This window comes from Astatotilapia calliptera, chromosome 17 (assembly GCF_964374335.1).
Source record: "Astatotilapia calliptera chromosome 17, fAstCal68.1, whole genome shotgun sequence".
Taxonomy (NCBI): domain Eukaryota; kingdom Metazoa; phylum Chordata; class Actinopteri; order Cichliformes; family Cichlidae; genus Astatotilapia; species Astatotilapia calliptera.
The window spans coordinates 1,655,479-1,943,836 of NC_137438.1; the positions used below are offsets into that span (position 1 = coordinate 1,655,479).

The following is a 288,358-nucleotide window of genomic DNA, read 5'->3' on the forward strand; positions in this document are numbered from 1 at the left end:
TCTGGTTTTATAGGACAAAATATCACCTACGTCAATACAGTTCAAAAATACATGGTGACAGACGGGCAAAAGTTCAATTCGTGCAGACAAGGGTACATCACGTACATATAACCTTACACCGACATATAACTTCTCCTTTCTACATTACTTGCCTTTTAAGGTAATAACTTCAGGTCTTAGCATCTCTGAGATCTAATAATGGACCCTCGTCATTAATTACTAAGTAGAGTACTTTGCAGCCAGTCTCAAACTGAAGCAGAAGACGCTTAGGCCTTCGCTCAGACCTGCTACTAGATTAATATGTGTATTGTAAGCATGCATGCAATTAACCTGCTATGTTCTCATCTCCCCTCAGCATGTATCATCTGGACACTCTCACCAGTGAAGCTTAAAACCTTCTAGAATGGAACATCAACTCTAACCAAGCACATTTATGCATTGTGTATAGAATGAACTCAACCTGTAAAAATAGAAAGGTCAATGTGATGACAGACATATTCAATGCAATATAAACCCTGTAGGAAATATTACTGATAAATGATACTGTGAAACATGTTATTAATACATTCTTCATAAGGCAGATTATATGGTAGCAATAAAAGAATCTCTGAATCCCAACAGAGGGCAGGGTCAAGGTTTGGCCCAATACTGGTTACTTTTTAATGTTAGATTTAACTAAATATAAAGCGTTTTAAGATAAAGGACAAGTTAAGTCTTGTTTTGTGCAGGGCTGATCAAATTTTGTCAGTACCATACTAATTAATCTAAGCCTCTGGACTTCTTTAAGTTTCTTGAAGATGTTTCACCTCTCCCACATGGCTTATAAGTCTGGGACTCTCCACCATTTGATCTTAGAACTGAAGAAGCTTCTCGGACGAGACGTGAAACGTCTTCAAGACACTTAAAGAAGTCCAGATGCTTTTCTTTCCAAGCTCCTTAGACTACGATGACCTGGTGGACTGAGAAACTTCACAGACACACTAATTCCTCCTTGCCAATTATCAGCTTACTAGAATTGTGTAACAAAATGTGCTGAATGTCATATAATTAACAGGAAATCAGAGAAACTAAGGACTTATGGTTTGAGGCATAAACTTCTTAACAAACTGATTTGAATTATTCTCTCCTCTGTTTGTGATTTTTAGGAGCCGTCTTCAGATTGAGACCTCAGTGGCAGTTAATGACATGATGGACATGCCATCTATTTGAAATGCTGATTTATTTTTTTAAATATATTTGGCACGCAGACTGGGGGGAGCCAGGATCAAACCACCAACCTTCCAGTCAGAAGATGACCCGCTGCACTTCCTGAGCTACAGCCACCCCAAATTAACAATATAAGTCTCTTTAGTAATTAATCAAATAACAATGAATTTCACAAATTCCTCCTTTTTTTTTAACGCACCAAAAGCTCACGATTAATAAAAAGCAGTTATGTGAGTAATGCGCAGGTGCTCATCACATCCATGAACATGCTTGGACTTCTGTGCCGCTCCTCTCCACCTGTACTGAAATTCACCTGCCCTGCTTCAGGTGTCTCAGTGCAGCAGCTCCACCTACTGGTCAGAGCAGTGAATCTCAGTGTAAAGAAACAGAGTGTTACTGAACAGGAGATCAGCCTCCTCATCATCATCATCACCTCCTTCTTCTTCTTTGTTTTAATTTCAAGCCATTCCCTGGTAAAATCTTCTGACCCGTGATCTCCTCTCACTTTCCACAGGTACACCTGATTGGCCAGCCTCTACGCCTCTCCAAGTCATGTGACTGGATCACGTGAAGAAGCGTTTCTGTTTCCGTGACATCAGTTCAGTGGTGTTCTGTGTATGTTTGATATCTCTGCCTGGACGTCCAGCCAACTGCTCCGACCCTCGCTGGACCGGATCCTGGTCCCGTTGGGTTTTGCTGGTTCTGGGCGGTCCCGTTGGCCAACAGGTGCTGCTGGGATGCAAGTGGGCAGAGCTCACAGTGACGTACCTGCAGGGACGACTAGGTGACCTCTGACCTCTTTCGGAAGGACGGGCTCAGCTCCGGATGACATCACACCGTTACCTGGATGCGTCTCAGCTTCACCTGAAATAAAGAGAACACTGGATGAAGGAGTGCCAGCCAATCAGAGGGCAGTATTCAGACTGCTTCATTGTACTGACTGAGTGACAGGCTCCTCCTCCTCAGTGTGTGTGTGTAAATACTGTACAGAGGAACTATTTTAAAGAGCCTGTTGGATGATGTTGGATTTCCTATTCTTCTTTTTGTCTGGTAGTCTCTGTCTCTGTTTTTCTACTGTTGTTGATCTGATATTAAACCTGTAGCTGGTGGAGCAGCGCTCGAGCTCAGTGACACTGATCTCAGAGAAATTATTTTACTGCTATTGTTCATATTACCATGGCATTAATAACATAATCTACAAGTATTGATAGTGCATTCAGAGGTTTAAACATATTGGCACCCAATTAATTAGCCTTTAGTACAGGAGCAGTGATAACCACTTTAAACTGTTGAGTTGGATCTATAATCTTAAATGCTTTTTATAATCTTGAATGTTTATATGCAGAGTGTGAGTGACGTGGAGCTTAGAAGGTTAGTCTTACAGCAAGAATAGTAGCTGAGCAGAGACCTGAGTGTATTCAGCAACCTGCTGTGTTTGAGTTTGCTTGGTAACAGTTGACTGAGAATAAGTCAGGAAGTATACTTCTAAAGTGTCTTTGTTTCCTCTGTAAAGTGTGCATTTTGGTTGCTATTTTGAGGAGTGGTGTTGGATGATGCTACTTGAATAACCAGGTTATTCATTATTATCTTTTATATTCTTTTATTAAGTTTTAAGTAGTATCATTTGATTAAAACATTTATTCAATATATTACACATATAGTTTCAGTTGTGCTGGCCTTCTGTCTGGGGAAAAGGTTACAAGGTTTAGCTGGTGAGGGGAGAGGTGAAACTGAGTGCATGTCAGGTTGACACACATAAGTAGATAGACTCATTTGTAGGTAAAAGTTTAATCATGTTATGCCTGTCGCTGCGAAATTGAGTTTGCAAAAGAACAGTTTGTTGCAGAACCGCTGCTGATGTTCCAAGACGATAAACGGGCGTCGGGCAGCGACAGGATGCACCTGCCGTGGAGACGGAGACCATGTTCTTTCAAACTGTGTTAAAAGTCATTGTGGTTTTGATTTGACGTATGCATGTATTGTATCTGCTTGAGGCATGAGGGGGCGTCAGTAAACATGCCCTGATGCCATAAAACCTTTCCTGTGTAGTTTTTTGGGCGGAGATCTACAGCTGATGTTATGCGGTGTACATCTCCCCACGCTGCGCGTGTTCATTAAAATCATCGTTTTGACTACTCCGGCCGGACCAGTGTTGTTATTTGGATTTCCTCCTATATCCCTCCTTAATATTTGAACCTTAACACCAGTCAATAAATTTGGACTGTAAAACTTACCAAAGACTGTGACATAAACCAGGACGTGTGTTGCTTATATATGAAACCCAAGAGAAGCATCTCATCTGCATGTCCTGTGAACCTAGAACAGAGGCAGACAGACGAGCACAAAAACTCGGATGAAGGAAATTTGAGAAGGACCACACCCTGACTACTTCTTTAGATTACATTACCCACAGTATTTAAACATGAATACATTTGATCCGAGTAGTAAAAAGTAGCATTTTGCTTTCTTTTCAACATATGACAACAGAAGGACAGCCCATCTTAGTTGAAAGCCCACTCACCACGACAAGGTGCGGGCCACGAGTGGGAACACGGGACAAGACAAACTAAGACAGGGCAACATACAGATATACATATACTTCATACACATCAACAATACAAGACAAAAAGGTAAACAATAACAATTTATTAACAATAACATTTTATGTTAACAGTTTGAATTTTAAACACTGAATGCAAACTCATTAGAGCAAAACGTACTCTCATTTAAATGAACTAGGGCCTGTTGTGTGTTTGTTGTTGGTATGTGTTTGGCTGGAAAGCTGAGCCATCAGTGTGTGTACAGCTAACGAGAATAAAAGGGAAATGCCACAGAATGCTGAGTCGTGGTCGTGTCGTGCCTCCGACCTGTCACAAATTCCTATCAGCAATTACAAAAGTAGCAAACAGTGGCAAGAGACCTGTTTTCTGTTTCTTCTGCTGATGATTCAGTCCTGTTTATGTGGACTGTAAACCATGGGCAGCAGAGGAATAACTGGCAGTAACTGATAACGACAGCTAGGACTGAACAACTAGTGATTTATTGTAAGTTAAATATAAATTTAGTTATATTCTTTGACCAGATATATATCCATCTCAATTCTAATCTAAAATACAATATATTGTATTTTAGTTGTTATATATATATATATATACACACACAATATATATAACAAATGTAGTGCTCTCCACTATGTGAACCCCTCACCTGAATTGTTCACTAAAGTAAACACACAGAGCAGTAGCAGATTTTTTTAATGTGTTTTATTTATTTTCATTTGCTGCTAACTGCCTTGTTTTCATTTGTAGTTTTTGTAGTAGGAAGAACTACAAAATCCACAAATAAACAAAGTGCAGTTAACAAATGTAGTGCTCTCCACTATGTGAACCCCTCAGCTGAATTTTTAGGTTTTTCAGTTCAAGCCAATGAAATGAAATCCAAAAATTCAACCCAACAATCAAATGATCCCCTATGAGCAAGCACTCTGGCAACGGTGGAGAGGAAAAACTCCCTTTTAACAGGAAGAAACCTCTGGCAGAACCAGGCTCAGGGAGGGGCGGTCTTCTGCCATGACTGGTTGGGAGGTGAGGGGCAAAATAAAATCAAACATAAAGGAGAGCACAGGTCGGTGGACTGTGGCTCGAGTTTAAAAGATGCTCGAATCCCGCCTGAGGTGGTATGGACACGTGATTCGAAGCGATGAGAACTCAGCAAAAACGACTATTAAGGATCGACCCAGACGGCGCCGGCCTCGAGGCAGACCGAAAAAACGGTGGATGGACAAAATCAAGGAAGACATTAAGACCATCAACGCGTCACCTGAGGACGCCTTGGACAGAACCAAACGGAGAAACCTTTGCTGAGGAGCGGACCCTGCACCAGCGGGAACAACGCCAGGATGAAGGTGGACTGTGGCTGGAAAACATCATTACTGTTTTTAAAGGGTAACTGGTCCACAATTGTCGATGGGACGTGTGCATGCAAGCACACGCAAGCCATCCCCGCTCTGTGGGGTCATGACAATAATCATGACCCCACAGAGCGGGACATTCGCTTCAGCCGAAAAACCTAGAGGCGACCCAGATAGCAGCTGCAGAAAGAACAATGAACCATCCGACATTTGTGAGTTCTTCGTTCCTTTCCCTGAGTTGTCTGATCTCTTCACAGAGTCGTCTTCTCTCTTGCCTCAGTTCTTCGTTCTGTTGCCTGAGGCGTGTGATCACTTGCCCAAGTTCCATGTATTCTCGAGTGACTTGTGCGTTGTCTCTATTGAGTTGAATGATCTCTTGCCTGTGATGTCTGTTTTCTTCCGTGAGGCGTGTGATCACTTGCCCAAGTTCTATGTTTTCTCGAGTGACTTGTGCGCTTTCTTGATTGATTTGAATGATCTCTTGGCTGTGATGTCTGTTTTCTTCCGTGAGGCGTGTGATCACTTGCCCAAGTTCTATGTTTTCTCGAGTGACTTGTGCGTTGTCTCTATTGAGTTGAATGATCTCTTGGCTGTGATGTCTGTTTTCTTCCGTGAGGCGTGTGATCACTTGCCCAAGTTCTATGTTTTCTCGATTGACTTGTGCGCTTTCTTGATTGATTTGAATGATCTCTTGCCTGTGATGTCTGTTTTCTTCCGTGAGGCGTGTGTTTAATGCAGCGATGTCTAAGTTTTGACTAACAACAATTTGTAGAATTTCAACTGCCGTACGCTGCACTGGGTCTGACTGATCTCTGCTTCCAGATGGATTATTCGACGTTCCCTGTGACATTTCTTTGGAGGTTTAAAGCTCAAAAAAGTTAAATCTCTGAATGATTTAAATGCAAAGGTCAGCTTTGTCTAAGGTCAGCTTTGTCTAAAACAACTGGCTCTTTCTGATGTAAACTGTTAACGACCTCCTCTATTTATAGACTTGGTGGGTGTGGCAGAGAATGTGATGTCCCTGTGACATCACGATGATCCTTTGATCTTCTCAAAGGATCATTGTGATGTCACCGTGACGTCACAATGATCGTTCGAGAAGATCAAAGGATCAAAGGAGCGCTGTGGATCATTCTGAGCATGCTCAGATCAATGAACGGTCATTGTGACGTCATTGTGACGTCACGGCGACATCACATTCTCTGCTACACTCACTAAGTCCTTAAATAGAGGAGGTCCTTTAACAGTTTAGACAAAGCTGACCTTTGCATTTAAATCATTCAGAGATTTAACTTTTTTGACACTTTTGAGCTTTAAACCTTTAAAGAAATGTCACAGGGAAACGGTGATCAGTCAGATCGACTGCAGCGTACGACAGAGGAACTCAGGGAAGAACACATACAACTCAGTGAAACGTGCATAGAATTCAGTCAATATATCGGACAAGTCAGTGGAGAAAACACACAACTCAGTGAAAACTACATACAACTCTATCAAGAAAACGCACAACTCGGGCAAGGAAACGCACAATTGAGGCAAGAGATGGCAGAACTCAGACAAACTGTGGAAAATCTTCAGCGCCCAGCGGTACATGAACAAGAGACAACAGAAAGAGAATCGCCTGGTTCGTGGGGTCTAAACCTACTTAAAGTAGGTTTAACTGCTGCCGGATGTGTCATTGCTCTTCCTGCAGCTTTCTGGGTCGCCTCTAAGATTTTCGGCTGAAGCGAATGTCCCGCTCTGTGGGGTCGTGATTATTGTCATCATGTACTCATATATGTAAGCATTGAGCCAAATGTAATAATTCTAACATATTAAACAAACAATATTTGTCTCTTATGTATAATACATCTGTAGATACACTGTCACAGATACTTGTCTTTGAGTGAAGATTTAAGGTGATAGGAAATATAAATAACTGCAACTTGAATCTCTGACCCAGAGTTCAAGCTCACTGCTGTAATATATATATATATATATCATAATAATCTGACAATACATATAATATTGGCCATATTATATTTACATTACCACAGTGAGATGACTTCAGTCTCATGAACAACATCAGCTAATTGTTATTTACTAGCTAATCTTAAATGACTGTTCAGCACAGAAATGAAGCCCAACAATCATGTTTACAGTCCTTTGGTCTCAGATGAACAAAATATGTTCTCCTTCATTTCTGTCACACAAAGCTGTATGACACGTTTCTCGCGGTTAGTATCATGGTTGCTAGGCAACCTGAACAGCGCGACGAAGGCTAGACCGTCCCATTTCACAAGCCTCTCACTTCCGCACTTCTCGTACTTATAGTACGCGCCGTACGTAGTACGCGTGCGGTCGCTGGATTGGGACACAGCCTGGGCCTGCCAGAGTCAGAAATGAGGATAAAACAGGAAGTTTGACAGCAGTGAGTTCCTGCAGCGACCTCTCGTTTCTCTCCTCAGTGCTGCATGTTCGTGAACGTGAGCCCGGACGCGAAGGAAACTCTGCTGCAGTTCGGCTCCACCATACGGCAGGTGTCGCTCGGCAACGCGACGCAGAAAAACAACAGAAACGCCAAGTAGGACAGATGTTTCAGGCACGAGAAGTCCCTGGACTTTTTGAGGGGACAACAATAATAATAACAATGTGCAGTAAAACATACACTCATTCTTTTCATTTATTAGGTTCCTGTGTCGTGTTGTTTGTGTTGGCAGTGAGTTGGAGGGCGGGGTGGGGTGGGCTGCTTTTAACCAGGTAATAATAATAATAATAATAATAATAATAATAATGGATACTTTATTGATCCCCATGGGGAAATTACTTGTTTTTCTCTGCATTTGACCCATTCACTCAGTGAAGCAGTGGGCAGCCCACTAAGCAGGCGCCCGGGGAGCAGTGTGTAGGGACGGTACCTTGCTCAGGGGTACCTCAGGGTAGCCGTTAAGTGGATTCGAACCGCCGACCTTCCGATCATGGGGCGACCACTTTACCTACTGAGCTATCCCTGCCACTTTGTGCTACATTTGTGTATGAAAAGTGCTTTATAAATAAAGGTTGATTGATTGTGCGTAGTGCCGACGCGGGACAGTTTCCAATTGTGTAGTGCTGTTGTTCCTAGTGTGACTCTGCAATGACAATAAAGAGTCTCTCGTCTTCTCTTGACGATGAGCTGCTCGTCCACCACAGCACTGAATCCAGCTCAGTTACAAGTTACAAAAGAAAATCATTTTTACTCGAGTACTGAAATTCATACTCAAGAAAACGCATGTTTCAGCTTCATTGCACGAGGCAGAGCAATTACGTTTCAGCGGACATCATGGCGTCCGCGTGTCCTGCTGTGGAGAGGACTCTTCTTTTAAACCTTCTTATCTCTACTAAGTAGAGACGTACAGGAAATAGTTGAGAGGGAAAGGGCCGGACTCAAACCCGTGCGGCTGCGTTCCAGCCATGTGGGATGTGGTCACCATGAGCTGAGCTCAGCCGACGTCAGAGACGACTTTGAGTCAAACGTATGACACGTGTCCGTCTGTGGTCCTAGCTGCTGCCTCCTCGCTCCTTCAGCAGCTGCTTGAGGACTCTCAGGTTAGAGATGTCCTCCGCGATGACCGGGATCTCCTCGCCGCGATGCTCCTCGCCACCGTCGCCTTCCTCGCTGTCAGAGAGCGTGCACAGGAGAGCGTCGTTCTCGTACGTGGGGAAGTAATACCTGCGGAGCGAGACGAAGTTTAGTGCTCAGGCTCAAATTAGTCCCAACTTAAAAAAGGACGCCATTTTCATCAGCTGATAAAAATACTCCAAATGAAGTGTAAACATCTGTGGCGTTGACCACGTTCATCAGCAGCTGGACGCCAGCTTTAAAGCCCGCGCTCTCATTGGTCAATTCTGCAGGCGCTTCGTTAAACCTACTGCGGCTGGTCCCAGGCGGACATCTCTGGCAGTTTCATCACGTGACCTTCAGCCGCGATGTGACGCAGGGCGTCCGCCCGGCAGTCGAACATCCGCGTGCAGCCGTAGCAGCGGCTCTGATGGATCTGCCGCCGGATGAAGTTCACCAGTTTGACCTGCTGGTAGAACTTGAGGTCTGAGGGAGGACAGAACATTAGAAACACTCAGAAGGAAGAAATAGAAGGAAACTGCGCTCGAATGACCACGGAGATTTCACTCACCGAGCTCGGTCTTAAGGAGGTCGAAGCCGTGAGCCTCCTGCAAAACAATCACGAAACAGAAAGACGTCAGGGTGACGCAACGCCGCGACGCTGGTTACAGACTTCATAAATAACAAAACCAGAAAGCAGAGAGAAACTTTTCTGCCTCTCAGGTAAACTCGTCACTCGTGAGCAGAAACTTAGAGTCACGTTTGGGAAACTGGTTCTAACTTTAAACCATCAGAACGTTTAATCAACGACAAAATCTGACTGCAGTCGACGTCCAATCCTAGATTTGATTTATTGTTCACGAGTGTTAAGTCTAATTGTTGAATGTTGTCATTGTGTTTCTTAAATTTGTACGGTCTGAGTTCAACCTATAGGATCAAGACGTTCCTTTGTCTCTGACCTCTCCAGCCACTCTGTGCTGGGGGAGCTTTTATTGCAGATGCATCCTGACAGATCTGTTTCTTCTGTTGTAAGCTTCCTGCTTTTATGATCCTTTTGGTCAGCAGGAGGTCTCACACACACACACACACTTGTTAAAGTTTTGACAATCATGTATTTATTTGGAACCTTTTCAAAATAAAAGGCTCTTCAGCTTCGGTCCATCTGTGTGTGAGGGCACTTTTTGAGTAAAATCCATGTTTTGTGCTTACGATGGATTCATGCGTTTGCAGAGACCTCAGGAAGCAGATCGTTTCCTGTTAGTGTGCACTGTCTCCGTTCTCCCAGAATGCTTTGCAGAATCGTTTCAGGGATGAAAAGCAGAAAACGATATTTTCCTTCTCTGAAACTTCTACGTTCCCGTACCTTCATATGCGCGTAGATCTGCTCCAACGTCTCCGATTGGTGATCACAGAACAGACACACTGCAGAGACCGGATGAGCCTGCCAGTCCGACCAATCACTGCGGACGATACGGAGATGAAACGAGCTGAAGACTGAAAGCATTCACACAGGATCAGAGGAGGAGTAGGAAGTGGACTTGATTTAAACTTTTGTATCCAGGCTGACGCAATAAATGAGAATATTCTCAGGAGGGACAACCCAAGGTTCAGTATCTGGGATCGAGCCGGGGATCAAACCTCCAACCTTTCGCTGCACCTCCTGATCCACAGCTACCCCGAGCTCACAGCACCTGGTTCAGCACCTGGTTAGCGCTGGAGATCAAGCGTGCTCAGACTGGTGATGTCGTGTTGGTTTAAAATAAACGTTACACCCAGTAACTGCACCATCTGGTGGTAAAAAACTGGTATTACATGCAAGTGCAGCCCGGCCCGGTTTTTGCCTTTAACACGACACAGAGCAGTGTGTATGACATGCATCAGGACACTTTAGTTAATGCCGTCCTCACAGAGCTACATGAGGATACTTACTCATCCTCATCATCCGCCAGCTCACGGTCATCTTCGCTTTGCAGCTCCTCCCACGTTTTTCCCAGTTCCTGACAGGACAGGAGGGACGCTTTAAAATCGGAACAATACATTCAGGTCGTGCGTTTGCTTCTACAGAACTGCTTCGTTTATCCTGACGTGGAAGCGTGTGGCGAGTGTGTCGCTGGGCTTTACCAGGTAGTTGATGACGTAGAAGCGGTCGTACTCGTGGTTTTTGGCGCTGATGCGGCGGTGAGCTTTTTTCCTTCAGCGTGGTTTTATCTCGAAACGTTTTCTCGCAGTACAGACACTGCAGACTGAAGCGAGGGGAGCAAAATGAAAAGGCGCGCGAAACAAAACTTAACGCTGTGAATAAAAAGCAAACCTGTCCAGTTTGTCCTGCAGCGTGTCGAGGAACTCGCTGCAGTAGACGATGTTGTCCGGCAGTCCGATGCTGAAGGAATGCTCTCTGGCCATGTGGTTCAGCAGAGACCACCTGGAAACAGCACGTGGAGCCATTTTTAATAAACAACAGAAAACATCAGCTGACATCATCACTGTTAGCACTGCGCTGCAGTCCTTTGGGCTTCGTCCAGAAGTTCCCATTTGGACAAGACTTCAAGATCCATGCAGCGTGCCCATAGTGGCAGACAGAGGGAAGCAGCCTCCCTCGCCATGGGCCGCTGCATGTCCAAATGTGAGGAGACCCGGAGCGGACGCGGGTTATGTCTCTCGGCGTCCTCCCACAAGGAGCTGGAGGTGGTGGCTGTGCAGAGGGAGGCCGAGCATCTGCGAACCAACACAGTGACTGAAAATGGATGGATGGAAGCTTAACTGGAGGTAAAGACACAGATCCACACAAGAACTGTGGTAAACACCAGTGAGAAGCCAGTCACACCTTCATGCCATTCATGAACCAGCACACACCTGCACAGGTCTGAGACCTGACCCTTAGCAGGAGAGGAAGAAGGATGAGGAGCTGCACTGGTCTCAGATCAGCTTCTTGGTTCAGGCTCAGACATGTCACTGAATGATGTTTATGGAATTATGCATCAAAGCAGCTTTTTGGGGGTTGGATCATAAGAGATGACTACAGGAAGCAAAGAAGCTTTTAGTCACATGATTTCAGGAAGCTCTACCTTCTGTCTGCTTTAATCTAACACACGTGAGGTTTCCAGGACTGATGGGAATCCTGCGGCGCTTTACCTGTTTCCCGTGAACTCTTCGCTGCAGAACATGCAGAGACGATGGAAGCTGCTGTCGTCTCGCTCCTTCGGCTGCTGCTCCAGGACCTCCTCCTGTGGGAGCACAGAAGAAGAGCTCAGAGGAATTCTTCAGAAAACTACCTCAGAGTGCTCAGATATTTAAAGTGCAGAGGTTACAACGACACAAAGCGTGTCAAATCATCACTCAAATCTGCAATTTTTCTGATTTTGCCTGATTTTCAGACTTTGCCTCAAAATAAAGTTTAAAAGAAACGAAACTTTCAGCAGCACAAGATTCACTCAGGATGCTCCGAGTCTCACGTCTCCTCACCAGTCGTTTCTGCTGCAGCTTCTCTCGGAGGACTCTGTCTTCTGGAAGGACGTCACACAGCAGGAAGTAGTCCTCCTGCTCCTCTGTCAGGTCAGCGAGGAAGAAGAGTTTTTAATGAGTCATTAATCAGAGCTGGAGGAAGTGTACGTGGTTCACTTTGAAAGGTCAGGTCCTCTGTGGGTTTGAGTGAACTCACCGACTGGGCCCGTGGAGTTGGTTTTGATGACGCTGCAGAAATCTGTGAGCGGCTGCTCGAGGAATCTGCCCTTCCAGTACAGCAAGTACCTGATGGAGGAAACTCCTCAGTAAAACCGACTCACAGCCAGGTTTACCGGCGCACAGAAACACTTCGTCACGGTTCATAAAGGCAGCACACTAACAGGCGTGGACATGCTGGACTTGTTGTATATATGTATACTTGTAAGGTAAGGGTTTCCCCCCATCACCCCAAATAATTACAGGAAGTCTTTGGTGAAATGATCGAGTTCCAAATGCTAAAAACATCCAAACGTGTTCCCGAGAGTTAAACGAGTGAGCCGGAGCATGTGTGGCTCGTACTTTGGGACGTCTGCCATGAGTTTGACGTCGGCGATGACAAGCTTGTGCTCCATCAGCAGGTGTCTGAGGAGGACGTCTTTCTGCGGCGGTGGGACGGACTCAGAGCAGAACAGGCAGACCAGCGGCTCGGAGCCGGGACATTGAACACCGGGAGGGCTGGAGGTGTCAGCCGGCTGCTCAGGGAAACACAGCGGCTCCAGAATGCTGTCCTTACCTGAGAAAGCAGAAGAGAGACTACACTTTATATACCCCACACACACTCTACTCCAGCTCCACTGGAACGGTTCGCAGCCGAGTGTGAAGCAGCGGGAATGAGGATCAGCACCTCCAAATCTGAGGCCATGGTTCTCAGACGGAAAAGGGTGGAGTGCCCACTCCGGGTCGGGGATGAGTTCCTGCCCCAAGTGGAGGAGTTCAAGTATCTCGGGGTCTTGTTCGCGAGTGATGGGAGAAGGGAGCCGGAGATCGACAGACGGATTGGGGCTGCAGCTGCAGTAATGCAGACTAGGGCTGCCACGATTAGTCGACTAGTCACGATTATGTCGACTATTAAAATCGTCGACGACTAATTTAATAGTCGACGCATCGTTTGAAGCTTTGTAAGATCACAAAGGACGCAGGAATGAGTAGTAGGATTTAAGAGTGTAATAACGGACTGAAACAGAAGATGGCAGCACTGCATGTACAAGGATGCCAGCTGCCGTTAAACCCCGAAGAAGAAGCTGTGTCCCAGAATTCATAGCGCAGCTGTCAACAATGGCGGCAGCTAGGTAGTTTTAACTTTACTCTTACGTTTAACATATTTTCAGGCGAGAATGTAGCTGTGTAAACCTCAAATATCTGCTCAGTTTATCAAGACACCACATATTTTCAAAAGCGCTCCGACGTTTTCGGAGACGTCTGTTACCCACTAGCTCGTTAGCTAGGCGGGGGCAAGGCTAACTAGAGCCGTGAGAACACCGGACTCCCGGCAAATCATTTTCAAACCCACCGCCGTCTTTCGCTACTCAGGTTAAACATGATATATAAGTCACTTAGATAACTTAACAATGTTATTGTTTGGCTTTCTTTAGTATTTTATTTGTTCCTGAGTAAATCGGTTTGGCTGAGATTAAAGTTATAGTTTTTTGCACAGCTAAAACTGTCAAGCAGACAGCTGATTATCAGAAGTGTGAGACTCTGGAGAATATACTCCGGTGTCCTGTTATATTTTAGAAAGCAAGGAGTTTATTAAACTTCACCGAAACAATCTGCAAATTTCATTAAAAATTAATAAACTATCATCTTGTCTTTATTTTTAGTTAGCACAAACACTTCAAGCTGTAAGCTAATGATAGTTATATAAGACCAGATGCTGCCGGTGCAATAAGCAGTACGCTGTACGTCCAATGGATGATGATCTGATTAGTCGACTAATCGCAAAAATAATCGATGACTAGTCGACTATCAAAATAATCGTTTGTGGCAGCCCTAATGCAGACGCTGCACCGGTCCGTCGTGGTGAAGAGGGAGCTGAGTGTAAAAGCGAAGCTCTCAGTTTACCGGTCGATCTACGGCCCTACCCTCACCTATGGCCACGAGCTGTGGGTAGTGACCGAAAGAACGAGATCGCAGATACAAGCGGCAGAAATGAGCTTCCTCCGAAGGGTGGCTGGCCTCTCCCTTAGAGATCGGGTGAGAAGTTCGGCCATCCGGGAGGGGCTCAGAGTAGAGCAGCTGCTGCTCCACATGGAAAGGAGCCAGCTGAGGTGGTTCGGGCATCTGACAAGGATGCCCCCTGGGCGCCTCCTGGGTGAGGTGTTCCGGGCATGTCCTACCGGGAGGAGGCCCCGGGGCAGACCCAGGACACGCTGGAAAGACTATATCTCTCGGCTGGCCTGGGAACGCCTTGGTGTTCCCCCGGATAAGCTGGAGGAGGTGGCTGGGGAGAGGGAGGTCTGGGCCTCTTTGCTTAGGCTGCTGCCCCCGCGACCCGGCCTCGGATAAAGCGGACGAAGATGGATGGATGGATGGATGGACACTCTACTCCAGACCAGGTGAGTCAAAACCAAGCGGAAGCGAGAATGTACAGCCTGGCATGAAGAAGCATTTCCCTCTGATCTACAAAAATCTGTCTGTATACAATTATTTTCATCACCCGTGGGGACAAAACTATGATCTAAAAGTTAAAAAAAAATTAATGAATTAATTAAATAACTCATTAATCGAGCTCAGACTTTACACGCTGTTAAATCCTGAATAAACTTCGCAGCTGTCAGACTGAGGATACTGACTGAATATAGAGATTGCTGTATAATCAGAGTTAGCAGCCCAGCTATTTCCTAGCCTGCTAGCTTAGCCGGGCGGGTTCCCGCCTGCTTTTCTGATTTTTTTTAGCCTTTTTTCTGCTGATTGTGAATTCCCACAGACTCGGAGAGTCACCGACACCCAAAGCTTTGCACGCAGACCACCAGATATCAGCAATAAAGCCGCGGACACGTTTAAAAAGTCACACTTACCGTCACTCGGCTCGCTGGCGGCCATGTCTGGTGTCACGTGGTGCAAATAACACAAATCGAACCAATCGGAGGCCGTAAAATGCCAACGAAGCGCCTTCGCGGACCCCTGGTAAAATTAGAAAAGGTGCATTCAAGTGGTTAAAGGAAATATGAAAACTTACGTTTCGAAAGCTGAAGGTTAATTAATGTGAATGAAGTTGACTAACATGTAACATTGGACGTTGTTGCATATAGGTGCTGTGCTTTTTGGAAATCGAATTTCCCAGAGGAACCCACCCGAGGGATTAATAAAGTTCTATCTTATCTTATCTTATCTTATCTTATCTTATCTTATCTTATCTTATCTTATCTTATCTTATCTTATCTTATCTTTAGCAAAGAATATAAATCACATGAACACTCAGATCCTCCAGATATACCTGAGCGTGTTCTCTGAACATGAAAGTTTAGTGTTCATAAATCCCCATTTATTAACATTGCATTAGCATATGTTTCCTCTCCTCTATTACAAATTTTTAAATGAAACGTTATTTGTGAATGTGTACCATGTGTACAGGTGTAAGGTTCCTTAAAATAAAAGTCTGAAAATAACATTTGAGTTTCTGTACAGGGGGGGCACAAGAAGGCTGGATATGGTGCAAATTCTTAAATAAATGACCCAAGTTTTATACGTGAAGTCCGTTTTAAGGTGGAGTGGCTGCTGATGACACACAGCTCATCATCCAGCTTGGATTCGGGAATTCACTGGAAGCATGTTGTGGTCAAAGACCACTGGGGGGCACAAACAGCTCAGTGTTCATCCTGCAGTCTGACTCACTCTCAGGTTTGGTGCTGTTATTCTCAAAAAAACAAAAAAAACAAACTATAGATAAAAGCAATGACAGCAATACTGCATAAATTATAAACCTTTCTCCCTTTAAGCACAGAATGAAAATATGAAAACACACTGTCAGCTGTTTTTATTTTTAATATTGCAAATACATACATGATGTGATGTCATGCCATGGTGATAATCTCATATATGACATGTTATTATGACTCTGTAATCACCGAAAAGTGCTCAGAGTCAGTCTTTGTGACTGCAGTTTTTTAGTCCAGCATAAAAACCAAAGTATTTCACAAATACTTTGAACCAGTATATAAAAAAACATTTTGAGTTTTAAAAGTTCATGTTCACTGGCGCACACACTACCAGACACTCCTTCTCCATGCTTCATGGTGGGAACCATGCATGTAGAGACCATCGTTCACCTTTGTGGAACCAAAGATCTCAAATTTGGACTCATCACACCAAAGCACAGATGGTCTAATGTCCATTCCTTGTGTTTCTTGGCCCAAACTAATCTCTTCTGCTTGCTATTTGACCATAAAGGCCCGATTCACACAGTCTCCTCTGAACAGCTGATGTAGAGATGTGTCTGTTACTGGAGCTCTATGTGGCATTTATCTGGGCTCTGATCTGAGTAGCTGTTAACTTGTGATTTCTGAGGCTGGTGGATGAATGTATCCTCAGCAGTGTTGGGACTAACGCGTTATTAAGTAACGCGTTACAGTAACGTTATTATTGTGGTAACGAGCACGGTAACTAGTTATTATGCCAAAATCAGGAACGCGTTAGTCGTTACTGGGATTTAGATAGGGTCGTTACTCGTTACTTCGTGTGGTGGCTATCGCGGAGCTTCCACAGATTCAGTAACATTAGCAAGTGGTGGAGGCCAGCAGGTGGATGAAGGAAAAGGGGCGCAGAAGGAGCAGAGACCCGAGGCGGCCGCCGGTCCGAGTGTGAACTGAACTTCAGGTAAGAAGTTATGACCTGCAGTCTCTCTGGGTCAGATATGAACCAAGTTTAGGTGGAGTTTATTTTCGTTATTCTGACTTTTTCCGTACTGCGTGCTAGCTAGCATGACGGAGTTTCTATACAGCTGGGTGGTGCTATGATGTTACTGATGTTGAACTTTATTTTGTTCATAAGTTATTAGAGTTGCCAACCGTCCCGTCTGGTATTCGCGTTTCTTATTGAGCTGAAAAGGAACAGTTTGTCCCGTAATTCAGCTACAATGAAAAAGGCACAAAGCTGGAGTTATTCTGTCTTTACGCTGCACAGCTGCCTCTTCTTTCATTCTCCCCCCTCCCTCTCCCGTTTCTACTTCAATCATGAAACTGATCAATGATCAGCTGATCGGCTCTCTTGTTTGTTTATCGCCCACTTTGCGCCGAAAGAGGAAACCAGCGGATGTCGCGCTAAACAACAGCAGCACGTTTAAGCTTGATCAGCTGTTGTTAGAATTTATTTAACATTAATTTCTAGTATCAGCTGATGTTTGCTGGAGCCACAGCTGTAAAGCTGCTGGTCATGATATGGTTTGGTTATCTGGTGAGAGGGAAACATGAAGATGAAACCAGGAGATGTCCTTACTGAATCATCAGAGCTGTGATGGAGAAACAGGTTTACCTTTTAGGTGACATGAATGAGTTGAAGGGAAGTTATGAACTGTTTCTGAGAGACAAATAACACCAGGGTCCTTTTTTTAGGTAGCTGACAGCTGGTAACTGTGCAGGGGCGGGTCTAGCAAAGTGTTGCCAGGGGGCCAGGTAGGACATTAACAGGGAAAGGGGGGCACAAAGAAATACTTTTCTTTCTTATTCTCATTTTACTACATGCATTACTGACTATATTAATTTCTGTGTGGATAACACCGTACCTACCAGGACTGTACAGTGTTTCTCCAACAACAAACCTTGGATTACCCCAGAAATTAAAGCTGTCCTCAAGCAGAAGAGGAGGGCCTTCAAATCCAAAGACAAAGAGGAGTTGTAAAGGGTGCAGAGAGAGTTGAGGAGACTGATAAGGAATGGGAAGGATAGCTACAGGCAAAATATGGAGAACCAGCTTCAGCAAAACAACGTTGGTGAAGTCTGGAGAGGCCTCAGAACCATCTCAGGCCACAAACAGCAGAACTCTCTGCCTGGGAGGGACGTGAGGTGGGCAAATGAACTGAATCATTTCTTCAACAGATTTGACTCAGCCATGAGGCAGTCTCCAACATCGGCTGCAGACTCACCCACCCCCACTGCTGCTGTTCCACCTCAGACCCTTCACACCTCCTCTATTCACCCTGCTCACTCCTCCCCACCCCCAACAACAGCATCCAATACACACTCAACACAAGGCTCCAGCCTGTCTCTCTCAACCACCCAGGTTAGGAGGGAACTGAGGAGGATTAATGGCAAGAAGGCAGCGGGCCCAGATGGCATCAGCTCGAGGGTCGTCAGGTCCTGCGCGGACCAACTGTGTGGGGTGATGGAGCACCTCTTCAACCTGAGCCTGAGGTTGGGAAGAGTCCCACAGCTCTGGAAAACCTGTGTTGTACCAGTGCCAAAGACTTCACGCCCCAAGGACCTCAACAGCTACAGGCCGGTGGCTCTGACATCCCACCTGATGAAGACCCTGGAGCGGTTGGTCCTGGCTCAGCTTCGGCGCCTAACAAGCTCATCACTGGACCCACTTCAGTTTGCCTACCAGCCTGGCATTGGAGCGGATGATGCCGTCATTCACCTCCTACATCGTTCCCTCGCTCACCTGGAGACCGCTGGAAGCACTGTGAGAATCATGTTCTTTGATTTCTCCAGTGCCTTCAACACTATTCTTCCCTCGGTTCTGAAGGACAAGCTGGAGAACTCTGGAGTGGACCATCACCTCACTACCTGGATCCTGGACTACCTCACCGACCGACCACAGTATGTGAGGACTCAGGGCTGTGTGTCGGACAGGGTCGTCTGCAGTACGGGGGTCCACAGGGAACGGTTCTGGCTCCGTTCCTCTTCACCATCTACACTGCAGACTTCTCCCACAACTCCACCCAGTGCTTCCTGCAGAAGTTCTCTGATGACTCTGCAATAGTCGGCCTCATCACTGATGGGGACGACAAGGAGTACAGAGGACTGACCCAAGACTTTGTGGACTGGTGCCAGCTGAACTACCTCCAGATCAACGCCAGTAAACCCAAGGAGCTGGTGGTAGACTTCCGCAGGCACAAGCATTCTCCACTGCAACCACTGAACATCCAAGGTATGGACAAATTCAAATTCAAATTTTATTTGTTACGTACACAGTCATACACAGTACGATATGTAGTGAAATGCTTGGACAACTGCTCGTGACCTAAAGGAAACAAAAAAGGAAAAGGCTATGAATAAGATAGGAAATAAATATGAAAAATTAAAAAGGGTAAATTTTACTAGGAAGGAATAAAATATAAATTAAGGTTAAAAATGAAATAACTGTACAACACAAATTAGAATGAAGGGTAGATTTAACTGGGAAAGAATGAGATAAAATATATAAATTAAAGTTGAAAATAAAATAACTGTACAACAAAATACACAATATAGAACTATATAAGAATGTATAAAGAAATATAAATAAATATATCCACAATAACAGCAGCTGTACAAGTATTAACTGGAAATGAAGAATATAATGACCAGTGTTGTGCAATCCACATTTGTAAGTGTCTTGTGCAGTGCAAATATGCTTAAAGTGATTTAAGTGATGAAGTGAAAACAATGTCCAGAATGTCCAGTGTGTGTGTAAGAACCAGGACTCTGTATTCCTCGTCCACGCGTAAACGCAAAAAAGGAGTTTTAAAAAATCTCCGTTTTCGGTGATTCGAGACGCCGTTTACATGTGGACGAAACAGCTGCGTTTCCAAAAATCCCCGTGTAGGTGTGGACGCAGCGTAAAAGAGTTAGTAGTTTATTTCCTTACTACCTGTAATTTATTGCATATTACTTGTATTTGCTTAATTTTTTACTAAATGTTTGAGGTGTGAAATAAACCGCAATGGAGCAAAATATGGGCGTGTGTGGTTGGAGGATTTGTGCGCGCATGCGGGGAGGGGGGTCGCGAACATTTTTCTTGTAAACAAAGGGGGGCCCAGCAAGGCTGGACTGGGACAAAAAATCGGCCCGGGCATATGAACTAGAGACCGGCCCACCAGGATAAAGATTGAAAATGTGACGTCATTCAGGGGTAAAACCGCAAAGGATTCTGGGAACTTGTGGCAAGAGGTACTAGCGCACGCAGGCTTTCAATTGAACTCAGTTACACAGCGATAAAAAGAAACCCAAAAAATGTCAAGAAGCTGTTGTATTATTAACTGCAATAGCCGGTCGCATGACAGCCACGGGAAGCCGACGGGTAAAGAGATCGTTGTTTTTTTATCGGATTACGTCGTTGAAGAGAAATTTTTTAAGCCATGTTTCCGAAGTAAGAGCCGACGGATGGTCTGGATATACCAAATATAACGTCCCAGAACACTCCAGCTCACAGGTTAGTCTGCTCCAAGCATTCCCACAAAGGTCAGAGTTTTTTAGTTGTTAATGCGTCATTTTTCTTAACATAATTGGTGATATATGTTACCAGCAAGTCTGGCGCTGAACAGAAATGGTCGCGCTATGCTCCTTTGTTTATTGTGCATAAATAGTGAATTGTCCTGACACAATATTGCGTTTCGCTTCTGTTATTACCATGGTACACTGACAAAAACATATACTTTTATTCACAGGATAAAACAGTTGTTTTGTATCACTAATTGTCCAGTGCGATTACAACATACAATATTATTGTCACTGCTACATTTCTGTGATGCTACCAGAAATTATTTTCACTACTAATTAATTACCGCTGAGCTCAAAGGTCCTATTAATAAACGGTTAACGAATGTGTGTTTATGACGACGATTTGTGAGACTGGTAAACTTATGATGTGTACGATGGTCTTGCGTTCTACACGTGCATTTCAAGGTCCTGTACCCATCCGTCGGTAAACTGTACCTGGGCTTGTTGCAGTGACCTGAAGTTACTAAACTTCATGAGTGTATGCACTCACTCCAAGAACCGTGTAATTATAAATATGAGCGTGGTGAAAGTTGGGCAGCACGCTAACGTCTTTTGTCCCGTGTGCCCGTAAGGGTCTGACCCAGGGTTGCCAACTCCCTGAAAAATAAATAAGGGACACCTCGTGGCCAGGGCCGGGCAACCCAGTTCACCCTTCCCAGTGTGGTGAATTTTGTAGCTCTTTTTTTTGTGTGTGAAATTATTTTTTAACCATTTGACTTGAATTTGATTTAAGCAGATGCATATTCTTTGTGATATGACCATATGGGAAACAAATGATCATTTAGCCATTTATTTTTAGCTCAAAATGAAAACATTAACACAGTAAAACAGGTCTCTTTCTTAAACAGAAGCCTGTCATGCTTAACTTTTGAGAATATAAGTAAATCTTTCTTTAAAAGAACTGTCCTGCTTAACTTAAAATTATATAAATTAATAGAAAACAATAGAACGAAAAATATTCTTGTAACAGTGCACATATGCATTTAGTACAAATGGCTTCAGTTGAGGTATTATTTCAGCTTTTCTAATGCTAATCAGCTGCTCCTGTTTGTAAACCCACTTGTTCCCATGATTACGCATCATAACTCATCATCATTATTAAAATATGTATTACTTTTATGTATTAGTCATCTATTCGTTGTAATCATCTATCCTTGCAGTTGTTTATTACACAAAATAAATGATATTATCACACTTCTGGCCACATAGCGCTGATCAATCAACCTTTATTTATAAAGCACTTTTCATACACAAATGTAGCACAAAGTGCTTTACCTGGTTAAAAGCAGCCCACCCCACCCCGCCCTCCAACTCACTGCCAACACAAACAACACGACACAGGAACCTAATAAATGAAAAGAATGAGTGTATGTTTTACTGCACATTGTTATTATTATTGTTGTCCCCTCAAAAAGTCCAGGGACTTCTCGTGCCTGAAACATCTGTCCTACTTGGCGTTTCTGTTGTTTTTCTGCGTCGCGTTGCCGAGCGACACCTGCCGTATGGTGGAGCCGAACTGCAGCAGAGTTTCCTTCGCGTCCGGGCTCACGTTCACGAACATGCAGCACTGAGGAGAGAAACGAGAGGTCGCTGCAGGAACTCACTGCTGTCAAACTTCCTGTTTTATCCTCATTTCTGACTCTGGCAGGCCCAGGCTGTGTCCCAATCCAGCGACCGCACGCGTACTACGTACGGCGCGTACTATAAGTACGAGAAGTGCGGAAGTGAGAGGCTTGTGAAATGGGACGGTCTAGCCTTCGTCGCGCTGTTCAGGTTGCCTAGCAACCATGATACTAACCGCGAGAAACGTGTCATACAGCTTTGTGTGACAGAAATGAAGGAGAACATATTTTGTTCATCTGAGACCAAAGGACTGTAAACATGATTGTTGGGCTTCATTTCTGTGCTGAACAGTCATTTAAGATTAGTTAGTAAATAACAATTAGCTGATGTTGTTCATGAGACTGAAGTCATCTCACTGTGGTAATGTAAATATAATATGGCCAATATTATATGTATTGTCAGATTATTATGATATATATATATATATTACAGCAGTGAGCTTGAACTCTGGGTCAGAGATTCAAGTTGCAGTTATTTATATTTCCTATCACCTTAAATCTTCACTCAAAGACAAGTATCTGTGACAGTGTATCTACAGATGTATTATACATAAGAGACAAATATTGTTTGTTTAATATGTTAGAATTATTACATTTGGCTCAATGCTTACATATATGAGTACATGATGACAATAATCACGACCCCACAGAGCGGGACATTCGCTTCAGCCGAAAATCTTAGAGGCGACCCAGAAAGCTGCAGGAAGAGCAATGACACATCCGGCAGCAGTTAAACCTACTTTAAGTAGGTTTAGACCCCACGAACCAGGCGATTCTCTTTCTGTTGTCTCTTGTTCATGTACCGCTGGGCGCTGAAGATTTTCCACAGTTTGTCTGAGTTCTGCCATCTCTTGCCTCAATTGTGCGTTTCCTTGCCCGAGTTGTGTGTTTTCTTGATAGAGTTGTATGTAGTTTTCACTGAGTTGTGTGTTTTCTCCACTGACTTGTCCGATATATTGACTGAATTCTATGCACGTTTCACTGAGTTGTATGTGTTCTTCCCTGAGTTCCTCTGTCGTACGCTGCAGTCGATCTGACTGATCACCGTTTCCCTGTGACATTTCTTTAAAGGTTTAAAGCTCAAAAGTGTCAAAAAAGTTAAATCTCTGAATGATTTAAATGCAAAGGTCAGCTTTGTCTAAACTGTTAAAGGACCTCCTCTATTTAAGGACTTAGTGAGTGTAGCAGAGAATGTGATGTCGCCGTGACGTCACAATGACGTCACAATGACCGTTCATTGATCTGAGCATGCTCAGAATGATCCACAGCGCTCCTTTGATCCTTTGATCTTCTCGAACGATCATTGTGACGTCACGGTGACATCACAATGATCCTTTGAGAAGATCAAAGGATCATTGTGATGTCACAGGGACATCACGTTCTCTGCCACACCCACCAAGTCTATAAATAGAGGAGGTCGTTTAACAGTTTACATCAGAAAGAGCCAGTTGTTTTAGACAAAGCTGACCTTAGACAAAGCTGACCTTTGCATTTAAATCATTCAGAGATTTAACTTTTTTGAGCTTTAAACCTCCAAAGAAATGTCACAGGGAACGTCGAATAATCCATCTGGAAGCAGAGATCAGTCAGACCCAGTGCAGCCAACAGTTGAATCTCTACATAGCACTAGGAGACTACACAGCGAACTCCTTGAATATAACGCAAAACTCAGGAAAGAAAACAAAAAACTCATGCATGAAAACACACAAATCCAGCGAGAGAATACACGACCCAGGCAAGAGCCCATACAACCCAGTGAAGAAATCATACAACTAAGGCGAGAAACCATACAACTACTTCAAGAGAACTCACAACTCCGTGAAGAAAACAAACGACTCGGACAAGAAAACATAGAACTAGATCAAGAAAACGCAGAACGCAGTCAAGAAATCCAACAACTCAGGCAAGATAACCCACAAGTCCATCAAGAAAACACAGAAGTCCATCAAGAAAACGCACGACTCAGTCAAGAGAATGCAGAACTCAGAAAAGCTGTGGAAAATCTTCAGCGCCAAGCGGTACATGTACAACAGACAACAGAAAGAGAACCTCGTAGACCTGAGGAGGCTGACAACCTTTTTTCAACATACCTTGTTTCGTGGTATGTAGGCATTGCAGGATTGGAGAAGACGACTCTGTGAAGAGATCAGACAACTCAGGGAAAGGAACGAAGAACTCACAAATGTCGGATGGTTCATTGTTCTTTCTGCAGCTGCTATCTGGGTCGCCTCTAGGTTTTTCGGCTGAAGCGAATGTCCCGCTCTGTGGGGTCATGATTATTGTCATGACCCCACAGAGCGGGGATGGCTTGCGTGTGCTTGCATGCACACGTCCCATCGACAATTGTGGACCAGTTACCCTTTAAAAACAGTAATGATGTTTTCCAGCCACAGTCCACCTTCATCCTGGCGTTGTTCCCGCTGGTGCAGGGTCCGCTCCTCAGCAAAGGTTTCTCCGTTTGGTTCTGTCCAAGGCGTCCTCAGGTGACGCGTTGATGGTCTTAATGTCTTCCTTGATTTTGTCCATCCACCGTTTTTTCGGTCTGCCTCAAGGCCGGCGCCGTCTGGGTCGATCCTTAATAGTCGTTTTTGCTGAGTTCTCATCGCTTCGAATCACGTGTCCATACCACCTCAGGCGGGATTCGAGCATCTTTTAAACTCGAGCCACAGTCCACCGACCTGTGCTCTCCTTTATGTTTGATTTTATTTTGCCCCTCACCTCCCAACCAGTCATGGCAGAAGACCGCCCCTCCCTGAGCCTGGTTCTGCCAGAGGTTTCTTCCTGTTAAAAGGGAGTTTTTCCTCTCCACCGTTGCCAGAGTGCTTGCTCATAGGGGATCATTTGATTGTTGGGTTGAATTTTTGGATTTCATTTCATTGGCTTGAACTGAAAAACCTAAAAATTCAGCTGAGGGGTTCACATAGTGGAGAGCACTACATTTGTTAACTGCACTTTGTTTATTTGTGGATTTTGTAGTTCTTCCTACTACAAAAACTACAAATGAAAACAAGGCAGTTAGCAGCAAATGAAAATAAATAAAACACATTAAAAAAATCTGCTACTGCTCTGTGTGTTTACTTTAGTGAACAATTCAGGTGAGGGGTTCACATAGTGGAGAGCACTACATTTGTTATATATATTGTGTGTGTATATATATATATATATAACAACTAAAATACAATATATTGTATTTTAGATTAGAATTGAGATGGATATATATCTGGTCAAAGAATATAACTAAATTTATATTTAACTTACAATAAATCACTAGTTGTTCAGTCCTAGCTGTCGTTATCAGTTACTGCCAGTTATTCCTCTGCTGCCCATGGTTTACAGTCCACATAAACAGGACTGAATCATCAGCAGAAGAAACAGAAAACAGGTCTCTTGCCACTGTTTGCTACTTTTGTAATTGCTGATAGGAATTTGTGACAGGTCGGAGGCACGACACGACCACGACTCAGCATTCTGTGGCATTTCCCTTTTATTCTCGTTAGCTGTACACACACTGATGGCTCAGCTTTCCAGCCAAACACATACCAACAACAAACACACAACAGGCCCTAGTTCATTTAAATGAGAGTACGTTTTGCTCTAATGAGTTTGCATTCAGTGTTTAAAATTCAAACTGTTAACATAAAATGTTATTGTTAATAAATTGTTATTGTTTACCTTTTTGTCTTGTATTGTTGATGTGTATGAAGTATATGTATATCTGTATGTTGCCCTGTCTTAGTTTGTCTTGTCCCGTGTTCCCACTCGTGGCCCGCACCTTGTCGTGGTGAGTGGGCTTTCAACTAAGATGGGCTGTCCTTCTGTTGTCATATGTTGAAAAGAAAGCAAAATGCTACTTTTTACTACTCGGATCAAATGTATTCATGTTTAAATACTGTGGGTAATGTAATCTAAAGAAGTAGTCAGGGTGTGGTCCTTCTCAAATTTCCTTCATCCGAGTTTTTGTGCTCGTCTGTCTGCCTCTGTTCTAGGTTCACAGGACATGCAGATGAGATGCTTCTCTTGGGTTTCATATATAAGCAACACACGTCCTGGTTTATGTCACAGTCTTTGGTAAGTTTTACAGTCCAAATTTATTGACTGGTGTTAAGGTTCAAATATTAAGGAGGGATATAGGAGGTGTTGCGAGATCGATCAACTTTAGACCAGACAACAAACGACGGAGGCTCCGGAAAAGTGCAATCAAACGATGAGTTTTATTAACACAGGAGAACCACCAACCGTCAGCATACGGATTGTTTTGCTCTGACAAGAATACATTGGGTTCTGGTTTTATAGGACAAAATATCACCTACGTCAATACAGTTCAAAAATACATGGTGACAGACGGGCAAAAGTTCAATTCGTGCAGACAAGGGTACATCACGTACATATAACCTTACACCGACATATAACTTCTCCTTTCTACATTACTTGCCTTTTAAGGTAATAACTTCAGGTCTTAGCATCTCTGAGATCTAATAATGGACCCTCGTCATTAATTACTAAGTAGAGTACTTTGCAGCCAGTCTCAAACTGAAGCAGAAGACGCTTAGGCCTTCGCTCAGACCTGCTACTAGATTAATATGTGTATTGTAAGCATGCATGCAATTAACCTGCTATGTTCTCATCTCCCCTCAGCATGTATCATCTGGACACTCTCACCAGTGAAGCTTAAAACCTTCTAGAATGGAACATCAACTCTAACCAAGCACATTTATGCATTGTGTATAGAATGAACTCAACCTGTAAAAATAGAAAGGTCAATGTGATGACAGACATATTCAATGCAATATAAACCCTGTAGGAAATATTACTGATAAATGATACTGTGAAACATGTTATTAATACATTCTTCATAAGGCAGATTATATGGTAGCAATAAAAGAATCTCTGAATCCCAACAGAGGGCAGGGTCAAGGTTTGGCCCAATACTGGTTACTTTTTAATGTTAGATTTAACTAAATATAAAGCGTTTTAAGATAAAGGACAAGTTAAGTCTTGTTTTGTGCAGGGCTGATCAAATTTTGTCAGTACCATACTAATTAATCTAAGCCTCTGGACTTCTTTAAGTTTCTTGAAGATGTTTCACCTCTCCCACATGGCTTATAAGTCTGGGACTCTCCACCATTTGATCTTAGAACTGAAGAAGCTTCTCGGACGAGACGTGAAACGTCTTCAAGACACTTAAAGAAGTCCAGATGCTTTTCTTTCCAAGCTCCTTAGACTACGATGACCTGGTGGACTGAGAAACTTCACAGACACACTAATTCCTCCTTGCCAATTATCAGCTTACTAGAATTGTGTAACAAAATGTGCTGAATGTCATATAATTAACAGGAAATCAGAGAAACTAAGGACTTATGGTTTGAGGCATAAACTTCTTAACAAACTGATTTGAATTATTCTCTCCTCTGTTTGTGATTTTTAGGAGCCGTCTTCAGATTGAGACCTCAGTGGCAGTTAATGACATGATGGACATGCCATCTATTTGAAATGCTGATTTATTTTTTTAAATATATTTGGCACGCAGACTGGGGGGAGCCAGGATCAAACCACCAACCTTCCAGTCAGAAGATGACCCGCTGCACTTCCTGAGCTACAGCCACCCCAAATTAACAATATAAGTCTCTTTAGTAATTAATCAAATAACAATGAATTTCACAAATTCCTCCTTTTTTTTTAACGCACCAAAAGCTCACGATTAATAAAAAGCAGTTATGTGAGTAATGCGCAGGTGCTCATCACATCCATGAACATGCTTGGACTTCTGTGCCGCTCCTCTCCACCTGTACTGAAATTCACCTGCCCTGCTTCAGGTGTCTCAGTGCAGCAGCTCCACCTACTGGTCAGAGCAGTGAATCTCAGTGTAAAGAAACAGAGTGTTACTGAACAGGAGATCAGCCTCCTCATCATCATCATCACCTCCTTCTTCTTCTTTGTTTTAATTTCAAGCCATTCCCTGGTAAAATCTTCTGACCCGTGATCTCCTCTCACTTTCCACAGGTACACCTGATTGGCCAGCCTCTACGCCTCTCCAAGTCATGTGACTGGATCACGTGAAGAAGCGTTTCTGTTTCCGTGACATCAGTTCAGTGGTGTTCTGTGTATGTTTGATATCTCTGCCTGGACGTCCAGCCAACTGCTCCGACCCTCGCTGGACCGGATCCTGGTCCCGTTGGGTTTTGCTGGTTCTGGGCGGTCCCGTTGGCCAACAGGTGCTGCTGGGATGCAAGTGGGCAGAGCTCACAGTGACGTACCTGCAGGGACGACTAGGTGACCTCTGACCTCTTTCGGAAGGACGGGCTCAGCTCCGGATGACATCACACCGTTACCTGGATGCGTCTCAGCTTCACCTGAAATAAAGAGAACACTGGATGAAGGAGTGCCAGCCAATCAGAGGGCAGTATTCAGACTGCTTCATTGTACTGACTGAGTGACAGGCTCCTCCTCCTCAGTGTGTGTGTGTAAATACTGTACAGAGGAACTATTTTAAAGAGCCTGTTGGATGATGTTGGATTTCCTATTCTTCTTTTTGTCTGGTAGTCTCTGTCTCTGTTTTTCTACTGTTGTTGATCTGATATTAAACCTGTAGCTGGTGGAGCAGCGCTCGAGCTCAGTGACACTGATCTCAGAGAAATTATTTTACTGCTATTGTTCATATTACCATGGCATTAATAACATAATCTACAAGTATTGATAGTGCATTCAGAGGTTTAAACATATTGGCACCCAATTAATTAGCCTTTAGTACAGGAGCAGTGATAACCACTTTAAACTGTTGAGTTGGATCTATAATCTTAAATGCTTTTTATAATCTTGAATGTTTATATGCAGAGTGTGAGTGACGTGGAGCTTAGAAGGTTAGTCTTACAGCAAGAATAGTAGCTGAGCAGAGACCTGAGTGTATTCAGCAACCTGCTGTGTTTGAGTTTGCTTGGTAACAGTTGACTGAGAATAAGTCAGGAAGTATACTTCTAAAGTGTCTTTGTTTCCTCTGTAAAGTGTGCATTTTGGTTGCTATTTTGAGGAGTGGTGTTGGATGATGCTACTTGAATAACCAGGTTATTCATTATTATCTTTTATATTCTTTTATTAAGTTTTAAGTAGTATCATTTGATTAAAACATTTATTCAATATATTACACATATAGTTTCAGTTGTGCTGGCCTTCTGTCTGGGGAAAAGGTTACAAGGTTTAGCTGGTGAGGGGAGAGGTGAAACTGAGTGCATGTCAGGTTGACACACATAAGTAGATAGACTCATTTGTAGGTAAAAGTTTAATCATGTTATGCCTGTCGCTGCGAAATTGAGTTTGCAAAAGAACAGTTTGTTGCAGAACCGCTGCTGATGTTCCAAGACGATAAACGGGCGTCGGGCAGCGACAGGATGCACCTGCCGTGGAGACGGAGACCATGTTCTTTCAAACTGTGTTAAAAGTCATTGTGGTTTTGATTTGACGTATGCATGTATTGTATCTGCTTGAGGCATGAGGGGGCGTCAGTAAACATGCCCTGATGCCATAAAACCTTTCCTGTGTAGTTTTTTGGGCGGAGATCTACAGCTGATGTTATGCGGTGTACATCTCCCCACGCTGCGCGTGTTCATTAAAATCATCGTTTTGACTACTCCGGCCGGACCAGTGTTGTTATTTGGATTTCCTCCTATATCCCTCCTTAATATTTGAACCTTAACACCAGTCAATAAATTTGGACTGTAAAACTTACCAAAGACTGTGACATAAACCAGGACGTGTGTTGCTTATATATGAAACCCAAGAGAAGCATCTCATCTGCATGTCCTGTGAACCTAGAACAGAGGCAGACAGACGAGCACAAAAACTCGGATGAAGGAAATTTGAGAAGGACCACACCCTGACTACTTCTTTAGATTACATTACCCACAGTATTTAAACATGAATACATTTGATCCGAGTAGTAAAAAGTAGCATTTTGCTTTCTTTTCAACATATGACAACAGAAGGACAGCCCATCTTAGTTGAAAGCCCACTCACCACGACAAGGTGCGGGCCACGAGTGGGAACACGGGACAAGACAAACTAAGACAGGGCAACATACAGATATACATATACTTCATACACATCAACAATACAAGACAAAAAGGTAAACAATAACAATTTATTAACAATAACATTTTATGTTAACAGTTTGAATTTTAAACACTGAATGCAAACTCATTAGAGCAAAACGTACTCTCATTTAAATGAACTAGGGCCTGTTGTGTGTTTGTTGTTGGTATGTGTTTGGCTGGAAAGCTGAGCCATCAGTGTGTGTACAGCTAACGAGAATAAAAGGGAAATGCCACAGAATGCTGAGTCGTGGTCGTGTCGTGCCTCCGACCTGTCACAAATTCCTATCAGCAATTACAAAAGTAGCAAACAGTGGCAAGAGACCTGTTTTCTGTTTCTTCTGCTGATGATTCAGTCCTGTTTATGTGGACTGTAAACCATGGGCAGCAGAGGAATAACTGGCAGTAACTGATAACGACAGCTAGGACTGAACAACTAGTGATTTATTGTAAGTTAAATATAAATTTAGTTATATTCTTTGACCAGATATATATCCATCTCAATTCTAATCTAAAATACAATATATTGTATTTTAGTTGTTATATATATATATACACACACAATATATATAACAAATGTAGTGCTCTCCACTATGTGAACCCCTCACCTGAATTGTTCACTAAAGTAAACACACAGAGCAGTAGCAGATTTTTTTAATGTGTTTTATTTATTTTCATTTGCTGCTAACTGCCTTGTTTTCATTTGTAGTTTTTGTAGTAGGAAGAACTACAAAATCCACAAATAAACAAAGTGCAGTTAACAAATGTAGTGCTCTCCACTATGTGAACCCCTCAGCTGAATTTTTAGGTTTTTCAGTTCAAGCCAATGAAATGAAATCCAAAAATTCAACCCAACAATCAAATGATCCCCTATGAGCAAGCACTCTGGCAACGGTGGAGAGGAAAAACTCCCTTTTAACAGGAAGAAACCTCTGGCAGAACCAGGCTCAGGGAGGGGCGGTCTTCTGCCATGACTGGTTGGGAGGTGAGGGGCAAAATAAAATCAAACATAAAGGAGAGCACAGGTCGGTGGACTGTGGCTCGAGTTTAAAAGATGCTCGAATCCCGCCTGAGGTGGTATGGACACGTGATTCGAAGCGATGAGAACTCAGCAAAAACGACTATTAAGGATCGACCCAGACGGCGCCGGCCTTGAGGCAGACCGAAAAAACGGTGGATGGACAAAATCAAGGAAGACATTAAGACCATCAATTGTGGACCACAATCCACAATTGTCGATGGGACGTGTGCATGCAAGCACACGCAAGCCATCCCCGCTCTGTGGGTTCATGACAATAATCATGACCCCACAGAGCGGGACATTCGCTTCAGCCGAAAATCTTAGAGGCGACCCAGAAAGCAGCTGCAGAAAGAACAACGGCCAATCCTGCAATGCCTACATACCACGAAACAAGGTATGTTGAAAAAAGGTTGTCAGCCTCCTCAGGTCTACGAGGTTCTCTTTCTGTTGTCTGTTGTACATGTACCGCTTGGCGCTGAAGATTTTCCACAGCTTTTCTGAGTTCTGCATTCTCTTGACTGAGTCGTGCGTTTTCTTGATGGACTTCTGTGTTTTCTTGATGGACTTGTGGGTTATCTTGCCTGAGTTGTTGGATTTCTTGACTGCGTTCTGCGTTTTCTTGATCTAGTTCTATGTTTTCTTGTCCGAGTCGTTTGTTTTCTTCACGGAGTTGTGAGTTCTCTTGAAGTAGTTGTATGGTTTCTCGCCTTAGTTGTATGATTTCTTCACTGGGTTGTATGGGCTCTTGCCTGGGTCGTGTATTCTCTCGCTGGATTTGTGTGTTTTCATGCATGAGTTTTTTGTTTTCTTTCCTGAGTTTTGCGTTATATTCAAGGAGTTCGCTGTGTAGTCTCCTAGTGCTATGTAGAGATTCAACTGTTGGCTGCACTGGGTCTGACTGATCTCTGCTTCCAGATGGATTATTCGACGTTCCCTGTGACATTTCTTTGGAGGTTTAAAGCTCAAAAAAGTTAAATCTCTGAATGATTTAAATGCAAAGGTCAGCTTTGTCTAAGGTCAGCTTTGTCTAAAACAACTGGCTCTTTCTGATGTAAACTGTTAAACGACCTCCTCTATTTATAGACTTGGTGGGTGTGGCAGAGAACGTGATGTCCCTGTGACATCACAATGATCCTTTGATCTTCTCAAAGGATCATTGTGATGTCACCGTGACGTCACAATGATCGTTCGAGAAGATCAAAGGATCAAAGGAGCGCTGTGGATCATTCTGAGCATGCTCAGATCAATGAACGGTCATTGTGACGTCATTGTGACGTCACGGCGACATCACATTCTCTGCTACACTCACTAAGTCCTTAAATAGAGGAGGTCCTTTAACAGTTTAGACAAAGCTGACCTTTGCATTTAAATCATTCAGAGATTTAACTTTTTTGACACTTTTGAGCTTTAAACCTTTAAAGAAATGTCACAGGGAAACGGTGATCAGTCAGATCGACTGCAGCGTACGACAGAGGAACTCAGGGAAGAACACATACAACTCAGTGAAACGTGCATAGAATTCAGTCAATATATCGGACAAGTCAGTGGAGAAAACACACAACTCAGTGAAAACTACATACAACTCTATCAAGAAAACACACAACTCGGGCAAGGAAACGCACAATTGAGGCAAGAGATGGCAGAACTCAGACAAACTGTGGAAAATCTTCAGCGCCCAGCGGTACATGAACAAGAGACAACAGAAAGAGAATCGCCTGGTTCGTGGGGTCTAAACCTACTTAAAGTAGGTTTAACTGCTGCCGGATGTGTCATTGCTCTTCCTGCAGCTTTCTGGGTCGCCTCTAAGATTTTCGGCTGAAGCGAATGTCCCGCTCTGTGGGGTCGTGATTATTGTCATCATGTACTCATATATGTAAGCATTGAGCCAAATGTAATAATTCTAACATATTAAACAAACAATATTTGTCTCTTATGTATAATACATCTGTAGATACACTGTCACAGATACTTGTCTTTGAGTGAAGATTTAAGGTGATAGGAAATATAAATAACTGCAACTTGAATCTCTGACCCAGAGTTCAAGCTCACTGCTGTAATATATATATATATATATCATAATAATCTGACAATACATATAATATTGGCCATATTATATTTACATTACCACAGTGAGATGACTTCAGTCTCATGAACAACATCAGCTAATTGTTATTTACTAGCTAATCTTAAATGACTGTTCAGCACAGAAATGAAGCCCAACAATCATGTTTACAGTCCTTTGGTCTCAGATGAACAAAATATGTTCTCCTTCATTTCTGTCACACAAAGCTGTATGACACGTTTCTCGCGGTTAGTATCATGGTTGCTAGGCAACCTGAACAGCGCGACGAAGGCTAGACCGTCCCATTTCACAAGCCTCTCACTTCCGCACTTCTCGTACTTATAGTACGCGCCGTACGTAGTACGCGTGCGGTCGCTGGATTGGGACACAGCCTGGGCCTGCCAGAGTCAGAAATGAGGATAAAACAGGAAGTTTGACAGCAGTGAGTTCCTGCAGCGACCTCTCGTTTCTCTCCTCAGTGCTGCATGTTCGTGAACGTGAGCCCGGACGCGAAGGAAACTCTGCTGCAGTTCGGCTCCACCATACGGCAGGTGTCGCTCGGCAACGCGACGCAGAAAAACAACAGAAACGCCAAGTAGGACAGATGTTTCAGGCACGAGAAGTCCCTGGACTTTTTGAGGGGACAACAATAATAATAACAATGTGCAGTAAAACATACACTCATTCTTTTCATTTATTAGGTTCCTGTGTCGTGTTGTTTGTGTTGGCAGTGAGTTGGAGGGCGGGGTGGGGTGGGCTGCTTTTAACCAGGTAAAGCACTTTGTGCTACATTTGTGTATGAAAAGTGCTTTATAAATAAAGGTTGATTGATCAGCGCTATGTGGCCAGAAGTGTGATAATATCATTTATTTTGTGTAATAAACAACTGCAAGGATAGATGATTACAACGAATAGATGACTAATACATAAAAGTAATACATATTTTAATAATGATGATGAGTTATGATGCGTAATCATGGGAACAAGTGGGTTTACAAACAGGAGCAGCTGATTAGCATTAGAAAAGCTGAAATAATACCTCAACTGAAGCCATTTGTACTAAATGCATATGTGCACTGTTACAAGAATATTTTTCGTTCTATTGTTTTCTATTAATTTATATAATTTTAAGTTAAGCAGGACAGTTCTTTTAAAGAAAGATTTACTTATATTCTCAAAAGTTAAGCATGACAGGCTTCTGTTTAAGAAAGAGACCTGTTTTACTGTGTTAATGTTTTCATTTTGAGCTAAAAATAAATGGCTAAATGATCATTTGTTTCCCATATGGTCATATCACAAAGAATATGCATCTGCTTAAATCAAATTCAAGTCAAATGGTTAAAAAATAATTTCACACACAAAAAAAAGAGCTACAAAATTCACCACACTGGGAAGGGTGAACTGGGTTGCCCGGCCCTGGCCACGAGGTGTCCCTTATTTATTTTTCAGGGAGTTGGCAACCCTAGGTCAGACCCTTACGGGCACACGGGACAAAAGACGTTAGCGTGCTGCCCAACTTTCACCACGCTCATATTTATAATTACACGGTTCTTGGAGTGAGTGCATACACTCATGAAGTTTAGTAACTTCAGGTCACTGCAACAAGCCCAGGTACAGTTTACCGACGGATGGGTACAGGACCTTGAAATGCACGTGTAGAACGCAAGACCATCGTACACATCATAAGTTTACCAGTCTCACAAATCGTCGTCATAAACACACATTCGTTAACCGTTTATTAATAGGACCTTTGAGCTCAGCGGTAATTAATTAGTAGTGAAAATAATTTCTGGTAGCATCACAGAAATGTAGCAGTGACAATAATATTGTATGTTGTAATCGCACTGGACAATTAGTGATACAAAACAACTGTTTTATCCTGTGAATAAAAGTATATGTTTTTGTCAGTGTACCATGGTAATAACAGAAGCGAAACGCAATATTGTGTCAGGACAATTCACTATTTATGCACAATAAACAAAGGAGCATAGCGCGACCATTTCTGTTCAGCGCCAGACTTGCTGGTAACATATATCACCAATTATGTTAAGAAAAATGACGCATTAACAACTAAAAAACTCTGACCTTTGTGGGAATGCTTGGAGCAGACTAACCTGTGAGCTGGAGTGTTCTGGGACGTTATATTTGGTATATCCAGACCATCCGTCGGCTCTTACTTCGGAAACATGGCTTAAAAAATTTCTCTTCAACGACGTAATCCGATAAAAAAACAACGATCTCTTTACCCGTCGGCTTCCCGTGGCTGTCATGCGACCGGCTATTGCAGTTAATAATACAACAGCTTCTTGACATTTTTTGGGTTTCTTTTTATCGCTGTGTAACTGAGTTCAATTGAAAGCCTGCGTGCGCTAGTACCTCTTGCCACAAGTTCCCAGAATCCTTTGCGGTTTTACCCCTGAATGACGTCACATTTTCAATCTTTATCCTGGTGGGCCGGTCTCTAGTTCATATGCCCGGGCCGATTTTTTGTCCCAGTCCAGCCTTGCTGGGCCCCCCTTTGTTTACAAGAAAAATGTTCGCGACCCCCCTCCCCGCATGCGCGCACAAATCCTCCAACCACACACGCCCATATTTTGCTCCATTGCGGTTTATTTCACACCTCAAACATTTAGTAAAAAATTAAGCAAATACAAGTAATATGCAATAAATTACAGGTAGTAAGGAAATAAACTACTAACTCTTTTACGCTGCGTCCACACCTACACGGGGATTTTTGGAAACGCAGCTGTTTCGTCCACATGTAAACGGCGTCTCGAATCACCGAAAACGGAGATTTTTTAAAACTCCTTTTTTGCGTTTACGCGTGGACGAGGAATACAGAGTCCTGGTTCTTACACACACACTGGACATTCTGGACATTGTTTTCACTTCATCACTTAAATCACTTTAAGCATATTTGCACTGCACAAGACACTTACAAATGTGGATTGCACAACACTGGTCATTATATTCTTCATTTCCAGTTAATACTTGTACAGCTGCTGTTATTGTGGATATATTTATTTATATTTCTTTATACATTCTTATATAGTTCTATATTGTGTATTTTGTTGTACAGTTATTTTATTTTCAACTTTAATTTATATATTTTATCTCATTCTTTCCCAGTTAAATCTACCCTTCATTCTAATTTGTGTTGTACAGTTATTTCATTTTTAACCTTAATTTATATTTTATTCCTTCCTAGTAAAATTTACCCTTTTTAATTTTTCATATTTATTTCCTATCTTATTCATAGCCTTTTCCTTTTTTGTTTCCTTTAGGTCACGAGCAGTTGTCCAAGCATTTCACTACATATCGTACTGTGTATGACTGTGTACGTAACAAATAAAATTTGAATTTGAATTTGTCCATACCTTGGATGTTCAGTGGTTGCAGTGGAGAATGCTTGTGCCTGCGGAAGTCTACCACCAGCTCCTTGGGTTTACTGGCGTTGATCTGGAGGTAGTTCAGCTGGCACCAGTCCACAAAGTCTTGGGTCAGTCCTCTGTACTCCTTGTCGTCCCCATCAGTGATGAGGCCGACTATTGCAGAGTCATCAGAGAACTTCTGCAGGAAGCACTGGGTGGAGTTGTGGGAGAAGTCTGCAGTGTAGATGGTGAAGAGGAACGGAGCCAGAACCGTTCCCTGTGGACCCCCGTACTGCAGACGACCCTGTCCGACACACAGCCCTGAGTCCTCACATACTGTGGTCGGTCGGTGAGGTAGTCCAGGATCCAGGTAGTGAGGTGATGGTCCACTCCAGAGTTCTCCAGCTTGTCCTTCAGAACCGAGGGAAGAATAGTGTTGAAGGCACTGGAGAAATCAAAGAACATGATTCTCACAGTGCTTCCAGCGGTCTCCAGGTGAGCGAGGGAACGATGTAGGAGGTGAATGACGGCATCATCCGCTCCAATGCCAGGCTGGTAGGCAAACTGAAGTGGGTCCAGTGATGAGCTTGTTAGGCGCCGAAGCTGAGCCAGGACCAACCGCTCCAGGGTCTTCATCAGGTGGGATGTCAGAGCCACCGGCCTGTAGCTGTTGAGGTCCTTGGGGCGTGAAGTCTTTGGCACTGGTACAACACAGGTTTTCCAGAGCTGTGGGACTCTTCCCAACCTCAGGCTCAGGTTGAAGAGGTGCTCCATCACCCCACACAGTTGGTCCGCGCAGGACCTGACGACCCTCGAGCTGATGCCATCTGGGCCCGCTGCCTTCTTGCCATTAATCCTCCTCAGTTCCCTCCTAACCTGGGTGGTTGAGAGAGACAGGCTGGAGCCTTGTGTTGAGTGTGTATTGGATGCTGTTGTTGGGGGTGGGGAGGAGTGAGCAGGGTGAATAGAGGAGGTGTGAAGGGTCTGAGGTGGAACAGCAGCAGTGGGGGTGGGTGAGTCTGCAGCCGATGTTGGAGACTGCCTCATGGCTGAGTCAAATCTGTTGAAGAAATGATTCAGTTCATTTGCCCACCTCACGTCCCTCCCAGGCAGAGAGTTCTGCTGTTTGTGGCCTGAGATGGTTCTGAGGCCTCTCCAGACTTCACCAACGTTGTTTTGCTGAAGCTGGTTCTCCATATTTTGCCTGTAGCTATCCTTCCCATTCCTTATCAGTCTCCTCAACTCTCTCTGCACCCTTTACAACTCCTCTTTGTCTTTGGATTTGAAGGCCCTCCTCTTCTGCTTGAGGACAGCTTTAATTTCTGGGGTAATCCAAGGTTTGTTGTTGGAGAAACACTGTACAGTCCTGGTAGGTACGGTGTTATCCACACAGAAATTAATATAGTCAGTAATGCATGTAGTAAAATGAGAATAAGAAAGAAAAGTATTTCCTTGTGCCCCCCTTTCCCTGTTAATGTCCTACCTGGCCCCCTGGCAACACTTTGCTAGACCCGCCCCTGCACAGTTACCAGCTGTCAGCTACCTAAAAAAAGGACCCTGGTGTTATTTGTCTCTCAGAAACAGTTCATAACTTCCCTTCAACTCATTCATGTCACCTAAAAGGTAAACCTGTTTCTCCATCACAGCTCTGATGATTCAGTAAGGACATCTCCTGGTTTCATCTTCATGTTTCCCTCTCACCAGATAACCAAACCATATCATGACCAGCAGCTTTACAGCTGTGGCTCCAGCAAACATCAGCTGATACTAGAAATTAATGTTAAATAAATTCTAACAACAGCTGATCAAGCTTAAACGTGCTGCTGTTGTTTAGCGCGACATCCGCTGGTTTCCTCTTTCGGCGCAAAGTGGGCGATAAACAAACAAGAGAGCCGATCAGCTGATCATTGATCAGTTTCATGATTGAAGTAGAAACGGGAGAGGGAGGGGGGAGAATGAAAGAAGAGGCAGCTGTGCAGCGTAAAGACAGAATAACTCCAGCTTTGTGCCTTTTTCATTGTAGCTGAATTACGGGACAAACTGTTCCTTTTCAGCTCAATAAGAAACGCGAATACCAGACGGGACGGTTGGCAACTCTAATAACTTATGAACAAAATAAAGTTCAACATCAGTAACATCATAGCACCACCCAGCTGTATAGAAACTCCGTCATGCTAGCTAGCACGCAGTACGGAAAAAGTCAGAATAACGAAAATAAACTCCACCTAAACTTGGTTCATATCTGACCCAGAGAGACTGCAGGTCATAACTTCTTACCTGAAGTTCAGTTCACACTCGGACCGGCGGCCGCCTCGGGTCTCTGCTCCTTCTGCGCCCCTTTTCCTTCATCCACCTGCTGGCCTCCACCACTTGCTAATGTTACTGAATCTGTGGAAGCTCCGCGATAGCCACCACACGAAGTAACGAGTAACGACCCTATCTAAATCCCAGTAACGACTAACGCGTTCCTGATTTTGGCATAATAACTAGTTACCGTGCTCGTTACCACAATAATAACGTTACTGTAACGCGTTACTTAATAACGCGTTAGTCCCAACACTGCTGAGGATACATTCATCCACCAGCCTCAGAAATCACAAGTTAACAGCTACTCAGATCAGAGCCCAGATAAATGCCACATAGAGCTCCAGTAACAGACACATCTCTACATCAGCTGTTCAGAGGAGACTGTGTGAATCGGGCCTTTATGGTCAAATAGCAAGCAGAAGAGATTAGTTTGGGCCAAGAAACACAAGGAATGGACATTAGACCATCTGTGCTTTGGTGTGATGAGTCCAAATTTGAGATCTTTGGTTCCACAAAGGTGAACGATGGTCTCTACATGCATGGTTCCCACCATGAAGCATGGAGAAGGAGTGTCTGGTAGTGTGTGCGCCAGTGAACATGAACTTTTAAAACTCAAAATGTTTTTTTATATACTGGTTCAAAGTATTTGTGAAATACTTTGGTTTTTATGCTGGACTAAAAAACTGCAGTCACAAAGACTGACTCTGAGCACTTTTCGGTGATTACAGAGTCATAATAACATGTCATATATGAGATTATCACCATGGCATGACATCACATCATGTATGTATTTGCAATATTAAAAATAAAAACAGCTGACAGTGTGTTTTCATATTTTCATTCTGTGCTTAAAGGGAGAAAGGTTTATAATTTATGCAGTATTGCTGTCATTGCTTTTATCTATAGTTTGTTTTTTTTGTTTTTTTGAGAATAACAGCACCAAACCTGAGAGTGAGTCAGACTGCAGGATGAACACTGAGCTGTTTGTGCCCCCCAGTGGTCTTTGACCACAACATGCTTCCAGTGAATTCCCGAATCCAAGCTGGATGATGAGCTGTGTGTCATCAGCAGCCACTCCACCTTAAAACGGACTTCACGTATAAAACTTGGGTCATTTATTTAAGAATTTGCACCATATCCAGCCTTCTTGTGCCCCCCCTGTACAGAAACTCAAATGTTATTTTCAGACTTTTATTTTAAGGAACCTTACACCTGTACACATGGTACACATTCACAAATAACGTTTCATTTAAAAATTTGTAATAGAGGAGAGGAAACATATGCTAATGCAATGTTAATAAATGGGGATTTATGAACACTAAACTTTCATGTTCAGAGAACACGCTCAGGTATATCTGGAGGATCTGAGTGTTCATGTGATTTATATTCTTTGCTATAGATAAGATAAGATAAGATAAGATAAGATAAGATAAGATAAGATAAGATAAGATAAGATAAGATAAGATAAGATAAGATAGAACTTTATTAATCCCTCGGGTGGGTTCCTCTGGGAAATTCGATTTCCAAAAAGCACAGCACCTATATGCAACAACGTCCAATGTTACATGTTAGTCAACTTCATTCACATTAATTAACCTTCAGCTTTCGAAACGTAAGTTTTCATATTTCCTTTAACCACTTGAATGCACCTTTTCTAATTCGCGTTTTACCAGGGGTCCGCGAAGGCGCTTCGTTGGCATTTTACGGCCTCCGATTGGTTCGATTTGTGTTATTTGCACCACGTGACACCAGACATGGCCGCCAGCGAGCCGAGTAAAGACGGTAAGTGTGACTTTTTAAACGTGTCCGCGGCTTTATTGCTGATATCTGGTGGTCTGCGTGCAAAGCTTTGGGTGTCGGTGACTCTCCGAGTCTGTGGGAATTCACAATCAGCAGAAAAAAGGCTAAAAAAAATCAGAAAAGCAGGCGGGAACCCGCCCGGCTAAGCTAGCAGGCTAGGAAATAGCTGGGCTGCTAACTCTGATTATACAGCAATCTCTATATTCAGTCAGTATCCTCAGTCTGACAGCTGCGAAGTTTATTCAGGATTTAACAGCGTGTAAAGTCTGAGCTCGATTAATGAGTTATTTAATTAATTCATTAATTTTTTTTTAACTTTTAGATCATAGTTTTGTCCCCACGGGTGATGAAAATAATTGTATACAGACAGATTTTTGTAGATCAGAGGGAAATGCTTCTTCATGCCAGGCTGTACATTCTCGCTTCCGCTTGGTTTTGACTCACCTGGTCTGGAGTAGAGTGTCCATCCATCCATCCATCCATCCATCTTCGTCCGCTTTATCCGAGGCCGGGTCGCGGGGGCAGCAGCCTAAGCAAAGAGGCCCAGACCTCCCTCTCCCCAGCCACCTCCTCCAGCTTATCCGGGGGAACACCAAGGCGTTCCCAGGCCAGCCGAGAGATATAGTCTTTCCAGCGTGTCCTGGGTCTGCCCCGGGGCCTCCTCCCGGTAGGACATGCCCGGAACACCTCACCCAGGAGGCGCCCAGGGGGCATCCTTGTCAGATGCCCGAACCACCTCAGCTGGCTCCTTTCCATGTGGAGCAGCAGCTGCTCTACTCTGAGCCCCTCCCGGATGGCCGAACTTCTCACCCGATCTCTAAGGGAGAGGCCAGCCACCCTTCGGAGGAAGCTCATTTCTGCCGCTTGTATCTGCGATCTCGTTCTTTCGGTCACTACCCACAGCTCGTGGCCATAGGTGAGGGTAGGGCCGTAGATCGACCGGTAAACTGAGAGCTTCGCTTTTACACTCAGCTCCCTCTTCACCACGACGGACCGGTGCAGCGTCTGCATTAGGGCTGCCACAAACGATTATTTTGATAGTCGACTAGTCATCGATTATTTTTGCGATTAGTCGACTAATCAGATCATCATCCATTGGACGTACAGCGTACTGCTTATTGCACCGGCAGCATCTGGTCTTATATAACTATCATTAGCTTACAGCTTGAAGTGTTTGTGCTAACTAAAAATAAAGACAAGATGATAGTTTATTAATTTTTAATGAAATTTGCAGATTGTTTCGGTGAAGTTTAATAAACTCCTTGCTTTCTAAAATATAACAGGACACCGGAGTATATTCTCCAGAGTCTCACACTTCTGATAATCAGCTGTCTGCTTGACAGTTTTAGCTGTGCAAAAAACTATAACTTTAATCTCAGCCAAACCGATTTACTCAGGAACAAATAAAATACTAAAGAAAGCCAAACAATAACATTGTTAAGTTATCTAAGTGACTTATATATCATGTTTAACCTGAGTAGCGAAAGACGGCGGTGGGTTTGAAAATGATTTGCCGGGAGTCCGGTGTTCTCACGGCTCTAGTTAGCCTTGCCCCCGCCTAGCTAACGAGCTAGTGGGTAACAGACGTCTCCGAAAACGTCGGAGCGCTTTTGAAAATATGTGGTGTCTTGATAAACTGAGCAGATATTTGAGGTTTACACAGCTACATTCTCGCCTGAAAATATGTTAAACGTAAGAGTAAAGTTAAAACTACCTAGCTGCCGCCATTGTTGACAGCTGCGCTATGAATTCTGGGACACAGCTTCTTCTTCGGGGTTTAACGGCAGCTGGCATCCTTGTACATGCAGTGCTGCCATCTTCTGTTTCAGTCCGTTATTACACTCTTAAATCCTACTACTCATTCCTGCGTCCTTTGTGATCTTACAAAGCTTCAAACGATGCGTCGACTATTAAATTAGTCGTCGACGATTTTAATAGTCGACATAATCGTGACTAGTCGACTAATCGTGGCAGCCCTAGTCTGCATTACTGCAGCTGCAGCCCCAATCCGTCTGTCGATCTCCGGCTCCCTTCTCCCATCACTCGCGAACAAGACCCCGAGATACTTGAACTCCTCCACTTGGGGCAGGAACTCATCCCCGACCCGGAGTGGGCACTCCACCCTTTTCCGTCTGAGAACCATGGCCTCAGATTTGGAGGTGCTGATCCTCATTCCCGCTGCTTCACACTCGGCTGCGAACCGTTCCAGTGGAGCTGGAGTAGAGTGTGTGTGGGGTATATAAAGTGTAGTCTCTCTTCTGCTTTCTCAGGTAAGGACAGCATTCTGGAGCCGCTGTGTTTCCCTGAGCAGCCGGCTGACACCTCCAGCCCTCCCGGTGTTCAATGTCCCGGCTCCGAGCCGCTGGTCTGCCTGTTCTGCTCTGAGTCCGTCCCACCGCCGCAGAAAGACGTCCTCCTCAGACACCTGCTGATGGAGCACAAGCTTGTCATCGCCGACGTCAAACTCATGGCAGACGTCCCAAAGTACGAGCCACACATGCTCCGGCTCACTCGTTTAACTCTCGGGAACACGTTTGGATGTTTTTAGCATTTGGAACTCGATCATTTCACCAAAGACTTCCTGTAATTATTTGGGGTGATGGGGGGAAACCCTTACCTTACAAGTATACATATATACAACAAGTCCAGCATGTCCACGCCTGTTAGTGTGCTGCCTTTATGAACCGTGACGAAGTGTTTCTGTGCGCCGGTAAACCTGGCTGTGAGTCGGTTTTACTGAGGAGTTTCCTCCATCAGGTACTTGCTGTACTGGAAGGGCAGATTCCTCGAGCAGCCGCTCACAGATTTCTGCAGCGTCATCAAAACCAACTCCACGGGCCCAGTCGGTGAGTTCACTCAAACCCACAGAGGACCTGACCTTTCAAAGTGAACCACGTACACTTCCTCCAGCTCTGATTAATGACTCATTAAAAACTCTTCTTCCTCGCTGACCTGACAGAGGAGCAGGAGGACTACTTCCTGCTGTGTGACGTCCTTCCAGAAGACAGAGTCCTCCGAGAGAAGCTGCAGCAGAAACGACTGGTGAGGAGACGTGAGACTCGGAGCATCCTGAGTGAATCTTGTGCTGCTGAAAGTTTCGTTTCTTTTAAACTTTATTTTGAGGCAAAGTCTGAAAATCAGGCAAAATCAGAAAAATTGCAGATTTGAGTGATGATTTGACACGCTTTGTGTCGTTGTAACCTCTGCACTTTAAATATCTGAGCACTCTGAGGTAGTTTTCTGAAGAATTCCTCTGAGCTCTTCTTCTGTGCTCCCACAGGAGGAGGTCCTGGAGCAGCAGCCGAAGGAGCGAGACGACAGCAGCTTCCATCGTCTCTGCATGTTCTGCAGCGAAGAGTTCACGGGAAACAGGTAAAGCGCCGCAGGATTCCCATCAGTCCTGGAAACCTCACGTGTGTTAGATTAAAGCAGACAGAAGGTAGAGCTTCCTGAAATCATGTGACTAAAAGCTTCTTTGCTTCCTGTAGTCATCTCTTATGATCCAACCCCCAAAAAGCTGCTTTGATGCATAATTCCATAAACATCATTCAGTGACATGTCTGAGCCTGAACCAAGAAGCTGATCTGAGACCAGTGCAGCTCCTCATCCTTCTTCCTCTCCTGCTAAGGGTCAGGTCTCAGACCTGTGCAGGTGTGTGCTGGTTCATGAATGGCATGAAGGTGTGACTGGCTTCTCACTGGTGTTTACCACAGTTCTTGTGTGGATCTGTGTCTTTACCTCCAGTTAAGCTTCCATCCATCCATTTTCAGTCACTGTGTTGGTTCGCAGATGCTCGGCCTCCCTCTGCACAGCCACCACCTCCAGCTCCTTGTGGGAGGACGCCGAGAGACATAACCCGCGTCCGCTCCGGGTCTCCTCACATTTGGACATGCAGCGGCCCATGGCGAGGGAGGCTGCTTCCCTCTGTCTGCCACTATGGGCACGCTGCATGGATCTTGAAGTCTTGTCCAAATGGGAACTTCTGGACGAAGCCCAAAGGACTGCAGCGCAGTGCTAACAGTGATGATGTCAGCTGATGTTTTCTGTTGTTTATTAAAAATGGCTCCACGTGCTGTTTCCAGGTGGTCTCTGCTGAACCACATGGCCAGAGAGCATTCCTTCAGCATCGGACTGCCGGACAACATCGTCTACTGCAGCGAGTTCCTCGACACGCTGCAGGACAAACTGGACAGGTTTGCTTTTTATTCACAGCGTTAAGTTTTGTTTCGCGCGCCTTTTCATTTTGCTCCCCTCGCTTCAGTCTGCAGTGTCTGTACTGCGAGAAAACGTTTCGAGATAAAACCACGCTGAAGGAAAAAAGCTCACCGCCGCATCAGCGCCAAAAACCACGAGTACGACCGCTTCTACGTCATCAACTACCTGGTAAAGCCCAGCGACACACTCGCCACACGCTTCCACGTCAGGATAAACGAAGCAGTTCTGTAGAAGCAAACGCACGACCTGAATGTATTGTTCCGATTTTAAAGCGTCCCTCCTGTCCTGTCAGGAACTGGGAAAAACGTGGGAGGAGCTGCAAAGTGAAGATGACCGTGAGCTGGCGGATGATGAGGATGAGTAAGTATCCTCATGTAGCTCTGTGAGGACGGCATTAACTAAAGTGTCCTGATGCATGTCATACACACTGCTCTGTGTCGTGTTAAAGGCAAAAACCGGGCCGGGCTGCACTTGCATGTAATACCAGTTTTTTACCACCAGATGGTGCAGTTACTGGGTGTAACGTTTATTTTAAACCAACACGACATCACCAGTCTGAGCACGCTTGATCTCCAGCGCTAACCAGGTGCTGAACCAGGTGCTGTGAGCTCGGGGTAGCTGTGGATCAGGAGGTGCAGCGAAAGGTTGGAGGTTTGATCCCCGGCTCGATCCCAGATACTGAACCTTGGGTTGTCCCTCCTGAGAATATTCTCATTTATTGCGTCAGCCTGGATACAAAAGTTTAAATCAAGTCCACTTCCTACTCCTCCTCTGATCCTGTGTGAATGCTTTCAGTCTTCAGCTCGTTTCATCTCCGTATCGTCCGCAGTGATTGGTCGGACTGGCAGGCTCATCCGGTCTCTGCAGTGTGTCTGTTCTGTGATCACCAATCGGAGACGTTGGAGCAGATCTACGCGCATATGAAGGTACGGGAACGTAGAAGTTTCAGAGAAGGAAAATATCGTTTTCTGCTTTTCATCCCTGAAACGATTCTGCAAAGCATTCTGGGAGAACGGAGACAGTGCACACTAACAGGAAACGATCTGCTTCCTGAGGTCTCTGCAAATGCATGAATCCATCGTAAGCACAAAACATGGATTTTACTCAAAAAGTGCCCTCACACACAGATGGACCGAAGCTGAAGAGCCTTTTATTTTGAAAAGGTTCCAAATAAATACATGATTGTCAAAACTTTAACAAGTGTGTGTGTGTGTGTGAGACCTCCTGCTGACCAAAAGGATCATAAAAGCAGGAAGCTTACAACAGAAGAAACAGATCTGTCAGGATGCATCTGCAATAAAAGCTCCCCCAGCACAGAGTGGCTGGAGAGGTCAGAGACAAAGGAACGTCTTGATCCTATAGGTTGAACTCAGACCGTACAAATTTAAGAAACACAATGACAACATTCAACAATTAGACTTAACACTCGTGAACAATAAATCAAATCTAGGATTGGACGTCGACTGCAGTCAGATTTTGTCGTTGATTAAACGTTCTGATGGTTTAAAGTTAGAACCAGTTTCCCAAACGTGACTCTAAGTTTCTGCTCACGAGTGACGAGTTTACCTGAGAGGCAGAAAAGTTTCTCTCTGCTTTCTGGTTTTGTTATTTATGAAGTCTGTAACCAGCGTCGCGGCGTTGCGTCACCCTGACGTCTTTCTGTTTCGTGATTGTTTTGCAGGAGGCTCACGGCTTCGACCTCCTTAAGACCGAGCTCGGTGAGTGAAATCTCCGTGGTCATTCGAGCGCAGTTTCCTTCTATTTCTTCCTTCTGAGTGTTTCTAATGTTCTGTCCTCCCTCAGACCTCAAGTTCTACCAGCAGGTCAAACTGGTGAACTTCATCCGGCGGCAGATCCATCAGAGCCGCTGCTACGGCTGCACGCGGATGTTCGACTGCCGGGCGGACGCCCTGCGTCACATCGCGGCTGAAGGTCACGTGATGAAACTGCCAGAGATGTCCGCCTGGGACCAGCCGCAGTAGGTTTAACGAAGCGCCTGCAGAATTGACCAATGAGAGCGCGGGCTTTAAAGCTGGCGTCCAGCTGCTGATGAACGTGGTCAACGCCACAGATGTTTACACTTCATTTGGAGTATTTTTATCAGCTGATGAAAATGGCGTCCTTTTTTAAGTTGGGACTAATTTGAGCCTGAGCACTAAACTTCGTCTCGCTCCGCAGGTATTACTTCCCCACGTACGAGAACGACGCTCTCCTGTGCACGCTCTCTGACAGCGAGGAAGGCGACGGTGGCGAGGAGCATCGCGGCGAGGAGATCCCGGTCATCGCGGAGGACATCTCTAACCTGAGAGTCCTCAAGCAGCTGCTGAAGGAGCGAGGAGGCAGCAGCTAGGACCACAGACGGACACGTGTCATACGTTTGACTCAAAGTCGTCTCTGACGTCGGCTGAGCTCAGCTCATGGTGACCACATCCCACATGGCTGGAACGCAGCCGCACGGGTTTGAGTCCGGCCCTTTCCCTCTCAACTATTTCCTGTACGTCTCTACTTAGTAGAGATAAGAAGGTTTAAAAGAAGAGTCCTCTCCACAGCAGGACACGCGGACGCCATGATGTCCGCTGAAACGTAATTGCTCTGCCTCGTGCAATGAAGCTGAAACATGCGTTTTCTTGAGTATGAATTTCAGTACTCGAGTAAAAATGATTTTCTTTTGTAACTTGTAACTGAGCTGGATTCAGTGCTGTGGTGGACGAGCAGCTCATCGTCAAGAGAAGACGAGAGACTCTTTATTGTCATTGCAGAGTCACACTAGGAACAACAGCACTACACAATTGGAAACTGTCCCGCGTCGGCACTACGCACAATCAATCAACCTTTATTTATAAAGCACTTTTCATACACAAATGTAGCACAAAGTGGCAGGGATAGCTCAGTAGGTAAAGTGGTCGCCCCATGATCGGAAGGTCGGCGGTTCGAATCCACTTAACGGCTACCCTGAGGTACCCCTGAGCAAGGTACCGTCCCTACACACTGCTCCCCGGGCGCCTGCTTAGTGGGCTGCCCACTGCTTCACTGAGTGAATGGGTCAAATGCAGAGAAAAACAAGTAATTTCCCCATGGGGATCAATAAAGTATCCATTATTATTATTATTATTATTATTATTATTATTACCTGGTTAAAAGCAGCCCACCCCACCCCGCCCTCCAACTCACTGCCAACACAAACAACACGACACAGGAACCTAATAAATGAAAAGAATGAGTGTATGTTTTACTGCACATTGTTATTATTATTGTTGTCCCCTCAAAAAGTCCAGGGACTTCTCGTGCCTGAAACATCTGTCCTACTTGGCGTTTCTGTTGTTTTTCTGCGTCGCGTTGCCGAGCGACACCTGCCGTATGGTGGAGCCGAACTGCAGCAGAGTTTCCTTCGCGTCCGGGCTCACGTTCACGAACATGCAGCACTGAGGAGAGAAACGAGAGGTCGCTGCAGGAACTCACTGCTGTCAAACTTCCTGTTTTATCCTCATTTCTGACTCTGGCAGGCCCAGGCTGTGTCCCAATCCAGCGACCGCACGCGTACTACGTACGGCGCGTACTATAAGTACGAGAAGTGCGGAAGTGAGAGGCTTGTGAAATGGGACGGTCTAGCCTTCGTCGCGCTGTTCAGGTTGCCTAGCAACCATGATACTAACCGCGAGAAACGTGTCATACAGCTTTGTGTGACAGAAATGAAGGAGAACATATTTTGTTCATCTGAGACCAAAGGACTGTAAACATGATTGTTGGGCTTCATTTCTGTGCTGAACAGTCATTTAAGATTAGCTAGTAAATAACAATTAGCTGATGTTGTTCATGAGACTGAAGTCATCTCACTGTGGTAATGTAAATATAATATGGCCAATATTATATGTATTGTCAGATTATTATGATATATATATATATATATTACAGCAGTGAGCTTGAACTCTGGGTCAGAGATTCAAGTTGCAGTTATTTATATTTCCTATCACCTTAAATCTTCACTCAAAGACAAGTATCTGTGACAGTGTATCTACAGATGTATTATACATAAGAGACAAATATTGTTTGTTTAATATGTTAGAATTATTACATTTGGCTCAATGCTTACATATATGAGTACATGATGACAATAATCACGACCCCACAGAGCGGGACATTCGCTTCAGCCGAAAATCTTAGAGGCGACCCAGAAAGCTGCAGGAAGAGCAATGACACATCCGGCAGCAGTTAAACCTACTTTAAGTAGGTTTAGACCCCACGAACCAGGCGATTCTCTTTCTGTTGTCTCTTGTTCATGTACCGCTGGGCGCTGAAGATTTTCCACAGTTTGTCTGAGTTCTGCCATCTCTTGCCTCAATTGTGCGTTTCCTTGCCCGAGTTGTGCGTTTTCTTGATAGAGTTGTATGTAGTTTTCACTGAGTTGTGTGTTTTCTCCACTGACTTGTCCGATATATTGACTGAATTCTATGCACGTTTCACTGAGTTGTATGTGTTCTTCCCTGAGTTCCTCTGTCGTACGCTGCAGTCGATCTGACTGATCACCGTTTCCCTGTGACATTTCTTTAAAGGTTTAAAGCTCAAAAGTGTCAAAAAAGTTAAATCTCTGAATGATTTAAATGCAAAGGTCAGCTTTGTCTAAACTGTTAAAGGACCTCCTCTATTTAAGGACTTAGTGAGTGTAGCAGAGAATGTGATGTCGCCGTGACGTCACAATGACGTCACAATGACCGTTCATTGATCTGAGCATGCTCAGAATGATCCACAGCGCTCCTTTGATCCTTTGATCTTCTCGAACGATCATTGTGACGTCACGGTGACATCACAATGATCCTTTGAGAAGATCAAAGGATCATCGTGATGTCACAGGGACATCACATTCTCTGCCACACCCACCAAGTCTATAAATAGAGGAGGTCGTTAACAGTTTACATCAGAAAGAGCCAGTTGTTTTAGACAAAGCTGACCTTAGACAAAGCTGACCTTTGCATTTAAATCATTCAGAGATTTAACTTTTTTGAGCTTTAAACCTCCAAAGAAATGTCACAGGGAACGTCGAATAATCCATCTGGAAGCAGAGATCAGTCAGACCCAGTGCAGCGTACGGCAGTTGAAATTCTACAAATTGTTGTTAGTCAAAACTTAGACATCGCTGCATTAAACACACGCCTCACGGAAGAAAACAGACATCACAGGCAAGAGATCATTCAAATCAATCAAGAAAGCGCACAAGTCAATCGAGAAAACATAGAACTTGGGCAAGTGATCACACGCCTCACGGAAGAAAACAGACATCACAGCCAAGAGATCATTCAACTCAATAGAGACAACGCACAAGTCACTCGAGAAAACATAGAACTTGGGCAAGTGATCACACGCCTCACGGAAGAAAACAGACATCACAGCCAAGAGATCATTCAAATCAATCAAGAAAGCGCACAAGTCACTCGAGAAAACATAGAACTTGGGCAAGTGATCACACGCCTCACGGAAGAAAACAGACATCACAGGCAAGAGATCATTCAACTCAATAGAGACAACGCACAAGTCACTCGAGAATACATGGAACTTGGGCAAGTGATCACACGCCTCAGGCAACAGAACGAAGAACTGAGGCAAGAGAGAAGACGACTCTGTGAAGAGATCAGACAACTCAGGGAAAGGAACGAAGAACTCACAAATGTCGGATGGTTCATTGTTCTTTCTGCAGCTGCTATCTGGGTCGCCTCTAGGTTTTTCGGCTGAAGCGAATGTCCCGCTCTGTGGGGTCATGATTATTGTCATGACCCCACAGAGCGGGGATGGCTTGCGTGTGCTTGCATGCACACGTCCCATCGACAATTGTGGACCAGTTACCCTTTAAAAACAGTAATGATGTTTTCCAGCCACAGTCCACCTTCATCCTGGCGTTGTTCCCGCTGGTGCAGGGTCCGCTCCTCAGCAAAGGTTTCTCCGTTTGGTTCTGTCCAAGGCGTCCTCAGGTGACGCGTTGATGGTCTTAATGTCTTCCTTGATTTTGTCCATCCACCGTTTTTTCGGTCTGCCTCGAGGCCGGCGCCGTCTGGGTCGATCCTTAATAGTCGTTTTTGCTGAGTTCTCATCGCTTCGAATCACGTGTCCATACCACCTCAGGCGGGATTCGAGCATCTTTTAAACTCGAGCCACAGTCCACCGACCTGTGCTCTCCTTTATGTTTGATTTTATTTTGCCCCTCACCTCCCAACCAGTCATGGCAGAAGACCGCCCCTCCCTGAGCCTGGTTCTGCCAGAGGTTTCTTCCTGTTAAAAGGGAGTTTTTCCTCTCCACCGTTGCCAGAGTGCTTGCTCATAGGGGATCATTTGATTGTTGGGTTGAATTTTTGGATTTCATTTCATTGGCTTGAACTGAAAAACCTAAAAATTCAGCTGAGGGGTTCACATAGTGGAGAGCACTACATTTGTTAACTGCACTTTGTTTATTTGTGGATTTTGTAGTTCTTCCTACTACAAAAACTACAAATGAAAACAAGGCAGTTAGCAGCAAATGAAAATAAATAAAACACATTAAAAAAATCTGCTACTGCTCTGTGTGTTTACTTTAGTGAACAATTCAGGTGAGGGGTTCACATAGTGGAGAGCACTACATTTGTTATATATATTGTGTGTGTATATATATATATATAACAACTAAAATACAATATATTGTATTTTAGATTAGAATTGAGATGGATATATATCTGGTCAAAGAATATAACTAAATTTATATTTAACTTACAATAAATCACTAGTTGTTCAGTCCTAGCTGTCGTTATCAGTTACTGCCAGTTATTCCTCTGCTGCCCATGGTTTACAGTCCACATAAACAGGACTGAATCATCAGCAGAAGAAACAGAAAACAGGTCTCTTGCCACTGTTTGCTACTTTTGTAATTGCTGATAGGAATTTGTGACAGGTCGGAGGCACGACACGACCACGACTCAGCATTCTGTGGCATTTCCCTTTTATTCTCGTTAGCTGTACACACACTGATGGCTCAGCTTTCCAGCCAAACACATACCAACAACAAACACACAACAGGCCCTAGTTCATTTAAATGAGAGTACGTTTTGCTCTAATGAGTTTGCATTCAGTGTTTAAAATTCAAACTGTTAACATAAAATGTTATTGTTAATAAATTGTTATTGTTTACCTTTTTGTCTTGTATTGTTGATGTGTATGAAGTATATGTATATCTGTATGTTGCCCTGTCTTAGTTTGTCTTGTCCCGTGTTCCCACTCGTGGCCCGCACCTTGTCGTGGTGAGTGGGCTTTCAACTAAGATGGGCTGTCCTTCTGTTGTCATATGTTGAAAAGAAAGCAAAATGCTACTTTTTACTACTCGGATCAAATGTATTCATGTTTAAATACTGTGGGTAATGTAATCTAAAGAAGTAGTCAGGGTGTGGTCCTTCTCAAATTTCCTTCATCCGAGTTTTTGTGCTCGTCTGTCTGCCTCTGTTCTAGGTTCACAGGACATGCAGATGAGATGCTTCTCTTGGGTTTCATATATAAGCAACACACGTCCTGGTTTATGTCACAGTCTTTGGTAAGTTTTACAGTCCAAATTTATTGACTGGTGTTAAGGTTCAAATATTAAGGAGGGATATAGGAGGTGTTGCGAGATCGATCAACTTTAGACCAGACAACAAACGACGGAGGCTCCGGAAAAGTGCAATCAAACGATGAGTTTTATTAACACAGGAGAACCACCAACCGTCAGCATACGGATTGTTTTGCTCTGACAAGAATACATTGGGTTCTGGTTTTATAGGACAAAATATCACCTACGTCAATACAGTTCAAAAATACATGGTGACAGACGGGCAAAAGTTCAATTCGTGCAGACAAGGGTACATCACGTACATATAACCTTACACCGACATATAACTTCTCCTTTCTACATTACTTGCCTTTTAAGGTAATAACTTCAGGTCTTAGCATCTCTGAGATCTAATAATGGACCCTCGTCATTAATTACTAAGTAGAGTACTTTGCAGCCAGTCTCAAACTGAAGCAGAAGACGCTTAGGCCTTCGCTCAGACCTGCTACTAGATTAATATGTGTATTGTAAGCATGCATGCAATTAACCTGCTATGTTCTCATCTCCCCTCAGCATGTATCATCTGGACACTCTCACCAGTGAAGCTTAAAACCTTCTAGAATGGAACATCAACTCTAACCAAGCACATTTATGCATTGTGTATAGAATGAACTCAACCTGTAAAAATAGAAAGGTCAATGTGATGACAGACATATTCAATGCAATATAAACCCTGTAGGAAATATTACTGATAAATGATACTGTGAAACATGTTATTAATACATTCTTCATAAGGCAGATTATATGGTAGCAATAAAAGAATCTCTGAATCCCAACAGAGGGCAGGGTCAAGGTTTGGCCCAATACTGGTTACTTTTTAATGTTAGATTTAACTAAATATAAAGCGTTTTAAGATAAAGGACAAGTTAAGTCTTGTTTTGTGCAGGGCTGATCAAATTTTGTCAGTACCATACTAATTAATCTAAGCCTCTGGACTTCTTTAAGTTTCTTGAAGATGTTTCACCTCTCCCACATGGCTTATAAGTCTGGGACTCTCCACCATTTGATCTTAGAACTGAAGAAGCTTCTCGGACGAGACGTGAAACGTCTTCAAGACACTTAAAGAAGTCCAGATGCTTTTCTTTCCAAGCTCCTTAGACTACGATGACCTGGTGGACTGAGAAACTTCACAGACACACTAATTCCTCCTTGCCAATTATCAGCTTACTAGAATTGTGTAACAAAATGTGCTGAATGTCATATAATTAACAGGAAATCAGAGAAACTAAGGACTTATGGTTTGAGGCATAAACTTCTTAACAAACTGATTTGAATTATTCTCTCCTCTGTTTGTGATTTTTAGGAGCCGTCTTCAGATTGAGACCTCAGTGGCAGTTAATGACATGATGGACATGCCATCTATTTGAAATGCTGATTTATTTTTTTAAATATATTTGGCACGCAGACTGGGGGGAGCCAGGATCAAACCACCAACCTTCCAGTCAGAAGATGACCCGCTGCACTTCCTGAGCTACAGCCACCCCAAATTAACAATATAAGTCTCTTTAGTAATTAATCAAATAACAATGAATTTCACAAATTCCTCCTTTTTTTTTAACGCACCAAAAGCTCACGATTAATAAAAAGCAGTTATGTGAGTAATGCGCAGGTGCTCATCACATCCATGAACATGCTTGGACTTCTGTGCCGCTCCTCTCCACCTGTACTGAAATTCACCTGCCCTGCTTCAGGTGTCTCAGTGCAGCAGCTCCACCTACTGGTCAGAGCAGTGAATCTCAGTGTAAAGAAACAGAGTGTTACTGAACAGGAGATCAGCCTCCTCATCATCATCATCACCTCCTTCTTCTTCTTTGTTTTAATTTCAAGCCATTCCCTGGTAAAATCTTCTGACCCGTGATCTCCTCTCACTTTCCACAGGTACACCTGATTGGCCAGCCTCTACGCCTCTCCAAGTCATGTGACTGGATCACGTGAAGAAGCGTTTCTGTTTCCGTGACATCAGTTCAGTGGTGTTCTGTGTATGTTTGATATCTCTGCCTGGACGTCCAGCCAACTGCTCCGACCCTCGCTGGACCGGATCCTGGTCCCGTTGGGTTTTGCTGGTTCTGGGCGGTCCCGTTGGCCAACAGGTGCTGCTGGGATGCAAGTGGGCAGAGCTCACAGTGACGTACCTGCAGGGACGACTAGGTGACCTCTGACCTCTTTCGGAAGGACGGGCTCAGCTCCGGATGACATCACACCGTTACCTGGATGCGTCTCAGCTTCACCTGAAATAAAGAGAACACTGGATGAAGGAGTGCCAGCCAATCAGAGGGCAGTATTCAGACTGCTTCATTGTACTGACTGAGTGACAGGCTCCTCCTCCTCAGTGTGTGTGTGTAAATACTGTACAGAGGAACTATTTTAAAGAGCCTGTTGGATGATGTTGGATTTCCTATTCTTCTTTTTGTCTGGTAGTCTCTGTCTCTGTTTTTCTACTGTTGTTGATCTGATATTAAACCTGTAGCTGGTGGAGCAGCGCTCGAGCTCAGTGACACTGATCTCAGAGAAATTATTTTACTGCTATTGTTCATATTACCATGGCATTAATAACATAATCTACAAGTATTGATAGTGCATTCAGAGGTTTAAACATATTGGCACCCAATTAATTAGCCTTTAGTACAGGAGCAGTGATAACCACTTTAAACTGTTGAGTTGGATCTATAATCTTAAATGCTTTTTATAATCTTGAATGTTTATATGCAGAGTGTGAGTGACGTGGAGCTTAGAAGGTTAGTCTTACAGCAAGAATAGTAGCTGAGCAGAGACCTGAGTGTATTCAGCAACCTGCTGTGTTTGAGTTTGCTTGGTAACAGTTGACTGAGAATAAGTCAGGAAGTATACTTCTAAAGTGTCTTTGTTTCCTCTGTAAAGTGTGCATTTTGGTTGCTATTTTGAGGAGTGGTGTTGGATGATGCTACTTGAATAACCAGGTTATTCATTATTATCTTTTATATTCTTTTATTAAGTTTTAAGTAGTATCATTTGATTAAAACATTTATTCAATATATTACACATATAGTTTCAGTTGTGCTGGCCTTCTGTCTGGGGAAAAGGTTACAAGGTTTAGCTGGTGAGGGGAGAGGTGAAACTGAGTGCATGTCAGGTTGACACACATAAGTAGATAGACTCATTTGTAGGTAAAAGTTTAATCATGTTATGCCTGTCGCTGCGAAATTGAGTTTGCAAAAGAACAGTTTGTTGCAGAACCGCTGCTGATGTTCCAAGACGATAAACGGGCGTCGGGCAGCGACAGGATGCACCTGCCGTGGAGACGGAGACCATGTTCTTTCAAACTGTGTTAAAAGTCATTGTGGTTTTGATTTGACGTATGCATGTATTGTATCTGCTTGAGGCATGAGGGGGCGTCAGTAAACATGCCCTGATGCCATAAAACCTTTCCTGTGTAGTTTTTTGGGCGGAGATCTACAGCTGATGTTATGCGGTGTACATCTCCCCACGCTGCGCGTGTTCATTAAAATCATCGTTTTGACTACTCCGGCCGGACCAGTGTTGTTATTTGGATTTCCTCCTATATCCCTCCTTAATATTTGAACCTTAACACCAGTCAATAAATTTGGACTGTAAAACTTACCAAAGACTGTGACATAAACCAGGACGTGTGTTGCTTATATATGAAACCCAAGAGAAGCATCTCATCTGCATGTCCTGTGAACCTAGAACAGAGGCAGACAGACGAGCACAAAAACTCGGATGAAGGAAATTTGAGAAGGACCACACCCTGACTACTTCTTTAGATTACATTACCCACAGTATTTAAACATGAATACATTTGATCCGAGTAGTAAAAAGTAGCATTTTGCTTTCTTTTCAACATATGACAACAGAAGGACAGCCCATCTTAGTTGAAAGCCCACTCACCACGACAAGGTGCGGGCCACGAGTGGGAACACGGGACAAGACAAACTAAGACAGGGCAACATACAGATATACATATACTTCATACACATCAACAATACAAGACAAAAAGGTAAACAATAACAATTTATTAACAATAACATTTTATGTTAACAGTTTGAATTTTAAACACTGAATGCAAACTCATTAGAGCAAAACGTACTCTCATTTAAATGAACTAGGGCCTGTTGTGTGTTTGTTGTTGGTATGTGTTTGGCTGGAAAGCTGAGCCATCAGTGTGTGTACAGCTAACGAGAATAAAAGGGAAATGCCACAGAATGCTGAGTCGTGGTCGTGTCGTGCCTCCGACCTGTCACAAATTCCTATCAGCAATTACAAAAGTAGCAAACAGTGGCAAGAGACCTGTTTTCTGTTTCTTCTGCTGATGATTCAGTCCTGTTTATGTGGACTGTAAACCATGGGCAGCAGAGGAATAACTGGCAGTAACTGATAACGACAGCTAGGACTGAACAACTAGTGATTTATTGTAAGTTAAATATAAATTTAGTTATATTCTTTGACCAGATATATATCCATCTCAATTCTAATCTAAAATACAATATATTGTATTTTAGTTGTTATATATATATATATATATACACACACAATATATATAACAAATGTAGTGCTCTCCACTATGTGAACCCCTCACCTGAATTGTTCACTAAAGTAAACACACAGAGCAGTAGCAGATTTTTTTAATGTGTTTTATTTATTTTCATTTGCTGCTAACTGCCTTGTTTTCATTTGTAGTTTTTGTAGTAGGAAGAACTACAAAATCCACAAATAAACAAAGTGCAGTTAACAAATGTAGTGCTCTCCACTATGTGAACCCCTCAGCTGAATTTTTAGGTTTTTCAGTTCAAGCCAATGAAATGAAATCCAAAAATTCAACCCAACAATCAAATGATCCCCTATGAGCAAGCACTCTGGCAACGGTGGAGAGGAAAAACTCCCTTTTAACAGGAAGAAACCTCTGGCAGAACCAGGCTCAGGGAGGGGCGGTCTTCTGCCATGACTGGTTGGGAGGTGAGGGGCAAAATAAAATCAAACATAAAGGAGAGCACAGGTCGGTGGACTGTGGCTCGAGTTTAAAAGATGCTCGAATCCCGCCTGAGGTGGTATGGACACGTGATTCGAAGCGATGAGAACTCAGCAAAAACGACTATTAAGGATCGACCCAGACGGCGCCGGCCTCGAGGCAGACCGAAAAAACGGTGGATGGACAAAATCAAGGAAGACATTAAGACCATCAATTGTGGACCACAATCCACAATTGTCGATGGGACGTGTGCATGCAAGCACACGCAAGCCATCCCCGCTCTGTGGGTTCATGACAATAATCATGACCCCACAGAGCGGGACATTCGCTTCAGCCGAAAATCTTAGAGGCGACCCAGAAAGCAGCTGCAGAAAGAACAACGGCCAATCCTGCAATGCCTACATACCACGAAACAAGGTATGTTGAAAAAAGGTTGTCAGCCTCCTCAGGTCTACGAGGTTCTCTTTCTGTTGTCTGTTGTACATGTACCGCTTGGCGCTGAAGATTTTCCACAGCTTTTCTGAGTTCTGCATTCTCTTGACTGAGTCGTGCGTTTCTTTGCTTGAGTTTTGTGTCTTCTTGCCGGAGTTGTGTGTTTTCTTGCCAGAGTTTTGTGTGTTCTTCACTGAGTTTTATATTATCTTGCCAGAGTTGTGTGTTTACTTGCCGGTATTGTGTGTTTACTTGCCAGAGTCCTGCGCTCTCTTGCCTGCATTGTGTAAATTCTTGATTCAATTCTGTGACAGCTCTGTCTTCTCTTCTGCGTTGTGTGTTCGCTTGTCTGAGTTGTCTGTTCTGTTGCCTGAGTTCTTCGTTCTGTTCCCTGAGTTGTCTGTTCTGTTGCCCGAGTTCTGCGTTACCTTCAATGACGTCTGTGATTTGTCTCTTAATGCTACATAGAGCTTCAACTGCCGTATACTGCAGCAAGTCTGACTGATCTCTGCTTCCAGATGGATTATTCGACGTTCCCTGTGACATTTCTTTGGAGGTTTAAAGCTCAAAAAAGTTAAATCTCTGAATGATTTAAATGCAAAGGTCAGCTTTGTCTAAGGTCAGCTTTGTCTAAAACAACTGGCTCTTTCTGATGTAAACTGTTAAACGACCTCCTCTATTTATAGACTTGGTGGGTGTGGCAGAGAATGTGATGTCCCTGTGACATCACGATGATCCTTTGATCTTCTCAAAGGATCATTGTGATGTCACCGTGACGTCACAATGATCGTTCGAGAAGATCAAAGGATCAAAGGAGCGCTGTGGATCATTCTGAGCATGCTCAGATCAATGAACGGTCATTGTGACGTCATTGCTAATTATTTGGCATTATTGCAGCAAACCAGCCCATGAAATGGATGAAACATCGTGACTGAGTTCCAGCGCTACACGAGGGACCTGCTTCAAACATACCACCATGCCAATCAGATTACTTCTTCCATGTGAGGGTGAAGAGGTGACCCTTCTGGATAAGATGGTGAAGGTTTGCTGCGTTTGGTGAACAGTGTGATAATAAAACCAGGGAAAATGAAACCTGCTCCTGTTAAATATTCTTTAGTCTTTTGCTGTATAAATAGCTGTATTTTTTCAAAAGACACAGTAAATAAAGTAATGTTAGTAGTGGGTGATATCATGTAAACACTGTCATGATTTTGTGTAAACATTTTGTCATTTGTAAACTATAAATGACATCATCATTGTAACTGATGTGATGTTCTATGAAGTGGTTTTAATTTTAAAAAAAGAGGCAAAAATTACTTTGTTTCTTTATTCAACTTTTGAACAGCGGGACTCAGTCAGTACATATTCAGTAAATGCAAATTATTTACACGGCAGTGCACTACAGGCATAAATCTAGACCCCTAGATAAAACATGATGGCATTATAGCAGTGACGACTCCTCCACAGTAGCAGGTGGGGTTTTTCTTTTTTGAGGACGGCTCCTTTTACCTGTCACTACAGATGGTCTGTGAATGTTTTGATCAAGAGCCTTTTTTGGGCAGCTGAAGAGGAGAAGTCTATCTTATGGCCAACCTCTGGCTGTATCTTGGTCACATTACCCAGCAAAACCCAGTATGGAGGTTCATCTGTAACAGTCCTTGTGCCACGGATCAACACTGTTGCTTCTACTTTAAACAGAAGAGCAGTGACGTGGGTCCAGGTCTCTGCGACTCCGGCCATGCAGGTGCAGCGGGCGGCTTCAACCTTCCCTGTGATGCTCACAGTGACCCATGGCTGCAATGCTGGTTCATTCAGTCTTTGAGAGTGCAGGACCTGAAACACACACAGACAAAGTTCATTTAAAGACAAGAACTATGAGCCAAGGCCGACACAGATGTGTTTAATCTACTTTATCATAAATGTAACAAAGTGTTTAGAAAGTTAGCACATACATGTCATTTTTCATTTCTTTATGTGTCCATCGCTGCAGGTTATAGTGTAAACCTGCCTGTTCTCTGTCAGAAACCTGCCTGCAGAAAATGAACCTAAAGTATGTAATGCAAGGATGCCATCACTGTAGAGATGGAGAAAGCATAAAGTGACAATTATGAGTCACTTAATATGATAAGGAGATTCTGCAGGTCATTAATCAATGTATAAAACTAAAATAAAATGTATTTTTAGTGACTCAAGATACAAATATTGACGCAAGATGTATAATTAGAATTATTTATAATAAACATTAATAAATCATTGCAATTTCTTTAACCATAAAGAGTAACTAAATCCTTCAGGACAGTGTCTCATCAATGCACTGAACTCACTATGTTATCCCTCTAACAGCCTCCACATGTTCTCACTGTAATTTCCCCTCATGAATGAATTTATGCTGCACTAATGTGAATGTTCGGATGGAAATCAAACGCATTTCACTCGCAGTACTCGAGCTGACTTACCTTTGTTTGAATGACGACTTGTACGCGCTGACTCCACAGATAAGGTACGAGAATATGTCAGGCTACGTCAATAGCGGTTGGTCTTCAGGGTTTTTACTCCACGGCCGTATTTCATACGGGTCCACATTTCCAATGCAGGCTATTTTCTGCAAGTACCGCCGCTTCGCCTCTGAACGAAATCGGTCTCTATGCAGTCCGTTCTCTTTTGAGCTGCTTTTAAGCATCTTGTAATCGTCGTTCCAACATTTGGAGCCAGAGTCTGCGCAGTAGTGACTTGAGGTGGAGCGACTGTGTAACACTCCCGCCCACACACCCGCTGGACGTGACCGCAAACACGCCCCCTACACTTTTTACGTAGCACCTGTGGCTCGAGTTTTTTGCTGGTTTCCCGCGACTGACGACTCGTTTAATTAAGGTAAAAATACAACCATGTCACTGTTATAAGAAAAGACACACAGCTTATCGTCTTATAGTTCTAAAATCGCTCTGTTGTTAATTCGTTTGCTAGATTAGCCGCTAGCATGCGCGCTGTGTTGGAGGCTTGTTGCTAGCTAGTTAGCGATGCTACACACTCTAATAGTCTGTGTTATTGAAGGATTCAGCCCTCCTTATGGTTTTTTTTATCCATTTTTAGACAGCGATGAGATCATCTGCACACTCTACACATGCCCAGAGTTACTGTTAATATCAGAAATATAATGCTGTCCTCTGGTTTTATACATTTTAAACATTTGGTTAAAATCTCAATGTTTTATACATTCATTGGTGCAGACCCTGAATTGGGACACAGCCTAGTGGTGCCGAGCTGGCGCACCGAGCAGTTCCTGTTACCTGCTGTGTGTCTGTTTTTACAGGTAAGCTGGGTTCCAAATAATACATATGTGATAGACAACAGTAGCAATCGAAAAGCTAGAGAGCCAATTCACGAGTTTAAGGGTTGATAACATGAATCACCACCAGCTGTTGCTAAAAGCACCTTTATGATCTGAGCATGCGCAGAATGATCCACAGCGCTCCTTTGATCTTCTCGAACGATCATTGTGACGTCACGGTGACATAACAATGATCCTTTGAGAACATCAAAGGAGCATTGTGATGTCACAGGGACATCACGTTCTCTGCACACCCACCAAGTCTATAAATAGAGGAGGTCGTTAACAGTTTACATCAGAAAGAGCCAGTTGTTTTAGACAAAGCTGACCTTAGACAAAGCTGACCTTTGCATTTAAATCATTCAGAGATTTAACTTTTTTGACACTTTTGAGCTTTAAACCTCTAAAGAAATGTCACAGGGAAACGGTGATCAGTTAGACCCACTGCAGCGTACGATAGAGGAACTCTGGGAAGAACACATACAACTCAGTGAAACGTTCATAGAATTCAGTCAACATATCAGAACAATCACTCGAGAAAACAGGCGTCTCAATGGAGAAAACACACAACTGAGTCAAGAAAACGCACAACTGAGTCAAGCAAACGCACGACTCAGTCAAGAAAACGCACGACTCAGTCAAGAAAACGCACAACTCAGTCAAGCAAACGCACAACTCATGCAAGGAAACGCACAATTGAGGCAAGAGATGGCAGAACTCAGACAAACTGTGGAAAATCTTCAGCGCCCAGCGGTACATGAACAAGAGACAACAGAAAGAGAATCGCCTGGTTCGTGGGGTCTAAACCTACTTAAAGTAGGTTTAACTGCTGCCGGATGTGTCATTGCTCTTCCTGCAGCTTTCTGGGTCGCCTCTAAGATTTTCGGCTGAAGAGAATGTCCCACAGGATGGCTTGCGTGTGCTTGCATGCACACGTCCCATCGACAATTGTGGACCAGTTACCCTTTAAAAACAGTAATGATGTTTTCCAGCCACAGTCCACCTTCATCCTGGCGTTGTTCCCGCTGGTGCAGGGTCCGCTCCTCAGCAAAGGTTTCTCCGTTTGGTTCTGTCCAAGGCGTCCTCAGGTGACGCGTTGATGGTCTTAATGTCTTCCTTGATTTTGTCCATCCACCGTTTTTTCGGTCTGCCTCAAGGCCGGCGCCGTCTGGGTCGATCCTTAATAGTCGTTTTTGCTGAGTTCTCATCGCTTCGAATCACGTGTCCATACCACCTCAGGCGGGATTCGAGCATCTTTTAAACTCGAGCCACAGTCCACCGACCTGTGCTCTCCTTTATGTTTGATTTTATTTTGCCCCTCACCTCCCAACCAGTCATGGCAGAAGACCGCCCCTCCCTGAGCCTGGTTCTGCCAGAGGTTTCTTCCTGTTAAAAGGGAGTTTTTCCTCTCCACCGTTGCCAGAGTGCTTGCTCATAGGGGATCATTTGATTGTTGGGTTGAATTTTTGGATTTCATTTCATTGGCTTGAACTGAAAAACCTAAAAATTCAGCTGAGGGGTTCACATAGTGGAGAGCACTACATTTGTTAACTGCACTTTGTTTATTTGTGGATTTTGTAGTTCTTCCTACTACAAAAACTACAAATGAAAACAAGGCAGTTAGCAGCAAATGAAAATAAATAAAACACATTAAAAAAATCTGCTACTGCTCTGTGTGTTTACTTTAGTGAACAATTCAGGTGAGGGGTTCACATAGTGGAGAGCACTACATTTGTTATATATATTGTGTGTGTATATATATATATATATAACAACTAAAATACAATATATTGTATTTTAGATTAGAATTGAGATGGATATATATCTGGTCAAAGAATATAACTAAATTTATATTTAACTTACAATAAATCACTAGTTGTTCAGTCCTAGCTGTCGTTATCAGTTACTGCCAGTTATTCCTCTGCTGCCCATGGTTTACAGTCCACATAAACAGGACTGAATCATCAGCAGAAGAAACAGAAAACAGGTCTCTTGCCACTGTTTGCTACTTTTGTAATTGCTGATAGGAATTTGTGACAGGTCGGAGGCACGACACGACCACGACTCAGCATTCTGTGGCATTTCCCTTTTATTCTCGTTAGCTGTACACACACTGATGGCTCAGCTTTCCAGCCAAACACATACCAACAACAAACACACAACAGGCCCTAGTTCATTTAAATGAGAGTACGTTTTGCTCTAATGAGTTTGCATTCAGTGTTTAAAATTCAAACTGTTAACATAAAATGTTATTGTTAATAAATTGTTATTGTTTACCTTTTTGTCTTGTATTGTTGATGTGTATGAAGTATATGTATATCTGTATGTTGCCCTGTCTTAGTTTGTCTTGTCCCGTGTTCCCACTCGTGGCCCGCACCTTGTCGTGGTGAGTGGGCTTTCAACTAAGATGGGCTGTCCTTCTGTTGTCATATGTTGAAAAGAAAGCAAAATGCTACTTTTTACTACTCGGATCAAATGTATTCATGTTTAAATACTGTGGGTAATGTAATCTAAAGAAGTAGTCAGGGTGTGGTCCTTCTCAAATTTCCTTCATCCGAGTTTTTGTGCTCGTCTGTCTGCCTCTGTTCTAGGTTCACAGGACATGCAGATGAGATGCTTCTCTTGGGTTTCATATATAAGCAACACACGTCCTGGTTTATGTCACAGTCTTTGGTAAGTTTTACAGTCCAAATTTATTGACTGGTGTTAAGGTTCAAATATTAAGGAGGGATATAGGAGGTGTTGCGAGATCGATCAACTTTAGACCAGACAACAAACGACGGAGGCTCCGGAAAAGTGCAATCAAACGATGAGTTTTATTAACACAGGAGAACCACCAACCGTCAGCATACGGATTGTTTTGCTCTGACAAGAATACATTGGGTTCTGGTTTTATAGGACAAAATATCACCTACGTCAATACAGTTCAAAAATACATGGTGACAGACGGGCAAAAGTTCAATTCGTGCAGACAAGGGTACATCACGTACATATAACCTTACACCGACATATAACTTCTCCTTTCTACATTACTTGCCTTTTAAGGTAATAACTTCAGGTCTTAGCATCTCTGAGATCTAATAATGGACCCTCGTCATTAATTACTAAGTAGAGTACTTTGCAGCCAGTCTCAAACTGAAGCAGAAGACGCTTAGGCCTTCGCTCAGACCTGCTACTAGATTAATATGTGTATTGTAAGCATGCATGCAATTAACCTGCTATGTTCTCATCTCCCCTCAGCATGTATCATCTGGACACTCTCACCAGTGAAGCTTAAAACCTTCTAGAATGGAACATCAACTCTAACCAAGCACATTTATGCATTGTGTATAGAATGAACTCAACCTGTAAAAATAGAAAGGTCAATGTGATGACAGACATATTCAATGCAATATAAACCCTGTAGGAAATATTACTGATAAATGATACTGTGAAACATGTTATTAATACATTCTTCATAAGGCAGATTATATGGTAGCAATAAAAGAATCTCTGAATCCCAACAGAGGGCAGGGTCAAGGTTTGGCCCAATACTGGTTACTTTTTAATGTTAGATTTAACTAAATATAAAGCGTTTTAAGATAAAGGACAAGTTAAGTCTTGTTTTGTGCAGGGCTGATCAAATTTTGTCAGTACCATACTAATTAATCTAAGCCTCTGGACTTCTTTAAGTTTCTTGAAGATGTTTCACCTCTCCCACATGGCTTATAAGTCTGGGACTCTCCACCATTTGATCTTAGAACTGAAGAAGCTTCTCGGACGAGACGTGAAACGTCTTCAAGACACTTAAAGAAGTCCAGATGCTTTTCTTTCCAAGCTCCTTAGACTACGATGACCTGGTGGACTGAGAAACTTCACAGACACACTAATTCCTCCTTGCCAATTATCAGCTTACTAGAATTGTGTAACAAAATGTGCTGAATGTCATATAATTAACAGGAAATCAGAGAAACTAAGGACTTATGGTTTGAGGCATAAACTTCTTAACAAACTGATTTGAATTATTCTCTCCTCTGTTTGTGATTTTTAGGAGCCGTCTTCAGATTGAGACCTCAGTGGCAGTTAATGACATGATGGACATGCCATCTATTTGAAATGCTGATTTATTTTTTTAAATATATTTGGCACGCAGACTGGGGGGAGCCAGGATCAAACCACCAACCTTCCAGTCAGAAGATGACCCGCTGCACTTCCTGAGCTACAGCCACCCCAAATTAACAATATAAGTCTCTTTAGTAATTAATCAAATAACAATGAATTTCACAAATTCCTCCTTTTTTTTTAACGCACCAAAAGCTCACGATTAATAAAAAGCAGTTATGTGAGTAATGCGCAGGTGCTCATCACATCCATGAACATGCTTGGACTTCTGTGCCGCTCCTCTCCACCTGTACTGAAATTCACCTGCCCTGCTTCAGGTGTCTCAGTGCAGCAGCTCCACCTACTGGTCAGAGCAGTGAATCTCAGTGTAAAGAAACAGAGTGTTACTGAACAGGAGATCAGCCTCCTCATCATCATCATCACCTCCTTCTTCTTCTTTGTTTTAATTTCAAGCCATTCCCTGGTAAAATCTTCTGACCCGTGATCTCCTCTCACTTTCCACAGGTACACCTGATTGGCCAGCCTCTACGCCTCTCCAAGTCATGTGACTGGATCACGTGAAGAAGCGTTTCTGTTTCCGTGACATCAGTTCAGTGGTGTTCTGTGTATGTTTGATATCTCTGCCTGGACGTCCAGCCAACTGCTCCGACCCTCGCTGGACCGGATCCTGGTCCCGTTGGGTTTTGCTGGTTCTGGGCGGTCCCGTTGGCCAACAGGTGCTGCTGGGATGCAAGTGGGCAGAGCTCACAGTGACGTACCTGCAGGGACGACTAGGTGACCTCTGACCTCTTTCGGAAGGACGGGCTCAGCTCCGGATGACATCACACCGTTACCTGGATGCGTCTCAGCTTCACCTGAAATAAAGAGAACACTGGATGAAGGAGTGCCAGCCAATCAGAGGGCAGTATTCAGACTGCTTCATTGTACTGACTGAGTGACAGGCTCCTCCTCCTCAGTGTGTGTGTGTAAATACTGTACAGAGGAACTATTTTAAAGAGCCTGTTGGATGATGTTGGATTTCCTATTCTTCTTTTTGTCTGGTAGTCTCTGTCTCTGTTTTTCTACTGTTGTTGATCTGATATTAAACCTGTAGCTGGTGGAGCAGCGCTCGAGCTCAGTGACACTGATCTCAGAGAAATTATTTTACTGCTATTGTTCATATTACCATGGCATTAATAACATAATCTACAAGTATTGATAGTGCATTCAGAGGTTTAAACATATTGGCACCCAATTAATTAGCCTTTAGTACAGGAGCAGTGATAACCACTTTAAACTGTTGAGTTGGATCTATAATCTTAAATGCTTTTTATAATCTTGAATGTTTATATGCAGAGTGTGAGTGACGTGGAGCTTAGAAGGTTAGTCTTACAGCAAGAATAGTAGCTGAGCAGAGACCTGAGTGTATTCAGCAACCTGCTGTGTTTGAGTTTGCTTGGTAACAGTTGACTGAGAATAAGTCAGGAAGTATACTTCTAAAGTGTCTTTGTTTCCTCTGTAAAGTGTGCATTTTGGTTGCTATTTTGAGGAGTGGTGTTGGATGATGCTACTTGAATAACCAGGTTATTCATTATTATCTTTTATATTCTTTTATTAAGTTTTAAGTAGTATCATTTGATTAAAACATTTATTCAATATATTACACATATAGTTTCAGTTGTGCTGGCCTTCTGTCTGGGGAAAAGGTTACAAGGTTTAGCTGGTGAGGGGAGAGGTGAAACTGAGTGCATGTCAGGTTGACACACATAAGTAGATAGACTCATTTGTAGGTAAAAGTTTAATCATGTTATGCCTGTCGCTGCGAAATTGAGTTTGCAAAAGAACAGTTTGTTGCAGAACCGCTGCTGATGTTCCAAGACGATAAACGGGCGTCGGGCAGCGACAGGATGCACCTGCCGTGGAGACGGAGACCATGTTCTTTCAAACTGTGTTAAAAGTCATTGTGGTTTTGATTTGACGTATGCATGTATTGTATCTGCTTGAGGCATGAGGGGGCGTCAGTAAACATGCCCTGATGCCATAAAACCTTTCCTGTGTAGTTTTTTGGGCGGAGATCTACAGCTGATGTTATGCGGTGTACATCTCCCCACGCTGCGCGTGTTCATTAAAATCATCGTTTTGACTACTCCGGCCGGACCAGTGTTGTTATTTGGATTTCCTCCTATATCCCTCCTTAATATTTGAACCTTAACACCAGTCAATAAATTTGGACTGTAAAACTTACCAAAGACTGTGACATAAACCAGGACGTGTGTTGCTTATATATGAAACCCAAGAGAAGCATCTCATCTGCATGTCCTGTGAACCTAGAACAGAGGCAGACAGACGAGCACAAAAACTCGGATGAAGGAAATTTGAGAAGGACCACACCCTGACTACTTCTTTAGATTACATTACCCACAGTATTTAAACATGAATACATTTGATCCGAGTAGTAAAAAGTAGCATTTTGCTTTCTTTTCAACATATGACAACAGAAGGACAGCCCATCTTAGTTGAAAGCCCACTCACCACGACAAGGTGCGGGCCACGAGTGGGAACACGGGACAAGACAAACTAAGACAGGGCAACATACAGATATACATATACTTCATACACATCAACAATACAAGACAAAAAGGTAAACAATAACAATTTATTAACAATAACATTTTATGTTAACAGTTTGAATTTTAAACACTGAATGCAAACTCATTAGAGCAAAACGTACTCTCATTTAAATGAACTAGGGCCTGTTGTGTGTTTGTTGTTGGTATGTGTTTGGCTGGAAAGCTGAGCCATCAGTGTGTGTACAGCTAACGAGAATAAAAGGGAAATGCCACAGAATGCTGAGTCGTGGTCGTGTCGTGCCTCCGACCTGTCACAAATTCCTATCAGCAATTACAAAAGTAGCAAACAGTGGCAAGAGACCTGTTTTCTGTTTCTTCTGCTGATGATTCAGTCCTGTTTATGTGGACTGTAAACCATGGGCAGCAGAGGAATAACTGGCAGTAACTGATAACGACAGCTAGGACTGAACAACTAGTGATTTATTGTAAGTTAAATATAAATTTAGTTATATTCTTTGACCAGATATATATCCATCTCAATTCTAATCTAAAATACAATATATTGTATTTTAGTTGTTATATATATATATACACACACAATATATATAACAAATGTAGTGCTCTCCACTATGTGAACCCCTCACCTGAATTGTTCACTAAAGTAAACACACAGAGCAGTAGCAGATTTTTTTAATGTGTTTTATTTATTTTCATTTGCTGCTAACTGCCTTGTTTTCATTTGTAGTTTTTGTAGTAGGAAGAACTACAAAATCCACAAATAAACAAAGTGCAGTTAACAAATGTAGTGCTCTCCACTATGTGAACCCCTCAGCTGAATTTTTAGGTTTTTCAGTTCAAGCCAATGAAATGAAATCCAAAAATTCAACCCAACAATCAAATGATCCCCTATGAGCAAGCACTCTGGCAACGGTGGAGAGGAAAAACTCCCTTTTAACAGGAAGAAACCTCTGGCAGAACCAGGCTCAGGGAGGGGCGGTCTTCTGCCATGACTGGTTGGGAGGTGAGGGGCAAAATAAAATCAAACATAAAGGAGAGCACAGGTCGGTGGACTGTGGCTCGAGTTCAAAAGATGCTCGAATCCCGCCTGAGGTGGTATGGACACGTGATTCGAAGCGATGAGAACTCAGCAAAAACGACTATTAAGGATCGACCCAGACGGCGCCGGCCTTGAGGCAGACCGAAAAAACGGTGGATGGACAAAATCAAGGAAGACATTAAGACCATCAACGCGTCACCTGAGGACGCCTTGGACAGAACCAAACGGAGAAACCTTTGCTGAGGAGCGGACCCTGCACCAGCGGGAACAACGCCAGGATGAAGGTGGACTGTGGCTGGAAAACATCATTACTGTTTTTAAAGGGTAACTGGTCCACAATTGTCGATGGGACGTGTGCATGCAAGCACACGCAAGCCATCCTGTGGGACATTCTCTTCAGCCGAAAATCTTAGAGGCGACCCAGAAAGCTGCAGGAAGAGCAATGACACATCCGGCAACAGTTAAACCTACTTTAAGTAGGTTTAGACCCCACGAACCAGGCGATTCTCTTTCTGTTGTCTCTTGTTCATGTACCGCTGGGCGCTGAAGATTTTCCACAGTTTGTCTGAGTTCTGCCATCTCTTGCCTCAATTGTGCGTTTCCTTGCCCGAGTTGTGCGTTTGCTTGACTGAGTTGTGTGTTTTCTTGACTCAGTTGTGCGTTTCCTTGCCCGAGTTGTGCGTTTGCTTGACTCAGTTGTGTGTTTTCTTGATTGAGTTGTAGGTAGTTTTCACTGAGTTGTGTGTTTTCTCCACTGACTTGTCCGATAAGTTGACTTAATTCTATGCAACTTTCACTGAGTTCTGCGTTGTCTTCCGTGAGTTGTACGTGTGCTTCCCTGAGTGCATCTGCCATACGCTGCAGTGGGTCTAACTGATCACCGTTTCCCTGTGACATTTCTTTAGAGGTTTAAAGCTCAAAAGTGTCAAAAAAGTTAAATCTCTGAATGATTTAAATGCAAAGGTCAGCTTTGTCTAAGGTCAGCTTTGTCTAAAACAACTGGCTCTTTCTGATGTAAACTGTTAACGACCTCCTCTATTTATAGACTTGGTGGGTGTGCAGAGAACGTGATGTCCCTGTGACATCACAATGCTCCTTTGATGTTCTGAAAGGATCATTGTTATGTCACCGTGACGTCACAATGATCGTTCGAGAAGATCAAAGGAGCGCTGTGGATCATTCTGCGCATGCTCAGATCATAAAGGTGCTTTTAGCAACAGCTGGTGGTGATTCATGTTATCAACCCTTAAACTCGTGAATTGGCTCTCTAGCTTTTCGATTGCTACTGTTGTCTATCACATATGTATTATTTGGAACCCAGCTTACCTGTAAAAACAGACACACAGCAGGTAACAGGAACTGCTCGGCGCGCCAGCTCGGCACCACTAGGCTGTGTCCCAATTCAGGGTCTGCACCAATGAATGTATAAAACATTGAGATTTTAACCAAATGTTTAAAATGTATAAAACCAGAGGACAGCATTATATTTCTGATATTAACAGTAACTCTGGGCATCTGTAGAGTGTGCAGATGATCTCATCGCTGTCTAAAAATGGATAAAAAAAAAACCATAAGGAGGGCTGAATCCTTCAATAACACAGACTATTAGAGTGTGTAGCATCGCTAACTAGCTAGCAACAAGCCTCCAACACAGCGCGCATGCTAGCGGCTAATCTAGCAAACGCATTAACAACAGAGCGATTTTAGAACTATAAGACGATAAGCTGTGTGTCTTTTCTTATAACAGTGACATGGTTGTATTTTTACCTTAATTAAACGAGTCGTCAGTCGCGGGAAACCAGCAAAAAACTCGAGCCACAGGTGCTACGTAAAAAGTGTAGGGGGCGTGTTTGCGGCCACGTCCAGCGGTTGTGTGGGCGGGAGTGTTACACAGGATACGACAAGATGGCGGAGTGAGCAGCAACTTTACTGCAGGCGTCCAAACTTTTTGGCTTTTTTTTGTCCTGAAACTCTGAATTTATTAAAAGCAATAACCCGTTTTTTGCGCTTTTTGTGCACTTCAACCAGCCACTGGAGAACTAACTGTAAACCAGCTTTAATTTGTAATTTGTCCGGGGTTAATTTTGATACTTGTCCTATGATCGCGATGGATCATAACTACAACGTTTCGGTATTGAGAGAGGCGTGTGACGAGGAGGATATTCAAGATTTGGAGATCACTGACATGACTTCCAAGGACTCCAGAATCAACTGGGCTCACACTCTGACGAAAAGCCCTAACCCGAAGAAAGCAAGAGGGGTGCGAGCGCAGCCGCTGGAGGAGGAGGACACCGCCGCAGCTATCTTGCAAGCATTCAATGTGTTAACGCAAAAGATGGATGAACAGACGGCGTTGCTGCGTAAGTTTGAAAAGCGCATTGACATGAACACGGCGGAAATAAGAAAAAATAAAGAAAGTATAGTAGAACTCCAGGAGAAAGTTGGTGAGCTGCAGAAAGAAAACAAATCCCTGCGCAGCTCCTGTGAGGAACATGCTCGATATAAGAGGAGATGGAACCTAAGGCTGACTGGTCTTCCTGAGAAAGATGATGAAAACACGAGAGAGTCAGTTATCGGGATTCTCACCAGAGTTGTGCCCTTGTCTGTGGATAAACTGAGAGAGACTGTTGATACTGTTCATCGGCTGGGAAAGAAGGGGAACGCTGCATCTTCCGGGTCCCCGAGAGCCATAATTATCCAGTTTGGCATGAGAACGGTCCGGGACGACGTCTGGAAGAAATCGAGGCATGCGAGGGTTTGCAAGGAGATGAACATCCACTTCAAAGAAGACTTCTCCAAGGAAGATCGGGAGGCTCGAGTTAAGCTGTGGCCGCTGGTCCAGGGTTCCAGGAGTAAAGGAAAGAGCGTTTTTGAAGGACGGCTACGCTCTGATTGATAACCAAAGAGTGGACCCGAACTGATTTTCTTTTGTGTGACCTTTTACACCTCTCGGGTATGCTGCTGTTGATTAAGCCTATTGCTTAGCATGTCATTTAATTTAAAATTTCCCGGTTGTTAAGGGTTATTGCACTGAATAGTTATTTTATACAGGACACGGCTGCTCGTTCCTGCGTGTCTTCTTAAGTTTCTTTTTCTTTTCCCCAATACTTTTGTAATAGTGTTATATGTTATCTGTTATTTCCTTGAACGTCAGGGGGCTAAGAAACATTGTGAAGCGTAAGGCTATCTTTCTTTTTTGCAAGGAGCAACAGGCTAACTGTGTCTTTCTACAAGAGACCCATTCGGCAGAGGCAGACACAAAGTTCTGGAAAACACAGTGGGGTGAATCTGTTTTCTTTAGTCATGGTACGTCTCACTCAGCTGGAGTGATGATTTTATTTAATAGGTTTCCGGGAAATGTCATAGACTGTAAAAGTGATTCTGATGGTCATTGGCTGATGATAGTGTCAGAGATTAATGGTTCAAAATACATTCTGCTGTGTGTATATGGTTATACTAAGAGAGCTCAGAATAAGAAACTTCTAACCTTCCTTTGTGAACAGTTAGAGCAATGGAAATTGAGCTATCTTGTTGACAAAGTTGTTGTGGGGGGAGACTTTAACGTAGCTCCTGATCCCTCTGTAGATCGTCTTCCATCCAGGACCTCATGCCACAGTTACGATGAAAGTATCCTTAATTTGGTCAACAAAGTTAGTCTCTGTGACGCTTGGAGGCTGAAAAATCCATCTGTATCTCAATTTACTTGGTTTAATTCATCTAATAATGGTCAGTGTTCCAGGATTGATTACTGGTTAGTCTCTAACAATTTGATCAATGACATTTCTAAGTGTGAAATCTCAGCTTCCCCTCTAACTGATCACTGTTTGATTTCCTTATTCATCTCATTAACCAAGGTGAAACATCAATCCCTTATTTGGAAATTCAACAACAACTTTCTGCATAATGACAACTTCTGCCTTGAAGTGAGAAATTTAATTGTGGAAATTGATAAACTAGATATGTCACATGTGAGCAAATGGGAATGGTTTAAATTCCAAGTTAAACAGGTAGCAATTCAAATTAGCAAATCCATTGCTAAACAGAAAAGACAGGAGCACCAAAGCATTATTGAAAGAATTAACAGGCTATGCTGCAAACAGGATTTATCTCTGGACGAACATATACAACTAAACACTTTTCAATCTCAACTAGACAAAATGTTCTTAGAGAAAGCCAATGGTGCCTATGTTCGTTCAAGAGCCCGGTGGATTGAGGAGGGTGAGAAAAACTCTTCCTACTTTTTTAATTTAGAAAAATACAGACAATCAAATAAGAAGATTCAATCACTGAATATCAAGGGGGTTTTGACTGAGGACCATGACAAAATAAACGTGGAAATACTTCATTTTTACAGTAACCTTTACAAGTCAACCTATTCAACGGAGAATGGCACTGTGTTTCTGGAAAGTCTTAGAGGCCTTAATGGGACATTGGATGTGGATATAAAGGTTCGTATGGAGAGTAAACTTGCAATCGAAGAGCTGGACAAGGCAATCGGACAAATGCCCAGGGGCAAATCACCAGGTATTGATGGGCTAACAGTGGAATTTTACTCCTTTTTCTGGCATGACATTAGATTAACTCTTTACAGTGCTTACTTAGAATGTATCTCATCAACTAATCTTTCACCTACAATGAAACAAGGTTTAATCACTTTAATTCCAAAACCCAACAAAGACAAACTACTTCTGGATAATTGGAGACCCAAAACCCTTCTGTGTAATGATTATAAATTACTGGCTCATGTATATGCGAACCGCTTAAATGATTGTTTAACACATTTAGTGGATGAATGTCAGTCGGCGTTTATAAAAGGAAGACATATACACAATCACATTAGATAGATTTTTGATATGCTTGATTATCGCCAGTATATAAAGACAGAAAGCTTAGTGTTGTTTTTGGACTTTTATAAGGCTTTTGACACGGTTGAACATCCCTTCCTGCTTAAAGCCTTGAATTTCCTGGGTTTTGGGGAAAACTTTTGTAATGTGATCAAAATGTTTTACAGTAACATTTCTAGCTCTGTCTCGCTTAACCCTGGAATGACACCTAGGTTTGAAGTGCAGAGAGGTATCCGTCAGGGATGCCCTATTTCCCCCAAATTGTTCATATTAACCACTCAACTGCTGGCACTTATCATCCAAAAAGACTCTGATTTGTATGGTATTAACATTTTTGACAAGGAATTCAAAAGAAACCAGTTTGCTGACAATACTGCATTGTTTTTAAGAGATAAATCCATGGTAGCTAAAGCGCTTAACACTATCTCATTATTCTCCCAGGCGTCAGGACTATGTCTGAATATTAACAAATGTGAATTGTTACCTATTCACACGTGTTCTGATTCTAATATAGCTTCTATAAGAGTTGAACTGGAAGTTAAATATTTAGGTATAGTGATTTCTAAAAATATGTCCCGAAGAGAAGACGACAACATCTGCAATCGTATCGTCGACATGAAGAAATCCCTTAGTCGTTGGTTGACCAGGGATATCACTATATTTGGCAGAGTCATCCTTTCCAAAGCTGAAGGTATCTCTAAATTAATTTACCCATGTCATTCTCTTTATGTTTCTCCCCAAAATATTAGGAAAGCCAACTCAATTATTTTTCAATTCCTATGGAAAAACAAAACCCACTATATTAAGAGATCACAGTTGGTTAAAGATTATGAGAAGGGTGGTGTCAGAGCCTTAGACTTTGAATCAATGATCGGAACCTTTAAGATCAACTGGCTCAGAGCTTGCTTATCTCAGTCTGATTCCATGTGGTTTCATATACCCAGATCTTTATTTAAGGAACTAGGAGGAATTGATTTTCTATTAAAATGTGACTTTGAGACTAGTAAAATACCTGTTACACTCTCTAATTTTCACAAACAGATTCTTCATTTTTGGAAAATGATGTTTACACACAACTTTTCTCCTCACATGTCGACCCTATGGAACAATAGAGTGATAACTGCTAACAAAAAGACATTATTTATCAGGAACTGGTTTGAGAGTGGTATCTTGTTTGTAACTGACTTGCTGGATTTGAGTGGTGCTCTATTGGATTACGTGCCTTTCTCAAAGAGACACAACTTTAATTGTCCATTAAAAGAATACAGAAAAGTTTGCTGTGCTATCCCTTTGGCCCTAAGGCAGCTGATACGCAACACAATGCTACACTCTGAGGTCAATCCAGCGCTGCCAAACCTAAAAATTGGTAACTGGCATCCTAAATGATAGTAAATGTAACAATAAATTTATCAGTGTGAATTTTAAATCTATTCTTTTCCAGGGGTTTAACTCAGGTAGATATTTGCAGGCCCTTCATGGGGACCAGTCACTCATGGAAAAGGCGTTCTCAAAATTCATTCAGTGGCCTGTCTCCCCAAAAGTAAAAGAAACTCATTTCAAGATAATTAATAATATATATCCTGTGTCTGAATTTTTAAAGAGGAGGTTTAAATTTGAGGTTAACCAGTGTGCATTTTGTGATTCAGCCTGTGAAACATTACACCATTTGTTTTTCTCATGTCCTGTGTCAGCTGCCTTTTGGTTAGAACTACACAGCTGGTTATCCCTCAAGATCAATGATATTCCCCAGTTTAGTATTTCTGATATTATTTTCTATATGGCTAAACAACATCCATCTGTCTCTACTGTGATTAACATTGTCATCCTGTTAGGTAAATACCATATACATTGTTGTAAATGGAGGAATAGAAAACCATCCTTTACTTGGTTCATCAATGACTTTAAACATTATTTCATGTCACTTAAAAAACTGAAGTCAAGCAGATTTGCCGCAATCTATGATGACATTTCCCATTTCCTACTGTTTTGATTATTACCTATATTGTGCTCCTTTTTTTTTTTCTTTTTTTTTTAATTTCTTCCCCGTTAATACTGTGGATCTTTTGTCTAGCCCTCTCCCCCCATATCCTTGCTGTTAGTTTTGTTGTATTGACTGTGTTGTTCTTCTTTTTTTTTTTTTTTTTAATCCTCCACGAGAGTTCATTTGCACTATAATGTGTTATTTTGTTTGTGACTGTATTGTTCCAATTGTTAATAAAAATTTTTTTAAAAAAAGTGTTACACAGTCTCTCCACCTGGTGGCGGTATCCTCGTACACCATTAACCGAACAGAAGAAGAAGAAAACCCCTGCACATGCGCAGTAAGGATCGGGAGTCCCGATCTGTCACTATCTTTTTATCTTTTTTTTTTTGTCTACATTATATTAAATGTTTCATTATCGGAAACATTTTAAGAGATACTTGTTATTCTTAACATCTTAACAGATACTATCGTAAAATGCTTCGACCGGAAGTAGACACCTTTCGCGCATGCGGGGTACCGATCGGGTTTCCGGTACGGATCGGTTAGTGACAGTCTCTCTCTTTTTTCTTTTTTTTCCATACTTTAATTAAATTTATGCACATATTACAATCTCTCGTTGGGAGACAACATTAGTGCAACAACATCTTGAAAAGGTTGAATAAGAAACCAAACGAAAAACAAAACAAAAAAACAAAAACACATATATACATATACATAAATATATGAAGGCCATTTTTATGACATATAACAGTTTCTTTTCTGTGAACACTTTAACATATATGTGGCTTACTTAGTACACCAAAAACACAATCATTAAAAGGATAGAGATTGAGTCCCATTGTCGCATATCAAAGCAGCCTCTTTACATGAATCCCTCAGTAATTCTAAAGATGACAAAAAAGATTTTAATTCAATTTTCAATACAGTTAGGGAAGGTCTTTTACTTTGCCATTTGCATTTGTGTATGTGGTATTTGCCCATAATTATCACCACCTTGTGTAGCATGGACAGTTCCTTAGATGGATCACCATTATTATATAAAACTTGTGTTAGAGTCAGTGGGGTCATCCCATCTATTCTTATACTCAACCAGTCTACTAGATCTTGCCAAAAGTCAGTTGTTACTGAGCAGGAAAAAAACAAATGATCAATACTTTCCACCTTTTGTGAACAAAATCCACATGGCTCTACCTCAAACCCAAACCTTTTTTTAAGCATTTCAGCTGCTGGGTAATATCCATTAATTATTTTAAATTGCATTTCTTTGACTTTGGGGGGGATAGGCCATTTTAAAAAAGTGCGTATATTTGTTCGTTATTTTAATATTACTCCCTTTTAGTTTTGTGTTACTGTTAAAGTCGTGAAATAATTTGATTTTAAATATCTTGTTCATGGTTTTATTATTACAGTTTTTATCCGTCAAAGGAATCTGGTTTAGATGTAAAGAAGGTAGACTAATTTGTGCCTTAGAGTAATACAAATAACCTTGAATCAAACTCAACAGAGGTAAGGGGATTGCCTTACAAACCTTGTCATATTCTCTAAGGGAACACTGAATGTTAAACTTCGTATTAAAAACACCCACTGAGAGAAACTGACCCCTTTCATCAAGTAAGTCTGTTATAAAGATTATGTTTTTTTCAAACCACTCTTCAACAAACAATGACTTCTTATTAATTGTAATTGTCCTGTTATTCCACAAGGTGGAGCAATGTGGTGAAAAGTTATGGGCAAACACCATCTTCCAATAAGACAAGACCTGCTTATGATATTCTGACAGTTTCACAGGCAACTTCAATATATCAAAACCACATTTCAGGAGAAAATCCAACCCTCCCACCTTTTTGAAAATATTTTTTGGGATATGGAACCATATGGAGTCAGGTTTCAAGAGGAAGGCTTTTATCCAGTTTATTTTAAATACTCCAACCATTGATTGAAAATCAATTGACTTTATACCACCTTTAGCGTAATCTTTGACAAGTTGTGATTTTTTAATGTAATGTGTTTTATTGCGCCAAATGAATTGATAGATTATAGAGTTAATCTTTTTAATACTTTTTGGGGTAATGTATAGTGAGTATGCTGGATAAACCATCTTTGAGACGCCCTCTGATTTGGATAATAGATTGCGTCCAAAAATTGTAATATCTCTCGTCAACCAATGATTTAGTGTTTTGGACATGCCATCAATTTTGTCTTTTAGGTTTTTTGATTCTCTAGTGTTGATGTCTTTGTCTAAATAGATGCCTAGATACTTAACTTCATTTTTCACTGGAATCGTCCTCATGCTATTTTCCAAACAATCATAAAGTGGCAAAAGTTCACACTTCTTTAGGTTCAGACACAAGCCTGAAGCTTTAGAAAAAATTGAAATGACATTCAATGCTTTCTCGAGTATTGATTTATCCTTTAAAAATATTACTGTGTCATCTGCAAACTGACTTATTTTCAGTTCAATATCAAAAATGTTTATTCCTTCGATGTCTGAATGGTTCACAATGAGGTAAGCCATTAATTGAGTGCAAAGAATAAATAATTTTGGAGAAATTGGGCAACCCTGTCGAATTCCACAGAATATGTCTATCCTAGATGTTATGCCTGGATTGAGCGAAACATAACTATAAATTTGCTTGTAGAACAGTTTGATCACTTTGCAAAATTTGTTTCCAAATCCAAAAAGTTCTAAAGATCTAAATAAAAAATTATGGTCTATTGAATCAAATGCTTTAAAAAAGTCAATAAATAGTATTAGACTTTCTGAATTAATAAAGGATCGATAGTCAATCATATCTAATATTAATCTTATGTTATTATGAATCTGCCTTCCTTTAATAAACGCTGATTGGCACTCATCAATCAATTTGGTTAAGACGCTTTTAAGCCTATTTGCATATACTAAGGCTAATAATTTGTAGTCGTTACATAAAAGTGTTATGGGTCTCCAATTGTCTAGCATTTGTAAATCTTTGTTTGGTTTGGGTAATAAGGTTATTAATCCTGTTTTCATTGTTGGGGATAGTTCTTCATTTTTTAAACAATCCAAAAAGCCATTAAATAACAAATCTTTAATGTCTTGCCAAAAGGTTTTATAAAATTCAATCGTTAGACCATCAATTCCAGGCGATTTTCCATTTTTCATTTGTTTTAGAGCTGTATCTAATTCGGATATTTTCAAATCTTCTTGTAACCATGTTTTATCATCCTCTTCCAATTTTTTTACCTGATCTTTAATCATATCAAAAAAGATATCTGCATTTTCTTTTTCAGTTCTTGATTTATACAGATTACTATAGAACATGTTAATGTTCTTGTAAGTTCTGTCGGTGCTGTGCTTTTTTGGAAATCGAATTTCCCAGAGGAACCCACCCGAGGGATTAATAAAGTTCTATCTAATCTAATCTAATCTAATCTAATTTCCTCACTTATTTTGTTTGGTTCCTCAATTATAGTACCATCCTTACTCAATTTAGTTATTTTTTTCTTTGTTTGTCTACGCTTCTCTAGACTATAGAAATAAGATGAATTTTTTCTCCATGTTCAATCCACTTGGCTCTAGACCTTACATATGCTCCTTTAGCTTTAATCAAGTACACCTCATCTAGCTTATTTTGTAAAGATTGTAAGCGTTCTGACTCTTCCGCAGTCCTACAGGGTTTACCACATAATAAATGAATTTGTTCAATTAGATTTTTCTGTTCACATACGCGTAGGGCAGACACTTTCTTTCCCGTTTCTATAGCTAATTGTTTCACACTATATTTAAACCATTCCCATTTACTGACATTAGTCATGCTCATATTGTTAATTTCTGATTTAAGTTCTTTAACTTGTTTACAGAAGTCTTCGTTTTGTAATAAACTATTGTTAAATTTCCATATGTTGTCAGATCTTTGTTGTTTACGTAGCGATAATAAGAGACTTATCAGACAATGATCAGTAAGTGGGGTTGACTGGGTCTCACATTTTAGGAACGTGGTGGGTAGCCGAAAACGTAATATGGTGACGATTTGTCACCTAGCGTAAAATGTTACGCTTTGGGAGTGAGAACGGGTTGGTTTGGGAGACAAGCCAATAATCTAATCTTGAACATACGTTTTTATTTGATGGACTAAACCAAGTATATTTCTTCGTATTTGGGTTTGTCATCCTCCAATAATCGATCATATTAGTTGTCGTACAAAAGTCACAAATAATGCTATCGTGTTCTGGTTGATTTCCTCTTTGTGGTTGTCTGTCAAGCCATGAGTTAGGAGCCAGGTTAAAATCGCCTCCAGTTATCACCTGGGTAGAACCATATGTAGTACTCCACTTTGCAATTAATTTACTTAAGTTAGACATCATATTTCTATTTAGCGACCTGTTATTGTATCCATACACGTTAATAAGAATAATTTTCTGTTCACAGACTTCTACCAACACCATGATCCAATGCCCCATTCCGTCGCTTTTATGATCAATAACTCTCCCTGCAAATTTGTTGAATAAGATCATAACTCCTGCTGAGTGAGTAGTACCATGTGAATAAAGAATACTATCTCCCCATTGATGTTTCCAAAATGTTTCCTCTTCCTTACCAGAATGTGTTTCTTGTAAAAACAAAATGTTTGCCTTAAGTTCCTTGCAGAATAAGAACATGGCCTTACGTTTGACATTGTTTTTTAAGCCTCGAACATTTAAGGAACTTAATAGAACAGCCATCTATAAGATAAAGAAAAAACAAAAACAAAAAACGCAAGAACAAAATACAAAACAAGAACAGTAACGGCTTCCTTGGCACTTACTAGAAGAAAAAAAAAGTGCTTGAAGCAGGAATAAGCCTAGTGTCCTACCCATGTAATCATAACAGTACTCCGACCCTATCACAGTACTACCCCTTTATATATGCGGCAATTTTAGCTCTGGATAGCCCACGTTTAACTACGGCTTTGCTTTTTGACCCTCTCCTATTTTTTATTTGTGTATTTTTAACAGATATGTATATATAAACATATATACACACACACATTTTATGGTTAACTTGTAGTGACTTCTTCAAGTGCATCTCACAGATCGATCCTTTTACCGTCTATTATTGCATAACCCTCCTTTAGGAATGCTCTTTTGCCGTTGTTTCGAGCTTCCTGCACCTTGGGCCACAGCTTGATCCGAGCTTCACGGTCTTCTTTGGAGAAGTCTTCTTTAAATTTTATGTTCAGTTCTTTGCAGACCCTGGCCTCTTTGCATTTCCTCCATACTTCATCCCTTGCCGTCCTCATGCTGAACTGTATGATGATTGGTCTTGGCACCTTGTTGCTCACTGCATTGTCTTTCTTCCCCAGTCGGTGTACTGTATCAACCATGAGCTGCAGTTTTTCCACTGATACAGGAACCACTCTTGTTAGAATGCCGATCACTGTTTCACGTGTATTCTCGTTGTCCTTCTCTGTCAGACCCAAAATTCTGAGGTCCCATCTTCTGCGGTAACGTGCACTCTCCCGACAGCTCTCCTTTAATTCTTTGTTTTCCTTCATCAGCGACTCCACCTTCGTCGTCAGCTTGTCAATTTCCTCTCTGTTTTTTTGGGTCGCCTGTGTATTTACTTCAATGCGTTGTTCGAAGGCTTCCAACTTCTTTTCAGGCGAATCAAACCTTTCCTCGCATCTCTTTGTGAAGCCAAGTAAAACTTCATATACATTCTCGATGCTCACCTTTTTCTCAGTTATTTTGCTTTTCATTTTTTTGGGATTGGGACTTGGTAACGGAGTGTGGTCACCTATGGGTCTTCCGATCTCTTTCTGAAGTTCCATCTCTTCTATATCTTCATCCTCACATGCTTCTCGCATAGCAGCAAGGTTGTAATCATGGTCGGAGAGGCTACCTGTTAGCTTGGGGTTAGCCATTTTTATGACTCTAAGTTTATCTTTGTGTCTGCCTGAAGGTCTGTCAAAGTAACTTCCAGGGGGTTTCGCTTGCGTTCTACTTCCTTTGGAGTAACAGTTTGTCAGTAAAGTATTTTACAGGACATCAAAATCACGTTTCTTAATCAGACCCGCAGATTGTACAACCGCTTATTCCGCCATCTTTCTCTCCCCCCCTCAGTGACAGTCTCTTCTGTTTCTCTGAAAACCCACTGGAGGGTTGGAGTTCTCCGCTTTCACTCATTTTAAATCAAATAAGCTGGGACTTTAGTTAATGTCTTATTGAAATAGAAGAATAACAAAAATAATAAATATTAATAATAAAAATCGAGCTTTATAATCAGAGTGTGATTTTGAGCCCCATAAGTCCTAATATACTGAAATAAATGAATGTTTAAAACATACCCGTTTATGACTTAGACTCTGAAATATCCTTGAATCTAATTTTGAATCAGAAAGTATTCAGATCAGACATTTGTTTTTCAGTGATTTCATTCATCTGGATTATAACTATAATCAGAGGTCATTACATGTATTTTCTTAAACAATGGGCTCCTTATTATTAATATTATTATTATCATTACAAATAAAAAATATCCGTTTAACACTAAAACAATTTCTTGCTTCAGTTTAGAATTCGTGTTATAAACACGAGGGGCTTGTGTAGGTGTCAGACCCCAAAGTGTAATAAAATCCCTCAGATTCAATGTTCTCCTCACCCTGCTCCACTGTGGGTTTGGTGTCCTCCTATCTTTTCTTTGAATTTGTACATACATCAGTCTGAGACTTCGGTCTCAGCCCACACTGAGGGTTGGGGTTCCTCACCTGAGACATGCTTAACCTTTGTGAAGAAGAAGAGAGTAAACACTATGAGAAAAAGGAGTTGGCCAGTCTGATTGTAGTTTGGTGCAGAAGCGCAGTCTTCTTGAGTTTTCAGTCATATTTCAGTCATATTCTCATAAAAAAATCAACTTTGGACCCCCACTGTGAAAATAAACAGAAGCTTGTTTTTTCTTGTGTTCTTTACCTTTATTACTTTTACATTGTTGCTCCAACTTTATTTACAGTACATATAAACATATATATATATATATATATATATATATATACATATATATATACATATATATATATATATATATATATATATATAAAACACCCAGCACGCCCCTGCGGGTGGTCCATCCTTCCAGCTCGGGTCCTCTACCAGAGGCCTGGGAGCTTGAGGGTCCTGCGCAGTATCTTAGCTGTTCCCAGGACTGCGCTCTTCTGGACAGAGATCTCCGATGTTGTTCCTGGGATCTGCTGGAGCCACTCGCCTAGCTTGGGAGTCACCGCACCTAGTGCTCCGATTACCACGGGGACCACCGTTACCTTCACCCTCCACATCCTCTCGAGCTCTTCTCTGAGCCCTTGGTATTTCTCCAGCTTCTCGTGTTCCTTCTTCCTGATATTGCTGTCATTGGGAACCGCTACATCGATCACTACGGCCGTCTGCTTCTGTTTGTCTACCACCACTATGTCCGGTTGGTTAGCCACCACCATTTTGTCCGTCTGTATCTGGAAGTCCCACAGGATCTTAGCTCGGTCATTCTCCACCACCCTTGGGGGCATCTCCCATTTTGACCTCGGGACTTCTAGGTTATACTCGGCACAGATGTTCCTGTACACTATGCCGGCCACTTGGTTATGGCGTTCCATGTATGCCTTGCCTGCTAGCATCTTGCACCCTGCTGTTATGTGCTGGATAGTCTCTGGGGCATCTTTACACAGCCTGCACCTGGGGTCTTGCCTGGTGTGATAGACCCCAGCCTCTATGGATCTTGTACTCAGAGCTTGTTCTTGTGCTGCCATGATTAGTGCCTCTGTGCTGTCTTTCAGTCCAGCTTTATCCAGCCACTGGTAGGATTTCTGGATATCAGCCACCTCCTCTATCTGCCGGTGGTACATACCGTGCAGGGGCCTGTCCTTCCATGATGGTTCCTCGTCTCCCTCCTCTTTCTTGGGTTTCTGCTGCCTGAGGTATTCACTGAGCACTCGGTCAGTTGGGGCCATCTTCCCAATGTATTCTTGGATGTTCCTTGTCTCATCCTGGACTGTGGTGCTGACACTCACCAGTCCCCGGCCCCCTTCATATATATATATATATATATATGTATATATATATATATATATATATATATATATATATATATATATATATATATATATATATATCATACATGCCGATAATGTATCCAACTCGGGTCCAGCCATTCCATCCAAAGGGTAATCCAAGTACTCTTGGACTTCGAGCACCCTCTAGTGGTATCTTGAAGAACTGCAACGTTGATCAGCTGTAGAAAGGTCAAATTCCACAGCTCAGTTTAAAAATTGACGTAGGCGAAGCTGATTTATTAGCGACAGACTCATAATATCAATGGGGATGTAATCCACGAGCGTCCTCCAAGCTTTCTGGGTTCTTGTCTTCTTTCTTTGACGACTCACAGACGCAGTGATCCACAGTTTTATAACCGATTTCAAATGGTGCTAGAAGGCTTCAGCGGGCTCTAAGCACCAGAAGAAATCAGTTATCTTTTAGTGGCAACAGAAGAAGAGGAGGAGAGGAAGACGAGGCACTCGTGTACTGTCCTCCTAACACTCACTCACTGCTGCTGTCCTGCTCTCCCCAAGAACACTGATTTCAAATGGTGCTAGACAAGAGCAGCACACATCTAAACCACCACGTGAAACCAGCTTCTTGGAGAAGACGTTTGGTCACCACAGCTGCAGCGGTGAGATGAACTGCAGATCTCCGCCCTGATCTGTGCTTCGCCACTACATGCACCAACAAAGAGAGATAACTGCAGCTGATAGCATGGTTTTTACACAAACAGGAAGCTAACCACAACGTTTGTTGCCACTGAAGGTTAACAGCTAGTAGTTATATATAATTTGAATGTAGGCAATTTTATTCAGACATGTTATAAAGCAAAGCCAATACAACTGTAGGAAAGTCCCAACACGTACTTCTCAGGACAGATCAGAAGCACTGACCATAATATTTAGAAATTTCTTGGGTCACAAGTAAGTAGTGATTTATAGATATATATAGTTATGTTGTAGGAACATGAAAAAAACAACTCATTCACCTCCTAATAGAAAGACGATTAAAAGATCAATAAGTCAGATGTTGATCCAGAGTGCAGTGTTGTGTCGGACTGCTTCACGTGGACAAAACGACTCGATGAATAAATCAGATTCATTTGAAACCAAAGGTTGGTGGGAGAACAATGTCACCTTATTCTGCTTTAAAACTGCAGTTTAGAGATTTTAGAGATTAAAGTTTGGTTTCAGCACTTCTTCTTTGTGAAATAGTTCAACATTAAACCAAAGTGTGCTTTGCACTAGACTGAGTCGGGAATTGGACTCCAGCCTGGGATGCTCTGCACAGCAAATTCCTAATGTTCTAGACTAAACCATATTTACTGTCACAATATTACATTTTCACCCCACAACTATGAGCAACAACAAAGGAAATGTAAAGGTATCATTATCAAATCCACAGAAGCAAGGGAACTACACTGAACTTCCTATAACCACGTACAAAAAGAACAACTACATAGCTTTTCATTTATATTATTTAATTTTAAAATATTATTGCTATCAAAGCATATATCATACCTCTAGCACAGAAACCTGTCTACTCTTGTAATCCTGATTACAGATGCTAACATGTAGGAAAGGCAGGCGTGTCTGACGTCTGTGTGGATACCTGCAAACATTCACCTGCAACCATCAGCTTTCACTGCATGTGAACATGAGCTATAATCCACACAGGAAGTCAGCGAGCTGTCGTGCTCTGAAGCTGACGATTGGTTGCTAGCGGACATTCCAGGCTCCAGTTGCCTAGGTGACCCTGCAACATATTTACCAACCAGTCATATATCAGTCACCTGTATCCTGCACTCTCATTGGTAGTTGGTTCAAATGCTCACCTTGAAGCTGAGACAAGTTTTCAGTGCGTTTGTTTTTCACCTGTAGGTGCTTGCAGATAAACACAAGTTAGCTCCCAAAAGCCCAAACCAGGGTCAGCTATTATTCCAGCAAGGAAATACAAACCAGTTAGTCCAGCCTACTAAAAACCACTATTATAACACAAACACACACATCTGCTCATCAGGGTTATCTCTGCTGTTGCCATGCCAGTCCAGCATCATGAGCAGCTGGCACCTGAATACTTGCTTCAAGCAACGAAGATGAATTCAAACAGAACAGACGTCACATGAAAAGTGAGGCTGACAGCATAAGACAGGGACGCCTGCCACAGGAGCAATGCATCGAGCCTGCTGTGAACGGCGTTTGGAAGCACGGTGCTCGCAAACACAATGACGAGCGCTCGCTCCAGTCTACGTCAGCCTACACTCACGACCTCCCACCTTCCACAGACACTACAGGAAGACAGAACCACATGACGTCAGAGAGGAAAACCAACGTGAACGGATGGATACGAGTATGCTCAACGTCAACTTTACAGAGCCAAATCTATGTGACACATCAGCTCCATCAGTACAGACGGACACATGGGTACCTCTACACACATTCATTGTTGTGGGTCCACAGCAGAAGCATTTCCAGGCTGTTGCCACAGAGACAGAGCGTGTGAAGAGAAGCACCCGAGCAACAGAGAAGCTGGTAAATGTGAGTCTGCTTTAGGGTCACGAAATCTTTGGATTAAATCGAGGTTACACAGAGGATCGCTATAGCACTTATTAGTCAAAGTACTGTGCCTGTCGCACACATGACATCTCAACATACAGACTGGAGGAGTTGTGAAGCTAACAGCCAATCAGAGAAAGTGTGGCCAAGCTCAAGAAATCAGCAAAAATCCAAGAAAACCAGCGAGCTCACTTCAGTTTTGGAGGGAACTGAGACAAATTTGCTGAATTACTGGAAAGAAACTGTGCCACCCAAATTCTTGACGTTAGACTGCAACATAGTCTCTGCCCCGAGTCGGCCACAGGCCTCACCTGAAGCACACGTGCTGCTGGCACAGGGTTACGGCTCATCGCTGAGGGTTAAATGGCTCGTTGTAGACACTGCAGGGTGACACGTGAGCAGCTGGAGGGACGGACAAACTGTGACCGTGTGTGTGGTTTCTAGTGTCACAGCACAGAGATCTGCGTGCACCACTGTTTGTGGGAACCAGAGCCCAGTGCTTACATAACCAACTAGGTCGTCATGACAACAAATCTAACAGTACATCATTGTCCCAGCGGCCCTCCAGGTGTTTGGAAGATGGGTGTCAGATGATCAGAGGTGTGTCCAGGCTACAAAGTCTTTACGCTGTCGGCGCTGCAGAAAGGTGGGGCTTTGGAGGGCGGAGTCAACTAACAGCGGCCTACATCCGATGTTAGTGCTGACGTTCACCAGACAGTGTTTTGCATACTATTTAAAAACTCAGCCTGAATCCTGCAATTTTAAATTCACACACAAGAGGGCGACATTGCATCTATAACACCGTGCGGGTCCTCAAAGGGAGGGCTCAGCTTTGATGCACTTGTGTTGGTTAGAGAGGTCAAAGGGCAGAAGTAAATCCACAGTAGGGACCGAAACACGAACATTTTTAATTTCATTTTTGCGTCGCAGTCATCTTTCCATCCTTTAAACACAGACTCACCAGAGCCTGCAGAGCCTGAACCACAGCGCGTCCTGTCTGCCCATATGGAAAAGAAATAGTAAAAACTTATATGTGATTACTCGTGAAAGTGGCCACTTTCTCATTACTTTCATACAATAAGTATCCAAAACATTCAAGTTTCATTGAATGTTTTGGATATAATTTTTCAAGGGATCTTATATCTGTTTTCACTCTTGTATGCTTTTCATACAAGTTTCACACAAGACAGATACAAACTTTATAAGATTGATATATATCTTTTCCATGTGGGTGAGTTCAGGATTTGTGTAAAAACTATTCAGGTAGCAGGACGTGTGCCTGCTTTGTATGCCTGCACAGTGATGAATAGTACAAAGATGCTGTGTACGCATTAAGCAGGCTGCATTTGAGTCGCTCAGTTGGATGCAGCGTTTTAGAGCATGAAGACAAGTAGAACAACACGTCTACTCATTAGCAGCTCTGAATCAGCCACGTTAGCACCTTAACACAGACATGAATCATCACAAAGCCTCATGATTAAAAAAGCAAACCAAAGCTCACGACGAGCTGGCATTTCAACAAAGCTTACTAACTTATTTCAGCCATCATCTTAAGAGAACACTTCAACAGGAAGAGAAGCTCTTCGATCTTCCTGATGACTCGCTGCAGTTTCTGAGCTGCAGCCACGTCCCTGCATTTTACAACAGTAACACAATATCAACAAATAGCCATATGAATAACTGTTGATCTGGTAACATGAGTGGATGTTGAGGGTTTAACTGAGGGCTCTGTGCAGAGTCAAACTGGACTTTTCCTTTTGGAGCCTTTTGGAGTTAAACAGAGTTACCTGACAAATATCTGAGGCTTACACCATTCAGGAAAAGGACTGATCAGAAATTATGGATGGAGCCCTGCAAGCTACACATGCAGCTAACCAATTTTCACTCGACCCTTTTGTCCAATATGGGAAAGCTCCAGCATAGAAGCAGAGTGTGGCACCGGCCAAGGGACCGAGCCTCACCCCGACCCAGAGTCCAACACCATCAGGTGACGTCACAGTGGCCTCCACGTTTGTAAATCCACCCTCCTCCAAACACTGCTGACCCAGGGCAGCAAAATAAAGCCTGCAGAGGCACAGCTTACTGCATCCGTACCCATAAAGTCACCACTCTGACTTATTTTAACTACCGTTGACGTGTAAAATAACAAGCTCTTCAAAGGATTTGTTGCAAAAGGCTCAGAACTGAGCTCAAAGGAAATGAAAACAATCAGGGCTTACACAAATTCTGAACCAGCACCAGCCCTCTGCGCGATGAATGCAGGAGTGAGCGAGGGACACAAGCAGACACACATTTTGCTCTCGGGGGAAAAAGGCTTCCTTGTGGAGGTGAGGGGAGCGCTCGTTGTCGGCTCTCGCGCTGGCTTCCTGTTCTATTCTCTCCCAGGAAGTGACACCAAGAATGACAGGCCCAGGCTCCCACGGGTAACAGTGATGTCATCCTCGTTCCGTCCGTCCGTCTGCTCCCATCTGCGCCTGCAAATATAGACAGGAATGATGTGAAGTGGTGACGATTATTTTATGTAAGCTTATATTCTTGTCCTGCGTGTCACTCCTGCTGAGTCACGTAGAACACTCCACTTTGCTGATCAGTGGGCTTTCTTCTGAGTCGTGTGGTATTTCACATGACCTGTGGTTAACTTGGAGACAGGGACGTATAATTGGATGGACAGCCGGAGGGAGGGATGGAAGGCGAGCACGGGAAGGAGGAAGATTCATCAAACAGATGCACAGGATGTTCACGCCATTTAGCAACAACTATTAGTCACACTGCGGCACCGCTGTGTGCACCACCTGCCACAAGCTGCATCACCACACACCTTTAGGTGAGAACTGGAGAGTGAGCGCGTATGTGTGGGTGAGTCGCCGATAAAGAGATGGAGATGTGTTTGTTCTGCGGCCTCGGATTCGCTGAAAAGCAAAATAGCATCCACTCGTGCGGTGCGCGTATGAAAGCAGCTTCACCTTGAGAGATTGCAGCGACATCTTGCAGCCTCTTAGAGAAATGAGCCGATGCTGACTGTGGCGTCTGCTTTTACTTCACACGCACATAAACAACCAAATGCAAACAACGCCCTCGCATAAGCACATCAACCTTCATGGCTTTTACAGTGCAGTTCACCAGCCAGCTGCATAATGTGCAACAATCAAAGCACCACATTCACATATAGAAACCAAGGCTGCGCTCTTTCCTCAGTCATGAAACTTCAAACTGGGAGTCAAAGGGCAGATGTTGTCCGTGCACATGCCCCACAGGTTGGATCACCTTCTGGAGGAGGTTCAGTGATGTGCCCCCGGGGCAGAGTAGTGACTGGAGCACACTTAAACGGTGAGGGGGACAGTCAAGTCAAATTCATTTATAGCACATTAAAAACAACCACTGATGACCAACGTGCTGCACACTTAAGATAATCAAAAGTCTCTGATTTAAAAGCTGAGGAGTAAAAGAGAGTTTTTAGATTTTGAAAGTGTCCCATGTTGGTCCTGATGTGAAGGAGCAGTCACAGCTACAGGGGTAATGAGGAGGCGTTGGATAGGAATGCTGTTATGGAGAGAAATACAGAAGGACAGACGATACTGGAATTTGCAAATGGCTGTGATGAACTAGGAGGAACATAAGGTGGCACAAGAGAGATGAGCAAGTCGCTAAGAGGTGGACTGCATGCTATGCAACCTGGGAGCAATATCAGGTCATGAAAACTTTGGAAATCAAGAAGATGCAAGTGAAGGCAGAGGCATTAACTGGTTAAAGTTGAAGAAGGAAGAATTCCAGTGGAGATGAGACGAGACAGGATAGTAGGGAAGAATTACCAGATGACTGGGAAAGTACAGCAGTAGTACTGGAAGTGCAGGATTAGTACGGAGGAAGTGAAGTATCAAGAGAATGAAGAGTGGACCTGTGGAAGTGTGGAGATGTGCAGGAGACAGGGCAGTGGACTTTCTAACCAGATGAGGAGTGTATGAGGGAAGCAGAAAAGGTTTAATGGTACCTATTTTCAAGAACAAGGGTGAAGTGCAGAAGTGAAGCAACCACAGAGGTTCATGAGCCACACCGTGAAGCTACGGGAAAGCAAGGTTAAGAAGAGAGGTGGCGATCAGTGAGCAGTGGTATGGCTTCATGCGTGAAAGACCTCCACAGATGTGATGTTTACGTTGAGAGTGTTGAGGGACGAGTACAGAGAACATCAGAGTGGCTCTGTGTCTTTGTGGATGGGACTGGTACTTATGGAGCACTGTTCTACATATGTTAAGCACTCTTAACTACACGCCTCATTCACCCATTCACACACATGCCTAAGCACTTTTAACGTAACACTCTCACGCGTACCTCGGGAAAAATGTGCCCAAGGATACTTGGATAGATGGATGTACAGGACACAGGGATCGAACCACCGACCCACTTCACTGGGAGTGACCCGGATGGACAGGATCAGAAATACGGATATCAGAGGCAGTGTTGGTCAAGGAACTTGAAAAAAGTAATCAGTAACTAATTACTGATTACTTCCCCCCAAAAGTAATCCCGTTACTTTACTGATTACTTATTTTCAAAAGTAATTAATTACTTAGTTACTTTTTAAAAACACGATTTACAACCTGAGTAGCTGATAAAGCGATAGATCTTTCATCCCAATTCTACTTTTTCTGCATAATCCATCATACAAAATGTAATCAAATGGAAAAGTCTCTTTTTAAAACTTGTTTATCAGTTTTAATCTTTTAACTTTATGCATCAAGCAAAAATTTAATTATCTGCAACATTCTCTGACTGGAAGAAATTAGTTTAACATTGAAACCTATTTTCTGCACATTCCAGCACATAAAATAAAATAGTTTTGTGTTTACACTCAGTCTTTCAAATAGATGCAAGTAAAACACAGCAGAACATAAATAAAGTCAAAGACTCAGCGGTCCTGTTGCTCTATTTTCACCTGTAAAGCAGGAGTGGGGTAGGCGGAGGTTTACCCTGGTGCAGGTGTGCCGCGGTCAGTGGAAGAATCCGCGAGTTTCTCTGTGAGTTTCCCATTACGTCGTAGCTACTCGGTGCTTGTTGGAAGTTTAGGGGTTTTTTTTCGCTGTAAAAAGAAGTTTTCTTCCCACGCACAGCGGACACTAATGTTTTTGTCACTTTTTATGGAATCAAACTCAAAGTAAGGTCAGTACTTCCACGCTTTTAACGCTGCACGCTCATACTCTCTCTGCACTCGATATGTGATCCATTGTTGATCTGCACACAGCTGTTGTCACGAACGTCGCACTTGCTTACGTCACTGTCATGAGACACTCTTGCAAAAGAATCAAAATTTTAGTAACGCAGTAACGCAGCGTTCCTACGGGAAAGTAACGGTAATCTAATTACCTTTTTTACAATAGTAATCCCTTACTTTACTCGTTACTCAAAAAAAGGAATCAGATTACAGTAACACTGCCCATCTCTGATCTCTGACGTGAGCGCTCACGTTGAGCAGTTTGGGGACAAAGTTATAATTTCTCCAAATGACGAAATATGTTAATTACTCACATTTCATCGCAATTAAGAATCCAGTTACATTAACACAGATTTGGAAATTCCAACAAAAACCAAACAGTGTCTATAAACTATTAGTAGATGTTAGGAAACACAATCTAGCAGCCGCGCTGCGAGCGCTCTACACCAGCCATCCCCAACCCCCGGGCCATGGACCGGTATTGGTCCGTGAGTCGTTTGGTATCTGTTTCCTGAAGGAGGTATGCAGTGTAGTTGTATTGAATGAAACCCCTCAATTATTCCTGCAACAGAGAATGACTACATAGTTCGACATGTGGTATTGAAAACCATTAATCACCCTCTGCTTTTGTGTCTGCTTGAAACTCTCCCAGCGGCCTACTCCTCTAGCAGGCAGCCTGTCAGACAGATCCAGTACCTCAGAACCGCCGACCCGACACTGATCTTCCCTTCCCGTCAACAAACCTCCCCCCTGTGAGCCATCTTACTGTTCAGCTGTTTCCAGGAAAATTAGCGTGGTCTGACACTGACACGAACAGGCAAAGGCCAGCAGATTCAGTGTATGCATTTACAGGCGATGAATCACTGCACAGTCACTGTTTAACTGCCATTATTGATTAGCCCAATAATACTATCCAGGAGCGATTCCCTGAAGAGGACTAACATGCTGCCATTATGAGTTTTTTCTTTTGTTTCCTGTAAGTTGAGAGTGAAACATTTAGCAGGGGGAGAAAAAACCACAATGTAAAGATCTCATGTGGTTTTAGCGCGCTAGCTAGCACGTTAGCTAGCACATTAGCTAGCACGTTAGCTAGCATGTTAGCTAGGACACAAACCTTCTGACTGTGTCACCAATCCTCAGGAACGATGGAGGCCTCCACAGCTAATTACTGACAACATCCATAGTCCACCATAGATGGTTACTGACTGCATTCAAACCAAATATGAACCACTGTTTGCAACAATAGTTTACTCACTATTTGGTTCAACTTTATCATCATCAGAAAAGCCTCTTCCACAAAGAAACAATAGAAAAAAAGTAGATTTTTAGTCTAAGGTCAGTATCATGTCTGCCATCTTCAATGCAAACTATACCACAATATGACAAACGCAAAACTTATCATACCCTTTACTGCTGTTACACAACATCTGAATTAATGGATAAATGTCAGGGCACAGGCATTTCTCTCACCAATGACATTACCATAAAGCAGTTCATGCTGTATGGAGCGTACGGCCCCGGGTTACCGTGTGTATTAATGTGCGTCAGTGGCGCGGTTCAGGTGGGGGTCGTGCAGAGTAAAAGCCCAGAGGGATGTGGGCACGAGCCCCAGTGAGGAGAGCTACTCTGATGGAGGTGATGGTGATGGAGTGTTGGAGCATCAATCTCAGGGGAGGAGCGTAGTGTGGCTCACAGTACCACACACAGACTAGTCTGTTTTACTGGAGCCTCAGGTGACTCTATCCTGGGACTTTATGAACAGGTTTTCAATTTCAATCCATGTTGTAAATCCGGAGGACAAACATGTGACAGCTGAGTTTGTAAGATGGTATACTGATTTTTTTTTGCAACAGGAGACTTCCTGTTTTTTTCCTGTGAGTGTCAGCTGATCGGCAGGTATAAATTAAAAATGAAATGAAATAAATTACTATTAGCCCAACCCCCACTGAAGTTAGCTGGAGTGCATTGCATCGTGATGTTGGCTCCCGGAGATGTTGTCATTAGCTACAGTGGAGACAAACTCAAAGGTGTCATAACTGCTTGTCTTAGCCCTTTAAGACCTACTATAGAACCAAGGCCGCCAGAGCTTACTTTATATTTTTACATGCTGTGGAGCCATTTTAGGGAGCATTTCAAGTTGCTATACATCAATACAACTGTTATAGCCCACATTTTAATAATATGTATGCATTAAGTCCATAGTAACTACATTAATTGCAAAAAAGTGCAATAAACTACAAAAAATTAGAAAATCGTTTTTGTTTTTTTTACATATATTTCTACTTGGAGAAATTTAAGAGGTTTATCCCTCAAAACTTTAAATACAAAAAAGTTGCAAAAAATAGTTTACAACAACAGGAAATTTATTTTGAGTGTCTTCATAGTTTTATTTTGGAGATACACCAATTTTTATATACTGCAGGAAAAACAAAAAAACAATCCTATGATGCAAATTTGCAAAGAAAACAGCAGGTGCATCAAAATAAACTATTTCCAGCAGTGCAATTCGAGTTCTAAGCATCCCAGCAACTATTCAGAAAAGCATAAAGTCAAACATGACCAGTATAGGCTTTTAAGGCCTACAAGTAAAAAACTACATTTTCCGTGAAAATGACGTCACTTCCAGTTTCGGGCAGGAAATGGCGGACATGCGATCGTTCGCGCTGACGTCTGTTTCACTGTGGGAAGTGTTACGAACAGCTGATCGGATCGGCAAAGCGTGTTTCTGGAATATTATGTTTTTGTTCCTGCAAGAGCTTTTTATGCAGTTTTTGCAAAGCTTTATGTGGAAGGAAACCGTGACCGAGGACAAGCTGATGGCATCAGATGTAAGTACAACTCCTCCGGTTTCATATGCAAAAAAATTTATTGCGCTAGCTTACACGGTTCAGGTTCTACAGGGATTTAAAAATAGTTACGCAAAACGGAGCGTGCTGCTCTGATCAGCTTTAAAGGGTTAATGCTGCACCAGTCAGAGCTTCTATATATGATAGATGGAAAACTGCAGCTTCCAGTTTGGAACAACCAGCTGATTGGAGCAGGGTCACCCACAGCATCAATGAGTAGATAACACATGTGAGGAAAATCTGTTTGTTTCATGTATCTGAGAGAAAGAAATCATCCAATATGATGACACTGGTGCAAAGTTAAAGAGTCCAGACTCCCATGGATGTTACCCTCAGCAGATTCTGTTGAAGCCCACATCACAAGAGAAACCTCGGAGTTCCTGAACTCAACCCATTTTCCATTCTGGAAGGGAGACGGGACAAAACAATAACTTCTCCTTCTAGAGAATTTCTAACAGCTGGCTTTGGTTGGCCGTAGTTCTGGGAAGGGATCACTGCTTCAGACCACTCCCAGCGCCGTCGCCGCCAGCCGGGCTGTCCTGGCATGGAGGCCTTCCTCCCAGGACACAGATAAACAATCCTAACAGGCCAGTTTAAAGGGGGGGGTAAAAATAGCAGCAAGCTCATAGACGTGAACTTCACTGGAAAACAGGCCTTTTTAAGATTCCAGGAAGAAAGCAAGCATGAAGGAAGTGATGTCAGAGCCTCATATCAAATGGATGTACAGAAGCACGGAGAGGCTGATGTGGTATCGAATCGGGAAAATAATCTGATGTCTGTGTTTAAAAGAACGGCTTTCAGTCCTCAGAGAGCGGGCGGGGGGAGGGGCTGGTGGGGCTGACTGTGGAAAACAGCACCGACTCATCCCTGTTCACACACACACGTCGGGTGTTGCTGTCCTTGTGGGGACATCTCACTGACATAATGCTTTCCCTAACCACAGCCCAATTGTAACCCTGACACTAAAACCACAGTCTGAAATCTCCGTCCCACGGGAGCTGTTTGTCCCCACCAGTATAGTAAGACCCCGTACACACACACACACACACACACACACACACACACACACACACACAATGGCGATGTGGTGCCAAGAGCGGCTCATGACGCAGCTCGAACACTCGGGCCTCGCTGCCCGGCAGACACACAGCAGCGGTGTGATGGATGTTCTCAGGCTGCGGACGCTCACACACTGAATTAGTCAGCAAAAGCTCTAACCAGCACTTCAAAGTTCCCTGGCTCTGGTCCAGGGTAGCTTCCTAAAAACGAGCGTCACGTTTACAGTAAGAGCTCGTACATTCCCGGAATCCCCCGCCTGCCGACACATCGCCTTTTCCAAAAGCTCCTCATCTGAAACTAAATATCCCGTGCTTTCACATGCACCTCCTCATATCTGTTTGTGGCTGTTCTGTTAGAAACTGTAGGTGAACTGACAGCTAGTGAAAGATTCACGCCAAGGTCTGCTGGCAAGAGTGTAAACAGTCTGTGTGCAAATGAAGAGTCCTTTTTCAAAAAGAGTTGGCAGAAGTTCAGCGCTCGATATCTCTCTTTATACACACTGGGATCTGTGAATGTATTATTTGTATTATTAATTCGCCTGGATTTCCAACTCGGCTTGTAAACAGGTTATGGAAAGTTTTTAATAAGCTGTCACTGAACCTTAGAAAAGCGTGATGGATGGGTCCACACCTACGTGCTTCCTTTTTTTCCTGAGACCAGCTAAGATGAGGGGCAGATCTGTCCAAACTGCCCTGTTGAGACTTGTTTAGATTTCTTTATTCAGATTTCCATGAACTGAGGTTCTGTTGGCTTTTAGATGCCATCACTTGACTTTTCATAGAGTCACTTCCTGCGGTTTCCTTTGATTATCTACTGACAAAATGAGAGCTGTTGGAATTTGGCTGCCTTAAACAAACAAGGAAGCAAAGCTCCGCCTCCTACATACTCTAAAACCATTCACAACATGTTTGGACTTCAAGCACCACGTGTACATTGACCTCACTATAGTATTACTCTACAACTCGATTGCGGGTGTTGATTTTAGCTGGAGAGAGGAGCTACAAGGACATTGTGCAAAGTCACATGGGATTAAAAAGTCATTAATATTTAGATGATCAGACAGGCTGTAAAAGCAAACACAGGTTTGTGGAGGTTGTCTAAACCAAACGCCGGTGGGGCTGAGATGTTACTGCATGGGAGGAAACAGCAGCCGGTCAAAGGAGTCCTCTGACAAACTACACTGCTCACAAAAATAAAGGGAACACTTAGACAAAACAATGTAAGTCAAACTGTCCACTTAGGAAGCAACAATCAGTGTCACATGATGTTGTGCAAATGGAACAGACAACAGGTGGAAATCATAGGCAATTAGCAGGACGTCCCTAATAAAGGAGTGGTTCTGCGGGTGGTGACCACAGACCGTTTCTCAGTATCTCAGCTTTCTGGCCGATGTTTGAATGCTGGCAGTGATTTCTCTCTAGCGGTAGCGTTAGACAGAGTCTACAACCCACACAAGTGGCTCAGGTAGTGCAGCTCATCCAGGATGGCACATCAATGCGAGCTCTGGCAAGAAGGTTTGCTTTGTCTGTCAGTGTCCAGGGCATGAAGGCACTACCAGGAGACAGGCCAGTACATCAGAAGACGTGGAGGAGGCTGTTGGAGGGCAACAACCCAGCAGCAGGACCGCTACCTCCGCCTATGTGCAAGGAGGAACAGGAGGAGCGAGAGCTCTCCAAAATGACCTCCAGCAGGCCACAAATGTGCATGTGTCTGCTCAAACGGTCAAAACAGACTCCATGAGGGTGGCCTGAGGGCCCGACGACCACGGGTGGCGGTTGTGCTTACAGTCCAACACCATGCAGGATGTTTGCCAGAGAACACCAAGATGTTGGTGCATGACCGGTTTGGCAGCGGGTCAGTAATGGCGTGGTGTGGCATTTCAGAGAGCCTGACTTCCATTAGATACCATGATGAGGTCTGTGTGGAGTTTGCATGTTCTCCCCGTGTTTGCGTGGTTCTCCCCGGGTACTCCGGCTCACGTGTGGTGTCAGTTTGAGATTCCTACATCGCCTTGTTCTCGAGTTATCATATACACAAGAGTTTTAGAAAGCTTGATCTCAAACTCATCAGAGACTTTTGCTGATACAGCGATGTTATCAATTTCAAACTTTATCGCATTCAAAGCCTGCGTGTCCATGAGGCCCTCCCGCCTGCAGGGTGAGGACAACACTGATAAAACTAGAACTTCCCTTTAGCCAGCACGCTCAGTAAACACATCCTGAGCTGTGTGCTGTCCCTGTGAAAGCACCAGTGTTACAGTGGTAGGAAAATGTGTTTGCCCCGTTCAGAGTTCCTGTTTCTTTGTATGTTTGTTGCACTTAAATGTTTCCAATCAACCAGTCGAAAAAAAGAAAAAGAAAAAATCAATCAAAAATCGGCCGATAGATTTGACTTAAATCACCAAATACTGGTATCAGTTTAAAACAGATCGCTTAAGCTCTGATTGAGAACTTGAAACCTCTTCACAGTCCTTCAGATCACTTCCGTCAAACGTCACCCTCCCAGTGACATGCATTCTGTTCTGACTGAACTATTTTTGCAGTTTTAGACTCTTTCAGCTCATGAGTTGGGTTTTGGACCCATGCACTGGGTTTCCAGCTGCGCTTTCAGATGCACCACCACTTCCAGCAGCAAACGGCACACGAACAACGTCTGCAGTTTTGTTTGTGTGGTGGAACGTTCAGCAGCTAAAGACACAGAAATGTTTCTCAGAGACAGCAAACCACTCCCATGAGCAGCACTGCCAACTACGCCTGCATTTTAATAACTGTTGGACTCACATCAATAAGGACGGGATGTCGTTTATGTCAGAATTCATCATGTGAGAATCAGGCCAGAGCAAAGTTCTGTTCCAAAGGCCCGATCGTGAGGAGCGGGCAGCGTTCAGCACATATTCATTAATCGATAACAAACGGCTGCACAACACGCTGTGCTTCAAAGAATTTCAAATTGTATATAATATTTCGCAGTTACTATTCCTACATGATTAGGACTGAAACAGTGAACTGACAACTGTTCAGGCTACTGTAGGGGTTAAAAACAGACATACGGCTCAGTGATCACCAATAAGTGATCCATCAACCAACGACTGCGGGCATGTAGAAACCCATTATTTAGTGCAAAACGCTGATGATGAGCGCATACACAGCCATGCGTATAAAAGATGTTTTAAGAACACAAGTGGTGCTGTGTGTGTGGATGTGAACAGACAATATGCATGACTGTGTTCACCATCTTCAGTGCTGAGTGCTCTTACTGTCAGGACTCTCAGATTTGACTTGGAAATGAAGCGTAATCAAGGCCCACTCAGAGTTTCACTTGAGAAGCTATTTTACATTCTGGTGCCTTTTCAATTAGTCTGGTGTGACCTGGACTGTACCGGCCAATGGGCAGTCACTATCATGGCAACACCTTTATTTGAACCTGACACAAAGCGTCCTGTGCAATTACAGGTAGCAGCCAAGGATACATGACAGTCCAGGCTGTGCGAACAAAGTGTGCACTGGCAGCAGGTGGAATCGTAGCACCATGTCTCCATTACTCCGGTTGCTTCTTACAAATAATGCCCCCACAGCTCCATCACATTCAGATTCCCCCCACAGCAGGAAGCAGTGGTATGCTTTCCATTACCATTTACATTATCATGTCATTACTCATCATAGATGAAGCTAGTTAAGGGTCACCATAACTATCCAATGAAAAAACTGTTACTATTTAGTTACATCAAAGTCAGTGCAAACAACAAATCTAGAAAAACACTGTTTTAGTTTTTTCTATACTGATTGGTTCAATTGTGTTTTTTATGTTGTAGAAGATGTCAAAACCAGCTGTTAACATTTAAGTGTAGGCCTGAACAATGCTAAAGCACACCAATGAACGTAATGCGTCCCTTTTTAACCGGCGTTTATGCAGTCAATGGTACATGTAGGCAAAAATTAAGCATTAGAAGTTGACACAGTGACTGCATTCTCATCTCCTTGTATGTGCCTGACTACTGAAGAGCCTGAATGTTTCTGAAGGCTTTTGGAAGGTCACAGTCCATGCACTTCACTTAGACAGCTCGCTGGCAAACACATGCAAACTCGTGTGAAATTATTCCTATAAATGGCTGAATAATACTGAAAGTGTGAAATTACTGGATGACTGACATGCTTAGCCCTAATAATGAAACTAGAACAAAGCACGGAGAAAGACACCAGGAGACAGAGTTATATTGAGAAATCTTTGTAGGCGTTCTGCCAGCAACAAACTGTACATCTGTCATGCTGACTCAGAAAAATTACACATGCATTAGGCTGTAGCTTCATTTCACTTTCTTGCAAAAGTGTATTTGAGGAAGCATCAGGCTGTGGCTAATTTAAGACACAAAGGGTGTGTAAATAAAAGAAGAAGGACTTGTGTTCTAGCGAAGAAGGAACCATGAGCCTGGAGCCTATCCCGGCTGTGTTAGGGTGAGAGGCAGGGTGGAAAGGTCGCCAGTCTGTCGCAGGGCTGACACAGACAACCATCCACACCCCCCCGTGCTGCACTTCTAATTTATGTTAATAAAATATTAGTGTTGTGTTGGTGTGGCGTTTGTATGTTCTCCCTGTGTCTCTGTAGCGCTGCTGCTTTCTTCATTTTCTTTTTCCCTGTTTTTTTGTAAATATAGCACCAATGAGTCAGATCAAGGTGCTTCACTGTAACGTAAAAACAATAATACAAAGAAAAGCCCCAAATAATCAGACCACCTCCTAAGAGCAAGCATTTGGCGAGAGTGGGAAGGAAAAACTCCCTTTTAACAGGAAGAAACCTCCAGTAATACAAAGGCTGAGGACTGTGAGGGGAGGGGGAGTACGCTGCTTGGTAAGAGACGCCTAAGAAAAGCCTAGCTAGAACTTTAACGTGCAGCTGAAACTAATTTGATGACTCAAAGGTTTCTATGATTCTAAACACTTTGGCAAACAAGACTCACACTAAAGAGGAATATGGCTGCGATCAATAAATAAACAAAGAATATAAACGAGGACTAAGTAGAATCATTAACAGCACTGAAGTATTGTACGACAGCTCTGCTGTCTGAGACCAAGGACAGTTCGTGTATATCGTGTTTATATATTTACTGTCAACCTGAGAGAGAGCTCAGCGTTATGCAACAAATATACAGTGTGCTGTATCAGAAACATTATATAACTTACTGAGTCCAATGCTGTAGTTACATCACAGCCTCTCTGCTCTGGTCTTCTTCAGCTTCTGCCAGGGTAGAAAAACAGAGTCAATACACCTGCCACAGAAAAGTGTCATTGCAGAGATGAAGAAGTAGGGCTGTGCGATATGACCAAAATCTCATCTCCCGATATCAGACATCTATCGTCCGATAACGATATAAATCACACAAATGTAACATTTTCTGTAAATTCTGTGAATCTCGGGCAGCTCGACCTGCGTGAAGTGTTTCCAGCTGCGCGTCGTGTAGCTGGAGTCGAGTGTTTTAACCGATGCATGAAACGATACATTTTTAGACATAAGTTGTAACGGCGCCGTTTTCTTTGTGAGTATTTATTACACGGCGTGCTGCGGGGAAAAGCCTGTTCTAACGTTTGAGTCTAAGGTTTATTTTTTAGCACCTGGCTTCTCTTTTTTACTTCTCATCCGTAAATAATCTGCTCTTTCACATGATTCAGTTTATTTTGAAAAGTCTGAACAGGATCTTGAGCTTTATTGTGAAAGGTTTATGTGGAACGTAAACAAGCGGACACGCGATGGTTTTACCGTCGTTGTTGCTAACGACAACGCATAAAAACAGGCGCTTGTCCGTCCGTAGTGTGGTTGTATTAAATATAAGAGAAAGAGAGAACTTGAAGAAATTAATATAGCCACTACAGTGACATCAGAACCATGAACAAATATTACTGTAAACAGTTTATTTTGCGACACCACGAAACAAATGACAGCGTGAAATGAAACGATAGATGTTTTTGTATCGTCATCTGATATATATCGTTACATCGAGCAGCTCTATGAAGGAGAGTAAGAAACACTGCAGATCACAAGTTATTCATCTGCTTTTGACTGTGACACATACTCGCGTCTGATCTAAGGGACGGCCCGTGGCCATTAGTCAGGCTGCTTACAGGACTGGCCTGTGGACAAGCAAAACAGGACATGAGCAAGGAGCCGCACAAGAACCAGCGAAACGGTTCCATGTTCCTCATCAACCACTTGAAAAGCGCTTTGACCCAAAGCACCACCAGGACCACACATGAGTACAGCAGGATGAGATCACAGCTACAGACTATCAGACGCTTGACCAGCACAGAGACACGCCCCTCTGTGAGACAGCCTCTCAGCTGATACTTCCAAGTCAAACAAAGCGCTCGGTCGCTGCCGGTCCCCGCCGGTCCCCGCCCAGCAGGAAATGATGAAAGGCCGCCTCGTGTCACACCTCTGGCTCCTGTCTTAGGGCGCTCCTTTGAACCAAATGAATGGTCAGGTGTCAGATTTTGCTGTGGTTGGTGAAAACAAGCAGTGATTTCTCACTTTTACCAGGCTAAGCAGGTAAAGTGAGAGGAGGCTGGGCAGATAAAACATCAGAGAGCTATGAGGTCACTCAGCTGACAAGTGGAAATTCCCTCATTAATTGAATAACATGGAAGGACAATAGCACTGCTTCCATCCAAGTTTCAGTCATTTGACACCCAAGAATTGAAGTTACTGCTCAGAAATGACACCTCAGTTGTTGTGTCTTTAGGGTTTGTACATAGGATTATATTACAAGAAAGTCAGAATTCAAGATTTATGGTTGTGATGTCACAGATTTAGAAGAAAAACGGTGAGATTCACGTACAACAAGATGTCAGTCTAACTCTCCAAAAGCATAGCAGCTCCGATGGACTCGTCCCAGGAGGAGGAAAAAGACACACCAGGACGCGTCTGACTCCCTACCTGCGTTTCTCATCAAGACTCCTGGACTTTCACTTCTCCGCTCTACCCGACACGCACGCTGACACGCACGCTGACACGCACGCTGACACGCACACTAACACAACCCTGCTCGACAGCCTCTCTCCCTGTGCTGCCTACCTGGCATTGACAGCAGAGCATTACAGAGACGTGGCGGGTTAATTGTTTATGGCTGGGCTGGGTCATAGCAGTGGATCCTGTTACTTTCCACTGACGTGAGTTCATGGAGGTAGGCACGCAGGCAGGTAAACAAACCCAGGCGAGGTGAGTGCATGGGGCAGTGCAGCGCGCTCACACACACCCACCTCCACGGGCACTGTGAACAAGCCGAGCATTAATGACATCAAATCAGCATCAAGCTGCTGTAGTGCAGGTCACTCACCATCTCTTCAGCGTGTACAGCAGGTGACCCTTTAGTGTTTAGTTACAAGCCTCCTTTTTCTTCAGAATGCGGTAACCGCCTCCTTTAAATCCCCAAAACACCCACACTGTGTGTGCTGGCCCCATGTGACGCCATCCTCTAACTGAGCAGCTTCGAGTGTGATTCCTGGCTCTCGCTGTGTCCTGATAGTGACGGATTTACAGTTCCCGCTACTCTCTCCTTCTGTGTGTGTCTCTTGTCCTACAAAAATGGGTGTATCTCCCTGAAAAGAGTGAGACAAATGTGAGTAAGAAGCACACCCACATGAAAAGCTCACTTTCCCTCCCTCCCTCCCTTTCAGTCTGGCTGTCAGCATTTCCTCCAGGATGCACACTATGACTGTGATTTATAGTGTGTTATATACTTGTGTTCTCTATCCAAGCAGCTGGACAGAATCCCAGCAATGCTGGGGAATAACAGGAGAAATGGCTTCCCCCTCACATACTGTATGGGACTGCACGGGGAACTGAAGCCATGATCCCGGCAGCGTTGGCGGCGTGCTCAGCCTGTAGAGCTACACACAGCGGGACCACACACAAACCCCCTTTAGCTCTGTAGTAGTCAAATAACTCCCAGTTCCTCTTGTGCTCCGTTAGTCTCCAACATATGAACTGAATGGTAAACAGCAGGAGAATGAAAGCAGTCGAGGGACTCCATGAAAAGAGTCGCCGTCTCCATGGCAATGCCAGAGGCAAAGAGCGCCCCCCCCCAAATCGCCGCAATCCTTTCTGTACACATAGGGAATTGTGGGAAAGCGGATATGGGCCACATAACCTCTCTGTCGGGTACCAGGCACATCTCCACTCACATCACTACACTTTGACTACATGCAGGTCAGAGGTCATGGTCAGGACACCAGTTTGACTTGGTATGAACTGTTACAGACACAAATCCCACTTCTACAGCTGATTCTGACCCGACACCTTACCATTGTCACAGGGTTTCAGTGTTGCAGACAAATATCAATGAAACAGACACAAAATCCAATATATCACCTTAAGTGTTTTTTGTTTGTTTGTTTTTGCCTTTTCTCATGTAAATAGTGAAATTCAGCCAGAACTACATCCACAGCATTGCTCAAAAACACAACTGCAACCTCTCCAAAGTAATCTAGCTGTCGCTCTGCAAACAGCAACCTGGCAAGTTCCCCATCTTTGCTAAACAAATACTTGTCTTTTGATGTAGGAGAGTCTAATTCTACTGTAATGTAGTCACCAGGTTAGTGCCTAAAATGACCTTCTCTTTCTCTTATCACGTTCCTTTAACCTCGATGGAAAACGTCCCGAGGAAAGGCGCCAAGGAGAACTCACAAGGCAACTGCAGCTCTTACAGGACACTGGGCTATTGGATGGTGTGATGGTGGTGACACGGGTCGTGCTCATGGTGAATGACAGCAACACGCAGCACAGACCATAACTCCAAACTTATAGTTGGAGCTGCTGTGGCTCTGGTGGAGCAGAAGAGGATCAATCCCTGATACAAAGTCCGGCCTGGATGCCGAAATATCCTTGAGCCTGGACCCAGGCTACATCCACTAAAGTGTGTGTGTGTGTGTGTGTGTGTGTGTGTGGGTGGGACTGGGTGAATGAGACTTGTAGTTGGAGGTTGTAGTGTAACTCCTGACTTTGTGAAGACTTTCTGTGACTGAAGTAAGTTACAGATCATCCTGAGAGCAGCCAACACATCAACACAGCAACTGATGGTGTGCTTATCCTGAACTCACTTTGATATACGCCGCTCCCTCGCTATAACGCGGTTCACCTTTGCGGCCTCGCTGTTTCGCTGATTTTTTTTGTGCAATTTTGCATGTTTTTATTCCCAGCACATTGTGTTCTGCGTCCTGATTGGCTGTAGACCACCGTCAGTCTCGTGCCGTGTCTGCTGTACAGCACAGAAGCGTTCAGCTTGTGTACTGTACATAAATCTTCGATCCTAGCAGTGTGACTCTGAAGTGCTGCACTGCATGTTTGTAAGTTTTTCCCCCAACAAACAACAGTGTTGATGAAACGTCGTCACCTGCGGGTTCCTTTGGTTTCTTTCTGTAATACTGGACTCATTTTCTACAAGGTTTGAACTTTGAGAGTTTAAACAAGACAGAAAAGTGTGAAAATGTTCATGCCTGTCTAACAAAAGTGTGTAAAGTGTGTCGTGAGGGGTTTTACAGCCTTAAAACATCTATAATAATTGTAAAAAATAAAGTTGGCTACTTTGCGGATTTCACTTATCGCGGGTTGTTTTTAGAACGTAACTCCTGCGATAAACGAGCGACTGCTGTAACTCATAACAGCTTTTATGGATTTGTTTTTTGTCCCACACAGCAACCACTTCATACAGAGCACATGTTATTACAAAAAGGTAATGTTCACAGTTCACCTATAAAGTGACTTTAAGGTATGGGTCATGGCATGCAATGAAAAAACATTTCTATGAGCTGCATCCCTTGTTGGTCATGCTTATGTTTATGGAAACAGTCAAAGAGTGTGTTGCTGTGAATTGTGGTTCAGCATTATCCGTCCAACCTGCTAAAGAAGGTAAGAAGGAAATAATAATAATAATACATTTTATTGAAGAGTGTCTTTCTAAGGTCACCTTACAAAGAGAAAAGAAACTGTCGATTACAATAGATTAAAACTGACAACAAGTAAAATCTGTATTAAAGTGAGTAAGCCAGTTTAAACAAGTAGGTTTGGAGCTGTGACTTATCTGGTCTCTTATGGGAGTCCGAGTTATGACCCGAGCTGCAGGATCCTGAAGAAGCTGAAGTTTATGGACGGACTTACTGGGGAGACCAAATAGGAGGGAGTTGCAATAATCAATCCGGGAAGTAATAAGACTGGACGAGGACGGCAGCAGCATGGGGAGTAAAGAAGGGACGAAGTCGGCTAATGTTATGTAAGTGATGCAGACCGGGTTATGTAATTAATGTGAGACTGGAATGAGAGAGTACTGTCAAATATGACAATATTAATGCAGAAACTGTGAGATCTGGTTAAGGTAGAGGCCGTGCCAACGAGTAAGACTTCTGCCTTATTACTGTTAAGTTTGAGAAAGAACCAAGATCTGATCTCCATAAGACAGTTAGAGAGGGAGGTAAGTGGGAGGGATGAATTAGGTTAGGAGGAAATGTAGAGCTGGGTGTCATCAGCATAACAATGACAATTGATATTATATTTTTGGAATATACAGTGGGGCAAAAAAGTATTTAGTCAGCCACCGATTGTGCAAGTTCCCCCACTTAAAATGATGACAGAGGTCAGTAATTTGCACCAGAGGTACACTTCAACTGTGAGAGACAGAATGTGAAAAAAAATCCATGAATCCACATGGTAGGATTTGTAAAGAATTTATTCGTAAATTAGGGTGGAAAATAAGTATTTGGTCACCTCAAACAAGGAAAATCTCTGGCTCTCACAGACCTGTAACGTCTTCTGTAAGAAGCTTTTCTGTCCCCCACTCGTTACCTGTATGAATGGCACCTGTTTGAACTCATCATCTGTATAAAAGACACCTGTCCACAGCCTCAAACAGTCAGACTCCAAACTCCGCCATGGCCAAGACCAAAGAGCTTTCGAAGGACACCAGGAAAAGTATTGTAGACCTGCACCAGACTGGGAAGAGTGAATCTACAATAGGCAAGCAGCTTGGTGTGAAAAAATCAACTGTGGGAGCAATCATCAGAAAATGGAAGACATACAAGACCACTGATAATCTCCCTCGATCTGGGGCTCCACGCAAGATCGCATCCCGTGGGGTCAAAATGATCATGAGAACGGTGAGCAAAGATCCCAGAACCACACGGGGGGACCTGGTGAATGACCTGCAGAGAGCTGGGACCAAAGTAACAAAGGTCACCATCAGTAACACACTACAACGGCAGGGAATCAAATCCCGCAGTGCCAGACGTGTTCCGCTGCTGAAGCCAGTGCATGTCCAGGCCCGTCTGAAGTTTGCCAGAGAGCACATGGATGATACAGCAGAGGATTGGGAGAATGTCATGTGGTCAGATGAAACCAAAGTAGAACTTTTTGGTATAAACTCAACTCGTCGTGTTTGGAGGAAGAAGAATACTGAGTTGCATCCCAAGAACACCATACCTACTGTGAAGCATGGGGGTGGAAACATCATGCTATGGGGCTGTTTTTCTGCCAAGGGGACAGGACGACTGATCCGTGTTAAGGACAGAATGAATGGGGCCATGTATCGCGAGATTTTGAGCCAAAACCTCCTTCCATCAGTGAGAACTTTGAAGATGAAACGAGGCTGGGTCTTCCAACATGACAATGATCCAAAACACACCGCCCGGGCAACAAAGGAGTGTCTCCGTAAGAAGCATTTGAAAGTCCTGGAGTGGCCTAGCCAGTCTCCAGACCTCAACCCCATAGAAAATCTGTGGCGGGAGTTGAAAGTCCGTGTTGCTCGGCGACAGCCCCAAAACATCACTGCTCTCGAGAAGATCTGCATGGAGGAATGGGCCAAAATACCAACTACTGTGTGTGCAAACCTGGTAAAGACCTATAGTAAACGTTTGACCTCTGTTATTGCCAACAAAGGTTATGTTACAAAGTATTGAGTTGTATTTTTGTTATTGACCAAATACTTATTTTCCACCCTGATTTACCAATAAATTCTTTACAAATCCTACCATGTGGATTCATGGATTTTTTTTTCACATTCTGTCTCTCACAGTTGAAGTGTACCTCTGGTGCAAATTACTGACCTCTGTCATCATTTTAGGTGGGGGGACTTGCACAATCGGTGGCTGACTAAATACTTTTTTGCCCCACTGTAGATAACGAATAAAAGAGGCCCTGATACTGAACCCTGGGGCACACCAGCAGAAACAGGATAGAGACTTGAAGAGTGTGATTGAAGTTGGATAAACTGAGTGCGGTCTGAGAGATATGAGGTGAACCAGGCAAGGGGGGTGTGACTAATGCCAGTGGAAGCTAATCTGCTCAGGAGGGTGTTATGAATATCAAACGCTAAGATCAAGCAGGATGAGGTTATTAGTGATCCTTAACAAAGCAGTTTCTGTACTGTGATCGGGGCGGAAACTGTTGGTAGAGATGATTCACTGAGGTATGAGTGAAGCTGGGAGGCAACAACTTTCTCAAGGATTTTCAAAATAAAGGGGAGGTTTGATATTCAAAATGATTGGGATCTGCAGCAGGCTTTTTGAGAACTGGAGTGACAGAAGGAACAATTCCAGTGTTAGGGGCAGGGTGGATAATACTGATGATGAGGGAAGACCAGCTTTAGCTAACAGAAGCACAGAAACACTTTTTGTTACATGTTCACTCAGTTGGGTCTCGTGCCTGACATCCAGTTCCAAATGTGTGTCCCAGCCACAGCTTTCTGTCTCCAGGAGTATCTGGGCCACAGCAGTAAACATAAACACAGCTGGTGGCTGGTACAAGGAGAAGGTGAGAGCAGGAGCACATATGCTGTGTCTCCAATTAGAGAGCATGATCCATGACTACAAACACACACGGCTGGGTCAGACCTCAATAAGAGTGTGTGTCTGAAACAGAGGGAAGAGAGCGCGTGCACACGCGTGGCCTGAGCGATGAGCGGGTTTCTCACTAATGAGGCTGAACTCTGCTTTAACTCCCGCAGAGATTCACCTTCTGATGGAATGAGGCTGTGTCCACACATGCACACGTACCGGAGAGCACAAACAAAATGGAAGAACAGGATGAAGACGTAAAGCTGCCAATCGCCTTCCCCTGTAGGCGGGGATAAAGTTCCCCTGAATAGGATGTTGTTGCACTGCAGGGCAAAGACACAGCAGTGCCACACCCAGTCATTCACAGACTCCAGGCTCCAGGAGGGGAGAGAAAATGCTGCGAGACGTAAGGAGGTGGAATGAAACGGCGCAAAATAGGCAGAACTTCTTCACTGCACCGCCGACTACACGCACACGACCTCCACAAGGAAAACCGGATCTCAGTTTGAAACGGAAAAACTTCCAGAACAGCCATTTAGCTGTTTCATCCTCCACTTATGTACAAAACAAGCATCGTCTCCAAATTTGGTTTCTATCAGTTACATTACAAAGCATTGGTTTAGCTCACCGGGATGAGCGGGCCATATGGCTGAGAGTGAGGGCAAAAGTTCAAATCTGAGCCATGTCTCTGCTTTCCTTTAGAAGAAAGACAAGTGGATGATGTTTGAAGGCAACTCTTTAACATGAATGAAATGCGTGACTGGAGATCAGCATAAGAACCTGCAGAAGGAGCTGCTGGGTGGATGGTGGGTGCACAAAACACTGAAGCCTTCTGCGGCTCGGTACATTAATGCAGCCCGTACCATACTCTGTCTGCCTCCAGAGTGTTTCTGTTAATGAACCACAATCTTTGTATAAAGAGTTAGCGAGTGTGATCCACCATGTGATGGTGTCACAACAGCCTGGACATCAGGGCTGCCACAAACGATTATTTTGATAGTCGACTAATCAGATCATTGGACGTGAAGCGCAGCGCTTCTTGCACCAGCAGCATCTGCTCTTATATAACTATCATTAGCTTACAGCTTTAAGTGTTTAAGGTGCTCACTAAAAATAAAGACAAGATGATAGTTTATAAAACTTTTAATGACATTTGCAGATTGTTTTGGTGAAGTTTAATAAACTCAGCCGTCTGCTCCTTGCTATCTAAAATATAACAGGACACCGGAGTAAGTTCTGGAGCATCTCACACTTCTGATAATCAGTTTTCTGTTTGACGTTTATTCAGCTGCGTGAAAACTAACTTTAATCTCAGCCAAACCGATTTACTCAGGAACAAATAAAATACTAAAAAAAAGCCAAACAACAACATTTTAAAGTTATGAGTAAGTGTAAGTGACTTATAAATCATGTTTAACCTAAGTAGCCAAAGACCACGGGGGTCAGAAAACGACATGCCAGGAGTTCGCTGTTCTCGCCGGCTCTAGAGACCCTCGAGCTCCCGGCTTGCTATCGAGCTAGTGGGTAACAGACGTCTCCGAAAAGGTCGGAGCGCTTTTGCAAATATGTGATGTCTTGATAAACCGAGGAGATATTTGAGGTTTACACAGCTACATTCTGAAAATATGTTAAAAGTTTATTTTGTGACCCAGAAAGAATAATAAGAGTAACATTAAAACAAGTAGCTGCCGCCATTGTTGGAAACTGGAATTGGCTGGGCTGCGCTATGAATTCTGGGATAGGAAAACATCAGACGTTTACAGTGTGAAAGACGAGACTTCAAACTGGGAGTCCTGGGTCGGAGGAAACTGATCCCAACTGCGTGACTCAATCCGGCCTAAGCCAAACACACTGTACTCATGGCCTATTTTCAGTAGCTCCCCCTGGAGTGGGTGTGTCCACATACAATCAAGGTGTAATAATACCTCAGTCACAGCTTAAGTGATGAACATGTGAATCTATCAACAACTATAATAAAACATACACAAATGTGAAAGGGGGTCATTCTACATATCAGCCATTATTTTGGTGTCTTTTGATGGTGATAATACTAGAACATATTTTTAGGATATGATGTTACTCCTACTCAAGCAAAAGCTCCAAGTACTTGATCCACACAGGGAAAGAAAGTTAATCAGAATTTAGAGTTTTCAGTGGCCTAATTACATGAAAACAAGCTGTGTAAACCTGGAAAGTACAGACAGAACAATAAGTCATACACAGCGCCAACACTCACACTGCGTCCACGCTCCGCTCACTCCTTTCCCCTTCAGCCTCTCTGGCTCTACGGCGCCTCATGCCTGTGTGCTATCATTCATAGTGCAACACTACTCAAAGTGTCATCATACTATCTGTGACTCAACAGGCTAACCCCCACCTATGCCTCCCATCCATCTTATCTATCTGCACTCGGGATTTTAGAGTGTTTGTATGAGAGAGCTCTAAGCCAGCCACACTGCAGACAAATGCTGCGTCCTCAAATAACAGAACAGTACACGAAGCATTAGAAGCATGCCTGTGGTTCACCCTCACACAGCGTGGGCTGCGTGTGTGTGCGGCAGGTGCGAGTACACAGAAGGAAGTGACTTGGAGATCCGGAATTCCATCGGAATTCAGTTTCGATGGTGGGAAGTCGTAAATTGCATGACGCAGACTCGATATAATCATCACCACACACCACAGCTGACCCTTTGTGTGTGTACACAGAACATACGTGTGTGTTTGTCCAGCCAGCCGTGCGCTCACGTTGAACCTTTACCCACTTCTGTGTCACTCCATCATAGTTCCGCTTCCATGATTTTCCTGACTCTTACACTGAAATGAAAAGCGCTCCGAGGTGTTAGCCGACTGATGTGTCGGGCACGCTCAAATAGAAATTCAGGTGAACGGTGATGCTTACGTTAATTTCACGCTGGCACTATGGAAAACAGTGGATCAGACCACACCATCGCATTATTGCAACGATGTCCATGGAACGTGTGATTTCATTACCTGTGAAGTAACTATTTCAAAGACGTGCACCGGCTGGGTCTGTGACCTCTCACTGTCAGCAACCAGCTTCAAAGCGACGTTGGTGCATCGAGATGCTGATGAGATACCGATAAGGCCGAATCCGTCTGTTTGCTGCCGGTTAGCAGTAAAATACAATCCAGTCGGCATTAACGTGAAATCCGTTTGTGATAATACAGCGATTAGCTGTAAAACAACAACACTGCATACACAGAAACTCAGTTAAACTGAAATTCACATCAACTTCTCACACTCTCAGGCCGGCCTCACAGGTCTGAAGCACAAACAGTTACAAAAAGACACTCAGCACAAAGTCAGCTTGCTTTTTTATATATAATCAGAACAAAACCAACTGGCAATCTGCTGAGACAAGGACGCCATCGCAAAGACGACGAGTTGAGCTCATTAGCACAGATCAGTTCAGATCTGTAAATGTTCAAACAGCAGCCATGGGTGTGGTTAGGTCTATAGGTGATTTTGAAAAGTTACAGTAGGGGTGGTTAGGGTGGGGGTGTCACACAGTTTGCATGTATGATTTCAATATTCTCCTCCTTATATTTTCACCTTGAGAAAGGAACTCATTTGCACAAATACATATGCAACTAATCTCTGTCTCTCTTCCACAGCATGTCTTTATCCTGTCTTCCTTCTCTCACCCCAACCAATCACAGCAGATGGCCCCGCCCCTCCCTGAGCCTGGTTCTGCTGGAGGTTTCTTCCTGTTAAAAGGAGTTTTTCACACTGTTGTTGTGATTTGGCGCTGTATAAATAAAACTGAATTGAACTGAAAATCTTACATAATCTTGTAAATACTGGCAGTACTTTTATCCACACCAAAACAGTTCCTGCGAGTCCAACACATTAGTAAATCTTAGTACAATCAGTTTTTAGGGGCTTTTTTTCTACCAGCTGAAATTAGCATTTTATATAAAAACAGTAAATTATTCATTAATTTCTCAGACCTGATGGATGGGTCCATCTTTCATACCGTCTACTTTGAACACATACTGTTCATGAATACAATCCCAAATAGTGTTAGCAGCTACAGCTAATATCTGCTGATCACTGTCAGCCCAGGTTGCTTCTGTTCAATGTGCTAATTTAGCATTAGCATCAGCCTCATATAGCGTTTATCATCCTTACTGTCACTGTTAGCAGAGTCAGCGCCTTAACGTTTACACCTGAAACTACCTGAAAGGCTCAACCCTGTGGTGAAAGGGTATATTACAATAGATGGACTATATATTTTCTAGCAGTTCTAAATGCTGTCTCTCATTATACAAATATATTCTCTAGGATTAAGCCATGAAACACCAGCTTGCACTTGTCAGATTATTCAGATGGAGTGAGCTGTGGAATGCATCAAGAATAGTTGATAGATGATTTGGAGCATGTTTAAAACTGTGTATCTAATATGCATATTTGTGTTGTTCCTAATAATCACCATAATAACGCTGGTCCACGATCAACACTGTAACGTTGTGATGTCATAGCGTTGGAATTTGTAGGAAACCTTTGTTGATATAAAAGTCTCTTCTGGAACAAATAATGAGACTTTCAGGTGTTTTCTTTATTAATCTATGAGCTATAACTAATATATTATAATCCTGGGTTTCATGTTAGCCAAATTTAGGTTACTCCAGTTGGCTTTCTTGTGATGTTTTAAGAGCATTAGCTAACTTCCTGGCTAATGCTAACAGATGACATCAGCTCCAGTGTTGATTCTGGACAAACACTCTGGTGATGCCACAGGAACAAAGTCGACACGGGGATCAGATGGCGTGATTGAAACCCTCTATATGTTTAACCACAAATCTGAAACAGCTCTCAGCTGTGATATACTGCGACCAGCATGCAGGGGAACAAACTGCAGTGCAACAGATGAGATATTTGTGCTTTTCTCCCGGCTGGTGAGGATCACTCGCTGCTGCTTTTGCAACACGCTGCCTGCTCTGTCTTGTCAGTGTCGACGTTACCACGTATGAATTTGTTCTTTTCACTGTGCGAGAAAATAAATGTGTGGCACTGAGGACGTGTGAATAGTGCCAACTGTGTGAGCTCTGTTTCAGTTTGCAAGAAACCCCACACCTATGTTTTATTGCAGAAAGGACCTACATACCCAGCTAGTATATATGTCACTTCACCAACAGCTCAAGATAAATTTTAAAGCTTCAAACACTTTGATGTACTTCCTTTCTTTCACTTTATCTGTTCCGATCAGAGTAAACACCCACTAAACCAAGCCCTCAACACAATAGATTTGATGCTCCTCATTTCCTCCTGTCACTCATCTCCCTCAATTTATCTCTCAACATTCTCATCTTCCTGTCCAGCTCACGTGATGCATGATGGCAAACACACACACCCAAAACTAAGCTGTAAAGGCCACGCAGTGTGGTAAGGAGGCAAAGTTCACAGTGTGAGGGAGTGGCATGCTGTGTAAGGGCCACGGGAACACATACACACAGTTTCACAACAGGTGGGATCACGCTGTTCGCCCACACACACATTCTTTTCGTTCCACAGCCAGGTAAACATCAGAGAGGAGAAGCACAAAGACCTAACACACGTCAGGTTGAACCATGAAATGCATTTTCATCCTGGTGTTTAATGAACTGGAGACATGATTACAAGAAGTGTATCGTACAAAGACACTCAAACACACACGGACCTTTTAGCCAGGGGTGCGTCATTCCAGTGCCGTTTGCTGATTTGAAGCCCAAAAGGCGTCTGCAGCATGCATTTGCCTCCAGCAGAGCCTGCAGAAAGAGAGAGAGACCACACGGTTACATAAGAAGTCGCTGTGAAACAGCATCTTTGTAGTGATCAGCAGTCAGTCAGCCTCGCTGAAAACGATGCAGACGTTACATAAACGCCATTCAACATAAATAAACACAGACAGGGCAAGAACTGAAGCCATGAATTACACATAATGCAATCAGATTAAGAGAATCATATATCGGCTTCTCTCTTCAGATGGGATTTTCACGACACAGCTCTCCTCTGCATCTCGACAGAATCACCAGCTCGGACCTTTAACCTCCTCCCTGCTGCTTGGTCGTATATGCATTAAAGCACATGATGCAAATTGTTTAGGATGGGGACGTGGAAGATGGAAATGTGATGAGATGAAGCATGACTCATCGGAGTGTAACGTGTGGGACCTTTGGACAGGCTTAATAAAGATTTAGCTTAAGCTAGCAGGTGAAGAGCAAAGAGCGACTTCCACTGAGAACACGTGTGAAGCTTAAGTCAGCAGTAAGTCTGGCTCCAGGAAACACGATGGCGGCTGCTACACAGAGTCCAGAATCGATGAAATCACTCGAGCCCAGCTTTGCAAAAATGTTGTAATCTTTAACACGTGTTAGCATGATGTATAAACCTACAAATACAAAACAAAGTTTAAGAAATATTCATTAGGTTAGCTAACCGTTCAATGGTTAGCTAGCAAGTGTTGTAAACCGGCAACCATGGCAATCTGATAGCAACTGAAGCTACTGCAATGATGTTTTTGGTGCAAACAAAGCCCTCTTTGCAGGCAGTTTCACGCAGGGGCAGCAACAAGTCATCACCCACTTGGGGAATACACATTTTTCCTTAGCGACTGGAGATTGCCAGGGGTCACCAACTCGTCTCTAGGCCCATGTGACTGAAGCCTTAGTTTATCCAGAGGTCGATGGAGCGTGCAAGGCTGTAAGACTGTAACGTCATTACAATGTTTCACTTTCTGCACAACTGAATTTTTAATTTCAAATGAAAGATGAAATCCTGTGACCAACAGCTGACACTTGAGCTGCTGACTGCTGGTTTCCCACACCAAGGGGACAAACCTGCAGAGTGTGATGGACTGAGGGAGAAGGCACACGGCCCTGGTTGCAGAGCAGCACAGAGGTAGCATTGTTCTCGTTGCCCTTGGACTCACAGACATTTATCCCCAGGGTTTGACAGAGAGGAATATCAGCCATGCACGAGAGTGAAATGTAGAGCAGCCCGCTGGCTCAGGGACGTGCCGCAGCTTCAGTGACTTTTGAGCATTAATGTAATGCAGTGTTAACATGAGCACAGCCAGGAGGGCATAGTCAGCATATCACTGGCTGGAGGGAGACGTCAATCACCACCAGTGCTAAATAAGGCAATGCTATGACAATCCTCCTTTTCCTCCCAGCCCTCTCGGAGCTGTGGTTAGGTGTGTGTGTGTGTGTGTGTGTGTGTGTGTGTGTGTGTGTGTGTGTGTGGTTTAATCTCAGGGCGTTCTGCTGCATCATGTTCTTGAGGTGCATCTGACAGATGCTCTGGAAGCTGCCAGGAATGTGCTTTTTGGCATCAGCGTGAAACTTTGACTGCACTCAGCACACACACACACACACACACACACACACACACACACACACACACACACACACACACACACACATACACACACACACACTGACATGCAGGGCTTTTCTCTCAATCTTCTCACTGTGCCTGCCTTTTCACTTATGTGGCTATTTATCTCAGCACACAGCAACCCTTCACACAGAGCAGACTTCACAAGCCCCACCTCGGACACCCATCTGTTGTTCCCTGTATTAAAAGTGAACAGTGCTGTATAACATAAACCTGCATCACATTTCTCATATTTCACTGTTAAAACTCCAACAGCTGCACTAAAATGAAGGGAAAACACCTCATTTCAATTCTGAAAGTCCACGACTTTCACAAGCAGTTACAGGTTCACAAGTTGAATTCATGTCTGAGGTTTGCTATGAAGGTTATTTTAATGTTTAAATATATAAGAATCGTTTCAGATCAAGTCAAAGACGACACATTCGATTCAGTCCTGCTAATTCATCTGGATAAATGTAAAAGTGAGTACAGTGAACACAACACATCCTCCTCGCCCAAACTGAAAGACGCTGCTATCAAACATCAGAGCAGAAACATCGAGAGAAAAATGAGGAATTAAATATTGGTTCCAGTAATTCTGATGAATCCTCTTTCAGATTTCTAGTCAGACATAATCCACCTACCTTGCTGCAGCGTGACATTGCCGGCATGTGAAGCAAAAGAAATTAAACTTTCATCCAAAGAAAGCTTCAAGTATTTGACTGTTGAGGACAGCTTGCCGTGACAGACAAGTCCATCAGCATCTCACAATCAGTCACTGCGGTTACTTGCTCCACCTAAGGCATATCCTCACCCAAACTAGTGCCCGCATTTGCACTGCAGCTCCAAAGCTCGTTTCGCTAATCTGCAGAGTGAGGTCGTCAAAAACTCCCAAACTATAGCAAATATTTAAACGATTGGATGATGATTAAGATTGTTTGAGCAGAGCTCTTTAATAGTGTTTCCCATTAAATGCAGTCAGGTAAAAGTCCCCCACTGGGGTATTTTTCTTGACTAAATAAGTACGCTTCGATACTGTGGTCAGTTGTGCTTTCTGACTAATTCTCTACATCGTCTATTTTCATGAAGACATGAAAGTACTGGCTGAGGTGAGCGCTGCCAACACTGCATGTGTTACTGAAATATTTGATGAATGAAACTGCGAGTGTGTGCGTAGTTCCACATCATCACTCGTTACTACTCTCAGGTGAAAACCCCACAGCAGGCTGTCGAACGGTCGTTAAAACCATCGGCGCACCGGCAGTTTGAGTCATAGCCAAACAGACCAACGCTGACACTCATTACAATAGTTCTCTCTTGGTTATCTCAGAGTTTGTGTGCCTTCCTCCCACTGTAAGGACTAACCTGCTGAAAGCACGTCGAGAGGAAAAAAGAGAGAGAGACTTCTCATTTTCATTTCAGGGTGGAACGGAAACGAGACAGATGTGTATCAAGTGAGCCTGAGACATATTTGGGTTTTGTTGCACAAAGTGCAATTAGGACTGCGCTGCTCAACTATTTAAATGTGTGATTTCAAGTAACTAGTAGTAACTAGTAATTACTAAAGAGTGACAGTCAACCTGGCAACACTCCAATATTTATTTATTCAAACATGGAACAGTTCATTTCATCCAGAAAACGAATACGTGTAAGACTCAACCCTGTTTCAGAAATAACTTCATAAACTTAATAAACAGTAAAAGAGCAAATCTAGACCAGTTTCATGAGGATTTATGTGCAAATTGTCATGACCATTGCCACGACCCCTCCTCGGTTCAGAACCTACTGATGCATCCCTGCTAGATTTCATCCCTGGGGTTTATAAAGAAAGGCCTGAAAAACGAATGGATCCATCCTGCCTTGTATTAACGGTTCAGGCTGATAGTGGTGGTGTAATGGTGTGGGAGATACTTTCTTCCACTAATACCAAGTGAGCATGACAGCCTACCTGCTATCGTTGCTGACCGTGTCATTCAATCTATGGCCGACAGCTGCCTTTGGCCGAACAGCGTGTCACAAAGCTCAAATCATCTCAAACTGGTTTCTTGGACGTGAATGAGTTCACTGTACTCAAATGGCCTCCACAGTCGCCAGATCCCAACCCAGCAGAGCGTCTTTGGGGTCTGCTGGAACGGGAGATTCACGTTGTCACGCAGTAACCATGTGACTCCCTATGAACCAAAATGTATCCATCTACACAACGAATTGAGGCACTTCTGAAACTACAAGGGGTCCAACTAGTAAAAGTGTATATAAAATGAAATCGAATAGAAACGGCTTGATTATATTTTCACATACTGAGGAAATCTTATAGACAGAGTTCTTGGTAAAAACACTCGATGTGGAAACTTACAGCATTATATTCAGGTTTTCTCGCTGCTGCGACCTCAGTGATCGTACTCGCTTCCGCCCACAACGCAGCTTCGCCTACACCAATAAATGGACATCTTCCTGAAGTGACACCTTTGGGTATGAAAATGAGCTTCAGATCAAAGTGAAATAAAAACATTCTTCAAATTCAGTGACCAGTAGCGATAGATTTAACGCAGGAACAGTGAATACCGGTGGAAGTTTTGTTTCAGAAGCTTCATAACAAGGGGACAAGCTGCAGTTTATTGACTGACCCTCGAGACTGCGATACATTTGACCTCTGTTGGTATTAAAAAATATATATATTGCAAGTTCAAAAGATCTCTTTTGGGGACAATGGACCAAAGTTATGCACGCACAATATACAAGAACATGAGAGCTCATGGCGATGACTGTATGTTTTATTTGTTACGTATCGGAAATAAAATCCACTAAGCAGAACCTCTGTAACCACTATCTACTAAAAAAACCACTGCAAATGACTTCTTCTCTGCTGCAGCTTATTGAAAAGTACAACAACCACATGAGCTCCTCTCAAACAAAGTGGAACAAATTTGTGTGAGGCAAATCGAGTCGCTGAGCAGTGCTTAGAAGTCAAAGGCAATGAGCACGACCTGAGATCATGCACAGATACATGATGTAAAACTCTGCTGTTCTCAGAGGATGCATCCTACAAACACGTGTGCACTTTGACCCCAGACCCTGCTGCCACGCTGCCTCGGTGGGACAGAAAAACAGTCCAGCAGCGAACACGATACTTTGATCTTTAAATAAGAGCCGGCAGGCAGACAAAACAACCTCGATCCAGGAATACTCACAGCTGGAATTTGGATCTTCTCATTTTTACTCTCCTCTCCTGGTTGATTTTGACATCACAGGAGCACTCGCGCTGCCTGGCATGATCATCAATGAAAAGAGGAGCATGAGTCAGAGGTAGCAGCCCACTCAACAACCACAAACACACACGCAGAGAGTTCTAAGTAACCGACCATGCTTACGTATATGTATCTATATCTATATCTGTGTGTGCACAGTGTTCCTTTGAAGTGTTCACCTGGGTTACTAGATGAATCATAGCAACAAGGCAGATAAGGCTGAGAGGTTATGGTCTCTGGCTTTGAACACAAACATAAATGCACATATTTTGTGTATAGGTTAGAAACATAATTACCGTCATCACTCAGGCAGACTGACGTCAAAAGCAAAAAGATGTTTTTGAAAAAAAGAAAATGACAACGTGAAACTGAGCCATCGATCAGCCTCATCTGCATAACCTGAACCTGAGCTGGAAAGTCCCACACACAGTCAAAGTTTCTTAGAACAAGTGCTGAGAGCATCCTGAAGACACACTACGAAGAATATCAGCAGCCGCAGCCACAGATCTAACCCAGGAGAACCAATGAGCAGCAGGCAGGGTGCACTCTTGGTGCGCTGTCAGTAATATTACCCAACGTCTTGTTCCTGCAGATGGGTGGTGCAATCTGGTTTTATTAGCATCAAAACAGCAGGTTACACAGCAGCTCAGGGGTGAAAGCATGAAAATACCTGTCACTGCAAGTGGTCAAGCTCCAAAGCAAAGAATAAAACTGAATGAAGAGGTTATAATAATGAAGAGCTCCAGCAGTTTGAGAGATGATAGACAGCAAGGGCAGAGAGAGACGGGCAAAACACGACAGATCCAGGACGTCAACAACAGGCATCACATTTCATGGTTCACACCCTAAAAATCAAGTTCCAATAGCTTAATGTGCTCAGTCACAAGGCAAAGATGTCGCTGCATATCTGAGTAGCAGAGTAACAAAGTGACAGAGTCAGTAACAGGATCTGGGTCACAGACTGAGTTAACTGAGCCGCAAAGTAACTGATCGGCTAAAGTCACCAATTCACTGGCACATACTGTGTGTCATTTAAACCGAAGCTAGATTTACACATTTTATGCGTTCACAAATTTGGACAATTTGGATTTCTCCTTTCTGTTTGGAAACATTAGAAAACGCCGAATCCTTGAGCTAGTTTATCGAGCGCTGGCACGCCATGTGCCGATGAGCCGGTTCGTCTACAAGACTCGCCGAGCTGACGTGGCCCATAACGGACTTGACCGCAGAGATCTGCAGCTGTGTTCGGATTACTTGCATCTTCACAGAAGCACACTTCCTGCCACATATTTTCTGAAGATATTTTGATCCTATCACATTGAACAACTTGTCTTTGGCATCTCACGCAAGTTTCAAACCACTGCAAGATGACTTTCAGGACATTTCCACAAAAATCAGTGCAATGCCTGACAGTTTCTTTTTAAATTGTGAAATATGCAGAGCCTCTGGAATCCTTCGAAGTGTATGTAGTGATGCAACTCACACGTGAAAATGCTGGATTTCCAAAATAAAAGCACTAAACGAGTAAGAATTCCCATTAAAGGTCTTAAATGCAATTTCAATTCTTTTTAAAAAGTGGTGAAAAAAACAAAACAAAATGATGAGCTGACTTTCCTCTTCATGCATTCTTCTCCCGATTACACGTTTATGAAACAGCAAAAACGTAATGACTTGCACTCTGCATCAACGGCTCTTGAGCAGCGTGTGCTCGGCATCTTAACTGAACGACATCACCAGCTAAAAGCCGCATCAAAACCATCTAACTGTCCGTGTCAGCAGCGAGGTCATATCTCGATCCCATTATGAGTATTTCTGATTGTTCCCCAAACACAAAGTAGGCCTACAACAAAAAAGAGCTTACAGGAAAGGGCCCGAGATTTGTCAGGTCTTTGATACTGATACACATTTCCAACTGGACGTCTCTCGGATTTTGTTCCCGTCTTACAGATGTTCCTCTTCTCCCCACTTAGTTCTCATCTCTTTGTCTGAAACTTTGAATAGTTTTTATTGATTGCTACAGTGCTGTCAGGTCATCAGTGTTCATTCAGGATGCAGTGTTCAGGGTACTTGGTATAAACATGCGGGTGTAAGTGCATGAAATAAAATGCATTAGGAACTGGAGAGTAACTGGAAGGAAAAAGGAGAACACGAGAACAATGGTGCACCGTGTCTTTATAAGCCAGTGATCAACCTGTTTGACCCTCATTCTCCATCATTCAGCAGTTTCATTCGTTATGGTCTATACTTGTGTTTTTTAATAAACCTGAATATAATGCTGTGCCATGAAATTCAGATTTGGAATTTCAGGGATGGCAAATATGTGAACTAAAGCTGGGCGTCCTCACCTGCTCTACCAGCCTGTTAAACACGGTGATATTATAAATAATGCTGAATAATAAACACTTTAAAAAATGCCAGAAATCCATATGAATTCATGATATATCAGTATTGAAGCTCAGATATTCATAGCTTATATAGATGTTGAACCAACTTCCACCACAACAGCCAGGATGAACGGACCAGCCCACGGTGGGGAAACTGAGGCCTTCACACCTCACAGGTGTGGAAATTATAATAAAGGGTTTAGAAATCAGGATATTGTTCAGTGTCTGTGTTCCTACATGGAAAAGATATAAATCGTATAAAGTTTGTATCTGTCTTGTGTGAAACTTGTATGAAAAGCATACAAGAGTGAAAACAGATATAAGATCCCTTGAAAAATTATATAATGAAACTTGTATGTTTTGTATACTTACTAAAATAATATATGAAAGTAATGAGAAATTGGCCACTTTCATGAGTAAATCATAGAAGTTTTTTCTTTTCCATATGGGTTACTTTAGCACTCAAGACACTTAAACAGAAACTCGACGATCGCCTGTTTGTCATTCGATTGCACATTGTGACCGATATCAGAAGTTTCAGTTTCAGAAAGCAGAGCTGGTGATGGTCTGTTACTTCTGCCGTACCAGGAGCTCAGCTATTTCTGTCTTTCAGCCAGCAGAGTTTCTGGTGTGGTTTAACTGGTAATTAACGGCTCCTTGAGGCAAACCCAGTCAACCGTTACAGATTTTCTGAGGTCAAGTATCAAATTGACTGCAATGTGAGAAAACCCTTTCAGAGCATATAACAGAGCTGCTTTCTTCTATGCGTTTACATGGTGTGTTTACATGTGTGCGCCCCGTAAACTTTAGAAATGTCTTCATTTCATAATTTCATTAATGAGATGTGCCGACTCGACTACACCTGCAGAGGCAATGATAGATTACTCTCCACTGGGCACGTCACAATAGTTCACCAACTTAATATGTCTAGCCTGATGGATGTGATCACATGTGCGGTCACATACAACACTTGAGCAATAATGAAAACTAAATTACATTTACCAAAATACAAAGACACCACCAACAGACAGAAAGCAGGATTTTGGTTTAGTGTCAGTTTCCTAGTACAGGATGTTCCCGTTTGCCAGGCAGTCTCCGTGCTTTGCTTTATAAGCGCTCTCTTTTTTGATCCTGGTCATGTTTTCAGATTTTGCCGCAGCTGGTCCCTCTGTCATCTGCTGGCGTAGCTCCATCATTTGATTACAGTCTTGATTAATAGAGCATTTCGGTTGAAGTCGATATTTCTGAGTTCCTAGTTGGAATTTTCAAGTGGAACTGGGAAAGTCGGAGTCACCCCACCAAACTTTGCCTTCCATTCTGCTAGGAACCATAAGGAGGTCTGCAGTCTTAAGAAATGCTCTGTTAGGGTAATATGCGGTCTTTAAGACACAGCAGGATGTTTAGAGATTCGGATGTGCAGGGAAGGATTTTAAATGCAGAGAAGCTAATGTGAGAGAAATGTGCTCTCTCTTTCCAGTCAGGACTCTTCCTGCAAGCGTTTTGGATCAACTGAAGGAGTTTCATGGACCTTTCAGAGCAACCTTATAATATTAAATTATAATAAGCTTAGAAGTAATAAATGTATGCTCTAGTTTTTTGACAGGATGAGGCTAATTTTCATTCAGATGAATGAAGGCTGCACATTTGTTTAGTGTATGCTGAATGCTCCTGGTCAGAACAGTTACTTGCAGGGTCACTAAAGAGCAACGTAATGAAATCTAAAGTCAGTGTTTGGACAGACGCCATGATTCTTTAGTACAACAACCTCAGTTTGATCTGAATTCAGAAGTAGGAAGTTAGAGGTCCCTTATAGAGGCCTCTGTGTCTTCATGTCTGAAGTTTAACTAGTTTATTTGCACCATCCAGCTTCATGCACAGATAAAGCTGGGCATCATCTGCAAAGCAGTGCAAATATATGTAATGTTTCATAATAATATTTCCCGAGGGAAGCGGCGCGTATATAAAAAAGCCTGGAAAAAAGCTCGTAACACTTCATGTTTTATAAATGTGTACGACTTCAAGAATATATTACACAACACTAGTAAATAACGAGTATGAACGATATATGTGGAATCATTTTTATAATACTTGTGTCCATGATCACTGACACTCGTGGACACAGACATCAGCAGCTACTAATTATCAGCGGTGACTGTTTGTTCCATAGCTGCGGAAACAGCTTTTACTGGGTTTCTTTAACACGGAGGAAATTCTTTAACTCCGAGGCTTCCAAGGCAAGTTCTGAAAAAAATCATCATAACAAGGAGCTCACATTAGTCCTAAGAAAAAGGAAACATTGTTTCTTAGTCAATTAAGTAAACTTAATTTTGTGCAATGTCTAAAATATAAAATGTGCTTATGTTGCAGCTGTAGCACTGTGCACAAAGCGGACACTATCGCGTGCACGATGACTTGTTTGCATCTATCTGTGCGGGTTGTAGAATTCACCCACAAGAACTGAATTAATATCTGCACCCATAAAATGAACGTATGACGTATGTCCAAAATATCATAGCAGAGTAAGAGACGCAAAGATGTCCCCATGTTTAATAGAGTGAAGGCACAGTGGCTGACCGAACCTCACGAATGCAAACCGTCTGGTTCTTATAACCCCTGTACCTAAAAGTGCTGTATACAACTTCCATCCATCCATCCATTCACTTCTGCTTCTCCTTTTCAGGGTCGCGGGGGGCGCTGGAGCCTATCCCAGCTGTCATAGGGCGAGAGGCGGGGTACACCCTGGGCAGGTCGCCAGTCTGTCACAGGGCTAACACACAGAGACAGACAACCATTCGTGCTCACATTCATTCGCACATTCACACCTAGTGACAATTTGGATTATCCAGTTATGTATACAACTTGTCTCTGTTAATACAAGCACGTATTCCTATGATTAAATGCTTTGCATCCAAAATGCTAATGATGCATCATAGGTTAACATTTTGCCCAAGAACATTTGGCATTCTGCGCGGGATCGAACCACCAACCTTCCCATTACAGACACCTTGGTTCTAAGTGTTGACTTGCTAGTTAGCTGTTAGGAATCCAGCTAACTCTGCTGGAGACTGGACAAAAAACACTTTTATTCAAGAATTATACCACTGCTTCACGTCTAACCACAGAAAACCACAGCTCTCATGTCCTCATGCAGATGGACCAACAGAATGTGATTAAAACAACTGATAAAAAAGTAGAATTACTAAAGGAAAAACCCGCATAAATTATCTGTAGAAGCTGCTGAGCAACAATGTGCCAACAGAGCAGCTCGGGTGCTCCTTGGGACTGATTTACATGGATCTGGAATGCTGGTGGACGTGTGGAATACCACTCTTCAAAAAGACATTGTTTGGTGTTGTGATGATCACTGTTGTCAGCTCTGTTTAATGGTTAAACTGTGGTCAAAGTGACGGTGATCATCCTCATCACTGTGCCCTATGAACAGGTCCTTACCATCCTGGAATAGAGCACTACCATCGGCAAATAACAGAATAATGACCAATGGAACCGAGGGGACGTGAAGTGAAGCCACACCATACTGCAAAATGTCCCTGACTCATAAAAAACCACCAGGTCCCATCAGTGTAGGGGTTTTTCTTCCCCTTTCATTTAAGTCCAAATTAAATTGAAGTGTTCTTATATAAGTTTCAGTTTACTAAATTCCAAAGCTCTCTGTAATAAACACCAATAAATATGCTGAGATCATTTGCAGGAACTCCCTTCAGTGCTTCCCTTTAGTTTAGTTAATCCTGTGTGGAATTCAAGAAAGATCTATTTAGTGGGCCTTGCCCAAATTGACCGATCAATGCATCTACTGGGTTTTTATCTGTTTGTTTGTTTTAAATCAAGGTGGACTGTAGCTATGGTGGACCTTCAAGGAGGCTGGTGCTGGAAGCCACACAGACACATAAAAGATGAACGCTGAAGTCTTTAATGAAAATGTTTTTTCTGGATGAGTCAGCTGTGCTCATGTCGACTAATAAAGCAACTAACAATTCATAGGGGGAACACTGTTACAGAACAAAATGTCCTCGTGGTCCTGGAAAAGCTGCCACTTTTGTTTGTTCTGAAAGTACTGTTATGAGCAGGAGACTGAAAACAAAAGTAAAACTGTTTTGTGTAACTGAAATGAATCTCCCAGTCAGAAATCCATGCATTAAGCACTTTCTGGTTTCAGGTTCATTCTTGAAGACTCAGCATTTGCTTCCCTGCGTCACCAAAAAAAGAAACTTAATTTAATTCAGCAAAACTGAAGAACAAATCGTTCAGACTTTTGAATAGAAACATTATCTCCTTTACAGTTACTGTGGTCCACTGTGGCCAAAGTCGTTGTTTGGACCAGATTTTAAAGTTGTAATGTTATAAGTTGGAGATTTTAATATGGGACTCTATGGGGATTAATGGTTTTGGAGCCAGTCTCAAGTGGCCAATAAAGGAACTGCCTCCTGTGTTGGCTTCATTATTGAGTTCTGGAGGCTGAGGAAAAATGTTGAAGAAGGACAACTGATTATGTATGTCTGCGTATATAGGAAATCACATGATAGGGTGGGGCTAGGTTTCACGATGAGCTCACCCGAAACCCTGGCTGATTGTGACCCACACCCATTTTCACACCTCGGCTTGTGTCATTAGGCGGAGGATCAATAGGTGGTCCATGACCCTCTTGGGGGGACACTCCCACAGGACTTAAATCTGGGACTCTCCACCATTTGACCCTAGAACTGAAGAAGCTTCTCGGATGAAACATCTTCAAGCAACTTAAAGAAGTCCAGACGCTTTTCTTTCCAAGCTCCTAAGGCTACGTCCACACTGGCCCAGATAAATGTGAAAACGCCGTTTTCATCTGAAAACGCCTCGCGTCCACACCAGCATTTTCAGTCGTTTTCACAGAGTTGTGCGTCCACATTGAAACAGCCATAAACGCTTACGTTCCAGTCCTGCGCATGCGTGAAACGCAAGACAATTTGACCTGCCTCATCTCCGTCCGTTATTTACTTTCTAGGTCTTTGAAACGTTGCGGCAGAATGTTGAGGAAAAGCACCGAGTTTTTTAAATGGACTCACAATGAGGTGGAGTTGTTGCTGCGAGTAACACAAAAGTATAAAGTTGCAAAAGCGAGTGAGAATTAAAGAATTTGAAGAAAAGCTCTCTGGAGCATGTACAGACTGATATTCATCTTTAACAGGGCTGTCAAACAAAAGAACTGCTGTATAATGCCCTCCGCTACCTTAGTTTAATTGGTCACATGACTGCATCACATGACTAAAATGTGTCATCGTTTTCAAAAGTCTGCTTTTTTGCGTTTTCATTATAGTGTGTCTGAGGCTTTGAGCTGTGCTGTAAATAACTGAAGAAGTTCTCGATTATTCTAATGGCATTTAGAAATGACTGAGTGGACAATCCCTGCCTTAAGCACAGATTCTGACCTTTACCGGGTATTTTTAATACTAAATACAGGAAGTACCAGTAGCTTTCTGTCACACACTACATGTATGTGTGTGTGTGTGTGTGCGTGCGTGCGTGCGTGCGTGCGTGCGTGCGTGCGTGTGTGTGTGTGCGTGCGTGCGTGTGTGTGTTTTCTAGTGTTTTTCCCAGTAACAATATGATAGACGACACATTGAAACAAGATTTACTGGCAAAATGATGGCAAAACTGGTAATGAAATACAGTCTGGTTAAAACCGTAAATGTGTTTAATTTTACTGACTGTTTAGAAGCAAATTAAAGTGTCTCAAATGTCCTTTGTCTAATTTGCAAACTAAAACAGTTAGGACCATATACAGTGTGTATGGTTGGACACAGCTTCTGGAATGTAATCCACTAGTTTCTGAAGTCCGTTTTGAAGCCTTGGGATTAGTGATTTCATCGCCATCATCTTAGTTTAAAAACACCAGATGTGCCAAAAATGGGAATGTCTGACTGTGAAGTAACATGCTAGCCGATGAGCACACCATGGATAATCCTCCATTTGAACTACAGAATGAACGAGATTTAGCATAATTAATTTTTTATTGAAAAAAATAATGAGTGACTGAGTCTATGGATACATTAGGAGATCATGACACAAAGGCATTTTCCTGTTGATTACTATCCGGTCTTTAAGTCTGACGTCATTAGCCGTTTCCAGGTCCAAACTCTGCTTTAGGTCCCAAAGTCAAACGATCACTGTGGCAAAACTGAGAGTTACAAAGTGTCTAAATTCTTTCATCTTTAATAAAATGATCAGCGTTGCTGCTTTACCAGGTGTAACAATTAAGTTTAACATCCAATTAGCAGAAGTTAGCAGGATGTTAGCTTGCTAGCTTCCACCTAAACATGATATAGCATGTTCTGACTGAGAGATTTCTGAAAAATTCAAACGTACAGCTCTGCTATCACTTCCAACATAAATGAAAGCAGGAAACTAAACAGCAGTGACGTTTGTAGGGTTACTGAAGTTGGGCTAGCTGGTATATAATGATGTGCTACGTGATCGCTAGCGACACAGCTATGTTAGCATAACATAAACAGTGAACCTGGAGGATGAACGCTAAAATTTTCCCACTCCAGCAGCAAAAGAAGATCCAAACTACGCTTCACATAAACATCGTCATGACTTTTGTACTTCAAGAACAGTTTCCCGTCTAAAAATCAGTTTTCTGCATTATTCGCTTGCTTGTTACGCACAAGACTACCGTTGTTTACAGGCTATCGGCCGCTGTTTTTTTCCTTTTACTTACTTCCGAAAAGAAAACCTAATTTCTGCCGTTCAACAGGCTTCTGAACAAATTTAAACTTTTTAAAATTATGCAAAATGCAAAAAGCTGTCTGTAACTTCAGAGGTAATGTTCATATGTCAATTAATGGTTTTCTTTCGTTTTTTGATGTACTGCAGAATATTTTTATAAAATCCCAGGCCAGGAAAATCACCTTCATGTTTTTCTGTGTTTTATCTTCAGCTACTTTGACACAAAGGCCTCTGCTGTGATGCTCACACCTTTGATAAAGACTTGCGAGGGTCAGCTTCCTTTTTATAGATACAAAAATATGTAAATGTACTGATCTGAATTATAATATTTCTGACTGTCTGAGGCAAAATTTCCCCGATTCAAATCGAACCGAATCGAATCGAACTGAATCGATTCTAGAAATCAGTGACGATACCCAGCCCTATTCAGAGGCTTAGCAGATCCTACCAACATAACGTTTTTTAAAAAGATGATCCATCAGCCAACTCTTTGTTTTATTAGTTTTCTTATCAACTGCATTATATTATGCTGTACTACCAGCTGATTAACTGACACCCACAGAAAAATAATCTGTAACCAAAGGAAAGCAGCTCATTTGGACTGTGATTTAAACCATTTCCAATATTTAGACTAAGATCAATATATGTGTCAACTTGTTTTGGATACTTATATTTTGTTTATTTAACAAATATTGTTATAGATTCAAAAAGCAAACTTTGCGTCTTCCTTGTTTTGTTTTGTTTCCAAATGTAAGTTTGATCCACACAGCTGGTTCATGTCATGTTATCCACACTTTGCTATCACTTGCATGCATTTAAGGTCTGCAGGCACAGGGGTCAAGGACCGGGCAACACTCAAACTTGGACAAAGTGTATGCAACATGAAACAGAGAGTAGACGCTCGTCCTGCATGAGTTCTACCTTCAAACATGCCTCACAGTCACCGTTTTTCATGCTTTAGGCTTTTATACAGTAAACAGAAGCACAACAAAAGCCAGTTTATTGGGAAATAGCTCCTGTGTGCTTCACCAACGCTTGACCTCCTCATGCCGTTACTATGGAAACATGCCATAAGAGACGGTGCTTGTGCCTCTCCTTGTGACTGAGTCACCATGAAAAACCTATGCATCACGGCTAATCAGACGCAGCCAGAAGTGCTGAAGGTCAGTTAGACACTAACATGTTTGTGCTTTCCTTCTGACTTGTCAACGTCACATAAGTGCTAAAGCGTTGATTTTGCTTTCCCCAGGTTTCTACACTCCTTCGCAGTGTCACCATGACGCAGGTTAAATGTTCGTGGTAGCAGGCTGTTACCGCTCACAGGTCACTGCCACCTCTAACGTACAACAATGAGGAAGTGATACAATAATAAATAGCTCACACGTTGCCTGGGACACCTGTCACACCAGGAAGAAAGGCGCTTAATCACATTGCATGCAGCTCGGATTAACAAGGTCCGCGTCAGGTGTTGAGGAACCAGGACACCCTGATGAGGAGTGGGCTACTGGAACAAGACGGCATTGGTGGGAGACCACCTGACCTGACCATATTCTGGACAATCTTGCTTTCTGACTCTAAGAATTAAAAAACGGATGACTCAATATGGTCATTGGGAATCTGGAAGATCAGGGAACTGACTACAGAGTGGAGATGAAGGCTGTTTTTCCATAAATGTCTACACAACCACAGGTGTTTTTGCAGGGCTGCCCCCTGCTGGCCAAGTGCACAGAATGCACATTTCAGACACTTCTGCTGTGACTTCACATTTCACAGCCACACGCTCCCGTCTCTTTTATACGCTACTGCCCATGTTTGTGGCACTTTCAGCAGTTTCAGTAGTTACAGACACAAACATGGTTAACATAACAGAATAAATGCAGAGACACTACAGTGATTACGCTGATTAGATGCTAAATATTTTTTTCCTTTTCTAAAAAGCTGAGTCACACAGCTGAACTCTGCTGACTCCAGTCAAAGCTTTATTCCCAGTTGGTAGATAACTCCTCCAGAGACTTCAAAAAATATTGCTTAGTAGATGGGAATTATACCAGCTTTTTTCCAATAATAATAATAATAATGCTATTCTTAGTTAGTGTATTGTCTGTCTCTGTTAATGTTTGTTTTTAATGGAGCACTGTAACGAAAAATAATTTCCCCTAGGGATCAATAAAGTATTCTGATTCTGATTATGTATAAAAAATATAGGGATGAGAGGCTGCTACACTACTAACTAATCCTGAAACCTCTCATTAATTTTCTGTTGTTAATGCAAGATCTAGTTAACAATGTGCTTATAAGGTTCACATAAAAGTGCAACAAATCCAGTTAAAACCAATTTAACTTGGCTAAGCAGGGGTGGAGACAGAGTGAGGGGCTGATTAATGGGCCCGAAGCCCAACAATCACGAGCTGGGCCCTGATTACACCACCGACCAGTGTGTGTGGGACCCTTTAGGAAAGAGTCAGCTCCATGAGCACTCAGTATTCCTGGATTTATCGAGGTCAGTTTGGTAGCATAAGCAGAAGATGCCAACACAACAGACACAGCGTGGGCCATAAAGTCTCTAATAACAGCGTTCACTGCCGCGCTGCACAATGCCACACTGTACACTCAGATGAGGAACTGAGGGCTTTACTGCCGGAGCTCCTCACACACACAAGCAAAATATCCCATCTCTTAGCTTTTCCCACCATTTTTGTTTCCTCAAACACGACACGCAGACCTGACGTCTACTTGAACCGCGTGTTTTAGCAATCTTAAGTGAAAGCGCCCCCACAGACCCATATTTCTGCCTCATAAATATGAAATGAGCTCAATTAGGGGGAAGCCTGATGCTTGGGCTCACTCCTCGACATGGCTCTAATTGAAATGAACAGCAGCTCGGCCTCCCCTACTGAGGCCTGCCCAGTGCCATTAGAGGTGATCTGAGGGCCTGGCTCTGTGTGTGTGTGATTAATTTCAGATGCCCACACACATCCACATCAACATTCAATCACACACTAATCCTCATTCATACCACAAACACGAGCAAGGACACTTATTGAATGAAGCAGCCAGTGCGGGTTGCACACAGACGAGCGACGCATTCATCGGCGATGCACCATCAGCACCTTCATCTTACTGATCAGCGCTTGCTCATCAACAACTTAAGCTGGCACTAGCAGACACATTTGGTGTTTGTTACTTGCACATTGTTCCCATCTAGTGGAAATGAAATACACTGCAGCGGTGTAAAATGAGAGCACACAACCGCACAAACAAACACAAGGCTCTATTTAAGCCTGTGGCGCGATCAGTGTTAACACTATCAATAATGCGCTTGCAAGAACCCAAAAGCCTGAAAGCTGCATGTTTGGTTTCCCAAGGCCAGGGGCGACCGCAGGGACACATGCGCATGCACACAAATACGTGTGTCGTGGTTATGTAACCGATAGCCACGTGTTGCCGTGGGAACAGGGGTGGAGGGGAAGCGCAGGGAGACCAGATAGAAGCGCACACAGTGGGAGAGGAAGGCTAAGAGGAGTGTCAAGTTAATGAAATGACACTGTGAGATTTCAAAAATAACATAAAGTCGGCCGCGCGTGCACAGGCCTCATGACTCGGCCAGAGGGCCGTGACGGCGATAACGAGCCTCTCGCTGCCTTCTCACACATAGAAACAAACACAAGTGGAGCACCTTATTCTGCACCAGAAAAGACGCAGCTGTGCTGATCTGATCAACCAAACGAGAACCGCTGCCCAACTCTGTACTTCCCCTGAGCTGTGTGATGACAGGACACTGTGCTTCTATCAAATATGATTTCAAGTAAAACATCAAAGGCATTAAAGGCTTCAGCCACGTTTGTTTCACCACCTGCACAGAATTCATGTGGAACAATTAAATATTGTTCCACATGGGAGCGCGCTCCTGAGGATAACATCACTGAAAGCATGATCTCAACATAGAACAGCATATGGGACTGATGCTGCGTAACATAATCTTTATTTTTACATTGTTTGCGTCCCTGTGATTGTGTGCTTCACCGTATTGGAATATGTTTTCTCTTAGGCTACGTTCACTCTGCAGATCTTGATGCTCAATTCAGATTTTTTGATCAAATCCGATTTTTTTTGTCTGCTCGTTCACACTACAAATAAAATGCGACAGCAAACGCGCTCTAGTGTGAACGCTCAAAGCGGCGCATGCGCAAAAGAAGACGTCACACACAACGCGCTCTGTTTAGACCCAGAGCAAACAGTGTTGTGTGACTGATGGCCTTCATATAAAGACTTGTTTCCGACTTTACGTTTCCCAATTTCGCTTTAAGTTATAAAGTTATTGTGTTATTTACATTTGGCCTAATAATGATCCTTGTTGCTGTTTCAGAGGAGCGCTGCTTCAAAGGATAGATTTCTGTCAGAATCTGCAGATTATACAGAACAAATAAAATGTTCACGTTTCTCCAACGTTGTCTTCCCAACAGTTTCACTGACATCTACACTGGATGGCCAGGAAGCGTTCACCATGTCTTCTCCGGCGCTGATAATTGGCGTCTGTCTCGTGTCAGTGACGTAAAAGACGGATTTAATGCGACGTGACCATCAAACAGCAGTCGCTTTCTGAAACATCAGATATGTCTCGGATTCAGTACCACATATGAAAGTGACCCAGGTCGGATTTGTGCCGTTCACACTGTCACACCATGATCGGATATGAGTCGCACAGGGTCAAAAAAGTCGGATTCGCCTGCAGTGTGAACATAGCCTTAGAGTCAGATATCATAGTTTATGTGCTCGTTTTACATTATTTATTGATTTTCATCATTTTTAAATAATAATAAACACAAGTTGTGATGTAGTAAAAGTCGCCTCAAAAACCAAATTGGCTGACTAGATGATGGATGGGTTTATCAAACGAAGACACGTGTTTGCTTTTCCCTGTAAAAGGTTCTGCATGCATGTGTAGTAACATCCATCCCTGTGATTCTACCTCACCATGACTCAGCACAGAGGCAGCCCTGATTACTGCCCGACTCTTTTAAATGAAGAAATGATTTAAATAGAACTGGTCTGACCAGGAGGAGCAGGCTGAAAGAGCTGCAAAAGCAACAGGTCACGCCACGATCTGAACAAGCGCCAGAGAAGAAACAAAGGCACTGACATCTATCATGTTACAGAGCCATGTCCAAGGCTTTGGGATCCTAACCAATCACAAATCACATTCGCTGAGAAAATCTGGAACAATGTGTACTTCCCGGGAGTGTCTGGTCTGCCAAAATGACTTCAAGACCACATCGACAACTCATCCAGGAGGTCGCAAAAGAACCCAGAACAAGAACAACCTGCAGGGCACACTTGTCTCAGTTAATGTGCGTTCCTGGAGTTGGGAGTTCGTCTTGTAATCGGAAGGTTGCCAGTTCGAGCCCCGGCTCGGACAGTCTCGGTCGTTGTGTCCTTGGGCGAGACGCTTCACCCGTTGCCTACTGGTGGTGGTCAGAGGGCCCGGTGGCACCAGTGTCCGGCAGCCTCGCCTCTGTCAGTGCGCCCCAGGGTGGCTGTGGGTACAATGTAGCTGCCATCACCAGTGTGTGAATGTGTGTGTGAATGGGTGTGTAAAGTGCTTTGGGGTCCTTAGGGACTAGTAAAGCGCTGTACAAATACAGGCCATTTTACCAATGTCAGTGTTTACGATTCAACAATAGAAACAAAGTGTCGACCAAAGAGAGCACAAAGGAGTGTCCGACTCGTTACATCGGGCATCAAACCAGCACAGCGTTCCAGAAACAAAACATTCCCAAAGTCAAACACAGTAGAGGTAGTGTCATGGTCCGGGCTGCATGAACTAGTATGTTTTTCTATTTTATCTAATCTTATTCTTTTGTGTTTTTCTAAAATTTTACTGCTCTTAACTTGTTCTCTCTGCTGTGACCAAAGACATGTCCCCCGTGTGGGACTAATAAAGGTTTATCTTTATTCTGATTGCTGTCAGAAAACCCTGAAGAGAACGTCGGCCCATCAGTTCATTAACTCCATCCTGCAGACACGAGGGCGCCGACAGTCTTGTCAAATAAAAATCACATTATAATAAACATGTATATATAATACTGTGCAGCATAGTTAAGCCTGTGCAGTGAAACTGAACAACAGAATGAGTGCATCTCTGTGAGCAAGCGTCTCCTGAGTGTCAGCTTCTCTGGCACAGTGGATTCAGTTGGTGTGTGTGAAAGTGCATTGCACAAGCAAACACAGCGTGTGAAGTCAAACTGGAAGTGTTTTACTTTTGGACAAAGTGATACCCAGCATGATGGAAAACAAAGCCTGTACAAGCGGTCTCCTTTCTATTGTTCCGCGTCTCGGAAAGGGCAGCAGAACTTTTTCAGGGAACTTTGTGCTCTGCTGTTACGTCAGGGACCGGCACAGGAAAAGAGGCTATAAATGGCAAGTGTTCCATGTCCATTCTCAACATGTAGGTCAGAGTAGAGCTGTTGCATGTACAATCAACGTGTAGAAGTGGAAGTGGCTGACAAGGGATGAGAGAGTGTGTGTGACAAACATCACAGTGTCAGCAGCTTCAGCAAGCCCACATCAAGAGGCTTTCTCAGAAACCAAAGCCTTCTTTGTGTGCCGTTTTTGTGAATTCACAGGAACCCGAGATCTTGTGTTATCCCCACGTAACCCTGCCGTTTTCTCTTGTGGAGTGAACTGGTATGGCCAGTCTATTTGGTTTCCAGCCACTGGGGAAACTGGTGTTCCCTCCTCACTGTACTTTACAGAGGCAGATGACAGAAAGCCTCCTAGACAACGATGTTCAAACAGGAATAAATCCAGCCGCGTCAGAAGCACCAGTTGGTTTTCCTATGACCTCACAACTGTTACTCTGACCAACCGCACTGCTTTATTATTTTCCCACAGCCTTTCTCACTAACCCCTCTGTTTCCTTGGGGATGCTTCTCACTTTAGCAGGCTTGCAGAGAGAGTCAGCGGCGGAGGAGGTGACAGCACGCTAGGCGACAAACTGACAATAGTTTTGTCAGTTTGGCTTCTGTGGCATTAGGGACCGGGTCAGACTTCCTGGGTCTCCTGTGGCCCGACATGAGAGCTGGACACTCACCCTAAGCTCAGAGAAATCCCTGTGCTCTGCTGACCTTCAGCACTAGTTAAAGTGGTTACGGAGAAGGTCAGTGTGGTTTCCAGGCCGACAGAAATGAGCACTTCCCCTTTTCAGCAGTGCGGTTTTGGGTGTCATGCACAGACGTCAAGCAGCATGGGATACATGACGCATGCTGAGTGCTCGCTCTCTCTCTCTCTCGGTGAGTGTCTCTCTTCCCATCTGTGGCTTGAACAAGACACTGGAGGATGGCTAACATAGCAGTGTTGGTTCATGTGACACTCCCCTGTGCCTTTGGCCTACTTTGCAGAGCAGTAGCACTCGCTAGCTCACAGAAACTCTCCTGCTTCAGTAACATTTCCAAGTACAGCCTCACCATGTGACAAAATTCTCGAATGCCTCTTGTATCCTTTCACATATCGAATCAAAACCATCAAGGGACTCATCAAACCCTCCTGTCCTTTACTATTTATACTTTGTGGTCATTTGTTTCACTCCTAAAACTGGGAACTGAAATCAATATAAAGTTTCAGAGTGTAGACTGTATATAAAAGACAGACAACTGTCGCCATGTTGTTTTCCTGAGATCGGCTTTCAACTGCTTCCTTATTTCCCAGTGGATTGCTACAGCTGATCCATGTTTATACTAGATGCCCTTACCGAGCCCACCCTCCCATTAGGAGGCAGTAGGCGGCCAGTTTGTGACTCCTCCCAGGCTTGAACCAAGAATCTTTTGCATGAAAGCATTGATAACCACGCAGTGCAGTCACTCGTCACGTCTCTGCTAATTAGTGCTGAACAACGACTAATAAAATTCGAGATTTCACTCAACAAAACTGAGATTGGCTGTGCCGAACAGAACGATGTGTTAGTTAGATGATTAGAATAAATGCTTAACAGTACAAACAGAGAGGAGAGGTCCAGCTCAGTGTCCATACGTCTGTCAGTCAAAACAGCAGATTATTCTTATGACAATGGAAAGTATCCATAGATACCAAAAACACTTCTTGTGCTAGTCTTTAAATATGCTTTTTAATGTTGTGTGAGTTGGTCATTTTAACATGGGACTCTGTGGGGCGTCATTCACTCTTGGAGCTAGCTTCAAGTGGCCGTTAGAGGAACTGCAGTTCCTGAAACCCCAGTGCTAGCTATTGTTTTCATCCTCGTACGGTTCATATTACTCCTATCACTTTGTGGGGGCGGGGTCACCAACAAAACCATCCATTAGGATTTAGGTGTGGATTCTTCTTCTTCTTTATGTGTCACTCTGTACTACTGTCATCGCTTAGCAGCAAAGCTCTGTCTGCTGTGTCCTGCGATCTGAAGGCTTATCCAGGAACAGCGCAAGCAGAAATGGTGTGAGTTGTATGCATGTGGCTGAAGTGGAAAGACTTGTGAAAGGAAACAGAAGCACAGAGTTTGTGGACTCTTCCGGCTGAAGCCCATCTATGACCCAGACCATCACTCTCCCTCTTTACGTTCCTGTGTTTATATCTCACCTCCGCCACACATTTCCTTTCCCTGTGTTGTGTCATTGCTCCGACCAGCAGACATATGGGCAGTGGGCTGTTACCCACACGATGTTACATCTTTGTTAAAGGCAGACCTGATGTTCCCACAGTAAAGAGGCTCTGCCAAACGAGAGGAAGTAGAAGAAATTCACTTAAATAAGACTTTTGTCTTTTAATACAAATCTTTTATTTGCGTCTGTGTCTTACCTCTCTGATCCTCCCTAATAAAGCTGTGGGCAGTTTTCTCCTCCATTACCCGAGCCCTGCTGAGGCTTCGTTTCACGTCCTCCCCAGGCCGGTTGTATGCCAAGCAGCTTGGTGCCAGGCCAGACTCTCGCTGCCAATTCAGCCTCCATCCTGCAGACTGCTCAACAATGCAATGCGCCACTCACCTCTGACCAGACCACCTCCCAGTTCAATCACAATGCATATCCCACGGCAGTCATAAGTGAAATAAGAAGCGATTGTAAATTGGCCGTGGGTGTGAACGTGGCTGCGAATGATTGTCTCTCTGTGCGGCAGACTGGTGTTAAACAAGTGTGCAGCTGCTGCGCAGCATCTTGGGTCCAGCTCCAAATGCAAACCCATGTCATGGAAATGCAGTGCAGTACCGTGAAGTTTCAAGCTTCAAGGATAAAGCCTTTACATTTCTGATGGTACAACCCCAAACTGTGAAAAGCTGGGAGAGCCTACATTTGTAGATGGCTCAAAATGATTAGCTCACCAAATGATTTCCTTCTACTTCCTCAGAGCTTCTTTGCTGCATGTACCGAGGAGCCAGAGATCAGTGTCATTGTAGCGCAACAATCTGCAGTTCTCAGTTTGAACTATGCCGATTTCCAACCACAGAGGTTTCTTCAGATTTCCAAATTTTTAGAATTGTAGCTTTACAGCAGGACAAGTTGTTAATAGAGGAAATCAAGTGTTTCTCAAACATCTGCTCAGCACATTCAGCCACACTGGATATGAACTCTCTGGACTAATAATTAAAGGAGCTGACCTGCAGTCATAAACCAGGCTCCACAGAGGATAGACCCGGTTCTCTTTGCCAGTGTTGGACTATAATGTGTTACTTAAAGTAAAATCACAGAACGCCACTTAATAAGCATGCTCGTGCTCCTCGTGGGATGAACGCTGTTAATTTGCTATTAAATGTATGTCAGCATCTGATATAAGAGACATGTATTTACAGGCACAGCTGTGCAGACTACAGGAGGAAGAAAAGAGGAAGAACCCAGCTGATGGTGATGACCCAGTTACCTCTGCTGTCACGCCGCTCACACAGGTGGAGATTTGGTGATTGAAGTACAACCTTCGTGTTTGTCTGACTATAATGAATGCTGCAGTCTCTTGGGAACACGATCGGTGATTTACAGTACGATATGAAGAATCCACAGAAGGACCCAGATTCGATAATACTGCTGTCAGTCAGGGAAGGTCAGCACAGCCTAAACTCATTGCAGAGTAACCTGATTTTGCTTATTCCTTTGCCACGTCTCTCGTTGTGTTAGATGGCTCGTTGGGCCTGAGATACATCTGAGAACCCATCTTCCCATGTCCATTTCCCATCCCTTAGGAAGACCTCTGTTTGCTGAGGAAATATTTGAGGAGTGTCCATTACTGAAGCTGTTATGAAAGTCATTTAACCGACAAGTAAGTTGCAGTCAGCTCGAGTCTGGGAGGGCGGCTGGCCAGCGAGATGATGAGGTCACTTTGAACAGCGACTAAGGAGGTTGGCTCCGAGCTGGAACGAGCACAGCTCTGGACAAACAAAAGCCTGTGCCACTACTTTTGTAGTGAGCTGAGCGTAAACACATTTCATAATCAAATGCGCACTCGCCCAGCCCACATGGACACTGGCTCATTTTTACTGCATGTTTGCATTTGTTTACGATGGATCCAGCCACAGTGCAGGCCAGCGAGCACGCAGTAACCAAGAAAGCGATCGCTCGTTAGCTTCTTTGTTCCTGTCTCACCTTTTTATCTGTCTGTGGTTTTCCTGCTCCCCGTGCTCTCACTCCTTTCTCTCCCACTCTGCAGCAGCATAATGTCTGCCGCTCTCACCCCTCCGCTGCCGCCCGCGTCACTTCCCTTTCTGATCGGCTGTCATGTAAACACAAGCATGCCCCTGCTCAAAGGCATGCTCTTACATACAGGCTCAAACACACACGCACACATCACTGAGTCACATGGGAGCTGCTAATTATGACCACATAAAGCCAGCGGAAACACAACTTTTACAGCTGGCTGTGTGAGCTGCTCTCACACTGTAGCTCGTTGTTCACAGGAAAAAAAACATACACCGTTTACTTCAGATCACAACAAAGGGAAAAAACATTTCTCAGATTAGCCTCTGATGCTGGGGATCCAAGTAGCACAGACTGCTGTGTGGCAGCAAAGAGACTCAGTGGACGGTGCAGTTGAACAAATCGGCTTCTGCGCTGACCATTTACACAAGCTAGCAGAAGAAAGGATGAAAACAATGTATTCAAATGAAACAGAGCTATTTGTTGAGACAAGGCGAGCACAAACATCTGACAGACGTCAGGCACAGTCTGTGACGCAGATTGGAAAGTCTGTCTTCAGTCAGCACGTGTATGCACCCACAAAAACAGTCACAGATAAACAGGAACCCACAGTAACAGGGAGGCCATGCTATCGCCGCTGAACACCACTGACACACTCCAGCCATTTCCAGCATGCGGCCAATCCCAGTTCAAATTCACTTTGCCAAGTAATGCTCTCGAGGACGGAAATAACAGCTTAGAGCTGCGAAAGTTTGCTTCAAAAGGATGATGGATTTGTTCTCGTGTTCTAATAAGGCCAAACACAGCAGGATTAATGCGGTTAATGGTTAATGCTGTGGGATTATTGCAAATTTCATTACTATACAACTACTGGAGGACAGCAGAGGTCACGTTTTACAATGCTTATACTTGTCAGGGCGCAGATGCTGTTTATCGGGAAGCCGACCATTCCTCCAGTCAAACAAACAGAATTTGGTTGGTTTCATTTGAACTTGAAAGAAATGATGCAGTGGCAGATGCACGAATCAGAGCTGATGCAGTCCCGTAAGTTTGTACTGGAGCAGGACCTGCGCTACCAAATTATTAGTGAACTTGATGTAATTTGAACAGAGGAAACATGATGTCAGAGCTTTGTTATTGGTTGGCTGTGCACTACAGAATCACTGTGTTACTGTTATGTAATGTCTGCCCTGGATTGCAAAGCTCAGGCCACATGCTCCACAGTACAACACTGTGATACAAACGTTAATAACAGGTGTAAGCGGGGAATCCTGTCACAGCCTTAAAGGTTTGCTTTGTGAAAGTGGCTCGTTGCAAGTGAAATTGATTGTTCGCCGACCTCTAGCAATGCATCGTAACAGCATACTGCACCCATCCTCCAGCGGACGTGATAATTGTGACAGGAACAAAGAAGGAAATCAAATAATGTCTTACGAAGCCACAGAAACAGCAGACGGACGATGGATGGACAGAACGCTGGACTTTAACACAGCACACTTTAGCTCACTTCCTTGAAGCAGAACCAAGTTTATCTTATTGGACTTTTTTTAACAAAATTAATTATTAGGCTAGCGCTGTCACATCATAAAGAAAGAGTTTTCCTTATCTCCTCTGGGTTGTACTGAAGCATGTTGTTATAATTACTGCAGTCAGTGTTTGAAAAGTTAAAAACTCTTTTGCACTCATTCTGTTTTTTACATTCTTGAATTAAACACCATCTGTAACTTGTTTCATTCTTTTTCACTATAAACAAAGAGAAACAGTGGACACACAGGCAGCGTTGCCAACCTGACTTTTTGTTCCAGCCACACTGTCCACAACTTCAAATACAGACTGCTGGTGTTATCAGTCTTTAGTTTCCTGCCAGTCGACTAATTTGTTCATTTCCTAATAAAAATATTTCAGCTCTTCTTCGGTGCTACAGTAACAAATAGTTTTAATAACTTGCTACTTCTTCTGTATCATTATTATATCAAACGAGTAAGAAATGGAAGAATCTGATTATTTTAGACACTACAGTCTGGAATAAGTCGTGATATTATAAAGAGTTTACATACGTCTTTAGGGGTTTTCTTGTCTGCTCTGCTGATCGGATCTGGACAGCCTTTTGTATCAGCTGCTTCTTGGAACACTTGGAGAGCGACTCCGGAAGAGCCTCTCGCATTAAAATATTGAAGTACTTCCCCTTTCTGGGTGAGACGGCGGCCAAAATAGGACGCTCTTTGAACTGTGTGTGTCATATACACAATGATGTGACTGCCCAGTTATGAATCAGCAAAACGCTGGATGGTGTGTGTCTGAGGGAGAGGGAATGTGTGTGTGTTTGCGCAATAACCAGAGCAGCAGGCAGGTGTTTTCTTGTTTTCCTCACCAGTCAGTATTGACACAATGAAGCGCTGACGGCACCTCGCAGGCATCCCGCAGGGAAATTGGGTGGCTTTATTAAACACATAGGACCGCTGCTTTAAAGCGACGCTCTCGTAAATGAGCACCGGAGCCAGAAAACCAGCACAGCCAGTTTAACACTCGGAGTTTACAGAATGTCATCCTTTTGGGCACATCTCAATGTTAAGTTGGAGAACTGTCAAACACTGCGAGCCCTCATTAAACGGTGAAACATACAAATAATCCATCTCGCTGTAAAAGCCGCACAAAATCACCACTGACAACTTCACTTGCTCTTGGCACCTCGACTCAGAGCTTCGGGTTCGCCACTGAGGCGCGGGATGTTTCCAGTCCAACATGCTCAACGTGAAAACGCGTTCTCAAAGCACCGGAGTCGAACCCTTATGCCCACTTGTTTACTTCAACTTCAATTTCTATGTGCGCAACACCACCTGGAATGCGGACACTGGCAAACACGCACATGGCCCGTGATCAAGACTCCCCTGCAGGGTGATTGCGCTTTCTTCAACAAACGCACTATTCCAAAAGCCCAGAGATGCGGGTCCTCACTAGGGTACAGCAGGCTGGCTACCAGGCACAACTCAAGCGCGAAAACGCACCTGCGGCAGCAACCCGGAGCCGATCCCCACACCAGCCGAGCTATTAGAAATAAGTTCACTCACACCGAAGGGCGCTCCTCCTTTGCTCCGGGACTGTGCGAAATACGCGCACAGGCGACATTTTCCTCCTCTTTTAAAGTGCGCGTCACAGCTGGCAGGTGCAACGGCGAACACAGAGGTCCCGTCCGATGAGGCGCAGTCTGTCCGGCTCGGCCCAGCCCGGTCGAGATCGGCAGCGTTCGGTTGGGCTCGGCCCCCTGGCCCTCTACACTGTCGGCAGATGACTGCGTACATTTCTGCTCCCTTCTGCTTTAGCAAAGAGCCCAGCGCACTCACTCTGTTCCTGCCTTTTCATTATATCATGTCCATGTGACACGCTCAGGCCTCAGTCGATGGAAACTTAAAGGGACCTCCCACGTGATGGCGCGCTCACGACAGCGAGCGCGTCCAGGAGAATTAAGAAATAAGATGCAAGGCAGCAGGAACCAGACCCGCTCGGGCTGGTTGATAACTTGTTTGGGGGGTTTGTCTGTTTTTTATCTGGAAGATTTTGCCGCTGGCTCTAATGGTCATTGTAGTAATGTCGGTCATCTCTAGTAACAGTAATGATGATGAAGATAAGTTGATGCTGCTGCTGATGAAGACTATGATGAAAATAGAGCGTGGTGTTTTATTGTAACGACAATGACAACTGCTATAGTCAGACAACCATTTGTGGTTATGATGATTATGACAGTGAGCCTGTAAAAGTTGTGATGATGATGATAAAGAAAACCTGATGGCAGCGATGAAGATAACTACATTTGGCTGGTGAAGATAACGATGATGGTCGTGGTGATGAATGTGAGAATGATGATGATGATGATGGAGATAATCCTCACTGGTTATAATAAAGATGATGATGATAAATAAAATGATTATCATGATAGTAAAGAGAATCCTTATTAGACGTGACAATGATGATGAAGGTAACCTTTGTTATTCTTAATGAACAGGCTGATGCTCTTTGTTAGCTTTTTTTTCACCAATGAGCTCATGGCCTGTATGACATCATCACAGGGTGACTAACGTTGTGGGGAAAACACCTGATCTCATATCAGAGGCAGATTACCGAAACTGGATGTAAAGCTGTGTGTCTAGGACAGTGGACAGAGGGACACTTTGTGTGAATCTTGCTCTATTTACACTGACTTTACATTTAGATTATTTTACATTACATTTGCATTTTGTTTATTTTTATATCCTCTGTGAATGTGTTAGCATGGCTGAATACAGGGGTTTAAATCCCTCATTAACACATCTGACTGAAAAAGCTAATGTTGTGAATTTAAACAAGGATGTTTTTGGAAGCTGAGGCCAGCAGCACGGTAGTCAGAAGACTTAAAAGTCGTGGACTTTAGAGCTGATCTGAAAAATACTTTTAGTTTTACCACAGATCAGACTGCCATGTCAAATGTAAAGGGTCCCCCCACGGTGACCATCACCCCACTCTACCACTGAGGACCAAGAGACAAAAAAAATCGTTTCTTCCTTGTTAATTACAGCTGAACAGCAGCCGTGCCCAGAACGGTTGGAACGACATTAAAGCTTAAAAAAACTGAAGTTATTCAATAAAGTTATATTTAAAAACAAAATGAACTTTCAGTTTCACATTAAGCGATGCACCTCATCCACCTGGGTAGCTAGTCAGCGCCAGCTCTAAAGGCTCTAAACCAATGTTCCATAAACTGGTGGATGACTTCACTGTGGCCACAGCCATCCTTTATATACAGTCTATGTTGCTTCTTGCCAAGGCAGCAGGGAACACTCTAACAAAGCCTGTGTACAACAAAGACATTTACTCACTGGCGGCTTCACGCAGCGAGGCATTAACACTTCCTTAAGGATTTCTATATTTCACTGAAGAGTTGTTGGAAAGCAAAGGCCGAGGAACCGCAGGATAATGAATACTGGATGCGAAACAAACCTCGAGACAGTGCTAATGTTTCTCTTTGTCTGCTTAATGTTGGCTGTAACACATTATGGGCCATCACTTTATATGGTTATTCCACAGTGGTAAACCACGTCTCACTTGTGTTCCCAGTTTACATCCACGCACAGGAAACTTGACGAGCGTCCTTTTCCATTTCTAGTAAGTGGAAGTAAGGGTTTGCCAAGAGCTGGAAGTGTGCTTAAAAGACACACTGTTATCACTCTGCACACCATCATCAAGCCTGGATGGAGTCCACTCGTGGACGAGTCATCAAAAACTAACACTTTTGCTGAGATATGAGAAAAATATTCCAAAGACAGACTGGGCCATGTCGGGTAGCCGTGGGCTGCCGTTTCTCATTTAGTACATCTTTATGTCTTTAAAGCATGTTTTTGCAGAGATTGATTTAATTAAATTGCTATAGAAACCAATAATGTAGTACTCACTGCCTTACACTGACTTGAAGAAAACACCTGAAACAAGACAAAAACTGTTGTTAGCTCTATTATCTCGTGTTCGCTGTTCAGCTTTGGTGCGTGTGTTGTCTTTGCCCTCTGTAATGTTGGACTCTGGATAGCTGTCAGTGGGTGGGTGAATACTAAGGACAACAATGAGAGCCTAGAACTTCATCCGCGTATCAGATGTGATGCTCCGTGGTGTTGTTGAAAATTGGACTAAATTATAAACACAGGTTGATAAAGGTATCGTGTATCGCAGCTGCCACAAGGTTAGCGAGTACAGTAGATTAGGCTCAGTACATATGGCTCTTTGAAGTCTATGTGTGATGTGTGATGGAGGGACTTGGTGGCAGTCGGGACCGTGTGAAAATACCAGAAGTCTGAGGGTCTCTGAGGCTCACAGACCCCCTGTGGTTTGAATTAGAGTGGATTACAACTCTCAGCAACAAAAGACACCTCTCGGCTCCCCCTCTGTGCTCGTCTGAACGAGTGACACAGCCCGCAAAACGTGGATGCTTTTATGCAGCAAAGCCACAGTGCGAGTCTAGCAGGACGTCCGTCGCCGTGCGCACACTGCTAACTTTAAACTATCAGGCCGAAACTCACAATCGTTGGTTCGTTTATTTTAAGTAACCAATCTAGAAAAGATGAAGCATGAAAGATGCTGCCACATGCAATCAGCTGTTGAAGCAAAGCTTTTCATTGCCAATTTTCACTTTTATGAACTTAATTAAAACGTTTGATTTCAAATACATCATATAACTGTTACGGTCCTGGGTCAGTGACTCAGTGTTTTGTTTTTTATTTTCATCATCATCATCATTATTATCATTATTAATATTGATCTTGCTCCCCGGTCGTGTCCCTCTGTGTTCCCTTTGTTCAGATCAAGTCTGCGTCTCTCTGTTATTCTTCCTGTCTCATGTCGGTGTGTATAGTTTTGCTTTCCCTTGTCTTATGTGTGATTCCTCCCAGCTGTGCTCTGCTCCGGTGTCCCATTCCCTGCTTATCCCTCAGAGTATTTTAGCCCTGTGTTTCGTCCTCGCTCCACGCTGTGTGCTTCTCCTTCCGTGCGTCCCTGAGATTGCTGTCCGTAGTTTCCAGGTTTCCCGTTGTCTTTGTTATTAGTTTCTAGTTTTGGTTTTGTAAAATGATGCTACTGCGATGAAGCAGCCTCTTTTAGTTTATTCCTCTGAGTGTTTTGCATCCTGCCTGTCACACAGCCGTATCAAGACAATAACATCATCGCAACAATTTGTATTGATTGTTTTAGTCACCATTTAACTGTTGCTCTGGAAATGAGCTTCGATTTCTTTTTAAGAACAAAATAGATTGAAAAAATTTGAATTGCATGATAGGAAGTGCATGCTGCAACAACTGAATATCAACTCAAACTAATATGGACAATAAAACAACGTGTGAAGTGAATGGGGAACAAAGGGGGACGAGGATACAGCTGACTGATATATGCAGGGTTGGTTAATCCACAAAAGGGTTAGCTAGGCTGCCAGAGGCGAGAGCACTCACTGCACCAACTGTTTGCTACAAAACCATGTGCCGAATGAGGCCCATATGAATGCTACAGCTTTCCTTCTAAATAGGCAGGAACTGGAACAGGTCAGCAACTGGTTTGAAGGTCACTGGTTCAATCCCCGACATTCTCCAGCCCATGTCTTGAAAGTGCCCTTGGCAAGATGCTGACATTATCCCCGGTGGAGTGTTCCAGTGTTTGTGTAACTGTTAGAAAAGCTTCTGTGTCCATGGATGAATGTGGCTCGTAGTGCAAAGTGCTGTTCGATGTTCAGCGAGAGCAGAAAAGCACTCCATATGTACAGTCCCATGCACCGCGTTATCCCCTGACAGTCACTGTCAGGCCTGAGACTTTGCTTTAAAAAAATCTTCGATAGCAACAAATTATTCTGGCACAACTTCACCTACTTCCAAGGTGCATGGAGACAAACATCGGATGACGTGAAGGCTCCAGGATACTTAATCTTAGGGAGAAATCAACACACATGGGTGTATGTCCTTTGTTGCTGAGATTTATTGATAAAAACAGTACAAAAAACCAACCATTTGTACACATATTTACAAATGGCCTGCTGAGTGGTGCACGGAGCATGTTCATTGGTTCATGGACCTCCCTGAACTAATGGCATTTATTGCAATTGTCATCTTGCGGGGGGTTTACAGGGTTCCATCTCTAAATGACTGCTGGTCAGCAAACCTGGGAAACCCACAGATAATTGGAACTATGGCACAAAACCGCTTCCAAGACATCATGCAACACCTACGCTTTGATGACAAGTCCACCCGCAGTGATCGAGCAAAGACTGATAAGTTCGCTGCAATTTCCAGTGTGTGGGGATCATTTGTCACCAACTGCATCACGTGCTACAACCCTGGTCTACATATCACCGTTGATGAACAGCTTTTCCCATCAAAGACTCGGTGCTGTTTCCTGCAGTATATTGCAAGTAAACCTGACAAGTTTGGGATCAAGTTTTGGGTGGCTTGCGACCTAAAATCCAAGTACATTTGCAATGTCTTCCCATATCTTGGCAAGGACCCCAATCGTCCCACTGGGGAGAGACTTTCTGAAAATGTAGTAATGAGGCTGATGGAACCATTCCTAGACAAGGGCAGAAATGTTACCACGGACAATTTTTTCACATCACTTTCACTTGCGCAAAAACTTCTTAGACGGAAAACCACCATCCTCGGCACAGTCAACAAGATTCGCAGGGAAATTCCTCAATCCACTCAAACCCCCACTACCCTCCCTCCAGAATTCCCAGGTAACAACCTAATATACATATGAATGACTAGCCAATTTAGCTTCCACTTGGCTGAAGCTAAAGCTTAGCTAAAAGCCTACCAGCCATTTGGCTGCTCTCCGGGTTTTAAAGGTAGAAAGGTAGAAGCCTGGGGGTGCTACTGTTAAAGCAAGAGAAAACGGCTTTATCAGGTGACCAGCGCTTTCCAGCCCAAACTATTCATAGATCTATTAGTTGGTACAGAGCGAGTATTATGATGGTATCACTTTGATCTCAGAGACTATTTTCTACATTTTTACAAAGTGTTGCTCTCAGGTCGGCACAGATATCTGTTAAAAACAAGCATCCGGTTACAGAACTTGGCTGCCATGTGACATTTTTGAGTGTCTTCAGTCAACTGACAGTAAAATGTCCAGTTGCAGCAGAGCAGCTTGTGGTGATCCAACATAACCAGTCAAGAAAACCAGTGTTTGACGTTATGGCAGCTGTGACCAGTTGTATGTTAATTCGTGGAGGTAATTTATAGCGTTTAGCTCAAAGCAAGACGCACAACCAACTACATACTGGCTTAATGTCAAGATGAAAAAATGTCGAGTCATCTTCTTTCAAAGTGTATGCTGCAAATTAGGAGGCTGAGTAGCTTTGTCTAACCGGAATAAAGCGCATTAGTCACCAGATGACTCACCCACTCTAAGCTAGAATGACTTCACATATAGTAAAACACTACGCTGTTTGAAAAGGGACACTGCTGTCTTTGTCTCAAAAAGGAAACACTGCAGTCAACTGTATGATACTATATGATCGGCTGATTATTTCTGTGGGAGTCTTTATTCTATTTATATGTATGCATTAATTTCGAAACCCCTACTTATGGATCAGGTTTAAAGAGTTTTGGTTAACTCGACTTCCAGTAGCTGTGTAGTAATTAGGGATGATGTACATATTTAGGAACGGGGCTGTAGAAGATCATCTTTGGCCTGTGGCCACATTAATGTGATGGAGGTATTGTTATTATTTTATTATCATTCGCTTTTTATGTTTTATCGATTGAAATTAACATGTTTCAGCTGGAATGATATTCGGAAAAAATGATAATTTAAAAAAATACGAGTTTTGTTACGATGAATATGAAGAGCTGACGTGATAACTGTATCGTGCAGTGTGTTCATGCTACCGAGGAGGCTTCGTAAACAACACAAATATGTGTACTGTCTCTTTAAGAGCTGTCAATATTCGCTCCTTGCTAACCTCTCGCTGTCTGTTATTTTCTGCAACAAGATGGCTGTCGCTCCCGAGAGCAGAGTCCTCACTTTCAGCGTTTTTAAATGGAGCTCTTACTCGTCTACATATTTACCTGAGTGAGTATCTTTCCCATCCTCTGGCCCAGCGTATGCATTAGGTTTTGCGGTGGAAGGTGGTCTTTTGTCATCTCGGCGCACTTGTGTTTCTTCCACCCTGCGCGACTGGCCTAGCTTGTCTGCGAGCAAGCTAGCGCTAGCTACCGTGTGGGGCGTTTGGTTTCGGATATTTAGCCGCCCGATAATGATAATGTTGTTTTTCCGCTAAACGTTTGTTGGAAGCAATAGCTTACGATGTACTTTCTGTGTGATGAAATGACGCTCAGTAATTTCTGTGAAATGTGTGGGCAACTAAGGGACAGTTTCCTACTTCAGTGTAGGATATCAATTGGAGCGTTATCTCAAAACGTAAACAAAGCAACTGAATGGTGTATTCTTCTCTTATAGTTATATTATTCGAGAGTGACAACCCCGAAAACTTGGCATTGGAACACGCCCAGATTATTCTTTGTTACTTCCGTTGTCACAGCTGTATAATATTTTACGCTTTGATTACGTAGTGTACACTTCGGTATCTTAATACGTGAAAAACGAACGTCCACGTTAGCTAACTGGACTCCAGAGCTGAAGTAGGCAACTAGCTGTTGTTATCTAACCATAGAGCTTTGCTTTAGCAGCTATGCTAATGAGCTTGGTTATAGGCTACCTGAAACTGTTGCAACGAAAGGAAAACTTACTTGTCGCTCACGCCAGCACCCATGTTTTAATCTAATATAAACGAAGTCACCCATAGTTCCGCGGCTTTCGCCTGTTGCTGGTTCAGCACTCAGCAAACAGTTCAGCAGTAGCTGACTTAATGCTAGTTGGCTGACAACAACAGTTACCTAAATGAGCTTTCTAACAGAATGTAGCGTGACTACAAGAAAGTAGTTTTGTTATGTGATAAATCTACTGTCATAAGCTTCCAGGACACACAGACCTGTATTCGGCTCAACCTTGCACTGCTGTCTTTCCGCGTTTTCTGCTCACTTGGTGGGATGGTATTCCACAGTGGGTAAATACTTGTCTCTTTATTTTGTTTAGGAATATCTTGGTGGATAAACCTAACGATCAGTCCTCCAGGTGGTCTTCTGAGAGCAACTATCCTCCACAGGTAGGTTCATTTCTGATGAGCTTTAATTTTGTTGACCTGGAACAGCAGTTGTCTATGAAAGTCGTGATTTGTGTAGGTTCATAGCGTCACAGTTCATAGGTAATTGGCTTGGCTAATTAATTAACATTAATATTTTAGAGAGGGTGCATCTTGTGAAGGTGCATAAACAGGAAACTGCAGTCTGCACAGAGAGGCCAATGGGATTGAGAAACCCTTTGCTTTACTGGGAATGCTCTTTGGGAAATTTTGACATTTTAAGATGGGGCATTTGAAAACATGTCAATCACACTTCTGCGTCACGTCTGTGTTATTACTGATACAATAACCAGTACTCCATTTTCTGTAACCTTCTCACCAAAAAAGTAAGTTTGTTTGTTTTAAACAGGTAACACTTGTGGGAATTCTTCCTTTGCATTTAACTTGATGGGTTTTCATCAACTTCTGTAACTCCACTTGAACACTTACATTCTTTGGCTCGACCTTGCTCCAGCTGTTGCTGGTAGACCATCATTCATCATGTCTGGTGCTTTTCCTCTTTATTGTTATAATAATAATAATAATAATAATAATAATAATGATGATGATGGATTGGATTTATATAGCGCTTTTCAAGGCACCCAAAGCGCTTTACAATACCATTATACATTCACTCTGTTAGACTTATTTTTCTTGCAGGTGTGAATTCTCAACAGTTTATGCCGTTTGTGTTTTACAGTTTAATAAAAATGAATCCAATGTTATTCAGTAGAACTATTAATGTTTATTTACACAGTGTTGTTTTCTAACTGAATGGTAAAGTCATGTGAAAAGCATACCTATGCTTTCAGTTGTTTGGGGGGGTTGGCCTCGCTTACAGTGTCTTGCTGGGCTTGTTTATATTTGAGTGCTCAGTACATGGAATATCTCAAGGCTGACCTTGATCTGCCTGAATGTAACATGGTTTTAAGTCAGGTCTCAGTTACTCAAGTTGATGTAAGAGTAGTGAGTGGATTAAAAGCTTCTCAGCAAGTGTGAATGTGCCTAAATGTGATATTTTAAAAAAGTCAGTTATACACAAACTAACTGAAATAATAATTCAAAGGGTTGGACAAAGATAAGAAACATTAAGTGAATGTTTGTAATTCATAGTAAGGAGATGAGATGCAGCTCTGTCATCAGTTTTTACTTTAGGTCCAACAAATGTATCAATGTTAACAAAAAGGACGTTTATTTTGTCGATTACAAATAAGATGATAATAAAAAAGTGAATAGGAATTGTCTTGATATAAGAAAAACCTAAAAAAAAACCCCAAATAGTAAAGTTTTAATACCAGATGAGACAAATATGACATTTTTGGCAAAAACGATTCTATGTTTGGGCAGAATGAATGCCAGTATCTAAATTTCGCATGTGAAGCATCATGGTCTGGGTCTATTTTAACTAGGGCTGTGCACTATGACCAAGATCTCATATCCCGATAGAAGACATTTATCGCCCCGACAACGGTATATGTATCACAAAATTTCACATTTTCTGTAAATTCTGTGGATCTCAGGCAGCTCGACTTGTGTAAAGTGTTTTCAGCTGGGCGTCGTGTAGCTGGAGTCGAGTGTTTTGACTGTAACGGCCGCCATTTTCTTTGTATTTACTACCTTTGAGTCTGAGGTTTATTTTGAGCACCTGACGGCTCTTTGTTGCTTCTCATCCGTAAACTCCCTCACATGATTCTTGCGTAGGTGTATGAAAAGGTTTGTCGTGTTTGAGTCTGAGGTAGGGCTGTTTGATATAACGATATATATATCGGGATATGAGATTTTGGTCATATCGCACAGCCCTAGTCTGAGTTGGGGTTCGTTTTCCTGCATAATTTTACAGTTTTCTGGTCTGTGTCAGACATAAACAAACCATATGTTACAGAGGGAGCCCCTCGTTTAGGAGTAAGGTTAGAGAACTTTAAGGAATGAATGTAGCCACTACGGTGACCATCAAAACCATGAAAAAAAACAAATGATAGCTTAATATGAAACGACAGGCGTTTTCATATCGTCTTTAGATATATGTCGTTCCTTAAATCGAACAGCCCTAATTTTAACTATGGCCTGGATGACTGAGAGCCTACACAGGCGATGTAGATTAGCTACTCTCTTATTTCCCAGGGGGTTACCACAGTGCACGGATCCCCATTTCACACCAAATACAACCTTCCCATTTATCCAGGTTTGTGACGGGTCCTCGAACAGCAGCACGACTGCAGGAGGCTTCGTTTTTAAGGCTTCAATTCCAAAGAGTTCACTAACTTTATCTTGCAGCTGTATGAGGAGGTTCCACCTAGCAGTGAGCAGCAACAGCAACTGTTTACGTTCACACTTCTGAAAGAAAAAGTTTGCCTTCCTCTCTCTTGAACTCATTGACTCCCTTTGACAACACCGTCATAGATAGTGTTGCACGACTTTGAGGTTAAATCTGAAAGTTTGCATTGACTGACAATAGGAAGTGAAACATTGCAAAACAATGGTTAACCACTCACTTGGAGGACTGAGCACCCCAGACTCAAAATACTCGGTTTCTAGTAGAGCAGCTGGGTGTTACGCAGGCTTCACAAATTCTAATAATTCTGCAGCTCAGGTATGTCCTTTATGCTTTAAATGAAGGAAAACTGCAGGAATCTGCCTGTAATTTAGAGTAGGAGTAGGCGGTGTTTGGATGGTAGAAAACTGCTGGTTAAACAATTGATTTGTCAATCTAAAGTAACAGTTCCCCATGAGAAATGATGCAGAACATTTCTTTCCATTTTTTATAAAACGTGGAGCATAAACTAAACAGTTTTGGGGCTTGGGGGGCATTCTGTCCTCCCCCTGGGAGATTGCATCCTTGCCGATGGGATCTGTTCATAAAGAAAACAACACTAAGATTGTTCATTTGTGCTGCTTCTGAAAACCACATGATCGAATCCCAGAGTGGAAGCATTTTCACACGAATCCACACTGACAGCAGCAGGTCATGTAGCTCACCGTCCACAGGGAAACCTTCAGTGTTGGGATACGTTTTTAACCCTTTAAAGCCGGTCAGAGCAGCACGCTCCGTTTTGCGTAACTATTTTTAAATCCCGGTAGCTCTGCAACCGTGTAAGCTAGCGCAATAATTTGTTTTGCATATTAAACCGGAGGAGTTGTACTTACATCTGATGCCATCAGCTTGTCCTCGGTCACGGTTTCCTTCCACATATAGCTTTGCAAAAACTGCATAAAAAGCACTTGCAGCAACAAAAACATAATATTCCAGAAACAGGTTTTGCCGATCCGATCAGCTGTTCGTAACACTTCCTACGTCCATCAGCGTGAACTATCGCATGTCCGCCATGACCTGCCCGAAACCGGAAGTGACGTCATTTTGTGGAATTTATTTTATTTTATTTTTTTTGCAAATTTGCATTATAATATTTATTTTCGTTTTTCCTGCAGTATATAAAAATTGGTGTATTTCAAAAATAAAACTATGAAGACTTAAAATAAATTTCCTGTGGTGGGAAACTATTTTGTGCAACTTTTAACTTTTTTGTATTTACAGTTTTGAGGGATAAGTTTTTGTAGTTTTTCGCAATTTATGTAATTACTATGCACTTAATGCAGACATATTATTAAAATTTGGGCTGTAATGGTTGCAACTTGAAATGCTCCCAAAAATGGCCCCACAGCATGTAAAAATATACTATAAGCTCTGGTGGACTTGGTTCTATGGCAGGTCTTAAAGGGTTAAATTCAAACTGGTGTGATTGTCCAAAACATGACGTTCAAATCAGTAGCGTACCCCCACCTCCATCGACTAATTAAAAAACTGTGTGCCAAATTACTGGTGAGTAAATTATAACCTTGGATGTGAGTCGTCACGGGAGGGTGATGGGAGGAGCCCATTGTTTCATCACACGTTGTCTCATTACAAACACAAAATGGAAAGTCAACTCAGTGTTGCTACTTTTTTATTTACCGTAAAGGTGGGGAGTTTGTGTGATTCATTAATGCTTCATTTCAGATTGATATTGATGCTTTCACAGCGGATGTGAACATGTTGGTCTCTGTGGATTTAAATGTTTTCACATTTCCTGTTTAATCGGTGCTGTGGCCATGGGTGGATTGTCATTTGATGTCTTGGCTTGTTAGAGCACCAGTGACATGTGGATGCAGTTCATAGTGTGTTGTGCTGCCACTTACCTGATGCTGTAGTCGTTTAGATAAGGAGAGAATCCCTTCACAGCGACGGGGCAGGCATAATTTCAGGCAAATTTCCTGGAGCTCTCTACAAGCACTAAATACGTCATAACTCTGTTCTGTGCTTTCAGTCTGTTTCACCTGTCTTGATCTCTTTCCACAGTTTTTAATCTTAAAATTGGAAAGGCCAGCAATTGTTCAGAGCATCACCTTTGGGAAATATGAGAAGACTCATGTGTGCAACTTGAAGAAGTTCAAAGTGTTTGGTGGGATGAGCGAAGAAAACATGACCGAGCTTTTGTCCAGGTGAGATGCCCCTGTAGCTTCAGGGAGACATGTTTCTGTGTTTGTCTGGTCCTGTAGTGTCTTTATTGGTAGACACAATACCAGGAGAATGACAGTGCCATCAGAAGTGCTCTCAATTGTGGCTGTCGAGACGACTTCTAGTTGACAGAAATTCACTGGTTGAACAGATTTTTTTTAAAAATTGTCTTAAGTAATAAATTGCCTCAGGTGTTATGTTGAATTTGAACTTCAATAAATACAAATTCAAAGAACAGAGGATTGTAGTAGTTGTAAATGTGCAACTTCAATTGTTGCAAATTGTTTCTGGAGAACCTGCAACTGGCAAATGAGTCCATCCAGCTGAAGAGCTGCATTAGCAGGCTGCATGTTTGTTAACAGCCTGAACTGCAGCTGCAAGGCCACACATGAAGTCTAGTTAGCTGCCAGAGGTGGAGGGCTGTCCAGCAAATGGATTCAGTCGGTATCTCAACTCACCAGTAGGATTAGTGAAACAGCTGTGTCATGTTGATTGTCTTTCTCCATCTGCCAGTGGCCTTAAGAATGACTACAACAAGGAAACGTTCACCTTAAAGCACAAGATCGACGAGCAGATGTTCCCCTGCAGATTTGTCAAAATAGGTGAGAGCAGTTTGGCACGCTTTGTGTTGTCATGTGTTTGTTGCTGTTAACACTTCTTACCACTTGTTTGTTTAACTTCAGTGCCTCTGATGTCTTGGGGTCCGAGTTTCAACTTCAGCATCTGGTACATTGAGCTGCATGGAATTGAAGACCCAGATGTGGTGCAGCCCTGCCTTAACTGGTATAGCAAGGTAGGCCTCAGCCTGGATGTTAGAGGGGTGGGGCAGAGGTGGAAGAGTGGATTTGCCTTCCTGCGTAATATCAGCTTGAATGAAAACTTCTGGGATGTCAGAGGTGCTGATTACATTTGGAAACCCACAAACTCAGTTTGTCTCTGGGACAGTTTCTTTAATTGCATTCACATAGTTTCACTTCTGTCTTAAATTCATGTGTTGGATTCCATGTAATTTATGAATATCGTAGTTTATTACTTAATTACAAAAGATAGTTTGGCCTCTGTGGATTTTAGGCCATGCCTTTCAAATGTAAGCAAAGAAAAACCTGCTTTTATCTGCTGATTCGAGTTTAGGCTTAAATTTATGCTCTAATCCTGTAAAGGCAAAGAGCTGCAGTTTCTTTTGGTTTCTCCTGCTGGTTGTCTGCCTCTGGACATTTCCCGTGATGTCTCCAGTGTCGGTTGTCGCCATTTGCTTCCACACACATTAGCAGACTCGTTGCAGTTTGTGTTTGGTTAGGACTTTAGATATTTTACATGAGACAAATGAACTTTTTCTCAGTCCTCCTCCTCCTCTGACGATGTAGCAGAGCCGAGCTGGCAGGCTCCTTTACTTTTGTTGTCTTAAAATATCTCCAGACTGCTGACAATTCTCATCGTCCGCCTACCTGCTCACATGAGTTAATGTTGCTGTAAAGTGGTATCGTGTGGTCTCTGCTGTACATGTGTTGCTAGCTTAATCATTAACTTGCATATGAAGGAGCCGGGACATTATACCCGTGCTTCTTACGACCACATCGTTTCTTGTATATTTTACTACAACATGAAGAATATAAAATAACTGTACCTGCTACTGTTCGAGTTAACCAGCAGCAGCCGTGTTCTGATCAGGGAGGTTCCTACAAACAGAGAACTAACAAACTGCTGAAATGTGTGGTGCTTTTGGATTAGTGACTAACATTAACAGTGCTAACACAAGCCATTCCTTCCCTGACCCGTAACCATCAACAATATCTGTGCATGTGGTTTGTTGCTGCTTCACTAGTTCAGCTGTTTCCAGTTTACTTTAGTTTACAAATTATAGCCAATATACAGCTGTTTATTTAAACATCTCAGAGTGCGCCCAAATGCTTGATGGAGCTGCAGACGCTGGTGATAGCCTAGCATACTCTGCCGGATGGTGGACGTGTACATGCTCATGCAAGTTAGTCGTGTTTGAGTACTTTGCTCGCACTTTACATCTGGAGCACAGACTGAGTCAAAATCCCCATTTCAGGCAGTTTGTTTTCTCTCTCTCTCTCTCTCTCTCTCTCTCTCTCTCTCTCTCTCTCTCTCTCTCTCTCTCTCTCTCTCTCTCTCTCTCTCTCTCTCTCTCTCTCTCTCTCTCTCTCTCTCTCTCTCTCTCTCTCTCTCACACGCGCGCACGTGTGTGTGTGTGTGCGTGTATATCTTGTTCAGTTTCATGTCACTAAAAGAAGCTGTAACTTAGATGTTCTGTCTTGTTCAGAGTCGGCTGAAGGACTAACGACTTCACACACAAAAAGAATTTCCCAGAGACTCGATGTTCCATATATTTTTGATGCTGCCTCCTTGTGACAGTACACGGCCACAACATGGTTCAGTGCACACGCTTTGTGTAGGACCAATGCACAGATACACCGGTCCCTTAACAATGGCAGAAACATTTAACTAACTATATGAACTAGTCGTTCACAGGACGACAGTAGCCGCTGCTCTGAACAACAGTATCCTGCAGGTTTTGGCAGGCTACACCTGTCGGGTGTTTGCATGGCTGAGCGGCTGTATCTAGTCCTCCAACTGTAAAGCATCCAGTGCGGTGGTGCAAAGCACCCACCCCTAGACGCTATGGAGCAGCGGACACGTGTTCTCTGGAGTGATGATTCAGGTTTCTCCATCTGACAATCTGATGGATGAGTCTGGGTTGGTGGTTGCCAGGAGAATGCTACTTGTCTGACTGCGTCTTGCCAAGTGTGAAGCTTGGTGGAGGGGGACTGTGGGGTGGGACTGTTGGCTCAGCCCGTTAGTGAAAGGAACTCTTAATGCTTCAGCAAATCAAGACACTCTCAATTTCATGCTCTCAACTTTGTGGGAACAGTTGGGGATGTCGCCGTCCTGTTGGAACATGGATAAGGGAGTTTGGTGTGGAAGAACCTGACTGGCCTACACAGATCCTGACCTCGACCCCAAAAAAGCACCCTTAGGATGAATTGGAGTGGAGACTGGGAGCCAGGCCTCGTCCAGCATCACTGTGTCTGAGTTCACGAATGCGCTTCTGGAACACGATGCTCATAACCACCGTATGGATTAAGAATCGAACGTCGCTTGAGTTCATATACGTGTGAAGGCAGCATAATGTAAAATACTAGACTGGTGGCATCATGCGCTGCGTTGTGTTTTTGTTTTTAAAAAAGCTTTGAGGCGTAATACTCAACCTTCAGTGTCATTTGGTTTCACACGTGTTTGATAGACCTGATGCTGAGTCGGGTGTGGTCCAAGCATTCGTGCAGTGAGTTGAACTCATCAGTTTGCTCTCCATCATGTCCTTATAGTACCGAGAACAGGAAGCCATCCGCCTTTGCCTGAAGCACTTCCGACAGCATAACTACACAGAGGCCTTCGAGTCGCTGCAGAAGAAGACTCGAATAGCTCTGGAGCACCCCATGCTAACCCACCTGCACGACCGACTGGTGCTGCAAGGAGACTTTGATGCCTGTGAGGAGCTGATAGACAAAGCTGTGAGAGGTATGCAGCCATAGTGTTTGTTCTGACTGAGAGAAATGCTCATGGGATTACGCTTGTTTTCTTTCTCATATTTGATTCATGTGTCCTCTTGCTAGACGGCTTGTTTAACCAGTACATCAGCCAGCAGGAGTACAAGCCCAGGTGGAGTCAGATCATCCCCAAATGCAACAAAGGTACAAGCGCCCAAGAAATCAACCACGACGAAATGAACAGTGAGCCCATCTTTCCAGTGGGAAATGTTCCCGCTTATCACACATTTCAATACATGCTGACAACTTTGCCACCTGTCTAAAGCAGCGCTGTCTTTCTTGTCTGTTTGCTGCCCCGCCCATCCCTTCGCTCCACCCCATTTTGCCTGATCCACGCCTCACCTCTCTGCTTCGTCGTCTGTCCCCCCCACGCTCACACTCCATCTTTGTCTTTTCCATCCTCTTTTCTCTTTGCAGGTGACGGTGACGACAACAGGCCGGGGATGAGGGGAGGACATCAAATGGTCATTGACGTCCAAACTGGTGAGACTCACACAGCGCACTGTTATGACTTGGCTATGACTCACGTCCACCTATGCACACTGAGCTCGCAAAGCTCTGCTGCCGTTTAATCAAATGAACCCTCCACAGTTCCCCCACCTCGAACGTTCTCCTTCCAACCAAACCGTTCTATTTGTAAAAACACATTAATCTCGGCTTTTGTTTCGACAGACGCACCGCTGCTTTTTAATGAATTAATTTATTTTAACCCTTGGATCTGACAACATTGTTGGCAGTGTACTTCCCTGCTGGCTGCCAGGAAAAACAGAAGCCTGCATTGTTAGTGTGTGTATGTGAGACTGAGTGATGCAGTGTCTGCAGCTCGTGTATGAGCTGGGAGAAGGCAGCATCTCTGCTCTGCATCAGGCAGCACACACTGACCTCTGTGTCCCACCACAGGAGTTGTGGTGCAGGACTTCCCAGTGATTTCTCTGTCCGGTGCCTGATATCGTTTACATTCTCGTAATTAGTGTTATTTTATTTTATTTAGAATTTCTTGTCAGTTTGTTTTATTTATTTAAACACAAGGAAGGACCAGTTAAGCTATGGCGTCACAGCCCCTGATCTGAGTCCCTTTACTGGCTGTTGGGATTTGTACTGTACATTCTGGTTATGATGAACCGCTCTCTATTTGAACACACAGCTTATCTGGTAAATGTTTACGGCATGAGAGGGACAAAGGGACAGAACACTTGGTTATCCAGGGTTTTCCTGAGGTTTCTGGATGATATGCAGCATTTGTTGTGGTTGTGTGGGAGGCTGCACTGATTGTGTTTCAGTAAAGCCTGTTGGTTTGGACATTTTGTTGTCATTACAACAATTTACATGAAACAATACAAACACAAAGAAAAACTCTGGAAGACCTTTTAGAAAGCTTGCACAAGACAACAGTTTAAAAAATGACAGTCTGGCTGCTTGGAGGCAAAATACAAAGAATGCAGTAAATTTAACATTTAACAGTACACTTACAAAGTTGATGAATATATTTTACTCAGTAATTTAACAATAAACTTATACCATATAAAATTATATTTCTATCACATGAACCTCGAGTCCTTTCAGACAGTTGCCACATGGTGGGAGTTATTATAGCGTGACATGTGGAAAGCTGCAGTTAATAGTAGGGCTGTGCGATATGACCAAAATCTCATCTCCCGATATCAGACATCTGTCGTCCGATAACGATATAAATCACAAACATGTAACATTTTCTGTAAATTCTGTGAATCTCAGGTAGGTGAAGTGTTTCCAGCTGGGCGTCGTGTAGCTGAGTCGAGTGTTTTAACGATGCATGAAACGACACATTTTTAGACATAAGTTGTAACGGCGCCGTTTTCTTTGTGAGTATTTATTACACGGCGTGCTGCGGGGAAAAGCCTGTTCTAACGTTTGAGTCTAAGGTTTATTTTTTAGCACCTGGCGGCTCTTTTTTACTTCTCATCCGTAAATAATCTCCTCTTTCACATGATTCCGTTTATTTTGAAAAGTCTCAACAGGATCTTGAGCTTTATTGTGAAAAGTTTATGTGGAAAATAAACAAGCGGACACGTGATGGTTTTACCGTCGTTGTTGCTAACGACAACGCATAAAAACAGGCGCTTGTCCGTCTGTAGTGTGGTTATATAAAATATAAGAGAAAGAGAGAACTTTAAGAAATGAATATAACCACTACAGGGACATCAGAACCATGAACAAATATTACTGTAAACAGTTTATTTTGCAACACCACGAAACAAACGATAGCGTGAAATGAAACGATAGATGTTTTTATATCGTCATCCGATATATATCGTTACATCGAACAGCCCTAGTTAATAATGTGATTAACAAAATACAAACTAACACCTGAAACATGTCAGCGGAAACCAGTTTGTCTTATGTTGAGCTGAGGATGTCAGCAGCTCTCAGCTCCCACGCCAGCTGGTCGAAGTTTGCATTGCAAACATAAGATAAGATAAGATAAGATAAGATAACCTTTATTAGTCCCACACGTGGGAAATTTGTTTTGTCACAGCAGGAAGTGGACAGTGCAAAAGTTATGAGGCAAAAATTAGAATACAATAAGAATAAATACAGTACACAGCTGTACAGAATAGAATAAAATAAAATACTATATACAGTAGAATAAAATAAATATACAATAAGATAAAAATAGAATACAAATACAAATACTATATACAACTGAGTAAAAATACAACGATGACAGAAAGGATTATTGCACTTAGTATTATTGCATATGTATGGATGTGTGTGCTTGATCAGTTAAAGTCTTTATTATGGAGTCTGACAGCAGTGGGGAGGAAAGACCTGCGAAATCTCTCCGTCCCACACCGTGGGTGCCGCAGTCTCCCACTGAAGGAGCTGCTCAGTGCTGTCACAGTCTGCTGCATGGGGTGGGAGATGTTGTCCATCAGGGATGACAGCTTAGCCGCCGTTCTCCTGTCACTCACCACCTCCACTGGGTCCAGAGGGCATCCTAGGACAGAGCTGGCCCTTCGGATCACCCTGTTCAGTCTCTTCCTGTCCCCAGCAGAGATGCTGCCGCCCCAGCAGACCACACCATAAAAGATAGCAGAAGCCACCACAGAGTCATAGAATTTCTTCAGGAGTGGGCCCTCCACTCCAAACGACCTGAGTCTCCGCAGCAGGTACAGCCTGCTCTGCCCTTTCCTGTAGAGGGCGTCTGAGTTATGAGTCCAGTCCAGTCTATTGTTCAGATGAACACCAAGGTACCTGTAGCTGTCCACAGCCTCAATGTCCATACCTTGGATGTTCAGTGGTTGCAGTGGAGAATGCTTGTGCCTGCGGAAGTCTACCACCAGTTCCTTGGTTTTACTGGCGTTGATCTGGAGGTAGTTCAGCTGGCACCAGTCCACAAAGTCTTGGGTCAGACCTCTGTACTCCTTGTCGTCCCCCATCAGTGATGAGGCCGACTATTGCAGAGTCATCAGAGAACTTCTGCAGGAAGCACTGGGTGGAGTTGTGGGAGAAGTCTGCAGTGTAGATGGTGAAGAGGAACGGAGCCAGAACCGTTCCCTGTGGGCCCCCGTACTGCAGACGACCCTGTCCGACACACAGCCCTGAGTCCTCACATACTGTGGTCGGTCGGTGAGGTAGTCCAGGATCCAGGTAGTGAGGTGATGGTCCACTCCAGAGTTCACCAGCTTGTCCTTTAGAACCGAGGGAAGAATGGTGTTGAAGGCACTGGAGAAATCAAAGAACATGATTCTCACAGTGCTTCCAGCGGTCTCCAGGTGAGCGAGGGAACGATGTAGGAGGTGAATGACGGTGCCATGGTGCCAACCAAACTAAACCAATCATACTCATGTCATGCTAGCTGCCTTCATCTGACAAGACCTGCAGTCAGCAAAAAGATGGACTGACAGGAAGGCACGGAGGCTGTTTTTGCAGAAATGTTGATTTGCTCTGTAGTTTTAGCTCGGCCTCTAGATGATGATACAAAATAACATTTTTGTTATGGACTTTCAAATGTTGCTTTATGGCAGAATTATTAATTATTGGATATAATTACATATATTTGCCTCATTCCAAGTGCTCATTTGCAGCCGTTTCCAGGCTTATGTACACTCGGTCATATACATCATATACTGCCACAGATGCTGATATGCTTAAAAAGAACTTGAATAGGGGATTTCCACTTTGTATGAAGCAAGCACATCATGATCTCATGGTGAAACCAGTGTTTTATAAACACCCTGCTCATATATTCCTTTTCTTTCCCGTCACCTTTTGTTATGTTTTTGCTTAATCGCCCTTCTGGCACAAAACGGGCTTTTTAACAAAGCTGTTGCTTCACGAGCGTCATATTTACCTCCACACAGTGTGTCACTTCAAAGGGGGAATGTGATCTGAAAGCACTTTAAATCCCAAATTCCTGCTAATCCTTTACACAAATCAACCGATTGTTGGTCGTTTCCAGTGACTCATAATACTTTGTGTCTTTACAACTCATTCTCGCAGCTTCCTACATCTCCCATCTGCCTGAGCTACACTGGCCTGAATTTGACCCAAACAAAGTTTCACAACAGAGAGAGCGCTTTAAAGAGTCATGCTACATTGCAACGCGCCATCTCTCGGCTTGCTTGTCAAATCATGGAAAATGTAGCTTTAGCTTTCCCCTGTAAGCGAAAGCATAAATCATCTCAATTTTGCATGTTTGCATGCTGACCCCGTCTGACCGAAGAGTCCGCTGTGCAGAGTAGACCACCGTTTGAACCCCCACCACCATGTGTTATTGATAAAACGTAGTTCTGAACAGAGACTTGTGATGGTGGGTGCTGTGAACTGCAACATAATATCTTTTCTGATTTCATGTACAATAAGAAAACAGATGCTTATTTAACCTCCTAGGACCATCCACATATGTGGACGTCACATTTTGGGACGTCTAGACCAAAATACTTAATTTCTCTCTACAAGGGCCTGATATCCACTTACAAGGACATCATGCTGCCACTGTTCTATCAAAATTTGAAACAAATGTCCTCATATGTGGATCTCATTTTTCTCAGAAACAAAAATTAGGTAAAAATCTGGTGATGCTTTGTTTTTACATTCTTTAGGTCCCAATCAGCCCAAATAGCAAAGACACGTTCAAAATGCTGAAAGAGTTCAGGTCGTAGGAGGTTAAGGGAAAAACAACAACCTTGTTTGCAGGAGCATGGTTACAAAAGGCTCAGTGCTGGTCATTTCTAACCCACAGAGACGGTGTACCTGTTTGGAGGCTGGGATGGGACGCAGGATTTGGCAGACTTCTGGGCATACAGTGTGCAGGAGAACCAGTGGGCCTGCATCTCCAGAGACACAGAGAAAGAGGTGATCAAACACTCACCAGTGTCTTCTGATTGTTTTTGACTAGAAAAGAAAAATCACTGTCTGTGCATGTTAGACATACGTGTAAGCATGTCTCCTGTGTAACAGAGTGGTCCGAGTGCTCGCTCATGCCACAAGATGTGCATCGACTCACAGCGGCGACAGATCTACACGCTGGGCCGCTACCTGGACTCCAGTGTCAGGAACAGCAAGTCGCTGAAGAGCGATTTTTACCGCTATGACATAGACGCCAACACCTGGACGCTACTAAGCGAGGATACGTCGGCCGACGGAGGGCCAAAGTTGGTGTTTGACCACCAGGTAGCTGCAAAGGCAAAACGATCTCTTACACTCCACTTTCCCTCCATATTCAACATCCTTTGTCCCGTCCATTTACCGTTCTTCCTCTGTAGATGTCCTAAACCTTTAAGCCGTCCTCCTCCTCCTCTGTCTGCAGATAACTCGACCTGACCTGTCCCTCTGAGTTAATCATTATCAGTCCTGTTCCTTCCTGTCACTTCCAAAAACAAAAATCTTCAACTGTGTCACCTCCAGCTGCTTTTTGTTAGTGCCTCCGTCTCCAAAGCAAACATCATAACAGGTCTCACCATCATCTTGGGCACCTTCCCTTTGACTCTTGCTGCTAACCTTCTGTCACACATCAGACCTGACACTCAGCTCCACTCACCCCCGTCAGTTGCTTAGTTGACTCCAGTTCTTTAAATACGTGTACTCACTGCATCTTCCTCGTGTTTGTCCATTGTGTCCGAACACTGTCGGACACAACAGAGGCCTCCACTCCTGAACCAACAGGAGGTGAGATGGAGGGGCTGTGTGTAGTCTGAACCTGGCTTAAGTTTAACAGCTCAAGGAGAAGCCTTACCTTAGCTGATTAGTAATTGCAAATCTTTAGTTTTAGCTCTAAATGTCTTTAATTTTTGTTCACACATTTTTAAACATTTCCAACCTTCATGTACGTGGAGTAAAAGTATGTTTGCACTAGGTGTTCACCCCGTGACGTATAAATAAATACAACTCTTGTATTCGGTGCATCGTTTCCTTGCGTACGAGACAAAAGGATTCAAAAATGTTTTCATCAAACCTGCACATAAATAAAGACCACAGGGGGAAAGGGTAGGTGCACCTTGTGTAGTTTCCTTGTGTATGTCAGATAAAGGAAAGTGGCACAGCTAATGTTAAATATACATTGGTTTCATTTCACTGCTGCGTTGGTTTGAAAGGGCTTAGTCTTGCTGCCACTTTTAGCTCCAGCAGAAGTCAACTTGAGTCCTGGCTAAGCCCAAGCTGAAAAACACGAGCAGCTCTTTGTGGTCATACTCTGTAGCTGCTGCTGGCGTTCATGTTTGTTTGATCGACAAAGCTGTGACGCACACGTGACCTCACAGCAACAGTGGAGACTTGTCTGTGCTGTGCTCTCCTCACTCTTTGAGAGGCAGCGTTTAGATGCTGCAGCTTAACTATTTTTAACATCATCCAAAAGCAGCTCTAAGATGTCACCTTAGGGTTGGGGTGAAACTAAGGCAGATGTTTGTCACTTTGGACCAGGGCTGTTGCTGGCGACCAAGAAACGTTCAGGCATCAAGTTAAACTTGAAAACCAAGAGCATTTTAAACCATTTTCCACATTCTTGCTGCTTCACAGCGCAGCACCTCACATCCTGCATTATCAACAGCACATGTTCTACTAAAATATGATATGAAAGTGTGTTACTACAGAAGAGCTTAACTTATTATTAAAATATACCAAATATAGATCTGAATCCATCCATTTGCTCCCACTTATTTTGAAGTTGGATCTTGGGTGCAGCAGGAAGCCCAGACTTCCCTCTGGGCCCTCCTCCTCCTGGGAAACACCGCCTAGGCCAGTCGATAGGTGTAATCTCTCCAGCGTCTCCTCCCAGTAGGACGTGCTGGGCCTGAACGCCTTACCCAGGAGTTGACAGCCTTAGCTGTCTCCTCCTGATGTGGAGGAGTAGCACTAATAGAGAGCCCATCTCATTCTGATGGTGTTAACAAAAATATCAGCCTATTAACGGATTAGTTTTTTTAAACAACGATGCGCCATCTGGTGGCAGATGTCTGCATAACATTTAGGACAATAATTGACCAGCATTGGGCATCAAATTTAAATTTCAACAGTTAGTTAAACGACTCGTAAGAACAGCAACGAGCAATCGAGTAGTCGTGTAGTCGCACACATCCCCACTTTGGACATTTGTTAGGCAGAATGATTTTAAAGCTGAGTCGTGTCCAAGAAAACACAAGGCAGTTAAAAAGCTTCAACTCAAAAAAACAAATGGAGAAAATGTAATGAAGGAAGCTTTGATTTAATCTGAAGCATTTAAATCAAAGTAAATTAGTTTCAGCTCAGAGATGCATTTTTATTAACAGTGACAAACTGCTCTTCCTGCAGATGTGCATGGACTCTGAGAAGCACATGATCTACACGTTTGGCGGTCGGATCCTGACGTGTAATGGAAGCGTGGATGACAGCCGGACGTCGGAGCCGCAGTTCAGCGGCCTGTACGCCTACCACTGCCAACTGGGGACGTGGAGCCTCCTGCGGGAGGACTCGTGCAACGCTGGCCCAGAGGATGTTCAGTCCCGTATCGGGCACTGCATGCTCTTCCACACTGTGAGTGCGTCATTGGATCTATTTCTGAGGACAATCCCGTCAGCGACTGACTTTAATGTCGGCCATTATTTCTGTTTCTTCGCCAGAGGAACCGCTGCCTCTACGTGTTTGGTGGTCAGAGGTCAAAGACGTACCTCAATGATTTCTTCAGTTACGATGTGGATGGAGATCACGTAGAAATCATATCTGATGGCACCAAGAAAGACTCTGGGATGGGTAAGAACATCTCATATTGGATGATGAGGTCCACTGGTTTATAGAGCTGCACACAGGGAGAGACGACACAGATTAAGCTATCAGTAACAACAAATACAGGTGGCCTGTAATCATCGTAGCGTATTTTCAGACCTCATCAGTTTTTTACACTGCCGGGTTTCAAAAGTGGTGATTTAGATTTTAGTGGTGTCCCTCATCAGTCACCGAGTGTCAGCTCGACTCGGTTCACTTGAACAGCGTAGCTGGTACCAGGTATTATACTGAGAAACCCTGAAAACCAAGTTGAGCCGAGGAACCGTTGGAAAAGGAGAATTCGCTGTTTTCTATTAGAGGAATCACAGATCCTGTATTCAGGGCAGTGCTCTACTTTAAGCGTATATTAAAGGTTTGTCCCGACCCTGAAAACGAGGCGCTACTGAACACATCCCTGGAAACAAATATCACCCTTTTATTAAACTAGCTCGCTAGCTTCAGTTCTGAAACGTATTGATAAATTCATACTAAAAACCTACAGCTTTGTTTGAGAGCACTCCTCTCGTGGTAGATATTCATTTGCACGTTTGTGGTAGCTGCCTTGTAGTCTTCTGGGCTCTGTTTGACTCAGCTACATTAACAATATGATAAAATGATCGAGGCTAATAGATTCTGTGAGCTATCAGAACAGAGATGACGATTGTCTGGTTAAGGAGCTCCTCCACTCTTCAGACACTTCCTGCCAGATCGACTAAAATGTCTGCTACAGTCTCAGCTTCACCTCAAAGCCAGTATAAATAGACCTTGTCTACCCACCACTTACCTCTGTCTTACCCTGCTGGAGCTATCATCAAATCTGTATGATTTGATGAAAAATGTGAGCAGGAAAGAACCGAAAGGATTTGATTATGAAGCCAAACACGTCTCATGTTGATGTGAGCTCAGCACTGAAACGCCAGCTTGTCCTGTTGTGCTGACTGGTAACTGTCGACTATAACAGATGTAGTTTGCAGGGTGAAGCTAACACATTCGGTTCTTGAAGTTGTTGGAGGTTTTTTGTTTGTTTGGTTGGGGGTTTTTTTGAGGGCGGTGCAGGCAGGTTGTGTTGGTTTGTGTGTTTGCTGATGTTTGTTGAGCTGATAGAAACTTTGCATTTACGATGACCTGACAAACAGAAAACGTCACTCCCTTCATGCACGCTCCTCTTCGGTATCGCCAACTAGATGCTGAACTGCAGTCACAACATCTGCACATCTGCACTTCTTCCAGTGTTGTGCCAAAACTCCAAACCGGCCGACCCCTGACTGCGACTCTTCATCTGTGTTTGTGTGACATCCGCTGCTGATTCGTACCTGAACACACCTGCCTTTCATAAGGCCCAGTGACCTGAAAGAAGTCCAGTCAAAAGCCAAAGTATACGAGCCTGTTTAAGGAGTACAAAGTACAGATATGTGTTTAAAAATTTAAGGAACAAAGGTATAAATAACTTATATTATTACTTCTCATTGACCCAGTATTGGCTCCCCTCACAAAGCTTTACAGTCTGTTGCTCTGTCGGAAATATCATTAATAATTCATTAAACACACATTTGTTGAGTCGATCAGTTGAATTTCACACATTTAAATGGTAATTTTCCAGAAATGAAATCAGCACCACAGCATCTCATCCTGAGTCAGCTGAGTGCTGAGCTGTCAGCAGCTTATTTCATGCTCTGCCCATCGTGTGGACGATTCAGGGAGGGAAAAGCAGCCGTGCTGACAGTGGAGTCACGATTCCATGTTGCTGCTGTGAGCTGAGCTGTGGCTACTGTTTCTACTGGACATTTGCGCTGCATTAGATTGACCTGCCAGCGTCATAACGTGTGAACGTTTTGTTATAGCTGACCCAGAACTCCGCATTTGTGGTTTTAATTGAATTCCTGATTTTATGAAATGGCGCAGTATGAAGATGTAAACGATGTGTGCTTCAGGCCTGCAGGCAGACTCGAGCTCCTCGTTAGGATTTCATATCATAACCGTGCACAGTTCCTCCTGTGCTTCGCTCTAATCATTGATCTGCAGAGACCCCGCCCCCGTGCTGTTTTAACCTGGCTCGATCCTTTAGCCCGCTGTAATCGTAGAAGATCAACCGTGTGTGTTGGGATGTCTGATCACACCGAGCTGCATTTGCATGCTGTTCATTGTTTCTTTCTGTGTCAGTCCTTGTTGCCATGGTGCTCGTTGCTATGTTATCGAGTAGTTTTCTTTGATGGCCCCTAACGCTGCCGCTTTCTTTCATTTTGTGGAGACAGAAGTTTTGCTATTATCAGCTTGAAACCCTGACCTGATTTAGCTAAATCAGACCTGCAGGTAAATGTGTTTGTCTTTGACCGTCTGTTTGCTCCGCTTGTGTATGCAGTGCCGATGACGGGCTTCACCCAGAGAGCCACCATCGACCCTGAACTCAACGAGATCCATGTCCTGTCCGGCCTCAGTAAAGACAAGGACAAACGCGAGGAAAATGTGCGCAACTCCTTCTGGATCTACGACATCGCCCGCAACAACTGGTAGGAGACGGAGAGATAAACACTCGCTTCGTCCTACTAAAAACTTCCTCTGATCATAACCACAACAACACTCACAGGAAGTACTTTCACACACCAGCTCTTTGTAGCCAAGATGTTCACCACAACACACAGCAGAGCATGCATGCAAACACTACTCGCATGCGCTTCGCACTCAACATTTCTATACAAATGTCAGCACTGCAGAGTATTTCACGACCTCTCCACACACAGCGCTGGTAATCCCTGAGGGGGGGGGGGGGGGGGGGGTGTGGTGTGTGTGTGTGTGTGTGTGTGTGTGTGTGTGTGCGTGCGTGCGTGCGTGTGTGTGCGTGTGCGTGTGCGTGCGTGCGTGTGTGTGTGCGTGTGTGTGTGTGTGCGCGTGCGCGCGTGTGTGTGTGTGCGCGTGCGTGTGCGTGTGTGTGTGTGTGTGTGTGCGTGCGTGTGTGTGTGAGAACAGGCTGCAGGCCTCCGTGTTCCTGAACATTGAGTTCAGTAAATGTTCTTGTACTCTGTGTCCAGTGAAATCCTTCAGTGAGACACCTGCAGCATCGTGTGAGCGGCTCCCATCTCTTTGAGACAGCCAACTTTTAAACGTTGGGGCGTAAACATTTTTCTTAACTCGATCAAATGGTTGTTTGAGGTTTCACACTTGGCTTTATGATTCAGGTTTAGGTTGGAGTTGTGGGTTAATGTGACTGGAAGGACTTGGAAATGCAGTATTGTCAGTAATGCTTCTCACAAATGTGTGTTTGTGCTGTAACAAACAGTTGTTCCCGAGGGCTTCAGGAAGTGTTGTGTATCTTTACCGCTGATGTAAGTTGTGTGTGTGCTCCTGCTCAGGTCTTGTGTGTATAAGAACGATCAGGCAGTGAAAGAAAACCCAAGCAAGGCTCTGCAGGAGGAGGAGCCATGTCCACGCTTTGCTCACCAGCTGGTCTACGATGAGATGCACAAAGTAATGTACACTGTATTACACAAACACAGCCCAGCTCCCACTGCCCGTTCACACATCTGGCAACACGAAGCGCTTGCGTAGAATTTCAGTGCTTGCAAAGTTGAAATGTTTACAGTGAAAAAACAAAAATTCAGTTAATGATGCTTTAAACTGTTTGTAGGTCGTCCCCTTTTCCTTAATAAAGAAGGAGAATCACTATGAACAAACAACTATGTCACTTGCAGAATTTAGATTTGCGCAGCTTGACTGAAGTCCAGCATTTTTCCCTTTGACATTCTGACCGATGTTAACCTAACAACAAGTCTGACCTTTTTTTATTTTAAGTGCTTCAAACTGTATTGTAAAAGTGAGACTTCCTGTGTAAACAGACAGCAGGTAAATGTGAAGGAAGTGTGGATTAACAGTGGAGTGGAACGAAGCCTAGTACAGGCCTGGTTCGTTTGCATCGGGCCTACAGCTCGATCAGATCAACACGTATTTTAGAAGCTAAATTCAGATGAGAGCGGTGTGTTTTATTCATACGGCAGACACCAACAGGCAGATTTATCTTGTGCACATATCTAAAACATACTAAAGAGTGAATGATAAATGTATCTTATCCTTGTTTGTGTGTGTGCAGGTGCATTACTTGTTTGGGGGAAACCCCGGGAAGTCTTGTTCTCCTAAGATGCGCCTGGATGACTTTTGGTCCCTCAAACTGTGTCGGCCCTCCAAGGAATACCTGCTCCGCCACTGCAGATACCTCATCAGAAAATACAGGTCTGTGCCTTTAAAAGCTACCAGCAGCCAGCAGTGTAGTCTATACCCTGAACCCTTTACCTTGGAGCAGTAATGCTCAGTAAGTATTCCACCTCTAAAGTGAACCGTTTATCAAGTTTAACGTGGAATCTTCTGGATTTCTCTCACGATCTAAATGATTTTATTATTGAGATTCTTCTTCTACTTTCATATTATTTCTTACTTCACATATAAGCTGTTTCTCACTCCCAGCCAGCTGCAGCAGAGAGCTGCCTCTTCATGAGCCCAGCACTCCTGGGGGCTTCTTCTTGTTAAAGAGTTTTTTTTTTCTTCCCGCTGTGACCAACGGGATAAACTAACAATAAATATGATTTTTTTTTAAATTGCTTCATTTATAGTTATAAAGTTATAAATTGGGGCAGCTTTTGTGACTGTGGTGACATGATTTGCATACATAAAGTTAAAAAGAGTAAGTGTAACTGTAGCAGTAGCAATGCAGAGGTGCAGATCTGTGTGAGAAGGGATGAGTACTTCCTGTCTAGCACCTTTGGGAATCTAGCATGCACTTAGTTGCTTTGCTTCTGTTGCCATCAAGTTGCCAGTAGCTGTAACTGCAGCCTCCTCTGTTGGTATTCATGTCATCACTGTGTGTTGGTTTCACAGGTTTGAAGAAAAGGCCCAGTCAGAGCCACTGAGTGCACTGAAGTATCTCCAGAACGACCTGTCTCTCACTGTAGACCACACAGACCCGGATGAGACCAAAGAGGTACAAGATTTCCCTTAAACGTCTACGTTTGTATACAATCCAGTCTTTTAATGCATTCATATATGTGCATATAATAAAACTGAGAATATTAAGTAGTGCTGTCAAAATTAACGTGTTAATATTAATCCGCCATCACGGGCAACAGGATTACAATTTTTAACACACCTGGAGTGCAGAGCGACTCAGAATCCCTGCAGTGTTTCTATAAAGGCATTTTGGGCAGTTTGTCCAAGTAGAGTCAGCTGCGCACATGCGCACGGGGCAGCTGGTGTGTAGTGACGGCCAGCTGCACCAATCAACTCGATGTGGAAGATGATAAACGCGCTTCGGCCCTCTCCGTGGGAAATTTAGCATTAAAAAAATAAGAGGGAACAGTCGACCCACATAAGGTATTTTGCACGTTGTGCAAGAAGGAATTCTGTTTTCACCGAAGCGCTTCCAGCTTAAAATATCACATTGACTCGAAGCACACGTTAGCCAGGATGCTGCTAGCACTTTGGCTAACGCCTCACCCAGCTTGGACACTCGCGGAGCATCGGGGCCTCAGGAAGTCGACCTCGGACACATCGACTGACGCCACGCGGAACAAACTGCAGACCTGTTAACATCACTGAGAACCTTTACACAGCTTTGGTTCCTCGTTCGAGCACGTGAAGCCTCCCCAAGACAGACAGAGAGAGGATACATGTTTACAGAGTTTTTACATGAATGTTCAACATGTTAAGTGCGATGTTTGCCCTTTTTTCTCGAGTCTGTTTGCTCATGCAAAATGAAACGTGATTAATATAGAATAAAAATAAATGATGTTTAATCATTAATCCAAATTAATCCACAGTTCCCCTGTGATCAGTCTGCATAAACATTTTAATAGTTTGACAGCACTAATATATATATTAGTGTATACTTCCCTATTAGTATCTTGTAACTGCATAAATGTCAGTTACAAGCTTAAATATAAAGTTGAAAAAATGTAATTACAGCCAGGCTATTGATCAAGTAATTGCGATTAAGCGCGATTAATCACGATGTATTGACAGCACTGCTTTAAACACTTGCTGGTTTGTGAGTAATGCAGGCGTTAAGCCTCTGCTGCAGTTGGTAGGTTGAGTCTGTGTAGACAGACGTGAGCTCAGGTGTATCCTGCCCTCATCTGCATTCAGACCGGCGCAGCACCTGCTGCAGCAGGACTCTGATCAGTGCGTTTGTTTGTTCGTTGCTGTTGAACGTTAAAGTGACTCAGACGTTTGTTCTGTGTGCTTCAGTTCCAGCTGCTGCCCTCGGCGCTCTTCAAGTCCAGCTCTGACTTCATCCCTCTTGGTAAGAACCTGTTCAGAGTTCATAAAAGCTCACGCTCTGCACACATGGGAACCATCAGGTTTATAGTCTTTATAAAAGTGTGACAGAAACTGCAAGTGGAGAGGTTTTCAGAGTAAAAGTTGCACTTAATGAAACAAGTTGGTTGCAACGCTGAGGCACAACTTTTACTTTGAAGGCAAATGGTCTTCGTTTCACAGTTCCACTCCTGCGCAGAGTGCCAGTGTTTGTAGAAAAGACTCTGCCAACCAGTAGGGGTTAGGCATTTTTCCCTAGAGACGGGTGGTTACCATGGGATGGGACCATGGGTCACTGACTGGTTTACAGTGAGACTGAAGCTTTACCAGCGACTGCCATCCACCTCCAGCAGCCACTCAGTCTGTTGGATAATAATCTTTCTTTTCCCCTCGTTATTCCCGTGTCTCTGGAGAATGATTCATTGATTGTCACATGTCCCAAATGCTGGACAAGTTAATGTCACATGGTCACCAGTCATGTGTCTGCAAAACCTCAGTATTTCACTTCAGGCAGCACTTTTGTTCAGGTTGATGAAGGTGCAGGATTACCAGATATCTGTACAGCCTGTCTTCACTGCACACTGACTAAAACCAGCTTGTGACAAACGTCATCAAGAAGGTGCTGAAATGATATTTTATTGCTTCCTGTCTGTGTTTCACAAACTACATCACATAAACAAAAGAGGGCTGATGTAAAGCCATATATGTGTCTACATGATTACTTTGAGAGGTTGTGTGCTGAGGCCTGATTCTGTGCATTGAGTCTACACAGATGGTTTCCAGTCAGCATCTTCTAGACCCGGCCTGAGGAGCAGAAAGCATGGCGCTCTGCTCTGTACATGTGTCTCTGCTCACCTGCGTTTTCTTTCTCCCCCTCAGGTTTCTCAGACATAGACCAGACGTACGCTCAGCGGACACAGCTCTTCGATACGCTCGTCAACTTCTTCCCAGACAGCATGACTCCACCTAAGGGCAACTTGGTAGACCTTATCACGCTCTAGCCCCTCCCAGCCTGCCGCTCGCCACACTGCTCTGACTGAACGCCCAGCCGCACACACCGTGTGGAGACAGAGACCAGTTATTTTTCTATTCTGGAACGCCCCCTGCTGGTGGGATCACACTTCACCCACCTCCACCCCACTGATCTGCTGCTATCACGGGCTGCGTTACCATGACGATGAGGGCAGCAAACACACACACACTGCTGTCCTTGTTGAATACGTGAAATTTCTACAACAGCCTGAGGGTGTGTGTGTGCGTGTGTGTGCTTTTTTTTCCTTTTGTCTTGCTGATGGAGACTGCAGGAGCCAAGCCCAGCGCATCACTTTTGTTTTTGTTTGTTTTTTGTTGTTGAAGCTAAACAAAAATAATTTGCACATTTGTTTGCTGACTCTTCTTCGATCTGTGCTTTCAGAATCAACCACACATGTCCATTCACATGTTTACATCTGAGGCCAGTTGTTAAAAATTAAGATTGTGTTGTTTTTTGTTGTTTCTCCTATAAAACCACATGTCAGCGTCATTTTAATGAGTTGGTAAGCTGGCTTTCCTGCAGCACCTGCCCCTATTTATGAGCGTGACGGCTGCACAGGCTGGAAAAAGTCAGCAGTTTTAAGCATCGTAGGAACAATAGAGGAATGATTCTATGAGATAAAGTTTAATATATATATATTAAATATATAGGTATATAGGTTTTGGTTGCTATCCCTGTAAAACTGGCTGATAACAGTGAAATGATTGGCCTGTCGTTGAATTCTGAGTGGATGTACAGAATATGTAAATATACATATAGGAATTTGCTCCACGTGTCCTGGGCTTGTGTCAGGTCATGCTCTTTCTCCCCATCCTTATCAACAAATGTCAAAAACAAAAAAACATCAGGGTCCAGTCACTCTGTGGCTCCACATTTAGCAGTTACTTACTAAGGACAGTTTAAACGAGACGTGAGTGAGGTGCTGGTGCAGGTATCCACCGTGATCTTTGCAGAGCAGCTAAAGGTGTTTTCAGTTTGGCAGCATGTTCCTTCAATGGGAGGATGAAGTGCATGAAGCTCTGGTCTGATTATCAGTCAGTCACATATACAATCATGGAACTTCCAGCTTATAATCTGTGTTGAATATTAAAGTCTGGGTTATCAACTTTTCTGTACTGATAATAATTAGTGCTGTGAGCGTTAATCTCATTAAAATGACGTTAACGTCATACCTGAATTAACGCGGCAAATCTCCGAGTTAGCGCGGCTCGCCCGTGCGTGGGGCTGGACAGCACTAACCCGTTGGTGGCGTGCAGCCCAACGAGCGAGCCGCGTTAACTCGCTAACGGAGATTTGCCGCTTCAAAGCGGTTATGGCGTTAACGTGATTTCAACTGGATCAACGCTCACAGCACTAATAATAACTCAACTGGGCTACAGTTATGATCTTCATGACTAATCTCATCGTGTAACCAACGAGCTGCTGGCTCGGCCCACGAAAATGGAGAGCAGCTTAAAAAAAGAAGCACAAACCGGTATCGCTAATTAATCTTCTGTTGACTGAGTTCCTGTGGTTGACCTGGATGTGCTGCAGTTACAGCTAGAAACGATCCCACCCTGTTCTTTAGGTTCAGCAGAGTCTGTGACATAAAAGCATGCTGATTGGTCAGGTGGCAAAATAATGTGCTGGGGTCACCTTTCCCACCTTTGTTGTCGTGAACACACACAACCTTCCTTCACCGGCTGCTGTACCTCCTGATCACACAAACACAGAAGGAGATCCTGAAGCTTCTCATTGTGCGATTAGCCTCGCTGAGGACTCCTTGGTCCACGAACAGGCGCATCTTCAGATCATGGAGACATTTGCAGTTTGTAAAATTTGATCCTCAGCTGCTTCGGCTTATTTTTATTATACGCCTGAGACTTTCTTACCAACCATGTGTAACACACAGACCTGATTGTAACCTCACATACGGAAGGAAAACATTGAGCTGGGAAGTTTGGATAAAATGCTTTTGGAGGATGTCGAAGGTCCGAGTAGCTGGATATGTGTAGCAGTGTTGAAATGGACTGAAGCTGTGGCAGCTGCAGTTTCTCTGTCACCTCTGAGGGATCCGTGTTTCATGCAGGTGCTTACTCCCCATTCGCTTCCTGTTTGCCGTCTTCCCTGACTGAGTCAGACTCTCACTAATTGCATTTCACAGGAAACCTTTTCGCTTATATTTCTTCCAGTGCTTTGTTTCTGATAGCTGTGATGCAGTAGAACACTACAGACGCAGTCACACAGCTGCTGGGACTCTTGAGCACCGTCCGTCGAGCGTATGCTGTACTTGAACAGACTTCTTCCTGGGAGATTCAAAGAACGTTCGGCACAGTTTAACGAAAGAGTGGATTCTTTTACAGTCGTGTAACGCAGGCCAAATTTACGTTTCACACTCTTTCCCTCATAGTTTGAATCAAAGATGCCAACTGATTCAATCTCATTCATTGGACACATGAATTATAGATAATGCTCTTATTTTGAAATTAAAGAACCTTAAGAACGTTTCTGTTTGTTTTTATTTTTTTAATAAACTTCCATAATTGAGTTTCCTGAGCTGTGGGGCTTAGTGTTGGAGAGCTGTTAGTCCGCTGATGCATCACAAATCCACGGCAGTGTTCTTGCTTCCTTTGTGCTTCAAACGTACAAAGACCTGGATTTGTCATCGCCTGCTCGATTCTTTTGTAGCTCCAAAATGTGTTTTAAAATATGAACAAATCAAATTCATTCGTAAAATGAGAGCAGTGAGTGAAATTCTAGCACACTCGACCTCCAAACAGCGTGATGATAACGTGAGCTGCGTGTAACTGCTTCCATTGACTTCCTGCTGCTATGACGATGTTACTATCTTTGCCTCAGAGGATACCACACTATATCTGTGCACTACATTTGACATGTGTTGATAGAGTGATACACTCTAACAGGAAGCTTCACTTGCAACACTGTTACCAGCTTTGTAACTGTTAACATAGTCAGCATAGTTTTCTGGTTGCCTGGCAACCATAATGGTAGGACACTTCAACAAGGCGCAGTAAATGAATAATCTTAATCTGAGCACATAGCAAGTGTTTGTCCATAGGAGCGTAGCCACTGCACCACCACACAGAGATGAGTTTGGAAATGTTTGGGTGGTGTCAGGACAGCTAAGCCCCTAACTCAGCCTCACCAGTCTACACCTGGGACGAGCTATGCTGTCATGGAGGAGGAAGTGTCCATAAAGGCCAGAGGTTTTCAATGCTGTAGAGATGAACGATGGCGAGTGTGTGGAGACGGCCTCCAAACGACTACATTTTATTGGCAGTTCTTCATTGACTTGGTGCTTCAGGCTGAAAGTTGATGTTTGGTTTTACAGATTAAACAAAAGAGACAAAGATTTCGTCTTTGAGTGTTTGGACAGACCAGCCGAGCTGCTTCCCTCCACACTTTGTGTCAGCTGTTCTTTAACGATGTGTGGTTTGTAACAAATGGCCTACTGTGTGTGTGGTCACGTTAATGACCTCACAGAGGTGATCCTTTCAGTTTCTGACATCAACACACCACCTACAGGTCTCAATGTGGAATTTGTATCCAGTTATTTCAGCCAAGACTCCTCACTGTTCACCCTTTATTCCTTCTATGGAGCCTTCCCAGGATGGAGATGCTCTGTTCTATGTTCATGTGTGACTAATCTCAGACAGGTAGCAGGGATCAGCAGAAGTGGCCTAAATTTACTGAGGAAGTGTAACAGTTTACACTAATAAATGTTCTTTTTGTCTGCTAATCTGTTTCGGACGAGGAGAAATGTGAAGAAGTAAGAAAATGATGACATTTTGATAACATGCAGGGCTCACCACACTGGCTGTAGCGTTAGTTTTGTGTTCAAGACTAATTCAAAGCACCTTTGTAAGAACACACAATGCCAAATACGACTTTTCTTTGTCTTTCTTTGGGTGGGACTCAGGAGTTTTAAAGCTGGTACTCTATGATCAGTGAGCACTACTCTGGATTACAGTGAATGTGTAGAAAGCCTTGCAGTATTGCATTGTATGTACTGTATATAATGAATAAAGATTGTATTTTGTTCAAGTTTTCCTAACTGCCATCTTTGTGTGGTTCATTTTAAAGGAAAGTCTCCAAAGTGGGAAAAAGATTTATTTTCAAACCTGAACAGGTACAACAGAATAACAGTCGAGACCATCCGTGCTTTACAGCTTCCAGTGTGTCAGACCCCTGCTGTTTGCCTTCTGCAGCAAACAAACCATAAATACATAAAATCCTGGTACAGTAACGTACGTGAGAAACTATACACAACTATGATAACAGTGGCAGACGCAAACACTCACAGCAGTCAAGCAAACATACTGGCTGGACTGGAGAGCCCAGTGTGATTGAGTCACTTGCACATAATATAGGTTGAAGTGAAAGTAAATGTATATTAATTGAAATTATTGGACTGATGAGAATTTCAAAATAAAAGTGTTAAGCTGGGGTTCTGCTGTGAGGGTTTAGCCTGACTCCGTCCAGCCTCACCAACAAAGAGCGTGCAACTATTTACAGCGTGGCTCAGCTGACTGAGAATGGGCGCACGTCTGCTTACTAATAATGCAACTAACAAAGTAGTTAAAAAGTAGTTTGGCATGATTATAGCTTGTGTTTATTGTACAACAGCCACAATTGACATGGTAGAGTCCAACATGAGCAGGTCACCATGAAATTAGATTTCAGGGTAACAACTTAAAACACACTAACATAAAAAGATGTGGGCTTTGCCTTGTTGGCCCTAGAAACAACTTCATGGCTCTCCTATGCAAACCCGAATACAGGATTTCAGATGAACAGAAATGACGCCTGTTTGCATCAGAATGACTTTAAAGGACAAGAATTTGTCGTCTCTGGCTTTCCATACACAACAGAGTCAATATGAGGCACTTTGGATTCAAACCGGTCCTTTGTCCGCCCAGTGTAAGCAGCATCTCTGTGGCCGTGTCCTTCCTTCTGTAGGGTTAGTGCACAGCCTCTATCTTTAAATCACTGGGGGCTTTAAAGTGCCCCCTGATCACATTTCTATGTTAGTAACTCTAGAGTGGTCAACGCAGATGACCTCTGTTCCTCAAGAGCGAATGCAAAGTGATTGGTTTGTAATATTGCCGCTCCTTCGTCAGATGCAAGAAAACACTCAAAAACAGGTCACAGTGTGCAACCTCTTTGTTAGTACAATAGCAAACAGGCACAGAAATATGTGTAAAAACCAATATGAAAAGGTTGTGCTCCACAGGAAGTCACGCGCATGGAAAAGTGCAGCATAAACACAACAGTGATTGATTTGGTGCATTTTTCAAACATGTTTCATGAAGTTTGCTACATCGAACCGAGCAGCTTCTACACGCCACGCCGTCACCTGCTCTGGAGGAAGTGTTGCCTGGCTACAAGGGCATGAGAGACAAGAGTTTAAGATGCGTGGGTATAGCTCGATTTGTTGTGGCGTTGCGCGCCCTGTGACCCGCCCCTCTCCCACCCGTCCTTACAGGTGGGTGTCCTCCTCTTCGGGGTGGTCCTCTTTCGACAGGTGGTCCAAAGGTACCATCCAGCTGTCGTTGAACTCTCCGTTCAGCACCATCTTCTTCTCCAGCATCTCGGGCTGCACTTCCATCACTTCCAGCGTGGGGTTGTCATGGTAACCGTTTTCCACAGTGTGCAGCTCTTCTGTTAGGTGTTGCTGTGGAGATTGAGAGGGCAAAGTAAAAACATGCCCACTGTTACTTCCTGTTACACAGACACAGTCTTAAAAAAATTCATAAATCTGAGTGGAATCTAACTGCTCTCACACGACTGTTGTTTAACTTCTAAACATACTCCAAAGTCCACAAATCCAACAACTATCCGTGGATGAATCAGGGATTCAGGCTACCACAGCTTTAAATGAAAGCACTGCACGATACGACACTTTCCTTTTGGAAAAGTATTTCGGCACAGAAGGAATTTTGGCTAGAAGAAGAGGCCAGAATCAAAACAGATAAAAAGGAGGCCTTTGCTCCTGCCCAGTCATCGTCCCCACACGGTCATATGTCCTAGAACGTTTGCTAAAAGTTTTCTCCACAGAATATTCAGAAAACCAATTAAACACTGAGTTTTGATCCTGACACAGTTCTGAAAGTGTCAGGCACCCCCGTAGGTCACCGCTGCTGGAGCTCCTGTCAGGTATTTGGTAGTTCAGTGGCTAAAAGTAAAATTGGTTTCTGCTGAAACGATAGTCCCACCACATCGATGCAAAATTTTAAAAAAGGAAAAAAAAACAAAAAAGATTTGAGAGGGGTGAAAAATCAGGGGAAACAAAAAGCCCAGAATTCTAACCTCTCTGCTCTTTAGCTCCAACATGTGTTAAAAAGTACTAAATAAGCTGAAAAGGATGGGAATCAAATCCCAATTAGTGGCATTAAAGCATGAACCAAACCTGCAGGGACACAGAATAAAAAGTTAAACATGAATCGATGTGTCATCGTTTGTCTATCACCGGTTAGCTTAGAAGATATAACGAATAATACCATGTCTGGAACAACCCAGGCCAACACTCATCAAAGATTTTATAAGCACCTAATAAGCACATATGATTGGCTGATGTAGCCTTGAAATGTGAAGCATCTGGAACATCTCTTTTCCTGTTTCATCATCTCTATTCCTCTTTGAAAGAGGTCAGATTATAAATGAAGAAGCAAAGCGAGCAGCTAATACGTTCACTAGTTCTGGAAACTCAGACTATAATGGAAGCATACTGGGGATAGTGGGATTGGATGTCTCTTCTTACCTGGTTCTCATTGTAAGGCTTACGGTGGTGGGAGGCGCAGGCACCGAGGATGACGATCATGATAAGAAGGGCTCCGCAGGAGGCCAGGATAGCAATCAGGGTTTTGTTATCGGTCTTTATCTGTTCTTTCTAGGAGAGGAACAAACAGAGGAATAAGTAGTTGCTGTAGAGGCCGAGGGTCCCGAGGCTGATCTAAAGAGCCGAATCCTCACCTGGGCGAGCTCGTCATAATACTGCTGCGCAAGGCTTTCGTTCACTGAAAGATCAGGATCACATTGATTGATTTCCAGAGAAAAATAATCTGAATTATAAACTCAGTGAATGTCCCCTTTCTGAACGGACTAGGATATTCTTTTACCTTTGCCATTTATCTCCACAGATTCGATTTTCACTGATCCGTTTTGGACGAGCCAGTTCACGGTGCAGGATCCGTTGTCCATGCTCTCCATCAGCCTCTTGCACACTTTTCTGAAATTTTTCTCGCCATCTTTTTCTTTGGTCTGCGTAAAAATGACACGTCTGTAAATGCTGTTAAACAAAAACATTGATGCACGCAGCACAAGTCCTTTTTTGTTTCATGAACCAGAAAGCGCTCTTCTACGCTGCCGTGCTGCCAGTGGGAGGACAGGAAGGTCAGAGGCCACAGCCAAGGCCGTATTTTCCTGTGTTGTGATGTGTTGCTTATTTCTGGTGTACTATTAAAGGGCACAACTGAGGGACTCAGAGGGTCAAAGCTGCTTCAAAAAGAGTTGTGGGAACAAAGGAAACTAGAGAAAGGCAGGAAGGGTTCCCACTAAGACACTTTTTCCACCCAGTGACTGAAATGGTTGTTTTGTTTTAATAGCAGGCTTCACTGCTCCACTCAGACAAAGCTCGCACGCCTAACAGATCCACCCAGCGCCTGTCTGAACACAAATGGTCATCAGCTGTTGAATCTTGTAAAGTTTCGAGGCTCAAAGGTAAAAAGTTTCAGTAACACCTAGAACAGTACGAGTGTAAGCACAGGAAATGCAGCATGTGACTGTGCATCCACAGATCCCTCAGTGATTCGTGATTTTACTAATAAACTCTGCCCTGCATAGATACAGGTAACGGCATTCAGTCTGCAGGCTTCAAATAGATCAGAGCAAAACAAAATCTTACCTCCTCGTTGCCTTTGTGGAAATACTGCAGAGAAAAACAACAAGCATCTCATTCAAAGGCACCGACACTTCTATTAGATGCAAGTAATAATGATAACAACAGAGAAGCTGTATGTGCGCCACTTCAGTGCTTACAACAAACTTCTGGGTGGATGTTGGAGTCTTGATAGTGGCCGTGGTGGCTTGCATGGCTGAATCTGTAGTTGCTGTATTAACTCCTTTTTTCACACTGAAGGAGGTGCTGGAGGAGGTGCTGGAGGAGGTGATGGAGGAGGTGCTGGAGGAGGTGCTGGAGGAGGTGATGGAGGAGGTGCTGGAGGAGGTGCTGGAGGAGGTGATGGAGGAGGTGATGGAGGAGGTGCTGGAGTCCCCTGGGTTTGTAAGCTGAGTGTTCGCTCTGGCCTCTCCAGGTACTATTGTAGATTCAGGGATTTCGGTGGAAACTTGGACCAGAAATAACAACAAGAACAACAAGAATAAGGAAGCGTCGTCGTAGTGATGCAGATCCCTCTGAGCCAGCCAATCAGTGACAGCCACGTCACATTTTAAGGTTTGGAGGAAGTATTAAAAGAACAAAATACACCACAGTCAACACCACCTCCTTTAACTTTCCAGCTACTTGAAGAACTGAGCAGATGGACCAACGCTTGTACAATACCAAGTTTAACAGGGTCAGGAGTGTGTGTGTGGTCTCCGTCACATGAGGCAACAAATACTTAAAGTAGGAACACTCGAATAATAATCAAAAATGCATACCATGAAAGACAGAAATACTGCTTTCCCCAAAATTACTAAGGAATTATGAAGTACTTAAAAGTACGTAAAGTGCAAACTGCGTCTTCTTCCCTGTAAAATACACGACGTTAAAATCATTCACATGGTACCTAAACCTGCGCACGCCGTGCTTCCACCTGGAAACGAGACCTTTTACCCTTTTTCACAGCTGTTCACATCCAAGTTTTCATGTCATTGGAGCGCAGTTTGAACGCCACGCTCTCACAGTCTTATTTATACTACTTCGGTCAGGTTTAAGTATTTGTTGTGGTGTCTTCTCACTTTAAATATTTCATTTTCAGATTCACATCCAGGGGACAAAAGTCCTTACCTGTGGGAAGCGTCTGTGCCGCGGCTACAGTGGTCAAAGCTGGAGCGCTGGATGTTGGTACTGTGGGGCTGTTTGTGCTCTCGTTTGCTGATGACACATATGGTGCAGTGATTTTACTGGACAGAGAATATGTTGATGCCGTTACTGTGGAAGGCTTAGTGCTCAGCACTGATTGGGTGCTGGGGCTAGTGACTGTTTCTGATGGGGCTGGCGTGGGTGTAGCAGCCAAGGTCAAAGTGGTGATCGCAGTCGTAGCCTCTTTGGTGGGAGAAGTGAGAGCTGCTGTGGGGCTTGTTCCTGTTGTTTCTGCTTTGAGAGTTGGTGTGCTCTGAGTTGGGATAGTCTGTGTTGTCTGCACTGCTGTGCTCTGTTTGTCGGTGTTATTCTGACTGGTAGTGACTCCCGCTGTTGCTGTTGCTGTTGCTGCTGACACAGTTGTGGCTGTAGTCTTTGTAGGTTCACCCCCATCTGTGGCAGCAACACTTGTGACATCAGCAGGTGTCCCAGTGGTTGTCTCTGCAGCAGTATCTGCATAGACGCTGTGACACAGAAAGCCTGAGGAGGAAAAGACACGAGCGGTTACCTTCACAGCACAGCTGCATGAGGCTCTGCATCAAACCCATCAAAGACAGCATCTTATAGACCTGCATTTGTAATAGTCACTTGGGGGCAGTACAGTCATATTAGTGCATACAGTAGAGAACTGCAGCCTAATATATTGGAGTATCCAGAAAATGCAGATCAAATAAGCACTCACTGTTTACCTGTATGTCTATTTTAGTCTCCGCCTACTCTGAAGACAAATGTTTGGACCACTTCCTGAGCTCGCGGTCTGCCTGCTCTTTGCTACTGACCACGTGGTCTGCTTGTAATTTAATGAACATTATCTGCTGCTGCTGGCAACAAACGAGAAACTGTAAAGCAAAAGGAAAGTACGCATCATGAAAAAGCTCGAATCGAACATTTCTTTCTCTGTGCTGTTGTTGTTCACAGTGAGTGGAGCCGCTCTCCTCAGCTCGAAGCAGCTACTCCTGGACTTCCTGCTGTGCTGACAACTGTAAGCTATCTTTTTCTCTTGGCCTATTTATAGGGACGAGGACAGGATGCTGTGCACAATAAACTTGGAGGCACCACACCCTTGACCACAGCCTGTTTGGAGTGCCCTCTGCGAACGCTCCTCAGCACCAAGAAAACAATGGCCTTATACACCCTCGTATGACCTCATGGCAGCTTCGCTCCATGCTCAGTCGCTGGAGTTTCACCATAGATCTCTGCTGATACATGCAAACACACACACATGCTAAATGAGAGACAATGACCAAACTGTCCTGAGTAGATAAGACGTGAAACGAGGGGCTAACTTGTAGTTTAGTTTGCACATCGTGTTCATTATTTAATGTTTGAGCAGAAAGGTTGTGGCGTTTGTACGCTCACATCCAGCTTTCAGTCAGCTGACTCCTCTTTAGCATCGTCACTGTATAGAAAGTGAGCAATACATTTCTTTCATATTGCAATATTGCATCTGTGCTTCAAGCTTCTTATGGCCTACAATTCAGCTTCAATGTCAGTTTAGTAAAAACAACCAGGTGCTTTGTATCGTAAGATAAAGACAATCCTGAAAACCCATCAATCAGATGACTCCAGTGAGCCGGGCGACGGTGGGAAGAGGAAGAAAGCAGAACCAGGTTAGAGGAGGGACAGGACAAAGGACGGACTCTGGAAAAGAGCCAGAGATGAATAATACCTAATGATTGAATCCAAACTGGTGCATAAACAGACAAACCAGTAAAGTGCCGTTACATACAGTGCACGGCCCGTTTCCCAGACAAACGCATCATCACGTTAATGATCAGTTTGTTTGGTTCATTCTGAAATATTGCTCAACATATAATTTTGTGTTATAACATCAAGCAGATGTGAGCGGTCAGTTTACCCCGTGAATCTGCTGCATCCTCTCGGGCAGACGGAGGCTGGCAGAGCCGTGCCTGCCTGTCTCCTGTCAGCCCGCTGCCTTAACACTGCTACTCAGAGACTAAGAGTGTCAGCGTTATCTGCAGCTAAGTCTCCTGACAGCAGATAACCTGCTTTTTCTTCACTGCATTTCAGAATTTAGAGGCTCTCCTAATAGATGCTCGTATGTTTTCTTACTTTGTGTGGCAGAAATTGATCCACAAATACAAAAATATCAATCAGCTGAACCACTGTTACACGAGTGCAGTCAGAGGTGAGGCCTGTCTGCACTGTTCGCGTCTTCATAATCCACGCGCCCCCTCCCCCAGATGTGCTGTCTTGTTGGTCTTGACCCCGGTGATCCTGTCACTGATGTATCTGCTTCTTAACATGTGACGGCAGCAGCTAGTCCTGCTGTTATCTGCACCAAGCCTCTGTTTACCTCAGCCACACATTCCTCACCACACACACTACCTGTTAATCACATTTAAACATCCACACAAAGAGCTCACACCACGAATCCCAAACGCTCGCTCACTATGTGAAACGATCAGCTCATTTTATTCATCATATTTTATTAAATATAGTACATAAACAGGTATTTAAAGTGGGACATTTTCTGTCCTTTCATGATAAATACTAACTCATTTTGAATTTGATGGCAGCCACACGCCTCTAAAAAGTTGAGACGGAGCAACAAGATGAGAGAAAGTATGTAGAGCTTGAAAAAGAAGCAGGATGACCTGATTGGGTTTCCTGGCATCGTGGAGAGGGAGACGGAAAGATGCTCACTCAACCTAAACGAAACTGCATCTACAAATTGTGGAACTATGTAAAACTGTGAATATCTCGTCATCTACAGCACATGATGTCATCTAAAGATTCACGAGACAAGGCCACAGATGATTGTGGGACAGCAGTGATCTCCAGGAGACATAAAAACACGACTGTCATGGAAATCGTTGCACAGTTTGACAGACCAGCCACAAAAGAAGCCATGTGCTAATATTGATAAGAAAGGCCACCGTCTGTTGTGGAGCAAAGCTTGTTTAAAATGGACTGAAAGCTATTCTGTCGTGAAGCCTGACGTTTCTTTTTGAGAGAACATAGACGGCCCATCCTCAGGACTGTAGACTTTACAGCGCATACAGTGAAGCTGTAAATACATTGTTTGTATTATATAAATAAAATGTTACAAGCTGTCACAATCTTTCATTTGAACAGCTCTCAGTAACAGACGTCCTTTCCTGTGCTTGGACACTTGTCGAGCTCTGAATTTTAAAATATCACCTCGATCTGTTGCTGTTTCCTCTGAACATCTTCCGTCGTCTGAAGCTGTCTGACCTTTCTGATCTGAATTTTGCCATGACTTCCATCAGCCAGCTGACTCTATGCTTCAGTGATCTGTCAGACATCACTGGGCGTCAGACAGCAGCCTGTGTGGGAAATGACCTGCTGTCCTTTCCCTGGCTCTTCTTTCTGGCTCCCTTCAGTGAGGCAAAACAGCTCAGTGATTTGGGACTTTGTGAATTGGATCAACATCAGTATATAAATAAATTTGGGTTACAGGAAACCCAGGTACCTGAACCGACACACCAGTGCTACTGCAAAGGAAGAGCGCGATCAGGGCGGCTGCAGACGTGTTTCTGTCTGCTGAGCGTGTGTTGGTTTTTAAAGCCAATATTCATTTAGCATCAGTTTAGGAAACACCAGAACATCTGTACTCGGATACAAACATGTAATGGTCGCATGCAGTGGGGTGAAAAGCTCCTTCTTCCTCAGTCTGTTCCAGGAAATGGGAAGTCTGAAGCACATTATTCCCCGAGGTGTTGCCTGAGAACCGGCTAGTTTGGGATGTTACCGACACCTTGCTGGGTTAAAGCAATAAAGCTCCTCCAACCGTCAGCAGGTCATCTGTGCTGCTTTGGGCTCAAAGCGTCGTTTTTACCACAATAATATTTTATTTAGTAATTAATGTGAAATTTGGGTGTAGCATCATGACTGACAGCTGCAGAGAAACCTCCGCCCGTCTTTACTTCTGTTTAAATAAAACTTCAAACTGACAACATGAGAAAAAACCAACAGCCGAGTCATCATCTTGGTTTTTCTGTCATTTTGATTTGTAAAGTGAGGAAAGGAAACGACTTGGCTGACCGCTTACAGCAGCGGTCGTTCGCTGCGGCGTTTGCTACTCATGGTGTTTTAATTTGAGAACATTATCCGAGCACATGACTGAAACACCGCCTGTGCTTCATCTCGCTCCACTCACTCCTGGCTGAGAGAACATTTAATTGTTAAATAACTATTTATTAAATAAGTAGTATTAGCTAACATTAAAGGATCTTTTAGAGCCATTCTTTTAGAAATGGAGCAGTGAAACAGTATGAAAGCGCCTCACCACACAGGAAATGGCTTTATTGGCAAATTGTAGAACATTAACGGTCAAAGCAGTCTTACATGGATCAGTATTACTGCTCTAGACTTTTAACCCTAAATTCTATTTATTGTCTTTAATCTCCAGTAGTGTATAATATTCTATGTGATCATGTTTGTTGGCTGTCTTGTAAGGACCACAGTCTACACGCTGTTTTTAAAAGGTGGATTCAGAGTATTAGAGCCTGATCTTAAGGATTAAAAATAAAGAGAAAGATTAAGGTGTTGTAACAAAACAGGACAGCAAACTTTGTGCCTTTATTTAACCAAGTGATTTATCAGAGAAATCAGTTCCATCAATTTGCTTGTTTTACTGACCCAAACATTCGCTGATGTCATCGAGACAGTTTTTAATAAACTGCACTCTAACTTGTCACCGAGGTTCCAGACATAAATCTCGATGTTTCCACAGATGCACACGTGGTAACCGAGCAGAGCTGTGACAGCAGAGCCACCATCGGCTCGTCCACCATGACGGCCTCCCATCATTCTCCTGTTAAAGATCAGCGGTTTGGCCTCTGGCCTCGACAAACAACCAGCAGTGATATAAAGGATGATGCAAAAAGAAGGTTCATGACGAAAGCTGTTGGAGATGAAACTGGGGGTTTAAACTCGTCTGGGGGTGGTTGTCTCCGTGTTAGCCTGGCACCGTGGCCAGCGCGTCTCCGCCTCTCACCCTATGGCAGCTGGGATTGGCTCCAGCCCTCCCCTGTCATCCCACATTTGATAAGCTGAAGAAAATGCATGGATGGTCCAGAATGTGTGTTTATTGTACTAATGATAGGAATTACATTTTTCTATTCTTAAAGTAACCAAAAGCTTCATTCGAAGTTATTATGGACTGTATCAGGTGTTCATTTTTCACTGAATGTGCTGTCGTCTTTGGCACAGCTCCCATGATTTATGAAAACGTGTCTCCTGAGCAGCTGTTCACGTTTGTATTCCTGAAAACATTTCTCCTCAGAAAACACTGATTTCACTTTGTATTTATTTGTATAGCACCAAATGAAAACAACAGTCGCTTCAGGGCGCTTTACGTTGTAGGGCACAGACAATAATACAGAAAAACACTCAAGCCAGCACTTGGCGACAGTGGGAAGGACAAACTCCCTTCAAATACATAGAAACCTCTGGCAGAAGCAGGCTCGGGGAGGGCAACCAGCTGTGAGGGAGGAAGGCGGGACAAAAGCCACACAGTGGAAGAGAGCCAGAACTCAGTACACGTTGATCTGTGGGCTTAGAGAAACCAGCAGGCTGGCCTTTTGTGTGAGCGTCAGCTATCGCTCCATCATGCCAAGCAGTCTGACTGTAAGCTCAGCCTGATGTGAACACGCCAAACTGAGCCAAGGGAATAAATGAATGTGGCTGTCACTCCAAAGCGCTGGTAAGGCAGTGCTACCCCATTAGCTTGTTGACAGTCCACACAAAGGCCCCTCGTTCGGTCGCGCACGGATGAGCCACCTCCTCGCTGCAGACCGCTGCAGCTAGACCCCCATCTGTGTCCTATTGAGAGAGGTATTTCAGCTCTCTGTGGGTCTGGGGTGGGCTGCTGGTGGTGCGTGGGTAAGGAAGCAAAGGGAGTCCCTCTGCTTTACTGAAAGGAGGCGAGAAGCTGTGAATCTAAAAGCACTCGGTGAGAATAAAAGACAGAGACGAGCCAAAGGGAGGAGGGAGGGAAACGGTGAGAAAGAGGAATAAGATGAAGAGCAGTAATTCCACCAGCCACATGGTAACGACTGACCACACACACATTATCCACAAACAACACACTCCCTATCCTTGGAAGCAGACTGGTATGTGTGTTTATACAAGTCGGTGCTCTCATTGCAAAAGTTGAGTGTTAGACATGCGTCAGCTCGCTCCTCCTGTCACATGCGAGTACACTCAGTTTCTTCTGTCCTGTAACCATGTCTGAAGCCTAACCTCCTCTGAGGTCAGAACATACGTGACTGAAGGATGCATACATGTTTATTTATCCTCAGACCAGTTTGGAGCCAAACCTTTAGTCCAGGTGTGACAGTTATAATGTCATCAATGACACCGACCTGTACTGATGACCCAAAATATCCCTTTTTGCTGTTGTACTAATTAAAAAAACCCCCATTATCAAATACACTTGGTGTTGGAAAATAATGCACATTATTATTATTTCTTTCTTTTTCATTTACTGTTAATGATTTAAACCAGGCAAGCAAATTAGGCTAAAACCAAACGTTTGATCTTGTTGAGCAGAAAGTGAGGGTGTTTCTTATTGAACGAACAAATATTTTATTAGGAGGGTAAATCACAAACAGTTTGATCCCAGCTAATGGAGCAACAGCAATTTTGTGTTTGCTCTGAAAGCTGAGACGTGAGGGGAGTGCTCGCAAACTGATGAGGCAGACGAGAATCGTGCTGAGACAGTAAGGAGTGAAAGACGAAGAACGAGGAGGAGGTAAGCTCACGTCCTTGATGGTACCAGCCACAGCGATGATTAATGGACACCTGGGTGCCAGCGTAGCATGGAGGGAAGGAGTGTGTTCTGGAGGTGAAGCTGAAGGCTGCAGCGATGGACAGCTATGAATGGCTTGGCTTTACGGAGAGTAAAAGTTCCTCCCTGATAAAACCTGCACGTGGCTGCCAGAAGTGTCTGGCCTTTAAAATCAGCTCGTCTGCAGAGTAAAGGTGCTTTCAGACGCTGCTTAGCTGTTTCTCAGCTATTGCGTTTGTGAGGTGTAAATGTTATGACATGTGGCATATGAAAGTTTATATCTACAAAAATCTCATTTTTTTCTGTCTTTACATATTTACCAGCAGCAGCCTTTTAGCTTCAGGCTTCGTGGGTTTTGCACCACAGGGCCGAGCACACAGGAGGACACTGGGATGACATCGCATCCATTTTTTGTGAGCAGGGACCAGCAAACACAGGCATGTACAATATATATTCATTTAAAACTAAATAATATGTCTGTCACTAATGAACAACTTCCGTATGACAATAATGAAAAAACCTGAGAGCTCACATGTTTCCACAGCACGGATCGCATGTTGGCAAAGCGCTCTTCTTGTAGTGCATGGACATCAGAGTTATTACTGCGTTTGAATGCAGCAACACGAGAGAGCCTAACTTAACTAGTTAGTCAGTTTAAATCAAACCAACAAATTGTCCGTATCTACTTAATTAGCATTCACTGGTTCCACTGGTTTGCAACTGGGTGCACAACATTGTGGAGCCCCACCCATGTATTTCCCTCCATAATCCAACCGAGGGGTGTGGATGGGCCGGACGCTATGACGGCAGCCTTAGGGCAGGAGGCGAGGTCCACTCAGGACAGGTCGCTGTCCCGGGGCTAACACAGAGAGACAGCACCCCACTCAGTGCGTGTCTTTGCACTGTGGGAGGAAGCCCGAGGACCTGAGAGAACCCACGACACAGATACAAGGAGAACGTGCTTCACACAGAAAGACCAGATTCAAACCCAGGACCTTCTTCACTCCAGTTTCAGTTCATCTTTATGTTAACATTCATTTGAACTGAAACCACAATGAAACCACAATGACTTAAAAACAGTTCTGTAGAAAAAGGCCTGATTGCTCAAGGTCATTTCCTGTCACCACACCCTCCTTGGGAACTGGGATGTTGATAAGGTATTTCCCCCCTTCTATTGTTACTCGGTTTTCTCCCATCGACTGGCTGCTGCAGACTCAGACGAGTGTGCCAGGCAGGCAGCTTCTTCGCTGGTGTTTGACTGAACCTGGAACCCTGACTGTCTGTTCTCTTGTAGGAAGTGATAAAGGAAAAGCAGATGGTGTGAGAAGAAGTTAGGAAGTCCGGGAGCAAACTGATAAGAAATGATACCTTCTTCTTAAATTCCATCTTATTTATTGAGTAAGCACTGATATCTTCAAGTAATAAAATGTATTGTGCAAGTTATTTTTCAGGGGAGAAATCACACTGATGATGTAACGGTTTCAACATCTTCTCACGCATCAAACAGGATACAGTTGGTGTTAAAGGGTCAAAGACCATGGCAGCATTACTTTACAGGCAAAGCTGCGTTTGAACAAACCCGCTCGCTGTGAAGCTCGGTGGTGGAGAGCTGATGTTTGTTTTGCAGCCACAGGACCCGGGCACCCTGCAGACTCCACTATGTCTATTATCAGTCCCGTAGGACAGCGAACACTCGGCACAAACAGGACAATGATTCACCAGCATTAAATTCAAATCTGCAACTGACAAAGAAAAGAATCAAGGTGGTGCAACGCCCCAGTCAAAGTCCAGACCTCCACCTGCTGCAGCGGGACCCCAAGAGAGCTGTGCATTAATCACTACGCACAAAGCTCCATGAAATGAAGGAATATTGTAAAGAAAACCCTGATTACTTCAAGTTATCTCTGCTACAAGCTGCTGAATCTCAGGGTTTTTCCCAGTTCTTAGATTCCATTTAGTGACTCCTGTGAAAACGTTTCTTTTTCACATCACTGGGCCGAGTTTTCATTGTGGTTCATATTCTGGAGTTTAGTTTCACTTAGTGTTCAAAGAGTTTGTTTAGTTTTGATTCATTTCATTGTTAATTCAGGTCTTTTTAAATATAATATGCTTGGTGTTTGTCAGTGGCAAAGGTTTGTGTGCTGTAATACAGTCTGTGAATCCAGACCTGCACTTAAAGGCCAGTGATTCATATTCATGGAGACGCTCCCATCCTGCAACGTGTGGCCACAGCAGGCTGCTCTGCAAGCTTGAGTTTTACAGCGGACTGTGCAAACCACAGCACCACTGAAATCTCATATATGTATAAAAACAATAAGACATCAGGAGCGCTCACTTTAGAGTGATCTCATAGAGCAGAGACAAAAGCAGTAGGTCTTGCACATGTGTGGAGCATTTACTTACATGCACATAGTGTTAAACAAATAGACACAGGTGGCTGTTCACAAGCACAAAAACATGCCAGCGTTTATCTTTAGAAAAAAAGGTGCTGACAGCCTTCGGGTGGAATTTTGGGGCTGTGTCGCTTACTCTTTTTCACACGCTTACAAGAAATAAATGAATAAAAGCCTCCCGTCTGAAATCACCTACTGCAGTGGTGAGAAAGCAGCAGGTGCGTAATTAAAGAAAAACACTTTTGTGGTCTTTCAGCCCTGGAGGGGGGTCAGGGGTTGCACTTCATTATTCAGGCTCCTTCTGTCTCTCTGCAAAGCTCTGAGTGGACTTTGTGTGTTTTTGGAGGGAGGGCGAAGCAGTGGTGAGTCCTCGACTGTGGGGGGTGGAGGCAGATGTTTCAGGTCTGAGCCCGAGTGCGCCACTTGGTCTGTGTTTGTGACTGTTTTACTGCAAGTTTCAGACAAAAACGGTGGAAAAACGGAGCAAAGAAGAAAAGAGCTCTTATTATTAACGCTGAGACAGAATCTGAGTTTGAAATAAAAGCATCTATAAAAAAGGCTTAAAGTGTTCGTCAGTCCAAACTCACTCCTTCATCTGTCACTGTTCGGTTCATTGATCCTGAGCTCATGTACCATTTACACTTTTCTAGTTTCTACATTAGAGTGTTGCAGTGTTTGTGTGATGCAGCATTACTACCTAACCATAACCTGCATCCTACATATGAGCTACAGTTTGTTGTTCTACAACCACATAATATAGCAGAGGGGATGAGAAGAAAGATTAGAAATGAACTGGCATTTATGTAGCTACAGTACGCACGCACACACACACACACACACGAACATGTTTTTTGGGATGAATTTACACGACGAGGGGAAAGAAACAACTCTGCAGTGCCAACATGAGTAAATAAAATGTTAGATTTTACAAGTGACAACGCTGTTTTCTATTTTAAAGGTTACACAAGACTTTTGTGAGGAGATGCTGCACACTTCCACCTACAGACGATTGCAGTCAGTAATTAAGACCTGACCTCAAATCCCCAGAAAACAGCCAGGTTTAACTTACAGAGTGGAAAGCTAATGAAGTATTCCTTTAGGTTTTAGTGTTTCTGCTTTGATGCTAATAAGTTTATTCCACTGATTTCACATCTTAAGCTCATAGTTGTAATGCACTGTGTACTTCGTGTGCTCCATCACTGTTAAGGCGTGATGTATGTAAAAGAGTCCAGCACGATATGCACATGCAGACGACTTTACAGTTGACTTCTGTGTTTGGTTATCATCTACAATTTATGTTTCCTATAACTTAAGCATGGCTTTGTTAATTTTACCAGACTGTTAGAAGTAAAAGGAGTTTTAAACGCTTTAAAAGCTCACTGGTTCATCACTGCACTTAACCTCCTAGGACCTGGCGTCCACATATGTACAAGGTCTGATATCCACTTGTGAGGACGTTATACTGCCCCTGTGCTATTGAAATTTCAAATGAATGTCCTACTACGCTGATATCAGGCCTTTGTAGAGCAAAATCAGGTAAAAAGATCATTCTTTGTTTTTACATTCGTCAGTTCCCAATCAGCCCAGGTAGCAAAGAGAAATTAAAAATGCATGCCGTTAAAGAGTTTGGGTCTTAGGAGGTTGAACAAACAGACAGCAAAAGTTTAAAAAACGTGTCACACAGACCACCGGGATCCAGCACCTGTTGCTGCAGCACTCTTTCACGCACAATGAAGAGATAAAGAGACATAAACGATAGAAAAGCCCGAATTCTGACAGAAAGGCTGAACAAACAAACCAGTGGAGCTGTCTGATGTGAACGCGTGGGCTACTCACCGAGTAAAACTGTCAGCCACTTGATCCGCAGAGTCGCTCTCATCCTGTCTCTGATGCTCTCTTCTCCCGGATGGATTTATCCTTCATGCAGCGCTGCGCTACAATCCCTCACTTTGTATCGGGAGATGTTGCGCTAATGGTAAAACTGAGTCCTGCAGCCGGCTGTCACGCCTTTCTTCTTGAATTTGTATCTCAGAACAAATGATCGCGCCCCACGTATTGTAATTTTCTTCTTCTTCTTTTAAACTGAAAGCCAAGAATGTCTTTGTGTGTGTGCACCGCGTCTTTCTCCCCTCTCTCTCCACAGAGTCGGGGATTTGGGGGAAGAGTGCTTCTGTGGTCTCCTTGGCTGCACCGTTGTTCCTCAGGCTCTCTCTCCCACTGCTGTATCGTCAGTTCTCACTCTTCTGCAAAGTGTTCAGCTGTTTGCAGACCAGAAGCACTGCCCTGCCTCCCTTATCATGAGAAAGCAGGGGCAGATCCAGTCCCACAACTCACCGCTTCTCCTGACACTTTGGATAACATAGGAAGCAGTGAGACAATGTGTTCCACTGACTTTGATTCATTAGTTAAAATGATCAAAATTGACTGGAGGACGCGGGGTGAAGTCACACATGCAGCCGGATCAAAGGAAATGCCTGCTTCACTGAGGGGACCCGGATTCTTGTGTGTGTGTGTGTGTGTGTGTGTGTGTGTGTGTGTGTGTGTGTGTGTGTGTGTGAGTGTGTGTGTGTGTGAGTGTGTGTGTGTGTGTGTGTGTATTGCCCAGCAGACAAGGTTTGGCCACCTCTTGGACTGAAAAATGAAACCTGTGTAAGTGCCACGAACTGGAGTGTCTACTGAGGCTCGCTGTAATAAAAGAGAGAGAGCAGTTTATCTGCTCAAAGTCTTTGTTGGTTTATTAAAGGTCTACGTAAACTTGCTTAACTGATAGTTGTTTTGAACACCAAATAATACCAACAGTTGAACATTGTTGAAAAGTAAATATTCTAATAGAGAAATATCAGAATCCGAATAGTTTAAGACCGTGAGATCTTCAACGCACACCTCCGGCAGAGCTTCAACAGCATTCTGAGGGAGGCTGGGGACACTGAGTCCGAATGGACCATGTTCAGCATCTCCATTGCTGAAGCTGCTGCACCAAATGGTGGACACCAGAGGTGAAGGGAGCCACCAGGCTGAAGAAGGAGTCCTATCGGGCTTGGTTAGCCTGTGGGACTTCGGAGGCAGCTGACAGGTATCGACAGGCCAAGCGGAATGTGGCTCGGGCAGTGGCTGAAACAAAAACTCGGGTGTGGGAGGAGTTCGCTGAGGCCATGGAAAAAGACTTTCGGACTGCCTCGAAGAGATTCTGTCAAACCGTCAGGCGTCTCAGGAGGGGAAAGCGGTGCTCTACCTGCACTGTGTATAGTGCTAGTGGAGCGCTGCTGACTTCGACTGAGAAAATTGTCGGGGGGTGGAAGGAATACTTCGAGGACCTCCTTAATCCCACTGACACGTCTTCCGAGGAGGAAGCAGAATCTGGGGATGAGGGGGATGACCCGCCAATTTCCGGGGGCGAGGTCACTGAGGCAGTTAAACAACTCCTTGGTGGCAGAGCCCCTGGTGGTGGTCCCCATTTTTAAGAAGGGGGACCGGAGGGTGTGTTCCAACTACAGGGGGATCACACTCCTCAGCCTCCCTGGGAAAGTCTATGCCAGGGTGCTGGAAAGGAGAGTTCGTCCGTTAGTCGAACCTCGGATACAGGAGGAACAATGTGGTTTTCGTACTGGTCGCGGAACACTGGACCAGCTCTTTATCCTCTCCAGGATACTTGAGGGTGCATGGGAGTTTGCCCAACCAGTCTACATGTGTTTTGTGGACTTGGAGAAGGCATTCGACCGTGTCTCTCGGGGTGTCCTGTGGGAGGTGTTGCGGGAGTTTGGGGTGTCTGGCCCATTGCTACGGGCCATTCGATCCCTATACAACCGTTGCAAGAAGTTGGTTCGCATAGCCGGCAATATGTCGCAGTAGTCCCTTTGTCTCCGGTTCTGTTCATAATTTTTATGGACAGGATTTCTAGGGGCAGCCAAGTGGCGGAGGGCTTTCACTTGGGTGGCCTCAGAATCTCATCTCTGCTTTTTGCAGATGATGTGGTTCTGTTGGCTTCATCGGGTGAGGGCCTCCAGCTTGCACTGGAGCGGTTCGCAGCCGAGTGTGAAGCAGCGGGAATGAGGATCAGCACCTCCAAATCTGAGGCCATGGTTCTCAGCCAGAAAAGGGTGGAGTGCCCACTCAGGGTCAGGGACGAGACCCTGTCCCAAGTGGAGGAGTTCAAGTATCTCGGGGTCTTGTTCGCGAGTGATGGGAGGAGGGAGCCGGAGATCGACAGACGGATTGGGGCTGCAGCTGCAGTAATGCAGACGCTGCATTACTGCATATATATATATATATATATATATATATATATATATATATATATATATATAGTTAACTGTGATATAGAAAACAGACTTTAAAAACTGCAAACACTGATCAGCCAACTGCTTGCCTTTATTCTTATTCAGCATTCAATCAAAAGCACCAGACCCTGATTATCACTGCCATTCTCTCCCACTGTGGATCTTTAAACACGTTTTAGTTGTTTTTGTTCAAGCGGAAGTTTTTAAAGAATATTTATTTGGTCCCTTGGTGTTATCCTCCAATAGCACCGACTCTAGAAAGGGTCACACTGGTCCTGCTGGTGCTGTGTTTGACGTTTGGATTCAACTCTGGCAGCTTGTTGGATTCTTGCCCTACTGGAACCCCGGAGTCGAAGTAGCCACGATGACGAATATTTACAAAGGTTCCAGGAATTGCTTGCAGTACACTTTTACTATGCCTCCATTCATAAGAGTCCAAATCTGACTTGAATGGCACTGGATCTTATCCAGAACCTTCTGTGAATGCAAAAGGAAACTACTACAGTATAAACTTCACTTCTTTAAGTGAGACTAACTGCTGTGACAGTGCACTCGGGTGTGTATGATGACTTATTCCATTCTGAATGTGTCGGTTTTATGTGGAAGTGTAAATTGTCTCTTTTATGTTCTTTAATCTGCAGTTTCCAAAAGATGACTTTCATTTAATGTAAGAATTTTCTGATCACAGATCGAGTCCTTCACTCTGGTTCCACATGTGAAGCACCTCGGCATGTTAATCTTTGATTTCCCACAATGTGTTGAGCAGTAAACACGATGTGTTCTGTGCTCTGCAGCCCCAGTCAGCTCCAGAATATTAAAATCCAATGCTCTCTTTTGGTTAAATGAGGAATTAAGACATTTACAAAATGAGACAAAACGGAAAAAGAACAAAGTCAATGCTTCCTGTCTGCTTTTAAGATTGTGATGTTTGCTCATGACCTGAAACTCGAGGAAGAAAGAAACACTTTTCTTTCACAACCTGTCACAATTTCAAAATACTTTTTATTTTAACAAAGTGTGATTGGTACCTGTTACGGATTCAAATATTGGGGATGGAGACAAGAGAAAAACCACAAAAACAACACTGGTCCGGCCGGGTTGAGTCAAACGATGATTTTAATGATCACACGCGTGGGAGATGGACACCGTACGCAGACAGCATCAGATCTCAAAATGGTGGAGCATTGATCAACCTCTTATAGCCTCTAGTGGCCCCCACCTTATCATAAAAGCCTAAACATTCACATGCTTTCTCTCACACGGCGCCTAAGCTACGACCTTGGCTCCCTGTTTATCTGCTCCTGCTGAGATGGGGCAGAAAACTCCAGCATGTTCTGTTCTCTTCTAATCAGACAAATAAGGCGATGACTTTCTGCGAACAGTATTTCTTATAACTCAGCAGTATAATGCATCATAAAACAATATCATTCATTCACTGTCCTTACACAGTCTGGCCCCGCCTCTACCTGTGACATGCTGCCTATGTTCTGGGATATTGGCATGTTCTTGTTGCCTTTTCAGTCTGAGCTCAGCAGCTCTGGAGTCTCCTGGCCGACGACCTCAGATGCAAATCTTGTAACCGTTTTTTAAAATCTCTTCCTGACACATCGTTTTATTATTTGGCTTTCTATAAATGCTAGTGCCTTTATCACTCACGAATATAAGTATGTTGCTGTTTTTCTTCTCTTTTCTTACTCGTTCACATTTTAAATAGTTCTTCGTGTCCTTTGTCTTTATTTTTAACTTCTCATATTTGTCGCATTCATTATTGTTAATCATTTTGTAACTGAAAAATGATTTGCACATAAAAATGAAGTCAAAGTAAACCTTCAGGCTCTGCCGCCTGTTGATGGGAAGCATCTGTAAAAGGAAACGTAGACAGGAGAGATAAGATCAGGGGTGTGGAGGTTCTCAAGGGTGTTTCCTACCATGGAACATTTAGAAGTCATTAATGAAAAGCCTGAGCATCAGAGACATAGTCACCAATCAGGAGTCACGCTCGGACTCCAAGACAGTGAAAATTACACTAAATGATGCCAGGATTGCAACTGTGTGAGTACGTGTGTGTTGCTATCACTCCTGTGAGCTGTGGTGTAGCCTGCTGTTAGCCTGTTTCTTCATGAATATTTACCCAAAGACACAGAGAGCTGTCAATGAGGGAAACCTCAACCTCTGACCCTCCGATCCCTGTATGTATATAGCACTAAATCACAGCAGCAGGCACCTTATAATGTCAGGTGAAGACGCTACAATGACACAAGACAGTGTGATGCCTCCGCTACACTCTGGGCTGAGTTGTGCCCTCAGGGTGAAAAGTCCCTGTTAGTTGATACAAAGTTGCTCTGACTGATCTCCTACGATGAAACGTTTCCATGCTGGTAGAGTTTCTTCCAGGGTGTTCACACAGTATGATGGGGCATTGAATTACTGCAGCAGAGGTTCCCCGTACACCGACTGTGATCAACCAGTAGATCTCAGTTAGTGTGAGTAGATCATATGACAGTTTTCTTTTTTTAGATTTGAGTCTGTCATCTGTGGTTTAGAAAATGAACTCCACCCTCTTCTATGGGACAAAGGCCATCATGTACATCCAGTTTATATCTACCAACGACAGGATATCAAGCATGGAGAAAGGATGCAACAGTGACCCCCTATGAGCAGCACTTTGGCGACAGTGGGAAGGAAAAACTCCCTTTTAACAGGAAGAAACCTCCAGCAGAACCAGGCTCAGGGAGGGGCGGGGCCATCTGCTGTGATTGGTTGGGGTGAGAGAAGGAAGACAGGATAAAGACATGCTGTGGAAGAGAGACAGAGGTTAATAACAGGTATGAGTCAGTGCAGAGAGGTCTGTTAATACATAGTGAGTGAAGAAGAAACACCCAGTGCATCATGGGAATCCCCGGCGTCCTACACCTATTGCAGTATAACTAAGGGAGGATTCAGGGTCACCTGGTCCAGCCCTAACTATATGCTTTAGCAAAAAGGAAAGTTTGAAGCCTAATCTTGAAAGTAGAGATAGTGTCTGTCTCCTGAATCCAAACTGGAAGCTGGTTCCACAGAAGAGGGGCCTGAAAACTGAAGGCTCTGCCTCCCATTCTACTTTAAATACTCTAGGAACAACAAGTAGGCCTGCAGAGCGAGAGCGAAGTGCTCTAATAGGGTGATATGGTATGGCCAGCAGGTGGATGAGGGAAAGGGGAGGCAGGAGGAGGAGGAGAGATCCAAGGCGGCCGCCGGTCTGAGTGTCAGGTGAACTGAACTTCAGGTATCTGGGTCAGATATAAACCAAGTTTAGGTGGAGTTTATTTTCATTGTGCTGACAGCTACAATGGAAAAGACACAAAGCTTTAATAAATAATTATCTGAATCTTACAACAAACGATTGATAGATTGATGCATATATACCATCAGAACAGTGAACATCACTGTCACAACAGTGTTTGTTTTCATTCAAAGGCTTTATGATTTTTCCTATAATGGTGGGCCGGTCTCTAGTCAAAACGCCCGGGCTGATTTTCTGTCCCAGTCCAGCCCTGTATGCAGCTCATCTGCAGTCTGGTGTTACCTACATCTTCCTATTCAGAAGGCAGAATTTCCGAGTTCTGAGTACAATCAAAAGCACCACATCTGCAGTTTTTGTGTTGGATGTAAAAGGCGCACATGATGCTGTGACGTAGGCTAGAATCATGGCGGCGGTCAACGACGGTCCAGGCGTGGGATTTCTCTCGTGGAAATATGCACATTATCTTTTCCTTTCTATTGGTAGGTGGCACAGTGCACTGTGGCAAGTAAGCAAGCTAGAAGACTGGCAGTCTGGCTGGGTATCCAGTTACAGAAGCAACGCATTGACGAATTCTGAGTAAAACCAAAGTTACTTTCCCTAGTAACTAGTTACTTTGAAAGTAATGAGTAACTTGAAGTAACTGAGTTACCTTTGATAGAAGTAACTAGTAATGTAACTCATTTACTAATTTAAGGTAACTGCTTGTATGTGAGGGGTATGTCTGTCTAATTTAGCCAGAATATAGTAAAACCTACACTTTCCCTCACCCCCCTGCATCCCTTCATGCTGCAGTCGACTTAAAATAGAATAGAATAGAAAACAGTTGTATTTCCACTGTCTGCCATCAGATGAGCACTGGCCAGCATACAGCTGGCAGTCATGCTTGATGTTAGCTTTAGCCTCTGCACAGCATGTGGAATTCCACATAGGTCCACATCGCTGTGCATCACCTCTGTGTGGCCTCAGAGAGGCTCATTCATGCTTCAGTAAACTGAGTGATTGTGGTTGGGGGAAAGGGAAGGATGTGTCACACAGCTTCCTGACTGTGGTGGAGATATTTTCTCTTGTCACTACTCTCCCTGCTGTGATCTAAAAGTTGAAAGGATGTTCTTTATCCACTTTGATGTTCACTTCAGTTCCCTGCAGACTGCTGATCATAACCCATTTAAAACCGAGGAGGCCCACACTGTTGCTGATGTGTGAGAACTGCAAAAACCAGATAAAGCATTGAGGGTACCATGTTGTTTCTGTTACGCTACGACAGACATTAAACTTCACTGGAACTGTGATATTTACTGAGATATTAACACATATTGCCATAAAAGTTTGAACAAAACTGACTCTTTTCATCTGCTGGGCTGAATTAAGGCTATTACGTAACAGATGGACACGAGCAGATAAAGTCTCCAGTTATATAAACTGTGGTCTTGATCTAAATATTCCCATTTTAAGCTTTAATTACAACCTGATCATGAATGGATGATGTGAACAGTTTCTGAGCTCTCTATGTCTGTTCCTGTCTTGTTTGTGACTGATGTGTCACAGCTCAGTTATCCTATTTCAGCTGTTTTATGGACTTGGAGGGTTGTGATGGACTGGTGTCCATGGTGGCGTCTCATTCAGAGTCAGCCCTTTGCTGATGTAACAATGTGGTTAAAAAGATGAAACACGCCTAAGGATGCATCAACTCTCCCAGTATGAGTTGAACAGGAGCTACCTATTACAGTTTTTCTCAAATGCTAAAACACATGTCACAAACGTTACCACCAGGTCCCCCAATGTCCAAACACAACACCCTTCTCTAAAGCTACATAAACACAACCACACCTTCCCACTGCAAAACTCAAACTCCCACACCAAGAGAGCAGCTCGAAGCTGTCAAAACTGTAAACACTATACACAGCATTACACACTACAGCAAAACAATTGAAAACACAATGCTCAATTTGTGAGAAGGTTCTTTGTTTCATAACTGCCAATGCATATTTTAGAAACTATACAGTAACGGATCGTCGTAGATCTCTGCAGAGGATTAGGCATTTAGATTTGTGAGTTTCATATGAGTAGTATAAATCTATAGAAAATCCTGCATGTACGTACACTACTGTAACACAACTCAATGCAAAAACAGAATCTATTGCACACAACAGTAATCTTGAAAACATGAACAGGGTGTGAAGTTTTTTTATTTACGTTATTCACACACACACCACAATCACTGTGCGGCATCATGTCGCTGAGCTGTTGCTCGCATCTCGTCCGTAATGATGGTGCGAGGTTGTCTTGCTCTCCCTCCTGGACCTTCTCCTCTCCCATGTTGGCCTTCTCCTCTTCCTCGTTGGTCGCTCCTCTTCCTCCTCTCATTTGAACTCCTCTTCCTCATTGGCCTGCTCCTCTTCTTCCAGGGCCAGCTCTTCTCCCTCCTCTGCATCAAATTCCTCTTCCCCTGACTCTGCCTTCATCCATTGTGTTTGTTTGGAACCTTCAGCATACTGTGCACTCTGAACTTGCTTTTACATGTGGGTACAGCATTAGCAACAAGTGTCTACTGGTCATTTGGGTTACAGGATTGGCTTTTGTGTTTTAACATTTGAGAAAAACTAACACGGTGCACTAAAATGGGAATAACATCCCAGGAAAGTCTGATGTTTAATGGATTGTTACAGTTTTTCTCAAATGTTAAAACACAAAAGCCAATCCTGTAACCCAAATGACCAGTAGTCTAAACACATTTACTAAATGTAGCCACCATATTCCAGTACCATAAACACATGTCACATGAAGACACAATTCACAAAACACAACCCTCTGTACTCATAAATCTAAACACATTTTTCCTTGCTAAAACACATGTTGCAAAACAACTCTGCTCATATTCTCAAATGAAAGCCCATGTGATGCAAAATGCTTGCCACAGTCACCAATCTTTGAACACAGGGAACACACCTGGCGTCAGTCACTACACACAATGACTCAAAATTGAAGACACTTGTTGCTAATGCTGTACCCACATGTAAAAGCAAGTTCAGAGTGCACAGTATGCTGAAGGTTCCAAACAAACACAATGGATGAAGGCAGAGTCAGGGGAAGAGGAATTTGATGCAGAGGAGGGAGAAGAGCTGGCCCTGGAAGAAGAGGAGCAGGCCAATGAGGAAGAGGAGTTCAAATGAGAGGAGGAAGAGGAGCGACCAACGAGGAAGAGGAGAAGGCCAACATGGGAGAGGAGAAGGTCCAGGAGGGAGAGCAAGACAACCTCGCACCATCATTACGGACGAGATGCGAGCAACAGCTCAGCGACATGATGCCGCACAGTGATTGTGGTGTGTGTGTGAATAACGTAAATAAAAAAACTTCACACCCTGTTCATGTTTTCAAGATTACTGTTGTGTGCAATAGATTCTGTTTTTGCATTGAGTTGTGTTACAGTAGTGTACGTACATGCAGGATTTTCCATAGATTTATACTACTCATATGAAACTCACAAATCTAAATGCCTAATCCTCTGCAGAGATCTACGACGATCCGTTACTGTATAGTTTCTAAAATATGCATTGGCAGTTATGAAACAAAGAACCTTCTCACAAATTGAGCATTGTGTTTTCAATTGTTTTGCTGTAGTGTGTAATGCTGTGTATAGTGTTTACAGTTTTGACAGCTTCGAGCTGCTCTCTTGGTGTGGGAGTTTGAGTTTTGCAGTGGGAAGGTGTGGTTGTGTTTATGTAGCTTTAGAAAAGGGTGTTGTGTTTGGACATTGGGGAACATGGTGGTAACGTTTGTGACATGTGTTTTAGCATTTGAGAAAAACTGTAACTTTCTCCAGTGGCATTTCCACTCAGGGAGTCAGTGAAAGCCCTCTGTCTCCACCATCCCTGCCTCCTTCAGTGTGCAGACAGCCTCTGGATGTTCTGCTGCTCTGCTAAGAGAAAAAGAAACACTTGTGAATCAAATGTGTTTGTTTGCTTGTGATGATGTGTGATTTTGCAGAGCAGCCCAGCTTTGCTAAATCCCAGGGTGAGAGATGCTGGCATGGAGCCCGCGCTCTCATGTCCGGTGTTTGGAATTCCTTCGCCGTGAGCTCAGACGCCCTGTGCCGTCCGCCACTCTCCACGTTTTGTCCTGTCTCCGGGCTTGGAGCAGCACCATTCGCTCCCTCCCTTGCCTCATTAGCCTGCTACAATGAGGTGGGCATTCCAGGAATGTGAGCGTACATTTTTCCTTACACTCCCCTTGCTCTCCTCCCCACAACTCCCCACCAGTAACCTCCTCAGCACCTTCTGGGTCTCCTTTAAACACTCACAGTCTGATTCATACCCCCACCCTACCATCCACTCCCCTCACACACATACACACTCCCCTGCATCTTGCATAGCATCCCTCTCACACATCCCCTTTTGCCCCCCTGGTGTCCCCCTCACCAGGCTCAAACCTCCCACCTCGGTGCTGCTCCCTGCTTCTCTCCAGGGCTATCATGTAGCTTTCTGACATTCTCTTGAGACATGGTACCATTCACAGGGAGATAAGATGCTAATCCTCCCCGTGATTTAAGGCATTCTTTGCATCACCTTTGAGCAGATTGATTGTTTACCAATGCTCTCTGGACATGTTTCTCATTGCTTTTTCTTGAGCAGATAAGGTGTGTGAGCTAAATTTTAATCAGTAAAAAATATGAGGAAAAGGAAATTAATCACAGAAGCACCTGATTACGCAAGTAGGCAAAACGAAACACTTTCACAGGCTTGGAAAAGTGCAGCGACCCCCTCACAGCCAGTTTATTTTTCCTGATAATTGTTTTATGTAACATTTTCCATCCATAGTTTTACCTAAAATAAATCAAGTCAATGACAAAATCAAAGCAAAAACCATTCCTGGACTCCTAGAGTGAGACGATCCAGATGCTCTGGTGATGATGAAACGTTTCTTTCCCAACCACAGAGGATAGCAAATCACCCCGCCCCCTTCACTTTGGTGGATTGTCCTATTCACAGCCGTGCCACTGACAAAAAGATCTGGCAATGATCATCAAGTGATGAGGACACGGTTTCCTTCCTGTGTCAGAAAGAGTGGACACTGGGGTTGAGGCTGGTTGAAATAGAGGGTAAATGGGTTTGCTTATGGTCCCAGTGACCAGCTCCTCTGATACATGCTGCTGATTTGTTCTTGTTTTGTTACGCAGGCTTTCACATTCTGTTTAGGTCACAGTTCTCTTTTACTTTTGGAGTGAAATAAAAAACTTTCTTTAAGCAATATGTCTGCACCCAGAGCTGGGCAGTAACACGTTACAAGTAATTTCAATTCAATTTATTTACACAGCGCCAAATCACAACAACAGTCGCCTCAAGGCGCTTTATAATGTACAGTAGATCCTACAATAATAGATACAGAGAAGAAACCAACAATCATATGACCCCTTGTGAACAAGCACTTTGGCGACAGTGGGAAGGAAAAACTCCCTTTTAACAGGAAGAAACCTCCAGCAGAACCAGGCTCAGGGAGGGGCGGGGCCATCTGCTGTGATTGGTTGGGGCGAGAGAAGTAATGCATTACTGTAATCTGATTACTTTTGTCAGGTAATGAGTAATTTAAGGGATTACTATTGCAAATAAGTAATTAGATTACTGTTGCTTTCTTGTAAGCACACTGTGTTACTAAACCGTTGTGATTTTGTTTGTGAGAGTGTCTCATGACACGAGTGTGCGACGTCCGTGGCAGCAACAGACGCGTGCAGACCAACAATGGATAATATGGAGCACAGGAGAGAGTATGACCATGCAGCGTTTAAAGCTTGGAAGTACTAACATTACTTTGAATTTTAGACAAAAACATTAGCATCCACACTCTGCGTGGGAAGAAAACTTCTTACTACAGCAAAAAATGAAACTGAGTGAGTGATGTCTGCTTCAAACCACAGTCTAAACACACACATCCAAACTGGCTGTGTGTGTGAATGTGTGTGTGTCTCTGGAGCTTATCTCTGCTGTCATAGAGTGAGAGGTGGGTACAGGACAGGTCACCGGTCTATCACAAAGCATTAAAAACTGTGTTGGGCTTGTGGTGATGTTACATATTTTATTTTTACATATTTTGGCCTGAAACATACAGAAATACTGTGTAACCTTAAGAAATGCGTGCTGCAGATGGTGGCCTCCCTGGACTCCGAGTTTCTGCAACTTCCTGTTTTAAAAGAACATATTCTGTGTAATAAAGTGAATACAGTGAAGGGACAAGAACTACAAGAACTCAGGGGACAGATTTCCAGGTTATTTATTTATTGATGTATTTATTTTTCAGTTTGGATCAAAACTGATTGAAAAGCCCAAACAAACAGAAATTCAAAAGAAACCAAAATGTTGTGTCTGGTATTTCTGCAGCCTTTGACTCTGTAGAGTCTTCTAGGACTCACTGACTTTCTACCAGCCTGTGGAGAGTTTGGCCTTCAGGACTCACAAACGTGACAAAGCTGGCACACTGGCCTGGTTATGATGGACGACTGGGTCACACATAAGTCCAAACCAGGAAAGGGAAGTTTACATCCCACGTCAAGCCAAAGGTCAGCTGACGTATCATTTTCAGGTTTCTGTCTTTGTCTGTGTCCTAAAGGAACATTCTCCATAAGCCAGGTCAAAGAGGAATCTATGTGATTATGAAGAGCAGCACAGTGCAAAGGACATTGGACACCACTGAGATGGGGTCTGCATCCCATGCAATCATACTGGCAATGGCAAAAATCATATTTATTTTTAATTCACTAAATCATTAATTATTAATTCTGTAATTATTTTCAAGTTCTCAGTTGTTTTCTTTGATTAAAAACAGGCCTTAGCACCTAGAGTGTGAGCACTTTGAGTGCAGACAGCAGAAAAGCAGGATCTAAGAACCAGTCAGTGCATTCGTGTTTACAGATGAGACATACGCTGGCTGGAATGTACACAGCCAGTACCTCATGCTTTCAATGATTACAGTTTTTTCTGATTGCTTAAACCCTAACTGTGATTCCTGTAGCACAATCTCTAAAACTATTCAGACTTATAGCAAAACCACTCACTGAGTTTGCAAAACTAAAAGCACAAAAACTGCTTTGCACTCAGTTTGCAATTTTGTAACACACACTTTGCAAAACTGTAGGCACAATTCACTGCACAACACTCAATTACCAAATTTCCAACACACTCCTAGCAAAAGTATACACATGTATGGCTATCATTAACACTAATTTGCCAACTGTCTGGCACACTTTCACATGTGAAAACTTTTTTAGATAATTAGTTCACTTTGCAATCAGCCTAAGCACTATAATACAGGTAAGCTGTGTGTGCAGAGTACAATGGAGGGAGCAGGAAGAGTGAGAAGTAGAGGAGGCCGAGGAAGAGGACGTGGAGGTGAAGAAGTAGGATGAAGAGGACGACAAGGACAAGGAGGAGCAAGAGGAAGACGAGGAGGAGGAAGAGGAAGATGAGGAGGGGGGAGAGGAAGGGTAGGAAGAGTAAGAAATAGAATTGCTGATGACATCAGAGCTACAATAGTGGACCATGTCATCAACCGTGGAATGACCCTGAGGGTAGCTGGCCAACGGGTCCAGCCTAACTCGAGCCGCTACACTGTAGCAAGCATCATAAGGACATCTTGAAATGAGAATCAGTGAGTACAGTCACTTCGCACTAAGATCTGTAGCACTGCCATATGCCAATGAGAAACACACCAATACCATTGATGTAAAAATACGGAAATTGTGACTTTACAGAATTGCTAGATGACCAGATGCTGGGGCAGAGGAAGCATGTTCACTGCAGACCAAGTAACCCATATAGTCATTATGGCGATTGCAAATAATCCTATACTTGGAAATAAACACTTGTGTTTGTTTTGATGTGTTTGAATAAACACCAGTACTTGAAGTTTGGATCCCTCTATGCTTATGGATCTATGACAGAAGTATGAGCTCACACTGACATAGCCTACCTTGTGCACAGAGAAAGCAAAAGCCAGATGTGTTTTGTATTCATACCATCAGTGTGCAGTTGGCGCATTGTGTGCTTAGTAGATGATGGCTTGTGTGTACTGTTTGATACGGAAACACCATTTTTACAAAGGTGTGAGGAGTTAATCTAGCTGTGTTTGCTTTTGCAAGAGAACTACAATGTTTTGATGATTGGGTGACAGGTTTTCTTATTTGTGTGAAGAGTTTTGCAAAATTAGCCAATAGTTACAAAAAATGTGCTTAAGCAATCAGAAAAAACTGTAAATGCTGATAGACCTGCATCGGTGTGGGTGAGGTGGTGACGAATCTATGAGCTGTTTCAGTCTGATGATATTAACACTTTCCTAACTGCAGTATCTCTGTCACAAACTGGTCTCTTTCAAGTAATGCTTAGTGAATCTCTCAGGAGCACAGCAGTCTTTGAAAATGAGTTTAAACATAATTACTTTGTTTATCCGTCCTTCCTGCAGGTTTTGACTCTCAGTAAGCATTTTACAATCTGCTTAAGTTTCATCTTCAGAGATTTTTCATTAGGGTGAGGGATGATGTGTGCACTGCAAAGCTTTCATCAGGAAGATGTTCTCCATTATTTGTTTCTTTGCTCTGCACAGGATGTCTCGTGTGGGAGGAGGTATGAGAGTAATGATGCAAGGCAGAACACCCCACACCTTGTTATCAGAAGCGTGGTACCAAGTGGAGCTGCATGCCTAACATTAACCGCGTGTGTGTGAAAAAGATTTTTTGGAAAAGATTTAGTGTCAGGGGGTTCTGCTCCGGGTAAATGTGTCCTTCCTGTGATTTGTGAAAAGCTTTGATGATCTTTTAAGCTACAAACCGTGCAAACATCTTTGCTTGCAGAATAGATGGGCAGGACAAGGGGTCGAGGGTTAAAGGGAGGAAGGAGCTGACGTAGGATAAGCTAAAAAAGGAGTGGAAGGATGGAGAATGTGTGTGTGTGTTTGTCCTGAATGAACATTCTCCAGATGCAAGGTCTGAGAGGACGCTATCAGTCTGCGGAGCCTCGGAGGAATGAGCGACAGCAGGGGTCCAGCTTGTGGACAGATGCTTCAGTGTGAGATAGAACTTATCTGCAGATGCTGCTAAATGGGCACATCTCTGAGTGACACCACCAAGTGTTGACCTGATCCATGAGCACGCAGAATGACCACCATGTGTTTCTCAAACGTTTTAATGGGAATCCAGCTCTTTAACAATACCTTTTTTTTTAAATGTATCTTGTAGCAAAAAAAGTGGTCTCTGTCCAAATATTTATGGACCCGACTGGAAAAGGCCTCCTTGACTCCCCATTCAAACAGCTTCCCTCTCTGTCCAGGTCGTCCACAAACATGCACAACACTGAAAGAGTGGTCACTGCACAGTGTAGCTGGACTGCTTCTCTATTGCAGCATAGACCCAGCTGTTGTTTGATTTCCTCAATTTCTATCCAGTTGGTGCTGAACTGCATACACTGTATCACTGTGCGGTTAGACCTGATTCCTGGGGTGGACCAGTTTCTGGTTTAGAGTATGTTTGAAAGCCACAGACATCCAGCATTAAAGAAAAATCCATCTCAGCTGGGCTGATACTTTTGACACATGAAAGTTCACATTTAGCAGTCATCCTTCTTCTCTCATGGATCGTCTGGAGCATTCTTTAGGCAGCTTCCCAGCTTTGACAAATATCCAGCTGGGGTAACCACATTCACTCAGGTCCTGTTTGATATGATGCTGTTCTGCTTCCTGTCAGCGCTGTCTGTGGGGATGGTGTTCCCTCTGTAATGTAGCTCCTGATGAGACCAGATCTGTACTTCAGTGGATGATGACAGTCAAACCACCCAATTTCCTTCAGACCGAATTTCCTTCGGGGCCACCCTTTGGGATCAATAAAGTTTATTGAATTGAGTTGAAATTAAAAACCTTGACTCTCATCAAAGTCTGCTTTGTATTTGAAGATGGATGGATGATCATGGTGAAACATTTTCTCCTCAAAATGAAAAAATTATATCACAGTTTGCATAATGTTCATTTTCTTACAATGTGACAGCAAACACAGACCACGGTTAGGCTGAAAAAGACTTTCTAATGTGGCATTTTGTTAACGCTGTGAGGTCTAACCTCAACATTACCTCTGTCTGTGTCTTTGCTGCCAGTTTTGACTTCTTCTCTTTCTATATCAGAGCTGATGTGGCAGGAGGAATACTCATTGTTTAATGTCTTCAAATGGATTAGAATTCCAATATCCTGAAGGCAAACTATTTTTAAAAAGCGTCAGTATTTTAGTCCTTTGATAAACTGGGATGTAACATCACATTTCTCTGCAGCATATTTAGCATTTTGAAAAGAGGCCACAGACAAACTTGAACTTCATTCTTCTTCCATTCTTAAAAGATTGTTTGCTCTTATTTATGGTGTCTGAAGTAAACGGATGGGTGGAGGGTGGAGGGAAGGATGAACAGACAAATGGGTAAAACTTTAGAAAAGGAGGAAAAGGAAAGGGAGGAGACTAGGTTGTGCTGTTATGTGTGCACAGATCTGGGAACAGCTCCTTAGACAGAGGATTGCTATGCAGCCAATTTATAATGAAAGTAGGAGCCTGTCTGTGTGTCAGTCAAGCGACATGAGAGTCCGCGGGTGGACACTGAAGTATGCCGTTTATTCGTGGAGTGGGAGCGGCTCAGGAAACAGAAGCTTCCTGGGGAAAAAGACCAGGGGCAATCCCTTCAATTCTATAGGAGGAAATGAGCCACGTGGGCGTGGGTCTGATATAGACAAGCCCAGGGGTCCTAAGGTGGGCCCACCCACAGGAAATATGAGATTTACATGAGCTTTCCATGTATACTTAGTTATTTATCTTATTGAGAGTAACTGAGTACAGTCTCCGAGTAGCGTAATGTGACAGATTCATCTTGATTAAAAAGAAAATTGACGGGGTAAATGGTACTAAAAAATCATTTTAGAATAGACAGAGCTGTAAGCTTTATTTTACTCAAAGCCCAGTGTAGGACGTTAAATGATCATTTCATTTTGATTTTAGCCCGACCTTCTTCAATGCCAGTACCACTTCCAGTTGGCAAAGAATTCCCAGGAGAGAAGCAATGCAACAGTGATTGGTTGCAAACGCAGCATTTTATTACAGCACCATGCTCAAATTCAGTTTTGTCTTTAGAGGAATTCTTTCTTTCATAAATATCTGTAAAGGCAGACTCCATGGCTAAGCACTTGGTTTTATACTTTGAGCTCGCTACAAAGTCGCCACAAAGCCTCGGGTCAGTCCTCTGTACTCCTTGTCGTCCCCATCAGTGATGAGGCCGACTATTGCAGAGTCATCAGAGAACTTCTGCAGGAAGCACTGGGTGGAGTTGTGGGAGAAGTCTGCAGTGTAGATGGTGAAGAGGAACGGAGCCAGAACCGTTCCCTGTGGGGCCCCCGTACTGCAGACGACCCTGTCCGACACACAGCCCTGAGACCTCACATACTGTGGTCGGTCGGTGAGGTAGTCCAGAATCCAGGTAGTGAGGTGATGGTCCACTCCAGAGTTCTCCAGCTTGTCCTTCAGGACTGTGGGAAGAATGGTGTTGAAGGCACTGGAGAAATCAAAGAACATGATTCTCACAGTGCTTCCAGCGGTCTCCAGGTGAGAGAGGGAACGATGCAGGAGGTGAATGACGGCATCATCCGCTCCAATGCCAGGCTGGTAGGCAAACTGAAGTGGGTCCAGTGATGAGCTTGTTAGGCGCCGAAGCTGAGCCAGGACCAACCGCTCCAGGGTCTTCATCAGGTGGGATGTCAGAGCCTCCGGCCTGTAGCAGTTGAGGTCCTTGGGACGTGGAGTCTTTGGCACCAGTACCACACAAGAGGTTTTTCAGAGCTGTGGGACTGTCTCCAGTCTCAGGTTGGATATGCGCTCCATCACCCCACACAGTTGATCTGCACAGGACCTAACAACCTTTGAGCTGATACCATCTGGACCCGCTTCCTTCTTGGCTTTAATCCTCATCAGTTCCCTCCTAACCTGGATAGTTGAGAGAGACAGGCTGGAGCCTTGTGTTGGGTGCTGTGGTTGGAGGTGTGGAGGAGCCAGGTGTGTGGAGGACGTGTGAAGTGGCTGAGGTGTCAGGGGTAGAACAGCAGCAGTGGGGGTGGGTGAGTCTGCAGCCGATGTTGAAGACTGCATCCTGGATTAATCAAATCAGAATCAGAATCAGAAGGAACCTGTAGGAAACTAAACAGAAGAAAGAAGCATAAACCAGTGACACACTCCAGGGCCTGATCAACCCTGGCAGGGCCTCCTTGGATGAGGGTGACTAGTGATAATGGCCAAAACACTCGATGAATCCAAGGTCTACTACTGATGATGTGTCCCACATTTTTAAATGATAATCTAGATCGATCTCTAATCCCTAAACCTAACCAAGGAAGGAAAATGGCAGATTAGCCTGGGTAAAAGACTGAAAGTTGAGGCACACAACGATGTGTTTCTGGGCTGCCTTACCTCATAACAGCCATCCCTCAAGAGTCTCTCCATCTAAAGCAATGCTTTATCAGGGACTGTAACATCTAGTCCTTTTTACTGAATCAGAATACTTTAATAATCCACAGGCAGGAATGATTTCCTGTGTCGCAATATGGGTGTGGCGAGACGAGGTTGGGATATAAAGTAAATACTCTTCAGTTTTAAAGAACGACAACGCCACCCTGGGAATTTCACCCAGAGAATACTGGAAATGACACTAAATCACCAAAAAGGCACTTAGGTTCGTTATACTCAATCCAGAGACGAGGTTCAATAATAAACAAATTGACAATTTATTGGTAATTATTTAAAACACCATATAAAAGCACAATCATAAATATTCAAGTACAAATATGCTTAAAAAGGTATTCAGAGCTGAGGCTTACCAGTGGAGGGGCAGGGATGCCACACATAAACTAAAGAAAGAAAACACACCCAAAACACACGTGCAGCACACTATCACACACACTCACACTAATAAACTAAACAAGGCAGGTGTGTACACTCAAGGGATCCCACCACCAAGGCACCCTAGTCTCCTCCACGTCGGCACTCCGCATCTGAATAAAAAGAAACAAAGAAAATTTTAATATATTACAACAAACTAATGTGTAGCACCGGGGGATAACCCAACTGCAGGACCACACTGGTGATCTACAGCTAGAAAAAGGGCCTCCCACCAGTGGTGTAACAAAAATCCAAACTACAAATCAAAAAGCAATAAAACAACATACAATCTGGATAAAACTCTAAAATCTGGAGCAAACGGAATCGCCGTACTGCTCCAACTTGCCGTCCACACGGCGATAAGTTAACAGTCAATCAATATGCACGCCAGCTGACTCCGATAACCGGCATGCATATGGCCGTTGTCCACGCCGACGTCCACTGTAAAAGCTGACAGCAGCAGGGAAGAATTCTCACAACGGGAACAGACGATAAAAGCACAGCAAGGCAAAACAGCAGCACTTCAGTTCGCGTAGCTTGGCGCAAAACTAAGGTCCACACTTCCTGCGAAACATAATAAATAATTACTATAAAAGAACAATAGAAGGCAGAGAGCGTAACAAAAGTTGATTACGTACCAAGTAAGCCGGGTCACAGAACGTAAGCAGAATAGCTCAGAGGAGGCTTCTATAGCTACGACCAGCCGCGATGGAGACTTTAGAGGAGTAACCCACAAACGATCTCTACCACACCGAGGAAGTCAGGTGACCAAAAAGGAGATCACAGGCAAGCGATGCAGAGACACTCAAATGGCCACTATTTATACCAGCGCCCCCTAATGGGCCAGGCTGAAAGTGGGTTGGACCGAGGGATAACATTCATCCTGCCACATTCTACCCCTCCTTCTTGCATCGTCGCCCCGACGATGAATTACAAAGACACCCAGATTAGTCCCAAGGCCTAAAAAATGCAGAGACAGCATGTACCCTAGGCTCAGAAATAGAGTTAGCAGCCCCTTGTGCCACCTCCCCTGTTGGTCTTGGGAGATGATGGATGTTTGAATGCTGGCCAGCTGTGGACCGGGTTGTTTTTCGCACCACCACATTTCTTGTATCAGAACTCGTAGAGGGAGCAGGAAGAGCGCTAGATGGAACTGGTGCTACACTCGGAGTAACTGTACAAGTGGCTGGAACATCGGAAGTTCGGTCTTCTGGTGGAAGCAACAACTCAGGGCTACTTGGAATCACTGCCACTGGGCTGTAAGATGGTGAAACATTTACTTGAGGAGCTCCTATGCTCAGGAATAACAGGTCACTGTCACGTGATGAGTCATGTCCTGGTTCTGGGGAGGATATTTCTGGGCCATGTGAGCTACTGCTTGGAGCAGGCCCTTCTGATGGTGTAGCTGCCGTTACCACAGCCTTCAACAAGGTACGATGAACATGCTTCACACTGCTGGGATCATCTGCAGGTGCAATGGTATATACTGCCCCACCTCCTTTAGGTGCCTTCAGGATTCTATATACCACGGGTTTCCATCGATCTTGGATTTTACATCTCCCTCTTCCACTCAGATCGCGCAGGAACACCAACTGGCCATTGTTCAATGGTGCCTCTTTCACCTTTTTATCATGGTGCCTCTTTCTGCGGTCGGCAGCCAATTGCAATCGTTCCTTGGCTCCTTCATGTACAACCTGTAGCCGGGCTTGATGCTCCTGAATCCACTCGTGCACATCTCCACTGATGGGGTCCGGTACTCTGCCCAACAGAAAGTCCACTGGCAATCTGGGTTCTTGCCCAAACATCAATAAAAATGGAGTTTCCCCAGTAGCCTGATGGGGAGTGGTATTATAACAGTAGAGTAACTGGGGCAAACATACATTCCAGTCTCTTTTTCTGGATACTGGCAGGGTCCGCAACAAATTGTGCAAAGTCCTATTAAAACGTTCACACTGACCATTTCCAGCTGGATGATAAGGAGTAGTGTGGGACTTCTCGATACCATAAAACCTGCAGAGCTGCTGGATCAGGGAGCTTTCAAAGTTACGACCCTGATCGGAATGGATACGCGCTGGTACACCAAACTTCGAAAACCACTCAGTCACGAGAACCTGGGCCACTGTAGCCGCACATTGGTCACGAGTGGGGACAGCCAATGTATACTTGCTGAAAACATCAGTCATCACCAAAACGTTCTCCAGCCCATTCCGGGAAGGTTCGAGCAGGGTGTAATCAATGGCCAAGATTTCATTTGGTCGAGAAGCCAACAAATGTCCCATGAAACTTTGAGCTGCTGGTCGGGTGTCTTTTGCAATTTGGCAACGTTCACATCTCTGACACCAACGAGCTACCTCAGCAGACATACCTGGCCAATAGCACCGTGAGCGGAGAAGCGCTAGGGTCCTTTCCACACCTTGATGGCCGTGCTCCTGATGAACATGAGTCAACACCTGCTCAATCAGTGCACTAGGCAGCAAAAGCTGAAGTACCACCTCGGCACCGTCAGGGCGATGAACCTGACGATACAGAACTCCTTCCCTTTCAATCAGACGATCCCATTGTCGTAGCAGCACCAGAGCAGGTGGAGCAAGCTGCTGCCGCTCCTCAAAGCTGGGTCGCTGCTTCCGTCTCCAGAACACCAAGATCTCTTTTATCACTGGGTCGACCTGTTGGAGGGTATGAAGATCAGGAGTAGTGAGATGGGGCAAAACTGTAATGGCAGCTTGTGATACCTCAGCTGGTCTGTCAGCGATGCTGTTGCGGTCTGCAAACACTGCTCACCAGTGCTGGAGTTAATGGTTATTAAGTGCCGGCCATTCTATCTACCGAGGGAATATACAGCCATACTCCTGTGCGCTGTGTACATCCCTCCCTCCTCCAATGTCAACAACAGGAATGAGGCACTGAATGAACTGTACCAGCACATCAGTGAGCAGCAGACAGCCCATCCTGATGCTTTTCTCATCCTGGCTGGGGATTTCAATCATGCAGACTTAAAGTGCGTGTTTCCAAAAATACAACAACACATAGACTTTCCAACAAGGGGAAATAACACACTGGACTTTGTTTACACCACCCAGAGAGGAGCTTACAAAGCTTTTCCCCTCCCCCACCTCGGCGCCTCAGACCATATCACTGTCATGCTAATGCCTGCTTACAGACCGCTCGTTAAAACCACCAAACCGGTTCGTAAGCGGATACAAGTGTGGCCAGAGGGGTCTTCAGAGGCTTTACAGGACTGCTTTAACACCACAGACTGGAACATGTTTAAGCAGGCTGCCACCTATAACAACACCACTGACCTCCAGGAGTACGCAGAGACTGTTACTGCCTACATCAACAAGTGTATTGAGGATGTAACAGTCACGAAAACCATAACTGTCCGGGCCAATCAAAAACCATGGATGACAGGAGAGGTCTACAGGCTGCTGAAAGCTTGGAATGTTGCCTTCAGAGATAGAGACGAGGCGAGCCTGAGGACAGCTAGGGCCAACCTTTCCCGTGGCATCAGAGAGGCTAAGAGACAGTACTCCAGGAAAATATCTCATCACTTCAAAGACAGCAGAGACTCACGGAGCCTGTGGCGGGGCATTCAGACCATCACAGATTACAAGCCCCCACCACAGACCTGTGATAGCACTATCCCCCTGCTGAACGAGCTGAACACTTTCTTTGCTCGCTTTGAAGTCCAAAACAGCACCACTGCACAGAAGACCCCACCCCCTCCTGGTGACCAGGTGATGACTCTGTCACCGGACAGCGTGAGGAGATCCCTCAGCAGGATCAATGCACGTAAAGCTCCGGGTCCTGACAACATTCCTGGTCGTGTACTGAGAGACTGTGCAGTGGAACTCACTGATGTCTTCACAGGCATCTTCAACATATCACTCATCCAGGCTGTCGTCCCCACATGTTTTAAAGCCACCACAATCATTCCGGTTCCAAAAAAGTCATCTCCCTCCTGCTTTAATGACTACCGTCCTGTTGCACTTACTCCCATCCTGATGAAGTGCTTCGAACGACTAGTCATGCAACACATCAAGACTGTCCTGCCCCCCTCCCTGGATCCCTTCCAGTTTGCGTATCGGCCCAATCGCTCAACCGATGATGCCATCTCCACTGCACTCCACTCGGCACTCACACACCTGGACAAAAAAGACTCATATGTTCGAATGCTGTTCATAGATTTCAGTTCAGCATTCAACACCATAATCCCCCAACAGCTCATTCAAAAACTGGTCCAGCTGGGGCTCAACACCTCACTGTGCAACTGGCTGTTGGATTTCCTCACCGGAAGACCTCAAGCAGTACGGGTTGGCAGTAATACATCCAGCACCATCATTTTAAACACGGGGGCCCCGCAGGGATGTGTGCTGAGCCCCCTCCTCTTCACTCTGCTGACCCATGACTGCACTCCATCATACAGCTCCAACCTCTTCATCAAGTTTGCGGACGACACAACGGTGGTGGGTCTCATTAGCAACAGGGATGAGACCGACTACAGAAGTGAGGTGAGACGCCTGGCCACGTGGTGTGCTGACAACAATCTCTCTCTGAATGTGGAGAAGACGAAGGAGATTGTTGTGGACTTCAGGAGAATGCACACCCAACATGCTCCTCTGACCATTGACGGAGCGTCTGTGGAGAGAGTGAGCAGCACCAAGTTCTTGGGTGTGCACATCACAGAGGATCTCTCCTGGACGTACAATACCACAGCACTGGCCAAGAAATCACAGCAGCGTCTCTTCTTTCTCCGCAAACTAAGAAGAGCAGGAGCTCCAGCCCCCATCATGTACACTTTCTACAGAGGCACCATCGAGAGCATCCTGTCGAGCTGCATCACTGTGTGGTTTGGAGCCTGCAATGCGTCCTGTCATAGAACCCTCCAACGCATAGTGAGAGCTGCAGAGAGGATCATTGGTGTCTCTCTCCCCTCCCTCCAGGACATTTACAGCACCCGTCTCACTAAAAAAGCCCTTTGGATAGCGGCTGGTCCCACGCACCCAATGCAAAGCTTCTTCAAGCTGCTGCCGTCGGGGAGGAGACTGCGGAGTCTCCGGGCCAGGACCAGCAGGCTGAAGGACAGCTTCATCCATCAGGCTGTCAGGAAGCTTAACTCCCTCCCGATTCTGCCCCCTCTCCCCTCTTCTCCTCCATGGTCTCACTGAACTCTGTCACACACAAACACACACACTCTCTGACTCACTCACTGGCCTGCACCAGTTACCAGTCACTTTGTGGAGCATTGGACTGCCATTACCTCATAAGACTTTGTTGTTACACTTTCTCTTACCGTACATTACTAAATCTCCATTTGCACTATTTGCCTATTTGCACTACTCTGCCTGGTTTACACTCAATGTCACTTACCCATTATATTGTATATTGTATAGCTTTCTTGTTATATGTAAAATTGTATTTATTTAAATTTTTACTTTTTAATTATTTTACTTGCATTTTTAATCACTTTTATATTTAAATATATTTAAATGTTCATTTGCTATTTATCTAGGGATTGAGAGTAACGCAATTTCTATTCTCTGTATGTCCTGTACATGTGGCAGAATCGACAAATAAAGTTGACTTTGACTTTGACTTTGACTTTGGTCCCAGCCGCAAGGCTTGTTGAAGAGGTCCAGGCAAGGCTGTACCAGGAACCATGGCTTTAATCTCCTGAGGATCAGGTGGATGCTGGCGAGATAAAGCGTCTGCGTTCTTATTACTCCTTCCTGACCTGTACTTTAAGTCGAAGTCGAACGAAGCGAGCTGAGCTGCCCAGCGCTGTTCAGTAGCCCCAAGTTTAGCAGAAGACAAGTGACTAAGAGGATTGTTGTCGGTGTAAACAATACACTTGTGGCCCAACAAGTACTCTCTAAATTTCTCAGTCATGGCCCACTTAAGTGCCAAAAACTCCAGCTTCATTGAGCTATAATTTAGCATATTGCGCTCAGGGGGCCTCAAACCCCGACTGGCATAGGCTATTGGCCTCACTTTACCTCCCTGCTCCTGGGAAAGCACTGCCCCTAGGCCGGCATGGCTGGCATCCACTTCTAAAATAAAAGGCAAAGAGAAATCTGCATAAGCCAGCACTGGTGCTGTCGTCAGCTTAGTCTTTAATGCCTCAAAACTTTGAGCACACTCTGCAGTCCAGTTCTCTGCGACACCATGCTCTGACCTCTTCTTTGATTTTCTGCCTCCCCACTCTGCCACCAGTCTATGCAGAGGTGCCGCCAACTTGGCAAAACCCTCCACAAAACGGCGATAATAGCTGGCAAACCCAAGGAAGGAGCGTAGTTCCGAGACAGTCTTAGGAGGCTGCCAGTTAGCCACCACTTCCACCTTGCTAGGGTCCGTAGAGACACCTTGATCGGAGATGACATGGCCTAGGTAGCGAACCTCCCGCTGGAAAAAGGCACATTTGGCAAGCTTGGCTTTTAAACCTTCCTGCTGAAGCCGACCTAGCACCACATCCAGCCGCTCAAGATGTTGCGATACTGTTGACGAAAAGATTACAATGTCATCAAGATAGAGAAGCAGAGACTGGCACTGTTGATCACCGAAAAGGCGTTGCATTAGTCTCTGGAAGGTGCTAGGGGCATTACAGAGCCCAAATGGCATTCGGTTCCACTCAAATAGGCCGAAAGGAGTACAGAAGGCAGTCTTGGGCCTATCCTCTTCCGTAACTGGGACCTGATTATAGCCACTTGCTAAATCCATGGTGGAAAACCAACGGGCACCAGTCAGCGCATCTAAGGATTCTTCAATGCGCGGCAGGGGGAATGCATCTTTCCTTGTCTTGCTGTTCAGTTGCCGATAATCAACACACATGCGCGGGCTGCCATCCTTCTTCTTAACGAGCACAATGGGAGAAGCATAGGGGCTGCTACTCTCTCTAATCACCTCGGCCCCTAACAACTGGTTAATATGCTCTTTCACAACCTCATACTCTGAAGGGGGGATGCGCCTACAACGCTGCCGCACGGGGATATCATCTAAGAGTGGAATGTCATGGGAGATCAAGTTAGTGCAACCCAAATCAGTGTCATGAGCAGAAAAGACCGAGCTGTATTTCTCAAGGAGAGACCTCACCTGTCCCTGTTCCTCTGCTGACAGTTTAGACAAATCAATCCCTTCCATCTGATCCTGCACAGTAGGAGTGGCGGTGTGAGATGCCATTGTGGCTACGTTAGGGAGTACTTCTGTCACACCAGCGGGCAAACTGACCACATGAACATCTTCCAGGGTCCCTATAACGGTCCTAGGGTAAAGCAAGACCGCCGTAGTCCCTACATTAACAACTGGTATGTATGCAGTACCTCTAACCACTCGAACCAATGCAGGGGACGCTAAAAGTCCAGCAGGCAAGTTAACATCAGTAGGTTCAAATAACACAGTGGCACCTGAATATTGCTCAGAACAGGTGGCGGCCACTACTTTCATTACACCACCCGGAATGCAACATGCTCGCTTACCCCTCACTCTCACACAAATCCAGTGGGGCTCTTATACTAACGTCATGGCACTTTTGCAGCGCCTGCACGAGGGGTTTAGGGGCCTCTGTGACAAAGCCCAAACTAAACAATGCTTCACCGTGTTGCCCAAAAAGCTCGTGGTAACACTTCCGAATGACATTCATCCCCAATACACCCGGAACCGTGGAAGGTCCTGCACCTGGAGGATCTTTAACGACCAACACGCCACACTGTGGAAGAAACTTGTCACAGAGCTCTACACTTAGCTCGATATAGCCAAGGTAAGGAATGGACAACCCATTAGCCGCTTTAAGCTGCAACCAATGACAAGCTTGGAGACGCTCTTGACCCCAGGACTCAAAATGCTGGCGGAAAAGACTTTCAGTAATGGTAGAGACCATGGACCCTGTATCAACCAAACAAGGTACTTTTATACCGCCCATGTCCACATCTATATGAGGACAGGATGAAATTAATTTCGAGACTGCCTCTGGACCATTAGAAACAACCCTTGAGCCAATAGACACCCCACCCGAACTGTGGCTCGGCAATACGGAGGGTGCTAGTTTTCCGAAGCCGTATTTAAAAGAGAGTGCCTGCGATTATGCAGAGGGGCCTGCGAAGGAGGCCGGGAACGAGGAACGCGTTCCCCATCACACTCCCGAGCAAAATGTCCAGGTTGCTGACAACGACGGCATATAATGGAGTCGCCCCGTCCTGAGCGAGGCATTCGATAGGGGCCCTGCAATCGAGCAATGCTCTGAGTGAGCTGATTAAGTTGCTCCTGCTGGCGCTTTAACAATTCCTTCATCTCGCTCATCTCAGACAAATGGGTAGACTGAGCTATTCCTGAGGGACCGCTATGGACCCCATACTGAATGCCATAAACAGAAGGGACAGAACTGCTTCTATGCCTAACGCCACTAGGCAACCCTTCACGTTCCCACCTAATAGCTTCCCCTCTAATCTCCAGCAATGTCAGTGTGGGCTGCCTCCTTACTAACTGCTTTAACTCCCGCCGCAAGGTACTATCTAAGACCTGTTCAACAAATTGATCTCTTAATAAAACGTCAGCATTGGGCATGCCATTGGGGGCACTCGATTTAACTTTCTCCATAAGACCCAAGAGAGCGAGGGAAAACTCTTGCAGTGTCTCACTTTCCTGCTGTTTTCTAGAGAAGAAAGCTTCCTGCAATGCTACATAGGAGTCGGAACAGCCATACAGTTCTTGCAATATAGTGATTATCTTAGCAGGATCAGTCCTCGCTGCACTAGAGCGATATTTGATATCCTCACGTGCTTCCCCTTCTAGGTGGTCAAACAGGAAAAATGCTTTATCAGCCAAAGACAAATGACGTGCTCTAGCACAACCTTCTATTTCCTCCAACCATTCATTCAACCCTATACCTGATTTTCCTCTAAACATAGGGCACTTTCTGTCACGGGGCACAAAAACTAGTCTCTCTGCTACAGAGACACCAGCCGTTGGGGGGTTCACAGATGATGCAGTTGAAGTAGAAGGTGTAGCACTAGTACCTGACCCAACAGCCCTCTCCTGACGCAGCCTCTCATTGTCTGCTTTCAGCTGCGCGATCAAGTCCCTGAGTTCCTGTAACTCTTCCTCCATCTCTGTAACACAGCTGTGAAATCCCACACCAAAGCAGCTGCTGCTTTGCCTTTATTCTGTACAAAAATAATATAAAAAAACAATTTACGTTACACCAAACAAAAAAAGAAGAACACACGTCTCTGTTTTAAAGAGTATATTCTGTCGACAACGCCAAGTTTGTGGCGAGACGAGGTTGGGATATAAAGTAAATACTCTTCAGTTTTAAAGAACGACAACGCCACCCTGGGAATTTCACCCAGAGAATACTGGAAATGACACTAAATCACCAAAAAGGCACTTAGGTTCGTTATACTCAATCCAGAGACGAGGTTCAATAATAAACAAATTGACAATTTATTGGTAATTATTTAAAACACCATATAAAAGCACAATCATAAATATTCAAGTACAAATATGCTTAAAAAGGTATTCAGAGCTGAGGCTTACCAGTGGAGGGGCAGGGATGCCACACATAAACTAAAGAAAGAAAACACACCCAAAACACACGTGCAGCACACTATCACACACTCACACTAATAAACTAGACAAGGCAGGTGTGTACACTCAAGGGATCCCACCACCAAGGCACCCTAGTCTCCTCCACGTCGGCACTCCGCATCTGAATAAAAAGAAACAAAGAAAATTTTAATATATTACAACAAACTAATGTGTAGCACCGGGGGATAACCCAACTGCAGGACCACACTGGTGATCTACAGCTAGAAAAAGGGCCTCCCACCAGTGGTGTAACAAAAATCCAAACTACAAATCAAAAAGCAATAAAAACAACATACAATCTGAATAAAACTCTAAAATCTGGAGCAAACGGAATCGCCGTACTGCTCCAACTTGCCGTCCACACGGCGATAAGTTAACAGTCAATCAATATGCACGCCAGCTGACTCCGATAACCGGCATGCATATGGCCGTTGTCCACGCCGACGTCCACTGTAAAAGCTGACAGCAGCAGGGAAGAATTCTCACAACGGGAACAGACGGTAAAAGCACAGCAAGGCAAAACAGCAGCACTTCAGTTCGCGTAGCTTGGCGCAAAACTAAGGTCCACACTTCCAAGTAAGCCGGGTCATAGAATGTAAGCAGAATAGCTCAGAGGAGGCTTCTATAGCTACGACCAGCCGCGATGGAGACTTTAGAGGAGTAACCCACAAACGATCTCTACCACACCGAGGAAGTCAGGTGACCAAAAAGGAGATCACAGGCAAGCGATGCAGAGACACTCAAATGGCCACTATTTATACCAGCGCCCCCTAATGGGCCAGGCTGAAAGTGGGTTGGACCGAGGGATAACATTCATCCTGCCACATGGGTAATCTCAGTCTCTCACTGAGCATGCTCCTGTATTATCCAGCATTGTCCTTATCTACACCACCCTAACGGAGCCCAGCTCCATCCCCACAACATTATTGGCCTTAGAGATCAGTTTATTTAGTCTGTTGGTGTCTGTGACCCTCAAGCTGCTGTCCCAGCATGCAACAGCATAGAGGATCGCACTGGCCACAACAGACTCATAGAAAATCCTGATCATTGTCATTGAAAGACCTCAGCAGCCTCAGAAAATAGAGACGACTCTGGCCCTTCCTGCAAAATGCTGTGGTGTTTTTAGCCCAGTCCAGTTTATTGTCCATGTGTACTCCAAGGTATTTGTAGTCCTCCACAATGTCTACGTTGACCCCCTGGATTGAAACAGGGGTCAAGATTTTCCTGGTCCTCCTAAAGACCACAATTAGCCACAATGAGCTGCAGATGATTTTGCTCACACCACGTGACAAAGGGTTGGTAAGCTGAAGGGGACCCAGATGTTGTCTTACTATGGGTCGGAGCTGGTCAAGGGTTTTTTTCAGGGTCTTCATGATGTGGGAGGGCAGTGCCACAGGCCTGTAATCCTGGGACGTGATGTCTTTGGTACAGGGATGAGGCATGATGTCTTCCACTGCACTGGGACCCTCTGCAGACTCGTCATGAACAGTTTATGAAAGACTCCACAAAGCTGGGGGGCAGAGACCTTGAGGACACGGGGACTCACCCCGTCTGGTCCAGCAAACTTGCCTGAGTGGAGTCTCCTCATTCTCAAACTGTTTAACAGTGATTCAGTTCATTTGCCCACCTCACATCAACCCCCCAGCAGAGAGTTTTGATCTTTGTGACCTCTCCAGACCTCGCTAACAATCTTCTGCCTGTAGCTGTCCTTCCCATTCCTGATCAGTCCCCTCAGCTCTCTCTGCACCCTTTTCAGCTCCTCCTTGTCTCCAGATTTGAAGGCCCTCCTCTTCTGCTTGAGGACAACTTTAATTTCTAGGGTAATCCGAGGTTTGTTGTTGGGCCTTTCGTCCACACGGAAACGGTGTCTTGGATCACTGAAGACAGAGACCTTTAAAAACTCCTGCCAGGTGGAGGTGCGTTGTAGCTTTTGTTTGATGTCACGCTGTGCGCCACGTTATTGTTTACGTAAGATGAATTTCTACAGTGGCGGATAGAGACAAAATGCTGTTACTGCTAATCTATGTGCAGTTTCTACACGCGCACATAGACACACAGTTACTGTCCCTGCTTTAAGAAAGCGTCAGAGTGAACTTTGTGGCATCTACACACAGACGCTCTCACAAACAAATCCCGACGCCAACGAATAAATGTCTTTTTTTTTTAAATTAAATTTGCTGTATGCATTTTGTCCAAAGCTGTGAGTCCACACCAGCCGTACTTCACAGCGCCATGAGAGCCTGTGAGACAACATCTAAAATACAGTCTTTAGTCATTAACATTTAAATGATGAAGGCACTTGAAAAGTAACACAGCTGCCTTTGCAGAAAAACACAAAAACCTTTTAGAAGTGCTTCAGGTTTGGTGAGGCGCCCAAATGCTGTTTACTCCCCCCCAGGCTGCTAGACTTCTGATTGGCCAACATTTCTACACGGTTAGGATTTGGCATGTTCTTAACAGCGTTTGACTTTGTTTTTTTATCATTTACATGTGGACAGAATTTTATAAACGAAAATGGAAAAGTTTTCAAAAATACTCATGTATGTGTGGATGCAGCCTTAAATAACAGAAATACATCTTTATGGTTTCATTATTTTACGTGTAGTTGTTTCTTTCCTGTGTAATAATATTCAACATTGCTATCAACACATTTTTCAAAAATGCCTCTCTGTGCAAAATGGGTTCAAAAACATAAACGACTGTGAGATACTTTGTGTCCCCAATTTGGGCAGGGGCAACAAATCGTGGTAGGATCACCGTGACGTTATTTGTAGCCTCCTGTAACTTTACTGTATAAAGAGCTAACATCTCCAAAATGTCAGGAGTAGTTAGTCGTTATAAGAATTAAAAATGCAGAGAGTGGATATTGTTTGTCCGTGATTTGGACAGCGCAGCTGCTGCTGACGCAGGGGAAATAACTTCTGTCGGGGAGCCCTACCTTGGTACCCACGTGCAGGTGAAGACAAAGGCAGGATATGTCATCATATTTTCTAGTCTTTGACTTTAAGGAAGCTCGTTTTGAAGCATGTTTGTGTGGGAGCCTCGTCAAAAACCTGTCCATTGTGCTAGCAGTGTCCAAGCATTTTGTTTAATTCATACTCCGCATTCAAACACCCCTGCAATGGACCTGCCCCCCCACTTTGGAAACCACCGAGTTGTACTAACTCACCTGTACCAACTTTGCTAAATGTTCTCTGACTCCTTTTGTTAAAGTTAAGCCTCTCAACAGACCAGCTGCACATTAACCTTGCACACTGATTACCTCGGGTTATTAAATTATTTTCCAGTCACTCAAAACCAATTTGCATAATTATTTTTAATAGGTTTTTGTAGGTATTTGCATGTGTGTGTGTGTGTGTGTGTATATATATATATGTGTGTGTGTGTGTCTGTGTGTGTGTGGAGTGAGAGAGAGATTTTTCACGCCATGCATCCATGTTTGACAAGTGATAATGTTTTGTGTGTCAAAGTTTCCCTTTCCCTCTGCATACTTTTCCAACTCAGTTAATCTTGGTGTCACAGACTTCTAGGAAAGATTTTGGACAAAGTGTAATCTGCCTTCCTGTTACTGATTGTTACCAGTGGTTTACATATTGTTTCAAGCCCTCTGTGTGCCATGATGCTGGGTCTTAGCCCCAGGATTTTGAGCTTGTTCTTTCTCATACTTCTGAGTTGGTTATTTTGTAGTTCTTGGTTTCTTGTCTGATTATGTTACTTCCCTTTCAAACCCAGTGTGTCCCAGTCTTGTCTCTGTGTCGTCATCATCTCCTGTATAAGTCAGTCATGCCTCCATGTTTTGTTACTCTTTCTGCCTCCTCAGTCGTGTCACCATGCCTGTCTGCTCTCTCTGCTTCCTGTCTCCATGCTAGTCAGGGTTACCTGTCTTGCCTACAGAGGTAGGAAGTAACAAAGTACAATTAATTCAGATATCTAAACTTTACTTGAGCATTTTTTTCTGAATACATTTTACTTTTACTCTCTACATTTTTAAACAAACATCTGTACTTTCTACTCCTTACATTTTCAAAACATGCTCATTACTTTTGTGGGTCTGGGTGGAGTTATACCAGCTTGACACAATGAACCCGATGACCACAGCATTGTAGTTTGTCCTTAAATTTACAGTTTTAAAGGTGCAGCTTTCCAGCTGCTTCGTCTCTGCCTATCGTGGCAACATCCTTTAAAGAGGAAACATGATTAGATGATGAGGTCAGGTGTGTGAGTCAGCCTCCACCACACCCTAAACCCACTGAAGAAGGGAGTAATATTAGCACTCTGTCTCCCGTTTAGAATTGCCAGAGTCTATCCACTCTGTTGTACAGGCGCTGCTGACTTTGCTGGGCCTGAAGCAAATTTTCTCATGATAACCTTCCCAATGTGTAGCTTTAAAGTCTTATTCAGCCGCTCCACGACCCCCATCAGTCTGTGGGTGGTAGACACTGGTCCGAACAGATTTAATTCCCAGTAATTCACACAGTTCTTTTAGTGTGCAAGACATGAAAGAATTGTCCTGGTCAGTCAGTATCTCTTTTGGGATGCTGACTCAGCAGATGACCTGAGAAAACCCCCGGGGCCTCATAAGAAGGCTGTGCCATATCGTCCTCCCCAGAGTGTCGGGCGACCCCATGTCTCTGCTGAGTGCAGCGCAGAAGCTGCACACCAGTCGGAAACACATCCCCGGCCAATCTGTCCAGAATATTAAGGGGTGTGTCAGGCGTGGGCTAACTGCAGCCTTTACTCTGTATGTTTTGCTCTTGTATTTAATTTGCAGCAGCACTTTGGGATATTTGTGTATTTCCCCATGCAAGCCTCCAATAATGCCCCGGGTCCAACCAGGGTTTGCATGCACCCTGTATCCACCAAGACCTGGCGTATATCGCCTCGGCACCTCACCGGTATGCTGTATGTGTCACGGGTTTATACAAGAAGGGAAACGCTTTCAAACGGGAAGAGCAGCAAGGGATGATCATGGCATGTGAAACCCAGTTAAAATAGTTAAAAAATAAATACACTTTATTTACAGCATAAAAATACCCTGATCAGGGAAGGGAATAATAAAAAAAAACATAAAACTCAGCACAATAAAAAAAAGAGCCTCAGTCAGCGAGCTAAAGTCCCAAGGGCAGGGATAGCTCAGTAGGGCAGGGATAGCTCAGTAGGGCAGGGATAGCTCAGTAGGTAGAGTGGTGGCCCTGTGATCGGAAGGTCGGGGGTTCGACTCCACTGAACGGCTACCCTGAGGTACCCCTGAGCAAGGTACCGTCCCTACACACTGCTCCCCGGGCGCTGCACTGGCGGCTGCCCACTGCTTCACTGGGTGAATGGGTTAAATGCAGAGGAACTATTTCCCTATGGGGACTAACACGCACACGTTACACTTTACAAGAGTCCCAATCGGGCTCCGCCACACTTCTTGGCCATTAAGGGTCCGTCGAGTCCACCAGTGGGAGCCCAGCCGACACCGTCCTCCATCGTCTCCTCTTTCACACCGCTGCCACTAAGCACAGGAGAGCAGTGGCAGTCAACCTTCTTAGTTTCCCGGGGTGTCTTATGAATCTTAACGATTGGGACTTACCCTGCGAGGGCAGAACTCTAAACTCTGCCCGCCGCTGCTACGTGCTCGAATGTATGGTTGGCGTCAAACTGGCGTCCTTACTGCCATCCTCCGGGCATACTTACTTCGCCCAGCTCTGCTCAGCTCAGCTCAGCTGCTTCCCACGGTAGCTACCTGTTACCACTCCATGGCTCTGAGTCCTCTCTTTCATCCAACCCGCCAGCCCTCTTATTGGCCTTTGGCAGCCACAAAGGGAGCCCTGATTGGTTGCAGTCCTGTGTGGGCTGACTGCTAGGTGTGCAGCCTTAGTGCTCAGTAGGTGAGGGGGCGGGAGTCTCCCCGTCCACATCAAATAAACACAATAAAAGCATGCAAAACTGTAAAGATAAAACATTCAAGAGAACACACCAAACCCACACACAGCAATACATGCAAAATAATAAAAACCCAGGTTAAAACATGTCAGTTCCACACTGTGACATCTCCCCTCACAAAAATGTTAGCAGTCCCTGCTACGTGCACCGTTTCCAGTCATGCAGTTATCAGGGGTATCAGCGACAGTCTCCAACCTTATCATGGTCTCGAGTTCCTTTTCTACCCTCCCGAGCAAAAATATAACCAGGTGCGTCACTCCATCCACTGCCACAGGAAGCATGAGGCATAAGCCAAACTTAGCTGGTCCTGTGGGGGCCTAACCTGGCTTCATGCTGAATCCCAAGCACCACTGGCTAGCAGCAAATCTCGACCCCACAACCCTGCAGCTAACCTCCCATGACACCTTAAATTTGACCTTTTTCTGCTACTCTTCTCGTGGCCTAACACTATATCTGCGCACACACTGCCCATCACCCTCTGCTCGGGTGGCCCTTTAAACTTCGACAGCCCCGGGACATCATCATCTTTCTGCTCCCCTGTCACCTCAAACTGTTTGAAAACACGTATCCTGAATTGGGTGTATGCTAGAAGGGAAGAGCAGCAGGGGATGATCACAGCAACAGAAAAACATGAAACCCAGTTACAATAAATACACTTTAATAAATAAAAAAAAACTTTATTTACTGATTCGATTCCAATTCACAAGGTCCCGATTCAATTCAATTTGATTCCATTCAATTCAATTTTGAATCAGACAGTGAGAAATATTATAATTCTGATCATTTATCAGTACATATTTTTATATCTATGTATAAAAACGAAGCTGAGACTTGATCAGAGGTGTGATCATCACAGCAGAGGCCTTTGCGTCAAAGTAACGGAGGATAAAACAGAAAAACATGAAGCAGATTTTCCTGTTCTGGCTATTTACAGCAGATAACCTTCAAAATATTCTGCAGTAGAACAAAAATGGAAGAAAACCATGAATCAACATGTGAACATGACCTGCTGAAGTGAAGCAAAGTTACAGAGCTGAGAGTTTTGCAGCTTGGCAGAATTTAAAACAATTTAAGTGTCTTCGGTTTGAAGAACAGAAATGAGGCTTTCTTGTTGGAGGTCATTTTTGGAAAAAACAAAAGCACCTGACATTGCTGCACACAGCTGTAGACCGGTGCGTAATAAGCACCAAAGCACCATAAGCAAGCGAGTAATGCAGAAAATAGAGATTTTGATGGTAAACTGGTCTCTGAGTACACTGAGAGAGAGAAAGCTGTGCAGGAAGTAAAAGCACGAGTCAGAGGGAAGTCATCTTTGTCAAACGTGACGCGTAGTTTTGATCTTTTGCTGCTGGTTCAGTGAATTTTGGTCAGAGTGACCAAACCTGTGAGACGTCTGCTGTCAGCACCCAAAATCGATTTGAACTGCACCCATAGTTACTGTTTGGTCACTTTGATGGACAGTTCAGGTTAATGCGTTAAACTGAGTTACACCATGGCAGCGCTGTTTTGAACCACATTACAAACTGAATCTGGATTACTTTACCTGAAGAAATCCTTAAAACAAAGGATTCTAAGGCAAATTCTGTGAGTGTATTACTTCCTGTTTTACTTTGATAGTCTTCCGTATGGCGCGTGAGCTTCCAGCTGTATGTTTCCCAGTTAGTTTGCGTTGTTACTGTTTTATCTACTCCACCTTTGTGAGCTAGCTGAGATTTTCAGTTTGCTTCTTTATTGCATTCTGGGTCAGTCTCTCTGCCTGCACATGCCCCTGACATGGCACTGTACTTCTATTTATGATTGTGTCTTATTTTTTACCTCACAAAGAGGTTCCACTGTTTGGTTGTCCACTTCAGTTATTTTTTTCTGGTTTTTCAGACCTTCTGGTGTTAATGAGCCGTGTAGTGCATACTTTGAACATTTTTAACTTGGTGACTCTCACTGGTACATCTAGATTTTTCAGCTTAGTGCTAGCCTTCATCAGCATCTCTTTTGAGCCAATATTGAGGCCAATATAAAAATAATTTTTTATATAAAATTTACGTAGAGGGAAAATCGAGAATAACGCTTCAGAAGATATTACGACGTATCTATTGAGATCTTATTTTTCTGTCACTAAACAGTTTAGGACAAACAGAGAGAAACCCAAGAAATTGACCTGTTCAAAGGTTAACTCGTCATACAATAATTCACCCACAGCTCAGTGCTCTGGCCCCCACCTTTTTTCCATGCCGTCTGTCTCACGGTATGGTTAACTATTAGTATGAGCTAGATGGATAATATTTTACATTTAAATCTTCATCGCTCAGCAGAATTAAAATGTATTTAAAGGATGCCAAGGTTTGCTTTAGTCTAGTCTCAGATCGATCTCTGTATGGTGACATACAAAAGTCTGTCTGATACCAACTGCTGACATTTTCCAGTAAAGTCATTCCAGGATCACAACTATGACTTCCAAATCCAAGGGTAGTGTTCCAGGTGACAAGGCGTCCTCATCTCTACTTCTGTCCTCTCCACCTTATCAGCGCCTGATCACCAAAGAGGGACGCTGTGCTTTTCGTGTCCCTCTGTCTTCTTCAGGCTCACGGAGAGAGTCTTTGCACAGAGCTTGGCTGCTGGCCCTGCAGGACCTGTGGGGACTGCTGGTAAATCTTCGCTGGAGATGGACTCTTCTGGCCTTCTGCAGCTCCTTCGTGGCTCACTGGTTGTTTTTTGCCTGTCTCTGGTATTTGTTGGCTCATCTGAATGGAGACCTTGATGTGCAAGATCACGATGCCCCACCACAGGGGCATGTTGTCTGTGTAAAGTACATTACAAGCTTCTCTGCTGCCTTTTCTTTCTCTTTGGAGACACAGCTAACCATCGGTTATGGCACCATGTTCCCCAGTGGAGACTGTCCCAGTGCCATAGCGTTGCTAGCTGTACAGATGCTGCTGGGGCTCATGCTGGAAGTATTTATCACAGGTAAAGCGCTCATCAGGTATTCTAATTCTAGTTTTAACGTATAAATTGTAAGACAAAAGAGAAGGTAACAGTTTTTCTACTTTGTAAAAAGTAAATGACATTTACAATTTCAGAAGATTAGGCCTTTTCATGAAATCTTGCAATGATTTACTCGTAAAAAAGGGCATTTTGAAATTTTCCTCGTTAATCTGAGTCTATGGTAGCAGTGTCAAATCAATCCCTGTATGCTCACATAGAGCACATCTGAAAGAGGCATGAAAAGAATCAGGACTTTATTCCAAAAGTGACGTCACTGTGATTTTATTTATTTCAGTAAAAACGTTATAAAAATTGGTCACTTTGTTCTTTCACTTGCTTTGAGACTTGCTGCCTTGCCTTAAATAACAGCAGATCAAATCATTGCATAAGCATGCGTATTTATTCCTGATGATGTCACAGTATGACATATTTGTTCATGAATGATGTCATTGTCTTAACATTCAGGTGCATTTGTAGCCAAGCTCTCCCGCCCCCAGAAACAAGCAGGAGCCATCCAGTTCAGCCCCCAGGCAGTGGTAGGTCAACACCTGGGCCAGACGTGCCTCATGGTCCGAGCCACCAATCTGCTGAAGCGGCCTCTGGTCGATGTAAAGTTGAGTGCTGTGCTTTACAAGTGTGAAGGTCAGGCTCTCCACCATACCTCTCTGGACTTCTATTTGGACCATTTGGGCCAAAAGGCATGTCCTTTGTTCATATTCCCACTCACCTTTTACCACCCCCTGGAGCCTCAGAGCCCGCTCTACCCTGCCCTGTGTGAGGGGTCCTCCACTAACTTTGAGTTGGTGGTTTTTCTGTCGGCCTTGCAGGAGGGAACTGGTGACTCATGCCAGAAGAGGACCTCCTACCTTCGCCAAGAAATCAAATTAAACCACTGCTTTGCCCCTGCTTTCAGGATAGACTCCCGTGGGAGGTACACAGTGAGCTCCCAGCACTTAAGCACAGCCCCTTCAAATGAGCCTGTGAACAAAGACTCTGTAGTGCAGATCAACAGTGATGGGATGGAGCAAGGATGCTGAAGGAAAATCTCAAGAGATAGTAATTTTCTTTTTTCTCAGGAGGTATTTCACTGAATCTTGTAAACATTAATATATGATTAAGCATAAAAAAATCAAGTGCATGTCAGACACACTGTCAGTGCTGGTGCAGACTCCATCACCATCAACTCCTCGGTGCAAAACCTAAGGAAGCGTGTTCCTGAGGTCCATATGTAAAGATGTAGGAAAATATCTGGAAATGTTATGTTTGTGCATCCATACAGGAGAACGTGTGTGTTTGTAAAAATAATTACACAAGTTGCTTTTTCATTGTTGTTTCGGTCTGTTTGCTCATACAAAACAAAACAATAGGTGTAAAACTCTGCGTTCATGTTCCGTGTGCGAGTTTCAACTTGCAAGTGCAAGACTGATTCGATTTTCTTCCTTTCAGCTGATTGGTCAATGTCATGGCCGTCACAAATGTAACAATCCAATCAGAGAACAGATGGGTTTGACTATCAGAGGTGTGCTTTACTGAGCTTCAGGTTCTGGGAGGGTAATACAGTTTGAAGATGGATGATGGTGACAGCGCTTCTGCGGCTCAGTGTGAGTCACTCTGTGGTGTGACTCACAGCACTGGTCCTGGGTCACCCCTGACTTTGTGTACACAAAGCAATACTAAAGTAATAATCATATTTTTGACCTTTGGTATACCACAACCTAATCCATGTGGTATACCAATGGTACACTGCTACCAAAAGTTAAGGGACGTAGCTGTCGCTGTCCTCCAGCTTCAGACTGTTTTAGCCTTCCACAACCTGAAAAGCGCCCGTCCGACAGCCAAGCCCATCTGTTCTCTGATTGGACTGTTAAATTTGCTAGCTCCCCTTCTGATTATGCCAGTAACTTGGGCATATTACTGGATAGCTTGTTTAAATTTGCCAAGCAAGTGTTTGCTGTACTGTGGTCTAGTTTTCATCAGCTGCGCCTCATTTCAAAGGCTAAGCGCTATATGCCGCATAAAGATCTGGAGAAACATATTCATGCATTCGTGACTCCCAGGTTGGACTACTGCAGCTCTCTTTACATTGGCCTTTCCTCCTCCCTTCTCCTTAGATTGCAGACTGTCCAGAATGCGGCGGCACGCCTTTTGACGGGTAGCAGGAAATTTTCCTCCATCACTCCTGTTCTTGCTGGCTTGCACTGGCTGCCAGTTAAGTACCGTATTCATTTTAAAATACTGCTCTTCATGTCCAAAATTATCAATAATTTGGTGCCGAACTACCTCAATGAGCTTCTTAGGTTACACACTCCTGTCAGAGCACTTAGATCTGCTACCCAACTTCTTCTGGAGCAACCTCGTTCTCGGCTGAAGTCTCGGGGCGACCGTGCGTTTGCTGTTGTCATTATCATTTAAAGTCAAAGTGATGTGGCACCATAGCACCATATAAATAATGCTGAACTGAATACATCACCACAAGCCATAAATGAAAGTGTTACATCTACAAGCAGCTAGAAGCACAAAGAACAAGTGTGTTGGTTTCCCAAACAGTTATCTCTGCTGCACGAGTGCAACACTAGCAGAACGTATCAGCACATTTTCACTGAAGATGTGAAGTTTAATGTAAAAAAGGAGAAACAAAGATAAACAAATAATATGCTAATTTTACTTTGAGAGCAATTAAAAAACGTAGAAATCAAAGTAGAAAACTCTCACTGTATTTTTTAACTGTGTGGTTATAAATGAATGTCTCCAAACTAACGGTATAAAACAAGCATCTGTGTACAGTACTGTGCAGAAGTGTTGAGTACTGATACTGAGTCACATTTTTAAAGTGGTCTTGAGCAATAGTTTTCCAGGTTTTATTTTCCCAGTATATCTTTGAACACTGGCTGCTTGTTCACTCTTTTCCAGTCCAGTCCCTGTAGCTGAGCTATTTCACAGGAAAGCGTTTTTTAATCCATTTAACATTAATCTGTAACTCTGTTAATCAAAAAAGGCACCTAAGTCAAGGAATGAACCAGAGTTGTATCAACACATAACACAACTCAGAAAAGAACCAGTTTTAAATGATAACTTTAGGCACTGCTAACAGCCTGCTGCAAAAACAAGTCGTTTGTTCCTCTTCCTTTAGTTGAATCTAAGACAAACGCCAAGGTTAACACAGTTTGACAGACATAAAATAGCACTTCTGTAACAGAAAAGAGCTAAAAACCCGACATAGCTCAGCATGGTTGTGATTTAAGGACAACATGCAGTATCACCTGGACACCACCGGCAACAGCTTTATTTAGCATGGCAACATTGAGGAAGAAAAGCCCAGCATGCAGATGCATGTAGACAGATATAACACAATGCAAAATCTTCATTTAGGTTGAAAGCAAAGTGCAGACACTCAGAATCCATGAAAAGGAAACAGCAAACTAAATGCTTTGATGTAGAGGACACAGGGGAAATAACACTATGACAAAAACAAGGACAAAGGAAGGACTGGGTCTATAAATAAAGATATATTAAAACATGTCAAAGTAAAGTGATCTTTCTCCTTTCACCTCAGACGGCTCGGTCATACGGCTCCTCACCAGCTTGCATCCATCCTATACATCACTGCACCAACTGCTGTAGTCAATACTGAACTTCAGCTGCCGTACAGTTCAACCTGCCTCTGCTCTGCTTTCAGATTCTCTGAGATTAATTACAATTTGCACTTTTATGGAAACAAAAGTATCAAAAGCATCAGCAAATAGTTATTATATAGGGAAGTGTGACAACAACAGAGAGGCCTGGTCTAATAAAACAGGAAACATCTTTGAGAAACTTTTTAAAAACAATTTTTTCCCCAACTCTCCTTATTCTTTTTTCATTAATATTTTTAGCTACTGACAGTTAACCATGTAACACACTGCTTGAGTCTTTCAATTCAGTTGCTTTTTGTTATTAATGTTTTAAAATACATTTTAAAAATAAAGATGTAGGCTGTGTTTCTGTGTTGATACATTATATTGCCAAAAGTATTCATTCACCCTCCTAAATCATTGATTTCATGTGCTCCAATCACTCCCATGGCAACAAGTGTATCAAATCAAACACCTAATCTGCTTCTACAGATACTTGTGAAAGAAATGGGTCGCTCAGTGAATTCCACAGACGTGGGGAACCACCGTTTCGCAGGATGACAAGTTTATTTTCAGTGTCTGAGTGTTCAGAGCTCATCTCGGTACATGCTCATTTTGAGAGGACGTGTAGAATTTTTATTAGTCCTTTATTCATCCAGGTAAAAAAAAATCTCATTTCCAAGAGAGACCTGGCAAAATACACAGACCACATAAGGTTGTGAAATAAAGGTTACATAAAAACAGAGGGATGGAGTGACCAAAAATGTAAAAGTTAGAGCTGCCAGCGTTAGAATGACGCTAACGTCTACCCGCATTAACGCAGCAAATCTGCGTTAGTGAGTTAGCACAGATCGCCCCGTGCGTGTGGCTGGACGCGGTTAGCTCATTAACGTGTAGCGCAGTTAGCCGTGCAGCCCCACGCACAGGGCGATCCGTGCTAACTCGCTAATGCCGATTTGCCGCGTCAATGTGGTTATGGCGTTAACATCATTTTAACAAGATTAACGCTGACAGCACTAGTAAAAATCAATTAAAAATGAACATTAGATAACAACTCATACCTCAAGTTTAAACATTCATGTTTATTTTCCCAAATGTAAAGTACTCTCACTGATGCACTGCTGCAATTTCTTCTTCCAAACATGTCCAACATTACTGAATGTCAGCCGTACACCACCCTGATATTCAATCTAGACTCACATTGAACTCCGTAACATTATATATGAAGCATTTATCAACTTATTTCATTTGTAACAGCAGTTTCACTTGAACACACACACACACACACACACACACACACACACACACACACACACACACACACACACACACATGATGTCTCCTTCCTTCAACAAAACACGATTTCCCAGTGTTGATAGTTCCAGAATAGCCTTTATTGTCATTGTACATGTGCAGCAAAGTTGTGGGTTCTCCACACCGACTGTGCCAGGAAATAGTGGACCACAGGACTAAAGAGAAAACAGGAGAGATACACACAATCAAGAGGAATGTAGACAAAACAAGAGAAACAAATACTAAAAATAAAACAAAGGCACACAGAGAACAAAAAAGTTTCAGAGATGCGAAGAAGAGACTCGGTCTGAACAGAGTCGGTGTGTGAGGGGCTTGAATGATGGGAGTCAAGCTGGGCAGACACTGTGCGACTTTTTCAGTCGCACGATTCAGCTCCTGCTCAACCTGCACGATTGACTCGCAGAGGTTAGAAGTTGGTGGGTCACGATGCAGAGTCTCACACTATACGGCCCGATGCTCTGATGCAACCCGATTGCTCACACTGTGCGTCCATAAAAATGAAGGTTATAACAAAATCTGTCGCTCACTCTCTCTCTGTGTCTTTCACTCACACAGACACACCACCACCATCAACTTTGCTAAATTGCTAATGAAAAACATGATCAGCTGTGATTGAGCAGCAGTGTAGATCAAACTATTTTTACAGTTGTTGTGGTCGTGATAATTTTGTGAGGCCACATCGAAAAAAAGCTCGGATGAGCTTTCCAAAGTTCTACAAGTTGTGCCTCCATCGCTTGTGTCCAGATCACAGGCTGCACCGCTGTGCTACGTCACAATATAATTCATTAAGTTACATATTTTGATTACCAAATTATGGAAGCGTGGAGCTGCCACCCAGGCAAAAGAAAAATAGAGCTATATCACATTATAACGTGAAAAGTTTATTGTTCTAACATTATGCTTTTCATGTTTGTATAATATAATATCACATTATTACAATATATATTGTATTGTATTGATTATTGTAATAAGGTGATAATATATTGTACAAACATGATAGTATATTGTTAGCACGATATACTTTTCACGTTATAACGTGATATACTTATATTTCTCTTTTGCCTGGGTGGCAGCTCCACGCTTCCGTGCCAAATAAGCGAGAATAAAGTAATATTTGAGAAAAGGCACCTGCTAGCTTGATGATGGAGGCTTCGTAGACCGGCCACCTTTTGGCTCCTTGCTGCCACTCCACGAAAAAAAGGTCAGTTTCCTCCATGCCGGCTAATTATTCATCCTCATTAAAATCTCGTATATGTTCAGTTGGCAGAATTTTACATCTTCCAACCACTTAATTAACACGAACATAATAGACCCTGTGCACAAGAAAATGCTAACTTCCTGTTTTAAGACCGGATGTAGGGTTGTACATTTCCAGTAGCTTTATTTTGCAGTCAATCGTTACTGCGAAGGTCGACTCAAAAATCATGTCCAAAATACGAAAACAGAAAGATTACGTTAAGTTACAAAGAGCAGGAGGTGGGAACACTCACCGCTGCTGTGTCATAAAAAATCTAATGATCAACTTTGACGTTTAAAGCGTTTAGATCGATCAGCTGTTTACATCACTCAGCACAAGCAGAACTGCATCACTGCAGCAGAAGACACATCGTCCACATGCAGAAGCACATCTCTGTATAGTGACTGGTCTCATGATTTAAACAGGCAAATGTTCAGCATTCAAACTACAGGTGAAGAATAGTCAAACCAGATGTTTCTCTGTTATGTCGATACCAGTACACACCTACACAGCATGTTAACAAACCGTGAAAAAAAGCCACAGGATATAAAAAAAATACATGAATGATTGCTGGTAACGGTTTCTATATATTAGTATTTACGAAGGGTATGTTGTGACCTATCTTCTCAATTACAGTGGTCCCTCGCTATAATGCGGTTCACCTTTTGCAGCCTCGCTGTTTCGCGGATTCTTTTAGTGCAATTTTGCATGCTTTTTTTTTTCTAAGCGCATTGTGTTCTGCGTCCTGATTGGCTGTAGATCACTGTCGATCTCCTGCATGCCGTCTCTCCTGTACAGTACAGAATCGCTACATCAATCACTAGCAGTGTGACTCTGAAGTGCTGCACTGTTTGTTTGTAAGTTTTCTCCCCAAGAAACAACAATGTCAACGAAACGTTTTGCACCGTCAAAGGCACCTGCGGTAGCACCATGCACAAAACGTTGGACTTCTGGTCATACTAATAATAATGGATTGGATTTATATAGCGCTTTTCAAGGCACCCAAAGCGCTTTACAATGCCACTATTCATTCACTCTCACATTCACACACTGGTGGAGGCAGCTACAGTTGTAGCCACAGCTGCCCTGGGGCAGACTGACAGAGGCGAGGCTGCCATATCGCACCATCGGCCCCTCTGGCCAACACCAGTAGGCAGTAGGTGAAGTGTCTTGCCCAAGGACACAGCGACCAGGACAGAGAGCCCAGGGATCGAACCGGCGACCTTCCGGTTACAGCTGGTTATTGTTTGGCTTTTTCAGTGTTTTATTTGTTTGTGAGTAAATTGGTTTAGCTGTTAAGTTATTATCTTAGATTAAATTAAATTAAACTTTATTAATCCCTCGGGAGGGTTCCTCCGGGTTTTCACACAGCTGAATAAACGTCAAACAGAAAATGATTAAACAGAAGAGTTTAAGTCAGCGCCCGGGTTATATTTTAGATAGCAATGAGCAGACAGCAGAGTTTCACTCCACTGAGGGAGCTCATGATGTACTATCCAGCTTTCTTTAGACTGCGAAGGCCGCGTCCTCAGGTGGAAGCAGCCTCTGAATTTGGACACCCCCGCTGTTTCCAGACATTTAACGTATTTTATCTGATAAATCAACACTGTAAAATGTATTTAACACCGCCCCCAACAGCCTTTTTGAATGTCTCCCTAGTATGGCCACAACACCTCACCTTTTTTCCACATGTATTGCAAACCACGTCTCAGCTGTTTGTGGAGGTAAAATAAGTCCGCACATGACTCCAATTACACTCAGCCATTGTTGTGAGTGCGCACGCCAAAGGGCCGCGAGACATTTATACAGCCGTATTTCGCACATGACTATGAAAGGCGGAAGAGGAAATAGTTCCTTTGAATGTAGACAATCCGAATGTTATAGTTTCTTTCCACTGTGTTCCTGTTAATGATAAACTACAAATTTACTCTAAATTACTAAAATATCGATATTTTAATGTGAGAATTGATTCTAGAACATAAATGATTGGTATCGGAGGAATCGATATTTCAGGATCGATCCGCACATCACTAGCTTAAATTAAACAATTAAGCTTAAAGTTAAATTCATTAGTTCAAAAATCTGTCATTATTATTTATAGATAAACAAATATACTGTATGTTTATTTCTCAAATAAATGTTTGGGACTGAAAACAGGTTTTGATCTTTGGTTTCAAAACAAGAGAGAAAAGTGTGAAACTGTTCATGCCTGTCTGAGAAAAGTGCATAAAGTGTGTAGTGACGGGTTTTACAGCCTTAAAACATCTAAAAGTATTGTAAAAAATAAAGCTGGCTACTTCGCAGATTTCACCTCTCGCTGGTTATTTTTAGAACATAACACCCGCGATAAACGAGGGAACGCTATATACAAATACTGAGAATTTTCAATCCCTTTTCTCTTTTGCTCTGAGGGGCAAGGGAAAAATATCGACAAGTCGATGAACATCATCTACAGATATATTTGGTAAATGCCCAAGACATCTTGAGAAATGTAACTCACTGCTTGATTTGTCCATTTGGTGACCTTTTTTTTGGAAAACCCGACCGTAAACAAGACGCGAATATCACACCGGAAACGAAGCGCCTACAGGAGTTTCCCCACCGGAAGTAGCATATGGTAAGGTGCATAGTCTATCGGCTTGTTTCTTCCCGTCTCCTGTATCCGGCCGTTCCTCTCGCTGTCGGAATTCGCGCCTCAGAGACGAAGTTATTTTTCAAAAAAAAAAAGAAAGAAAGAAACAGCAACAACTAATAAACAGAGTTTTTGCACGTTCATTGCACATTTGTGGGAATATTTAAATCTGTACTTTTTATTAATTACTTTTCATTTTATCTTTATTTTTAAAATCACCATGGTAATGCGCATGCGCATATCCTCCTGCACGCAAAGGGCTTTGGAGTTGACGTAACGGCGCAATGCATTGTGGGAGCGCAGCACCATCTTGGCAGGCCACGAATCAAAACAAGATTGTTACGAAGCATTCTGAAAAGTAGCTCAAAAGAAAAAGGACGGTATTGGGCTTTGGAGTTGACGTCACGCCGCAGTGCATTGTGGGATCGCGGCGCCATGACAGAAGGCCACAAATCAAAACACAGTAAGTGTTGGAAGCAGGACTGCCAGAACCATGCTTAAAATCAGCGCAAAAGACAAAGGGCTGTATCGCGACCGATTGCGCCCAGACGCCAAGAGATGGTAGCGTGCATTGGTAATGTGGACCCGTCTGAAATAAGGCAGCGGAGCGGAAACCCAGACAGCCTACCGCCGTTGTCCTATCCCGATATTTTCGCGTACCTTGTCTGTGGAGTCAGCGCATACACGGCGAATCATTTTCGGAATTATAAATCGCTGGAGGCGCACACCTAATACCCAAACAGTTGGGTACAAGATTTGGCCGTTTTTAAGCCTCCACGTTGTGAGTACGTTCACCATATGACCAAGATACAGCCACAGGTTGCACATAACATTGACTTCTCCTCAGCAGCTGCCCCAAAAATTGCTCTAGATGAACGATTCACCATTGGTGCCAGCTGTGCGTTGCCATGTAAATAGTTTGCATTTCATGTGTAACCGCACATGTATTTGCTAAGTACATGTGAACAGATCTTGAATAATAATAAAAAAACAACAACATACTTTTCATTTCTGTTGTATTGAAACCACTTCACAGAAAGTACAATTATTTACAATGAACTGTACATGCAACACAGCAGTTTTATGAATATTCAACAAGAGCAAGCTTCATTTGGCCCTGGTTTGACAACCACACATGTTCACCAAAACACAGCACACCTTAACATTGTTATCAAGCAGTGTTGTGTCTTCACCCTCACATGATATGAGTAACTCCTGTCCGCAGCCTCCATGACATGGTGATTTTGTTGTTGGTCTTCTGTCAGATCTTCATCTATTACTTCTGCACGGTGCACACCTTCAGACTCTGCAGCTGTATAATGAAAGCCTGTAAGATAAAATTAGTGCATACACATAAGGTAAATGTACACCAGTATTCCAGGTGTGTGATTCATCTGAAAGTTATGTGCAGATTAGCGTACAATGAGCACAATTTTGTATGTTTTTGGGTGTTCTTTTTCGCTTTCGTTGCACTTGCCTTGCGTGCCTGACGTCTTCGTTTAGTAATATCGGATACATGAGATCCCTCCCGTTGCCTCCAGGAGGGGAAACGATGAAAAGAGAGCCCATCATGTGATCTAACGTTGCAACCGACCACGCAGTACGTACGAACCATAGCTGACGCTTCCGTGTGCTTCGTTTGGCCTACTGTCATGGCCCCCTCCCGTGACATCACGTTCCAAAGCCCTATAGAGATTGAAAATGTGACATTATTCAGGGGTAAAACTGCAAAGGATTCTGGGAACGAGTGGCAAGCAGTACTAACGCACGCAGGCTTTCACATGAAAAAGTCACACAGCGATAAAAAGAAACAGAGTGGCAAGAAGCTGTTGTATTATTAACTGCAATAGCCGGTCGCATGACAGCCAGGGGAAGCCGACGGGGAAAGAGATCGGTTTTTATTGGATTCCATCGTTGAACAGAAATTGTTCAAGCTGTGTTACCGAAGTAACAAAGAGGCGACTGGATTGCAGCCATTCGAAGACCAAATATAACGTCCCAGAACACTCCAGCTCACAGGTTAGTCTGCTCCAAGCATTTACACAAAGGTCAGTCTTCTGTTGTAGTTAATGCGTCATTTATCATAACATAATTGTTGATGTAGGTTACAAATAAGTCTTAATTTGAATTGAATTCGTTGCTATGCTGCTTTGTTCACTGTGGCTTTGCAGGCTAATGTTTGTTGTGTTTTGTAGGAAAACCAGCCAACAAAATGCTGGAATGCGATCCAGACTGGGCCCCTCTATCAGCCTGGGTCACACCGAGTTTAAAGCTGCTACCACAGCCAGATTTGATTGGTTAAGAGAGTGAGAGTGATATCAAAACAGCCACGAAACGTCCCGCCAACTGTTTTCCAGTATGTTGTTTTGCAATGTTTGTTTTTTTTTTTGCATTGTTGATTTGTTTTTCACCGAAGCAGCTAATAGAGCACGGTGGATTTTTACAATTTTGCCTCTTTCCTGTAAGATTCTATAACAGAATGAAACAATAATGTCAGTTATAAATAAAGACAATAATTGAATGAATTACGAAACTCATTTTATTTCTATTAGATCTGAAAATGTTGTGTAACAATACAACCTGAAACGACAAATAGATGCGTTTGCCTGTACAGGAGATAAAGGAAAAAACAACAGCTGTGAGATGGAATCGTCCAAATCACCAAAGTAAACTGGACCTGGGCTTGTTGCAGGATCTGAAGTTACTAAACATGTTGTGAGTGTATGCACTCACACTTAGGACCATATAATAATAATAATGTGCGTGATGAAAGTTGGGCAGCACGCTAACGTCCTTACTCCACTCTGTATGCTCGTGTGGGTCTGACCCAATGACTGTATAAAAGATGGACGACGCGACCCCGCCTCCTACCATTGTGCAAAAATGAAGCCAAAATATCCCGCTTGTGGAGGCTGCCATCTTGCAAATTTGGAGCCAGAGTCTGCGCAGTAGTGACTTGAGGTGGAGCGACTGTGTAACACTCCCGCCCACACACCCGCTGGACGTGACCGCAAACACGCCCCCTACACTTTTTACGTAGCACCTGTGGCTCAAGTTTTTTGCTGGTTTATCGCGACTGACGACTCATTTAATTAAGGTAAATACAGGGAGTGCAGAATTATTAGGCAAATGAGTATTTTGTCCACATCATCCTCTTCATGCATGTTGTCTTACTCCAAGCTGTATAGGCTCGAAAGCCTACTACCAATTAAGCATATTAGGTGATGTGCATCTCTGTAATGAGAAGGGGTGTGGTCTAATGACATCAACACCCTATATCAGGTGTGCATAATTATTAGGCAACGTCCTTTCCTTTGGCAAAATGGGTCAAAAGAAGGACTTGACAGGCTCAGAAAAGTCAAAAATAGTGAGATATCTTGCAGAGGGATGCAGCAGTCTCAAAATTGCAAAGCTTCTGAAGCGTGATCATCGAACAATCAAGCGTTTCATTCAAAATAGTCAACAGGGTCGCAAGAAGCGTGTGGAAAAACCAAGGCGCAAAATAACTGCCCATGAACTGAGAAAGGTCAAGCGTGCAGCTGCCAAGATGCCACTTGCCACCAGTTTGGCCATATTTCAGAGCTGCAACATCACTGGAGTGCCCAAAAGCACAAGGTGTGCAATACTCAGAGACATGGCCAAGGTAAGAAAGGCTGAAAGACGACCACCACTGAACAAGACACACAAGCTGAAACGTCAAGACTGGGCCAAGAAATATCTCAAGACTGGTTTTTCTAAGGTTTTATGGACTGATGAAATGAGAGTGAGTCTTGATGGGCCAGATGGATGGGCCCGTGGCTGGATTGGTAAAGGGCAGAGAGCTCCAGTCCGACTCAGACGCCAGCAAGGTGGAGGTGGAGTACTGGTTTGGGCTGGTATCATCAAAGATGAGCTTGTGGGGCCTTTTCGGGTTGAGGATGGAGTCAAGCTCAACTCCCAGTCCTACTGCCAGTTTCTGGAAGACACCTTCTTCAAGCAGTGGTACAGGAAGAAGTCTGCATCCTTCAAGAAAAACATGATTTTCATGCAGGACAATGCTCCATCACACGCGTCCAAGTACTCCACAGCGTGGCTGCAAGAAAGGGTATAAAAGAAGAAAAACTAATGACATGGCCTCCTTGTTCACCTGATCTGAACCCCATTGAGAACCTGTGGTCCATCATCAAATGTGAGATTTACAAGGAGGGAAAACAGTACACCTCTCTGAACAGTGTCTGGGAGGCTGTGGTTGCTGCTGCACGCAATGTTGATGGTGAACAGATCAAAACACTGACAGAATCCATGGATGGCAGGCTTTTGAGTGTCCTTGCAAAGAAAGGTGGCTATATTGGTCGCTGATTTGTTTTTGTTTTGTTTTTGAATGTCAGAAATGTATATTTGTGAATGTGGAGATGTTATATTGGTGTCACTGGTAAAAATAAATCATTGAAATGGGTATATATTTGTTTTTTGTTAAGTTGCCTAATAATTATGCACAGTAATAGTCACCTGCACACACAGATATTGTCATGGTCCTGCGGCCATGACTCAGTGACTTTGTGTTTGTGTTCCTTATTGTTATTATTCTCTTTATTATTCTTGGGCTGTTTTGGGATGGTTTGTGTTTTGGGATTTTAGATACTGGGTTTTGGGTTTGTGCTCCCTCTATTGGTCCCTGGTGTTAGTGTTCCCCTGTCTTGTCAGGTTAATCAGGTCCAGCTGTGTCTCCCACCTGTGTGTGATTTCCCAGTGTCTCTTTGTGTACTTATAGTGTGTGATTTCCTCTGCTCCTCGTCGCGTCGTCTGTGTTCATACCTGGTGTAATCCCCTGCGTGCTCTCCCTGCTGTTCTCCCTTCATGCTCAGGTTTGCTATTTCTTTGAGTAGTTTCTCCCAGTTAGTTCATCCTTAGTTCTGTTTTACCATCCCCACTTTATATTGGATATTATCAATAAATCACCCTCACACCTGAATAAGTGCTGCGTTTTGAGTCCTCCTTCCGCTCTCCACACGGCCGCTGCCCCGGACCGTGACAGTACGACGCGACCACAACATGGACCCAGCAGCGCTTAACCCGTCGAGGGAGCTACGGGAAAATCTCATCGATGCCACACAGGAGCTCATCGACCGGTGGCTGGAAAACCCGGGTGGCACGTCCCAGCGCGCTATAGAGAGGCGGCTACAGCGTCTGGTGACCGGTCTCCCATGGCTTCTGGGCTCGCTTTGTTCGTGGGAGCGGGAGTTCCTCCTTTTGGACCTCGGACTTCACCCCCCGTCTGCTTTTACTTTCGAGCAGCCCGAGGCGGTGAGCGAGCGACATGTTCTGGCTTCCCCAGATTCCGGGACTCTGTTTTCTGGGGCTATTCAGAGCGGGATGGGAGACTGTATGGATCGCTTACCTACCTTCGTGGTAACGGATCCTTCCCAAGTGAGCGTGTACAAACCCGCTGCAAAACTGACAGACTGTGTCTCTGCCGCTCCTTCTGAGCCAGGACTTTATTGCCATTCTCCGACTCAGTTCTGTGTCCAGCCACAAGCTTCCCAGTCTGTAGCTCCACCGTTAGCCTCCCTACGGACACAATTACCGGTTCTGCCGCCGCTCCAGTCAGCCACTCAGCCACCACCACCGCTAGCATCGCCGCAACCCGTAGTTCAGTTAATGGCTGAGTCACAACCTTCACACTGCTTTTCCACCGCTGTTTCTGAGCAGGGAGACAAACTGTTTCACTACGGACTTGTTCCTCAAAAGCTGGCAACATTAGAGACTATTGCTCACTCCGGGGCTTCCCCAGAGGCTGGGTTACTGCCCTCAGCTTACTCTGGACCCCTGGAGGCCAAGATGCCAGCTGTGAACTGCACTGGGCTGTCACTGCCTGAGCAGGGTCAGTGCTCTGCGCAGCTGCAGCCCTCCTTATGTGTGCCGGAGGCCCACGTGCCTACTGGTTTTGTTTCATGTGTGCCAGAGGCCCACGTGCCTACTGGTTTTGTTTCATGTGTGCCAGAGGCCCACGTGCCTACTGGTTATGTTTCATGTGTGCCGGGGGCCCCGGTGCCCACTGGTTCTGCGGCTGTTTTCGCTGGGGGGCCCGAGGAGCCCGTCCAGCCTCCTGTTTCGCCTGCTGGGGGGCCCGAGGAGCCCGTCCAGCCTCCTGTTTCGCCTGCTGGGGGGCCCGAGGATCCCGTCCGGCCACCTGTGGCTGCTTCTCCACCTGTGGCTGCTTCTCCACCTGTGGCTGCAGCGCCGCCTCCTGCAGTACCATCACCTGCAGCGCTACCACCTGCTACTGCCACGCCTCAGCCTGAAGCTTCATTCTCGCCTGGCCTGGTTTCATCCACGCCTGGTCCGGCTTCATCCTCGCCTTCATCCTCGCCTGGCCCGGCTTCATCCTCGCCTTCATCCTCGCCTGGCCCGGCTTCATCCTCGCCTGGCCCGGCTTCAGCCTCGCCTGGTCCAGCCTTCGTGTCTGCATCCTCGTCTGGTCCAGCCTTCGTGTCTGCATCTTCGTCTGGTCCAGCCTTCGTGTCTGCAGCATCCGCACCATCGCCTGCAGCAGCGTCTTCAGCATCCGCATCATCGCCTGCAGCAGCGTCTTCAGCATCCGCATCATCGCCTGCAGCAGCGTCTTCAGCATCTTCGCCCGCTGCGGCCCCGGCTTCCGTGCCTTCAGCCTTGCCTGGCCCAGCCTCGTTTGGGTCTGGAGCTAAACGGCCGTTTTCTAGACCGCTGGCTAGGCTACTGGCCGGGCGCCGTCGCCTGACTGGCCGCCGTTGCCTTCCGCACGGCCGGCCCCCGGACCGCCATCGCCTGAGCGGCCGCCGTTGCCTTCCGCACGGCCGGCCCCCGGACCGCCATCGCCTGAGCGGCCGCCGTTGCCTTCCGCACGGCCGGCCCCCGGACCGCCATCGCCTGACTGGCCGCCGTTGCCTTCCGCACGGTCGGCCCCCTGAACTTTTTGCGCGCCGTCACGGCCTTCTTCGTGGACGGCCTCCCGAACTCTTTACGCGCCGCCACGGCCTTCTTCGTGGCCGGCCGCCTGAACTGTGCTTCGGACTCTGCTCCCCTGTGAGTTTTGTGAACGTTTGTTTGGGACTCTGGGGTCTTCGTTTTGGTCATGGCCCGGTCCCTCCGTCCTGGGCCCCCTGCCACCCGCCCGGGTCTGGTGGTGTGTTTCTGTGGCTGTCAGGGGCCAGCCCTTGAGGGGGGGGTACTGTCATGGTCCTGTGGCCATGACTCAGTGACTTTGTGTTTGTGTTCCTTATTGTTATTATTCTCTTTATTATTCTTGGGCTGTTTTGGGATGGTTTGTGTTTTGGGATTTTAGATACTGGGTTTTGGGTTTGTGCTCCCTCTATTGGTCCCTGGTGTTAGTGTTCCCCTGTCTCGTCAGGTTAATCAGGTCCAGCTGTGTCTCCCACCTGTGTGTGATTTCCCAGTGTCTCTTTGTGTACTTATAGTGTGTGATTTCCTCTGCTCCTCGTCGCGTCGTCTGTGTTCATACCTGGTGTAATCCCCTGCGTGCTCTCCCTGCTGTTCTCCCTTCATGCTCAGGTTTGCTATTTCTTTGTGTAGTTTCTCCCAGTTAGTTCATCCTTAGTTCTGTTTTACCATCCCCACTTTATATTGGATATTATCAATAAATCACCCTCACACCTGAATAAGTGCTGCGTTTTGAGTCCTCCTTCCGCTCTCCACACGGCCGCTGCCCCGGACCGTGACAGATATCCCCCTAAAATAGCTAAAACTAAAAACAAACTAAAAACTACTTCCAAAAACATTCAGCTTTGATATTAATGAGTTTTTTGGGTTCATTGAGAACATGGTTGTTGTTCAATAATAAAATTATTCCTCAAAAATACAACTTGCCTAATAATTCTGCACTCCCTGTACAACCATGTCACTGTTATAAGAAAAGACACGCAGCTTATCGTCTCATAGTTCTAAAATCGCTCTGTTGTTAATTCGTTTGCTAGATTAGCCGCTAGCATACGCACTGTGTTGGAGGCTTGTTGCTAGCTAGTTAGCGATGCTACACACCTGCTACTCTAATAGTCTGTGTTATTGAAGGATTCAGCACTCATGTTTTTTTTTATCCATTTTTAGACAGCGATCAGATCGGCTGCACACTCCACAGAGGCCCAGTGTTACTGTTAATATCATGCTGTCCTTTGAGATTTTAACATTTAAGACTAAGTGTAATGGATCTAAAACTGTTTAAATCTCTAGTCTACATCCTGGTAACATGGAAACTTTAAAAACAGCAGCAGAAGGTTTCAGTAGTGTAGTCTAATGTGTTCTTTTTATTTAATAATAATCCATATTATGTATAACAGCTACATTCAACCTGGAGAGAAACTAGTGAGGGAGACCATCAGGACCAAGCTGGGTTTCTGGGTCCAGAGGTTTGGAGAAACTTCTTCCCTTTCTTTCATCACAGCTGTCCTGTGCCAGATGTTCTGTTGACCCACTGAAAGAGGCATAATTTAAGAAACACCAGGAACACTGAAGCTCATCGCATTGATCAAGCAGGACTCATGATCTTCACCAGCAGCTCCCTCACAGGGAAATCTTCAGCACTCCTCCGTAGGCCCGCCCCAGGAGATGGATAAACCCAGCATTTCATGAACACTGTGATGGAGACCTTTGGTTTGTGTAATGTTATAAATACTCGGATACTCCCCAGAGGCTCCGGACTTTTACATAAAGATATTATATTCAGTCCTGTAGAAAGTTATATATTTAAAAAGATATGATCCTCTCTGGTTACTCTGGTATGAATAACTCTGCATCACTTTATGGTAAATAACACACTATGTGCAAAAAACTGTGAAAGAATTCCAGATGACAAGTTTGTAGTTCAACATAGAAGTGACGACCTTTGACTTTAATCAGGTTTTATTTAATTGCGTTAAGAGAAACTCAAACGTGCTCTTCATGCAGCTGAGTACATCAAGTGTTTAAAACGGAAGCTGTGCAGGTCTGAGATACAAACTGAGGTCCTGTTAATGCTGATATATAGTGACACAGTTACAGGGGTGATTAAGCCAGTGTCCGGCAGCCTCGCCTCTGTCAGTGCGCCCCAGGGTGGCTGTGGCTACAATGTAGCTGCCATCACCAGTGTGTGAATGTGTGCGTGAATGGGTGGATGACTGGATATGTAAAGCGCTTTGGGGTCCTTAGGGACTAGTAAAGCGCTATATAAATACAGGCCATCATATGTAATATGGCAGTGACAAACCTTAGCAGACTCTGTGGGTCCAGCTTGTGCAGTGAAGCACGAGCGATTTGCTACTGCACTGGGCTGGAAAAAACATTGGACATTGGAATATGTCCAATGTCCAATGTTTTTTCTTGAGAACCGAGACCTGACAATTTTTTTGTCTGATACCTGACAACTTTTTTCTTGAGAACTGAGACCTGACAATTTTTTGTCTGATACCTGACAAATTTTTTCTTGAGACCTGACGATGTCCTAAAATGTACACCGTAGTCAGGGTATCTGTTAAGATGTTAAGAATAACAAGTATCTCTTAAAATGTTTCCGATAATGAAACATTTCAATATAATGTAGACAAAAACAAAAAATAAAAAGATAGTTACGGATCAGGACTCCCAATCCTTACTGCACATGTGCAAAGTCGGACCGTACAAATCGGGTCTACCAGATCCGTACCAGGCATGTGCAGATGTTTTCTTCTTCTTCTGTTCGTTTAATGGCCATTTACTCCCCAGTGTACGAGGATACTGCCACCTGCTGACTGAGCAAATGAACCCTATTGTAAACTGAACTAGCGTCATTACAAACGTGTGTTAAATTTGATTTAGTGATAGTGGAGTGTGTTTATGTGTGGAGAGGATTGATTGGAATAGTAATGATGATGTCCGCTATCACTGTCAGTTGTCAGTAAACACTTAATCTGGCTGATGAATCTTCGCGTGACATATTACAAAGTCTGTATTATTAACTCTGTAATTATGCGCCATTCTTCTTATTTTACGGTGCTGTTGTTCAATCGGGGAACGCTCTGTGTTGAGGAGAAAAGCATGAATTTGTTTGTATACGAAGGTATCCATTGTTTAAATGTCCCGGTAGTCGAAAAGGAGGCAGAGCTGTTGAGAAATGCTAGGTGCTAACTGGGCGCTAACCGTATCATTCAAATATATTGAATGTTGCAATGCTGGCAAAGAGAGGAAATGACGTAAGATTTGTGCATGCGGGGTACCGATCGGGTTTCCGGTACGGATCAGGTAGTGACACTGTGCACGCTTCCCAGTCCCATATATTCCACAATTCATAGCGCAGCGGTGGCTGTGGATAATTTTGCCGCAAAATGCGGCAGAAGGGAGCGGCTGAAGAGTGAACTGTCAAAAGTAAGAACTGAATATTATGTAACTTATTTTTGTGCAAATGTTTAATAACGAAGAACATTAAAACATTACTGTTGGCCACATGTCGGCGAAGTTACGTGACATTAGTGATGTTTGTACTTTCAGCGTTAACTTGGTTTTAAAGCCTCTACTTCAATATATATATATATATATATATATATATATATATATATATATATATATATATATATATATATATATATATATATACATATATATAGTCGACCTTAATCTCAGAGAGAATGTGATGATTTTATGGATAAATAAAGTCAGTCTGTGGCGTGGGTGTGGTCTCTGGCCAGCTGCAGAGGAGCTTCCGGGGTGGCGCAGGGGCGGGGTGAACAGGTGTGCTGGGATCTGACAGTGATTGTGTCTCTTTATATGTTGGCAGTGACAGTCAGAGGAGGGAGGCGGACGTGACAGCAGAGAGAGAGAGCGGGAGTGTCTGTGTCGCAGCACAAAACCACAGTATTAAATAAAAGTTCTGCTGTCGTCATATTCGCTCCAGCTTATGTTTCTTGGGTCCAGCGTTACACAGTCATATATCCACAAACACAACAAGCTGAAAGTCAGTGATGCTGCTCGGTCCTGAATATGACGGCACAAGCAGGATCCACTGCACTGTTAATGTTAGCTATGTTATATTGCTGCCTCTGTTCGGTGGTGTCGAGCCAAACGGACTTTAACGTGTGTTTGAACGAGCTGACGGTTCACTCGTTAAGCTGAAAGAAAGATGCTTTAATCACAGCAGTCACACATGTGTCCACTGCACCATCTGGGACTCTTCTTGTTTACACTCGTAATAACACAAACACTAAATCCTCCTGTTTGTAGCAGTGTGTACACCTGAGACTGTCACCTGTCTGTCTGTCCTGCACTCTGTTTCTTTCTCTCTGATTGTGGAATAAAAGTATGAACATGTGTTTATAAGTTACAATTGTGTTTGAATCCTGCAGCTTATCACACATTTGATTTCCATGTGTGACGACTGCAAGTGTCCAGAGTGAGGACAGACTGAGGGACCCACTGCTGCACATCATCTGTGAGGCTTTGCAGCCCTGATGATCCACCAGGACAAACTCAGCAGTGTGTGAGGAAGAGGAGGAGGAAGAGCCAGCAGCAGCTGACAGATGGAGAGAATAGACAGACTGTTCCCTGTTTGTGAAGGACTGCTAGGAAAGTTTAACTGTCTGTGCTGAATCAGTCTTATTAGGTAATGTTCAAATAATGTGATCATCCCAGTGTTTCCAGTGTGGGAGAAAGTACTCAGGGCCTTCAAGGTACACACTATGAAAGGCAGCAACAAGTTTAATGTTCAGAAACCTAAAGTATGCATCAGCAGCAGAATGGAGCTAAAATAAATGTTGGTTTCAGTTCTATGAAGCTTTGAGTATTTTGGATCAGTAGCTGCTGTGTTTGTTGCATCATATTGCTGTAACTGTTTATATGCTTTATATATTCTGAGCTAAGTTGATCTATAGTGTTACATCATATTCTATAAGGATGTTATGTGTTTGTAGACTTTCTGCCCAGTTTGACCCATTTAGCAGACGTCAGCCTGTTTAAGGCTCTGATATCTATTCTGTGTGACTTACAGCAGTTATGACATGGTCTGATTTTCTCACCCAATAAAGGAATATTTCATATATCAGTCTACTCTTCATTCTATCAGACACAGTTATCACAGCTCCTACATTTGCTTTTTACACATGTATGTAAGCATTGAGCCAAATTTAGTAATGCCAACATATTAAACGAATAATATTTGTCTCTTATATATGATACATCTGTAGATACACTGTCACAGATACTTGTCTTTGACTGAAGATTTAAGGTGATAGGAAATATAAATAACTGCAACTGGAATCTACAAAAAAAATGTTCATGCCTTTTTAATTTGTCATTTATTAAAATTATAAATATATATTTTAACTCAAAAGTACAGTTTTTAAATTTAATGTTGCTGAAACAACAAATCTTTGGATCACTCATCTTTGGAAAAGAGAGTTTATTACAGAGAAATGGCTCTTTCAAAATAAAAGCTATACTATAGCTTCTTCTGGGCTATATTCTCAGCAGCATATTAAACATATCAGGTCCCCATAAGGAGAATCCTGTGCTAACGGCTGTCTAAATGACTCGGGTAAAGTTTGTAGCATGCGTGCTTGTTGTTTTTGTCTGCTTCCACTTGTCTTTGCACTAGGATGATGTCGGAGTAAATGTGCAGTCATATTCGTTGTGTTCCCACTAGTGCCGTCAGCATTGATCTCGTTAAAATGACATCAACGCCATAACGCGGCAAATCTCCGTTAACGAGCTACCCCTGATCGCCCCGTGCGTGGGGCTGGACGGCCAACACGTTAACGAGCTAACAGCGCTAACGCACTAGTTCCCACCCATGTAATTGAGCATTGCGTGGCACATCCAACATACTGTTTTACTTTAGTCCATGACGCGCTTACCTTCAGGGTCATACCTCACATGAAGACCAAAATAGTTCCAAACGCCAGATCTGAATGAGGGTGGGGGAGGTTCAATTTGCCATGTTGCAAGGAGAGCTTAGCTTCTGTCTCGCTAGCTTGCGCTGCACTCAGTGGATCTGTGCTCGACAGTGCAGCCTAGGCAGAGTAGTCGAACGCAGATCCACTGAGCGCTCAACACAGACAGCATCGTCAGAAGAAAAGTTTTGTAAAATTTTGTATTGTTCGATACATATGCGTACCGAACCGAAAACACTGTATCGAACGGTTCAATATCGATACGAGTTGATTATTATGATATATATATATCATAATAATCTGACAATACATATAATATTGGCCATATTATATTTACATTACCACAGTGAGATGATTTTAGTCTGAACAACATTAGCTAATTGTTATTTACTAACTAATTTGGTAAGCAGGTGTGTGATGATCAGCTGATGTGTGATGATCAGCAGGTGTGTGATAATCAGCAGGTGTGTGATGATCAGCAGGTATGTGATGATCAGCAGGTGTAAATGATCAGCAGGTGTGTGATGATCAGCAGGTGTGTGATAATCAGCAGGTGTGTAATGAGCGGCCCTGAAAATCTTAGAAATATGGTATCTAAACAGATTCTTACTCTGGATGGCATTACCTTGGCCTCCAGTAACACTGTGAGGAACCTTGGAGTCATTTTTGACCAGGACATGTCCTTCAATGCACATATTAAACAAATATGTAAGACTGCTTTCTTCCATTTGCGCAACATCTCTAAAATTAGAAATATCCTGTCTCAGAGTGACGCTGAAAAACTAGTTCATGCATTTATTACTTCCAGGCTGGACGACTGTAATTCATTATTATCAGGAAGTCCTAAAAACTCCCTGAAAAGCCTTCAGCTAATCCAAAATGCTGCAGCAAGAGTCCTGACAGGGACTAGAAAGAGAGAGCAGATTTCTCCTGTTTTGGCTTCCTGTTAAATCCAGAATTCAAAATCCTGCTCCTCACATACAAGTGTTACAGGAGGTCTGTTAAGAGAGCCTCCATGCAAAAAGAATAGGAATTCTAGAGAGGACCAGCAACAAACCACCACGCACACACTGCAATGGGTTACACAAAATTTATTCGTTCTTCCTCTAGGCAAACTACCGGCTGAAGACAACCCCGGCCAGGGATCCAAAGCCCAAAGACCACCGCGGTCCGAGTTCTTCGCCTAGTTACAAACAGGGGAGAGAGGGTCACTGCACGAACACGCAACCAACCGTATCAATCCTGCAGCTCCATAAAACAGGTTTGCCACCCACCTTTTCGGGCTTTAACTTTGTTCGAGGCTGGGTCTCCACATTACCTCCCGGCAGTTAAACTTCCCCGAGCTGGTCCAGTTCTTCTTATCGGGGCGCAGGAGGTCTCCAGTCTAGTGCTCGTTTTCCTCTTTTCCAATACGTCCTTTTTTCCCAGCACGTCCTCTCTTTTCCAGCACGTCCTCTCTTTTCCAGCACGTCCTCTCACAGCTCCATAGGAATACGTCCTCCTTTCCACATCCTCCGTTTCGTTAAAAGCAAAAACCAGGCCAGGCTAAAAAAATCCTTTCTATTAAAAATGCGCACACTTTGTCCTGGATCTCCGGGGCTCTCCTGCTTCACCGAGGTCCTACTAAAAACAACAACCACACTTCCTGCTTCCTCTCCCCTTTATAAAGAGGAACTCCAATCAGCCGCTCCCTGTATTCAACTCCGCCTCACTGGCAGCTAGGCTAGAGTAAAATCTCCCCTCCCACACAGGTGCAACAACCGTAAATAAACACAAAAACATGCAATTAATCCAAAACAAACTCAAAAACAAAACCAACAAAACTTAAGGGGGGGGGGGGGGGGGGGGGGTTTTCTCTCCGTCCTTTCCCACCATGCTATACTCCGTAACACCCACCCCAACTTTTTCCTAGCCCGTCCTCGGGCACTCTACTAAGTATATCGAGGTGGGGGCTTCCCGAGATTTTCACGGGCCGATCTCCTTAAACCCTCCTGAGTTGCAGGGGCGGACTTGTTGGAGGACGGATAGTGACCTGGCCCTGGCATCTGCTGTGCCATACTCCATAGAAGTAACCACTGGTCTGAGGCTGTCGCTATATCATGCGCAGCTGCCGTTCCTGGTTCTAAGGCGCCACCTCCTGTTTTATCATTGACGGAAGGCAAGAAAGTACATATGCGCAGGCGATTACGATGGACCACTCTAACAGGCCCATCTTTACCTTCTGGCCGAACTCTGTAGACTGGGTTCATAGGGTTTGGCTGGCCAACTACAATTTGGATCTCTTCCTCCCAGTGTGCTGCCAGTTTACCCTGTCCGTCCCTTCTTGTCGTATGGACTAAAACCCTTTCCCCCGGGAGCAATGGTGCTGCCCTAGCCCCAACATCATACCTGTCCTTCATCCGGCCTGCAGCCTTCTGGCTGCTCTTTTCCACCATCTGGTATGCCAGCCTCAAGCGCTCATGATGTCTCCTCACCCACTCCTGCGTCGTGGTTGACTCCATGGGTCTCTTCGTCCCCATAAACAGCTCGCCTGGCAGACGAGCATTCCATCCAAACATCAGGTAATGGGGGGTGTAACCTGTAGACGCATGGACAGAGTTATTATAAGCCTGGAGCAGTTCGGGCAAACATTGTACCCACCGAGTCCGCCTCTCTTCCTCTAGGGTGGACAGCATATTTATTAATGTCTGATTGAAACGCTCACAGGCCCCATTTCCCTGAGGATGATAGGCAGTAGTTCGACTTTTCTGACAATTATAATACTGACAGAGCTCCTTTATGAGGGCGGACTCGAAATTAGCCCCTTGATCCGAGTGCAGTTGTTCTGGGCATCCAATTGGCTGAATAATATGTCTCAACAACATCTTCGCTGTAGTTGCAGCGGTCTGGTCCCTGGTAGGTATTGCCCAAGCATACTTTGTAAACAAATCAGTGGCGACCAAAATGTACTGGTATGAGTCTGCCGGTCTACCTAATGTCAGGAAATCAACTGCCACGGTTTGGAGAGGTGCGTGTGTAAGAACAGGGCTAAGTGGGGCCCGACCGTCACCACGACCTTTATGACGTACACACCGTTCACAGGATGTTGTCCAGTCCCGCACTCTCTTCTCCATTTGAAGCCAATAAAAACTACGGCGCAGCATCGAAAGTGTCTTTGCCACCCCCAAATGACCATTCCTTTCATGGAAAGCCTTCCATGTTGGTTGCTGTTCCTCCAAAGGAACAAGGATTTGGTAGTACGCCTCACAGGTGTTGGAATCCACCCCCCTGCGGACCAGAACACCCTCCAACAACTCCAGCCGTGACCATTGTTTCATGTAGTTTAAGACTGCAGTAGGCTCCTGGCGTCTTTCCTCCCCAGATGGCATCTTTCCTCGGGCCATGTAGTATCTCACTCTATGCAACGTGGGGTCCTGCTCTTGTAAGCCTTGCCAGCATCCTGGATCCCAATCGATGTTCACAGCCTGAACCCATGCTTTTTCGTCCACACTCTGTGGAGGCACCAAATCCTGGGGTTGCACCTGCAATGGCATTCTAGACAGAACATCAGCATTCACATTTTCCTGGCCAGGCCGATACTTAATATCAAATTGATAATTTGCGAGCTGGGCTACCCACCGTTGTTCCACTGCGCCCACTTTTGCAGTCGATAAATGGACCAATGGATTATTATCAGTATAAACTGTGAACAGAGACCCCCATAGATAATCTTTAAATTTCTCAGTCACCGCCCACTTCAAAGCGAGCAGCTCCAGTTTAAAGGAGCTATAGTTTGCATCATCTCTTTCGGCGGGTGCTAAGCTTCTGCTAGCATAGGCTATCACACATTCCTTCCCATCTTGTACTTGAGACAGTACTGCACCAAGGCCCACTTTACTGGCATCCGTATAAAGCCGGAAGGGTAATCTGAAATCAGCAAAAGCTAAAATAGGAGCCTCGAGCAATTTCTGCTTCAGAAGATCAAAGGACTGCTGACAATCCTCATCCCAATTTATGGGGATATTCTGTTTTTTATTCTTCGGTACTCCCACTAGCAGCGAGTTAAGAGGCCTAGCAACACCCGCAAACCCTGCAATGAACCGCCGATAATAACCGGCAAAGCCCAAGAAGGAACGCACCTGATGAATAGTCTGCGGGGCCGGCCACTTCTGTACAGCGGCAATCTTATCAGGGTCCGGAGCCACACCCTCACTGTTCACCAGGTGACCCAGGAACTTCACCTGTTGCTGGAAAAGAACACATTTATCAGGTCGCAACTTCAGCCCATAGCTCTTCAATCTTGCAAACACTGCCTGCAGATGTTCTAGGTGGCTGTCAAAATCCGGTGAATATACTATCACATCATCCAGATAGACAAAAGCGGACTCTGTGATTTGACTTCCCAAACAACTCTGCATCAACCTTTGAAATGTTGCTGGAGCATTACACAATCCAAAAGGCATTCTTTCAAACTCATACAAGCCAAAAGGAGTACAAAATGCAGTTTTTTCCCTGTCAGCTTCAGAAACTTTCACTTGCCAATACCCACTTGCTAGATCAAGGGTGGAGTAGTATTTTGATTTAGTCAGCATCGTCAAGGTCTCTTCAATTCTAGGTAATGGATGGGCGTCTTTATGTGTCACTGCATTCAACTTGCGGTAATCCACACAAAATCTCAATTCCCCATTCTTTTTCCTTACCAGGACAATGGGTGCTGCCCAGGGACTTGTACTCTCTCGCACCACCCCTGATCGAATCATATTATTCAGCAATTCTCGCACTTCCTGATACATTTTAGGGGGGATTGGCCTATACCGCTCTCTAATAGGAGGTGCCATACCTGTCGGAATAGAGTGCGTAATTACATCTGTGTGGCCATAATCCTCTTCATCGGCAGCAAACACATCGCCCCACTTCCTCAAGAGACCATTTAACTTTTCCTGCTCCTCCATAGATAGATTCGACCGCCCTTGTGTCATAACTTCAATGTGAGGAGCTTTACCAGATGGTTCCGAGCTCACCTGGGATACGCCCACTTCAACGATGCCTGGCCTGGTTTGCTCAAACGTGACTTCAAAAGGTTCCTGAATGTCGACATTTTCCGTGGAGAATGTAGCCAGGGCCTCATAACGTCGTAACGTAATAGGAAAAGGATTGAGATTCCTTACTTTGATGGGGACCCGGCCTCTATAGACAGTTCCTAGCGATCGAGCAACGGCAACTGTACTAGGCCCTTCCAATGGCTCCACCAAGATACATTGTCCTTTCCTCAGTGTCTGTGGGGCCCTAGCCCAAATCACCTGCTCACTGTGTTCAGGGATCTTCACCGGGTGGCGGTAAGCGGGTCGCAGGGTCCCTACTTGTGGTACGGGGACAGCTGCCTGAATTCTTTGACAGTCCTGAAAAGCAGATGCCCACGCTTGTTGAGCGTCTACAGTCGAGCCAACAGGCCAGGTCTGGGTCTGCGTCTGAGGTTTCAAAAAAAACACATCCCAACATGGAACGATGATGTTCATACCTAATATAGGTAATGCATTAGAATTATTGGGGTCGTCCTTTGAAATCACAATTCCCATATCTTTTAGGGTAATGTCTCCCACCTGTACTTCAGCTAACACATAGCCCACGTAAGGAATAGCCTTCAGCTTTAGCCAATTAAGATCACTCTCTTTCCCCGGCTCCTGTTCACCAAACAATCTCCTAAAACAGGCTTGTGGCATTAATGTTACATTAGACCCAGTATCCAGCAAAAATGTCACTTCTTTACCATCAATGAATACTTCTACTTGACGGCATGCCCCTAAAAATTGAGGGTGGTTTAACTGAGTTGGACCACTATCATCCTTTCCAATCACCTGGCCCATAGCGACTGGATTTACTCGTTTAAAGCCATCTGAGATGAAGTGCCCCGACACTCTCTTGCCATGTGTCCACTAACTCCACACCTACTACAAATAGGCTGCCCATGCTCATCCCACTTGTGCCGTGGTCGCTCCACTAACCGTGGGGTTTGCCTTGTCACCGGGGGTGGCTCGGACACTTCAACACCTCCCCTATATTGAGGGGAACTAAGGTTCCACCTTTCTCGCTCACCTCTAGGAGCTGAAAACGTCCGTGGCATTGGTGCTGGTCGGACAAATTCCCTCAGCTCCTCCTGAAGAGTATTTTTGAGATCCATAATTTGCTCCTTCATTTCTGCAAGGATCTCCACTTTAAACTTATCTCTCCAATTCAGAGTATCCTGCCACTTTAAATCCCCTCTTACTACAGCACAAGCGGAGTCCTCATGTACGCCATACAGCGCATCCGCTTCCAATTGCAGAGCCTCTTTACGCACCTGTTCAAATGAGAGGTCAGGATCGTGCCTTAATAAACGCCGCAGATCACGCTGTATCTCACCCTCCCTAAGACCCAAGACAAACTGATCACGCAGGTGCAGGTCAGCCCGCCGAAACCCTTGTGGCTCTTTTGTCTGCAGGCGATGGCCCAACTCCCTTAAGCGTAACGTGAACTTTCTAATAGGCTCTTCTGTCCTTTGTCTACATTCATAAAACATGGCACGCAGGGTACCCACGGCTGTTTTGTCCCCATACAGTTCTTTAAGCTGAAGAAAGATTTTATCTGGCGTATCCCGCTCCGCTTGTTCCAGAATAAGAATTTCACGTCGTGATTCTCCTCCTAATGCACTCAATACAAAATCACATTGCTGTTCTATCGACCACTTTTGAGCACGGAGCATTGCGCTAATTTGACTCTCCCAATCTTCATAATTCGTATTAAGCCCACAAAATTTTGGTACCCAGGGCGCACCGATAAAAAATGGTGACGCCATATTCCTGGTTTCAGATAACTCATCCGCCATATTAATCAGTCTAAGGCAGGTAGGTTTGTATACTGGTCACAAATCCTGTCGACAAACGCCAAATGTTACAGGAGGTCTGTTAAGAGAGCCTCCATGCAAAAAGAATAGGAATTCTAGAGAGGACCAGCAACAAACCACCACGCACACACTGCAATGGGTTACACAAAATTTATTCGTTCTTCCTCTAGGCAAACTACCGGCTGAAGACAACCCCGGCCAGGGATCCAAAGCCCAAAGACCACCGCGGTCCGAGTTCTTCGCCTAGTTACAAACAGGGGAGAGAGGGTCACTGCACGAACACGCAACCAACCGTATCAATCCTGCAGCTCCATAAAACAGGTTTGCCACCCACCTTTTCGGGCTTTAACTTTGTTCGAGGCTGGGTCTCCACATTACCTCCCGGCAGTTAAACTTCCCCGAGCTGGTCCAGTTCTTCTTATCGGGGCGCAGGAGGTCTCCAGTCTAGTGCTCGTTTTCCTCTTTTCCAATACGTCCTTTTTTCCCAGCACGTCCTCTCTTTTCCAGCACGTCCTCTCTTTTCCAGCACGTCCTCTCACAGCTCCATAGGAATACGTCCTCCTTTCCACATCCTCCGTTTCGTTAAAAGCAAAAACCAGGCCAGGCTAAAAAAATCCTTTCTATTAAAAATGCGCACACTTTGTCCTGGATCTCCGGGGCTCTCCTGCTTCACCGAGGTCCTACTAAAAACAACAACCACACTTCCTGCTTCCTCTCCCCTTTATAAAGAGGAACTCCAATCAGCCGCTCCCTGTATTCAACTCCGCCTCACTGGCAGCTAGGCTAGAGTAAAATCTCCCCTCCCACACAGGTGCAACAACCGTAAATAAACACAAAAACATGCAATTAATCCAAAACAAACTCAAAAACAAAACCAACAAAACTTAAGGGGGGGGGGGGGGTTTTTCTCTCCGTCCTTTCCCACCATGCTATACTCCGTAACACAAGGTCTTAAATAATCAGGCCCCATCTTATCTTAATGACCTTGTAGTACCATATCACCCTATTAGAGCACTTCGCTCTCGCTCTGCAGGCTTACTTGTTGTTCCTAGAGTATTTAAAAGTAGAATGGGAGGCAGAGCCTTCAGTTTTCAGGCCCCTCTTCTGTGGAACCAGCTTCCAGTTTGGATTCAGGAGACAGACACTATCTCTACTTTCAAGATTAGGCTTCAAACTTTCCTTTTTGCTAAAGCATATAGTTAGGGCTGGACCAGGTGACCCTGAATCCTCCCTTAGTTATGCTGCAATAGACGTACGCTGCCAGGGGATTCCCATGATGCACTGAGTTTTTCCTTTCCAGTCACCTTTCTCACTCACTACAGGGAGTGCAGAATTATTAGGCAAGTTGTATTTTTGAGGAATAATGTTATTATTGAACAACAACCATGTTCTCAATGAACCCAAAAAACTCATTAATATCAAAGCTGAATGTTTGTGGAAGTAGTTTTTAGTTTGTTTTTAGTTTGAGCTATTTTAGGGGGATATCTGTGTGTGCAGGTGACTATTACTGTGCATAATTATTAGGCAACTTAACAAAAAACAAATATATACCCATTTCAATTATTTATTTTTACCAGTGAAACCAATATAACATCTCCACATTCACAAATATACATTTCTGACATTCAAAAACAAAACAAAAACAAATCAGCGACCAATATAGCCACCTTTCTTTGCAAGGACACTCAAAAGCCTGCCATCCATGGATTCTGTCAGTGTTTTGATCTGTTCACCATCAACATTGCGTGCAGCAGCAACCACAGCCTCCCAGACACTGTTCAGAGAGGTGTACTGTTTTCCCTCCTTGTAAATCTCACATTTGATGATGGACCACAGGTTCTCAATGGGGTTCAGATCAGGTGAACAAGGAGGCCATGTCATTAGTTTTTCTTCTTTTATACCCTTTCTTGCAGCCACGCTGTGGAGTACTTAGACGCGTGTGATGGAGCATTGTCCTGCATGAAAATCATGTTTTTCTTGAAGGATGCAGACTTCTTCCTGTACCACTGCTTGAAGAAGGTGTCTTCCAGAAACTGGCAGTAGGACTGGGAGTTGAGAAAATGTAGTTGTGCCGTATAAAAACGACTCTGGAAACTGGATGCTCATATTAAGCATTAAAAAGAAACTAGTTGTGACCAGCTCCATCCTCAACCCGAAAAGGCCCCACAAGCTCATCTTTGATGATACCAGCCCAAACCAGTACTCCACCTCCACCTTGCTGGCGTCTGAGTGGGACTGGAGCTCTCTGCCCTTTACCAATCCAGCCACGGGCCCATCCATCTGGCCCATCAAGACTCACTCTCATTTCATCAGTCCATAAAACCTTAGAAAAACCAGTCTTGAGATATTTCTTGGCCCAGTCTTGACGTTTCAGCTTGTGTGTCTTGTTCAGTGGTGGTCGTCTTTCAGCCTTTCTTACCTTGGCCATGTCTCTGAGTATTGCACACCTTGTGCTTTTGGGCACTCCAGTGATGTTGCAGCTCTGAAATATGGCCAAACTGGTGGCAAGTGGCATCTTGGCAGCTGCACGCTTGACTTCTCTCAGTTCATGGGCAGTTATTTTGCGCCTTGGTTTTTCCACGCGCTTCTTGCGACCCTGTTGACTATTTTGAATGAAACGCTTGATTGTTCAATGATCACGCTTCAGAAGCTTTGCAATTTTGAGACTGCTGCATCCCTCTGCAAGATAGCTCACTATTTTTGACTTTTCTGAGCCTGTCAAGTCCTTCTTTTGACCCATTTTGCCAAAGGAAAGGACGTTGCCTAATAATTATGCACACCTGATATAGGGTGTTGATGTCATTAGACCACACCCCTTCTCATTACAGAGATGCACATCACCTAATATGCTTAATTGGTAGTAGGCTTTCGAGCCTATACAGCTTGGAGTAAGACAACATGCATGAAGAGGATGATGTGGACAAAATACTCATTTGCCTAATAATTCTGCACTCCCTGTATGTATTAACAGACCTCTCTGCATTGAATCATATCTGTTATTAACCTCTGTCTCTCTTCCACAGCATGTCTTTTATCCTGTCTTCCTTCTCTCACCCCAACCAATCACAGCAGATGGCCCCGCCCCTCCCTGAGCCTGGTTCTGCTGGAGGTTTCTTCCTGTTAAAAGGGAGTTTTTCCTTCCCACTGTCGCCAAAGTGCTTGCTCATAGGGGGTCATATGATTGTTGGGTTCTTCTCTGTATCTATGAAGCGCCTTGAGGCGACTTTTGTTGTGATTTGGCGCTATATAAATAAAATTGAATTGAATTGATCAGCTGATGTGTGATGATCAGCAGTTGTAAATGATCAGCAGGTGTGTGATGATCAGCAGGTGTGTGAAGATTAGCCGGTGTGTGATGCTCAGCCGGTGTGTGATGATCAGCAGATGTGTGATTATCAGCCGGTGTGTGATGATCAGCTGGTGTGTGATGATCAGCAGATGTGTGATGGTCAGCAGGTGTGTGATGATCAGCCGGTGTGTGATGGTCAGCCGGTGTGTGATGATCAGCCGGTGTGTGATGATCAGCTGGTGTGTGATGGTCAGCCGGTGTGTGATGGTCAGCAGGTGTGTGATGATCAGCCGGTGTGTGATGATCAGCTGGTGTGTGATGATCAGCAGATGTGTGATTATCAGCCGGTGTAAATGATCAGCAGGTGTGTGATAATCAGCAGGTGTAAATGATCAGCAGATGTGTGATGATCAGCAGGTGTGTGATGGTCAGCCGGTGTGTGATGATCAGCCGGTGTGTGATGGTCAGCCGGTGTGTGATGGTCAGCAGGTGTGTGATGGTCAGCCGGTGTGTGATGATCAGCCGGTGTGTGATGATCAGCAGATGTGTGATGGTCAGCAGGTGTGTGATGGTCAGCAGGTGTGTGATGATCAGCAGGTGTAAATGATCAGCAGGTGTGTGATAATCAGCAGGTGTAAATGATCAGCAGATGTGTGATGATCAGCAGGTGTGTGATGATCAGCCGGTGTGTGATGATCAGCCGGTGTGTGATGATCAGCTGGTGTGTGATGATCGGCAGGTGTGTGATGGTCAGCCGGTGTGTGATGGTCAGCAGGTGTGTGATGATCAGCAGGTGTAAATGATCAGCAGGTGTGTGATAATCAGCAGGTGTAAATGATCAGCAGATGTGTGATGATCAGCAGGTGTGTGATGATCAGCCGGTGTGTGATGGTCAGCAGGTGTGTGATGATCAGCAGGTGTAAATGATCAGCAGGTGTGTGATAATCAGCAGGTGTAAATGATCAGCAGATGTGTGATGATCAGCAGGTGTGTGATGATCAGCCGGTGTGTGATGATCAGCACATGTGTGATGATCAGCAGGTGTGTGAAGATTATCCGGTGTGTGATGATCAGCTGGTGTGTGCAGCTTGAGAGTGGGAACTCTCTTCATGGTCCTGATGCTGCACAAAGTCAGGAACACCACACACACACACACTGAGGAGGGACAGAAAGAGAAACCTCAGGTCAGGCCAGCGAGGACACATCACTATCATCACTCTGATTAAAAGATGTAATCTTTATCTTTTTAATGGCTCATAGTCCATGCTGTCTTCAGTCTTGTTTCCTCTGTTTTCTCTTGAAGACAAATAAACAGAACACAGTTGATAAAAAGTGATCTTCACAGCGGACTTCCAGGATCCATCATTGAACCTATTAAAGAGGTACAAAGAGGGCGTGACCCACAAAATAGAAGCTACTTTATTTGGAAATGAGTTCATGAACTTCACTTCAAGTGAAGGTAGAGACAGAAATCTGAACTACACAGTGTGCTGAGGTGCACCTGATACAAACTTCATGTAACTGATGAAGAGTTTAACACAGCTGAAGAGGTTCACATCTCAAAACACCTTCGTCCCATTGGGATGGTAGCTGAAAAATAATTTAGCGCACTCATTTAAGAAACCTAGCAGGTGCTACTTTAGCCATTAAAAGAACACAGTGCCCCCTGCCCCCTGAAAAGAGCCTTGAGACTGTGAGAGTGGAGCTACTTTTAGTGGTGAGTTTTCAGATAAAAATAAAAATGCATATAGAAGATATGTTGTAGTATGTGTCACACTGAAGGCTTCCAGTAAGGTATGTATTGTGAGGTATGTATTCAAGGCCGCAAGGGGGTTGGAACCCAAGGCCAGGAGGCGGGGTGCACCCTGAACTAGTCGCCAGTCTGTCGCAGGGCCTGCAGCTTAATTTGACTCAACACAGGAAACCGCTCCCAGCCCAGACACAAAAAGGATCGACAGATTGATAGCTCTGTCTCAAGTCTGGGTGGTGCATGGATGCTCTTATTTGCTGAAATAAGTAGTTTACAGTTGTTTTTGGTAGATCATTGTGTTAAATATTGACTATGTTCTACTGCCTTTGTGAAAACTGACTGGTCATAGTGAGTTGTAAAAATATTTATTTTTAACTTGTGGACGATTTTATTCCTTTTATTTTTCATTATTATTATTATTATTATTCTTTTATTCCTCTTGTTGCACCTGAAATTTTTAATGAGCACAAACTGTACATCAAAGACTTTGGTAGATTTAGACGTCACAGACAAAAGTGTCAGACTGTCACACTTTCCTCATGGTTTTTTTGTACAGGGTGGGCCATTTATATGGATACACCGTAACAACATGGGAATGGTTGGTGATATTAAAGTCCTGTTTGTGGCACATTAGTATATGTGAGGGGGCAAACTCCTCAAGATGGGTGGTGACCATGGTGGCCATTTAGAAGTCGGCCATCTTTGATACAACTGTTGTTTTTCCAATAGGAAGAGGGCCATGTGACACATCAAACTTATTGGTAATGTCACAAGAAAAACAATGGTGTGCTTGGTTTCAACGTAACTTTATTCTTTCATGACTTAGAATAAAGTTACGTTGCACAGAATTTGCAGAATGGGCTGGAAAAACTCAGGGAACGTGCCAGCTTCAGTGCATAAAGAGGGAAACATATCATCATGTAGCAATTTCAAACATCCAGTGGCATTGAGGTTTCCATTGATGAAGAATGGACCCACTATCGTTGTCCCCATATACCACACCAAACCATCACTTTTGTTGTTCCAACAGTCTTGGAGGGATCCATCCAATGTGGGTTAGTGTCAGACCAATAGCGGTGGTTTTGTTTGTTAACTTTACCATTCACATAAAAGTTTGCCTCATCACTGAACAAAATCTTCTGTGTGAACTGAGGGTCCTGTTCCAATTTTTGTTTTGCCCATTCTGCAAATTCTGTGCACCGATCTGGGTCATCCTCGCTGAGATGCTGCAGTAGCTGGAGTTTGTAAGGGTGCCATTTGTGAGTAGCTAATATCTACTGAAGGGATGTTCGACTAATGCCACTCTCCAGTGACATGCGGCGAGTGCTACGCTGTGGGCTCTTGCTGAATGAAGCTAGGACAGCCACTGATGTTTCTTCATTAGTGACAGTTTTCTTGCGTCCACATTTTGGCAAATCCAACACTGAACCAGTTTCACGAAACTTAGCAAGCAGTTTGCTAACTGTAGCATGGGAGGTGGGTGGTCTCGTAGGGTGTCTTGCATTGAAATCTGCTGCAATGACCCGGTTACTGCATTCACCAGATATCAACACAATTTCGCTCCTCACGTGTTAACCTCTTCGACATGTCAATGGCTGTGAACAAAGAGAAACTTGTAAATAACTCATGAAAGAAGTTACGTTGAAACCAAGCACACCATTGTTTTTCTTGTGACATTACCAATAAGTTTGATGTGTCACATGGCCCTCTTCCTATTGAAAAAACAAAAGTTGTATCAAAGATGGCCGACTTCTAAATGGCCACCATGGTCACCACCCATCTTGAGGAGTTTGCCCCCTCACATATACTAATGTGCCACAAACAGGACTTTAATATCACCAACCATTCCCATGTTGTTACGGTGTATCCATATAAATAGCCCACCCTGTACTATGGTCTCATTAGTGTCAAAGGTGAATAAATTAATGTATTCTCAGTGGCTAACGATTTTCAAATAGCTAATGAGCATTTAATGCCTGTTGTTTCACAGGCAGAGCTGCCCTGCACTAATGATGTGTGGTTTAAAAGGAAGCTGAAAGTAGCAAAAATTTCAAAACAGAAATTCCCTAAAGGCCTACACACTGAGAGTGCTGCAAGTAAAAGATACACATGACATGCAATTCCTCATTTTTGGAACTATAAATGTTTTATAACTCATACACACACAGAAAACTTGATGAGATGAGATTTTTCTTTTAAAAAATTGTTCTCATAATAAAGAAGTGTGAAAAACATGAAGTCAGGCAACAATCAGCTGGTCCTGATGTTATTAAGAAGACAAGGATGAAACTGAGATTCTGGGTTTATCTGGGTGGGCTTACCCCTCACTCCAGCTAGTTGTGCCAAATGAATTGAATTCTCACAAGACAGCAACAGGGAGAATTTCATAGCGTCATCGAGGAGGTGAAGATGTTTAATGACCACTTTGGTGCATGTTTGAGCTCTTTTTGGCAGAGTTGGGAATCTACAGCTAAGAAACCGTAAAGGATTATGTGAATGTGTGCTGGTCAAATTAGAGTTTCTCAGAGTATTTTTTGTTATAACTTCTCTTTTCAGATGAATGCAAAGTTAAAGCGTATTACCACGGTGCCACTGCTGCCCAGATTTCTCTCAAAGACAGATGTGCTATCTGCCAAACTCATACAGCTGTTTAAAAAGCCAAGATTATAGGACAGGAAGAAGACTGCAGAGTGAAACACATGGGCCAGGTAAAAATACTTGTATAATTTGGATGAGCTTGATGTGTAATCAGGGAGCTCTGCGTTTATCTCAACAAAGATCTGGATGATTTAGTGACAGAGTATGTTATGAGCATTACAGTTTTTCTCAGTCGCTTTGGTGCGTTTCTCAGATCAGAATTGAAATTCTCATAACTATTAGTTCAACCTCCACAACACTCAGTCATTTGTGCACATCATAGTAGCAATTTCTCCTCTCTCTGAACAAACTGCAAATGATTTTGGACATGAATCAGTTGCTTCCATACATTTCCCTGCTGCTTTCTGACATTTCCATTTGCTTATGTCATGTCAGTCAAAAGTAATCATACCTATGGATGCTGAATAGTCGTTCCTAATAAAACTAATAGTCATACATCCATTGCTTGAGTCATCACACACAAAATTGTTGAACTAGTTATCACATGCCAAATATTGGCCATCTGTCAAGCAAATCCTATACCTTCCTGTATCATTGTTCCTGGAAATGTCTCCGAAATTGAACAATTGATCTGGGGTGAATTGCAGCTGTCACTCATGAGGAGGCGTGTGAAAGTTTAGTTGTAACCAATGACAAACAACTTGTTCACTGTCAATTATGGATGAATCCTGTGAATCCCCAATTGGCAAGCATATATAAACTGCGCAGGAGCTAGTGTGTACCATTTCTACACTTCTGTTACACAAAATGGAAGATCAGCACCGTGGAAGAGGGGTGAGGATGTGGGGAGGAAGGGGAAGAGGGAGAAGAGGCAGATATAGGCGGATTCCTAATGAAATAAGGGCTACAATTGTGGACCATGTTGTCAATCACGGCCTCACCATGGAGGAGGCTGGTCGAAGGGTGCAACCCAATATTGGAAGAACTACTGTCAGTTCAATCATTCAAACATTCCGTAGGAAAAACAGGTATGCAAACAGTAATACACTGTACTGTACTGTGCCATCTCAGACACATCACATGTTACTGTACTGTATTTGCAATTTCACAAAAAGTTCACTCTGCACCACATAGGATTGTAAGACAACCTCGCGGAGGCGGAAGAGGGCCCCTTTTTACCCCACAGCAAGAAGAAGCCATTTGTGCACTGGTCATTGCAAACAATGCAATAAAGCTGAGAGAAATACAAAGCGCTGTCATAGAGAATTACACGGTATTTGGCAATATTGAATCTGTTCCAATTTCAACAATTGACAGAGTACTCAAGACAAATGAAATCCACATGAGCAAATGGCCCTGCTAGCAGCCATGGATGCAGCATGTGACGACATCACAGCAGGGTCCTGCAGAGGATGGATTCGCCACTCCAGGAGATACTTTCCTCGCTGCATTGCGAGGGATAACATCTGTTGTGATGTAGATGAAAATATGTGGCCAGACAGACAGGAACGTCTGGATGTGCCAGAATGATTTACTGTACTGTTACATGTGCTGTTTATTGTTCACATTAGTGCACAGCTCTACCAAATGGGTGATTTTATGTTTACATGTATTCTACAGTGCACAAGTGACTGTAGCATATTTTTCTTTTGCACAATTCTGTAGGATTACAAACATTTCTACACAATGGAAATGTGAAACGTACGTATTCAGTGTCTCAGTTACTCCCAAGACTCCCATAACATCTACAGTGACTTTACTGCACATTTCAGATGGCTGTACAGGTAGGCCATAGTGCTGTCGTCAGCATTTTCAGGTGTCACCAATTGTTTTTGCAATGGGAAACACTGAAATTATAAACTGTCATAGTGGAAACATGACAATGCCATTTGACTATCTTGTTCATAAAGATGGTGTCAAGACTTTTCATTTTGATGGCACTGACAGTTTCATTGACATGGATACTTGCTTTTGAGGTGTGGATAATCAATTCTGTGCATGTGACGTGCTTTTGCAGGCTAGCCACTAGGTTTTGCAGTTTGCACTAATTGTTTTGGGAAATGCACTCTGCTGTGCAAATGTTAATGGTGTTCTGAGGAACGCACCAAAGCGACTGAGAAAAACTGTAATATAGAGCATCAGTACTTATTTTATATGCCACAGTTTCACTTTTTAACAGACATATTTTCAAAACATTATCTACTGGGGTCTTGCTATTTAAGAAGCTTTGCCTTGTTATGTTACTCAAGCTGTTAAAAAAAACGCGGGAATTCAAATTTTGAACTGGATCTGAGGTTCTGAGGATCACCACGAGCACATTAGGAAGCCACCCCCAAAAAATATCAGCTGTCAGGGAGCCTTAAATCAGCCTCAGAGAGGCTGGTTAGTTAGTGGTGTGTGCATGTATATCATACAGGACCTCATATGGGTATTCTGCGATTGATACATCATTATGTTTATATATTCAAACTAGGAACTATGGAGAACACACAGCTAGAGGGGACGTAACACAGAGCAGAGAGAGGCGCAGACAATGTATACACAGCAGGAGATGAGGACACACACAAAACTGAACATAACATACATGACAGGAGACTATCAAAATAAAGCAGGAAGTAACACACACTGAGACTCAGACTAAGACGTGTGGGTTTGGCACTGGGACCGGGGGAAACACAGAGAGGAGACTTTTCAAATTTTATTCAAAGGATTTTTAGGACATTAAAGCACATGGTAAACTGTCAACTTACAAAAGAGCTGCATAATCTAGTGAGACGGCTCCTCTTGATTCAAACAGAGAAGACATGAAAAAAAAAGCATCCAATGCAACATTTCCCTTTATAACCCCGTCCAACCCAGCCCTACCCCAGAGAAGAGGAAGGAAAAAAAGGCATAAAAGCAAACACATTAACACGAAAGCACAAACAGGAATTCATCACTAAATCATGTACGAAGACTAGCCTTTAAAATAAAGCCTTGAATTTCCCAGCTGCTCTGGAAGCTCCAAAACATCTGGAACACTGCAACTAGAAACTACACTTTCTACTAAACAGGCAGTGGCTTCTCTGTACATGAGGGATTCTGCAACACCCCCTGCTCTCTCTCTGATAACCTTCACCCGTCGGCCGGGCCAGATGTCATCGGTGATCGGAGAGTGTGCACGGAGCCGCGGCGTTCAGGCTGGGAGTGATGGAGCCTCGTCATGAAAACTGGATCTGCTGTACAGTGGGAATCTGGAACAAAGAGAAGCGAGCATCACCAACAAAATTCCACTTTTCACGAAAAACAATCACAAGATGAAGAATACGAATTACAGACCATGAGTCAATATACAAACTATAACGAGTACTCGGCTGTGTCCACACAGTAAAATGTATTCAGGCACATCTGTGCAGAGTTAGCCAAAGAAACCTGTCATCAGGTTTAGCTTCTGCTTTTATTACACAATTTTCTGTCGAGCTGACTGCAAAGAGTTTTCCAAACTTAGGATAAAACAATCCAACTACATGACTGATGTGTTTCCTCTTAGTAGCAAGATAAAGGCACAGCACAGCACTTATGTTCTTTTACCTGTTGATATGATGTGGTGTACACCATAACGTTCTGCTGCTGACCATCTGCTGTGATAATCCCAGCTGGCAGTGGATTTGCTGATGAGAAAAGAAGTGGAATTGATTAGGACTGTTCATTAACGAGGGGACGCTGCTTGTGTTTCACTTACTGAAGCTGTCCTCTGAGAGGTCCTCACTAAGGCCTTCTCCCACAGTCACACCTGCCATTCCTTTCTCCCCCTTCATTGCCTGGAAGACAGCAGAAAACATTTTCACGTTATTCTGTGCAGTGCTACGAAACACCAATTACACGTGCAGCATTTACAAGAGTAGAAGCAGCCAGGTGCTGCCAAACTCGTGTGTTTGATTATCTGATCATCAGCGAGCAGGACCGCTGTATTTAACAGTCATTACAAGTAGGGCTGCCACAAACGATCATTTTGATAGTCGACTAGTCACCGATTATTTTTGCGATTAGTCGACTAATCAGATCATCATCCATTGGACGTAAAACTACAGCTTATTGCACCAGCAGCATCTGCTCTTATATAACTATCATTAGCTTACAGCTTTAAGTGTTTAAGGTCTGTGCTAACTAAAAATAAAGACAAGATGATAGTTTATTAAATTTTAATGAAATTTGCAGATTGTTTCGGTGAAGTTTAATAAACTCCTTGCTATCTAAAATATAACAGGACACCGGAGTAAACTCTCGAGCATCTCACACTTCTGATAATCAGCTGTCTGCTTGATGTTTATTCAGCTGTGTAAAAACTATAACTTTAATCTCAGACAAACTGATTTACTCAGGAACAAATAAAATACTAAAAAAAAAGCCAAACAATAACATTTTAAGTTATCTAAGTGACTCATATATATTTAACCTGAGTAGCAAAAGACGGCGGTGGGTTTGAAAACGATTTGCGGGGAGTCCGGTGTTCTCACGGCTCTAGTTAGCCTAGCCCCCGGCTCGCTAACGAGCTAGTGGGTAACAGATGTCTCCGAAAACGTCGGAGCGCTTTTGAAAATATGTGGTGTCCTGATAAACTGAGCAGATATTTGAGGTTTACACAGCTACATTCTCGCCTGAAAATATGTTAAACGTTTATTTTGTGACCCAGAAAGAATAATAAGAGTAACATTAAAACTAACTAGCTGCCGCCATTGTTGGAAACTGCGCTGGGCCGCGCTATGAATTCTGGGACACAGCTGCTTCTTCTTCTTCGGGGTTTAACGGTAGCTGACATCCTTGTACATGCAGTGCTGCCATCTTCTGTTTCAGTCCGTTATTACACTCTTAAATCCTGCCACTTACTCCTGCGTCTTTTGTGATCTTACAAAGCTTCAAACGACGCGTCGACTATTAAATCAGTCGTCGACGATTTTGATAGTCGACGTAATCGTGACTAGTCGACAAATCGTGGCAGCCCTAATTACAAGTAACGACATCAACTAATTAACATGGCAAGAAGGGAGTTTTTCCTTCCCACTGTCGCCAAAGTGCTTGCTCATAGGGGGTCATATGATTGTTGGGTTTTTCTCTGTACCTATGAAGCGCCTTGAGGCGACTTTTGTTGTGATTTGGCGCTATATAAATACAATTGAATTGAATTGAACCCAGAAGAAACTACAACATGATTTAATTACCAATTTCTAAATAATATCTCATCTATAAGCTTACATGAGAAAACGCTTTAATCAGCACACACATTCCAGAAATGACCACGGCTTCATTCACAAACATTACTGGTACTAGCACTATGTTGCTTTCTGGAAAAAAAAAGGTTTGTTGGAGTTTATGGATTCCCTGATTCGACTGAGAATTCCATTCTACAATTTTTCATTGCTTAACAGCATCTATCCCAATCCCTCCACTTGCACCACTTCAGTACTGGTCAGAGGAATCCAAGTAGCTGTGCAAACTTACATTTTTCAAGCTAATTAATCAGATTTTGAGTAATCAAATTAGACTGCAAATAAAAATCTGACTGTACTGGTGACACCTGTGAACACAGCTGCCTTATGGTCCTGATAAATTGGACTGTTGTGAATCACACAGGTAGATAAAAAGGGCATAAGAACAGTATCATGTTCTAAAACTCTATGTGATCATCAAAGCTACTTGCATTCATAGCTCTCGAGTTATTTGAGGAGTTTGGATCCATCAAACAGCAGTATTAACAATGAAACACAAAACTTGAGCAGTGAGCAATCACAGAAACATGACAATATTCAGAATCTCAACTTAAATATCCAAATAAATGGGAAGCTGCGCCTCACCTCTCTGAACTTCTGCAGGTAGAGCTTCAGTGGATCCACATACATGTCAAAGCCCAGCGTGGACATGGCAAACAGGATGTCCTCCCCATTGATGGTCTTCCTCTTTTCCTGGTGACAACGCTCACTCGCCTCAGATGTGATAAAGCTGATAAACTCGCTCACGCACTCCTGCACACACTCTTTGGCATCTTTTGCAATCTGTGCAAAAAAGAGACGCAGACATTACAGACGATTCAAAGCTGGCCTTTGGAAACTGCATCAGGCCAAAGTTCTTAGCATTCGTTTCCACATCTCACTATGTGATGTGTCTCCCTGCGTACTCCTCATATACTTTGAAGCATAGCTTAACTTGCTATATGACAGTGTCCTGAGCCCTTTTCAGAGGGGTGTCAATCCAGGACATCTGTGCAGCAGCGAGCTGGTCTTCACCTCTCACCTTCGTCTGGTTTTACAGGCTGGACGTCTCCACTTCAGGTGTAGCTCAAGCAGTGCTGGCACTGGGTCCTCGCGTGGATAGGTGAGCTGCTGGCTATTGCAGTGATTGCTTGAGATAAGCTTGTCTGGCATTAATGGAGTCTCCATTTCCCATAGTGAGACATCCAAACGAACGCTATTCAGCTCCATTCAATTTTATTTATACAGTGACAAATCCCAACATAGACCACATGTCCATGCTGCTGATCCCTGCATACACTGACCCCCCCCACAAAGACTGTGAAAACCTGTCCAGAAGATGCATCACATCAGCTGCAGGACTGCTTTGAAAACACAGACTGGACTGTGTTTGAACACCTGGACCTCGAGAGCCCACATCAGTGCTCTCGTACATCAACTTCTGTCAACAGCGTCACTGTGGACAAACGTCTCCGGGTGTATTCCAACCAGAAACCCTGGATGACTAATGAGGTCCAGGTCCTGCTAAAGCAACGTGACTCTGCCTTCAGGTCTGGTGACAGCAAGCAGTACAGTGCAGCCAGATCTGAGCTGAAAAGAGGCATCAGAGAGGCCGGGGGGTCTTCACTAAGATCTTCACGCTTCACTGCCCCAGTCCTGCATCCTGCCGTGCCTAAAGTCGGCCACAATCGTCTCACTGCCAAAGTGTACCAACCTCAGCAGCCTCGACAACTGCCGCCCAGCTGCTCTAACACCTGTTATAATGAAGTGCTTCGAGAAACTGGTCCAACATCACATCATGTCCTGCCACATACAGAGCTAACAGATCAACTGAAGATGCCATTGCTACAACCAACACACCACCATCTCCCACCTGGAACAACAGGGCCGTTACGCCAGGCTGCTCTTTGTTGACTTTGGCTCTGCTTCTAATACGATACTCCCCGACAGACTAATAGTTAAACTGCTGGATATCGAACTTCCTCCGACCACCTGCTGCTGGATCGGAGACTTCCTGTCAGACCGTGTACAGCGAGTTAGAGTGGGCCCTCAGCCTTAACACCGGCTCTCCACAACTCTGTGTACCGAGTCCCCCACTGTACACTCTGTACACACATGACTGCGTCAGTACCCACCCAGATGATACCATCTTAGTGGGGCTCTTCTCTGGGGGCGACGAGATGGCGTACAGAGCTGAGGTTCAGAGGCTGTCAGATTGGTGTGTAGACAACAATCTGGACCTCAATACCACCGAGACAAAAGAGCTGAGAGTCGACTTTAGAAGGAGGAAGTCTGAGCTGCATCAGCATGAATGGTTAGTGTGTGGAAAGGGTCTCCAGTTTCAAGTTCCTGGGTGTGCACATAGACTCAGACCTCCAGTGGAGCTCAAACACCTCAGTGGTTGTAAAGAAGGCAAAACAGCATCTCCATTTTCTGAGAATCCTCGGAAAAATGGGCCTGAAGGAGCTGCTGGTCGTCTTCTACCATTGAAAGTGTGCTGACATCCTGCATCTGTGTGTGGTTCTCCAGCTGCACCATGGCACACAAAGAAGCACTTCAGAGGGTCATTAATATGGCCCAAAAATCACTGGACATCCTCCTCCCTCCCTGAATGGTAAATGGCCTGTATGTGTATAGTGCTTTACTCAGTCCCTATGGGCCCCAAAGCGCTTTACACTACTTTCAGTCATCCACCCATTCACACACACATTCACACACACCCTGAAGGACTTGTACAGCACTAGTGTACTAGGTATGACTGTGCAATGACATTAAAGAGTGATCTCCCATCTCTAACGATGGCTGTCAAAGTAGCATGAGTGAGACATCTCACCAGACGGCCCTTCTTGCTGAGGCAAAGCTAGAAGAGGTGCTTATCGTAACAGTGAAAGCTATTTAAAGGTGGCCAGGATGAAAGTGAAACTGAGGAGGTTAAGAATCTCTTTGTGAGCTCAATAACATACTGTGTGAAGGCGTTATTATTTCTGTTTTCTTTCTCTTCCCTTTCATCCCTCACAAACCTTTCCAGTCTGAGGAACAGCATTCTTCATGATGCGAGCCACATTAGCAATGGGAAGATATATGTCCTGTTCCCTGTAGTTCTCCTTACTGCTGCCGTCTTCATGGTCATTCAGATTCTCATCTCCATCATCTATGAAACACACAGAGAGTCAGCGCTATAAGAACAAAGCCAAAATGCACTTCGATGAAGATGATTTTATACTGACACTTTGTTTTTCCTTACCTTCCTGAGGCTGGAGAACATAGTGACTGGAAGCCATGTACTCTCCAGTGATGCCCAGCTGGGAGGCGTCGGTGGTCGAGCTGTCTCCGTCCATCTGCAATACCACACAGCTGGCTTAGTTATTTGGAGCTGTAGCACTACAGTAAACCTATGAAGCCTGAATGTAGCCAGCTTCTTAGAGCCACACCTTAGGCATGATCTGAGTTATTTAGAAGGGTCCCAGCATGCATGCTCCTCTAGGAAGGAGAAGATGTTTTCCTTTGGGATTCAGCCACATGCTGTTTTACTATGCTCTGAGCTATGAAACAGAATAAATAATGCCTGCTTGCTGTTTTTCTCCGTAGCTACACTGTGACTCCAACACTCAGACTGACCTAGATATGTCTGACATGGGTGAGCACAAAAGAAAGTGCAGCTATGACCTGTTAAACAAACCATTTATCCATTTTATTTATTGATCTTTTGCTTGACAGTAGCAGACCTACTGTTGTATTGAGTAGGGTAAGGTGTTGTTTAAATGAACACAGAAGCTTTAAAGTTTAAAGTAATAGTATTTTTAAATGGATCATGATAATGATCAATGCTGACTGATTTGAGCATTTTTATCATAATGTTTTAGGCCATATGTCAAACCCTGCAATCAACAGCGAAACACACATCAAGGGTTGACCTAACAAGTGAAAGATCGTTGGTTCGATCCCGGGAGGAGACACAAATCCCTTTGGGCTTGTGTCAGGAAGGGCATTAAAAATAATACCAACTAAAAGAAGCTGTTACTGTAGCAACTCTTTGTAAATAAGGGGGCAGCTAGCTTTAATTGTTGCAGGTTAGGACACTTTAATTATTTTTTTCTTTTATTATGTATTAATTAACGAGGTCATTCAGCTGTTCAATCAACTGGTAAGCTAAAGGCAAAGGCTACTTTATTATAACATCGCATCTATCAGGGAGAGAAGGCCATCGCAATGTTTTTATAGCGTAATACTAAGTCATTCAACATTTCAATGTACACTAAATATCAGTAGGTCTTATTCGGTGGAGGTAACCTGGCCGTTAATAGTGCGCCAAACGTGTTTTGTGTTGTCACCCAATCCTGATACATGCGTGTGTTTTTGTTTTCCAGCAGACTGACTTGGCGGGTTTGTTGCTATTGCGTCTTGGTGCTTGTTTTAGAGGGTTTATCTGCATCCTGAGTTTCTACTAACGACTAGCTTGGTTAAGTAGCGTATTTCGGTACTCAGACGTGTATAAGGAGGAATGCCACAATAACAGCGCTCCCTCATACTGTGCGCACTTTTATATCGGCCTGTGTGTTTGCACTGAGAAATGTTTAACTTGGCATGACACAGCTAGCTACCCACTGGAACTGTTAGCATTTATCTGAAAGGGAAAACGTAAAACAGCTGTAAGCCAACGGTGAGGCCAGCTTACGTTAGCCACATGCTAAATACACTGGCATGTGTTTGGCTACCGTGTGGTAAGTAGCGGTTATCATTTGTGACATTTTTAGCTAATGTTAGCTAATGTTAACCCGGGGATGGGGTTAGCCCGTGGCCTCGTCAATATTGGGGAAACCAGTGCTTTTAACGTAATGAAGAGAAGCTTTCCAGTGGACTGTTACCTTGAGTAGTTAACCCTATTCAGGCACTGAGTGTCCCTTAAATACATTCTCACTGCAGATCCAACGCAATTCGCGTCCGCCTTGGCCTGTTCTTTGTGGTGCACAGCATAGCAAGACGTGACCAGGGCCGAAATGTTTAGTAGTCATTTTTAAACTTTCACCCGCTGGATACTTCCTGATGAGCAGCCCTCATTCACCCAGACAACAAATAAAAAAATCAGACAGAGACGGACATTTCCATTCGAGCTAACGAGAAATCGGTTAGCAATCATTGGCCGGAGCCAGGAACAAACCTGCAATGAAGCCCTGGTTGGTTACCTTCCTGAGACGGCTGTTTGGTTGGACAGAAAATGGCTGCAAAAGGACCAGTCCCAGCGCGGAGCCGCGGCTGCAGTACCCCATCTCAACAGTAGAGGCCCGTGCTGCGTTCATGACCTTCAGTACCGCACAATCCCACATCTACATAGGAATGGTAGTTGGTACTGTTATCGAAACTATATGTCCAAGAAGTAACATAAACGAAGTAGAAAACCCTTACATCCTTAGATAAAGTACACATTGGTTATAATGTAATATAATGTAATCTCACAGAAAGTGTAGTTCCTACATCTACGGCAGCAAATGAACGCATCTTGTAGCGCGTGGATTTCCAGAAAACGTCTACGTGGTCTGCCTACCGCCGCTGGCATATGGTATAATAAATTAATAATAAAAAAACAAGTAAAAAACGAACAAACACACACACACAAACCCGAAAAAAACAGCCACTCAAATTTTGTTTTAAAGCGGTTGAAAGGCGCAGCAACAGTAATAGTTCCAGACATTTCTGACTGAGATAGGCTTTTTCATCTCGGGGAGCATTTTTCAACCAAGTGCGACAACAAGTCACTATATGGTTGCCTTGTGTTACACTTTATGGTTGTTTGTTTTGTGTCTGGGGCTTTCGTATGTCTGGGTCATTTCGTGTGCACTTGCTCAGAATCCCCAAACCTTGTTTTACTGCTTAGTGGCTGCTGCTGAGTTGAAAATGTTATTCACAATTTTCACCACAAGATGGCGCGACAGTTAAACAGTCCATTAAAAAACCCCAGGTAGAGCTATGACACTAATTAGTTGTGATCAATTCTGATTGATTTTCATTTAATAGAAAAATAGTACCTAGGGCACATGTGTTTGGTTTTTCATTAATGAGATATGTCTTGCTTTCTGCTTTCAGATAAACTAGACGAGAAAGAAGGCGGAAATGCATATACTCATAGATATTTATACTCTTTATACAAATTTTTTATTGAAAAGTTGAATTGTAAGATATTTGATGTTGTTATCCTAGCTATGTATAGCTTCAAATGAAGGAGACTTCATAAAAACTGGAGAAGGTAGGAGAACAAATTTATTACTTACAACATACCACTATTAGGAACCTTTGCAATGACAGACACATTATTAGGATTTGTGGCATTGCTCACAGATAATGTGGAAAATCTTGGTTCTGCAAATTTAAAGTTTAAAACTTCTCATTTGGATTAGATGTTGTTCAGCATGATTGTTGTGACCTGGCCTAACTACCACTGTGACTGTGTATTTCCAATCCCAAAGAGTCTGATGTAAGCAGTTGCATGAGGTCAAAGGTGTTAGGAAGATGATATTTAGTCAAGAACTCAAAGATTTTCCTCTAGAATATTTGCAACATCGTGCTGTACCAGAGAAAACACAGCATCTCAAAGTCTCTCTCTCCCTCTGTCTCACACACACACACACACACACACACACACACACACACACACACACACACACACACACACACACACACACACACACACAAGATCAGCATTATAGACAAAAACTAGAGTCACATGTCTGGGAAAAGGAAACTTTCATCTAAGCTTATGCTATAAACTCACACACTTCAATGAGGCGACAAGCCCAAATGACTTTTAGCACAGATAAAATATCTGTAATGTCTGTAAACATGAAACAAATGAGAAGTCACAGGTCTTCAAAGACTGACTTAATGAGTCACTATACAGGGTGGGCCATTTATATGGATGCACCGTGATATTAAAGTCCTGTTTGTGGCACATTAGTATATGTGAGGGGGCAAACTCCTCAAGATGGGCGGTGACCATGGTGGCCATTTAGAAGTCGGCCATCTTGGATACAACTTTTGTTTTTTCAATAGGAAGAGGGCCATGTGACACATCAGACTTATTGGTAATGTCACAAGAAAAACAATGGTGTGCTCGGTTTCAACGTAACTTTATTCTTTCAATGTGCCACAAACAGGACTTTAATATCACCAACCATCCCCATGTTATCACGGTGTATCCATATAAATGGCCCACCCTGTATAACAAATGCTTATTTCTAAAACTCCTCATTCCTCAATAATCATTCTGTTCTCTCCTTCTCTTTTGAACACCTCTTTTTAACTTTGATTACTAAACTTAATTTAAAATAATACTGCACTAGCTAAGTACTCTGTGAGCACGCTCAGAAAAAGTATTTTTACACATTTGTTTAACAGGTTTGCAGGCACTTTATACAACCTACGTACATATACTGCATTTAAAAAAGGTTAGTCACAAGAGTGTTATCAGATCCAAGGGTTCAACTCACCTCAATCAAATGAGCCAAATCATAACAACAGTCAACTCAAGGTGCTACCCTACAATAATACAGAGAAAACCCCAACAATCAAACAACAACCAAGCAATTGGCAAAAGTGGGAAGGAAAAACTCCATTTTAACAGGAAGAAACATCCGGCACAACCAGGCTCAGGGAGGGGCGGGGCCATCCGCCTGCAGCCAGTCGGAGGTGAGGGGGAGGAAGACAGGATAAAAGACGCGCTGTGGAAGAGAGCTGGAGATGAATAACAATAATAAAAACTAATGATTAAATGCAGAGAGGTGTGTAAACACATAGTGAGAGAAAAAAGGTGAGCGAACAAGAAGTGCATTATGGGAAGCCTAGTACAGCACAGTCTAGGCCTAGTGGTGTAACTTGGGCTACATCCACACTAGCCTGGATAAATTTGAAAACGTCGTTTACGTCTGAAAACGCTCCGCGTCCACACCAGCGTTTTCAGTCGTCTTCACAGAGTTGTGCGTCCACTTTGAAACGGCCGTAAACACTTACATTCTAGTCCTGCGCATGAAGAAGAAGATTCGACACAAGAAGATTCGACCTGCCTCATTTCTGTCTGCCGTTTATTTACTCTCCGGCTCTTTGAAACGTGGCGGCAGAATGTTGAGGAAAAGCACCGAGTTCTTTAAATGGACTCACAATGAGGTGGAGTTGTTGCTGCGAGTAACACAAAAGTACAACGTTGCAAAAGCGAGTGAGAATTAAAGAATTTGTAGCATGTACAAACTGATGTTAATCTTTAATAGGGCTGTCAAAATTGAGAGCAAACAAAACAACTGCTGTATGATGCCCTCCGCTATTTTAGTTTAATTGGTCACATGACTGCATCACATGACTAAAATGTGTCATTGTTTTCGAAAGTCTGCATTTTTTCGAGAGTTTTCGAGAGCGTTTTGAAAACGCTGCGTTTTTCTTCGGGAAAAACGGCGTCTCAGTGTGGATGGGAGGCCAAAAAGGAGAGGAAACGAGTGTGGATGTAGCCTAAGGGAGGGTGTATTGTGACCGGATCCAGCCCTAACTACTGTAAACTTGATCAAATAGGAAAGTTTGAAGCCTAATCTTAAATCTAATCTCCCGAATCTAAGCTGGTTTCACAGAACAGGGGCCTTAAAGCAACAGGCTCTATCTCACAGTCTACCCTAGCAACCACACAGTACCTTCTATAATTACTATTCCCAAATATCAGTCATTATATGACTACTATAAGGCATAGATTGCTCTCCTTTTATTCATATTTGTGCATCCCCACGTTCCTTTGTATGCATCCAGCATTAACTCCTGCTGCGCTCCCAGTAGTTAGAGGACACTTCACCAACTGCACCTCATAATTACTGCTAATCTGGTCAATGAATGCACTCTTTGCCACAGCCCAGCTCAGATAATTATCATATTAATGGGCTTCATGGTAATGGGATGATGTGTGAGCAGCTCTCGACACGAGTGGAAATGAGATGAAGGGACAAGAGCTGGGACTGTTGAGAAGGACAAATGCTTAGGCCGTTTAAATATTTAATTTCTCTCCTTCAAGTTGCTCTCTGACTGTTTTCCTCTCCTCTTAATCATTCAGGAAGCTGCAGCGTTGGGGAAAAAGGTGCTTGTCTTTGACCTCATGGCCACCACTCCAAGAGGCACCAGGGGCGAGTGTTCAGTTTTTTGAACCAGAGCTATGGTGATAAATATTAAGTCCTGTCCTTTCCTTGCCTTGGCTTTCCTTTAAAATTGGGAGCTTTGTTTTTCAGGATTGACAGCATTAGGAAATTTGAACAAGCGGCATCACTGCTGGGAGAGGCCAAGACTCTACAAAATATGGTTGGATGTTTAACCAAGAGGGAATGTTTGTGAAACAGAATATGTTTTGGTTTTAAATGGTAAAATGAATTATTTCACCCCATTTGTCATTCAATTATAGATAAGCACTAGATTTGTTAATCGTGCAAACATTCCAACTTCACATGAAATACAAGCACTTGAGTTCTTGTATAACCATGTGTAAGTCCAAATGCAAATATCCAACTCTTGATTCATTTCAGTGGGACACACCTGGGTGCAGTTTAGAGCTGAAGAGGGCGCTGCAGAGCTGTGGAGTCACTGTCCTCAGTGCTCATGGAGAGATTGCAGCACCTCATACTGTCACGGTATCTGTTAAAATACATTCGATCTTTGATAGAATCACTGCAGAGAAATCATCAGTAAATACAAATGATGTGCTGTTTAACAACAACAACAAAACAAACAAGCAGACAAAACCCGGGATGGTTTCTGACATTTGTCACAATGTTATTATTACATGCTCAGTGCCTAATAAGATTTCTCATACTTTCAAATATCTGTTGACAGTAATGAATTGAATTGTGTGTGAAGTTGAAAAATATCTATATTTGAAAAGTGAGTTTTGAGAGATTTTTGCATTTACATCCATGCACTGGTAATATGTTTGGAGCACCCTCCAGTGGCCACTAGATGAACTGCAGCACAGAAAGATTGTCTGTAGCATTAATGTGCTGACTATTTATTGCTGGGAAGCCAATTACCTCACTGGTTGTCAATATTAGTCATTTCTATTAAAATATAAAACTTCTGTTATAATCTAAGCTGCTTTCACAATTTCCAATTCCCAATAGTTTAAGGTGCAGATATGGATGTGAGAAAAAGCCACCTGACAGCAGACCTCAGTATCTTGGCATACAGAGACAGAGAGGTCAACTAACATCTCTACAGAAAAAAACATCTAAAATCTATTGACCATCACCTTAAAATACCTTTCCTTCTGTCGCCAGTCCAGCCTCACTCCCCGGGTCGAACCCTGGTGGTGGGCGGGTCTGTTGAGGGATTGGAGCGTGCTGGCTTCCTGTCGGGTCTCAGACTGGCGGTCACCGTCCTGCTGCAGCCTGGCCTCCTCCCAGGCTGAATGGCTGAATAAGATCTGAACTATCCGACTGGTGGAGGAGTGGACTTCCTTTATCACTGTTCTCTCACTGAGGTATATGACGATAACAATATGATAATTTTCTGTATAACAACACATCATCAAAACTTTCAACGCCTCTCCTTGTCTCTTAGGTAGAGCAGACTTTGGATGTCTTTTAGGGTATGGTAATTTCTTTTTAACTTATTAGAGTTCAGTTTTATTAATAGCAGCAAATCACAACAGTCACATCAAGGCACTTTATATTTTAAGGTAAAGACCCTACAACAATACAGAGAAACGGAATATCAATTATAGGTTATATTATAATAAAATTGCTTAAGATCCTAAAAATAGTCCTTCTAACAGTTTGAGGGATGTTTATCTGGTTTTTTTTAGAGAATTTTACACAGCAGACATGTAATCAACCCAAATTATGGCCTAAATACATCCAAGGTTTAATATCTGCAAAGAACAAATAATGGTGGAAAGTAACTGAGCAATCAAGTACTCGAGTACTGTACTGCACTACAACAGTGACTGCATGGTGTAGTGATTAGCACATTTTCTTTGTATGTGAAAAAGTCCCTTGTTCAAAACTGGAGGAGACACAATCCAGCCTTAGAGCGTCAGAAGCTTGTGCGCTGCGAGTGCTGGTCCCGAGCCAGAATCAATTCAATCCAGTTTTCTTCATATAACCTAAAATAAAATCAGCAGTCACATTAAGGTGATTTATATTGGGTCAGAAGGACATACTGCGATACTGTCAAATCAGAAAACTACTGTAAAATCTAATAAATGTATTTAGCCTCAGAGTGAAGAGGGACATGTGATTTTACTGTTAGAAACACTGAGTTTGCCCAATCACCAATTTTTACACTTTCTTGCTTTAAAGACATTAAGAAGGGGTGTGACGCTTTCCTCTGATGATAGAAACTTGGTAGTAAAAAGTACGGCGTCTGCTATTTCAGGCTATTTGGTCAGTGTACAGTGGATTTCAGATACTGGCTTGGATTTATATAGTGTTGTTCTCTTGTTGCTGACCACTCAGAGCACTTTGGACCACAAACCCCCATACAATGCTGTGCATACTTGAAGAACTTTATCTTTTTAACATCCACGGCCAGCTTAGAATCATCAGGTAACCTAACAGGTGTCTCTGGACTGCGAGGTGGTGGGAATACCCGGGGGAAACCTGGGTATTTCCACCACCGCTGTGTCTCAGGCAATCGGTGGTTAAATGGATGAATGGATCCTTTTTTGTTAATGGCTGCTGTTCAGATTCAGCATTATTATCGACTGGTTTGGGTTTGATCCCGTACAAAAAGACAGACATAAAATTGTTAGCATTTTATCAGAACTTTTGAGAAACTTTTCATCAAATAACCTTTTAAAAGTCCCCAAAAACAAAAATGTCCACTAAAGCAAAGAGCAAGGATTAGATAAGGTCCCCAAACTTAATGTTCTCACCCATTAATCACCTCGAGATCTCTGAGATTTATCTTCTGCCCCTTTGTCACCACAAGGCTGGAAACAACAACACTTGAATAATAAAATGTACATAAAAGTAATATATTAGTCACAGAGGCTATTTCTATACAGACTCAGTTACTCAGTTTGATGATATTTGTTAAAATGTGCTTACATATTTGTAATACACACCCATGCACAATATTTTAAGATTCATAGATTAAAAACGTCTTTAAATAATTCTTTAGGTCACTGGTTTGACACCAAACCCTAAAAATGAGCTTCTCAGTCCTACTCCAGTACCCAGTTCACTCTTGGCATACAGCTTGATGTCATCCATGTACAGGAGGTGGCTGACAACTGCTCCGTTCCGTAGTCGGTATCCGTAGCCAGTCTTGTTAATGATCTCACTGAGGGGGTTCAGGCCTATGCAGAACAGCAGTGGGGACAGAGCATCTCCTTGGTAGATCCGCACTTGATGGTGACTTGTGCTATGGGCTTGAGGTTGGCCTCCAGTGTTGTCCACCTACAACTGCAAAGCTCTCCAGCAAGTAGTGCGGTGCTCTGAACGGATAATTGGAGGTGAGCTTCCCTCCCTCCAAGACATCTACAGGAAGCGCTGCCTGAGGAAAGCGGGGAGGATCATCAAGGACTGCAGTCACCCCAGCCATAAACTGTTCAGACTACTTCCATCAGGAAGGAGGTTCTGCAGCATCCGGTCCCGTACCAGCAGACTGAGAGACAGCTTCTTCCACCAGGCCATCAGACTGCTGAACATGTCATAGACACCTCAGCTTCACTACTGGAACTTCAACATTATGCACTCCACACTGTACAGTAATGCCACTGTTTTGCACATGTCTCACTCTGTATATTTTATATTTTATTATTATTATTATTATTATTATTATTTTATTTTTTATTTTTTTTACTATTTAATTTGTAAAAATGTGTATACACACACACACACACACACACACACACACACACACACACACACACACACACACACACACACACGTAGGAAAATATTTAGTATACACATCCAGAAATGCATACACTATTATATATTGTACATATATTTATTAGTTTCAGGTTGGCCATTCTTGTATTTTGCTCGTTTGTGTTGTTGTGTTTGCACATCTCTGTTGCTTGTGGGGCTCGCACACAAGAATTTCACTCGCATGTGCTGTGCCAGTGTGCCTGCACATGTGATGTGACAATAAAAGTGATTTGATTTGATTTGATTTGGTGCTGTCCAACTCTTCATACTGGAGACCCTTTCTTGGATATCTGCCACTGTGATGGTTACTGGACCCTGTTCAGGGAGGTCGCTGTGGTCTGCCCTCAGATCCACTAGCCACTGAGCATTGCCGTTATGGGTTGCATCCTTCTCCCATATGCTCTTCCAGTATTGCTCCGTCTCCAGCCTTGGTGGTGCTGTTCTCTTATTGTTCCCTTGCCACTGAGAGTACACCTTTGCTGGTTCTGTGGAGAACAGCTGGTTTATTCTCCTGCCTTCTATCTCTCTGGTGTACCTCCTCAAGCGGCTGGCCAAGGCTGTGAGTCTTTGCTTGGCAGTTTCCAAGGCCTCAGGTATGGACAGCTTGCTGTATTTCTTATGCACCTTCTTTGTCGCACCTTTCTGCAACTCCGATAGTTGGCTAACCTCCCTCCGTGCTACTTTGATCTTGCCCTCTAGCCTCCTTCTCCATGGAGGGTACTGCCCCTTGTGGCTGTTCAACTTGTAGCCAAGCATCTCACTGATCACTGCTGCCGTATTGTAGATCAGCTTGTTAGTGTCGGTAATCGTGGTTGTAGGTATTGCCCGTAGTGCTGCATTAACATCATCTAGCAGACCTTCTGAGGGTACTTCACGTAATCTTGGTAACCGGGTCCAGGTTTCAAGCTTGGCCATGATCCTATTTTTCAGGTCAGTTCCTCTTGCACTCAACGATCCTTCTCCTATCGCACTTGGGGCTATGTACCCAATCTCAGGTGGGGGTGATGATATCTCTCCCCTGACCTGGTGTCCTGACTCCCCCTTGCCGTAGCATTTGTGTTGTACCTCGTCAGTCTCTAGCTGTGAGAGCAGTCCCTTCTTTCGAATGTTGGAACACTGAGCTACTAGTTGTTTCGCCGTCATTGTGGATGTTGGGTATTGAAGAATCCATAGGTCCCTCATCCTATTCATGTAACCCCTTCCGCCGGGGTTACTTGCATAGTAGCATTCCAACAACGCCCTGTTTTCATCTCTTGCCCACCGATGCCTTCTTGTTCCAGTAGCCCACTTCTCGTCAGGGTGCCCTGGTTCCTCAACACCTGACGCGGACCTTGTTGATATTACCTTCAAACAAAGGAGAGTGTCTGGGACATCCGTCCACCCGTCCACCCATGTCCATCTATTCAGTGTTCATGATTCAACTATAAGAAATTTACTGGGACAAAATAACATCTGCTGACCAAAAACAAAGGCTTGTCTCACATTTGCTTAAAAAAAAAGACTTTTGTGAAAATATCCTGTGAAGTAATGACAAAAAGTTTAACTTGGTGGAAGATTCCACTTGTTTGCAGCTAACACAGCATTTTATGCATTATAGCAGCTGTCAAACAGAATGTGACAGCGTGATGGTCTGGGGGGTTTGGGACCTCGATGACTTGCTGTAATTGTTAAAACTGTGAAATCTGCTCTCTCCTGGAAAATTCTGATAGAAAATATCTGCTCATCAGTTCGTGCCCTCAAGCTCCGGCACACTTGGATTATGTATCAGCACAACGATCTGTAACACGCTGGCAAGTCCACCTCTGAATGGTTCAAGAACAAGAGAAGAAAATTAAAGAAAAATGAAGGTTTTGGAGTGGCTTAGCCCAAGTCCAGACTTAAATCTGATTGTCTGAATAAGATATTTTGGTCTGACCTTAAACAGGCCAGTCACACTCAAAAACCCTCCACTATGGCCGAATTAATCCTGCAGAGAAGAGTGGACCTAGATTCCTCCACAGCGATCACAAACACTTAACTGCAGTTCTTGCTGTCAAAGTTGGCATAACCAGTTATTAGGTTTAAGGGGTGATTACTTTTTGAAATAAGGACAGGTAGGTTTGGATAACGTTTTTCCCTTATGTCATGAAATCATCATTTAAATACTGCATTTTGTATAAAAATGTTTGATGATCTGAAACATGCAAGTGTAACAAATATGCAAAAAAAAAAAGAAATCAGGAAGAGGACACACGTCAGCTACATGTGACATATACAGTACCTGCCTGATGCTTAGTGGATCTTTTTTCATCAAATAATACATTTGCATTGGTTTGACCACAGATGTGGTTTTCAGGCAACTTTAACACCTTCAGCTAAGTTTTATGATGTTTTCGATGTATTCCTGTAGATCGCTTTGTTAAACACACCTTCTTTATCTGTTCAAAGGCTTTCTTCATGTTGACCAACAAGCAGGTTTATGATGCTCAGTTATCTTTTGCATAATTTAGGCCATTGTTCTTGGTGGACTCACATTAATTGTACTTAACATTAATTTTGCATTAACCTGCAATATAAAGCAGTTATGCATTTTATGATGAGGTTTAAAGGCTACAGAGATGCTCACATGTTTGTCAGTCTGACCCCTACCGTAACGAAGGCCTGCAAAACAACAAAGTGTAATGTTAAATTGGTGGATCAGTCATGAAGCCAGTCAACTGCTCAGCAGTCTCTGCTGTCAGTGATCTCGGTCACGTGAGACATTGTGCTAAGTGGGTACTGCAAAGCTTCACGTGGAGATATTCATCTGATACTGGTGAAGATGGAGCATCCCAGTCAGGATGTCCACAAACGCACTAATGTCCATGAATGTGATAGCCCCTTCCTTTGGATAGATCTGGGTTGGAAACTGAGACAAGTGAGCTAATAAGCTCCTCACTCCTTAGACTTGGATCAATAACTACTACTGACTGTGTCATTATTTATACGGTGCAGCAGAAGACATCTACATGAACCAGGTCATTCTGTGAGCTGGGTACGTTAATAAAGCTGCTTCTCTCTTCTGCTTTCATTTGTTAGCAGTTGTGTATTCTTCTGGTGTCTGAAAGAACAAAATATACACGAGCAATATACTAGGAGAGTTCACAGAACCAGTACTGGGTATATTTTCTCAGAACCTCCACTATGTGCATCCTCAACAGACACAAGCACACAAATTCTGCATAAAGGTTGTGTTTGGTTCAAGACATTAGGCTGAAGTGGGTTACCATGTATCTGGGCAAATTATATACCTCTGGGAGGGGGGGTGGGGTATGTACCATGTGGGATGAACCAACCTGTATCTGCCTGACTGAAGCTGGAGTTCGGGAGTTTGACTCTAAGGGGCTCCAGCACATTAAAAACATGATAGTATCTGGCTTTATGTCATTGTGCAAGGTACCAAAGATTCCCCTCAGTGCAGCCAAGGACACCAGTAGCTACAAGGATAAAACAAGAAAGCAATTAGTTTGTTCACATGCTGGTGTGTCAGGGTAAGGTTTTCCTTCATGGATCAGTAGTACAAGTGTTCAAACCACTCAGCAAACTTCACGTTAGTAGTGACTTTAACACAGGGCAAAAAAGCGGAACGAAAGGAGCACTCTGAAAACACATCAGATCTCAATTGGGGGGGCAGAAGGGTAGTTTCTCCTCCTCAGGATGAGACCAAACCTCCTGTATGGGAAAGAAAAAGTCTGGCTACTTCCCAGGGACAAATTATTAGATTTTTTTGTCAACT

General features: G+C 43.7%; 5 protein-coding genes, 4 long non-coding RNA genes and 2 pseudogenes across 12 annotated transcripts; 6 read left to right on the forward strand and 5 right to left on the reverse strand.

Annotated features, from left to right (window-relative positions):
• Window positions 1-7,882: 7,882 nt before the first annotated feature.
• LOC145421597 (zinc finger protein 277-like) lies at window positions 7,883-15,239 on the reverse strand (annotated as a pseudogene).
• Window positions 15,240-40,832: 25,593 nt separating this feature from the next.
• On the forward strand, window positions 40,833-48,196 carry LOC145421598 (zinc finger protein 277-like; annotated as a pseudogene).
• Window positions 48,197-59,398: 11,202 nt separating this feature from the next.
• On the reverse strand, window positions 59,399-60,812 carry LOC145421600 (uncharacterized). Its single transcript, XR_013902978.1, has 2 exons — window positions 60,542-60,812; window positions 59,399-59,918 (listed from the first exon to the last, which is right to left on the reverse strand). It is a non-coding gene; the product is annotated as an uncharacterized LOC145421600 (long non-coding RNA).
• A 23,710-nt stretch (window positions 60,813-84,522) lies between these two features.
• On the reverse strand, window positions 84,523-142,236 carry LOC145421431 (uncharacterized). The gene is made up of 4 exons (XM_080291762.1): window positions 141,889-142,236; window positions 114,147-114,234; window positions 100,835-100,889; window positions 84,523-89,020 (listed from the first exon to the last, which is right to left on the reverse strand). Exons 1-3 carry the CDS (start codon window positions 142,117-142,119, stop codon window positions 100,852-100,854), a joined length of 357 nt encoding a protein of 118 aa, XP_080147888.1. The 5' UTR covers window positions 142,120-142,236; the 3' UTR covers window positions 84,523-89,020; window positions 100,835-100,851.
• Window positions 105,535-112,710, forward strand: LOC145421432 (uncharacterized). Its single transcript, XR_013902794.1, has 2 exons — window positions 105,535-105,912; window positions 112,102-112,710. It is a non-coding gene; the product is annotated as an uncharacterized LOC145421432 (long non-coding RNA).
• LOC145421433 (uncharacterized) lies at window positions 118,931-125,174 on the forward strand. Its single transcript, XR_013902795.1, has 2 exons — window positions 118,931-119,146; window positions 124,153-125,174. It is a non-coding gene; the product is annotated as an uncharacterized LOC145421433 (long non-coding RNA).
• Window positions 142,237-148,005: 5,769 nt separating the features above from the next.
• Window positions 148,006-173,873, forward strand: mkln1 (muskelin 1, intracellular mediator containing kelch motifs). Of its 2 annotated transcripts, none has more exons than XM_026146342.2 (19): window positions 148,006-148,034; window positions 148,311-148,390; window positions 149,414-149,483; window positions 153,832-153,974; window positions 154,504-154,592; window positions 154,674-154,783; window positions 157,338-157,530; window positions 157,626-157,742; window positions 157,977-158,042; window positions 162,784-162,896; window positions 163,002-163,214; window positions 165,327-165,548; window positions 165,635-165,764; window positions 168,136-168,283; window positions 169,124-169,238; window positions 169,858-169,997; window positions 170,640-170,742; window positions 172,005-172,059; window positions 172,953-173,873. In XM_026146342.2, the coding sequence occupies exons 1-19, from the start codon at window positions 148,029-148,031 to the stop codon at window positions 173,072-173,074; spliced, it is 2,235 nt and encodes a 744-aa protein (XP_026002127.2). In that variant the 5' UTR covers window positions 148,006-148,028; the 3' UTR covers window positions 173,075-173,873. The 2 variants fall into 2 exon arrangements, with proteins under 2 accessions (XP_026002127.2, XP_026002129.2); XM_026146344.2 differs by having other exon boundaries at window positions 148,014-148,034; window positions 157,626-157,703.
• A 3,329-nt stretch (window positions 173,874-177,202) lies between these two features.
• podxl (podocalyxin-like) lies at window positions 177,203-193,921 on the reverse strand. The gene is made up of 8 exons (XM_026146346.2): window positions 193,196-193,921; window positions 182,114-182,668; window positions 181,144-181,451; window positions 181,010-181,033; window positions 180,225-180,366; window positions 180,079-180,122; window positions 179,867-179,995; window positions 177,203-178,780 (listed from the first exon to the last, which is right to left on the reverse strand). The coding sequence occupies exons 1-8, from the start codon at window positions 193,236-193,238 to the stop codon at window positions 178,586-178,588; spliced, it is 1,440 nt and encodes a 479-aa protein (XP_026002131.2). The 5' UTR covers window positions 193,239-193,921; the 3' UTR covers window positions 177,203-178,585.
• Window positions 190,074-191,754, forward strand: LOC145421629 (uncharacterized). The gene is made up of 2 exons (XR_013903002.1): window positions 190,074-190,364; window positions 190,474-191,754. It is a non-coding gene; the product is annotated as an uncharacterized LOC145421629 (long non-coding RNA).
• A 35,790-nt stretch (window positions 193,922-229,711) lies between the features above and the next one.
• On the forward strand, window positions 229,712-231,662 carry LOC113009222 (inward rectifier potassium channel 13-like). Its single transcript, XM_026147417.2, has 2 exons — window positions 229,712-230,321; window positions 230,805-231,662. Exons 1-2 carry the CDS (start codon window positions 229,805-229,807, stop codon window positions 231,374-231,376), a joined length of 1,089 nt encoding a protein of 362 aa, XP_026003202.1. The 5' UTR covers window positions 229,712-229,804; the 3' UTR covers window positions 231,377-231,662.
• Window positions 231,663-269,177: 37,515 nt separating this feature from the next.
• Window positions 269,178-277,010, reverse strand: nfyba (nuclear transcription factor Y, beta a). Of its 3 annotated transcripts, none has more exons than XM_026147961.2 (7): window positions 276,876-277,010; window positions 274,962-275,055; window positions 274,738-274,868; window positions 272,324-272,521; window positions 270,214-270,292; window positions 270,063-270,142; window positions 269,178-269,725 (listed from the first exon to the last, which is right to left on the reverse strand). In XM_026147961.2, the coding sequence occupies exons 2-7, from the start codon at window positions 275,053-275,055 to the stop codon at window positions 269,693-269,695; spliced, it is 615 nt and encodes a 204-aa protein (XP_026003746.1). In that variant the 5' UTR covers window positions 276,876-277,010; the 3' UTR covers window positions 269,178-269,692. The 3 variants fall into 3 exon arrangements, with proteins under 3 accessions (XP_026003746.1, XP_026003747.1, XP_026003745.1); XM_026147962.2 differs by having other exon boundaries at window positions 276,583-276,889; XM_026147960.2 differs by lacking the exon at window positions 276,876-277,010 and adding an exon at window positions 275,149-275,256.
• Between the last annotated feature and the right edge of the window lie 11,348 nt (window positions 277,011-288,358).

What these genes read in the sequence shown, in the direction of transcription:
- LOC145421431 (XM_080291762.1), bottom strand. Translation starts at nt 142,119, where the DNA reads ATGTACGCAGTCATCTGCCGACAGTGTAGAGGGCCAGGGGGCCGAGCC. An exon ending in AAGGAGGAGCGCCCTTCGGT is followed by an intron (nt 114,235 to 141,888) that starts GTGAGTGAACTT and finishes CTCTTTCTGCAG; the next exon opens with GCTCTGCTGGAGGCAAATGC. An exon ending in GACGCACCCCTGGCTAAAAG is followed by an intron (nt 100,890 to 114,146) that starts GTCCGTGTGTGT and finishes CTACCCTGGCAG; the next exon opens with AAGCTGAAGAAGACCAGAGC.
- podxl (XM_026146346.2), bottom strand. Translation starts at nt 193,238, where the DNA reads ATGAGAGCGACTCTGCGGATCAAGTGGCTGACAGTTTTACTCG. An exon ending in CATCCACCCAGAAGTTTGTT is followed by an intron (nt 181,034 to 181,143) that starts GTAAGCACTGAA and finishes TTTTCTCTGCAG; the next exon opens with TATTTCCACAAAGGCAACGA. An exon ending in TCCACAAAGGCAACGAGGAG is followed by an intron (nt 180,367 to 181,009) that starts GTAAGATTTTGT and finishes ATTTTTACGCAG; the next exon opens with ACCAAAGAAAAAGATGGCGA.
- nfyba (XM_026147960.2), bottom strand. An exon ending in TGTTCTCCAGCCTCAGGAAG is followed by an intron (nt 274,869 to 274,961) that starts GTAAGGAAAAAC and finishes TGTGTTTCATAG; the next exon opens with ATGATGGAGATGAGAATCTG. An exon ending in CCTCTCAGAGGACAGCTTCA is followed by an intron (nt 270,143 to 270,213) that starts GTAAGTGAAACA and finishes TTTTCTCATCAG; the next exon opens with CAAATCCACTGCCAGCTGGG.
- mkln1 (XM_026146342.2), top strand. An exon ending in TCTACGATGAGATGCACAAA is followed by an intron (nt 169,239 to 169,857) that starts GTAATGTACACT and finishes GTGTGTGTGCAG; the next exon opens with GTGCATTACTTGTTTGGGGG. An exon ending in CTCTGACTTCATCCCTCTTG is followed by an intron (nt 172,060 to 172,952) that starts GTAAGAACCTGT and finishes TCTCCCCCTCAG; the next exon opens with GTTTCTCAGACATAGACCAG.
- LOC113009222 (XM_026147417.2), top strand. Translation starts at nt 229,805, where the DNA reads ATGACTTCCAAATCCAAGGGTAGTGTTCCAGGTGACAAGGCGTCCTCA. An exon ending in GCTGGAAGTATTTATCACAG is followed by an intron (nt 230,322 to 230,804) that starts GTAAAGCGCTCA and finishes CTTAACATTCAG; the next exon opens with GTGCATTTGTAGCCAAGCTC.